The sequence below is a fragment of the Chiloscyllium punctatum genome, chromosome 5 (assembly GCF_047496795.1).
Source record: "Chiloscyllium punctatum isolate Juve2018m chromosome 5, sChiPun1.3, whole genome shotgun sequence".
Taxonomy (NCBI): domain Eukaryota; kingdom Metazoa; phylum Chordata; class Chondrichthyes; order Orectolobiformes; family Hemiscylliidae; genus Chiloscyllium; species Chiloscyllium punctatum.
Window position 1 is genome coordinate 113979623 of NC_092743.1, and position 288358 is coordinate 114267980.

The following is a 288358-nucleotide window of genomic DNA, read 5'->3' on the forward strand; positions in this document are numbered from 1 at the left end:
AAAAAGGGGATATAAGATAGCTTTAGCAAATTGAGTTAAGGAGAATCCAAAGGGATTTTACAAATACATTTAAGACAAAAGGGTAACTAGGGAGAGGATAGGGCCCCTCAAAGATCAGCAAGGTGGCCTTTGTGTGGAGCCGCAGAAAATGGGGGAGATCCTAAACGAGCATTTTACATCAGTATTCACTGTGGAAATGGACATGGAAGATATAGAATGTAGGGAAATAGATGGGAGGAAGTGCTGGATGTCTTGAAATGCATAAAAGTGGATAAATCCCCAGGACCTGATCAGGTGTACCCAAGAATTCTGTGGGAAGCTAGAGAAGTGATTGCTGGGCCTCTTACTGAAATATTTGTATCATCGATAGTCACAGGTGAGGTGCTGGAAGACTGGAGGTTGGCTAACAAGGTGCCACTGTTTAAGAAAGGGGGTAAGGACAAGCCAGGGAACGATAAACCAGAGAGCCTGACGTCGGTGGTGGGCAAGTTGTTGGAGGGAATCCTGAGGGACAGGATGTACATGTAGAAAGTCAAGGACTGATTAGAGATAGTCAACATGGCTTTGTGCGTGGGAAATCATGATTCACAAACTTGATTGAGTTTTTTGCAGAAATAACAAAGAGGATTGATGAGGCCAGAGCGGTAGATGTGATCTTTATCAGTAAGGTGTTCGACAAGGTTCCCCATGGGAGACTGGTTAGCAAGGTTAGATCTCACGGAATACAGGGAGAACTAGCCACTTTGATGCAGAACTGGCTCAAAGGTAGAGCCAACAGTGGGTGGTGGAGGGTTGTTTTTCAGTCTGGAGGCCTGTGACCTCCAGCATCAATGCTGGGTCCACTTCTTTTCATCTTTTACATAAAGATTTGGATGTGAGCTTAAGAGGTATAGTTAGTAAGTTAGTAAAATTGGGGGTGTAGTGGACAGCAAAGCAGGTCACCTCAGATTACAACAGGATCTTGATCAGATGGGCCAATGGGTTGAGAAGCGGTAGATGGAGTTTAATTCAGATAAATGGAAGGTACTACATTTTGGGAAAGCAAATCTTTGCAGGACCTATACATTTAATGGTAAGGTCCTAGGGAGTGTTGCTGAACAAAGAGACCTTGGAGTGCAGGTTCATAGCTCCTTGAAAGTGGAGTTTCAGGTAGATAGGATAGTGAAGAAGGTGTTTGGTATGCTTTCCTTTATTGGTCAGAGTATTGAGTACAGGAGTTGGGAGGTCATGTTGCGGCTGTACAGGACATTGGTTAGGCCACTGTTGGAATATTGCATGCAGTTCTGGTCTCCTTCCTACCGGAAACATGTTGTGAAATGTGAAAGGGTTCAGAAAAGATTTCAAAGGATACTGCCAGGGTTGGAGGATTTGAGCTATAGGGAGAGGCTGAATCTCTGGGGCTGTTTTCAGTAGAGTGTCAGAGGCTGAGAGGTGACCTTATAGAGGTTTACAAAATCGTGAGGGGCATAGATATGGTGGGGGACTTCAGAACTAGAGGCCATAGGTTTAGGGTGAGAGGTGAAAGATATAAACGAGATCTAAGGGGCATCTTTTTCACACAGAGGGTGGTATGTGTACGGAATGAGCTGCCAGAGGATGTGGTGGAGGCTAGTAAAATTGCAACATTTAAGAAGCATTTGGATGGGTTTGTGAATAGGTAGTATTTGGAGGGATATGGGCCAGGTGCTGGCAGGTGAGACTAGATTGGGTTGGGATATCTGGTCGGCATGGACGGGTTGGACCAAAGGGTCTGTTTCCGTGCTGTACATCTCTGTGACTCTATCACTCTATGACATCGAGGAGACCAAACATAAACTTAGGGAACGGTTCGACGAGAATCGTAGCCAGGTTGCAGGGGTTGACTAGACCTACCAGTCACCACCCATTTTAATTCTCCTTCCCACTCCTTTTCCGACATGACCATCCTTGGCCTCCTCCATTGCCACAATGAACCAAATTGCAAATTGGAGGAACAGCACCGCATCTTCCACCTGGGCAGCCTACTGCCCAGAGAACTCATTATTGAATTCTCCAATTTCAAATTACCTCCCTTCCCAACCCCCTGTTCCCTTCACAGCCCCCCTCCTTTCCACTCCTCCCTGCCACCAACTGAATTCATTCCTCCCATTGACCAACCAGGTCGTATCCTCTGTCTTCACTTAAACCCACTTTACCACCTTGCCCCCGCCACCCTCTATATCTGCAGCTCCCCGTGCACCACCCTCAGACCTGAAGAAAGGTTACACCCGAAACATTGACTTCTACACCTCCTGATGCTGCCTGCTTTGCTGTGTTCTTCCAGTCTCCTGCCTATCTACTTTGAAGATGGTACACAATCTTTGAGGAGTCAGGAGTTGAATTGCTCACTGCAGGATGCCTTGCTTCTGACCAGTTATTATAGCCAATGTATTTATATACTAGTCCATTTCTGTTTCTGGTCAATGGTGAAACATAAGATTTTGTTATTTGCAGATTTAGTGATGGCGACACCATTGAGTACAATGGGCGATGGTTAGATTGTCTCTTATTGGAGGTTGTCATTGCCTGGCACCTGTGTCACAAATGTATTTGTCACTTTTCAGGCCAAGCCTAGATATCGTCCAGATGTGACTGCATTTGGATATGGATTGCTTCAGTATTTGAGGGGTTGTGAATGGTGCAACTGTTTACTCATCCCACTGCTGGTCTTGTGATGGAGGGAAGATTATTGACATGGCAGCTGGAGGTTAGGTCTAAGGCACTATTCTGAGGAAATCCTGCAGAGATGTCCTGACTGATCCCATTTTGCTTTGTGCCAGGTAAGACTCCAACAGTGGAGAGTTTTCCTTGCAGATTCCCGTTGACTCCAGGGTTGCTATGGCTCCTTGACACCACACTTGGTCAAATGCGTTCTGATGTCAAGGGCAGTCACTCTTGCCTCACCTCTGGAATTCAATACTTTTTTCCCTGTTTTGGGAAACACTGTTATAAGGCTGAGAACCCTAGGAAAACTCAAACTGAGCATCATTGTTAAACAAGTGTAGTCTGATAGTACTTGATAGTACATAGAACATAGAACATAGAACAATACAGCACAGAACAGGCCCTTCGGCCCACGATGTTGTGCCGAACATTTGTCCTAGCTTAAGCACCTATCCATGTACCTGTCCAATTGCCACTTAAAGGTCACCAATGATTCTGACTCTGCCACTCCCACAGGCAGCGCATTCCATGCCCCCACCACTCTCTGGGTATTACTGTTGATAAAGAGTAGACAGTTGAAGTGATAATTGGCTGGGTTGTATTAGACCTGCTTTTTGTATAGAAGACCTGGACATTTTTCCACATTGGGTAGATGCTATTGTTGCGCTGTACTGGAATAGCTTGGTTAAGGGTGCAGCAAGATCTGGCGTACAAATCTTCAGTACTATTGCCAGAACATTGTCGAGACCCATAGGGTTTGCAGTATCCAATGTTTCTTGATAGATCTCACATGGAGCGAATTGAATTGGCTGAAGATGGGCATCTATGATGTGTGAGACCTCTGGAGGATGTCAAAATGAATCATCCACTCAGCACCATGGCTGAAAGTGTTTGCTCATGTCCATGCTTCAGTCTTCTCTTTTCCACTGACTATTGTGAATCAATATTTTTGGGTGCAGACTCCTCCACTGTTTAATTTTCCGCCATCATTCACAACTGGATGCAACAGGACTGCAGAGCTTAGATCTGAACTGTTATTTGTAGAATCACTTAGTTTTGTCAATTGCCTTCTGCTTTTGATACTTGACAGGTAAGTAGCTTCATCAGGTTGACCCTCATTTTAGGTACTGCTCTTGGCATACCCTCCTGCACTATTCACTCAACCAGGGTTGATCCCCTAGCTTGGTAGAAAAAATAGAGTAGAAATGATAGAGTAGTGTATATGCCAGGTCATATGGTTACAGACTGATTAAAAGCACTTTTGTTGTTGCTGATGGCAACAACAGCACCTCAGGGATGCCTAGTCTTCGGTTGCCACATCTGTTCAAATTATGTGCAAGTCTGTATCATGCAGCATGATGATAGTGCCACACAACATGTTGGAAAATATCTTCAATGTGAAGGCAGGACTTTTTCTCCATAATGACTATGCGGTGGTCACCCTGACCATTGCTGTCATGGACAATATATCTGAGACAGTTAGATTGGTGAACATGGTGTCAAATACTTTTCCATCTCATTGGTTCCATCACCACATGATGCAGGCCAGTCTAGGAGTTATGTGCTTTAGGATCTGGCCAACTTGGTCAGTAATGGTGCTGCTGAGCCATTCTTGGTGATGGACATTGATGCCCCCGATCCAGAGTATATTCTGTGCCACTGTTAGCCTCAGAATGTCATTCAAGTGGTGTTTAACATGGGAGAGAGCTGATTCATCAATTGGCATTAAGGGACAGAGGAGATGTGTGAATTTAGGGTAGGCGTCAACAGGTGGTTTCCTAGTTCATGTTAATCTCATGTAATTAGACATCATGGAATCTAGTCGAGAGTGTGGTGCTGGAAAAGCACAGCAGATCAGGCAACATCCAAAAAGCAGGAGAATCAACACTTCAGGCATAAGCCCTTCATCAGGAATGAGGCTTGTGGGCTGGGGGACTGAGAGATAAATGGGAGGGGGTGGGGCTGGGGTGGGGGGGAAGGTATCTGGGAATGCAATGGGTAAATACAGGTGGGGGTGATGGTGATAGGTCGGAGAGGAGGGTGGAGTGGATAGGAGGGAAGGAAGATGGACAGGTAGAACAGGCCAAGAGGGTGGTGCTGAGTTGGAGGCTTGGGACTGGGATAAGGTAGGGGGACGGGAAATGAGGAAACTCGTAGAATCCACATTGATGCCATGTGACTGCAGAGTACTAAGTTGGATGATGAGGCATTCTTCCTCCAGGTGTGAGGTGGTTAGGGTTTAGCAATGGAGGAGGCCCCGGACCTGCATTTCCTTGGTGGAGTAGGAGGAGGAGTTAAAAAGTTCGGCCACAGGGCAGTGGGGTGGGTTGGTGCGGGTGTCTCAGAGATGTTCTCTGAAACAATCCACAAGTTGCCATCCTGTCTCCCCAATGTAAAGGAGACCGCATCAGGTGCAACAGATAGAGTAGATGATGTGTGTGGAAGTACAGGTAAATTTCTGTCGGATATGGAAGCCTTTGAGGCCTTGGATAGAGGTGTGGGGAGAGGTGTGGGCGCAGGTTTTGCACTTCTTGTGTTGGCAGGGGAAGGTGCCAGCAGTGGGGTGTGGGCTGGTGGGAGGTGCGGATCTGACAAGGGAGTTGCGGAGGGAACGATCTCTCCGAAACACGGACAAGGGTGAGGAAGGAAATATATCCCTCGTGGTGCAGTCTGTTTGTAGTTGGCGGAAGTGGCGGAGGATGATGCAATGTATCTGGAGGTTGGTAGAGTGGAAGGTGATGCTGTCTGATCAGCTGTACTTTTCCAGCACCACAATCTCGACTCTGATCTCCAGCATCAGCAGTCCTCATGTTGCTTGACTGGTTTGTCAGTAAGCTCATTCAATTCTGGCACAAGCCCCTGGTGTTGGGACGTGGGATTTGGCAGGGTTGACAGGTCTGTGTGTGGGACTCTCATTTCCAGAGCCTTGGTCATTGCCAGGTGCTTCTTTCGGTTTCATTCCTTTTAAATGGAAAAGTTTAGTGCTGCTGAAAAATGGGGGAGGGGCTAATGGAACAAAGTCAAGGTCAGGGAAAGGTGAGAGAACGAGATGATTGGGAAAAGCACTCTTATTCATTCAAAACTGAATAAAACTGTTTGGGAGCTCTAAATATCATGTTTGAAGTGATTTAAATCTCCTGCACTTAAAATTGAAAAGAAAGCTGTCTGCAGCTTTCACTTAGAGACAAGAAAATGACAGCTACTTCAAAAGTACATTGAGTGATAGACCATGTGATATAACCTTGAAAAAAAAATGGCCATCTATTTCTGCATCACTGTCTGTGCTTTGCAATGGGTTCATTAATGCATTTTAACCGTAGCTAAACAATATTTCCCATTAACTTGTGTTAACTTGAAAGTGGTGATTGAGTACAAGCTATATCATATCTCAGCTTCGTTTACTTAATGCATTTGCGCCTCTGATTCAGAATAGAAATCAAGTAGCTTATTAATACATATGCCCAGAATAATTAAATACAAAATGAGAAATGTAATTTTCACAAGGATTTGTTATATCATAATAATGATGCAAACAAATTGTATGGAAGCTGATGAGTCACGACTTGAATAAGACCGTAAGACATAGGAACAGAAGTAGGTTATTCAGCCCTTTAAATCTGCTCCACCATTCAATGAGACCATGGCTGATATGATAAACCTCATCTCCCCTTTCCTACCTTTTCCTCATAACCCTTAAATCCCATACTAATTAAAACTCTGTCTAACCTTAAATATACTTCAAAACCCAGCCCTCCACAGACAGTAGTAAAGAATTGGACACATTTACTACCCTTTGAAGACGAAATATTTCCTCATCTCTGTTTTAAATGGGTGACCAGTTATTCTGAGATTTTGCCCTCTGGTTCTACCCTCTGACAAGGGGAAACAACTTTTTTTCTTCTACCCTGTCAAGTCTTCTATGAATTTTGTATGTTTCAATAAGTTCACATCTCATTTTTCTAAATTCCAATGGTTACAGGCCCAACCTACTCAAGCTCATTTCACAAGACAATCCCTCCATACCTGTTATCACCCTGCTTCCAATGCAACCTTTCCTTGTATAAGGGGCATAAAACTGTTCATAGTATTCCAGCTGTGGTCTAACCTATGCCTTGTATAATTTTACCAAAATCTCCCTACTTTTTACTTTTATACTCCATTTTCTTTGAAATAAAAGCCAACTCTTCATTTGCTTTCCCTACTACCTGCTGAACTTGTTTGCTAGCTTTTTGTATTTTATGCATAAAATGGGGGACGGGGGGGGTTAAGATTGAAGTCACTGGTGCAAATAGAAAAACTGAGAGTTGGATTAGAGTCCAGTATTTCTTTTATGATGATCCCTGGAATGACAGGTCTAGCATATGAGGAACGGCTGAGGATACTGGGATTGTATTCGTTGGAGTTTAGAAGATTAAGGGGAGATCTAATAGAAACGTACAAAATAATACATGGCTTTGAAAAGGTGGATGCTAGAAAATTGTTTCTGTTAGGCGAGGAGACTAGGACCCGTGGACACAGCCTTAGAATTAGAGGGGGTCATTTCAGAACGGAAATGCGGAGACATTTCTTCAGCCAGAGAGTGGTGGGCCTGTGGAATTCATTGCCACGGAGTGCAGTGGAAGCCGGGACGCTAAATGTCTTCAAGGCCGAGATTGATAGGTTCTTGTTGTCTAGAGGAATTAAGGGCTACGGGGAGAACGCTGGCAAGTGGAGCTGAAATGCGCATCAGCCATGATTGAATGGCGGAGTGGACTCGATGGGCCGAATGGCCTTACTTCCACTCCTATGTCTTATGGTCTTATGGTCTTATGGTCTTAACAGTGTTACAAAGCTGGAATTTATTTACAGAAATTACAACAGTTTTGTAAAGCTATCAGCTGTTAAAAGGGAACTGAATGGAATATATCCATAGGGATGGAGTAAACACAATCACATGAAACATAAACACCCGTTCTAGAATGGTTGTGCCAAATGGTTCATTTCCTATTTAAAGTTCAATGTAATGTGAGCTTTGGAATGGGAACTAGTATTCCCAATGAAATCCTTCTGTCCCAATAAAAAAAATTTAGCGAATGATGGTAAATCCCCACTGGGCAGCATGAATCTTGGAGATTTTCATTTCTACCTTTCAAAACTGCCTTTTTTTTAACCCCAAGTTTTACGCTCAGCTGCAAATCAGTAATCTGCCTCACCCTTCTCCATCTGCAGGTATCCTGCACAGAATATTTTAAATCAGACTGAAGTTCTTTGGGTTTAATCCCTGCGTGTTTTTCTACTGATCCAAAATACTGCAATTTTACATTGAGCAGGCTGATTCCCTGATCCTCTTCCAGAGGAGTACCAGTTCACACTGAGTGGGGTGGATGACAGAGCTAATTGCCAGAGGATGGAATTACTGAGCTGATTCCAACACCAACCAAAACCAGAAATTCAAGGATAAATATCACCATGTGAACTGCAGGCCTATAGCCACTGAAAAGAATAAGTCATTAAATAGTTTTTTCAATTAATTATTTGTTCATTGGACGTGGGTATTGCTAACTAGGCCATCATTTACTGTCCATTTATAATTGTCCTGGAGGTAGTTACCAGTTAATTACATTGCTGTGGAGCTGGAGAGACATCTTGGCCAAACCAGGTGAGGATGGCAGATTTTCTTCCTTCAAGGATATTAGTGAACAGGTTGGATTTTTATGACAGGGGGATCCAAGATGGCAGAAATCTGAGCAGACTGCTTTGCTGGACTCTGCACCTCAGCACAAACAAAGCAGTGCTTTGACCCACCCCACTCAAACCATTTCATTAAATCTAAACACTGAAATAGAATTTTTATCAATCACTTCTTTGTGGCGTGGAAAAGAACAGAAAAAAGTTGAGTAAGTCCCAACACATGTGGGGCACTTGCTGGAGGCATTGAGTTCATCTGCAGCTGCGGACCCCGCACCAGTCCGATGGACTCGATTACTCACTAGGCTCTTATCACGGAGCTCGCAAAGATGCACAAAAAGCTCGAAGGCAGGATCGAAGAAAAGTTGAATAGTAAGTTGGACCCGCTCCCTGCCATAATTCAAAAACATAATCAGCAGCTTGAGGACCTCAAAGAGAGCGGATGATGTTGAACACTGAACCACAATGGCAGAGACAGCAATCGATTCATCCAAAGATCAGATCCAAGCCCTTGAAAAGCAGGTCCATAACTTACTGATCAAGTTGACAATCTCAAGAATAGGAACAGGCCAAAAAATGCTTGCATCATGGATCTACTAGTGGGGATGGAAAGCAGTCAGCCAGTGACATTTTTCAAGGAACTGGCTGCCGCGATTCCTCAAAGTAGAAGCCGAAACGGGGAGGGTGGAAATTGAAATTGAAAGAGCTCGCCGGGTTATGGCACAAAAGTCAGGTCCAAACCAGTGCCCTCGTGCGGTTTCACAGCTTCGGGGACAAACGAAGAATCACGGAAGCCTCTAGAATCCAGGGAAAAAATCCAAAGCTTTACTTCACGAGGGCTCCATGATCATGACTTTTTAGGACTTCTCAGCGGCGGCGGTGGAAAAAGAAAATCTTATGTTGCTATTTAGAAAGGTCTAAGGGAGCTTTGGATCCAGTGCTCTTTAAGGTATCCAGCAGTGCTTCAGTTTAGATTAGATTCCTTACAGTGCAGAAACAGGCCCCACACTAACCCTCTGAAGACCCATTCCCCTACATTTACCCCTGACTGATGCACCTAATACGACAAGCAATTTAGCATGGCCAATTCACCTCACCTGCACATTTTTGGATTGTGGGAGGAAACCCACACAGACACAGGGAGAATGCCCAAACTCCACACAGACAGTCATCCAAGGCTGGAATTGAACCTGGGACCCTGGTGTTGTGAGGCAGCAGTGCTAACCACTGAGCCACCATGCTGTTTACTTTCAAGGCATCCACACATTGATTTGATTCTCCAGAGAAAGCAAAAAACTTTGTAGACATGTTAAATTAGACTGGACAATTTAATGGATACAGACAATTTTTCTTTAAGCAAGTCTTGTTTAGTTTCACATTACTTCTCTCTCTTTTCATTTTTTTCTCCATTCTCTGGTACTAACCAGCATTAAATTATACTTGGGGATGTTAACTCTAACATCTTTTTTCTTTTTGCTTGTGCCTGTGCTGCAGCTGTAGCTAGAAGGGATTAGGAAGGTGTTTACAATGGATAGATGCCTATTTATGGGCAGTTCAAGCTCGGTTTTTGAATTCAATTGGCCTGGTTGCCATATTGGCAACAGGGCAGAAGACAATTTTTGGAATGTTTTGGTAGCCCCTTTGGACAGGGTGTAAGCTCCCCTTTACAGCACCATTGCCACTTTGTATTTTGTTTCATTTTTTGGTTCTTGTTGTATATAGTTTTTGTAAGTTTTGAACGTTTGGTAATTCTAGTTATAAAGTCAACCTGTCCATGCCGACCAGACATCCCAACCCAATCTAGTCCCACCTGCCAGCACCTGGCCCATCTCTCTCCAAACCCTTCCTATTCATATCCCCATCCAAATTCAAATCCAAATCCAAATCCAAATAGAGATCTTTCTGGCATTTTCCCAGATGAAGGGATTTCTAACCCCAATTCCTGGTTCCATGTTTTAAACAGTCGTTCCATGTCTTTCGATACCTCATTATGTAATGAGTGATAAAGAGTACTGACTGAGGGTGGACCCATTGGCCATTGCACTCTTCTCTCTCTATCCGATTTGTAGGGACTGTCTAATAATGTGGTCTTCTTCTATATATAATCTCATATTTGGAAATACCAAAAAAATGTCTCTATTAGGCAGTCCAAACTTCTGGTGCAGCTGCTCAAAAGACATCATAACCTCCCCATCGAACAGGTCCCCTAAGTGAGAGACACCTCTGGACTGACAGGTTTTAAATGTAGCATCTGTCTGCACTGGCTGAAAATCCCATGCTCCCACTATAGGAGTATAAGGAGAGGTTGTTTGTAAGTTACCCTCATCTTGCCGCATTATCCTCCAGGCTTTAATTGTATTTAATACAATAGGGTTTTTACAATAGTCCTTAATAGCTCTCATCTTATCTACAAATAAAAGATTGATGAGGGGACACTTTGCTTGGGAGGTCTCAATGTCTAACCAGATTGACTGTGAGTCACAAGAGACCCAATCGGCTACAAAGCCTAATAGAGAGTTCAATTGATACTTCCTAAAGTCTGGAAACTCCAGTCTTCCCCTTGCTTGTGGAAGCTGTAGCTTTTCTAATTTGATAAGGGGCCACCAATGATTCCAAATAAAGGAACCAGCCAGCCATGTAGTTTACGTAATGTCAGTCTCAGCAACATCAGAGGAGCATTCTCATTGGATATAAGAGAAGAGGCAGAATATTCATTTTAACTAGAGCTACTCTGCCTAATCAGGATATTGGGAGATCTCCCCAGCCTTGAAGGTCCTGCCTTATTTTTGTTTTAGTCTTTGTAATTTTTATGTTCTGTGGATTCACTTTCATTGAGGCTCAGCAATTTATGATTCGAGCTCTTCCTCTCTGGAGTCCAAATGTTACTCCAGAGTGTTATGGCTAATGACATGCGTAAATGGTGTACTTGGAACATCAAAGAGAGCCACTCACCAGTCAAGAGGAAAAGGGTAATTTCAAGTCTTAAAAGGGAGAAGGTGGATATTGCCCTATTGTAGGAGATGCACCTGGATGATAAGAAGCATTTGATATTAGAACAGAGTGGGCTCGATCAGGTTTATTTCTTTTCTTTCAACTTGAGGAATAGGGGAGTGGCTATACTTTTTTTAGATTACTTACAGTGTGGAAACAGGCCCTTCGGCCCAACAAGTCCACACCGACCCGCCGAAGCGCAACCCACCCAGACCCATTCCCCTACATTTACCCCTTCACCTAACACACGGGCAATTTAGCATGGCCAATTCACCTAACCTGCAAGTTTTTGGACTGTGGGAGGAAACCGGAGCACCGGGATGAAACCCACGCAGACACAGGGAGAAGGTGCAAACTCCACATAGACAGTTGCCTGAGGTGGGAATTGAACCCAGGTCTCTGGCGCTGTGAGGCAGCAGTGCTAACCACTGAGCCACCATGCAGCCATTTGGCAGGAAGAAGTTTAAGTTATTGGGTCGTATTAAAGATACGTACGGGAGGTTCATAATTCTCAAAGCCTTGATATATGGAGAAGAATATGGTATTTTAAATGTTTACTGTCCCCTGGCCTACCCTCTTAAATTCCTGGTCAATGCATTTTCCAAACTCATTAACGTTACATCCTGACACATTATCATGGGGCTGATTTTAACTGTCTTATGGAACCCACAGGAGACAGAATGCCCAACGGCACCCCCCATACCCTCTTTACAATCTAAACAATTAGTGGATCTGTGTGTAGAATCAGGGCTGTTGGATGTCTGAAGGTGTCTCCACCCCACAGGCAGGGATTTTACATTCTTCTCCAGCCCACACAGGTGCCACACCAGGATTGATTTCTTTATAACCCCCAAAGCACTCCTGAATTCGGAGGCATCCTGTACAATTGGGAATATTGCTATCTATGACCATGCAGTAGAATATTTACTGGTTAAGATTAAGGGTAATGTAACAGATCGGGGACACTGGCCAATGGATCCCTTCTTTCTTAAGGATAGTAAGTTCACTGAGTATTTTTCCAATGAATTCAGAACTTTCTTCGTTATTAAAACAGACTCAGCCAGCATCCCACCCATTCTCTAGAAAACTGATAAAGCTTATGCCGGGGGGGGGGGGGGGGGGGGGTTTACGCCAATTAACAGTGGTTACATAGTTCCCTTTCAGTTGGCTTCCAATTCTATTATGAAAATGCTTTATATTTAATATTGCTTGTAAGACTTAAGCTTTGAAGGATTGTGGTAAAAAGGCCACAAAGTTCACTGCAGAAATTGGATTCTTTTTTAACAAGCTTTCTGGAAATCACATGACTGGTGATGACAGCTTTCTTTGCTGTAGACCTTGCTGGGGCTGTTTTAGAACAGTGACTGGCTTGAACAGGCTGAACTGGGGGGGGGGGGGAAAGCCTGCTAAGAACACCCTGAGTTGGTGAGAAGCCTACTAAAAACTTGCTGAGCTGAAGGAAAGCTTCTTATGAACAAACTGCCCAGCCGACCTCTCCCATTACGACAGACAAAACCCTCTGCTGCTTGTTCTTTTGAAAGAATGAGTGAAATAACGTCTAATGATGCTACCTCCTGAACAAACTCTGTCTGCAAGCCTTTGGACACAACCATGCACAATTCATGACTTGATTGCACATGCCAGAATGTTAGAGAAACAGACTCTGGACCATGCAGTCATTATCCTTTTGTCTTCAAGAATAACCCATTAGCCAAAGGGATTTTCTTTCAGAAAGCCAGTTCTGAATAAAGTATCCCATGCTTTATATTATGTTGCAATCTGATGGTGCTTTCCTACAACCTCAATTGTAACAATAACTAATGATATTTATTAAAGTACAAAATCAGAAAATGTAAGATCTGTGTTCTCTAAGGAAACCGATCTGTCAGTTATTGACTGAGTAGAGACAAAATTGTGACTCAGTTTGAACTTTTACACAGGAAAATATCTTCCCAAAAGCCATGCACAAATGAGGTACCTCTTAAAATGCAAGGACAAGTGAAAAGCTTAGACATTCACTAATTGGTGTCACAGCATTTTGGTAGGCTAAAAGTCTAATAATTTGTAAATTGGAAACTGCTGAGGGACATCAAAAGGACTAGCATGTATAGTAATATTTTATTCACTTTTGCTGCAAATTTCTAACAGAACACTGGGAAGAAAAATCAATTAGTCTGACTCTCACGGCCTGGGTTTCAGGTAGATTAATTTCTCTGGAAGGCCTATTCAATACGTATCTGGGCTGAGTTATTGAGAAATCTAAAGCAAAGTCGAAGAGTGTGGTGCTGGAAAAGCACAGCCGGTCAGGCAGTATCCGTGGAGCAGGAGAATCGACATTTTGGGCATAAGCCTGATGAAGGGGTTATGCCCGAAACATCGATTCTCCTGCTCCACGGATGCTGTCTGACTGGCTGTGCTTTTCCAGCACCACACTCTTCAACTCTGACCTCCAGCATCCGCAGTCCTCACTTTCTCATAGGAATCTAAAGCAGTAGAGTTTTGTTTACCCAACACAATCGACATACTCTGTCCTCCCTATCTAACTCTGTTGGGTTGTAACTTGTTTTTCCGAATTCCAGACAAGGAAACATTAATAAGGAACCCAAACTGAGTGGCTAAGATCCTACAGCTTGGCAGTACAAAGTCTCCTTCTTTGTTCCGACACAAGCAACCCTCCAACAATCTGGGTCATTACACAGGAACTATCCCCACCTATCGTTTGCTCCTTACTCCCTCCTCCCCACCCTTTCCTCTGCATGAGGAAAAAACATTTTCCTAGCTACCATCTATTCTGAGGAAGGGTCACCGGACCCAAAACATTAACTCTGATTTCTCTTCACAGATGGTGCAAGACAGATGGAGCCCACAAGGGAGCAGGCTATTCTGGACCTAGTGCTTTGCAATGAACCAGACTTTATAAAAGATCTTAAAGTAAGGGAACCCTTAAGAAGCAGTGATCATAATATGGTAGAGTTCAGTCTGGAGTTTGAAAGAGAGAAGGCAAAATCGGATGTAATGGTGTTACAGTTAAATAAAGGTAATTATGAGGGCATGAGAGAGGAACTGACAAAAATAGACTGGAAGCAGAGGCTTGCGGGTAGGACAGTAGAGCAAAAATGGCAGGAGTTTGTGGGTATAATTAAGGACACTGTACAGAGGTTCATCCCCAAGAAAAGAAAGATTATCCAGGGAGGGATTAGACAGCCATGGCTGACAAAGGAAGTCAGGAAATGTATTAAAGAAAAAGAGAGATCCTATAAAGTGGCCAAGAGCAGTGGGAAATCGGAAGATTGGGAAGGCTATAAAAACAAACAGAGGATAACAAAGAGAGTAATAAGAAAGAAGAGGATCAAATATGAAGGTAGGCTAGCCAGTAATATTAGAAACGATAGTAAAAGTCTCTTTCAATACATAAGAAACAAACGACAGACAAAAGTAGACATTGGGCCACTTCAAACTGATGCTGGAAGCCTAGTGATGGGAGATAAGGAAATAGCAGGAGAACTTAACAAATACTTTGCATCAGTTTTCACAGTGGAAGACAGGAGTAATATCCCAACAATTAAAGGGAGTCAGGAGGCTGAGTTGAGTATGGTTGTCATTACAAAAGAGATAGTGCTAGAAAAGCTAAAAAGTCTTAAAATTGATAAATCTCCTGGCCCCGATGGGATACATCCTAGAGGTCTGAGAGAGGTGGCTGAGGAAATAGCAGAGGCATTGGTTGAGATCTTTCAAGAGTCACTGGAGTCACGGAAAGTCCCGGATGATTGGAAGATCGCTGTTGTAACCCCATTGTTCAAGAAAGGATCAAGAAAAAAGATGGAAAATTATAGGCCAATTAGCCTAACCTCGGTTGTTGGTAAAATTCTAGAATCCATCATTAAGGATGAGGTTTCTAAATTCTTAGAGCAGAGTCTGATTAGAACAAGTCAACATGGATTTACTAAGGGGAGGTCATGCCTGACAAACCTGTTGGTAATTCTTTGAAGAGGTGACAAGCAGGTTAGACCAGGGAAACCCAATGGATGTGATCTATCTAGACTTCCAAAAGACCTTTGATAAGGTGCCACACGGGAGGCTGCTGAGCAAGGTGAGGGCCCATGGTGTTCAAGATGAGCTACTGGGATGGATTGAGGATTGGCTGTCTGACAGAAGGCAGAGAGTTGGGATAAAAGGTTCTTTTTCAGAATGGCAGCCGGTGACGAGCGGTGTCCCGTGGGGTTCAGTGTTGGGGCCACAGCTGTTCGCATTATATATTAATGATCTGGATGAAGGGACTGGGGGCATTCTAGCGAAGTTTGCCAATGATACAAAGATAGGTAGACAGGCAGGTAGTTCTGAGAAAGTGGGGAGGCTGCAGAAGGATTTAGACAGTTTGGGAGAGTGGTCCAGGAAATGGCTGATGGATTTCAATGTGAACAAATGCGAGGTCTTGCACTTTGGCAAAAAGAATAAAAGCACAGACTACTTTCTAAATGGTGAGAAAATTCGTAAAGCCAAAGTACAAAGGGATCTGGGAGTGCTAGTCGAGGATTCTCTAAAGGTCAACATGCAGGTTGAGTCTGTGATTAAGAAAGCGAATGCGATGTTGTCACTTATCTCAAGAGGGTTGGAATATAAAAACACCATTGTGCTACTGAGACTTTATAAAGCTCTGGTTAGGCCCCATTTGGAGTACTGTGTCCAGTTTTGGTCCCCACACCTCAGGAAGGACATACTGGCAGCGGAGATTCACACGGATGATCCTGGAATGGTAGGTCTAACATATGAGGAACAGCTGAGGATCTTAGGATTGTATTCATTGGAGTTTAGAAGATTAAGGGGAGACTCAATAGAGACGTACAAGATAATACATGGCTTGGAAAGGGTGGATGCTAGGAAATTGTTTCCGTTAGGTGAGGAGACTAGGACCCATGGACACAGCCTTAGAATTAGAGGGGGTAAATTCAGAACAGAAATGCGGAGACATTTCTTCAGCCAGAGAGTGGTGGGCCTGTGGAATTCATTGCCACAGAGTGCAGTGGAGGCCGGGACACTAAATGTCTTCAAGGCAGAGATTAATAGATTCTTGTTGTCTCGGGGAATTAAGGGCTATGGGGAGAATGCGGGTAATTGGAGTTGAAGTGCCCAGCAGCCATGATTGAATGGCGGAGTGGACTCGATGGGCCGAATGGCCTTACTTCCACTCCTATGTCTTATGGTCTGCTGAACTTTCTCAGCATTTTTTATTTCTGTTCCTTTTCACTACTGCTTGTGAAAAATCACTTCACAATGGCATCCCACCAAAATTAACCGAGCTGGCATAAGAACTGATAAATCAAGTTAATGGCACAAACCAGTTTCAGAAATAGGTCTTTACTGACTGTAAGGATTTTTATTATCATACTCAGGTTGGATCTGCAGTGAAGTTAAGCAGGGTAGGTAAAAACAATGACTGCAGATGCTGGAAACCAGATTCTGGATTAATGGTGCTGGAAGAGCACAGCAGTTCAGGCAGCATCCAAGGAGCAGCGAAATCGACATTTCAGACAAAAGCCCTTCAGCTTTTATTCCTGATGAAGGGCTTTTGCCCGAAACGTCGATTTCGCTGCTCCTTGGGTGCTGCCTGAACTGCTGTGCTCTTCCAGTACCGCTAATCCAGAAAGTGAAGTTAAGCAAATCCAGGCCATCCACACCAATAACACTTTGATAATTTGGATGAATTAACAAAAGCCACCACAGATTTCTTCAGAGTGAATCATGTTTAACCAACTTCATTTTTTTTTAGAAAGACAATGGAGAGCATTAACGTGGGCAAAACAATTGATGTATTCTACATGGACTTCTACATTGGGAGAGAAGGTTGAGAGAAGGTTGTACAGAGATATTCAAACTCATGAGAAGTATGGACATTATAATTAGGGTGAAACTGTTCACATTCGCAGAATAGGTTAGAACCAGAAGATGCCAATTTAAGGTTTTTGGCTAATGAACCAAAGGCAACATGAGGAATGATTTTCTTAATGCAGTGAGGAGTTAGGATCTGGAATGCACTCAGAAAATGATGGATGCAAATTCAAAACAAGAATTGGGTAATTATCCTCAAATTTGCAGACTACAAAAAAAAGGTGGGAACAAGCTGAGTTGTTTTTGTTGAGCAGTACATGGACATGATGGACATTTTTCTATACCAGAGTAAGTCTATTATTCTGCAGCTTTTTGGGGAATCAGTTAGCTGAGTTGGTTTGCAATGTAGAATGATGCCAAAGGCATGGGTTTAATTCCCAAACTGATTGACGTTACTATGAAGGGCACTCCTTCTCAATCTCTCCCCTTGCTTGAGGTGTGCTGATTGTCAGGTTAAATCACTGCAAGTCATCTCCCTCTAATGAGAAATAAATCCTATGATCTGGTAAGAAAATGGCAAGCAATACATACCGTGCATGTGATCTGTACCAAATATTGATCCATTGCACATCCAAAAACAGATGGACTGTCATGCCAACACATTATAAACCCAAGTTATGTATGGAGGTTGAACTTTTAAGTATAACAAGTATTTTGTTTTCAAAGAAAGGCATATAAGTCAAAAGTTGGCTGATGATATAAGTTCAGTGGCTGTGCAGTATCCCTGCATGGATTACATGTAGTCCTGTCAAGGAAACTTAATATAACAACAGAATAAAAACTGAAAGAATTGCGGATGCTGGAAATCAGAGACAAAACCAGAAATTACGGAAAAGCTCAGCAGGTCTGGCAGCATCTGTGGAGAGAAATCAGAGTTAACATTTTGGCTCCAGTGACCTTCCTCAGAGCTAGTTCCAGAGAAAGAGTCTTCCCATTCAGAAAACTGAAATGTGCTCTCCTGTGGATTGTGTCCAAGATTACAGATATGATGAGTTGAAATAAAAGTAGTTCTGATTGAAAGACATCTTTATGTTTTATCTTTCCAGGAATAACAAGAAAGGAAGTTGTAACCAATTGTTACCACCGATCTCTTGTACTTTTGAGTGCTGGTGTTCAAGTGTACAACTTGTCATTGAGTTACACTGTGCTGCAAAAGAATGCAGCAGAGAGGTTCCACTAGACACCCCTGCAAACTCAGATAAAATGAAATAAAGACTCTACCTCTCCCTGATTGCCAAAAATTAGTAATTTACAAAGCAACTGTTGAAGAAAAATGGCAACTCCTTGAGTTAGCTGCAGAACCAAGAATCTCCAAACAACTGCTCAACTGCTAATGTCAATACTCACAAATCACCCACTGTAATAATTATAATGTTTCACAGTCTATTGATTATGAATAAGTCAAAGGCTGATTTGTATATTCTTTATTTTAAAATTTTACTTTTGCACTCATCTCTCATTTCTAATCTGTGTTTGTATGTGTGCCCCATTTTGTTGAGTTTTCTCATTATTAACATAGTGTCACAGAGTAATGGAGTCATACAGTGCAGAAAAAGACCCTTATGAGCAACTCATCCGTGCCAACCAGACAGCCCAATCTGACTAATCCTATTTGCCAGCATTTGGCCCATTTCCTCCAACCCCTTCCAATTTATATATCCATCCAGACGCCTTTAAAATGCTGTAATTGGACACCTCCACCACTTCCTCATTCCATGCATGAGTTGAAAAGGTTACCCCTCAGATCCTTTGTAAAATCTTTCCTTTTTAACCTAACCCTATATCCTCTGGTTTTGGACTCTCCTAACATAGGGAAAAAGACCTTGGCCAGTCACCCTCTCCCTGCCACTCATGATTTTATAAACCTCTATAAGGTAACCACTCAGTCTCCGATGCTCCAGGGAAAAAAGTTCTAGCCTATTCAACCTTTCACTGTAACTCAAACCCTCCAGTCCGAGCAAAATCCTTGCAAATCTTTATGTACCCTCTCAAGTTTAACAACATCCTTCATATAGAAAACCGACCAGAATTGTGCACAGTATTCTAAAAGAAGCCTCACCAATGTTTTGTACAGCTGCAACATGACATCCCAACTTCTATACTCAATGACCTGGCCAATGAAGGTAAGTGTGCTAAATGCTTTCTTCACCACCCTGTCTACATGCAACTCCCCTTTCAAGGAACTATGCACCTGCATCTCAAGGTCTCTTTGTTCAGCAAAACTCTCCAGGGCCCTACTATTAAGTGTATAGTCCTGCCCTGGTTTATCTTACCGAAATGTAACACTTCACATTAATCTAAATTACACTCCATCTGCCACTCTTCAACCCAGTAACCCATCTAATTAAGGTCCCATTATTCACTAAGATAATCTTCTCCACTTTCTACCACCACCTATTTTGGTGTCATCTGAAAATTTGCTAACCATACCTCCTATATTCACATCAAAATCATTTATATAAATGACAAAAAGCAATGAACTCAGTACCAATTCTTGTGGCACACCGCTAGTCATAGGCCTCCAACATTCCTCTACTACCACCCTCTATCTCCCACCTTCAAGCTACTTTTGTACTCAATTGGCAAGTTCCCCCTTGATCCCATGTGATCTAACCTTACTAACAAGCTTACTGTGTGGATGCTTGTTGACAGCTTTGCTGAAGTCCATGGCCTCAACATCTTCCACTCTGCCATAATCAATCCTCTTTGTCACCTCTTCAAAAAAAAACTCCGTCAAGTTAGTGAGACATGATTTCCCATACACAAAGCTATGCTGACTCCCTAATCAGTCCTTGCCTTTCCAAAGGCATGAAAATCCTGTCCCTCAGATTCCCCTCCAACAACTTGCCCAACACTGATGGCAGGCTCACTGATCTGTACTTTCCTCACTTTTCCTTACAGCCTTTCTTAAACAACGGCACCAGATTAGCTAACCTCTCGTCTTCCAGCAATTCACCCATGGGTGTTGATGATACAAATATCTCAACAAGGGGCCCAGCAATCACTTCCCCAGCTTCCCACAGAATTTTGGAATACACTTGATTAGGTCTCTTTCTTTGACTCAGAAAAACCTGGTTTCAAAACATTAAAAAAATTTGAGTTGGGAAATGGTAATACATAGAGGCAGAATTTTTTTTAACGAACTGAGCAACCGAATGAAGGGTTGAGTGAAGAAGGAGAGCTAAATCATCTCTCCTCACATGGGAATATAACCATTTGGGAACATCCATCCTGAATGGTAAGAAACTAGGGGCTCTCACAGGGACCAGAAATAACAGAATTGAAAAACAATTCTCTCCCACTGTTTTCAGAAGCTCACCCATTCTCTGTGTTTTCTGGATCTGCTATAAACTGTAAAATCCTGTGTATGCCCTGTACAGTTTGGACTGTCAAAGAATGAATAAACAATAAATTGAGTGTGGTGTTTTATAAATCTGTTTTAAGCAATGATACAGTTAAGCATGAACTAAGAAATCATGGACATATTTCATTGTGGTTGTCCAACTCTCACAGTATGTAGTGAGATTGTCAATCCAAAATGATTGAACTGGAGAGTCCAGGAATTAAACATTTTTGTTTCTAGCACATTTGTACCAAGCAAATAATCATGGGGTATTAAAAAGTTGGGGTCGCTTTTCTTTTACTTCAACACTGTGTTATTAGTTATTTAAAAATGCATTGGTGATGGAAAGAAAATGATATTAAGCTTAGTGGAATGATTAAAGGTGAGATGTCATATGATAAAATCTTCAAAAATATGCTTAGCATGAGCAACCTGATATAGAGTAGGGAGCAATGCAGCTGTGAGAAATGGAAAATCTCAAGTTTGTGATAAGTGCTCACTGAGGAATTGCTCACCTGTGAATACCCATGTATTGGATAATAATATACATTCTCCTTTATAAAGAAATCCAGAATTGTTACAGTTTGATCTGCCAGCTGTTACAGTATATCACCTTTAGAATGTAGCCTAATCTTTCCAAACTCGTTCCCAAAGCAGATGTTTATCCATCACTAAATGGAAGCTTCATGAAATATCTTTATACGATAAAGATCATCTCCACGTTTCAAATATGAGATCATTCCCCATTAGCGTTATTTCCAGAATCTTCACAGCTAAAACATTTCTCTGACAGAATGATTTAATTTACTTGACATGAGAAACAGAGTGATGGAAGATGGTTGCTGATTTAGAGACAAAAGTTCAGATATTATTTTTTTAAAATACATTTGCTTAGTTTGAATCTTATGAATCCTACTGTTCTAACCGTAAAAATGTGAAATAGCAAATCATCAGCATTAATGCAGTGAAAGCAGAACATACATTTATCGCAATTACAGCAAGGATCTTTGAGTATGAGAAAGGCAGGTAGTGCTTCAGGACAATAGACTCATAGCATAGATAATCATGGATAATTACTTCCATTAAGCACTTAGCAAATGCTTTCAGCAGCTGAGGACATTTTAATAACATACATTTAGGCACATTTTACGACCAGTCATACAAGAGCTTTACTGTTGCTTAAGGGTTTTATTTCACATTTATACATTTATTTTTCAAAACCAACAACAATGTACAGTTTCATAACCCCATTAACATGCAAAATCATTCCAAGGCACAGTGATATAATCAGACAAATATATTCTGATGAAAGGCCATCAACCTGAAATGTTAGGGCAGATTTTGGTAGCACTGGGTCAAGAGGCTTTAAAATAGCAGGCAATACCTGGAAGTGGGGATGTTCCACTCATTTTCGATATGACAGGTAGCTTTACCTCAGAGGTAGAAGTCAGTGACTGGGGCTGGAAAGGGGAAAGTGCATCTGTGTGAACTCCTTGGACTCCTCCTTGCTTCAGGCAGCCAAGTGGATGACATGACAAGCTGCTAAGCTTGCTGGGTGAAGGGTATGTTGTGAAGGAAGTAAAATGACAAAATAGTGCCTTCGCACTTACGGATGGCAGAGGGAGGTCAGTAGCAACAGCTTGTGGTCATAACCAGGGGACCCAGCCAGGAAATGGCAAAGCAATCATAGAAAACAGCAAAAAGGAGGAAATCTTGCCCTGAGCAAAGAATGCATGAGAGTCTCTGAAGAAGTTTTCTCAACATGACCAAGAGACAATACAAGTGAAGACTTGGAATTACATGAGGAATTATTAGAGACATCTGTGCCATGGTGAAGGCAGTCTTTATACCATGATGAACTGAATATTCCTTACTTGCTGCACTCAGGGTTATTGTGGCCCTCATTTTCTATGGCTGTACAGTATTGAGGACCATGTTAAATGGTGCAGATGTACCTGAGACTGTTAGTTCTGCATTTGCATCATGCCAAGCTGTTGTCAGTGGGTGACGTATCAAAGATGAGGTGTCTGGGAAAGAGACCCAAAAAATTGTGGAAGAATGATAAAATGTTGTCAGAATCCTCACCCTGTTTGCCAACTCCCATAGTCTTGGATTAATATTCAGATGGTTTTCTGAGTTTGGCTGCTGGGGAACAACAGGCATCCCCTCCTGCCACAAGCATGAATAAACTGTTGTGGGTATGCAGCTCCTCATAGACCCAATGGAGATCAGCACTAGTTCTGTGATCAGCCTGCTGCAGACTAGTGAACATTGAATACTTTGCAGGACATCATGCTGTTCCTGCATGCACTCAAAGTGATGCTGCAAATGATTTCCATTCTATGGAAAACTGGGTGGCCTGGCATTTGTTGGGTGCATGCCAACATGGCATGGTGCATTCCAACATATAGATATCCTCTTTGGCCATGTACATCTGTGTCACATTCATCTGTAATGACATTGTGCTGCTATGGATAAGACAGGCACACCTGGTGTATGGAGCTAAAAGTGTAAGTGGAAGAGCTAAAGGTCCCCAAGTGAAGTTATAACTATTAGAAAAGATGACAATTTTATGATAAGATCACTGGTTTAGTTATTCATAAACTCAACTAATGATCTGGATCATCAATTCATATCCTAACATGGCAATTAGTAAAATTTAAGTTCAATTAACAAAATCTGAAATTGAAACCTAGCCTTTAGTAATGGTGATCCTGAAACTATCATTAATCATCTTAAAAACCTAACCAATTCACTAACGCCATTTAGGGAAGTTACTTTGTATTCCTTCTGCTTTAGTTATGTCAGCATCATTCACAAATATCCCATATTCTGCTAACATGTTTGTGATAATACTGGTCAAATGGGACATGACCTGCTCAGATGATAGTTTTAATGATGAAAACTTTTAAATGGGAATAATATAAAGATTCTTGAAGCTTTTAAGAATTGAAGCTGGAGCTTTTTTCTTTGCAGCTTGTTCTATTGTGGGATTATTCTTGGTGATGTATTGTCTTGGAAGCAAGTGAATTTTATAGCTTGTGTGGATGACCACCTCATGATTTGTACTTTCCAGAGGACACCAGATACTTGTTTCTGGTCAGTTCCTATGGTTCTTTTCATTCCTTACAGAACATGATAATCTATTGTTTTCCCTCTTTTACTGTGTTGATCAAGGATAAGTATATTTCCCAAACTAAGTCAGAAAGAATTGTGCAGCATGGTTTTGGATCAATTCACTCTTATTTTTATCTCTTGAACAATCCTACACACAGCTTGCATTCTCCAGGATTGGACAGGCAAAGTGTCCAAAGATCATTTCCCGAAATCCAAAAGCCCTGTTTGCTATAGAGATTATCTGCTGAATGTTGAACCCCATTGAAGATTGTTTTTTAAGATGAACCCCCAGGGATTGTAGTGCTTCTGCCTTTTGGAGAATTAGATTACAGAACTCAGTTATCTGTTATTAGACCATTTTCAATGGTGATACAACATTTTTGGCCTTGAACACCATCTCCTATTGGTCCTGCCATTTTTTGTATTTGCAGAAAATTATCTTCAATTAAATGTGATTTTGAATCTTTTCTGTTGCATAATTTATGCAGCCATCTGTAAATAGACAAAATCTACTTTTAATTTTGTGGGTTGGTCCTTTATGTATTCTAAGTAGAGTAAAGATCCCAGCACAATTCTCAGAGGCACTCCAGAGAGGATATCTCATGGGATGACGTGACCTAACATCAACAGCTCATTGGTAGGGACTAATGGTGGAGGCAGCAGATAGACTTCCTTTCAGATTTGTCTTTTCATTCTTGATTGAGTTTTTTGAAGAAGTAACAAAAAAGATTGATGAGGGCAGAGCTGTAGATGTGATCTATATGGACTTCAGTAAAACGTTCGACAAGGTTCCCCATGGGAGACTGATTAGCAAGGTTAGATCTCATGGAATACAGGGCGAACAAGCCATTTGGAAACAGAACTGGCTCAAAGGTAGAAGACAGAGGGTGGTAGTGGATGGTTGTTTTTCAGACTAGAGGCCTGTGACCAGTGGAGTGCCACAAGGATCGGTGCTGGGCCCTCTACCTTTTGTCATTTACATAAAGGATTTGGATATGATCATAAGAGGTACAGTTAGTAAGTTTGCAGATGACACCAAACTTTGAGGTGTAGTGGACAGCGAAGAGGGTTACCTCACAGGATCTGGACCAGGTAGGCCAATGGGCTGACAAGTGGCAGATGCAGTTTAATTCAGATAAATGAAAGGTGCTGCATTTTGGGAAAGTAAATCTTAGCAGGAATTATACACTTAATGGTAAGGTCCTAGGGAGTGTTGCTGAACAAAGAGACCTTGGAGTGTAGGTTCATAGCTCCTTGAAAGTGGAGTCGCAGGTAGATAGGATAGTGAAGAAGGCGTTTGGTATGCTTTCCTTTATTGGTCAGAGTATTGAGTACAGGAGTTGGGAGGTCATGTTGCGGCTATACAGGACATTGGTTAGGTCACTCTTGGAATATTGCGTGCAATTCTGGTCTCCTTCCTATCGGAAAGATGCTGTGAAACTTGAAAGGGTTCAGAAAAGATTTACAAGGATGTTGCCAGGGTTGGAGGATCTGAGCTACAGGGAGAGGCTGAACAGGCTGGGGCTGTTTTCCCTGCTGCGTCGGAGGCTGAGGGGTGACCTTATAGAGGTTTACAAAATTATGAGGGGCATGGATAGGATAAATAGACAAAGTCTTTTCCCTGGGATCGGGGAGTCCAGAGCTAGAGGGCATAGGTTTAGGGTGAGAGCGGAAAGATATAAAAGAGACCTAAGAGGCAACTTTTGTTGATGTGGTGAAGGCTGGTACAATTGCAACATTTAAGAGGCATTTGGATGGGTATATGAATAGGAAGGGTTTGGAGGGATACGGGCCGTGTGCTGGCAGGTGGGACTAGTTCGGGTTGGGATATCTGGTTGGCATGGATGGGTTGGACCGAAGGGTCTGTTTCCATGCTGTACATCTCTATGACTCTATTCTTGAAGTATTCAAATGGCACTGAATTATGGTGACAGTTGAAGCTTTTCACTGTACTTTATCATGTTTTTCATTGTAGAGTATGTGGGATATAGGTAAAATAGTATTACTTCTGCAATCATAATTACTTATGCAAGGTAAATAAACTCACACCAGTGTATAATTGTTTCAGCCAAGAGCTGAGTCAACAAGAATGAAAAGTATGTGAAGGAAATACATAATTGTTTTTGTATTAGCTAAAATGTGCATACAAGAATGAAATGTGCCTGCAAACAATGGTAGATGTTACAGACAAATAGATAAGATGCTGTGAGGGGAGGGGGTTAAGCTAGATACGCCTGTACATACAGTAGTTATAAGCATCTATTTCCTGCTTCTGCAAAAACAAGAGCAAACCACAATCAAGAAGTCATGAGGTCATAAGGTCATACAAGTAAGGGAAACAGATGGTAGTGAAGGAGGATATACCTAACAATGGACCACAGCAGGATGTGGTCAAACGGCCTTGTGAGGCCAGAAATAAGCATTTTGTCACAGACAAGTCTGGATAATGTAAGAGATAAACAAGAGTAATGGGCGCCAGTCTTAGAGAAGTAGGAGATGTAAACTGGGGAGGAGCAATTGGAGGATGGAATAGGAATGAATTACATAAATATTGTGTACTAGTTGAATTCAGTGTGTGTGTGTCTCTCTGCCTTGTGGACAGTGGACACAACACCCCTCCTGCAAGAGAGTAATAAACGATACTATTGATTCAGATATTGTCTCAAACTGAAATTATTGAAGTGTGTGAGCTTCGTTTCTCACAAGTACAAGTGATAATAAATCATCATTCATTCTCTTTTGTTGGTAAGGAAGTACAGAACCCAGTTTAATTCCATTGGAATTTAGACAAGGACTTGTTTTTTTTATATTCAGTCATGGGACGTGGGCATTGCTAGCTTGCCAATATTTATTGGCTATCCCTAAATGCCCTTGAATTAACTGGCTTGCTAGGCTGGCACAATCTGGTATTACCTCATGAGTAGATTTGAAGATAAGTCATCAACTGTTTATGAAAGCTATATTTGAGTAGAATTTTTTCACACAATAAAACTCTGCTGACTATCTATTAAGTACTTCATGACATAGGAATGAATGATATAAACAAGCAATTTGGAAATAACACTGTTGAGAGATACCAATCTGTATTTCTCTGGCTTACATCTATCCCTTTTTCTGAATAAGCCACAAATATAAAATTGTTTCCACAAGTTCTGTTAGTAGCCAGGACTCTTGAAAGAAATTGATCAATACTGGAGCCAGTTAATCAACAACTAAGAAAAGGATTTTATCCAGGCCTGGAACTTTATTTGGGATTATTTCTTGAAAAACCTTAAGAATACCCTGATTTTTAATAATCATTTTAGTATGTCTGAAAAGTGGTCATTGTCAAAACTGGGTATCTGTGTAAAAACCTCTCTGATAAATATACTGAAAAATTCACCACTTCGAGTTTCTGCTTTACTATTGGGATCACATATACCATTATTGATGATCTCAGTTAATACAGAGTTTTGGAACTTACTGAAGCTGCCATGATGCTGCCATTTACATGGCTGGGTCTTGTGAAGCTTTATCACCATTAATGACTGTTGTGAGATCCTTCATTAAACAAGATCAATAGGTCCCATTGAAATCAATAGCCTCTCACTGAAGGCCCATGATTATTTTAAAACACCATTTAAGTTAACTTGTTGGTCGTCAGATTGAGAACTCTCAACTTGTAATTATCCACAATGCCTTTTCTAAAAATTATTTATATACAGAAATTTCACAAGTGTGTATTATTTTATAAGAAATAACAGCAGTAAGGTGCACCACTCAACAAATATCTTCTTAGGAATCAATTTGAATTGACATATATCCCTCAGCAGCCAACATTACAAGGTCAGTGTGTGATTTATGGTGAGTAGGAAGAACCAAAGAAAAGGTGAGGACAAATGCTTGTATGCTGTGAATAGTTGACCTCAAATGTCTCAATGGGAAGTTGAATTAGATGACTTGGCAGCTTTCAAAAGAGAATTGGATATATTCTTAAAAAGGAAAGAATATATAGGACTATTGGGAAAATGCTGGCGCTAGCTATGGAATGGGAATGGAGCATGTTATAGGTACTAGGCTAGCTATCCAGAGACAAAAGTAAAAATACTGTCGATGCAGAAGATCTGAAATGAGAACAAAATTGTCTGGACAAACTCAATAGGTCAGGCATCATCTGTGAAGAGAAGCAGAGTTAACATTTACGGTTGATGGCCTTTCATCAGAACTGTTTCTAGTAACTCAGAGGCCCATGCAAATGCTTTGGCTCCCTTCTCTCCCTCTCCTCATTTCACTGCAACTTTGTTTTAAAAAGGATATGTTTGGCAACTTAATAAGTACGAAACTGTTCACACACTATGACCATAAAAGAATATACCAGTCAGGTTTTCTTGACTTTTACAAAGAAGGGGCATCAGTTCTTTATAATTAAAACAATTTAAGCAATATGATAAAATAGCCTCTAACTTTCACACACACATACACTCAAAGCTGGTATGCAGACAGATACAAATTATAGAGTGGGATAAAGAGTATCGAGCTTATATTTTTAAAAATGAGAAGAATATAGAGTTTGTAGTTTAGTGATTGGCTAAACTCAGGGTGAATTAATTCAACTTTCCTTTGGTAGACCCGAAGCTTCTGATCTAAAGATGAAGCTCGTTGATAAGCTTTGCTTGGTTGAACTATTTAAAGAAGTCTCTACCTACAACAGGGACATTCCTGGATGGTCACAGTAAACAAACAGGACTCAAAGCTTGCTACTTGGTTGTAGATAAATGGAGGCAGAAGGGACCCTTTTTTTCTCTCTCAGGTTCTCAGCTACCTGTCCTAAGTCTTGCCAAGAAAACATGTGCTCAATATCTAAAACTGGTTGGCTTGACATGTGGCCTTCCTTGCCTTTCCAACTGCCAGCAGAATCCATGTAGGGCTACTGTCAACAAGTTCCAAGGCTAGCTTAATTAGATATTATCTGGGAGTCTTTTTAAGCCAGAATCCCATTGTCCAATCGATTGAACTTCCTGGTTTGTCTCCAAAAGTTGAATACTCTGGTAATTACCGTAATGCTGTGTCAATGGAACTGGCGATGTATTGATCCTTTACATTCCTCAGGAAGTCTTTGTCTTTGGTGAGTTTTGCAGTAATACACTTACCATTCTAATGAATTAGAATGCTGAATGTACAGTGATGTAACTTTGATGTAACTTCCTGATAAAGGACTTTTGCCTGAAACGTCGATTCTCCTGTTCCTCGGATGCAGTCTGACCTGCTGTGCTTTTCCAGCACCACACTCTCCACTAACTTTTGGTCGTCATTTTTAACTTTAGCTTCTGTTATTTTTTCAAAGTTTAATACATGTTTCCAGGCAGTGGATTTCAAATGTAAACCAATTTTGACATAAAGCACATTTTCATAACACAATGATTGGCATAATCAATAAGGGACTATTGCTCTTATAACTGAACAAAAAACCTATTTTCCTATCTGTATTGAATACTGCATGAGATAGTTATAGCCAGTGGGTTAAAAACAGCAATTGAATTAGTTATTAGATGGTAGATAATAACCCTGAGTAACACATTAGCAAGTGTATAATTTATCTAAATTTATTTAACAATGGTTCTATGACTACTACAACTGCAATTGTGTACTGAAACCAACACAAAGCAACTATAAAAGAATTAAGAGAAAGGTTGACAGAGCAGGAACCTCCAGAAAGGGTTCACTCAGGTTATTCCAACTACAAATGGCAGAAAATCTTTATCTAAAATGTTTACTGTCTGTGTCTTTGACTGAATCCAGTTTGAGTCAGTGACTGTTCTTTCAGTGTCTATGAGATTGATAGCAGCTATTAAATTCTGCTGCTGGGATCATTCTGGACACTGAGACTGACTCACTACCATCACAGTGTACAGCTAACCTGCATTAAAGTGCTGCAAAATGGGCTGCTCCGGAGGCTGGAATGCTGTACACTTTCTGCAAGATTCCCAAGACAAGTTGTCAGATGGAAAAAATTTGAATGTTAATGCTGACATTCCCAGAGTCTGGATGTGACAGACTAAGTTCATACAGAGATAAAACAGACCGTCACTCAATCCAATTTGCACTAGTTCCCTCAGTCCATGTGCAGAATTAAACAACTTGCATTGCTGATTAATTTGAAATTCCTGGGACTAATGTATTTCCCTTTCAACATATGAGTAAATTATATTGAACTAATATGTTCTTAGATATTTAATCAAAATGATTAGTCATTAGCCTGACTGTTTGCAAAATGCCAGTTTCAAGCCATTTTAAATTATGCATCTGCAGATAGAATCATGTAAAGAGATCTTCAAATCTCCCCAAAGGCTTTGGTGCTTTTATTACATTGGCAGAGCTCTACAAAGCATATCATGAGGAAATTACCAACTTAGTATACATAGCCATATGGAAACTTTGTTAAAGATATTATGATTGGATGTTTCCTTTTCATTGAGGAGTTTACTGACATTCTGTAACAGCCAATGTTCATTCTTATAGCAGGTGATCTATCTAAGTCACTGATTAAATAGACAGACATTGAATTGTCACTGAAGAAATGAACCGCAGCAGAAAAGATGTCAGAGGCAATGGCTCTTGCGTAAAGTATCCAGATTGACAAGATGGTGCAAAACAGACTGCTGCTCCTTAATACAAGATAAGCTAATTTAATTACCTTTTCAGTTGAGGATTTATGGCATACTCAAACAGGGCCAGGTAGAACGCCTAGAGTAGCATCACTTAAAGGGGAACTGGCAGCATTTTCTCAAATGGTTAACAGAAACACGACACTGAAGTGGGTCAATACAAAAAAAAATTCTTCGGCGATCATATGCAATAAATAACAGAGAGTAGCATCAATCTTTTTGGTATAAAGTGACATATTCCAGTTAGGACCATTTTGCAGGAAAGCATTATTCTAAACCTAACAGAAGTTATGTCTAATCTTAGAGCTTCCACTAAAGTAAAAGGATTTTTTGTTGCAAAGGTTCTGGACAGATGCATGATAACATTACCTCTGTCTTCTGCATCCATTTGAAAATACACTTTCTCAGCTAGACTATATTAAAAGGTCAACTCACTGTTAAAAGTTTGTTAGTTAACAAGGGATTCAAACATTTTTTTAACTTAGACACAAAACTTCAGATGAACTTTGCTTGAAAGAGATTGTGTCTATGCTAAAGCGAGTTGTTCTCAAACGTTAAAAAGCTGCTCTTTTTGAATACAGAATCACACACATAATTAACTTATATTGAACTTTTCCCACCTTTGTTTATGTCAGAGACAACTTAGATGCACGATCATTTGCTGAAGGCCAGGATGTTTACCAGAAATTACATATAGGACTTGATTATAAAGTTCTGAGCTATAGCAACAAATTATCATATGCTTGATAAAATATCTGCAATTATGTTGTTCCTTGCTGCTATAACAATTTTGTTTTGAAGGTAAATGGCTGCAGCAGCATTCTTCAATGAATTTCTCCAAAAACACTGCTGGATTATGTTCATCTAGAATGAGGTCTCTCTGGTATTCTTTAAAAAAGCATATGTTAAAATGCTATGGGGCCAAAACAAGTTAAATGTTTCCTTGTCAATTGTGGAGGATTCTGTTGACAAGGTTAAGTTTAAGTTTTCCAAAAAAAAGTGACTAACTACCTGCTCAAATCAACATCATCTTGTAATAATATAGTCCCCATATCCACATCACTAGAATCAACTGTCATTTGGAAGGGCATGTTGAAATTTGGAGCAGCAAACGCAGGTTCATTTATTAAGGCAGTGCTTAAACTCTTAAAGTCTGACAAGATTCAGTCCAGTCATAATTGACTTCACTTCAATAGATCTGTTAATGGTATATTTACTGTATCAAAAATCCGGATTCCTTGCCTGGTAAATGTACGTATTTGAAGGAACTGCATCATCTCTCAATTCGTATTGCAATGCAAAATTTCATAGTTGTTTGAATATTAGCTTCTCTGGGCAACACTTAACCTTGACCCACAACATGTCCCAAATAAACTACCTTGACCTTTTCACCAAATTTACCACTAAGAGAACTTCTTTTAGTCTTTTGAATAACTTACTGAGATGGTTCACATACTTTTCAAAGTGATCCCGTACACAACGTTAAAAATCACACAACACCAGGTTATAGTCCAACAGGTATATTTGGAAGCACTAGCTTTTGCAGAACTGCTCCTTCATCAGGTGGTTGTGGAGAATAAGACCATAAGACACAGTCCACCCTGTGGACAGTTAACTCTGTCCACCCCAGTCCAACACTGGCACCTCCAAGTCATGGCTACCTGTACACAATAGCATTGTGGATATAGACAACATAGTTTGATAGACCATTAATAAATTGATTTCCCATAGACCACCTGAAGTTACAAAAGCAAGAAATTTCCAAGATTTGCTCTGTACATGGCACTGGCCAATTTTAATAAAGTCAATCTCAGTGATAAAAATCTGGATTTCAAACTCTATCAATTAAATCATCAATCCATGGTAAAGGACAAGAATCTACTTTTGTTGTGGCATTTCCTTTAGGATAATAAATGCACAATCTTTGAGTTCGTTAGGTTTTGGTACCAACTGAACTGATAAAGTTCAACTGCTTTGATTCAGATCAAATCATTATACAACTTGAAGGTGATTTTTTTTATGAATTAAACAAATTTCTCATGATTCAGCCCGTTATTAGTCTAATAGATGGAAGACTTCTCAGAGCAATATCATGGATAACTAAAGACGTTTGTCCTAATCTATCTGTACATAGTGACTCATATTCTTTAAACAATTTAAAATGTCATTTTGATGATTGTCTGGAAGATAGTACAACCAGATAGTTTTATCCAAATTTATCCATACTTCTGCATAGACGAGGCTTGATTTGAAAACATTCAATTTCTGTCTCATCATTTAATTCTCAAATAGAGTCATACTACTCTATCCCTTTTTTTAAAATCCTTGAGAACAACATCCACACTTGCCCAAATGGGGTGTCTCCTGATTTTGGGAAGAACTTTAGCCTATTGTTTTTCATAATATTGTTTCAACAAATTTACATGACACACTCATTGATTTCTCCTTCCTTTTGATGCGTTAATGACATAGTTTAATCTCATCAAGTTTATTTTGAACTGAATAAAGTCAAACTGAATCTAGTCTTCAGAGATTCATCTTCCACAGTTAACAGGGCTAATATCTCATACTCAGGTTTAAAAAGATGTCAATTGGCTCTCTCAGTTCCTTGATTTTTCATCACATTTTGGAAACCCTAAGGTATCTTCCGACAACTGTTCATGCTTTTGACAGTTTCTCTCAGAAACTAACACATAGGCCTGGATTTTCTCTGCAACAGAAAGCCCCTCCATCATAGTAAGCATGGTCAAAGTTCCCCAGAAATAAGAAGTCTCATTCTGGAACTTATAATTTCCAATTTTCAGGTAGGATTATGGAAGCCTGTGTGTGCACAGTTCATGGAGACAGCTGGCCATTGAAATGATTAGCAGCATGGTGGCTCAGGGACCCATGTTCGATTCCAGCCTCAGGTGATCGCCTGTGTGGAGTGTCCATGTTCTCCCTGTGTCTGTCTGAGTTTCTTCTGGGTGCTCTGATTTCCTCCCACAGTCCAAAAATGTGCAGGTTACATGGATTGGCTATGCTAAATTGTCCATAGCGTGCAGGCAAGTTGGATTAGCCATGGGAAATGCAGGTTTATAAGGATGGGGTGGATCTGGGTGGGATGCTCTATGGAGGGTCAGTGTGAACTTGATGAGCCAAATGGCTGCTTCAACGTTGTAGGGATTCTATGATCAGCTGTCTCAATTTGCATCCCCATTGTCTGCAATCCAGTGTGAACAGACCATAGAATCATAGGGACCGAAACAGACCCTTTGGTCCAACTTGTCCATGCCAACCAGATATCCTAAATTAATCTAGTTCCATTTGCCAGCAATTGGTCCATATCCCTCCAAATCCTTCCTATTCATATATCCAACCAGATACCTTTTAAATGTTGTAGTTGTCCCAGCATCCACCACTTCCCCTGGCAGCTCATTCCATACACACACCACCCTCTGCATGAAGAAATTCATCAGGAAATTTATTTTGGATAGCCAAGCCACCACAGTAACATAGAAAAAAGGAGCAGGATTAGGCCATTCACAGATTCGAGCCTATTCCATTATTCAATGTAATCATGGTTGATCATTCAACTTTGTGCCCACTTTCTCCCCATACACTTTGATTCCTTTAGCCCTAGGATCTATAGCTAACTCCTTCTTAAAACATTCAATATTTTGGCTTATCTGTGGTAAAGAATTCCAGAGGCTCACTACTCTCTGGGTAAAGAATTTATCTTCATCTCAGTTCTAAATGGTCTACCTCATATCCTTAAATTAGACTCGTTGGTCCTGTTTCTGGACGCCTTCGTCATCAGAATATCCTTTCCGAATTTACTTGATCTAGAGCTGTTAGAATTTGATAGGTTTCTAAGAGATACCCATCATTTTGCCAAACTCCAGTGAATATACTTCCAACTGATCCACTCTTTCTTAATACATCAGTCCTGCCACCTCAGGAATCAGTCTGGTAATTCTTCCTCCATAGCCAGAACATCCTTCCTCAGATAAGGAGACCAAAACTGCACACAATACTCAAAGTTGTCTCACCAAGGCTCTGTATCCTTTTGGAGCTCTGACATACTTCTTCATGTATGTCTCAGGAAGAAGCGAAGTGTCCTTATGAACATGGCACCATAGCAACTTGTGGGTGATGGGTGGTTGGGGGGGGCGTAGGGAACTGTGAGGGAGGATCAACCACACCCCCACTAAGCTGCTGTTCCGAGGTCCTGCGCAAATTGATTGCTCTGCTGATGTCAGTCCTATGATACGTTTCCAATTTCAAAAGTCATCGCAGTGCATGGGCCTCTGTGCAGAAGAAAACAAAGTTATATAGTTGGCCAGGTGCCAATAGAGGCATTGGGTACTCTTAGGAGGTTCTGGATTAGTGGTGCTGGAAGAGCACAGCAGTTTAGGCAGCATCCAAGTAGCTTCGAAATCGACGTTTCGGGCAAAAGCCCTTCATCTCTTAGGAGAGTCAACACCATTTAGCATTAACAAAGTAGTCAAGAATATCTCTAAAAAGTGCACAGACCCATTAGAACTGTCAAAGAACAAGAGTAAAGTCTGCATACATGTGGAGACCTTTATTAAATAGAACTTCATTTCTTCTCTTTCATGCATGGATCTTGAGTTCTACCAATGGTGGATACTAGGCAACATGGCATGGTAGATGAAGGAACATAGGTTGGTGGATAGGTGTATTGCTTGATAAGAGCTGAGAGTAGGTTGGAATAAGGGCTATAATAGGTCAGAGTGGTGAGTACAGGAACACAGGTTGGTATGGCAGTATGAGAGGCTTGGGGTATGTAGCAGGCATGGAGGGCATGGGAAATATGAGGTTGCTTGGGCTGGCACGACTAGAGCATAGGAGTGTGTAGGAGGAGATAATATGATGAGTGACTGATGGCTTTGGCTTAATCCTTCTTTTACTAAATGGTGCTAGTGCATGTAAACAGGCCTTATACCCAGCTCACACTGCAGCCAGCAGCCTCCAATCTGACTAGTGTGCCTCCAAATGAATCCTGCCATCCTGGATGGAAAATTTGACCTTCTGGGACAGTTTTTCCCAAGTTGGTTCTGCAAAACCAGAAATTGTCCTGGCTTTGCACTGCCAATCCTGGAACTAAAATAGTCTGATTCATAATTTTGTCTTTAATAAATTGAAGTGCCCTCTTACTTCATGTTAATAAATAAAAACAAGAGTTGTAAATTATTGACTCATTAGTACATCTGTAATTGCCAACAATAAAAACTAAATTCCTCTATCAAGGTAATCATTGTCATTAGGTTTTCATGGCCTCTTTACAACTCCCCTTATTACTATGCATTTTAGATTAGATTACTTACAGTGTGGAAACAGGCCCTTTGGCCTAACAAGTCCACACCGACCCTCCGAAGAGCAACCCACCCAGACCCATCCCCCTACACCTAACTCTATTGGCAATTTAGAATGGCCAATTCACCTAACCTGCACATCTTTGGACTGTGGGAGGAAACCGGAGCACCCAGAGGAAACCTGCACAGACACAGGGAGAATGTGCAAACTCCACATAGACGGTTGCCCGAGGTGGGAATTGAACCCAAGTTCCTAGCGCTGTGAGGCAGCAGTGCTAACCACTGAGCCACCATGCTGACGATTTAAGTTGTTTTGTTTCCAAACTGCACACAATTTCCTGGAATACTGCAGCAATAAATTTGACCCTTGCTCAGACTGACCCTCTCTGAGCAAACATTACCTAGTGAAACTACTATCTGAGCAATCATTCTTAAGAGAACGGCTTTTGAAAACTTATAGACAAATCCATGATAGTTTAAAAAAAATCAAGTTTTAATTTTCAATATGAATCTCACATAATCTACTGGAATCTCCAAAATAGTTAATAAAAATGGTATCGGAATCAATAGAGTTGGATTAATTGATAGCTAAGTTCTATTGATGTGCTTCACATGTCTCACAGAACTCAACCATAGCCCTATGCAATCCCAGCCAGTAAAAAAGTTTCATTGTTTTGGCCTGAGTCTTGTGTATTCCTATATGATCTGCCAATGGAATCTCATGCACAATCCCTACAATACCCTTTGATCACCACAAAATACAATAATTTGATGGATTATAGTCCTCATCCACTGGTCCTGGAGAAAGTTTCTATTTCCTAATTAATATAACTCTTTTTAAAATATTCCTTTATAGATTTGTTCACATGATCTTGATATGTGCTCATTACCTTGGTTGACAATGTTACTACACACGTCTGGAGCAAATAGGACTTGAAATCAGGCCCCCTGATTCAGAGATAAGGTCATTACTATTGCACCATAATATCGCCTGAAGGATATTTTATCTGGATATTTTCTAATCAACCTGTTCAGAGAGGTTATTAAAAATCTTAGGTTCTATCTCAAATGAGATAAAATATCTTTCAATCCTGTCTTCAATAAATTTATAAGCAGATATCTTTTGCCAAAGAAAAGCTTGGAGTCCATCCCACCAGTTTGCCTTCACAGTGTGAATGAAGCCATTTCTATATAATGCAAACTGTCACTCCATCCTTCACATTTTTAAAGCTGCATTTGCAATTCAAGTTTGAGCTTTCCTTTATTCCTTTCCAATACAAGTTGCTTTATCTGCAATTGCATTTAACTGTTCAAGTTGTATTTTGTCTGGTTTGGCCCTTTGCTCTTCCAATTCTAAAGGTATTCTAATATATTCACAATTTGTGTCTTTTCAGTGTTCACATTTAGGACAAAATTAAACTCTCTTGCTAATTCTATTTACGTAAAGTTAATAGTTACAAAACCACGCAGAGATAATTTTTACCTCACACAAGATGTCTTTGCAACTGCTGCAGCCATCTCCACTGTGCATTGCAAAAGTGATCATGAACCCCTGTTAACATAAAACCTTAGCTGATATCTCAGTGTGCTTGTCACAATGTATGAATCCCACTACAGTCCCCAGTTTTAATGACCTTAGTAGAAACTAATGACATTTTCATTTTTTTTAAATCGAGAAAACAAGGTATTTACTAAAAGAATGAAGCCACCAGCCACAATTTAAACAAAAACACTAAAAGAGTCAAAGAAGATGAATGCCAATAAATATGTAGTTTTTTAAATAGTCCATTAATGATAATAAAAATGCACTGAACTCAATTACTTATAACTTAAACCCAACTCCTTGAATCTACTTTTCCTCTCGAGCATTACACCCATAACCCAGACCCAACACAGACCTCCACTCCAGCTGCCACACTGGGTTTCTGACTACCTTCTCTATCAGTCTGTTTCTTTTCTACGGTTTCCTAGAGAATGTTGGTTCCACAGTGAAATAGGTCAATCAGTTATTTAGAAAAACTGCTCCAGCTCATCAAATCACACATTCATTCTCTCCTGATCTTCCAATCAGCCAAAGCTACGTTTTTTTTAAGTTGCAGTCAGAAATACTGATGGGATCTGGAAAGGGGCTAACCAGAGAGTGGTTAATTAGGAGGGATGGAGTGGAAAGTAGCCAGCTAGCAGGAAGTTGAGGCAGCAATCATGAGGTGGACTGTTAGTGGTGACTGAAAGCATTCTACGGTTTTGACATGAAGGCTGAAGGAGCAACATTGCACTGTCAGGCCCACTGCGTTTCTTTTCAGGCAAACATTTTGGTTTGGCTGCATCATGGAACTACTTCTTCTGGACGCAACTGAGTTGAAAACCAATCAATCTTAAAAAGGAATATCAAACGGGCATTGATATCTTGCATCTTGCAAGGGCCTGGGTACCTCTTGTAATAAATTAGCAATATGGCTCAGAATGTTTGTACATGTGTGGACTCTTTGACAAATATTTCATACCATAATGTAATTTCTGGGTTTCTATATTTCCCATCTTTTGAGGCCCAGCAAGACTGGGGCACTCTGAAAGTCATAGGCTCCTGAAATAACATGGGTTCTAAACTGCAGTGGGGTGATTTACAATTTAATGACTGCGTATCATTCATTCTTCAATTGCGTTAGGCAAGATGAGAAGTGCAAATTTATAACATCATATTAAAAGAGTTTTATGTCTTCAGCCAGGTCGCTGTCCAAGCTACACTGCAGGAGATGTCACCGTTAATTGACACTCCTGAGGATCGAAGCTGGTTGACTACTGCCAGAAAAGCAAAATGCTGGAACCCCTCCGAATTATTCAAAAGTTCCCAAACCCTGGGCAATTGTCAGATAAATGTCAGCCATTGATCCTCACTGTGCATGTTCCCATTCTGTCAGCTGCCGTCAATAGCAAGTGAAATATGAAGGAGCAGAAGCACCAGCAGGTCAGCTTGCAAATTGAAAGGACACAGAAGCACAGCTCTGTGCAAGTTCCACACTATCGTGGCCAATGAAAAGGTATACCTGTTCCCTTTAACTGTTTAGCTATAGTAGTCTGAATGGGAATACGTTGTCAACATTAAAAATACTGATCCAAAAATCTAGGCTGGTTTCTACATAAGTAATATTCCCACAAGAAATATTCTATGTGTGTGAACATTGATTTTGATACACGTCACACCGCATAAAGGTTGCATATAAAAATAGCACACAGCAATGCGAATTTTTGCTTTTTTTTGCTGCTTGCTACAGCCTCCGTTCAATTATTGACCATCCTTCAGTTCCTAGGAGTCCTTTTGTACATTTTTTTAATAAATCTCTGCAGAGTGTCAGAAACAGAAGATTTATTTTTAGCAAAGGATGTCACGTGGCTCAATTTCTGCACGTTGTTTTGGCATATGATCCATTTTGTTTTCCCAGTCACTTTCTATTGAACAGAAGACAGAATGAGTACATCTGCAGAGTGTGAAACAGTGGCTGGTACTTGTCTGGAGCAGACTTCTGATCAAATGTCAGTCAGCACAAACATAAGTAGCGGTACAATGTGTTCTGAGGACTACAGTGGCCACTCCTCATTCCTTGCTTGTTTCATGTTGAACATTGTTGGTTGCTTCAATATATACACGTGACTAATTTCATTATCATTGACATACAGTACTGAGCTCTGAATAATTAATCTCCTCTTGCTTAAGTCTTTTAAACAGCCTATTTATAACAAGTTATACTATGTTTCACTAAAGCATTTGTGTGCACTTTTCTCCTTGCCTCATACTGATTATGCTCAACACCCATCGGCAAAAGCTTCATCAATATATTTCAGAAGAATTAACTTACATTTACAGCGTGAAGCTCCTCCATTCCTTCCCTTCTCATCCCATAAAACTTTCCATTTGGGAAGCTGCTCTAATTTAAAGGAGACTAGAATGCACAGGGGAGATAATATTTTCCAATTCTGTCGACTGCTTTTTGGATCCTGTTAATGCATTTAGTTTTGGGTACTAATCTGAAGAAAGGCCCTACACATTTGTCAAAACTATTCCAACAAAGCTTATTACGAGGATAGATAGGACTTTATTGCTTTAGAATAAAAGATTGAGGTGCAGTTTGATCAGATGTTTAAAATGTTAAAACAATTTAATAGGATAGATGTAATAAAAATCATTTCTTCAACTGAGGGAGTCAGAAATAAGAGGGCATGGTTTTAAACTTTGATATAAGCCATTTAAGGGAGAACACAAAGTAGACATTTTCACACAGAGGCTAATGAAAATTTGATTTTTTTTTCCCAGAAGTTTGTGAATACTGTAATATTTGAAATTTTTGTTGGGTAAGAAATCAAGAAATATAGACCTACTTTTGATAAATGGAGTTTAAGTTCAGATCAACGTGTACAAATTGAATTGCAGAACAGATACAAGGGTTATACTGTCTATTGCTGTTTCGCTGTTTTAATAGAAATCTGTAAATTAGTTTTGCAAATGGATGTTAAGGTTATGATTGAACATCAACAACATCAACAAAGATTATGATTGTGCAACGTACAGAAAAAGGAAAAAGCATTCAGCAAAAGATATTTATTTGATTTACTTGAAAGAAAACAATGACCAGAGTTAGAGATCGCAGTTCGTTTGTTCTATATCTTAGAAGCAATCAAACTTTTAGTTTTAAATGGAATTAAGCATAAAGAATTGCTGAATATTTGCAATTCACCAGATATGGGTTATTACAATATAGATCTGTCAAGTCATAGTTTGATGATTTGTTCCATTCTTGCAGATTGGCATACATTCCATTTGGATGTCAATCGGGGTTTAGTGTCATTGCGTCATCAAATTCATCTTACTCATAGCATATGGAAATAGTATGCCACTTACTGCTATTGGCTTTGCATTTTACCATCAATTCAAAATAATTTATTTCTTAATTAATTTCTTACACTTTCTATTATTTTCACATGGTACAACTGCTGTGGCTTCAGCTGAGCTGCTCCCCCCTCAGCTCTGACACATGAATTACTCCTGACAGACCTTCTCTTAGTTTTAGATCCCTTGAGAGGCCTGCAGACTGCCTCACATGCAGGTGTACAGAGACAGGCTTGGTCAACATTACAGGGAGCCGCTTGTGCAGTGTGAAGAGTCAAGGGTTGAGAAGTGTCTCTGCTGCCACGTGACATTGTTTTTCTATTTATGAGAGTGGCAATGGGGGAAAGGTGCGCAATAAGATGAGGGTTTGTGGGAGTGTGGACTGACTGTCAAGAGATTTGAGGAGATATCTGGAGGGAAAAGAATGTGTGCAACTGCAGGGTAGGTCAATCAGAGCAATACTGTGCAAGAGTATTGGGAAGTCAAAGAGTAATGGCTGACATTTGAAAGTGTTGTGGCAATTAAGTTTCTGGTATAAACAAGTCATTAACTTTTTATGACATTCTCTAGAGATCTAGGGCACCACATTCCTATTGCTAGCTGCCAGAATGTGCAGGCTAGTGATCTGTATCAGCATGTACTCAGTAATCTGCTACATCTGATGCTCCTAGCAGGTAGCCTTGGAGGTCATCATCAGTTTAAATGCACATGTTACAGGCAGGTGAGGATGAGAAATCAGCTCCTCTCTTTTAACCCTCGCTCAGTGGGTCACAACAAATATTTTAAATTTCCTTTATATCATACAGATATCACGATTCTCTATAAAAAGGAGCAAACCTGACTTCAGTTAAAGATATAGGAATTTTTTCACCTTTTCTCTTTTCCAAGAGAAAACAATAATGAAAACACGACATCAAATACACATACAATCAACGGTAACAAATTTAAAATATTAACTCATTTCTCTCAACAAATGATGCCAGACCAGCTGAGTTTCTATTTCTGTTTTAGATTTCCATCATCCATATTTATTTATTTTAGGAAAAAAGTAAATATAATTTACATTTATTGGAATCCTGAGTTGGGAGTATGAAACCTGAATCCACAATTGTTTAACTATTGTTTTGGTTCCTCAACTGTCATGACATTTGTAGGGCTCTAGAGTTCACAGTGGAAGGTTATTTTCCCAAGTTGCTTTTTCACTGGGCACTGAGCTCAGAGGTGGAGAGAAACAGGAAAAGACAGAGAGAGAGAGAGAGAGAGAGAGAGAGAGAGAGAGCGAGCAAGACTTCAGGTTCTGTTGTTATAAATCCATATTCTTCTCTCTCTGTCTGCTCTGCCAAGCAAACTACTAAATTATGTTGTTTTTATATATTTCTAAGTCTAGCTCCATTGTCTTTCCAAACAGAATACCCTGCAGGCAAACTTTCATCACCCAACATGTGAACTACACGGGATGCAATTCTTTTGATTTAATTAGCTGTTTGAGCGTCTTTGAATAAAATGGTAAATTCAGTGGAGCTGCTTTGTTCTATTCCATATGGGTTCCCTTGACTTGCTTCAACTTATGATTTGATATTCTCTGTAGCTCTTTTAATTCCATTTAGATCATTTTTAAAAATCACTTTAGCCCATGAAGGTCTGAGGTATTCAAATCAAATGATAGAGGTTGAACATCAGTGGTCCATGTTAACACTATTGTAACACTGAGGCATCAAGGCACTCACGGTGGACATAAACGCCTCCAAATCTTTCCTCTGGAAATGATTATGGCAGCACATATATTTTCTGTTGCTGCTTCCCAAGTTCCATTTTCCGGCATGACCCTCAAGGTTCAGCATCACTGTCAGGCGAGGTAGAGTAAGGTGTATCCTGTGCCTTCAAACGGGAGTTCTCCAAAGTTGAATCCAATTCCAGTACTTACCCCTACATGTGACTCACTCCTCAACAAGTGTCACTCCGTCTGTCTGCTATGTAGGATCCACTGAGGTGTGTACATCTGCACTGGTGGAGAGTGTTCATGAGTCATTAGAAATTTGTCCTTACTGTGGATGCTTCAGGTCCTTTCCTCAATCTCTCCATCTGGACCCATAAAGGATCTGTTGGAAATGAAAAACATGAGTAAGTGTTTAAAGTGAAAAAGCATACGAACCCAACACTGTACAGATTATGATAACTCACAAACTGGTGACATCAATTCAGCATGAGTGACTGGTGAACGACCAGGTGTCAGTGACTAATCTAATGCTGTCAGCGGGTCTCTGGACCACACCACCTCTCCATTGCTGAGCCCAGTATGTGTGCCACTTCTTAGTTCCAAAGAAAGGTCATTGGAGAGTGTGCAAAAGAGGTTACCTGGATTGGAGTTTATTAGCTATCAGGAGAGGTTGGACAAACTTGGATTTGTTTTTGCTAGAGCTTTGAAAGCTGAGGGGATGACCTGATAGAAGTGTATAAATTTGAGAGGCATGGGTAGAGTGGACAGTCAGAGCTTTTTGCCCAGAGTGGAAATGTCAAATACTCAGGAGCACAGTTTTAAGGTACGAGGTGGTAAGTATAAAAGGGATGTGTAAGGCAAGATTTTTACACAGAGAAAGGTAGGTGCCTGGAATGCACTGCCTGGGAAGGTGACAGAAGCAGATATAATAGCATAAGAGGCATTTAGACAGACACATGAAAGGGCAGGGAATAGAGGATTACAGACCATATGCAGGCTGATGGGATTAGGTTACAGAGACATCATGGTTGGCACAGACACGGTGGATGAAGGGCCTGTTCCTGTGCTGTACTATTGTATGTTCTAAAACATTGACTCTGTTTCCCTCATCATAGATGCTACCAGACCAGTTGAATTTCTCCAAAGGTTTATTTCAGGTCTCTAGCTTTTCATGTGTGCCACCATGCCAGATTCCAGAACATTCGTAGGTGTTGCAGTAAGGGTGGTTTTTATTGCCACTCTCCCTGCTCGTTCCCTGCCTTTCCTTCAGTGGGTCTCTTGTCCCAAAAGAGAATAGGTAGAGATGCAGCAGAATGAGCAGTGAAGTGAATGTTGAGCATGCAATGGGAACATTTGAGGAGGTGAGGGATGGAAGCAAGATGAGAGTGAATGTGAGTGATGTCTGGTGAGATGGAGAGAAAGGATTATGTATTTCTGCATGCGTGTGACCAGAGAGGAGCTCTGCAGCAAACTGCTAGGAAAATCAGACAGTGGTGGCTGCCAGCCAAGAGAGGTGTACAGGCAGGAGGGTGGAAGCACACAGCAGGCCAGGCAGCATCAGAAGGTGGAGAAGTCAATGTTTCAGGTGTAACCCTTCTGCAGGACCCAAAACATCGACTTCTCTACCTCCTGATGTTGCCTGGCCTGCTGAGTTCTTCCAGCCTCCTGCCTGTCTACTTTGGATTCCAGCATCTGCAGTTTTCTTTATCTCTAGCCAAGAGGGGTATAGTATTTACCCTTCCAGGCTTAATAAGGTAATTAAAACCTTTTCAGAAAGTTTTATTAATTGAATTTTTGTAAGTATTTATATATAAACATATGAACAACGATGAGAAGAAAGGGACTTTATGGTCTATTACAATACAGATATACATGTCACTGCCTACTCCTCCCCACATCATGTGATCCTCTGGAAGGAACAAAAAGATAAATACAATCTTGGGCCATCAGGTAAATAAAACCTAGGAAATTCTGATCCTATTCCCTCAAGCCATCAAAGTTAGTGTCCTTGTCCTAGTTAATGTCATATTATACACTCAGTTGGTGTTTTTATTCAGATATTTTATATATATATATATATATATTATATATATAGATCACTATGTAAGTGTCAGATGTAAAGTGCATTTGATCGACAAAGTGAAAACAGAACTATAATGTGGGCAAGGCAAAGTAAAGGAGAAATCCTTAGACAGCGAGTCGCTGCGCAAGAGGGGAGACAGCAGTTGAGGTGAGAAATTGGGCAGACGTTCATGAAAGCAACAGTTTCAGAACTTCTATGTGTCCCTCAGATGTCTGTTTCTGGCTGCAGACCCATTACCTATGTACAGGGAGCACATGACAGGTTGACTGATACTGAAAGGAATCATTAGTGCTACAAAGGAAACCAAGAAGTCATTACACTTTAAAAGGGTAGAAGTCCCTTAAATAATAGATACGTGAGAACAAAATCCAGATCACCTACTGTCTCCTTCTTCCACATACTTCACTTTGGGAGTGGTATGGTTGCTACTACGGGTCTACTGTCACCATCTGCCAGACAAGTCCTGGAAATAATTATGACAGGCCAGAACATCAGGCTGTATCTCCCAGGCAGTACTTAGATACAGTGAGCAGAGACTGAAAGTCATTAGTGGTTCTGGCAGTGGCAATGCAGGAAAATCTGGAACACGGGAGTCGGCAGCACACTTCACTGCCCATTTCACCCCTATTTTCACTGTGTTCCTGGGATATCGAATGGTAATTTCGCCCAATGGCAATTTCGCAAAAAATCAAAAAGAAAGCAGATACTTGGGAAGACAAAAAAAAATTATTATATTGAAACAGTCTATTATTTTCAGTCTGGTGTATCAATCTGTACCGGCCTATTTACAGTTTAGCCAATTTATTTCTCATTAACACTACTATTGCCATGTTGCATTGGGAGCCTAGAAGAATTTGCATTCAACTCTCTTGATAAAACAGGCTCTATAGCTAATTAATTCTTGAGGGCAGGTTTTGCAAGTGCACATTCCAGTTAGGACCCTCGCCTGCTGGAAGTCTTTCTGGGGAAATTGCATACACTGAAATAGACAGAAGTATATCAATACAATAAATAGAAGCTGAATCGAAGTTAGACATTAATAAAGCATTCATCATTTATTATTGAGTCTAGTCTCCTTGTTGTATCATGTATCACATCAGGACTTGCATGGTATATTCCATATAAATTCCTGACAAAAGGATGTGTAAACTAATTACCATGAAAAGATATTTGAGCACATTATAATCTTGAACACATTCGAAACGACACAAACTGAAGCACAAAGCAATGATCTTGGCTCCTTTTCACTGTAAAAAAAACTCCTTAATGTCAATTCTCTCTTGATTCTTTGTTATATCCTTTTCCAACCACAGTAAGCGAGGAACTGCAACAGTAAATTCAGATAATCGAGTGTCTATAAGCTTCATCAAGACATGCTGAGCAACGTGACTTTCGAAAATCTAACAGGCTTTACAGAACGTCACAAACTGGAACAAAGCAGTTCCTCAGCTTTCAGTGGGATCGGTTGCCCCTGAGATTTAACTTTGTTTAGGTTGAAATTGACAGAAAATGCACAGGATTAAAATTCTTCTGTGTGCTATTTTTACCAATCTGATTATCACATCATGTCAGATTTTGTGTGCGTGTGTCATTCTAACAAGATCATTAACTCGTTTTGGGTTAACAACTTTGTGGGAACACAAGGCACTAGAACTGATAAGGATGTGTTAACGAGTATGAAATAAACATTGCACAGAGGGATGTTAACCCCATAATCATTTAGCAGCTACGTAATATTCAACAGTACTGATATATACCATTGATGTCGTAAAGGTAGGCTGAATTTCACCAGCCCTGCACGAATGGCTTAGAAAGCATGAGGACATGAAAATGGAATAATGCACGTGGCTCTACCAGTCTCTTTCTCTGTAACAGGGTTCATGTTTTACAGCTACTTATCAACAGCAGGTAGTCATTTAGGCTACTTAATAAGATATTCAGTCCTTCTTCTGACAAAGGATTGAAATTTTCTTAATAGCACAGCAGCAGATATGGCTTTACAGCAGAGACTCCGCAATGTGATACATTTGAGGCCTATTATTAATACTGACAATGAGTGACAGTGTTCAAATATATTCTTTATTCATTCAGGATGTGTGTGCATTGTTGTCTAGGCCAGTATTTATTGCCCATCCCTAATTACAGAGAGACAGTTAAGAGTCAAACCACTTTCTTGTGGTTTGGAATCACATGTAGGCTAGACCAGATAAGGAAGCAGATTTTTTTCCATAAAGGGCATGAATGAACCAGATTGTTTTTTTTACAGCAATTGTTATTATTTATTCCAGATTTTTATTGAACTTGAACTTCACTATCTACCATGGTACAATTTGAAGCTATATCCTCAGGACATTATCATGGGTCTCTCAATTATTAGTCCAGTGACATTACTATCCCACTACTGTATCCCTAAGTAGAACGCACAGTATTGCAGACATTCATGGAAATTGATACTGGATTAGTGGTGCTGGAAGAGCACAGCAGTTCAGGCAGCATCCAACGAGCAGCGAAATCGACGTTTCGGGCAAAAGCCCTTCATCAGGAATAAAGGCAGTGAGCCTGAAGCATGGAGAGATTGAGTCTGTCCTAATGTTGTTCCACTCACAACCACAGCCATTATCCTCCACCAAAGCAGTCTCTGTGGTACTGTTGCTGTTCCTGCTGCTGACCCTTCAGTAGCTCCCAAAGCGTGAAGGAGGCAATAAGCCCTATCTAACTCTGGAAACTAGCCGCTGCTGAGTTGGACAGGGCTCCTGGAGGAGGCACCTTCCTAATTGGCCACATCCAGGAAGATTGCAGCCAACATCCCACTGCAGCCTTTTCCAGGTTCCCAAACAGGAATTGTGGCTAATAGTGTAGAGTTAAGGTTTAATTATAAATGTTTTCTAAGAATAGCTATTAAGCATGTGCATAAGAAACTAAGTCATAGTGATATCATGGAATCCAATGGAACTGAAGCCTGAGTCTAGAGGGTTCCAGAAGGTGTCCTTTCTGACCATCCCTTGTATATAGTTTTATAATAGATAACAGTTCTGAAAGGGTTAATGCTGAAGATTTGATTTGATTAACTATTATCACATGTACTGAGATACAGTGAAAAGTATTGTTTTGCGTGCTATCTAAACAAATCATATCTCACACAAGTACATCAGAGTAATAGAACAGAATTCAGAATATAGTGTTACAGGTACCGAGAAGGTGCAGAGAAATGTCAGTTCTAATGCATGAGAGGTCCATTCAAAAGTCTGATAACAGCAAGGAAGAAGCTGCTCTTGAATCTGTTGGTATGTGTTTTCAAACGTTTGTATCTTCTGCCCAATTGAAAAGGGTGGAAGAGAGTATAACAGGGGGAACCTATTGCGACAGTAGGCGAATTGTAATGGACCAACGCAATCTTGGAGACTGGAGTTGATGTGTGATTGCATTAAGTTCTAGTTAAACTGATGATGTCACAAGTATTTGGGTAGAAAGACAGAACAAGTCTGGAGTTGGAAGTGGATGGACCTACCAGCTAAGTCTCCTTGTTGTCTTTATCACAATGTCTATTATAGCAATGTAAATTTTACCTGATTCATACCCTACAACAGAATCCAGCTTGGTTAAGACAACAGTCTCACCTCATTTGACTGCCTGGCAGTTTCCTCTACTGCACAAAATGAAGCAGGCCCTGTAGATCCAACCTAATAAGAGGCGGATTGCAGCAAATCTATCTCATGGTGAGCAAGTGTCCAGTTAGCTCATGCAAAATGGTGCCAGCAGTGGTCACCTGCAGCATCCCCTTTCATTTTTTTTTCTACTGTGCATTTCTCCAAGGTCCATGGGCGGCAGTTGTTTTCGGAACCCAGAGTCAATGCCACCATCCATATTCGACCGCTGGTTATCATGCGTGGAACATTACAGCAGCTTTGTACACATGCAGCTTAGAGTATGCCCACACAATCGGTAGCAGTGCAGAATGGAATTCAGTTTAGCTGTAAAGAACAAATTTCAGGGGGTCCAGAAATAATTTCTAATGAGCACTTGAAGAGCAACTCAGGCAAACAGTCAGCAGCAGAAGGAACTAAATAATCAGGTGTTAATAGCAAACCAAACGTGTTGTAAGATTCAACAGGGGAGAATCTACAGTCAATGGTAAAAGCATTTCAGAACTTAAGTGTGAGCTAGAAACTACATGAAGTTGGCTTGATTTTATTTGCTTTATTATTGTCACATGCACCGAGATACCTGAGATACAGTGCAAAATATTGTTTAGCGTGCTAACCAGACAACTCGTACCTTACAGAAGTACATCAGGGTAACCGAACAGAATGCAGATATAGTGTTACAGCAACAGAGAAGGTGCAGAGAAAGACCAACTCTGTTACAAATTGCATTGGGTACAACCACTTGTCTGAATGGTCCCGAGTCAAGGTGCAGACAGAGAGTGGATGGACATCAGTTTCCATGAGTAATGTTGAAGTCCCTGGTAGGCAAAGAGAATACTTAAATACAGCACCGTAACAGGCTGAAAGGCCTGGATGCAAAAAAAGAGTGTCTCTGCCATGTCATGGTCGACAGCAGGAAGCTCAATTCAGTGGTAGAATAGGGTTGCTAAAGCAATTTAAACCAAATTGTAACATTAGGAATGTGACAAAGCTAGAATTAAAACGCTTAGGGGATAAAATAGAAACCTAAGCAAACTGAGTCTAATAGAAGGAGAAATAAAAGAGAATTCAGGCCACAATAAGAAGAGGCAGTCAATAATTAAAGCTGTAGTTAAGGCAGAACAAACTTAATGAGGCTGGAGAACCCGTTAAAACCAATTGGAATAATTCATAAATTGTCAGGCAACAGGCATTGTTAGAAGTGCCAAGGGAATGCTGTTAGACAAACAGAATTCAACTTTGAAACAGTGGGATTTATTCAGTAAAAGGATGGGAATCATTTATTAGACCTTGAAAGGCAAGAAGCCTCCAATTTGACCACAAAAGCATGAGAAAACTTCCCACTTCAGCAGTATAGAAGAACAGCATTCTCTGACTGCAGAATTAGAAGCCTTTAAGAGAAGGAAAATAAAATAGCAATGTTTGACAGCAGATTTAAAAAGTATTTCAAGCAAAGAGAATAATACAGCATTGAGTTGTGTAGAACTGAAAAGCTGTAAAGTAAGAAGGATAAACAAATTAGGAAGAAATGGCAGGAGAAATGAGATTGCCAGGAGCATTTCGAATCATAGAATCCCTACAGCGCAGAAAGAGACCATTCAGTCCATGAAGACTGCATTGACCCTCCAAAGAGCACCCCACCCAGACTCACCCTGCCTTCCAATTCCCATAACGCAACATATGCTTGTTTTAACTATGGCCAATCCACCTAACCTGTACATCTTTGGACAGTGGAAGGAAACCAGAGCACCTGGAGGAAACCTACGCAGACCCAGGGAGAACATGTAAACTCCACATTTAGAGTCACGCAAGGTTGGAATCTAAACAGGGTCCCAGGTACAGTGAGACAGCAGTGCTAACCTCTTTAATTTCAGAGAACTGCCAAATAGAACACAGAATTGGATGTCATGGAGAACATTGTTCCTAAGATACAGAATTGCTTTCAAATTAGACACTAAATCCACAACTGAACAAATAAACACATTTTTGTATGCAATGGGGATAAAAGCTGATGATGTTTTCACCCACCAAGGCACAGATACGTTTGATGAAGTTCTACAAACTTTAAATAATTCCATTAATCTTAAAGCAAATTAAGTCCTGTAAAGAGCAAGATTTAACAGTAAGGTTCAGTATCCAGGGGATTCCATACCTAATTTTATCCATGATCTTTACAGGTTAGTGAAGAAATGTGACTATACATTTTAAAGTCAGATTCACAAGAGACAGAAATGTTGCTCGAATTACTGACAAACCTTTGTCAGATTTATCATGATCAAAAGGGATTTGATTATTGAGAAATCCAGTTGGATATTATAAGCAGCAGAAATCAGAAGAACCATAGAGAATTCCTGAGATGACATGGTGAACCTTTTCACAGAAGATCTGCTGCACCTTTTCACTTCTGCAGGTAGAAACACCATAGACAGAGAAAGCAACCAGATAGCAGACACTAAGAGTCAAAGTCCGTGCTGCGGAACAAGGAAACCTCACAGAAACAAGCTGAGTACAGCTATTAAAAAATAGCACCATAGCCAGGAAACAATAGGTCACCTCCAGAACATGTACAGAATTAAAAGTTTCAGTGGAGCAAAAGGTCAAATAGCTACTCAAAGATGTTGGTGAGACAGAGCAACCTAAAATAGAAGATAACTCAAATTATTTGTTGGGGAAACTGGTGATTCAAGACAATCATTTTTGAAAGAAAACAATATATATCAACAGTAATCTCATTCGTGTAAGCTTGATTCTGGGTGAGGGTCACTACATTATCAGATCACATACCATGAATAGAGAAATGTTGATAGCCTACAACAGTGTAACTATATGGTCCTGGAGGAGTACAGCTTAAGGTTGAAGGTATGGGACAAGCAATTCTGCAAGGCAAGAGATATGATACAAAATTTAACTTGAATACAAAATCATATTTAGAATGATACTAAGCCATTATTTTTCTATACTCCCAGAAGACTCTACAGCCTCTAATGGAAAAAAAGTTCAGAAGCAATCTGTAGAGATGACCAGAATGAGTGCCATTTCCCTGATGACAAAACCTCCTGAATGGTGTTCAGCCATGTTTATTGTACCATGTTTATTGCTGTATTGGAGTACTGAGGTACAATTCTGTTCACCATGTCACAGAAAGAATATTACTAAATTGGAGAGGATTCAGAAAAAATTACCAGGATGTTGCCAGGACTAAAGGGTTTGAGTTATAAGGAGAGGCTGGATAAGTTGGGACATATTTCACTGGTTCATTGGAGGTTGAGCGGTAACCTTATAGAGGTTTATCAAATCATGAGGGGAACATATAGGTAAATAACAAAGGCCTTTTCCCTAGGGTAGAGGAGTTCAAAACTAAGAGGCATATTTTTAAGGTGAGATGAGGAAGATTTAAAAGGGACCTGAGGAGAAACTTTTTTCACACAGAGGGTGGTTTGTACAGGGAATAAACTGCCAGAGGAAGTGATCGATGCAATACAGTAACAACACTTAAAAGACATTTAGATTGGTACATGAATAGGAAATGTTTAGATGGATATGGGCCAAATGCTGGCAAATGGGCCTAGTTTAGTTTGTGAAAATTGGATGGGTTGGACCAATCAGTTTGTTTCTGTGCTGTTATGACTCTATGTCTCTATAACCAACGCCACGTTCTCTCAGTAGCTTGCCAAAGAAGATTTGAAACCTTTACTCATAAGAATACAGCATCATCAGAATACATCAGCTATTGCTGTAAAAAGGTGACACGACTTCTGAGTAGATTAGATTAGATTACTTACAGTGTGGAAACAGGCCCTTCAGCCCAACAAGTCCACACCGCCCCGCCGAAGCGCAACCCACCCATACCCCTACCTTTACCCCTTACCTAACACTATGGGCAATTTAGCATGTCCAATTCACCTGACCTGCACATCTTTGGACTGTGGGAGGAAACCGGAGCACCCGGAGGAAACCCGGAGGATTCACTTGATGCAACTTGAATGGTTTGCTAGGTTACATCTTTTGGGATGGATCCTGCATTAGACGTCATACTCAAAAAGCCATGGGAAGGTAAGCAAATAAGAAAAAGGGATTCCAACTGAGATTGGAAATTTGGTTCAGTTAGAGCTTAACTAGCACACACAGAGGCAATATGCAAATTTTCTGCTTAATTCTCCTGTTATATCTGTGACCATATAAACAAAAAGCCTAAGTAGCACTTCATGAGATGTCTTGAAAATTTAAACTGTACTGTTAAAGATGCAAGCTCTTTCTTCCTTTTACCTTCCAACTTGCTTTGAAAGGGTGTGAGTTCAATTCATTTATAGCACTAGTTTTCCCTCCTACATTCATAAAAGCCATTCTCAAATTGATACAATATTCTATTACTCAGCAAATTGCATCATTGTGCTGACTCAAGATATTATGATACCTAAGTGGTTATTCATACTTTCAACACATACTTGGTAGGATAATTGCAGGGTAAAAACAATGACTGCAGATGCTGGAAACCAGATTCTAGAGTCGAGTGGTGCTGGAAAAGCACAGCAGTTCAGGCAACATCTGAGGAACAGTAAAATCGATGTTTCAGGCAAAAGCCCTTCACCAGGAATACAGGCAGAGAGCCTGAAGGGTTTCTACTCCAGGATAATTGCAGGAATGATTATATTGGCTCCACTACTGTGTGATCATGAGGATGCATACAACCTCATAACACGTCAAGGAAAAAGACAATATTCAGTAGGTTCAACATTACGTATTTAATTATAGCAAGAAATTAATTTCTAGCTTTTCACTAAACTTTGCAAAGTAAAACAGGGCCCCAAGAAAGTTTAATTCGAATTTTAAGAGTAACGATGAAAAAATCTGAATAGGAAGGGTTTAGAGAGATATGGGGCCAAGTGCTGGCAAATAGAATTAGGTCAGATTGGGATAACTGGTTGGCTCGATGAATTGGACCAAAGAGTCTGATTTTGTGCTGTAAGACTCTTTGACTCTAATATTCTGGAGGAAATTTCATTAAGATTCTCTACATTACCATAAGTGATGCTCTCTCTCTTTTTCTCTCCTTCTCTCTGTGCTGCACCTAACCTCACACCTGCAGGTGCTAATGAGATGCAGCTCCAAATGAGCTGAGGAAATGTAAATTAGACACCAAGACAGTGTGCTGGATTGGGCTTTGCTCTGGCTCTGTTACTTGTCAGACTGCAAACTAATTGATGCCAAAAACGAGCAGACAGATGGCAAACTATACTAACTCCCACCCTAAACCAATGGGATTGAGTAAAAAAAAAATCACTGTTGCTGGCATTTAACATGAAAGAGTCACAAGGAGAAATGTTATTCAGTAAAGTCAGGATTTGTTTGCAGGCATTTTGAATGGACTTCAAATAACACAATCACGCAGAAACCTTGCATAATCCATTTACACATTCAAAGGCAGTCAACTAGGCATTTTTTAAATGAATCCAAAACCAAAGAAAAAGTTTTTCAGAATCTGTGAGCAAAAAACTGATGAAAGAGATTTTTTTTCAAAAGGAAGTCTGAAAGGGATAGAGTAGAGTGGAGTGGAGAGATGTAGGATTAAAGAGTAAACCAGAGTATGGACCTAGGCATATAAAAGCAAATGAAGTGGAATGCACAAATGGTAGGTTAAAGCAACAGATATTCTGAACTATTGCATGGTCAGAAGGGGTCATGGAGCTGGGGAAAAGTAAGGTCATTAGAGGATTTAAATATATGAATGATTTTTTTATTAAATTGGAATGTTAATCAACAATAGATGGTGATGGATGATGATAAGACTGCTGCCTCGTTGGTGGATAAATCCTTAACTGAAAAAAAAGATCTGACCCTATTAACAACTCAGGATGTCTGTAAACTGAAAAAAAAAATTTAAATAGAATTATCAAGGGGGAGACATTGTACTCTTATGACATCTTCGCTTACTCTGCTCAGTATAGACTCCTTGCCCAGTTCTCTTTATTCTCTGCATCTCACTTTACTTGCATTGCATCTGCTGGGTTCTCAGGCTCACCTATTCTTATCTTGATTTCTCCATCTGACATACTGAAAACCAGCTATACAATCCATGACTATTGTGGTAATGTTGGGTGTGGTATAAAAATCTGGAAATTAGGAATCAGATAATGTGGGTAATTCAGTAATAATGCATGATTACAATTTAAACACATACTCGGTTAGCCACATTAGTACTAATGCTGTAAAGGATGAATTGCTGCAGTATGTGGAAGATGGGCCTCGGGAACAAAATAATAAGGACCCAACCAGGATATGGGCAATTTTTCATTTAGTGTTATGTAATGAGAAATGGAAATACAATAGGCTTGCTGTAAAATAGTCCATGGGTAACAGTGACCATACATTGAAGAAGTTTGCATCAAGTTTGAATGCAATACAGCACATTCAGAAATTAAGGTCTAAATTTAAAGAAAATAAATTATGAATGCATGAGGGGCAAGTTGGCTATGATTAGGGAGTTGCTTGAAAAGATTTAATGGTCGCCATGCATTTAAGTAAATTCTAAGTGATCTACAACAGACACATATTCTGCTAACGCACAAATGCCAAAAGGGAAAGGTAAAACAACCCACAGTTAATAAGAAACGTTAAAGATTGCACTCAGTCAAAGAAAGAGGTTAATAAGAATTCAAGAAAAGTGGTAAGTCTGAGGATTGGGAGTAATTTAAAACACAGCAAAGGAGGACCAAGAGATTGACTAGAAAAAGGAAAAAAAATGTTATCATTCAGACATGGGACATGGGTGTCATTGGCTGGGCTAGCAATTATTGGCTGTCCCCAGTTGCCTTTCAAAGGTGCTGATGAGCTGTCTTCCTGAACTGCTGCAGTCTATATGCTGTAGGTAACCTAACAATGCCGTCATTGAAAGCACAGCGATATATTCCTAAGTCAGGATGTTAAGGGGGATGAAGGGAACGTGCAGGTGGTGGTGTTCCCATGTATCTGCTGCCCTTGTACTGCTAGATACAAGTGGTCATAGGTTTGGAAGGTGCCGTCTAAGCACCTTCAGTGAATTATGCAGCGCATCTTCTAAATGGTACACACTCCTGCTACTGAGCATCAGTGGTGGATGGAGTGGATGCTGGAGGATGTGGTGCCAATCAACCAGCTGCTTTGCCCCGTACATTGTCAAGCCTGTTGAGTGATGTTGGAGCTGCACCCATCTAGGCAAGCGGGAAGTATTCCATCACACTCCTGATTTGTGTCTTATAGATGGTTCATAGGAGAAAGTGAGGACTGCAGATGCTGGAGATCAGAGCTGAAAATGTGTTGCTGGAAAAGCGCAGCAGGTCAGGCAGCATCCAAGGAGCAGGAGAATCGACGTTTCAGGCATGAGCCCTCCTTCAGGAATCTGGTTCATAGGCCTTGGGAATCAGGTAATTTACTTGCTGCAAAATTCCTAGTCTTTGACCTGCTCTTGTTGGTATTGTATTTATATCGCTAGTCCAGTTGAGTTTCTGGTCAATGGTAATCCCCAGGAAACTGAAAGTGGAGGAGTCAGTGATGGTAACATCATTAAATGTCAAAAGGTGGTGGTCAGATTGTCTCTTATTGGACATGGTCAAATTTGTATATATTAACTAACTAGGTAGAGATGGCTGGTCAGGTGATGTGCTGTAGCTGTATAATGTGGGAGCTGTCTGATCCCATTGTGAATGGCAGTGACCACATCTGCAACAAGTGTTGGTTGCTGGAAGAACTCCAACTCAGAGTTGATGATCTGGAAACTGACCTTAAAATACTGCAGCACATCCGAGAGGGGGAAGAGTTACCTGGACGACTTGTTTCAGGAGATGGTCACACCTGGTGGATTAAGTAATTCAAATTCAGTTAGTGATCAGGGTCAACAAGGTGTGATTGTCAGTGAGGCAGGTAGGGGGATCCTGAGTTTACGAGTAGAGGAGCCTCAGCCTTTGACCTTATCCAACAGGTACAAGATTCTTGCTCCCTGTGTGGATGAAAAAAAAGGGCTGCAGGGAGGGTGAACCAACTGACCATGGCACCATGGTGCAGAAGGCCATTGAAGAGGGGGGAGCAAAAAGACAAGTGGTATTTATAGCGGATTGTGTAATTAGGGGGACAGCTAGTATCGTTTACAAGCCAGATCGAGAGTCCCACATGGTGTGTTGCCTGCTTGGTGCCAGGGTACAGGACATCTCCAATTAGCTTGAAAGGATATTGGAGCGGGATGGGGAGGATCCAGTTGTTGTGGTCCACACTGGGGCTAACAACATAGGCAAGGGTAGGATGGAGGACCTGTTTGGGGATTATCAAGCACTAGGAACATAGTTAAGAAACAGGTCCTCAATGGTCAGAAACTCCGGATTACTGCCCAAGCCACGTGAAAATTGGCTTAGGTACAAGAAAATTAGGGAAGTAAACAGGTGGCTAAAGGACTGGTGTGTGAATTAGGGGTTCCATTTCATGGGGCATTGGCATCAGTTTTAGAACCGGGGGCATCTGTACTGATGGGACAGCCTCCACCTAACCGATCTGGAACCAGTGTTCTAGCGAAAAGGATAAATGGGATGGTCACTAGGACATTAAACTTCTGAGTTGGAGGAAGGGAAAGGGAATGCAACAGGAAGTATGGTGATCAATGAAAAGGTAAGCAGCAGGTTAGCATGAATGCTGGAGGGTTTAAGTTCAAGGCAGATTATGAAAGAAGCAAACAGGAAGAATAACTCACGAGATATTAGAGATGTTGTGAATCATGACAGTAAGACAGCTAGCATAAAGGTACTTTACTTGAATGCTTGTCGCATTCGTAACAAGGCTGATGAGTCAATGGCACAAATCATTGTGAATTAATATGATTTGGTAGCAGAAAGCCACAAAAAGAGCTGTAAAGAAAAGTAAGGTAGAGTATGAGAAAAAAACTAGCACAGAATATAGAGACCGATAGTAAAAGTTTCTATAAATGTATCAAACGAAGAAGAGTGGATAAAGTAAATGTTGGTCCTTTAGAGGATGAGAAGGGACAGTTAGTTATGGGATATGATGAAATGGCTGAGGAATTGAACAAGTACTTTGCATTGGCCTTCACAGTGGAGGATACTAATAACATGCCAGTAAGTGACGAAGAGACGAAGGTAGGTGAGGATCTGGAAACAATTATTATTACGGAAGAGGTAGTGTTGGGCAAGCTAATGAGCTAAGGATAGACAAGTCTCCTGGCCCTGATGGAATGCATCCCAGGGTACTAAAAGAGATGGCAGGAGAAATAGCAGGTGGACTGACAGTAATTTTCCAAAATTCGCTGTACTCTGGGGCAGTCCCAGCAGATTGGAAAATAGCAAATGTGACGCCACTGTTTAAAAGAGAAGTAGACAAAAGATGGGGAATTATAGACCAATGAGCTTAACCTCTGTAGTTGGGAAGATGCTTGGGATTATTATCAAGGAAGAAATAGCAGGGCATCTCAAAATAAATTGTCCCATTGGACAGACGCAGCATGGGTTCATGAGGGGCAGGTCATGCTTTACAAATCTTTTAGAATTCTATGAAGACATTTTAAGCAAGGTGGACAACACGGACCCAGTGGATGTGGTGCACCTAGATTTCCAAAAGGCCTTTGACAAGGTGCCACATATGAGGCTGCTGCATAAGATAAGGATGGATGATGTTAGGGGTAGAGTATTAGCATGGATAGAGGATTGGTTGACTGACCGGAATCAAAGAGTGGGGATAAATGAGTGCTATTCTGGCTGGCAATCAATGACTAGTGGTGTACCTCAGGGATCAATTTGAGACCACAATTATTTACAATTTCTATAAGTGATTTGGAATTGGGGACAACACGTACGATGTCAAAATTTGACTGCAGATGCTTCTTTGGACATGTGTAAATGAAAAGATTAGAGAGGGCAAAGATGGCTCCATTACTGATGCAGACAGGGGAATATATAAAAGGAATCAGGAAAATGAAGGCAAAACTAAAGTGTTACTTTACGTCAGAATGTTTTACCAAAAATCTCCCAAAATACTGGGTGCCCAGAACTGAGGAACTAAAAGAAATTAGTATTGGGTGAAGAGGTAGTCCTCAAAAGATTTAATAGATTTAAGGTTCATAATTTGCCTGCAACAAATAAGCTTCATCACAGAGGGTTAAAAGAGATGAATAAAGACTTAATAGATGCATTGGTGGTTATCATTCAAAATTCTTTCAATGCTGGATTCTTGTATACTGGTACATTAGCTGGAAAAGCACAGCAGGTCAGTCAGCATCCAAGGTGCAGGAGAATCAACGTTTCGGGCATAAGACCTCCATCAGGAATGAGGCTTGTGGGTTGGGGCTGAGAGATAAATGGGAGGGGGTGAGGTTGGGGAGAAGTAGCTGGAAAAACAATAAGTGGATGAAGGTGAGGGAGAAGGTCAGAGGAGGGGAGCGATGGACGGGTCTGGAGGGCGGTGCTGAGTTGGAGACTTGGGACTAGGATAATGTGGGGGGAGGGAAAATGAGGGAGTTGTGGAAATCCACATTTATCCAGTGTGATTGCAGGGTCCCAAGGCGGAATCTGAGACATTTCTCCTCCAGGCATCGGATGTTAACAGTACACCTCCCACCAATCCAAACACCACTCCTGGCACCTTCCCCTGCCACCGCAGGAAGTGCAAAACCTGCACCCATGCCACTCCCCTCACCTCCATCCAAGGCCCCAAAGGATTCTTCCACATCTGTCAGACATTTATCTATACCTCTACCAATATCATCTACTGCATCTGTTGTACCCGATGTGGTCTCGACATCGGGGACACAGGACGCCTTCTTGCAGAATGTTTCACAGAACATCTCTGGGACACCCACACCCATCAACCCTCTGCCCTGTGGCTGAACACGTCAACTTCTCCTCCCACTCCATCAAGGACATGCAGGTCCTGGGCCTTCTCCAACGCCAACCGTTACCACCCTATGCCTGGGGGAAGAATGCCTCATATTCCACCTTGGGAGCCTGCAACCACACGGGATAAATGTGGATTTCAACAGCTTCCTCATTTCCCCTCCCCCCACATTATCCCAATCCCAAGCCTCCAACTCGGCACCATCCTCCGGACCCGTCCATCACTCCCCCCTCTGACTTATCACCTTCTCCCTTACCTTCATCCACCTATCACTTTCCCAGCTACCTACCCAGCTACCCAACCCCACTCTCCCCCCCCCCTCCCATTTATCTCTCAGCCCTGACCCACAAGCCTCATTCCTGACGAAGGGCTTATGCACAAAACGTTGATTCTCCTGCTCCTCAGATGCTACCTGACCTGCTGTGCTTTTCCAGCAGTACACTCTCGACTGAGCTCCAGCATCTGCAGTCCTCAGTTTCTCCTGCTGGAAAATTACAAATGTAACCCCACTATTTCAGAATGGAGTAAGGAGAAGAATGGACAAATGCACACCACAGTAGTGTTTCTCTCCTTCCCTTCTCCTCTAAAGGGGACATAGAGAGATGTGTTACTGTAAAATCTGTTAGTAGCAGTGTAAGTGGCTTGGGGCCTGAGTGGGAGCAAATGGAGAGTAGCCTGGGAACGTAAGAAGGGGCAGCATAGTGGTTAGCACTGCTGCCTCACGGCACCAGGGACCCAGGTTTGATTCTAGCCTCAGGTGACTGTTTGTGTAGAGTTTGCACATTCTCCCCATGTCTGCATGGGTTTCCTCCAGGTGCTCTGGTTTCCTCCCACAATCCAAAGATGTACAGGTTAGGTGAATTGGCCATGCTAAATTGCTCATCGTGTTCAGGGATGTGTCGGTTCGATGCATGAGTCAGTAGTAAATGTAGGGAATGGGTCTGGGTGGAACAATTTTCAGAGGGTCAGTGTGGGGCTGAAGGGCCCGTTTCCACACTGCAGGGATTCTAATTCTAAAAGCTGTGGGTTTGACACCAGCAGTTAGGAAAATCTATCGTAAAAGATGTCATAACTGGACACTTAGAGAAGAAAATTGGGCACCGTCAGCATTGATTTATTAAAGGAGAGTCATGTTTTTACAAATCTGTTAAAGATTTTTAATGATATTGGAGCAGGGATAAATAAGAACCAGCGGATGGGGTGTATTTGGATTTTCAGAAGGCTTTTGGTAAGGTCCTACACATGATGTTAGTAAATAAAATTAAAGTGCATAAAGATTGTAAGAAATATATTAGTATGGTTTGAGAATTGAATAATAGGAAGAAAGCAGAGTCAAAATATCACTCATTTTCAGACTGTTACTAGTGAGTATCAAAAACAGAAATTGCTGGAAAAGCTCATCAGATCTGACAGCAACTGTGAAGAAAAATCAGAGTTAACGTTTCGGGTCCAGTGACCCTTCCTCAGAACTGGGGGTATCACAACAATTAATACTAGGTCCACAATTGTTCACAATTTGTATAAGTGTTTTGAATGTGGGGAGCAGTGGTACAATTTCCACATTTGCTGATGACTCCAAACTGGGTGGGATTATAAATTGCGAGGGTGAGGCCAAGAGATTCACAACGTCTTAGGCAAATGAAGTGAATGGGTTTGAACATGAAATATGGGCAAAAGGTAATTAAGTGTGAAATTATTCACTTTCTTAGTAAAAACAGAAAGGCAGAATATTTATTGAATAATGAGAGGTTCAGAAGTGTGGGTGTCATTTTGGACCTGATTATCCTTATTCATAATCATTGAATGTTAGCATGCTGGGAAACAAGCAATTAGGATGTCAAATGGTTTGTTGGCCTTCATTACAAAGAGAGTTGAGCGCATGAATAAAGATATCTTGTTGTAGTTGTATGAAGCCTAGCTGAGACCTCACCTGGAGTATTATACAGTTTAGGGCCCTTTCTGAGGAGATTTATGCCTGCCACAGAGGGAATGGAATGGAGGTTCACATTAATCCATGGAAGGATGGATTTGAGGAGAGGTTGAGGAGACTGGATCTAAATTCTCTAGAATTTTGAAGACTGATTTCAATGAAACTACAACATTCTTACAGGGCATGATGGCACCTCCCTTAATTTAGCCTTTTAAGCGGATATGGTGTTAGTATCTGAGCTGCTGCAGGTTGAGTTTTTTTCACATTCTCAGCGCCTGAACTGAAAGGGACAGGTTTAGCTCATGGCTAGTTCAAAAGGGAAATAGGTGGTGCAATCATCTGAAGTTTGTCATGTAGAATTTGTAGAGATAATAAAAGTAAAGAGGATCATTGTGTTGGTTTGTGGTTTGGTTGCACTTTTATATCCTTTCCAGATGTCTCTTTGGTTAACTGTAGTCTGTCTCTACCAAAGACAGACTTAGTCTCACTTTGATATGTTTCTGCAAGACATTTTTATTTATGCTAGTAAACACCACTCTGTGTGGTATGGTACATCACTCTTTGGTACAGACTATTCTTTCTCTCTTCTGGGGATCTAACACATGATATAATCACAAATATCACGATCTTATTACTCTATAGATGCCAGTCACTAGGCTGTGAATTCGTGCAAACATCCTTGAAAATTATTGCAATCTGCATCCAAACCTTACAGCCCTGAACTGCTCAAAGTCGTTCCCTACAGCAATCTATGGCACTTTGTCACCTGGAAAACATTAATATGCAGGCGAAAACTAGTACTGCCACATCCTGCTTTTCCTCGTTCATAAGGAAGGTTATTTAACTGTTCCTCCTAGTGCAGAGAGCTTTGACAGATTTCTGAGACCTGAAAACAGAAAATATAGCTGATATTACTTGCTACAGTCTGAAAGGAACCTATTGCATAAACCAGCAGTACCCAAACCGTGGATCGTGATCTCAAATGAAGTTGCACAAATTGCGAATAAGAGTTATGAACTCTCACTCCTCCAAGCCTGCCCTGTGTAAACACCACAGCCCAAATGGCACCTAGCCCTTAGTGTTCATATTTATATGATGTATTTATTGATCTATAATGCAGAAATTTTGTAAATTATATACTGAATACTAGTGAATTGGTTTATTAAAATTTGTTTTTGAAGCTATTTTAATTTTCAAGTGGGGTGGCATAACAAAGAACAAAGAATTATCCAGAACAGGCCGCTCAGTCCACCAAGCCTGCACCAACACATGAGGCCTTTCTAAACTAAAACCTATTTGCCTTTATGTGGTCTGTATCCCTCTATTCCATACCTTTTCATATGTCTATCAAGATGCCTCTTAAACATTGCTATTGTCCCATTGCTTCTACCATCTCCTCTGACAATGCATTTCAGGCACTGACCATTTTCTGTGTAAAAAACCTTGCTCCTTGCATCCCTTTTAAACATTCCCCCTTTTACCTTAACCAATATCCCCCAGTAATTGTCATTTCTACCCTAGGAAAAAGACTCTGACTGTCCATTCTGTCCATGCCTCTCATAATGTTGTAAACTTCTGTCAGGTTACTTCTCAGCCTCCATCGTTCAAGTGAAAACAAACCAAGTTTGCCCAATATCTCCTCAGAGCTAATACCCTCCAAACCAGGCAAAATCCTGGTAAAACTTTTCTACACCTTTCAAAAGCCTCCACATCCTTCTGATAATGTGGCAACCAGATCCAAATGCAATATTCCAAATGTGGCCCAATTAAAGTTCTGTACAGCTGCAACATGACTTGTCAACTTTTATACTCTATGCCCCAAATCATGAAGGCAAGCCCGGAACCTTATCCACATGTACTGCCACTTTCATGGAACTGTGGACCTGTAGGCCTAGATCCCTCTGTATGTTAATGCTTCTAAGGGCACTGCTATTTACTGTATACTTCCCTCCTACATTAGCCTTTCCAAAATGTATCAACTCACATTTGTTGGAGTAAGTTCCATCTGCCATTTCGCCACCTAAATTTCCAGCCTATCTATTTCCTGCTGCATCCTTTGGCAATTCTTCTCATTATCTGCAGCTCCCCCAATCTTTGTGTTGTCTGCAAACTTGCTAAGCAGGCCACCTACATTAGGGTGGCACGGTGGCTCAGTGGTTAGCACTGCTGCCTCACAGCACTAGAGACCTGAGTTCAATTCCAACCTCAGGCAGCTGTCTGTGTAGAGTTTGCATATTCTTCCTGCGTCTGTGTGGGTTTCCTCCCACAGGCCAAAGATGTGCTGGTTAGGTGAATTGGCCATGCTAAATTGTCCATAGTATTCAGGGATATGTAGGTTAGGTGCATTAGTCAGGGGTAAATTTAGTCTGGGTGGGTTACTCTTTGGAGGATTGGTTTGGACTTGTTGGGCCAAATGGCCTGTTTCCACATTATATGTTTCTGTATTCTTCTAACTCATTTATTTATATATTACAAACAAAAAGGGTCCCAGCACTGAACCCTGCTGAAGACCACTGGTCACAGATCTCCAGTTAGGAAAACATGCTTCCACTGCTACTCTCACTGTTTCTGGAAGCTTCATTAAAGCTTCCCCCTACAATAGCCTTGAATTTGTATCTTTCTCAAATTTATCTCTTTTCTCCCCTCCTCCTTCTTCTAGCTCATCTTATCTATAAGACCTATTTTCTACTCTTTCAACCCTGTTCCCACTAACACTACTCAACCTCTCTCCTGGTTCTGATGTTAGCTGACAGGACTAATTGTTGTCTCTCCTCAAATGCTGTAGCCTTGTTCCTTCAAATATGTTAACCACCAACCATTTCCAACCCATCTCTAGCTTCTCTTTCCTCCACAAGGTCTTTGTATAAAGATCAGCTGCCTTACTTGCTTTACTTTTGGACTGTTCAACGTGCAACGACATGGCAACAGTTTTAAGTCGTGTTTACTGGAGGACATTGTGAGTTATATACACTGTTGCAATCTTTTCCTGAGGGGAACAAAAGCAGACACCATGGTGCCAGCTCCATTTTATTTTAGCCCACTCTCTTGTTTCCTCCCTTTTTAAAAAATCTTTTATTAGTTATACTGCACCAAAGGACCATTTTTGTAATTTGCTGTTTGTTAGCTGGGTGATTTGGTGATAGTTTTTTTTAAAATACAAATAAAGAACTGAGTACTTAAAGTAGCCAGCAACAGGTTCAGGCAGTGAGCCATAGAGAGGCCTTGACTACCTGCCTCAATTCCATCGTTACCTTCTTGCCGTGGTGGCCTTGGAGAGGGAGCACATGCTGCCTGTTGATTTCCGTGAAGTCACTCAGAATATGAGGATATGTGGGCACTGCAAGGGCTGAGATGGGTTACCTCTCCCTCGAATACCATTTTGATTTATTCCCTTCCTCCCCAACTCCTTATTCCCCTCTTTGGTTTTTGATTTTTTTTTTGCTTTTTGTGTCATTGTTTTCAGTGGGCAGTGTTTATTATTGGGTGATTTATTAGTTTCGTTTGTTTAAAAATAAAGAAAAGAATTGGATTATTGGGAGGATGTTGCACACAGCATTCCTGTGCAATTGTAGGTTAAAGTGGTTCATGGGCTCCCAGGCCAAATGTCTATTCTGCCAAGTCTGTGAACCACATACACATGGAATGTGGAAGGTTGTGTTCCTCTATAGTTACTTAAAAGAAATTCATAATTCTTTTTAGTGCCCTTCAGCCTCACGGTCCTGACCTCTGGACATCTGGTGTGGGCAGTGAAAGGCTGGTCAGAGGACTTCCTCCTCAGCCTGCCTAAAGTAGCCACTGATAGGTCCAAGCAATGGGACATGGATGGGTCATAATTCCTAACTGTCTGCCTCTTGTTCATGGTTACATCCACACCCAATGTCTTTGGGAAATGGAGAATGTGGTATTCACAGTACCCTTAAAACTTCTCAGAATAGGTTGGTGCCACAGAGTCTGGGGTCCATTATTTCCTCATCTAATGATATTTGAATTAGTCCCCGTAGTTTCTGTCTTTTAAGTTACAGTACCCCTGGTGGACAGTTTCTGTCTTCCTGCTCCTCAGATGCTGCCTGACCTGCTGTGCTTTTCCAGCATCACTCTAATCTCGTTTCTGTTTCTGATTACAGTCTTGTTAATTGGTTTGTTAAGAAAAATAACTGTTCTTCCCTGGTAGGGAGGAGCTTGTAGAGAAGCTAAAGGTGGAAACTAATATTTGGACTTTACTAAAGATTTATAACAAAAATCTTTGCTGCCAAATTCAACATATGGGTATGTGTCTTTTGTGAGTACCAACTCCTTGTCTTCCAAAACCTGTCCACTATCTACAGTACAAGTCACAACTATGATGGAATACTCTCCACCTTGGATAAGAGCAGTTCCAACAAAACTTGAGAAACTCAACTTTATGCAGCCAAGAAGTCCAATTAATTGACAACCCCATCAATCACCTTCAACATTCACTCTCACAGTCACACAGTGACACCAGTGTGTATCATCTACAAGATATCATAGAATCATAGAACCCCTACAATAGGGAAAGAGGCCAAATCGAGTCAGCACTGACCCTCCAAGGAGCATTCCACGCAAACCTAACCCCCTACCAAATCCCTTAACCTTACATTTACCATGTGCTGTAACAACTCATCCAGGTTCCTTCGACACCATCTTCCAAATCCACAATCTCTTCCATCTACAAGAACAAGGACAAGAGGTACATGGGAATACCATCCTGATGTGGAACAATGTTGTTGTTCCTTCACTCTTGCTGGATCAACATCCTGGAATTCTCTTCCTAACATCATTATGGGTGTATTTATACCATCTGGATTGCAATGGTTCAAATCAGGAAACACCATCACCTTTTCAAAGGGAGATGGGAAACAAGTGCTAGCCATGCCCATAAACACTTTTTTGTTAATTAAGAAAATCAAGGCTTACATCTTCAAGTCTTGGAGTATATCTGATCTGACAATCTTCTGACTCAGAGGCATAAGTTGCAGTTTTGTAAAGTTGACACGGATGATGGCTCCTTGTGACACTCATTTCTGCCCAATTTTCAAATACAGTGGATAAATTATTTATTGTGAAAATACATAAATGATTTATTGCTCTCTCTACTTAAAAATTGTCAGCTGTGTATCAACATTTAATCCCGTAACAATTGTAACTCAGAACTGACTGGACTTAGGCAGAAATTTTAAATCTCTTGTCTCAATATTGTGAATCAACTAGTTAAAATATAGTTATATTGCTATGTTTAGGTAGGTGGAGAGTCACCAATTGCTAGAATAAATATTGTGTTGTGTAGGCAGAGTAATAGCCTCTTGTATTCCTCAATCTTGCCATGATTTAGATTTTGCAATGAATGAGATGCATAAGTCCTTAAAGTGCAGTAAAAATCTTCTAATTTCAATGTTAACAGTATTGGACAGGAGTCTATCATACATATGAATTGCTCTTTGACAAGTAGCAAAGTCCTGGTCTTTACCTCCCCAGGAGCCTCCTGTATTTCTCTATATTGCTATGATTTAGATTTTGCAATGAAGTCCTTATGAGATATAGTTTGCACACACAAGGAACATCAAAATATTTATTCAGATTCAGATTAAAATAAGCAAACCTTCAAATGTGATTGGAGCTGCAGAACACATTGCCACATGAGTTTTTAATCTCAGTCAGACCATCAGAGACAATGTAAGTAATTTGCATCCTGGATGATGATGTAAACCAGTTCAGATGGTTTCAGATGCCATTATGCATAAAATCATAGAATTATACAGCTCAGGAAGCTATTTGTATGCCAAGATAACCCAAAAGATTTAAAAGGGACCTTAGAGGCAACTTTTCACACAGAAGGTATTGCATGTATGGAATGAGCTGCCAGAGGAAGCGGTGGAAGCTGGCATAATTGAGCCAAATGCTGGCAAATGGGATTAGATTTATTTGGGACATCTGTCCGCATGGACACTTGGACCGAAAGATCTGTTTCCGTGCTGTATGTCTCTATGACGCTATAAAATGTTTTCTTTTCTAAAATGACGTCAGCTCCATGATCATTGGCCACCGAGGAGGCAAACCCTTGCCATATTTTACAAGTCCTGGAGAGCACCTTGCTACTTGCCAAAGAACAATTCAGATGTAAAACAGATAGTCCAACATTGCTAACATTGAAATTAGACCATTCATACTCCACTTCGAAGGCTTACGCATCTCGTAATAATTAAATCATTGGTGCGATCATAGCCCAAAATTAAAATAGTTCGCCCCAGTCCCACCCGCTCAACATGTATTATATCTGGTGCAATCATAGTGCAGTAATGAATCTGGAACAGGCACAGCGCACATTTTCAACAGGCGAGATCCTCATGTACAGAGATTAGTTGATGAGTTTTCTTCAATGCCACGTGCAGCCTGCCAACCATGACCGGACACAACATTAAATAGCTGCTCCCAGCTTCCAGACTACGGAAATATTCGGTCTTCTGCACTTCCCAACACTACAGAAATCCTGAACATCATTGGTGATCTAAATAAAACAATGTTCAATTCCGGGAGTTCATTCTCGTGACTTTACATTATCCCAGTTTTCAACAAGAACCTTGCAGCATCGATCCCTGCAGACATTAAGCTGAATTGTGTGTTTGTACCATGGTCTCTTCTCGCCTCATTCAACCATCGCAGATTTCTTAAGTTCTGTAATCATCATGGTCAGTCTTTTTGACCTTTCTTTTCAACATAGGAGACTAAGAGCTATACAAAACTATGAGCTCGGCGAATGATTTTTAGAGACTCGTTACATTATTACCTAGAGGTGCATTCGAGTAATTTCGCCTTTTACTGACAAACAAATAAATACCTGCAAATGGAGAGGACATGGCTGCAATTTCTCAAGTGGCGCTGCGTGCAAATGCTGCTACCAACCAGGAGCAGCAGATCGTGGAACTAGCCCTGAACCGGATACTATTACAAGTGATTTACATTCTCCCTCCTCAAAGAGAAGAAAGTAAGGACTGCAAGGGCTGGAGATCAGAGTTGAGCGTGTGGTGCTGGAAAAGCACAGCAGGTCAGGCAGCATCTGAGGAGCAGGAGAATCAACGTTTCAAGTCATTCTTAATGAAGGGATTATGCCCGAAACATCGGTTCTCCTGCTCCTTGGATGATGCCTGCCCTGCTGTGCTTTTCCAGCACCACACTCCCGACTCCGTTCTCCCTCCTCAAATCTGATTGTGCTTCGACGTTTTGCTAAAGGATAAGACAATTTAAAAAGACACTGGGCCCTTGTGTAAAACCATAACCATAACCAGAAGGATTTGAACCTCAATGAATTCAAAACAGAGCAAATGCTAAATTAGTATTGCCAGATGCCAAGACTCAAGCTGCTCCGGTGTCGAGATTCGGAATTTCTGGTTCTGAATTTTGGTGAGGAAAGATCTGGTGGGAACTCCTTGAAAAGTATCATCTCGTACACGACTACTCTGGTTACTTAGCTCCCCCTTGGGGTTCAGTCCGCAATAGTGCAAAACATTACTTGTTCTGATATTTTATGAAAATGCTGAATATTTAAGAATATTGCGAGTATTTGGAATGTGTTTCAAGTCTAGCAATAAAATTGATCAAATATTGATACTCAGTATGAAAAAAATCATATAACAAAGCTGTTCTGTGAAAATAAGACATAGGGAGCCCCAGTGAACGTATAGAGAGTACCAATTTCAGAGCTTTGTAGTACAGTATCCTGGTCCTTATTTTTGGAATCATACATATTTATTAATTCTGTCAGCAGCCACCACAAGGGAAAAACTGTTCCCACTAATCACAGGACACAGATTTAAAATAATTGGCAAAAGAAAAACCAGGGAGATTGGGAGAAATATTTTACACACTTGAATAAAGTTAGGAATGCATTGCCTAAAAGGATGGTCTAAGTTTTTAGAGGGAATTGGATATACACTTGAAAAGAAAATGTTTGCACGTTTATTGGGAAAAAAGAAGGATTAATTAGATAGCTCTCTGAAAGAAGTAACATAAGCATGATGAACCTTATGGCTTTCTCCTATGTTGTAGATATTTTCTAATCAATAATTTGGAGATGTTATTTCACACATCTGGAACTGGGGGGGTTTAAACCCAGACTTCCTGGCTCAGAGGTAGGGACAATACCACTGCCCCACAAGCGCTCTTGTGTAAAACCATAACCATAACCAGAAGGATTTGAACCTCAATGAATTCAAAATTTATCACCTTGACCACTCAGTCATGATGAGAGGCCAAAATGAAGAGCTGCCATGTAATGTAAGTAAATCTGCAATGTTAGCCAGCACAAGCACTGAACCCCACAATATGGCAGCATTTCCTCCTAAGCTGTATAATTCTTTGTTCTACGTATTACCTTTGTTTGGGAGGACTGAAAAGCTTACAGACTCCAAGGAAGTGTTGATAATAAGAACAATTTTGTAGACCCATTCAGTCAAGTTGCGATTTCGCAACTAAAACTCACATTGGGTGTATATGGAGGTAACCTCCTACTATTTTCAAAACCCCTACTCTATATAAGTAAGCAGTACTCCGAGAAACTTAGCATGCGACCAGTCGTATGGAGGTCTGAGGGAAGTAAATTCTATCTAGGATAAAGGTACAGTACCAAGGTTTAATAAGGAGATTGTATCACATGCTTTTCAACCAAACCTTAACTATCTTCACAAACATATACTGCACAATTTGGAGATGCCGGTGTTGGACTGGGGTGTACAAAGTTAAAAATCACACAACACCAGGTTATAGTCCAACAGGTTTAATTGGAAGCACAGTAGCTTTCGGAGCGACGCTCCTTCATCAGGTGATATCAGGTGATATCAGGTGATCATCAGGACTATCACCTGATGAAGGAGCGTCGCTCCGAAAGCTAGTGTGCTTCCAATTAAACCTATTGGACTATAACCTGGTGTTGCATGATTTTTAACAACATATACTGCAGTTTCTATCCAGGTAGGATCCCCTAATTTCAATAACAGATCTGAATAGATCTGAATATTTCCATTTCCCAACCTAGTCATAGAATCTCTGAGCATGGAAGCAGGCCATTCAGCCCATCATGGAGAATGAGAAAAAAATGTTGCTGGAAGGGCTGCTATTTTTTGAGGCATTTCCAATGTTTAAGTTGATTTACTCAAATTCTAGGAGCAGTAATTACTGTTTTATAAGCTGTTGAATTGTTTTGGAACTGTGGAAAATAGAAAGAGATCAAATCGACAGCACTGTAAAAAGGAGAAAGAGAGACAAAGCAGTAATGATGTGGGAGGTCAAACAAACAGAGAAGTAAACCTTCACAGCTGTCTGACCCAGCAGTGAACCTTGGTTGCTCACAGTGTCACAAAGCTAGTCCCTTTTTTTCCTAAAAGCTGTGCCTTGTCTCAAGGAAACTCTGTCCTTGGTTTTTTTCAGAGGGGCAATAAACCGGGCTGGACTTTGATCAATCTAGTTTGGTGCAGGGATGAAAAGGATTTTTACAAGCCTTTTGTTTATATGTAAACAAATGAGACTTCAGGCCAAAGTGGTCATGCTTTAGAAGTGACCTATATAAAAGAGGGGGGTGGTCAGCTCTCCAGCTAGCTGATCTGAGCTGAGCTTTTCATAGTTCAATCTTGAACTGGGAAATCCAACAGGGAGCTGTGTGAAAACTCTCTCGCTTTTCTGTCCTTCAACTTCAACCTGTAAGCATGTATTCCATTTATACTGGGTTTTATAGGGAGTTTGCTTATTGGGACTGTTGTGTGTATTTGGACATCATAATTAAATCTAACTGGATAGGTTGAGTTCTGTAGGGGTTATTTATTCTGTTCTTTGTGTTTCATTGTGTAATTTTGTGGATAAATTTTTAATCTGTTTTAAAATCCGGTAGTCAACCGAGCTAACTTAATCAGGGTCATTTTCACTGTACACTTACCGAAACAAGTTGCAAAGGTAGGTCTGGGGTTGCCTGCTTAAGAAGGTTTTGAGTGGTATTGCCTAGTCCAAAACAGATTGGGGGCTCTTTGCGGTATTTTAAACAGCGAGTGGTAGGTGCTAGTGTCTTTATTTCGGGTGTTGGTTTGGTTGGGTAGACAAAGTTAGGGGTAGGAATGGCTCTTTCAGTTGCCAAAAGTTTTCTGGATGTGGATGTAGTGACTTTGGAGGTTTTGCAAAAAGTGAATAAGACCAAGTTTCAAGAATTAGTCGAGAAGCTGGAATTGGAACTGTCTGCTTCTGTGAGGAAAGGAAAGATGATTACAGCAGTAGGTCAGCTTTTAAACTTGCTGGAGAAACCATCAGAATCTATCGAGATGGCAAGAATTCAATTGCAAATGAGGCAGCTTGAGTTAGAGGCGAGAGACAAGGAAAGGGCAGCAGAAATGAAACAGCTTGAGTTACGATTAGAAGCAGAAGAGAGGGAAAAATAGAGAGCAGCAGAACAGAGAGAAAAAGGAGAGTGTTTGAACTTCAAAAACTGACAGTTAAAAAGGAAAGTCAGGTAAAAGGCTGAGGGGAGGCTTAGTGCTGCAGAGAGTGAGAATGAGCAAGCCCCTGGTAGTCAGAAGCCTAGTGAGAAACTGTTTAAATATGTTCAAGCATTGCCTAAGTTTGATGAGAAGAGTGTGAAAGCCTTTTTCATCTCATTTGAAAAGGTAGCTAAACCAATGCAGTGGCCAATGGCAATGTGGATTTTGTTGATCCAAATGAAACTTGTAGGTAGGGCTAGTGAGGTATTTGCATCACTATCAGAGGAGAGATCTGGGGAGTATGAGGAGGTGAAAAAAAACATTTTAAGTGCATATGAGCTTGTACCAGAAGCCTATAGACAATGTTTCAGGAATCAAAGGAGGGACCCTGGTCAATATGAAAGGATCAAACAGAGTAATCTCGATGGATGGATAAGAGCTTTAAAAATCGAGCAAAACTATGATGCCCTTAGAGAGGCAATTATATTGGCGGAATTCAAAACTTCGCTGTCTGAAGTGGTGCGGACTCATGTGGAAGAGCAGAGAGTTAAAACAGCAAGGTTAGCAGCTGAAGTGGCTGATGATTATGAGTTGGTCTATAAATCACGCTTTGCCTTCCAGAATTAATTTCAGTCCATGAGGGATAGAAATTGGGGCAAAGAGAAATCCTCACGTGGAAAGGGAAAGGTAGATCTCAGTGAAGATCATAAGGAGAATTTACCACAGGGTAAAAAAGAAACCCTTGAGGGGGACAAAGAAGTTAAAAAGCTCCAGTGTTTTCGTTATAATAAAGTGGGCCACACGAAATCACAGTGTTGGTGGGTTAGGAGAAAGCCAGATGTAGAAAAACTAGACAAGCCTGGGAGGTTTGTTGGAATAGTAATGAAAAGAACAAGGGAAGTTAGACAACTGCTTCAGAGTGTACAAAATGGTCAGAGGTTGATTAAGGAGTAAGTGCCAGATCTGCTTAAAATAATATACATGCAAAGGGAAAGTTTATTCACATAGGCCTGGAGCAGTAGGTAAGGAGGTTACAATATTAAAGGACACAGGATCCTCTCAGTCTGTAATGCTGAGGGATGAGGAAATATGCACTCCTGAGAGACTATTGCCAGAGAAGGTACTGGTACCAGGAATTCATGGGGTGACAAAAAGTACCCAGTTATGTAAAGTGAGGCTAGAGAGTCCAGAGAAGAGTGAAGAATTTGTAGGAGGAATACTGGACAAACTCTCAGCTCCAGGAATACAGTTGGTCCTTGCAAATGATATAGCTGATTCACCAGTAGGCATGCTGCCTACTCTAGTTGAAAAGCCAGTGGAGACGCAGGAAACTGAAAACCTGGAGAATGCTTACCCAGGAATTTTCCCTGATGGTGTGATCACAAGATCACAGAGGCACAAGTTAAAGCAGGAGAGATCAAAAGGTACAGATAAGGAAGCTGACTGTAGTTTTACCCAAAACTTTCTTTGATCAGATAAGTGGAACAGAGAAGGAGCAAATAGGTAAACATGCAAGGACCTTTAGCTCTGCTAAGCTGACTGAATTGCAGTAGAAAGATGAGAGCATAAAACAGATATATCAAAAGGCATTTACTGAGAAAGAAAGTGAATGCATTCCTGTGTGTTATTACTTAACAAATGAAGTATTAATGAGGAAATGGAGACAATCAAACATTCAAGCAGATCAAAAATGGGCAGAGATTCATCGAATTGTTTTGCCAGTAGAGTATAGAAAGGAGGTGCTGCGAGTGGTGCATAAGCTACCACTTGGAGGTCATTTAGGGGTGAAGAAAACACAGGCTAAAATACAAAGACATTTCTACTGGCTGGGACTATACAAAGGTGTAGTTGAATTTTGCCAGATGTGTCATATCTGTCAGCTAATCGGAAAACCACAAGCTGTAATAAAACCTCCACCTTTAATACCTATTCCAGCATTTGAGGAATCTTTCACAAGAGTCTTGATTGATTGCGTGGGTCCCCTACCTCAAACAAAAAGTGGGAATAAGTATTTATTAACAATAATGGATGTGTTGACTAGATTTCCAGAGGCAATCCCATTATGCAACATCACAGCTACAAGGGTTGTAGAAGAATTACTTACATTTTTTATTACATATGGACTACCAATAGAGAACCAGTCAGATCAAGGATCAAACTTCACATCCAAACTATTCAAGGAGATAATGGATAACTTAGGAATAAAACAATTCAAATCTACTGCGTACTATCCGTAATTGCAGGGAGCACTAGAGAGATGGCATCAAACACTGCAGACTATGTTGAGGGTTTATGGTCAGGATTATCCAGATGATTGGGATAAGGGATTTCCATTTGTACATTTTGCGATCAGAGATGCACTGAATGAATCGACCAAATTCAGTCCATTTGAATTAATTTTTGGGCATGAAGTAAGAGGACCATTAAAATTGATTCAGGAGAAATTAATAAGTCAGAATTCAGAGATCACCCATTTGGACTATGTGTCATATTTTAAAGAACGATTAAATAGAGCTGGAGAGTTGATGAGACGGCATTTAAAAGTATCACAGCATACAATGAAACAAGACGTCGATAAGCAATCACAAATTCGCAATCTTGCAATTGGGGATAAGGTATTGGTGCCAATTCCAGTAACAGGTGAGCCTTTAAAAGCAAGGTTTAGTGGACCTTATCAAATTGAGAAGCAATTGAGTGAGGTGAACTACTTGATAAGGACTCCAGACAGGAAGAAATCTCACAGAGTCTGCCATGTGAATATGCTCAAAAGGTAATTTGATAGGGAAGGAAAGCAAGAGGAGAAGATGTTAATGATGACAGCACAGAAGGAAGAACCAAGTTCAGAGGATTCTGAATTGGACATTCCTCAAATCAAATTGGACAATGAGGAAGTTGCCAAAAATTGGGATAAATTATTGAGTTACCTTCCACAAGAACATCAAAATGACTCAAAAGAATTATTACTAAAACATGGGGAAACATGGGGAAATAAACTAAGTACTAACTAAGTACATGATGTAGATATAGGAGATGCTGTTCCAATTAAGCAACATCCTTATAGGCATAACCCTCTAAAGTTGGCATAGGTTCAGAAGGAGATAGAGCGCATGCTTCAAGATGGCATAATTGAAATGTGTTACAGTGACTGAAGCTCACCCATAGTCATGCTGCTAAAAGCCAGATGATACCCAATGGTTATGCATGGAGTATCGCAAAGTCAATGCCATTACAAACACTGATGCATATCCAAATCCAAATCCACAGTTGGAGGACTGTGTTGAAAAAGTGGGACAAGCAACTTACGTTTCTAAGTTGGACTTGCTCAGAGGCTACTGGCAAGTACCTCTGTCAGACAGAGTAAAGGCAATTTCAGCTTTCATAACGCCAAATGGACTATATCAGTTCAAAGTCATGCCAGTTGGTATGAAAAATGCTCCAGTCACATTTCAGAGACTGACTAATAAAGTCAATGCCGGATTACTAACTGCGTGGTGAACATTGGTGACATGGTGATTTTTAGTCACTCATGGAAGGAATATTTGCAGCATTTATCGTACTTGTTCGATCGGAAGGCAGGCTTGGTGATAAACCTGGCTAAAAGCGAATTTGCCAAAGCCCAACTCATCTTCCTGGGCCATGTTATTGAACATGGACAAATGGCCCTACAGGTTGCAAAAACAAAAGTAATTGGAGAATTTTCCACACCATCAATGAAAAAAGCAGTGCTACGGTTCCTGGGTTAAGTGGATTTTACTGAAAGTTTGTGCCAAACTTTAGCAAAGTGGCTACTCCACTTACCGGATTGTTTAAAAAGGGCAAGAAGTTTCAGTGGACAGCAAATTGTCAAAAGGCATTTGACAGCCTCAAAACTGTGTTAACCACTGCCCCAGTGTTAGCCACATCAGATTACACAAAGCCTTTCAAGGGAGCTATCGATGCCAGTGATGTGGTTGTCAGTGCAGTGCTCCTGCAGGAGGATGATGATGGAATAGAAAGACACATCGGGAATTTTTCTTGGAAGTTGAACATTCATCAACAAAAGTATTCAATGGTGGAGAAAGAGACTTTAAGCTCAGCGTTGGCATTACAACATTTCAGTGTTGATATTACCAGCAATGTATCTGAGACAATTGTATACACTGATCACAACCCATTGACATTTGTGGAAAAGTTTAAGGACAAAAATACCAGACTGTTTAAATGGAGCTTGTTGTTGCAGCCAATACAATCTGACAAATGTGCATGTGGCAGGTTGTGAGAATGTGATTGCCGATGCATTATCGAGACTTGAATGAGTTACGGAGGCGTTCGGTGGTGGGTGGACCGCGGTCTGAATTTGCATGTGGTTGTGCATGTTTGCATGTTTATAGTTAGTATAGTGTATATGTTGTTTGGACTACTAACCAGGTTTTGAAGGGTTAAAAGTGAAGCCATCTTTTGGTATTGATGGTTCATTTTTTTTAAAGGGGGAAGGTGTCACAATGCTAGCCCCTTTTATTCTAAAAGCTGTCCCTTGGCTTAAAGAGACTCTGTCCTTGATTTTTTGCAGAGGGGCACAATTACTGAAAGAAATATTGTCACTTCCAATTGTACTCTCTCCCTCTCAAATTGCAGATTGAAGCTTATTGTATTATGGTTCACTACTTCCCAATGGCTCCTTCACTTCGAGGTCCCTGATCAATTCTGGTTCGTTGCACAATACCAGATCCAGAATTGCCTTCTCCCTGGTAGGCTCCAGCACCAGCTGTTCTAAGAATCCATCTCGGAGGCACTCCACAAAGTCTCTTTCTTGAGGTCCAATACCATCCTGATTCTCCCAGTCTACCTGCATGTTGAAATCCCCCATAACAACTGTAGTAATATCTTTGCGACAGGCCAATTTCAGCTCCTGATTCAACTTACATCCGACATCCAGACTACTGTTTGGGGGCCTGTAGATAACTCCCAAGAGGGTCTTTTTACCCTTAGAATTTCTCAGCTCTATCCATACTGACTCTACATCCCCTGATTCCAGGTGTCCCCACGCAAGGGACTGAATATCATCCCATACCAACATGGCCACCCCACCCCCAATGTTGCATCCTCTGGGTTGCAGGCTGCCCAGGCGGAAGATGAGGTGTTGCTCCTCCAATTTGTGGTCTGATTCAATGCAGCAATGGAGGAGTCAGAGGGTGAACATGTCAGAGAGGGATTTGGAAGGGGAATTGAAGTGACCGGTGACCAGGAGGTCAGGCTTGCCCTTATGGGCCTGGCTGAGATGCTCAGTGAACCATTCCCTAAGCTTACGTTTGGTCTCCCCGATGTAGAGAAGACCATGTCGGGAGCACCTGATGTAGTAAACTAGGTTGGAGGAGAGGCAGGTGAACCTCTGTCTCACCTGGAAGGACTGTTTGGGGCTCTGGGTGGAGGTGAGGGTGTGTTGTGCCAGCAGGTTTTGCATCTTTTCTGGTTGCAGGGGAAGGTAGCTGGGGGTTCAGGAGGGCTGGTGGAGAGAGTGGTGCAAACCAAGGACTGTTGGAGGGAACAGCCCTTGCGGAAGGCAGAGAGGGGTGGGGAGGGGAAGATGTTCTTGGTGGTGGGGTCTAGTTGGAGTTGGGGAAAGTGTTCGAGGATTATACATTGGATGTGTAGACTGGTGGAGTGGTAGGTGAGTACAAGGGGGACCCTGGCTTTATTATGTTTGGACAGAGAGGGGTTTCGAGCAGTGGAGCAGGGAATGTGGGAGGTGCGGTGGAGGTTGTCTGGATGACAGAAGGGGGAAAGCATGTTGTGAAAATAGATGGACATCTGGGATGTTTCCTCATCAGAACAGATGCAACAGAGATGGAGGAATTGGGGAAAATGGGATGGAGTTTTTGCAGGATACGGGGTGGAAGGAGCTGTGGTCCAGGTAGTTATGGGAGTCTGTGGGCTTGTAGTGAATGTCAGTCCATAAACTGTCACTGGAAATGGAAACGGGGATGTCAAGGAAAAGGACGGAGGTGTCCGAGATAGACCAAGTGAATTTAAGGGCAGGGTGGAAATTGTTGGCAAAGTCGCTGAACTACTCCAGTTCAGCCTGGGTGCAGGGTGCAGCACCGATGCAGTCATCAATGTAACAGTGTAACAATTGGAGAACAGTACCTGTACATGTACTGAAGAGGCACTGTTTGATGTGGCCATTTGACAAGCAGGAGGCTGGAACATCCGCAGGGACTAGCAGGAACAGAAGTACTGCTCCAACTTTCTGAAGACCTGATCAGAGTCTCTTGTCAAGAGCTCTTTCAATGTGTAAAAAAAAGGGAGTGGAATGGCAGTCTGCAGGACAGCAGGACTGCAGAAAATCCTGCTTTGTGTTCCTTAAATTCCTGTTACACTGCATAATGTGAGACACGCCACCTGCCCATATTATTGCTCTTGAAGTTTAAGAAGCATTGGAAAATTTGTCAGAGTAAACTTTTATCTTCAGTGCTCTTGATGCAGAGCTTTGTTCGCTGAGCATTTCTGTGGCCTCATCACTTGCCGTACATTGAGCCATATTACCAACCAGCCTGGCTCTCTAATAATGACTGAAAACAAAAAAATGCTGGAGTTCACAGTGGGTCAGGCAGCATCCATAGAGAGAAAGCAGGCTAATGTTTGGAGGCGAGATGACTCTTCATCAAAGTTAAAGTGAAGTGTGGAGGAGACAGTATTTATGCAATTATTGGGGGGTGGGGTAGGGGAGGAATGTTGGGTTGGAGTGCTGGGGGAGAAACGATTTTGACACAGCACATTAAGTGATTGGAGTATGAGGATGGCAAAACAATGGTGTGCCGAACTGCCAGACTTGAAAGAACCGACAGTCCCACCGGAATGGGGCGAGCAGACATGGTGTCAGAGAATGGAAAAAGTAAAGCTAAAGGAAAGGGAAGGAACGGTTTCACAATTCAAAAGTGGTGAACTAAATATTGAGCCCAGAAGGTTGTAAAGTTCCTAGTCTGAAGATGAGATGTTGCTCCTCCAGTTTGCACTGTGATTCACTGGAACACTGCAGCATGCCAAAGACATGTGGGCATGTGAGCAGGACACTGTGTTAAAATGACCAGCTACAGGAAGGTTGGGGCCAAGCTCATGCACAGACCAGAGGTGTTCTGCAAAGCGGTCACTCAGTCTGCATTTGGTTTCTCTAGTGTAGAGTTGGCCACATTGGGTGCAGCGAACACAATACACAAGATTGGAGGAAGTACAGATGAAAAGCTGCTTCACATGGAAAGGATGTTTAGGCCCCTGGATGGTGAGCAGGGAAGAGGTGAAGGGGCAGATGTTCCACAGTTACAGGGGAAAGTGGTGTGAGAATGGGAGGGTGGGGTGGGGGATGGTGTTGGTTATTGAGGAATGGATTAGGGTGTCCGGGAGGGAACAATCCTTGCAAAATGTAGACGGGTGAGTGAGGGGAAGATGTGTTTGATGGTGGCATTCTGCTCAAGTTGTCTGAAATGGTGGAGAATGATCCCTTGAAAGCAGAGGCTGTTGGAATCAAAAGTGAGGACAAGAGGGCCCCGATCATTAAAAAAAAAGAAACTGCTGGAAAAACTCAGCAGGTCTGGCAGCACCTGTAGAGAGAAATCAGAGTTAACATTTCGGATTGAGTGATACTCAGAACTGGGGAGGGACAAGGGCAGAAACACAGGTGATCGTTCAGATGCAGTTGCGGGCCCTGTCAACCACAGAGGGTGGGAAAGCATGGTTATGGAAGAAGGAAGCCATGTTAGCAGCACTGGTTTGGAAGGTGGTTCAAACATCTGAACACACCATTGTTCTGCCATTCTCATATTCAGAATACTTAATCTGAACTACAGTTCATTCTGCTATACCATGCATTTCGTCAGTGTGAATTGGCTATAACATGATTGACGAATTGTGGATGCTGTTTGGATGACATGAACTTTCTTATGAACGGGTGTGACAATTTCCTATTAGCGATCTTCTACAGTGTGATTTTCTATAGTGGTTTTCCATAGCACGATTTCCTGTAGCGCGAGGTTGCAGAGGAACACAACTGTCGGGTTATAGCAGAACAGCCTGCATCAAAATCGTTTATCCCTCAGCACTCCAACACCCCACCTCACTATTGTATAAAGGCTGACCCCTCCACACTTCACTTAATCATCACCCCTGCCCAGTTCTGAGTCTCACTCGATCTAAAACGTTAACTCTGATTTCTCTCCACAGATATTGCCAGATCTCCTGAGCTCTAATAAAGAGTCATCACTGTGATCTCCAGCACTTGTTATTTTCAGTACAATTTCCGGCATCTGCAGTAACTCACGCCTACATTGGTTCACTAATACTGCCCAGTGGCTGATATTGAGTGAACGGGGGTAGGAATCTCCCCCATTTGGCTCCAGCACAGCAATTTAATGCTCTAACAGGAAAGTTGATTGTAGCTGAGCAAATACTAAAATGTTTACCAGCAGCCCATACTGGTAAGCTGCAGTTTTAACTCGTCAAATGTATTTGGACAATGTATAGGCTTGGCTCTGCTGATCTGTGCCAAGCTCTCTGTGTTTGGGTTTGCAGTTTTTTTACCTGTAGGTAAAGAGTGTGCACTCCATGCTGGCTAAGAAATAAATTCCATATGTAAAAACTTATTCACAGTTTGGTTTACAGATTTTTAAATAGTATGAATGGTTTCTGCACATCAAACAACTATTGGCTGAAAATAAAATCCAATCAGTGCTTCAGAGTCTTCTGACCCCATCATTGACAACAAATTGCTTTTATATAATGCTATCAACACAGTGAATACCCCAAGACATCGTAAAGTAGGTGTATTCTGATGCTGTGTAATGTTTAACAATTCTCGCAAAAACCTCTTTTTCCATCCTTCCTCAAAAAGCAGTAGAACCTAATTTTCTCAAGACGTCAAGTGTGTCCACTGCTTCATGCCACTGGGAACTAGCTCTCAATATTGAATAGGCTTGACACTTGAACCTTCAGGGCCAGCAAGCAGGCACAATAACTTCAGCTCCAAGTTCCCTACTCACGCCTGACAACCTACACTTATGATCCAACTCTTTGCATGAAAACATAGGTAGATACCACCGCCGTCTGCCACACTGAGCAATTACAATTTTTACTGAGCTGCTCACTACCTAGCTCACACTTTGGTGCTGTGACTATTTCTCTAATTATGCTCGAGCCATTTTACAATGTGATTCATTGTGATTTTCTTTTGGCTGAATGCAACTTCAAATGTCAGACTCTCGTTGAAATCTGCAGTTGCTATGGTGATGAAAATAGAGCAGGTGCACAGGAAGTCATAATGCACTAAACAGCAGTTGTTCTGTGACTTTGATATGCAAATTGCCTTGTTCTGGATTTATTTATAGAAGGTAATAATTAATCTGAGAACTTTCATTTCATTGAGGGAAATGTATTATGATTAGCAAGCATGCTAATTATCTCCTGTATTGAAACTTTTCAGCAGCACTCAATGAATTAAAGTGTGAACTTTTGAATTGTGAACTTTCACGCTGAAAATTATTAATAAATGTATGACAAGCTTTTATAAATAAACGCTGTAACACTGAAAGCTGAAGGCAGGGGCTGAAAAGGAAACAAACAGGGCCCTATCAGCACTTCTTTCTTGGAAAATAAAACTTCTTTCCTGTAGTCCTTCTGTGTGACTAATCTATCTTTATCCATAAGGGCAGAAGTGCAACTCCTCAGAGTTAACCCCAAGAAGTGTTACATTGGCAACATGTAGCCTCTGCCGCAACACTTGTATCCAAAGACATTTGAAATGTTGTCAGATCCTCTGTTATTTTCCTGAGGTTTCCATCAGCAGTCTAGGATAATTGCACATTTTCTTTATAATCCTCTTCGCAGGCTTCTCAATCTTAACATTTTTCCGTTCTACATTTTCTATACAATTTTTTTCCTAATCACTATCCTGAAACTTGTTGCATGTCTTTTAAGTACAACTCCTCAATTTTGACGAATCAACTAATTCAGATTTTGCAGTAGACTTTACTTTTTAAGGGAAAATATTTACTTTATGACCCAATAATTCCTTTTTGAACGTTTTAAATGATATCATAAACATCCATTACTGCCATATTGAATGTTAGTACCATTGCTGAACCTACACAGAAATGCTCTGTGATTATAATCCCAGGTCACCCATAGTCCTACTGAACTACAGATTGTAATCATGTTTTGTTTAGAGAGGAGGTACACCCAGATGTTGCCTGCTGATATAAATTCATTGGCTATCTGGAGACAAGCTTGAAGGTGTTAAGAAAGCTTCAAAAGGGATCATGCACCACAAACTGAACTGTGATCTCCTGAGAGTACCCCAGTTGGTGACCAGTAAGAGAGAAAAAGACAGTAGCCTGGGTCAGAAACATGATTATGTTTTCCCTTTTCAAGAATACACAAGGACGATTAGGCTGGGGTTGTTTTCTCTGGAGCATTGGAGGCTGAGAGGTGACCTTATAGATGTTTATAAAATCATGAGGGGTATAGATAGGGTAAATAGACAAGGTCTTTTCCCTGGGGTGGGGGACCCCAGAACTAGAGGGCATAGATTTAGGATGAGAGGGGAAAGATTTAAAAGGAACCTAAGGGGCAACTTGTTCACGGAGAGGGTGGTGCGTGTGTGGAATGAGCTGCCAGAGGAAGTGCTGGAGGCTGGTACAATTGCAACACTTAAAAGGCATCTGGATGGGTATATGAATAGGAAGGGTTTAGAGGGATATGGGCCATGTGCTGGAAAATGGGACTAGCTTAATTTAGGACATTTGGTCGGCATGGCCGAGTTGGACTGAAGGGTCTGTTTCCAGACTATGCATCTCTATGACCAAGGTTAAAAACCCGTTCCACCCTGGTCTGTGTGTGCCTTATTGGACTAAAGTTCTTGTGAGTATTGGCCTGGGATCGAGCGTTAGTGTGCTGTGACAGTCACAGTTAAGAATCATTTACTAGCTATCACTGCATTATAGGTAAATGACTCTCTTGTTCTGAGTGCTGGTGGCTGGTCAGCGAGTCAGTCAAAGGGAAATAGAACAAAAGAACTTTAGCTAAGAGAAAAGCCAAGAATCTCAAAATCGACTGCTGAGCTATCAACATTCCACTGCCTACACTACATAAACAACCCTGACACTTTTATTGGGCTCACTTTTCACTTCTAACCCATGCATTATTATTTCTTTTTGTGTTTAATAATAGTATTGCTAACTCAAAGCCTGGTCAAATTGGTTCTATTTAAAACCAATGCATTTGGCCTTGGAGAATGCTATCCAAAGGGGAGGGGATCTGTTTTAACTAACTTGTTGCGACCAACCAAGTAAATAAAGGAGAGTGAGTTCATCCCTCCTCATCTGGAGCTTGACAATTTGAGGGATCCCATCTGAAACAGTCATTAATCAGGAAATTCCATGAACTAGACATACCATCCAGAGTGAAAACACAAGAACTCTTAGGATTTGAGCGGACCCTTGCTCCCGTATGGAATCATAGAATCCCTACAGTGTGGAAACAGGCCCTTCAGCCCAACAAGTCCACACCGACCCTCCGAAGATTAACCCATCCAGACTTATTCCCCTACTACTCTACATTTACCCCTGACTAATGCACCTAACCTGCACATCCGTGAACACTTTGGGCAATTTAGCATAGCCAATTCACCTGACTTGCACATCTTTGGATTGTGGGAAGAATCCGGAAGGAAATATAATTCATGGGATGTAGATGGCGTTGGTTAGGTCACAATTTATTGCTCACCCTTAGCTGCCCTTTTGAACTGTAGCAGTCCTTCAGGAATAAACACACCCACATTTCTGTCAGGAATACTCAGCAAAAGTGTATAGACTCAACAACAGTGAAGGGATAGTGATTATGTTTCCATGTCAGGATGGTGAATGGCTTGAGGGGACTTTTGCAGGTGGTGACGTCCCTGTATCTACCATCCTTGCCCTTCTAGCTGTCAGAGGCCACGTGTTTGGTACTTGGCAAACCTTATTTGAACTGCCTCCAATGCAAATATAAAGTATGCAGCTCCTTCGGAGATTCAAGATGGCGGGGACCCAGTCTGTATAATGCTCTGCACAAGACTGGGACAAAGTGGAGCACCCACCTTAACCTCACGCTTTAAATCATTTAGAATAGCTTTTGCCCAGTGTACTCATTCATTTTACATCAAACTTGGACAGTTTGGTGTTTTTTTTTAAATGACTAAGGGCAAAAACTCCCGCAGCTCACAACAGGCAGGGACCCCTCCCCCATCCCCTCCCCCACCCCCTCCCGTGGAAGCAGAGACGTCCGCGGTCGCTTTGGGGGACTTACCTTCTGTGGCGAGCCTGCTCTCCGGGATCACCAAACTCCAGGAGAAGGTCGACGCTTTCATCGAGGAGTCCCGGTCCAGGTGCAGAAGCATAACCAAGAGATTGAAAATCTCCAGCAATGTGTCGAAGGGGCAGAGCAAAGGGCTGCGGCCTCGGAGACGGCTGCCGAGTCATCCGTAGGTCAGGTCCGGGCTCTCGAGCAGCGAATCCGGACTCTGGAGGAGCGCATCAACAACCTCAATAATCGGGGTCGTTGGAAAAATATTCGGTTGCTGGGCCTTCCTGAACAGGAAGGGGAAAGCCAGCTTGTGGACTTTCTGGAGCGATGGCTCCCACAATTATTGAAGTTGGAGTCGGGACCGGGCTGGGTGCGGGTGGGGTGGGCCCACCGGGTTGCTGTACGCAGCCGAGTCGGACCAGTGCCCACACCCGGTTCTAATTCAACTCCAATGTTACAAAGAAAAACAAATGCTCCTGGAAGCCTCCAGAATCCTGGGGAATGATCCCCAGGCCATGATGCACAAGGGTTCCAGGATAATGTTAGTTCAGGACTGCTCTCCAGCCGTGATCCGCAAGAGGAGGACATTTGATGAGGCAAAGAAGTGTCTGAGAGACCTAAATATTCAATACTCCACACATTATCTGGTAACGCTGCACCTCAGCTATGGAGGATCCGCTTATAACTTTGCATCACCAGAGAAAGCAAAAGAATTCTCGGACTCTCTTAAATAGACTGCGGGACTTGAATCGTATGGATAACAACTCTATTTTGCCTCTCCTTTGTTTACGCTTTTTTTTCTTCTTCATCTCCCTTCGAATCATCTTTCCCTGGGGGGGGGCTTGTTATTTATTCTTCCTTTGGTCTTTTTTTTATAGTTCGTGTGGCTTACACGATTTCTGGGGGAGGGGGGTTTGTTCTGTTTTGCCTTTTTTTTGAGTGGGATTTTCCTCTTTCTGCATCTTACTTAGTTGCCTAATAATTACTGGGATTGTAATTTTGTAACTTTATATATTTCTATTTTGTATTGTGTTTGCTAAACACACCCAGGTGTTGGTATATTGGGGAGGGGGGGGTCACACTTTTAATTCTGGTTTTATGAAACACTTGAATTTGTTCACTCCATTCTATTATGCCTGGGCTGAGGGCAGGGCCCTAACTAGGAGAGGTTATGGCAGGGTTAGTGATAGGTAGTTATGTCCCCTGGGAGCAAGGGGGAAAGTCTCCTTTCGAATATGTTTTGCATTCTTTTTATTTAGGATTAGTTTTTAATTGTGTTGGTGCAAATGTTTTAAAGAATTTTTGTATTTGTGAATTTTCTATGGTCTTTATTCAAGGTCTTCTGGGTGGGGTTCTTCCACCTGGGTGGGGGGTGGGGGGTCTCGGACTTGCCTGGATGATCATGGTTAGCCATTCATTTAGGTGGTGCACCTGGAATGTCAAGGGGAGCAATTCACCAATCAAAAGGAAAAAGATATTATCAAGTCTTAAAAAAGAAAGGGTCAGTGTAGCTCTCTTACAGGAGACACATCTACTTGATAAAGAACACTTAAAGCGACAACAGGGCGGATTTGATCAGGCTTTCTTTTCATCTTTCAGTTCAAAAAGTAGGGGAATAGCCATTCTTATTCAGAAGAATCTTCCTTTCAAATGTTAAGCCAGATAAAAGCTGAGTCTGGACAGTATATATTGATCAAAGCCCTAATACATGGAGAGGAATATGGAATTTTGAATCTTTATTACCCCCTGGCACACCCTTTTAAATTTATAACGGAAGCATTCTCTAAGTTGATGGCTTTTGGGGTCCGCCATACAATTATAGGAGGAAATTTATTTATATTATGGACCTAGAGACGGATAGGATACCTAGGAGCACTATGGGTATATCTCTGAGAACTAGACAACTGGCGGATCTGAATAAGGAGCTAGTACTAGTAGATATGTGGAGGTGCCTTCATCCCCAGGGTAGAGACTTTACTTTCTACTCTAACCCACACAAGTGCCATACCAGAAATGATATGTTTTTAGCCCCCTCGACCCTTCTGAATTCGATACTGTCTTGTAAAATAGGTAATATAGCTATTTCTGATCATGCCACAGTATATATGCAAGTCAAGACTAGGGATGATAGGACAGGCCCACGACATTGGCGCATGGATCCCTTCTTATTGAAGGATAGCAAATTTATAAAGTAGTTTTCGCAGGAATTCAAAACCTTCTGGGAAATTAATTCAGGTACAGCCAGTCACTCGTCGATGATGTGGGAGACCATGAAGGCATGTGTGCGAGGCTTGGTCATCTCATATTCTGCAACCCGAAAAAGACAAAAGGGAGAGCAACTGTGCCTACTCGAGGCTCGCCTAAAGGCAGCTGAGACAGTGTTTGTTGACAGGCCCTCCATTACTAAACTACAAAGGATCACAGCCTTTAGGGCAGCCTTGAATACCGCACTTACCCAAACAACAAAGAGGGAAGTATTATTCGCAAAGCAGGGATTATTTGAATATGGTGACAAATCTGGCAGATATCTAGCATAGAAAAGAGCTGAAAATGTGTTGCTGGAAAAGCGCAGCAGGTCAGGCAGCATCCAAGGAGCAGGAGAATCGACGTTTCGGGCATGAGCCCTTCTTCAGGAATTCCTGAAGAAGGGCTCATGCCCGAAACGTTGATTCTCCTGCTCCTTGGATGCTGCCTGACCTGCTGCACTTTTCCAGCACCACATTTTCAGCTCTGATCTCCAGCATCTGCAGTCCTCGCTTTCTCCTTGAAGATATCTAGCGTACCTTGCTAGAAAGAAAAAGGCTTCCCAAGCCATTATGTCCATTAGAGAAAGTGCGGGTACCTTGACTTGTGATCGTAAAAACATTAATACAGCCTTTAGAAAGTTCTGATTTGGAGATGCCGGTGTTGGACTGGGGTGTACAAAGTTTTAAAGAAGGATTCCATTTTCCCAGTTCTATCCTGACAGTCCTGCAATTTATACAGTTCAAAATTGAACTTTCTAAATTTAAAAATCACACAACACCAGGTTATATTCCAACAGGTTTAATTGGAAGCACACTAGCTTTCGGAGCGACGCTCCTTCATCAGGTGGTTGTGGAGGGCACAATTGTAAGACGCAAAAGTTTATAGTGTGACGTAACTGAAATTATACATTGACAAATACCTGAATTGCTTGTTGAGTCTTTCATCTGTTCAAATCCCATGATAGGTTCACTTCTTTCATGTGTAAATCACAAAACTTTTTAAAAAGTTACATTCTCAGGTTAACTGTAACAATTGGTGTTAGCCAGACAATATGTTGAAGGTGTTAGCCCCCGTGTTCTCTGTCTGTGCCATTATGTTTAGACTGATTCTAATCTAAAAAGTGAGATAACAGAGTCTTACATGAATTCATGCAGTTTTTGAGCAAAGTACAATGTAACTCTGCAAGTACAAATTCACCCCACAAACGTATATGTATATGTGTGAATGTGTGTGTATGTCTCTGTCGGTCTGTCTGACTGTCTGGGGTGGGGGGTTGTGAGTGTGAGAGAGAGTGTATATGTGTTTGTATGTGAGTGTAGGGTGTCTTAAGTATGTGAGGGAGTGCATGTCTGAGTGTGTGAGTTTGTGTGTCTGTAGGAGTGTGCGCGTGTGTGTGTGTGTGTCTGGGGTGGGGGGGTTGTGAGTGTTTGTGAGAGAGACTGTATATGTGTGTGTGTGTGTGTAGAGTTGTCTACGTCTGTGAGAGGATGCATGTGTGAGTGTGGGAGTTTGTGTGTCTGTCAGGGTGTGTGTGAGTGTCTGTGTGCGTGTCTGTGTATACGTGTGCCCGCGAGATTGTGTATATGTAGGAGTGTCTGTGTGTGCGTATATATAGTGCAATGGTGGTCACCTGTAATGTGACATGAACCCAAGGTCCCGGTTGAGGCCCTCCCTATGAGCATGGAGCTTAGCTATCAGCCTCTGCTCAGCCACTTTTCGCGCTGTCTGTCCCAAAGTCTGCCTTAGAGGATGGTCACCCGAAGGTCCGAGGTCAAATGTCCTGGACCACTGAAGTATTCCCCAACTGGAAGGGAACACTCCTGTCTGTTGATTGTTATCCCATTTTTCCATTGCCGTGACCTTTGCTCGGTTTCCCCAATGTACCATGCCTCAGGGCATCCTTGCCTGCAACGTATAAGATAAACAACATTGGCTGAGTCACCTGCCATATGCATAGCGGGAGGTGCCCCCACATATAATGGTCCACACTCTGACACGTCTTGCAGCACTGACCATGACAGGATTGTATGGAGTTGTCCTGACAGCCGGGCAGCTTGCTACGGACAATGATCTTTTTGAGGTTTGGCAGTTGTTTAAAGGCAAGCAGTGGTGGTGTGGAGAAGGTCTTGGTGAGGTGCTCATCCTCATTGATAATGTGTTGCAGGTCACGAAGAACATGGCGTAGTTTTTTTTCAGCTCCCGGGAAGTACTGGACAATGAAGGGTACTCTGTCAGTTGCAGCTCGTGTCTGTCTCCTGAGGAGGTCATTACAGTTCTTTGCTGTGGCATGTCAGAACTGGCAATTGATGAATTGAGTATCGTACCCCGTTCTTATGAGGGCATCCCTGAGTACTTCCAGGTGTCCGTCACGTTCCTCCTCATCTGAACAGATCCGGTGTATGCGTAGGGCTTGTTCATAGGGGATGGCTGTTTTAATATGTTTTGGGTGGAAGCTGGAGAAGTGTAGCATTGTGAGGTTGTCTGTGGGTTTGTGGTAGAGTGTGGTGCTGAGGTGTCCATCCTTGATGGAGATGCATGTGTCCAAGAATGAGACAGATAATTGAGAGTAGTCCATGGTGAGTTTGATGGTGGGATGAAACTTGTTGATATTGCTGTGTATTTTATCAGTGACTCCTCGCCATGGGTCCAGAGGAAGAAAATGTCATCAATGTACCTGGTGTATAATGTTGATTGGAGGTCCTGCGTAGAGAAGAAGTCTTGTTCGAACCTGCGCATGAAGACGTTGGCATATTGTGGTGCAAATTTGGTCCCCATGGCTGTTCCACGTGTCTGGTTGTCAAAGGTGAAGACGTGATCGAGGATAAAGTGGATGAGTTGTAGGATGGTGTTTGGACATTGGCAGTTGTTGGTGTTGAGTATTGAGGCTGTTTCCACGATGCCGTCATTGTGGGGGATGCTGGTGTCGAGTGCTGAAACATCCATTGTGATGAGGAATGTTCCCTGTTTGACTGGTCCGGGGGTGCTGAGTTCCTGTAAGAAATCCGTAGTGTCACGACAGAAGCTGGGGATTCCCTGTAGAATAGGTTTCAATATGCCTTCAACATTGCCGGATCCCATTGACTGATACGATGGGACGTCCTGGTGTGTTGGCTTTGTGTACCTTTGGAAGGCAATAGAAATCACCTACACAAGAAGTACGTGGGATGAGGGCACATAGGGAACTCTGAAGGACTGGATCCAAAGTGATCAATGTGTTTAATTCACGGGTGTGTCCTTTGGTCAGATCAGCTGGTAGTTGCCTGTAGTGTTCCTGGTTGTTCAGTTGTCGGCACACTTCCTTGCAGTAATCTGTTCTATTCTGAATGACAATGGCTCCTCCTTTATCTGCTGGTTTGATGACAATGTTGTAATTGGTTTTGAGAGCCTGGATGGCGTTGTGTTGTGAACAGGTGATGTTTTGCTCTATCTTGTGAATGCAGCTGATGAATCTGGCATTTACATACTTCCTGACGGTTTGAGCATACATGTCAAGCCCAGGGCAGCGGCCCTCCAGTGGGGTCCACAGATACTCACAACCCCCCCCCCCCCCCACCCCAGACACACACACACATGCACACATACACATACACAGTCCTACAGACACACACACTCCCACACTCATACATGCAACCCCTCACAGACTTAAGACACTCTAAACACACATACACACACATATATACACATATACACTCTCTCTCACACTCACACACCCCACCTCTCACACACACACACACACACACATATATTTGTGGGGTGAATTTGTACTTGCAGAGTTACATTGTACTTTGCTCAAAAACTGATGAATTCATGTAAGACTGTTATCTCACTTTTTAGATTAGAATCAGTCTAAACATTAAGGCACAGACAGAGAACAAAGGGGGCTAACACCTTCAACATATTATCTAGCTAATATCAATTGTTATAATTAACCTGAGAATGTAATTTGATTTACACATGAAAGAAGTGAAACTATCATGGTATTTGAACAGATGAAAGACTCAACAAACAATCAAGGTATTTTCAATGTATAATTTCAGTTACATCACACTGTAAACTTTTGCTATAAATTCTGTGCTTTACAATCGTGTCCTCCACAACCACCTGATGAAGGAGCAGCGCTCCGAAAGCTAGTGCTTCCAATTAAACCCGTTGGACTATAACCTGGTGTTGTGTGATTTTTAACTTTAGAAAGTTCAATTTTGAACTGTATAAATCGCAGAACTGTCAGGATAGAACTGAGAAGATGGAATCCTTCTTTAAAAATTTCGCCCTTCCGGCCTTAACCTCAGAGCAGGTGTCGATCTTGAATGCCCCCCTGACAACCTGGGAAGTACTGGACGCAGTTAGGCAGCTTCAGAGTGGCAAAGCGCCTGGGCCAGACGGATTCCAGGTTGAGTTCTATAAAGAATTTATAGGGGAACTGGCCGGGCCACTCATAAATATGTACAATTACTCACATAGTCAGGGCTGCCTCCCACCTTCGTTGAGAGAAGCAAATATCTCTCTCATTCTTAAAATGGAAAGGCCCCAGAAGATTGCTCATCATATAGACCCATGTCCTTGCAAAACGTGGATTTCAAAATACTTTCCAAAATGTTAGCATTAAGACTGGAGAGGGTCTTACCACACATCATAAAAGAGGACCAGACGGGGTTTATAAAGGGTTACATGTCAACTAATAATATTAGAAGGGTCTGAAGTATGATACAAGCCTGTCAACAGGGAACAATATGAGTTTACTTGTCTCCTTGGAGAAGGCATTTGATCGGATAGAATGGCCATATCTTTTTTATTGTCTGGAAATGTTCGGTGTCGGAGAGGTATTTAGCAAATGGGTTTCAGTATTATATAAAGATCCCAAGGAAGTGGTGATCACCAATGGTTTAGTTTCAGATAGCTTTAGTGTTGGCAGGGGCTGTCATCAGGGATGTCCTGTTTCATCATTATTATTCATGTTGGTGATTGAACCACTAGCGGAAGCTATATGAGCTGACCCTACCATAACGGCTCCAAGGGTTGGATTGGGCAAGCACAAAATTACTACTTATGTGGATGATGTCCTCCTCTTCTTAAGTGATCCTTTGAAATCTGTGCCCCGCCTAATTCAATTGGTCAATCTATTTGGTATGTTCTCAGGTTATAAAATCAATTTTATGAAATCGGAAGCCATGCCATTGGGAGATCTTGCGAGTGAATCCAATTTACCGGACGGATCTTGCTCCCCCTTTCAGTGGTCACTAGAAGGTTTTCTATACTTAGGTATTTTTATTACTCCAGTATTTGGTCAGCTATATAAAGCCAATTTCATGCACTTATTAGGGAAAATAAGGTAGGACCTTCAAAACTAGGGAGATCTCCCAATATCCTGGTTCACCTTAGTTAAGATGAATATTCTACCTCGTCTTCTATATCCTATGAGAAGGCTCCTCTTAATGCTGCCGAGACAGGCATTGCTTAAGCTCTATGGCTGGCTTGGCTCCTTTATTTGGAATCATAGCCGGCCCCTTATCAAATTAGAAAAGCTGCAGCTTCCAGAAGCAAGGGGAGGACTGTACTTTCCAGATTTCAGGAGGTATCAATTGACTCCTTGTTATCCTATGTAGCTGATTGGGTCTCTTGTGACCCACAGTCAATCTGGTTAGATATTGAGACCACCCAAGCAAAATGTTCCCTCATCAATCTTTTATTTATGGACAAGATGAGAGCTATTATGGACTATTATAAAAATCATATTGTATTAAATACAATTAAAGCCTGGAGGATAATGCGACAAGTTAAGGGTAACCTGCAAAAAACCTTCCCTTATACCCCTGTAGTGGGAGCATCGGGATTTCAGCCAGGACTGACAGATGCTACATTTAAAACTTGGAAGTCCAGGGGTATCTCCTGCTTGGGAGAGCTGTTCAATGGGGAGGGCATGATGTCCTTTGAGCAGTTGCACCAGAAGTTTGGACTGCCTAACAGGGACCTCTTTCAGTATTTCCAAATACGAGACTTTATACAAAAGAAGACCACACGGACAGTTAATCCCTACAAATCGGAGAGGGAAAGGAGAATGCTATGGCTGATGGGGCTGCCCTCGGTCAGTACACTTTATCACTCATTATATAATAAGGTGTCGAAGGTCTTGGAATGATTATTTAAAACCTGGAATCAAGAATTAGGTTTGGAAATCTCTTTCAAAATGTGGGAGGACATCTGGGAAAATGCCAGAAAGATCTCTATTTGTAATAGAACTCAGGCTATTCAATGAAAGATACTTCACAGGCTCATGTGGCACCTGAACTCGCAAAGTTCAAGGCAGGAGCATCCTCAATGTGTCCTAAATGTAAAATAGAAGTTGGCACTCTGACGCATTGTCTATGGACATGCCATAAGATCCGCAGGTATTGGGATAGAGTCGCAAATGCCTTGACAGAGATCTTGGGTATGGAGATTAGATTGGATCCAGTGTCCCTACTTCAGATTTTCCCTCCCCGGATTTATACGGGAGGAAATTATTTGCCATTCTCTCCTTTTCTGCAAGGAAAAATATTTTAGTGAATTGGGTAGCTGAAGGCCCCCCAGGACTTTCGAACTGGCACAGGATAGTCATGGAATATATTCCTCTTGACTTCCTCACAAATATGGTACACCAAAAAATGGAATTATTTTATAAAACATGGCAGCCCTTTTTGAACTATACCAACACAGATATTTCGGCCATGGGATTTTATCGAGCTGTGATAATAGTTCTGGCTGGTTTGGAGACCCCCGGGTGGAGGCATCCCCTATAAATACGGGTTTTATTATGTCTTGATGTAAGTCTATTTTGCGCATGTATCTAGTTATTTAATTATTTTGTTGTTTACTGCTGGTAATGTATGATATCCTATTTTACGTTTTGGTTGTTTGTAGGAAAGATTAGCAGCTAGTTAGAGTTTTTTTCCCTTTCTTTGGTTATTTTTTATTTCTCTCTTATTTATTTAATTTTATATTGGTGCTTATACTTGTTTGTATTACTCTTGTAATTTTGTAAAAAATCTTTAAAATTTTCTTTTTTTTAAAATAAAAAATACCGATTAAAAAAAGTATATAGCTCCTTCAATGTCTTCTCACCAATACCTTCTGCAGTAATAAGACTCCTCTATTTTTATACTCCATCCCTCAAACAATAAAAGCAAGCATTCCAATTTCTGTTCTACCTACTTGCTCTATTTGCATGCTAACTTCTTGTGATTCAAATAGAAGTCCATCCAGATCTCTCCATACTGTAGCATTTTGAAGTCTGCCTCAATTTAAATAATATTTTGTTTTTTGATTTTTCTGCCTCAGTGGATACTGCCACTTTTTTCCAAATTATGCCCCATCTACCACACTTCTGATCCATTCACTTAATCTATTAAAATCACAGAGAACTCGAATATTCAATGGAAGGACAAAAGTACAATTCGTGCTGTAAGCATAACTGCCTTAGATAAAATAGGGGAATCAAGCCATTTATTTGACCAGTACCAGGCTATTTTTAACAAACACAGATATTGCTGGAAAAGCTCAGAACCCATTCTGAGGAGGGGTCTCTGGACCTGAAACATTAACTCTGACTTCTCTCCAAAGATGCTGCCAAACAGGCTGAGCTTTTTCAGCAATTCCTGTTTCTGTTTCTGATTCCCAGCATCCGCAGTTCTTGTGGTTTTTATCCAAACCATTTTTACCTGGGTGTACTGATGTATTCACTGAGCCCTCAGATGTTGTGGAAGTAGTAACACCCATTCTTTCTAATACATTGAATTAATGGCACCGTTTGTTTCTAAATAAAGTCTTCATTTCACAGAAAGATCTTGACTTGCATGACCTGTACAGAGGTAAGCAAATACATCATCTTACACACATACAAAAAAAGCTTTTTCTTAGACCTTTACTATGACTCCAGAACTAATTAGATGCAATAACCAATCACTGACTCATACAAAATTCTTATTATCCAATTGTGCAGGTGGTAGATTCAGAGGTTTCAAATTGTCGACGGCCCTTGGTACCATTCATTTATGAATCACTTTGTCCTCTTTTCAGGGTAGCACTGGTTATACCGTAAAACATAAATCAGTCGATAAAATGTGGAACTGGAAGAGCACCGCAGGTCAGACAGCATCAGAGGAACAGGAAGGTCGATGTTTGGGGTCCAGACCTTTCACCAGGATTGGGGAAGGGGAAGGGAGCTGAGAAATAAATAGAGGGAGAGAGTGAGGCTGGAATAAAGGTAGGTGGGATAGTGGAATAAAGTAGGAGGTTATTGTGGTTGATCAGTGGAAGAATGGAGTGGATAGATGAGAAGGAAGATGGAGAGACGAAGTCAGGTCAAGGGGGTGGGAAGGAGAGGGAGGGCTGGACATGGGATAAGGTTGGGGTGGGAGATTTTGAAGCTGGTGAACTCTATGTTGAGGCAATTGGACTGTAAGATCCTGAGGTGGAATATAAGGTGTGTTCTTCCAGTTTGTGTGTGGTCTCCTTTTGATAGTGGAGGAGGCCAAGGATAGACATGTCGCCAAGGGACTGGGAGGGGGAGTTGAAGTGGCTGGCAACTGGAAGGTGGTGTTGATTGGAGCGTATAGAGTGCAGGTGCCCTGTGAACTGGCCCCTCAGTCTGCGCTTAGTCTCTCCAAGATGATGCAGTAGACCCAGGTTAGAAGTACAGGTGAATTGCTGCTGGATTTGGAGTGATTGTTGGGGCCTTGGATGGAAGTGAGAAGGGAGGCGTAGGGGCAGGTGTTGCACTTCCTGTGGTTGCAGGGAAATGTACCGAGTGTGGAGAACAGGTTGGCGGGGAGTATGGAATTGACGAGGGAGTCAAATGGTCTGTACGGAAAGCAGACAGGGGTGGGGTCTGACTGCAGGTGGTGAAAGTGGTGGGAGATGATGTGTTGGATTTGGAGATTGGTGAGGTGGTATGTGAGGACCAGGGTACTTTGTTGTGGTTGGGGTGATGGGGTTTGAGGGCAGAGGTGCGGGAAATGAAGGAGAGATGGTTAAGGGCATTATTAATTATGAGAGATGGAAAATTATGGTTCTTGAAGTAGGAGGACATCTGCGATTGTCCTGGAGTGGACTCCCTCATCCTGGGAGCAGATGTAGCAGAGGCAGAGGAATTGGGAGTATAGGATCACAATTTTGCAGGAGGGAAGGTAAGAGTGAGGAAGTTAGAAAGCCACGAAGGGATCAGTTCCATATTTTACTTTTCTTTCAAGGCATACTGGGCACTGAAGGGTTAAACATTCCACTACCAAAGAGACTCATTACAGTATCAGTTGCATGTCTGTCCTCTTACAGAATAGACAGAACAGCTCAGTAGGGAGGAGGCTGACTGAATCTTAGAGAAGGAATCCATTGGAGCCACACGTGTGGATTCCTCTGCAGCCTCAGGCAAAGGTATTTGTCCTCACCAACAAGACTGATAGCCCTGGCCACAACTCTGTTAAACTGCCTCCCGCTCCTATTTTCTTGTTTCCCCTCCGTATTAGCATAGGTATGTGAATCTCCCATTGAGAACATGCAAAGCCCTTCTGTTTAAATCTCTTCCCATCAACATATGATCGTGAAGAATACAATAATCAATCCCTGTAATCCATTCACTCGTTATCAAGGACATCAACATTCACTGGGCCTTGTAAAATTATAATTGCCCATCTTAAACAATGTAACGACAACCAGCCATGTGACTTGTAGACCTTTTTTATTATTCCTATAGAAAAGTACTGCCTTTGTGTGTAGAGCAGAGATTCATGGAGAAGTGTCACCACAAGCAGACGCATGACTACTTTTGGGGACATTGAGTGTCCTTCACCGGCTGTCCAATAATAAAGCATCTACCATTGTACTGAAACTTGTGTCGCCTGGATTTGTGGAACAAAATATATATCAACAAGAGGAGATGTAGCCAAGGTAGCTGTGGGAGTCAGTGGGTTTGAAATGGATGTTGGTGCTAAGTCGGTTACCGAAGATGATGATAGAGAGGTTCAGGAAATGGAGGGAGGTGTCAGAGATGGTCCAGATGAATCTGGTGTCAGGGTGGAAGGTGTGGGTGAAGTTGATGAACTGTTCAAGCTCCTCATGGAAGCACGAGGTAGTGCCAATACAATCATCGATGTAGTGGAGGAAAAGGTGGGAGATAGTACTGGTGTAGCTGTGGAAGCTGGACTGTTCCATGTATCCTGTGAAGAAGCAGGCAAGCTGAAACCCATGTGGGTGACCATAGCTACCTCTATGGTTTGTGGAAATGGGAGGAATCAAAAGAAAAATTGTTGCAGGTGAGGACAATTCTACCAAACGAATGAGAGTGTTGGTGGAAAGGGGACTGGTTGGGCCTGCAGAAGAGGAAGAAATGGAGGGCTTTTAGGCCTGCCATGTGGGGGGTACAGGTTTAGAGGGACTGGATGTCCATGGTGAAGTTGAGATATTGGGGGCCGGGGAATTGAAAGTAATGGAGAAGGTGGGGGGCATGGGTCGGGAGTTCCTGGACCAAAGAGGAGAGGATGGAGTCAAGATAAGAGAAGATGAGTTGAGTGGGACAGGAGCAGGCAGCGACAATGGTTCAACTAAGGCAGTCAGGTTAATGGATTTCGGGTAGGAGATAGAAACAGGCGGTAGAGGGTTAGGGAACCATTAGGTTGGAGGCTGTGAATGGGAGACTTCCTGAGGGATGAGATTGTTGAAGGTCTGGGAGATGATGGTTGAGTGAAGAGAAATGGGGTCAGGATTGAGGAGACCCATAGGGGGAGGTGTCAGAGCACTGACGTCTGGCCTTGGTGATGTAGAGGTTGGTGTGCCATAGTACCAGCGCGCGCCCCCGCCCCCCCCCACTTGTCAGCAGTTTGATGGCAAGGTTGGGGTTAGAGTGGAGGGCTCATGTTTGGATGAGGAGAGGTTGGAGTGGGTGAGGGGGTGGAGAGATTCAGGCGAGTAATGTCAGTTGGAGATGAAGAGGTTGAGGGAGGGCTTGAGGCTGGGAATGGGTATCCAGGAGGATGGAGTTTGTTAGAGGCAGGAGAAGGGGTCTTCGGAGGGTGGATGGGATTCAAGTTCGAAGAAGTAGGCATAGAGGTGGAGGGGGTGGATAAAGAGCTTGACATCCTGGCGTGTGCAAAATTTATTGATGTTTGGGCATGAAGGAATAACAAGGTAATATTGCATTGCTAGTGCCTGTGAAACATGCATTATCTAACAACCCTTCTTCATGTGTATTTAACATTCCATAGAGGGTGTCGAACCTTGATATCTAAGACACATACATATTTCATCCATGTTCTTGCCTATAACCTGCATCCATCTTTCACTCAGTTGCTGATATTATTATCATTTGCTTTCTTAATTCTACAATTTTATTAACCCATATCTTTAACATTAAACACTTTACTCAATTCACTCGATTTATTTACATCATAAGATCAACACACAGCAATAGAGAAGTAAATTGGAGATATAATCCTCAGATGCTCAGTCAACAGAAGGAAAATGTTACCAGAATGAAAGATAGAGCATCTCACACCATGGGTTGGATTTAGTGTTCTCAGTGCTGTTTGTCTGTGGGGGTTTCTTCAGGGACACCCCCCACCCTTCAGGTTTACTTAGACAGTCTGAAAACGCCTTATAAGTTTCCACAGAACTGATTGAATAAATATTCTGAATTCAGAATATTGAACAAATGTCCTGAATTTCATACATGGATAAGGTAGCAAACAGAAAATGGGGACAAAAGGAATATCACAGAATTGATAGACGGTGATAAACTGTGTCATCCAGGAAGATTTTCTGGAGCCCAATTTTTCCATTCTACACACAGATAGCCACAATTATATGGACAAATGATATCCAAGTTAGCACAGAACATTATGTTGTTAGATTCTCTGGTAAGGGCTAGAGCTAGATTAGTCAAAAGTGTACGATTTCTATATTTTTTTAAAGTGTTTGGATTTTAAACTAGTGCTGCGTGGAAGTTGGTCTATTTTGTGTAGGGTGTTAATAATCAACTAGGCCAATCTTTATCATCCCATGATTTTAAACCACCATGTACATGTCAGGGAGCAGATGACTGCTGTCACCTTTGAAGAGTTAGTGGAAGTTGTTGATACTATGGAAGTTCACAACAGAAGAGAAAACTATGATAAAACCATTAACTGTAACAGAATATGTGATGGGCAAGTCTTTTACTATTTAAAAGAAACTTTGGGTTCAGTTCAAAGGACAAATAACTGAAATCAGCTGCAAGCTGTGTCTCCTAGAAAAATGAGATTGTTCAGAGCAAGTAAGTGTTACCGCAATGTAATGTTGTGGTTTGTGTAAATATCTACCCAGGAGCATTTGGTTAGAAACCTGCATTGGTCATTCAAAGCTTAGAAACTGTAAGATCTTAATTATATGAGAATTCAAGGAACAGTATTTGCAATTCACAGGACAGGAAATTGAGAAAAAGCAGTTAAATGAGATTTAAAGTTTGATAGGGAAGGAAATTTATCCAATTTTGATTAACTTTAAAGAATAGTTTTTGGAGGATAGCTCAGATTTTATTTTGTCATGTGCTTTGAAATCTTTCAAAATGTGTTACAAATACATCGATTGATTTGTTTTATTTAGTGAAGGGACAGAATGTACAATTGTCATATTGCAGAAAGGAAATATAAAATTATTGGGAAATTTGCTCATGGAACATTCTCAAGGGTTTTGCATTTTAATGTGCAAAGCATTCGAAATAAGGTAGACGAACTGATGGCACAAATTAAAGTAAAGCAATTTGACTTCATAGCCATTACAAAAATATGTTTACAAGGAAACCAAAACCGGGAATCTAACATTCAAGAATATTTGATCTATCGAAAAGACAGGAGGGGTGGAAAAGCTGGCCAAGTAACACTGTTAATAAGAGATAAAATGAAGACAGTCATGAACAATGATCTAGGCTCAGATGATGTAGAGTCCATTTGGGCAGAGGTAAAAACAAAACACAGCAAAAAGACATTGGGAGGAGTAATGTACAGACCCTCAAACAATAGTCATTCTGGAGGAAAGGCTATAAATCAACAAATAATAGGAACATGAAAATAGAATAGAGCAATACTTATTGGGGACATTAATCTTCACATTGATTGGGTTAATCAAATTGGAAAGGGTAGCTATGAAAACAAATTCTTAGAATGCATTAAGGATAGTTTCTTAAAGCAACATATCATGGGGTCAATCAGGAAGCAGGCTGTCTTGGTCAGGTAATGGGTAATGAGGCAGACTTAATAAATGACAAAGTAAAAGATCCTCTGAAGAAGTAGAGATCATAATATGATACAATTTAATACTCAGCTGGAGAGTGAAAAAATTGGGTTGGAAACATCAGTGTTTAGCTTTGGTGATGAGAATTCTAATAAAATGATGTTAGAATTAGCAAAAGTGAACTGGGTGAGTAGCTGGAATGACAGTAAGTTGACAATGACAGACATTTATGGAGGTAATTCATGACTCTCAGCAAAAATATATTTCAGCAAGCATGAAGATTCAAATATGGCTAATGAAAGAAGTTAAAAAGAATATTAAATTGAAAGAAAAAGCATATATAGAAGTAAAAGTCGGTGATAGACCTGAAGACTGTGGTAAATTCACGATCTAGCAAAATGATAAAGAGAGAGAAAATAAACTACAAGGGCAAATTAGTGAGAAATATAACAACTAACAATAATGCTTCTTTAAATATATAAAAGGGAAGAGAGAGATCAAAGTGAACATAGGCCCCTTTGAAAATTAATCTGTGGAGACAGTTATGAGGAACAAGGAAATGGCAGGAGAGCTAAACATACATTTTAAACCAGTCTTTACAGTAGAAGATACACTGAACTTTCATTAATATTAAAGAATACAGGGAAAGAATTAAGCAGCATCATTTTCACCAGTGGTATTAAACAAAGCAGTGGGACTAAAGGCAAATAATTTCCCTGCTCCTGATGACTTGCACCCAAGGATTCTAAAAGAAGGAGGCACAAAGATACAGAATGCATTGGTTGAAATTTTCCAAAAATCTTTGGATTCTGCAGAACTCCCAGTGGACTGGAAAATTACCAATGTAACCTCTCTACAAAAGGTGAGAGAGACATAAAGTGGGTAACTGTAGACTAATCAGTCTAACATCAAACGTTGGAAAAGTATTGTGAATCAATTATTAAGGAAGTAATAGCAGAATGTTTGGAAATTATAATCTAAGCAAGCAGAGTCAGCATGGCTTCATGGAAGGGCAATAATTCATTAGAGTTTTTCTAGGAAGTCTCAATCAGAGAGAGTAGATAGGAACCAGTCAATGTGTTGTAATTTGACATCAGAAGGCACATGTGAGATTGTGTTCAAGTAACAACCGAAATCAGTGAGTAGCAAAAATAGCCTATTTATTTATTTATTTTAAATAGCTTTTTTTCATTTCAAAAAATATACTTTATTCATAAAAGGTTTGATGATCTGTACAATTGGTGGTGCCATTCATAGGTGCACCTTGCATTTCTTTACATACAGAGATCGGAATTAATCATTCGTATATACAGGTCTGTACATTTACCATCCATATATTTAGCTGAGGCTTCAGCGGAGCCCACTTACTGAGTGGGCCCCCTGTTCTTCTTAGGTAGGCAGACATTACACGGTGGTCTTTCCCCACCGCTTCAGCGCGTCCCTCAACACATAGTCCTGGACCTTGGAATGTGCCAGTCCGCAACACTCAGTCGGGGTCAGTGTTGGGACCACAACTATATACAATACATATTAATAACTTAGAGGAAGGAAAGTAGCGAAGTTTGCAGATGACACAAAAATAGGTGGAAAATCAGGTTGTGAAATGAACACAAACACTTACAGAGAGATATTGACATACTAAGTAAATGGGCAAAAAGTTGGCAACTGGCGTATAATGTGAGAAAATATGAAGTTGTTCATTTTGGAAAGGAGAACAAAAGAATAGAATATCATTTAAATAGAGAAGAACCAAAGAAAATTGCAATACAAAGGGATTTGGGAATACTTGTGCATGAAACATAGAAAGCCAGCACGCAGATGGAGCAAGAAATTAGGAAGGCTAATGGAATGTCATCCGTTATTTCAAGGGGATTTGGAGTATAAGAGTCAGAAAGTCTGACTGGAAAATGTACAAGGTGCTTGTCAGACCACATCTGGAATACTGTGAGCAGTTTTGGGTCACTTTATTTAAGATATGCTTTCACTGGAGGTACTTCAGGAAAGGTTCACTAGGATAATCTCGGGATGGAGAGATTGTCTTATCAGCAAAGGATAAATAGGTTGGAAGTCTGCTCATTGGAGTTTAGAAGAATGAGAGGTGATCTCGTTGAAACATGTTGAGAGGATGTTTCTCCTCTTGGAAGAGTTTAGGACCTGAAGGTATAGTCTCAGAACTAAAGAGTACCAATTTAACACTGAGGTGAGGAGAAATTTCTTCTCTCAGGGGGTTGTGAGTCTTTAGAACTCCTTGCCACAGAGATCTGTTGGGGTAGAGTCCTTGTGTATATTTAAGGCTGTGATACATATTCTTGATCAGTTGAAGAATCAAAGATTACAGGGAAAGGGCAGGAAGGTGGATGTGAGGAATGTCGGATAGCTATGGTCCTACTGACTGGCAGAGCAGGCTCAAGGGGCTGAATGGCCTACTCCTGTTTCGATTTCTTATGCTCTTCTGGACTGATGACTATGGGCAGGTCCCGAAAATACTATAGACACTTTCAGTTCCAAAATATGTCTTTCTAATAAAAGGCTAATACGGTCAAATATAGCTACAAATATAAATTAAATAGTGTTTGGAGTGAGAGATAGACCCCTCAATGTCACACCTAAAGATGCAAATGGAATTTCAAACAATAACCCTTCAAAGGGGGAAGATGTCAGTCAAAGCAGATTGGACTGTGATTGCTTGTGACTACAAAGATAATACGAATCCCTGATGACACCTGCTCAACAGCAAGCATACCTACTGTGGATTCCTGATGAAAGGCTTATGCCTGAAACATTGACTTTCCTGCTCCTCGAATGCTGTCTAAACTGTTGTGCTTTTTCAGTTCCACACTTTTCAACTCTGATCTTCCTAATTTCAACTCTGATTTCAACATCTGCAGTCCTCACTTTCTCCTCCACTGTGGATTATGTTTGACATTGAAAACATATTTTGTTTGCTTCTCTTTGAACAATACACAAGGAAAGGAGTTTTAGAAAGCCATTTTCAAATCTACTGGAATGTGCTAGTTGGACTAAGATTATCGTGTATGTTCATAGAACTAAGGTTCCCTTGAGCACTGGTGGGTTAGAGTACCTATGTATACTAGCCTAGGTTCAAGAAATAGTGTATTGTAAAGATTACAATTGTAAAGCTGTCACTGAGTCACCTCTGTGTTGCAGGTAACAGGACTATCACTCTGAGCACTAGAAGCCAGCTAGCTACCAATCTAGAGGAAAAGACTCTCTCTCATCCTGAATACTGTAGTCCAATCTTGGTGAAAAGAATAAGACCAACAGCATATCAAACAACTTACAAATCTAAAAATCTTGAAATTGACTGTTCAATTACTAGTGTTAATGCTACCAGTAACTTCCATTGCAACAGCCACAACATTCACCTATCTACACTTCATGGACAGTTCAGAGATTGATCTGTATATCTGACATTTTTAATACTTTCCCTTTTTGGACTCAACTCTTATTTCTAATCTGTGTGTCTGTGTTGCTTTATTAATTATTCTTGTAATTATTAATTAATAAACCCAGTCCTTGTTAACTCAAGAAAGTCTGGTCAAATTGGCTCTTCTTAAAACATTGGTTCATTTGTGCCTGGGAAAAGATATCCATAAGAGAAAGGATCTGTTTTTAAATTAACCTTGTTTTGACTCACTATGGGGACAAATGAATAAAGACAGGGAGCTCATCCCTTCTCACCCAGGAGCTGAATGATTTGGGGTGCCTGTCTTAAACCTTAACAAACTGGAGAACCTTGCCTGGTCATAACTAAACTATAATTAATCAATTATGATCAACTTACTGTAAAATCATGCAGGCACTCCCAGTATTGCCTCAGATTTTATATCTAATGATACAAGAGAGTGCTGTGTCCTTAACAATATGCTGTAAGCCCATTTATTGCAAACCATTACAATTCCCATTACAAGAAATAAGGTCTAGTAACCTAATCCTCATTTGAAGCATCACTACATGTCACACTGAGGAGATTATTTAATCAATTGCTCTTTTCATCAAGCCAGATAAATCCCCCTTGAAAATCCCCCTTCTGGACTTAGTCATGTCAACATGTTATCAGTCAAAGTTTTAAAGATGAAACTTTTGAAATGAATCTTATACTTAACTTTGTGCTCTTTGGACTTCTTGATTTGATAACTATGGCTCAGGATCTAACATTTTACAGTTTGGAGATACCTTTCAAACTGATTTCCAACGCCAGCATTTTCACGTAATATTAATGAGCCTGAAGCCATCAGACACAAAATGACAAAATAACCCCTGTTGAGGTCTGATGTGTTTATCAGAGACTTTGGAGATGTTTGTTTGTTGGAGAATTATTATGTGTTATCTCTGTACAGGTCGTTCTGCAATAACATGACAGTTGTGTTCCTCTGCAACCTCACGCTACAGAAAATCGTGCTATGAAAAACTATCCTAATTATTTTAACACAACACATTGTGTAGCCATCCCTACAAGGTGTACTGCAATAAGAAATTGATTCAGAAAGTAAACTGATTTCTTATGGATTTGGTGTTTATGCTATTCTATTTCTTAACCAAGGAATTTGAAAGTCAATAAGAAAATTAGATTAATCTTCTGATGTTGAGTTGTGTAATATTCCCAAAAGTGTCAGTGAATATTACAGATGTTTTTGTAGGATTTTGTAATGCAGCAATCCTAATCAACCCTTTAGTCTGTATTGAACTGATGCATGTTGAAGTGAGATTCAGTGATGAAGTCAGGCGTAGGTGGCACAAATTTCGGTGTTTTATTTGACTGCTATGAACAAAAGCTGATAAAAACCCATATCCAATGATAGAGATGCTCTGACAGAACAAGCAGCCAGACAGAAGAAAACACTTCACAAAAAAGCAAAACTAACTAGATTCCTTTTGTAAAAAAATGTCAAAACAAGTCAAAACATTAACTTTTCAACCTCATGCAAAATAATTTTTGACAGGTGAAATAACATTAAAAAGGTTGTTTGTATTTGCAATTTGCATTTGTAAAAGCAGCTATTTATTTATCTTAGTTTCAACAAAATCAATGGAATCAACCCACTCCCATCACTTTCCTCCTTTTCTCAGGATTACTATTCTGTTTAGATGCTTGGACACGCTCACCTTCTCTCTCTCAGTTTTTGACCATAACATTAACAACCTAAACTTATATAGTGCCTTCAATATAATGAACATCCTAAAGCGACTCTGAGGCATGTTATTAAACAAAGCACCAAGCCCAACTGTACAGGTTTTAAGAAGTGCCTGAGATAAGGAAAGCTTTTTCCAAATCACCAATTACAAGAATAATCTAACAACAGCCTAAACTACTCCTCCCTCTGACCCCCCCAGACTGTTTTTCCTTCCCTTACTTGCTGAAATGTCTCCTGCTGAGCTTTCCTCCTCTGCTCCTCACTCTCCCCCTCCCTGACCTGTCCTCTTCCCTCTCCATCTCCCTAAGCTGCATTCTGTCTCACTCCCTGAGCTGCTATTCTCTCTCTCTCTTTCCCTCTAAACCACTATTTTCTCTCTCTCAGCCTTTCTAGCCCACCACTCAAAATTGTGAATGTGAGATTTAATTTATTTATTTGCAGTGGCTAGGAAAACTACAATCTATTTGGATTGAGAAACACTAACAATTTGGGACCAATATAATTGGCATTTATCAGGCATTTGCCACACCTTCTGCCATATAAGCTGATCCAACTACATAATAATCGCATAAAACGTAAGACCATAAGAAATTAGTGCATAAGTAAATAATTCAGCCCATCAAATCTGCCCTGCCATTCAATGAGATCATGGCTGATCTAATAACCTTCAACTCTCCATTTCTGCCTTTTTCCAACGACCCTTGATTCCCTTACTCATTAAAGACCTGTCTCTCTCAGCTTTAAATATACTTAATTATCCAGCTTCAATAGCTTTTATGGTAAAGAATTTCACAGATTCATTGAGAGATTCATTTCATTGAGAGAAGAAATTCCTCCTCATCTCTCTATCACACGTGCGACCCTTTATTCTGAAATTATATGCACGGGACCTAGACTCTCCCACAATCTTTCCACATCTAACCTTCTAAAGATATTTTATGTTTCAATAGGGTCACCACTTATTCTTGAATAATCTAATGAACACAGGTCAGATCTATTCAATGTCCTCTCATAAGACTATCCCTCTAAACCTGGCAACAGCGTAGTGAACCTAACCTGTAGATTGTTCCTTAGATAAGGAGCTGAAAATGCCTTGCAGTATTTCAGCTGTGGACAGAATAGTGCCTTGTAAAATTTTAGCAAAACTTCCCTACTTTTATATTCCATTCCCATTGAAATGAACGGCAACATTCTATTTGCCCTATAATCTGACGAACTGCTGGAAATGTAAAACAAAAACAGAAATTGCTGGAAAATCTCAGCAGGTCTGGCAGCATCTGTGCAGAGAAATCAGAGATAACATTTCAGGTCCAGTGACCCTTCTTCAGAACTGATGGTAGCTAGGGAAAGGATGTTTAAATGCAGAAGATAAGGTGGTGGTGGTGGTGGTGGGGGTGGGGGTGGGGGTGGGTAGCAGCTGGTGGGGGAGGGGAGTAAACAATAGGTGGATCGAGAACCCAAAGAGAAAGAAAAACAATTGGACAGACAAAGGAGTAGATAAAGACCAGCCTAAGAGAACGTATAGCTGCTAATTGGGACAATTAGTAGCTGGTGAATGGGTTGTGTGTGGTAGCAGCCAATGTGATGACAAGGCCAGAGTGTGGGGGTGAGGGGGAAGCACAGGGGAAGGTGTTCAAGCCTTAAAATTGTTAAATTCGATATTAAATCCAGAGGATTTTCTATTTCGCTTCCAATTTCCACCCACTCTCACCTTCATCTAGTTAACTCTGATTTCTCTCCATGGATACTGCCAGACCTGCTGAGATTTCCCAGCAATTTCTGTTTTTATTCCATTTATCTTCATTACTACACGCTGAACTTGGATGCTAGCTTTTAGTGAGTCATGGGTGAGGATCCACAAATCTTCTGTTCTGTAGTTTTCTGCAATCTTTTTCTAGTATTCATCTCCTGTATTCTTCTTGTCAAAATGCAAAACCCCACGTTTCCCCATATTATATCCAATCTGCCAAGTTTTTGCCCACTCACTTAACCAACATATAAACCTCTATGTGATTCTCACCACTTTGCCTTCCCACTTACTTTTGCAGGACATGAAAACGTGGCTACAGTCTGTTCACTTTCCTCATCCAAGATATTAATACATATGAAAGAATTGTGGCTAACAATTCCACTTCAAATGTTATTCATCATTTAGGATACATTTCCTTTGTGTCTGGATTTACAATTAAATGCTAGTCTACGTAGTGACATTGACATCCCAAGAACAAACTTAAACAGTACTAATGCATGGATTTTTATTACAAAATCAAAAATATCAGGTTGCGGCTATTACTAGAATCAGTGGTCTATCACAAATGTACACAGGCCATACATAATGTTTATGAACTCATTTGCAACTTTAAACCTTTATTATCTTAGATATGTACATGATAGAAGTGAACTGTAAACAGTATCATAGAATCATCGAAACACACAGCACTGAAGACACCCTTCGGTCCATTGAGTATGTACTGCCAAAAATACATTACCAGCTCCATTAAATACACTTTCCCATACTAGGTCATTAGCCATGAATGTTATGACATTTCAAGTGCTCATCTGAGTACTTCTTAAAAGTTGTGAGGTTTCCCACCTTAACCCCCTCCCAGGCAGTGTATTCCAGACCCTCACCATCCTCTGGGTGAAATAAAAGTTTTTCCTCAAATTCCCCTTCTGCCTTTTTCTTTAAAATTATGCCCGTTTATAATTTACCCCTCGAATTAGGGGACCAGCTGCTTTCTATTTACTATGTCCAGGTGCCCCACAATCTTAGGAGTAAGTGAGGACTGCAGATGCTGGAGATCAGAGTCAAAAAGTGTGGTGCTGGAAAAGCACAGCCGGTCAGACAGCACCTCCTTGGATGCTGCCTGACCAGCTGTGCTTTTCCAGCACCACACTTTTCGACCCCCATAATCTCACACAACTTGATCGGGTCCCACCTCGAAATTGTCTTCTCCAAAGAAAACAACCTGAGATTTCCCAGCCTCTTTTCAAGTGCATCCTGGGCAGCATCCTGGTGAATCTCCTTTGGAAATCACATCCTTCCAACAGTATGGTGTCCAGAACTACACCCAGTATTCTATCTATGCCTAACCAAAGTTCTATACAGCTCAAATATGACCTTTAACTCCTGAATTAGGATTTATATGGTTGGAACTGAGAAACAGGAAAGGTAGCTGTGGGAGTCAGTGGGTTTGTAAAAAATGTCAGTGTTGAGTCGGTCCTCATGGATGGAGATGGACAGGTCTAGGAAGGGGAGGGAGATGTCAGAGATGGTCCAGGTGAATTTAAGGTTGGGGTGGAATGTGTTGATGAAATTGATGAACTGTTCAACCTCCTCGTGGGAGCACAAGGTGGTGCCGATGCAGTCATCAATGTAGGGGAGGAAGAGGTAAATACATAATTCCAGCAATACTTAAAAGATCAGAAGGTAAAAGCGACTGGCATGTCCAGCACTTGTTTTACCATGGTTTTTTGGGGGGTTTATGCTTTACAGTTTCCTTAAATACAATGTCTCACTGTTGTGTGTGCTTTCTTAAATTTCTCTGACCCTGAAATAAGCTTTTCCATTGATGCACTCCCATTGCTTTCTGTTTGTGAATTGTCATCAAATTAACTGTTACAACTTACATCTCCTTGCTTATTTCCTGTCTCTCTCAACAATGTTCTTCAATATGATTGGTTCAGGGGTACTGTTATGATGTGGAGGAGTCAGTATTGGACTGGGGTGGACAACGATGAAGGGTTTTTGTGCAAAACATCGATTCTCCTGCGCCTCGGATGCAGCCTGACCTGCTGTGCTTTTCCAGCACCACACTCTCAACTCTGATCTCCAGCATCTGGAGTCCTCACTTTTTCAAAGTTAAAAATCACACAACACCAGGATATAATCCAACAGGTTTATTTGGAAGTACTAGCTTTCAGAGTGCTGCTTTCATCACGTAGCTAGTGGGGCAGGATCATAAGACACAGAATTTATAGCAAAAGATCAGTGTCATGCAACTGAAACGATATATTGAACAAACCTAGATTGTTGTTAAGTCTTTCATATTATTAGAATGGGTTGCAGGTTTCGATTCATTCATAAGTAAATCCTAGAATTTCTTTTAAATCACATTCTCAAGATAACTTAAGGTTTCATAAACACAGGTGACATCTCAGCTCAGACAATATATTAAAAATGTAAGGTTAGAGTCTGTCTGTATCCCAATGTTGAGCTAGACTGGTTCTATTCCAAAGTAGGAATTTGTAAAATGCTATATGAATTAACTGCCTGCAGGTTATGTGCTTTTTGAGCAAAAACAAAATGTATCTGCAAATACAATTCTGCAAATACAAATTCACCACATACACTTACATGTGTATGTGTGTGCATGTGAGGGAGAGGGTGAGTGTGTGCATGTAAGTGTGTGAGCGTATGTGTGTATGAGAGTGCATGAGAGTGTGTGTTTACGGGTGTGCATGCTTGGTACAGTATGTGCGTGAGTGTGACGGAGTATAAGCCTGTGAGAGGGTGTGCGCATGGGTGTGAGTGGGTGGTGGTGTATGTGTGTGTGTGTCTGAGAGACAGTGTGCTTATGAGAGAGGGTCTGCATGACTGTGTGTGTGTGTGCGCGCGTGCATGTGTGTGTGAGAGTGTATAGTGTGGTGGGGTCACCTGTAGTGTGACATGAATCCAAAGTTCTGGTTGAGGCCATCCTCATGGGTTCCAAATTTGGCTATTAGCCTCTGCTTGGCCACTCTGCGTTGTTACATATCCCAAAGTCCACCTTGAAGCACGCATACACAGGATCTGTTCAGATGAGGAGGAACGCAACAGATATCTGAAGGATGCCCTCGTAGGAAGAGGGTATGACGCTCAACTCATCTATCACCAATTCTGATGTGGCACAGCAAGAAACTCAGGAGATAGACATGGGACGCAATCAATAGCGTCTAGTACTTCCCAGGAGCAGAGAAACTACGGCATGTTCTTCACAGCCTGAAACACATTATCGATGAGGATGTGCTCCTTGCCAAGACCTTCCCAACGCCTCCACTTCGTGTCTTTAAACAACCACAAAATCTTAAACAGACCATTGTTCACAGCAAACTGCCCAGCCTTCAGGACAACATCGACCACAAGTCCATACAACCACATCAAGGCAACCACTGCAAGACATGTCAGTCTCAACATGGATACCACCATTTCATGTGTGGACACCACCCACCACATACGCAGCAGGTACTCATGTGACTTGGCCTCTACCTCTGTGGGTGAATTTGACCAAAATTGACACAAAACTGTAGAAGCCATTTTGTCACAAAGCATTTTTTGTAGTAAGATTTTAGGCTGCTAGGTATATTGCTGTCTGAGCTCTGGCTGATGAATCCTGTTTTGCTAGCCTGATCTTGCAGCTCCAGGCTGACTCTGCTCCTTAGGCCATTAGATAGTGCTACTTCACAGAATGATGTATTGTTTCTCTCTATCCATTATCGGGAATTGTGGCTTGGCTGAACCCGAGTATAAGATAACATTCAGTTTTGTAGACATTTAGAAATGTAGGTCTGGACAATGTAAAGGAACCTTACAACTGCCCCTAGGTTGCGTAATTAATGAGCAGTAGGCTTGTATTTTACTATATGACTTATAACATTCTGTATTGCATTGGAATATGCCATACTTTGTTCTGAATGAAGATGCATTCCCCATGGCCATAATAAAGCTAGTTAATGCAAAATTGTCTCCTGACTATTTTGTTTTAAATGATTTGATCCAAGATTTATTTGCCCCAACAATCTCATATACTCCAGGGAAGGATGCCTCAAGGCATGGTACATTGGCAAGACCAGGAAGATGTTACGGCAATGGATGAGTGGACACCAGGCAACAATCACCAGACAGGGGTGTTCCCTCCCAATCGGGGAACACTTCAGCGGTCTGGGACATTTGGTCTTGGATCTTTGAGTGGATCCTCCAAGGTGGACTTTGGAATGCGCAACAATGCAAAGTGGCTGAGCAAAGGCTGATAACCAAGTTGGGAACCCATGGGGATGGCCTCAACCAGGACCTTGGGTTCATGTCACACTACAGGTGACCCCACTACACTATACACTCACACATACACACACACACACTCCTATATACTCACACACTCATGCAGGCCCTCTATCATACACACGCTCTCTCAGATACACAGACATACACCTCCAACCCTCACACATGCACACAGCCTCTCACGGGCTTATATTCTGTCACACTCAAGCACACACTCTACCAAGCAGTCACACTTGCAAACACATACTTTCTCACGCACACTCACTCACACATACACACACAGACACACACACACACTCACATGCACACTCTCACTCTCTGTCTGGCTGTCTCTCTCTCTCTCCCTCACATGCACACACACACATAGTCCTTTTATAAAACCTTAAGTTATCTCAAGAATGTGATTTAAAAGTAGTTCTAGGATTTACATATTAATGAACCGAAACCCGCAACCCATTCTAAAAGATGAAAGACTTAACAGCAATCTAGGCTTGTTCAATATATCGCTTCATTTGCATGACATTGATCCTTTGCTATAAATTCTGTGTCTTATGATCCTGCCCCACTAGTTACCTGATGAAGGAGCAGCACTCTGAAAGCTAGTACTTCCAAATAAACCTGTTGGACTATAACCTGGTGTGTGATTTTTAACTTTGTCGATTCCCAGAGAGACCATTAACACTTTTAAAATGAAGGAATTTCCACAATGCCAATTAAAATGATCAAATAACAAAACTTCCCTTTTTAAGAGCTTTTATTCTGGAACATCAACATGGGTCCAACATTAATGAACTGATACATCAGACTAAAGAAAAAGGCAAGTTTTGCAACCAAAGTACACCTTAAATATGTTTTTATTCTCCTCCAAGTTATTTGCAGATAGGTAGCACTAAAACAAATACAAACTTCATTCCTAGCCCTTCACTTATTTTACCACACTCCAATGCATCAGGTCAAAATGTCCTTCAATAATTTTCCAACTCAGTCTGAGTTTTTTTTGCATACAATTATAACTTTCAACACACTCCCTGACAAATTCCCCTCCTGAGGTCACCACTGTCCCAAAGACTCAGAATTCCAGTGATTTTGCATTCAACCCCACTATATGGCTTAGTTAGTTCTTGTAAAACGGTTCACCTTTACATCTCCTCCCACCATTTCCTACTGAACAGCAAAGACCTATTCCTGGGAGAATTCCAATTATTTTCATCCTGCTTTGCAGCAGCAACTTCTGTTCTGTACTTCTGAGAGTTATGAACTGCTATGAACTGTATCTTGACAACTCAATAGGGTTCAAGGTCATCATCCTTTTCAACTTCAATCCCCACTGCAACCTTAAGTCACATGGGCACTTCCCTGCACTGAAGTAATGACAAGAATTCACCAACCCTCTTTTCTGAATAGTTTTATTTTGACATAAAATAATGACACAATTTAAAAAACATAAAGGTATTGCAGAGTTCAAGTGACATAAAGAAACGCATCTTGTTCCCAAAGTTTGGAAATGCCCTATAGGGGGCACTATGCTGTTTAGGTTCTTGTGTAACTGCAAGTTGGCATGTAATATCTCTCAAAACCTACAAGTATAAAAGTAGTGAACAATTGGTACTAACCATTTGCTGCTCACTGCAAAATTTAAGGCATTAAGTGTATTCAGTGTAGAAACTGAGCTTTAATCAAATTTGGTAAATGGACCACATTTGTTCTCCCACTTGCGTACCAGCAGAAAAGCCAACGGGAACACCAGGCACACCTGCAGGATTTGTAATGGATGATTGGAAGAGCTATTGGATATTCACCACAGTGGATGAGATTCTCAACACTAATGATGAAATCAAATGGCTGCAGCTACATGAACAGTGTTTGAAGAACAGGATTTCTTATTGAGGAGGGAAAAAGAGACACATGGAGCAAATGCCATCCCAAGTACAACGAAGCACAGCTAGGGAAGGATGATAGAAGCTCAGGGCTTTATGCAAGTGGTGCAAAGAAGTTTGTAAAGTGTGGACCTATCCGCTGTCATCAAGGTGGCGAGTGTTTCAGCAACAGTGAGGAAATTGAAATAAAATATCATTCTAGTAAATTACTTGATATGGCATTTAAAACTCAGGTCATGTTTGATGACACAAAGGTTTCGCCATTTTTCAGTACAGATGGAGATGACAGCCAGAGAGATAGATGGCAACATGGCAAGAAGGAGAAAGAGACTAACAAAAACCAAAGCAGGAAGGCTGCCATCTGATCAGCATTAAGATGAAAGCAAGTCATGACTCATGCACATCATGTGGTCATGTGTATTTATTTATGAACAAGTTTGTTCCTTTTTTTCAGAAAAGTACATAAAAAATATTTTTTATCTGAATTAGTGCCTGCTGTTTTGGAAGGAAATGGCTAATCCTTATAAGAAATGGAGCAGTGCTGACCCCTGGTGCTGTTGAGTAAATACTTCATTGCTGTTTGTACTGAGAATTCAAATTCTCACTGCAGTTTCAAGGTAATGTAAAGATGATGTTATTTGGGAACGCAGTGCCACATTTGGGAAAAGACCCAGTTAGACTGGAAATGGGCTTGATCACATAAAACATATGCTAATCTCATAAAATCCCCACAGTGTGGAGGCAGACCATTCAACCCATCAAGTCCGCACCAACCCTCTGAAGAGCATCCCACCCAAACCTTGCATTTCCCATGGCTAATCCACCTAACCTGCACATCTTTGGACTGTGGGAAGAAACTAGAATACCTGAAGGAAACCCATACAGATACAGGGCGAACATGCAAACCCCACACAGACAGTCACCCAAGGGTGGAATTGAACCCAGGCCCTGAGAGGCAGCAATGCTAACCACTGAGCCACTGTGCCATGTCATCTGTTTGAGAATCCTATGGTTTTATGCAAGTATAAGAAATAAGCCATTATAAAGTATCTCCAATCATATATGCCTTGCTGCAGCTTGATATTGAGCATTTAACACAGACTTATAATGGGGAGTAGAATTAAAATGTAATTGGAAGATTTTAACAGCACAATCAATCCCAAAATGATTGGTTGTGTTTAAAACACCACAGAAAAATAAACTACACTTTTTCACTGTAACTCCCACAACTTAAATGGCCCAGCCTTGCTATTTCATTGTTTTTAAACGGACCTAAAACTTGCATAATGGTAAAACCTTGTGCAGCTCAATCCAAGGAATAGTGTAATTTCATTGTCATTATGAATAATGGGCAGAAAATTCCCTATTTTCCTATAGCATCCATACCTTCTTTCAATGGCTACTGGCAGCTTATTTCCTCTGCATGCTGTCCTTGTCTTCTTTCCTTCAGCTTCTGATGATGCATTTCCCTTTTGGAACTTTAGCTTTTGTTTGGTAGATGAATGCCTGAGCTGGGTTTCTAGGTAAAAACAATGACTGCAGATGCTGGAAACCAGATTCTGGATTAGTGGTGCTGGAAAGGTACAGCAGTTTAGGCAGCATCCGAGGAGCAGTAAAATCAATGTTTCGGGCAAAAGCCCTTCAGCAGGAATACAGGCAGAGTGCCTGAAGGTTGGAGAGATAAATGAGAGGGTGGGGGTGGGGAGAAAGTAGCATAGAGTACAATAGATGAGTGGGGGAGGGGATGAATGTGATAGGTTGGGGGCGGGGGGGGGTGGAGTGGATAGGTGGAAATGAAGATAGGCAGATAGGACAAGTCATGGGGACAGTGATGAGTGGAAGTTTGGAACTAGGGTGAGGTGGGGGAAGGGGAAATGAGAAAACTGTTGAAGTCCACATTGACGCCCTGGGGTTGAAGTGTTCTGAGGCGGAAGATGAGGCGTTCTTCCTCCAGGCGTCGGGTGGTGAGGGAGCGGCGATGAAGGAGGCCCAGGACCTCCATGTCCTCGGCAGAGTGGGAGGGGGAGTTGAAATGTTGGGCCACAGGGCGATGTGGTTGATTGGTGCGGGTGTCCCAGAGATGTTCCCTAAAGCGCTCTGCTGGGAGGCATCCAGTCTCCCCAATGTAGAGAACACCGAATCGGGAGTAACGGATACAATAAATGATATTGGTGGATGAGCAGGTAAAACTTTGGTGGATGTGGAAGGCTCCTTTACGGCCTTGGATGGAGGTGTGGGCGCAGGTTTTGCAATTCCTGTGGTGGCAGGGGAAGGTGCCAGGATGGGTTGTGGGGCGGGGAGGCGGGGGAGCGTGGACCTGGCCAGGTAGTCGCGGAGGAAATGGTCTTTGCGGAAGGTGGAAGGGGGTAGGGAGGAAACATATTCCTGGTGGTGGGGTCCATTTGGAGGTGGTGGAAATGTCAGTGGATAATTTGGTTTATGCGAAGGTTAGCAAGGTGGAAGGCGAGCACCAGGGGCGTGCTGTCCTTGTTACGGTTGGAGGGGTGGGGTCTGAGGGTGGAATGTGGACGAAGTGCGTTGGAGGGCATCTTTAACCACGTGGGAAGGGAAATTGCGGTCTCTAAAGAAGGAGGCCATGTGGTGTGTTCTGTGGCAAAACTGGTCCTCCTGGGAGCAGGTACGACAGAGGCGGAGGAATTGGAAATACAGGATGGCATTTTTGCAGGAGGTAGGGTGGGAAGTGGTGTGGACTGTGACTTTTCCAAAGGCAATTTATCAACATCTGTCTAAGGCAGTTAGAGATGGACAACAAATGCTGGCCTTCAAACAACACCTACAACCTATAAACCAAGAGAAAGAAACATCTCAAAAATATAAAACAAAAAAAACTGTGGATGCTGGAAATCCAGAACTACAAACAGAAATTGCTGGAGAAACTAAGCAGATCTGTGGAGAAAAAGGGTCACTGGACTCAAAACATTAAGTCCACTTTTTCTCCACAGATGCTAAATAAAAAATGTCATCCCATTTCCCTTTTTATTTGTCCTATGACTGTCCTAATGCTGTTAAAGGAACTAAAAAACTGAAGTGAAACTGCTCCATGTTTCAAACGAAATGGGAATTCTTAGCATTGGTATAGCTGATTTGGATGATTATAGTATTTGCTGGTTCTTCAAGATTGTTATAAAAATGCTTACAGCACATGTAATGACCATTTTGAAAATAACAACCCTTGCTTAAAAAGTCAGCTAACACCAGTCTCAAAGATGTCTGCAATTTATTTTTGCTATGTGTTTATTATTTCCACGTGCAGAGTGTTTTGTTTAATCCCATGTTCTATAATTAAGTTGTCTCTCTTGGACTTTTACCCCAAGTTGTTTTCCATGAACACATTGAGAGACTAGTACTATTTCTAATATATAAAGTGGGTTCAAACTATCACACAATGTGATCTATACTCAATGCCTTCTGAAACATAAACATTGCTTATATAAAATGTCAATCAGTAACCTCAGGTGTCCCAATTTATAGACTTTATTGAATCCCTTTTGAAGGTCACTAGTGAATCATCTTCCACCACCCTTCTACAACAATATTCAAGAATCATAAATTACTGCTAAAAATGTCTCATGTCCCCCACCCCTATGCCGCACTCCAGACCTTGTTAAAGTGTTCTTAGCATTGATCCAGAGTGCCTTTTTGCTCTTTGAGTTTATTTATTCTTTGGATCTGGTTATTTTTCCTAGATTGACAAGCAGCTGTCGACCTGTGATGTTGACATCCAACTCAAATGCAGAGCTGAGGCTGGGCTAGTTTGGGATCTCCCAAAAGTGTTCCTCCCACCTTGTCTCCTCGTTCTCGTCAGTAAATAGCACCATACCTTCCTTGCACTTGTTTAGTAAATGGAATTTCTACAAGTAGCAATTAGTTCCTATAATGCCCTCTATAGCTTCTTGTGCCTCTTTTAACTTTATTCATTCTCATTTGTTGCTCCTTCAGCTCATCTCCACAACTTTATCCAGTCTTCTGTACTTCAATTGTATTCTCACCTTTGCTTAATGTTCTTTTCCTGGTCCATCTTGTTCTTTGCCAGTTTTTTAAAAAAAATCAATCAACATCCATGTAGCCATTGCAGTGCCAACTTCAATCTTTGTCAATAAGTAATGAAACAGAATAGTAAAGGTGTCACAAAATTAGCAATGGTGGAAGATAACTTATGTAATCACTTGTAGAGATAGCACCTTCAACAGAGAAAGGCTACACAGATCTGGTCAGAGGCACCTATAGCACATTGTGACAGAGAGATTACTACAACTTCAGGAAACGTATATTGGCTGTGCAACATATGCCCTGCCAGAGTGGAAATTGAATGACCACCACCAGGTGGGAAAAGACAACTGGATCAGCTGAAGAAATGCTGGCAATGTACATTTGAGGAGGACATTCAAGAACGGGACACTACCTGGAGTGAAATTGTCTGACTGAGACAGACCAAGGCCAGTGATAGTAGCTGATGGGCTGCTAGAATCTATGAAATTGAAGAGCACTGAGCCAGACTGGGCCCAATGGTAGAACATTGCAGCCCATCGTTTCGCCAATTTCTTGCATGACAAAGTGTAAGGAAGTCATTTAACCCTAGTTCTTTGGTTGAATATCTTAAGTTCATATGCCTCCAGGCAGTGGTTACTGTTTGCTCCATCTACTCTATTGAAACCTTTCATAAATTTGAACACCACTATTAAAGTTTTGCATTATTTTAGTTGGGAAACATCTGTAGAACTTTTCAATTCATCTTTGCTACCATTTCAGTGAATCTCTCTATTTTCAAGCCTTGACATCATTTCTAAAGTGCAATGCCAAGAATTGGAAGGAAAATTCACACCACTCAAACTTGAGAATCCCCACAGTACCACATATAGATTTCAGTCTTTGATATCAATGCAGATGATTTAATGAATGCACAAAGAAGGCAGCCGCATCTTTCAGGAATATATTTGACATTTCAAAACAGAGTTCAGTATAGATCAGTCTTAGATTTGAACAAGTTAGAAAAATTAAAGCATAGTGGATGGGAGACATTCCCAAATAATATAAAGCTAAATGGGAATGTGTATTGTTAAGATGATGTAAAATGGATTCAAGAGGATTTGGACAGGTTTAGTGAATAGGTAAGAACATGATAGATGGAATATGAAAATACATGAAAGTATCCAGTTTGGAGTTTCTGTAATAGTAAGAGATTGGAAAGTGTCAACGTATGATGGGATTTAGATGTTTTTCATTGATAACATTCAGGTGCAGCAAGCTATGAGAAAAGAATGAGTCTTTATTGCAAGACGATCTGGTACAAGAGTAGCAAAGTCTTGCTTCATTTGCATAGGAGCTTAGTGAGACTATCAGAAGTAGTGTGTGCAATTTTGGTCTCCTTATCTCAGAAAAGATATAATTGCCATAGAAGGAGTGCAACAAAGATTTATCAGTTTCGTTCCCAAGACTGCACAACTATCCTATGGAGAGAGATTGGGCAATCTGGGCCTATATGTAAAGAATGAGCACAATTTCATTTAAAAACTTACAAAATACTTAAAAGGGCTAGACAGAATAGATGTAGGTAAGATGTTCTCCCTTGTTGAGGAGTCTAGAACCATGGACACAATTTAAAAATAAGGGGGATGCTGCTTAGGTCCAAGATAATAAGAATTTATTTTATCTAGAGGGTTGTGAATCTTTGTAATTCTCTGCATCAGCGGGTAATGGAACTTCAGGTCTTGAGTATGTTTAAGGTAGAAATTGATGGAAACTGGATTACTACTGGCATACAGGGGTTATGGGGGTGGAGTGGGAAAGGGGCACAAATGCTCGATCAGCCATGATTGTATTGAATGGTACAGCAGGCTCAATGGGCTGTTCTTATATTCATTATCGGTCCACTGAAAGAATAGAAGCAATTAAATATTTATCTTTGCCTTCATTAAATAGAGGTTCTCAAAATTCAGAAAGGAGGTCCACATCTTCCATAGTTCCTAATTCATCTAGGATCTGTGCATTGGGGAAGATGCTGTGCTGTTCAAAGCCAGTTGGAGGACCACATTAATATTCATGCATCTAATTAAAGGACTGGAGATGAAGTTAATAATGACTGAGAACTCAGTTTCTGAACATGCCTGCATCCAAGTGCATACCAGAGCTCAATTTCAGACATTGTGGAGTAATTTGGGTTTTAGGCATAAGGCATTATTGCTTGAACATATTCTGATCTGTTCTGTAATTGTCTCCATATCACTGCGTTGTTTACTGGAGATGAAGTTCAGTTCTACAATGAGAAAAATGGAGAACAACTTTGTGTGTGAAACTTGGCTTGTGTGCCATCAGGGGATCGGGTTGGGGGTGGGAGATGGTAACAAATTTAAAATAGTGAGGCAAGTAGACAATAAGCTTTCAAGGTTTTAGAGTGATAGAACATGGAAGTTGATCCTTTGGTCCAACTAGTACATGTTGGCCATAGTCCCAAACTAAACTAGTCCCACCTGCTTGCACTTGGCCTATATCCCTCCAAATATTTCTTATTCATGTACTTATCTTAAAATTCTTTTAAACGCTGCAACCATACCCAACATCCACCACTTCGTTTGGAAGTTCATTCCACACTCTAGCCACTCCTCTGTATAAAACAACTGCCCCCTCAGTCTTGAAGTATCCTACGCTGGGGAAAAGACACCTGCCATTCACTTTATCTACACCCTCACGATTTTATAGACCCCTAGAAAATCAACCCTCAACCTCTTATATGCCAATGAAAAAAATCCCAGCCTATCCAGTTTCTCTTTATAACTCAAACCTTCCATTACTAGCAACATTCCAGTAAATTTCTCCTAAACCCTCCCTATAACAGGTGACCAGAACTGGATACAGTACTCCAGAGGTCTGACCAATGTAGTGTACAACCTCAACAATGTCCCAACTACTGTACTCAAATGTCCGAGTATGAAGGAAAGCATGCCAAACACCATCTTAACTACCCTGTCACGCAAACTTCGAAGAATTATATAGCTGAACTCCAGGTCTCTGTACTACACCCTACTTTTAATTGCATAAGTTCTGTCCTTGTTTGTTTTGCCAAAGTGCAACATTGTACATTTATCCAAATTAAACTCCATCTGCCACTCTTCAGTCCATTGACCCATTAAATCCTGATCTCTTTGTAATTTTAAATAATCTTCATTGTACACTATACCACAATTCTGGTGTTATCCGCAAACTTACTAACCATACCTTCTATTGTCTCATCTCAACCATTTATATCAATGACAAACAAAAGTAGACTGAGCACTAATTCCTATGGAACACTGCCAGTCACAGGCCTCCATCACACTGTCTCCTGCCTTTAAGCCAACTTTATACCCAACTGGCAACCCGAATTTCATGTGATCTACCTTTACTGGTCTACCATGTGGAAATTTGGCAAAGCCTTTATTAAAGTCCAAGTAAACAATGTCTACTGCTGTGCCTTCATTAATCTTCCTCAAAAAGTCATGTCTCAAGTTTGTGAGACATAACTTCCCTCACACAAGATCATGCTGATTATCTCTAATTATTCTTTGCCTCTCCAAATTCATTTAAATCCTCTTCCAACAATTTAGACACCAAAGTCAGACTCTCAGGTCTGTAGTTCCCAGGCTTCTCCTTACATCACTTCTTAAGCAAAGGCACAATATTAGCCACTCTCCAGTCATCCAGCACCCCACCCATAGTTACGATACAAATAACCATATATATAAATAACAAGGTTGACCGAGTCAAAAACTTTCAAAAAAGGTGACATACAACCATCTTGCATTTTCTCTCGAATTTTCTATGCAGCAAGCAGATTATCTGTGATGTAGCTCAATATGTAAAACTGGAAAGCATCTCAGGGAAGAGCTCTTTAGCCAATGGGAGGTGACAATTAAACAGAGTCCTTGCAATAATCTTCCTTGTAGTAGCCAGCAGGGAGACTCCTCCATTACTATAGATATTGGACTTGCCTCCCTTCATGAATAGAGTCAACAACACAGTATCCCTTAGATATCCTAAACTTGTATTGCTTGCCCATGAGGGTTGAATAGTGCAAGGAATGCATCTCTAACATATTCCCAAATTCTGAAGAAGGGTTATACCCAAAACGTTGACTTCTCCACCTTACGCTGGCCTGGCTTGCTGTGTTCTTCCAGCCTCCTGCTCGTCTACTGTGGATTCCAGCATCTAGATATTTTTTGTCTCCAACTATATTTCAGACTTCTGACAGGGATTCATTCCAAAGGCTTTTTCTTCTTCTGATGTTGAATACTTTTTAGAACTTCAATCAAACTCGATGTCACCTGGGTCTAGCATCAAATAAAGTAATTGAGGACAAAGTTAAAAATCACAACACCAGGTTATAGTCCAACAGGTTGATTTGGAAGCACTAGCTTTTGAAGTGCTGTTTCTTCATCAGGTGGTTGCAAAGCAGGACCATAAGACAGAATTGATAGCAAAAGGTTACAGTGCCATGCTGCTGAAATGTTATATTGAACAAACCTAGATTAGGGTTTTCATTGTTTAGAATGAGTTTGCTGGTTTCAGTTCTTTAATATGTAAATCCCAGAACTTATTTTAAATCACATTGTCAAGATAACAAGGTTTTAAAACAAAAGTGCCTCCTCAGCTCAGAGAATGCATTAAAAGCTGTGAGGTTAAAGTCTGCCTGTATCTCAATCTTAATTCAGACTGGTACTACTTCTGAAATGGAATTTACAAAATATTACATTGATTGACTGCTTGCATTGACTGCCTGTAGGTTATGCATGTTTTGAGCAAAACAAAAAGAGAATGTATCTGCAAATACAAATTAATCCCATTCCTTATATGTACATGTGCGAGTGTGAGTGCATATGAGTGTGTGTGTTTGCGTGTGCACGAACTTGGTAAAATAGGAGTGTGTGTGATGGGATAGAAGCCTGTGAAAGGGTGCATGCATGGGTTAAAGTGTGTGGTGGGTATGTGCATGAGACAGACAGAGAATGAATAGTGCAGTGGGGTAACCTGTAGTGTGGCATGAACCCAAGGTCCCGGTTGAAGCCAACTTCATGGGTACCGAACTTGGCTATCAGCCTCTGCTCAGTCACTTTGCGCTTTGTCTGTCCTGAAGCAAGAAACCTAAATACGTAAATAGAAAGTGGGACATAACACCAGTGCTTCACCAGAGGCTCACTGATGTTACCAAATATGGTGACGAAACATCTGAAACAGAACCTTCCAGCTCAGCAAGCAAACTCACATCCACAACCTCAACCCGAGCTACAAATCTTTCAAAACTTGCTATGTGGTGAAGTTTTCAGTCTGTCTTATGGTTTGTGAAAATACAAGTTATACATTAATCAGGCACAGTTTATGCAAAGTGAAACAAAATAACATTTTGCACAGGTTAGTTGCAGTTTAAGGGCTAGTTTCAGAGTCCCAAAGATTCAGAGATACTATTCAAAACTTTCTCTTCAATGAATATTGTGCTGCTCAAGGCAAATACTCAATAATAAGTGCTTCCACCATTCAGTATCAGGTAGAAGGATAGGAACAAGAAGTGATGTACGCGAAGGCACTTTGTCCCAATAAGCATAATCCCATTGTAAGAAGGTAGCCCAGAATCCAGCAGTATAATTTTTGCATTTTCATCGACTCTCGTGTCATCTGAATACTAATGAGCATCTTCTGATTTGTCATGCAACAAAGAACTGGACAGTTTGCAAATAACAACCACTCTCAGCAATGTGGTTATGTGAAAAAGTAACTTTTTAGAAGCACTCCAGATACCCCCCAAAAAATGATACAATCATATTTTTCATGAATGTTTCCAAAATAAAAAGAAGAAACATTTGATTACATTTTCTTCAAAAGATCATGCATCTTTGACAAAACAATCGAAGGAATGTGTGTTGCCTTGTAACAACCATTTCAAAATTATACTTTCAAAATAATCAGAAAGAGCCCTGGTGCTAAAAAAAAAATGCAAGACCTTGAACTTCAGAAAAGTGAGTGGTTTGAGTACTACATTCAATTCAAACAATTCCAAGCTATTGCAGAAAAATTGCAATCAATGCAAATAGATTAGCAGAGCTAAGAGACAAGAATTTTGACTAGGAACAGTTCCTGCTATTTTGCATTCCTTCAAATAATATCAAGTTTGAGATCACTAGGCTTTTGAAATGAATGTTTGTTGACAACTAAACGGTTATAAATTGTTTCAATAACTACATACTGCAATTAATGCTAAGAACACCAAGTTTCAGTCTTGATTTTTTAATGTAATTATACTTTAATTTACCATAAGATTTACAAGGCCCTGATTAAACAAAACAGTATGTAGGAAATAACAAAACTAGAGACAGAGATAGTATAAGCAAATAAGACCATGAAATATTACTCAAAGTCGGCTCTACAAACACAATCTGCCTTATATTTGTGCAACATTTCAGACCCATTCCCAAAACTGGTTTAGGAAAAAACAACCAAACAAAATATTTCTCATAAGCAATTGGTTTATGCAAAAAAAAAATCAGATTTGCTAAATTAATCCTAGTGTTTGCCATTCTGAAAATAGTTACATTTAGTGCAATCTTAAGATTTTTAACAGTACATCTTAATAGCATTTAGCTCAATAATATTTCAGAGTATGCAGTAGATAAAGTATATGAGGTAATTTAAAAATTAACCACAACGTAAGAATCTTAAACACACAATGTGTCTTATTGCTGGTAGAATTGCTGCGGAGGGTAAGGGTATCCTGGCTGCTGAGGTGGCTGAGGGTTTTGGAAAGGTGGCTGCCCAGGAGGCTGGTACATGTATGGCATGTTGTACTGACCATAAGCATATTGGTTATACGCCATTGGCATAGGAATTGGGTAGTACCTGAAAAATGAAATATGCAACATAAGGACAAGAATCAATTATGCCAAATCAAACTCAATGCTCTTTTCTATATCAATAAGAAGTCATACCAGCAGAATTAATCACTTCCAATTATGCTGCTTTGAAATCTGACCAAAGCATACTTTTGAAGGTAGCATGCAAAAATGCGACCCAACTACCGATGTACACAAAATTAGAATAAATATTAAATTCCCTCAAAATGTCAGAATTTACCTTTGTCACTGATTCAAAAGACTAATCAAAGCTTACTTTAATAAAAGCTTTCGCTACTACTTTCATATGCATTTTTGCTGGCTTCTGTTGCATTATACACCATGTTAATATCTATTATTAATATTCTTTTACAACTTAGCCCATACAGCTAAACAGCCTATTTTCCCCAAATATAGGTCAAATATAGCTATAAGCAATTTGCAGAGGGAACAGGGAATAGCAAAATATGAGAATTTAAGGAACAAGATTAATTATACTTTTCTGGGAGTTTCCAGATCACGTGTTTTGCGAGGAATAGACAAAATGTCATAACTTAATACAATATTCAAATTTCACTTTATCTGCTTACTTAGCCAACTTTCAACTGTATGTTTCCAATCCAACATCCTATTAAGCATTATTACACAAAAAGATTCAGCAAAAAATCTCAAATATTGATTGACATTGCAATTACTGAACCCTTACTGCTATGCTCTGCCACTTCTGGCTTTTTTTAAAAATGGCCCCTGTAGGCTTGAGCTTTGTTTTTACAACACACAGTGCATCATACTTTTGATACTTCTATTCCCAAAACAAATAAATGCACTACATCAAAAATGTACTGTATCAAATGCACTGTGGGACAGCATGGTGGCTTAGCGGTTAGCACTGTTGCTTCAATGCCATGGACCCAGAGTTCAATACAGCTTTGGGCAACTGTCTGTATGGAGTCTACACATTCTCCCTCTGTCTGTGTGGATTTCCTCCAGATGCTTCAGTTTCCTCTGACAGGCCAAAGATATGTGGGTTAGATGGATTGGCTTTGTTAAATTGCCAATAGTATCCAGGGATTTGCAGACTTGGTAGATTAGTCATGGGAAATGCCGAGGTAGTGTAGGGGGTGGGTTTGGGTGGAATGCTCTTCGGAGGGTTGTTGTGCAGTTGATGGGCTGGATGGCTTGCTTCAACACTGCAGGGGCTCTACTATGAAAAAGTTGGCCAAGTGTAAAGGACAAAGCTATGCAGCCAGAAGACAACTCGTCCAAAGCTATCCCATAGCATCACATTAGTACTATTTTAAGGATTACATTATATCACTGGTCCATGTATTTCTGAAAATAGTGCACTACTAACTGCCTGATCTTCTGATTGAGAGACTCAAATGCTCTTTTCTAACACTTCAATGAAGCAGTGAACTTAAAATAATTGTTAAGCATTTTAAAAGAAGGTTAATAGATTTGATTTGAGTCATATGGTGAAAATAGGCTAACATTTTGGGGATAAGTTTAAAAACACGACAGCTGGTGGAATCTGAATTTTTTTGTGTGAAAACTGGTCTTCATAATCATGACCAAGAAATAATCAACAGCTGTCATAATAGCCCATTTGATTTGTAATAACTTTTAGGGAAAGGATCTTCAATCCATACCTGGTCTAGCCTTGATGTGACTCAAAATTCACATTAATTTGGCTGATTTCTAATTTGTCTCTAAAGTGGCCTATAGCAAGCCACTCTGTTCAAGAGCAACGAGGGAATGTTAATGAATGCTGGCCTGTGATGCCCACATTCATGAAAGAATAAAGGGGGAAAATATTGGATACCATTGGCTTACAAAATGCTCGTTTTGACAGAGTACACTTCTTTGTCAAGTACAGTAAATGTGATCCACTGAACATAAAGTGATTTAGGATGGCCTGGGATTAAAGGGCAGGATGGGACTTTTATAAAAGAATGCACTTGCAAATCAGTTGCCAGTTTTAGATAAAAGTTAAATTAAAATGAACTTCTCCCTTCATTTATAATTGATACAAACACCATTAATGAGTTGTTATAGGACCAGAAATCTTCAAAGACCCTGATTCCTGTCATCCCTGAAAAGGCTGGTCAACAAATGGGAAGACAAAAATCGTACTGAACTTTTATTGATAGCTGTCAATGCATTTCTTATGCATTTCAATATTTATGACATAGTAAAAGGTTATGAAACACAACGGGTCTGGACGTGATGCTCTTTGGAGGGTCAGTCAGGCTCAATGGCCTGTTTCTATACTGTAGGGATTCTATGCTGTTCAGCAAAATCTGCTTTTCTCATTTTTAATGCATCCTTTCATGTGTACAAGTTTTAAAATTCAGATCCTGCAAATTCAATTCTTTTCCTGTGTCAGGATGGATTCCTGTTGGATTCCCATGCAATTGCAGGCACATAGTTACCTACATAGTTTCAGCAAGACTTTTGAAAAGGTTCCACATTGTGGATTGGTTAGTCATAATATATCACAGGATCCAGGGATACTTGACTGGTTTAACAGTCAGAGGCAGCAAGTGTTGGTAGAGGGTTGTTCAGACTGAAGGCCTGTAGTGGTATGCACAAGAATTGGTTCTGGGTGTACAGTTGTTTGTCATTTAAATAAACAATTTGGATGTGAATACAGGGGAACCTCGATTATCCGAATGAGATGGACAGGCACTATTTTGTTTGGATAACGGATTATGCAGTTAATCGATTAAATGCCTTTCTTCTGGGGCTTGGAGTTTTTAAAAAGTCTGCTCCCGTTCAGGAGACTGCAGCAGCGCACAGTGTGCGAGACCCCGCTCCCAACACCCCCCACATGCCCCGACCTGTAATCCCACCCAACGCCAGCCCCCCTGTCTACCCACCCAACCCCATTTCTCCCCCCCCCCACCCCCGACCCAAAACCCTGTCCAACCCCGACCCTCTCCAGGGCAGCCGGACTGTACACCAAAAATAAGACTGCGGCTGCTGCCGTCGCTGCCTTTGTGGGGTAAGTCTCTAAATAGCGCACGTGCACACACAACCACAGCCACACACACAACTTTTGACTGCACCTTTTTGACAGGTTCCACATTTGCCATGTACAGGACAATGTTGGTCAGATTATCTGGGGGGGGGGGGGGGGGGGGGGGGGGGGGGGTGTTAGGGTACACCCCTCTGTAGAGCTCCAGGGAAAGTGTGGGGAGAGACAGGGCGGGAGGTCAGTCATTTGGAGACGGTGCCTGTTTAATCATTGTTTCCCACAGTGAATCGAGTCTTTTGTTTACACAGTGTTGATGTAATGTTTCTGTCGGGACCTTGAGATCTCCTTCGGATAATCTGATTTTCGGATAATTGGTTTTCAGATAATAGAGGTTCCTCTGTATAGAGAGGCAAACTTTGTTAATTTGCAGATGACACCAAAATTGGTGGTATAGTGGTCAGTGAAGAAGGTTATCTAAGAGTTCAATAGGATCTTGATTAACTGGGCTGGTGGGCCAAGGAATGGCAGATGGGAATTTAATTTAAATAAATGTGAGGCGTTGCACTTTATAAGACAAACCAGGGCAGGTCTTACACATTTAATGGCAGGGTCCTGGGGAGTGCTATTGAATGGAGATACCGAGGGACTCTACATCGTTCCTTGAATATGTCAGAATATATATCACACCAAGTGATGCAGGGAAGCCAAAGACACCCTATGGAGGAACCTCGATTATCCAGCATTCAATTGTTCGAATACTGGATTGTCCAAGCATGTCCCGATGCCCTGCTATACAATGCTATCTGGCATTCAATTATCTGGAATTTGATTAACCGAATGAAATACTCCCCTACCTGTCCCCTTTGGACAATCAAGGTTCCTCTGTATTACAAATTGAATAGCATTTATTCATCAAACTTTGCAACTGATCCTTGGCCCTTAAGCATATTTGGCAGAAATAGTTTTGCACTAGAATGAGAATGCTTCTAAATCCGAACTCGCATTTTCAAGTATCACGGAAAGCATAGTTAATTGACAGAAGTTCAAGTGTAAACACCAACGCCCCAACTTTTCTCTCAACAGAGAATTAGGTACAGTATTGCAAGAAAAGCCTGGAACAACTAAATCAAAACAAAAACTTTTACCTCTTCCAATCAATGCAATTATTTCATTCTAAATAAATGATGGTTTACACTTAAATTGACAATACTAAACTCAGTCAAAACCTACCCAGGAAATCCTTGGTATGTAGGATATGGAGGTCCCTGGGCTTGTGTTAGCACACCAGTGCCCCCAACAGAAGCAACTGGAGCAGGAGCGTTTGTAGTTGTAGGAGTTGCAATATTGGATCCAACAGATGGAGGTGGGGGCCGTGCAGGAGGTTGAGGTTTAGGTTGCTGTAAACAAAGAGAGGGCTTGAAATGAGATTGAAGAGAACATTAAAAAAAAGCCATTTTATAATACTACTTCCTATGGGCTGAACATACACAAAGCATTTAAATACAAAGAATATTCCCAGCAAACCACAATTCTAACAATATTCACCAACAATTATTTTCTATAAACATATCTACACCACCACCCATAAAGATTGTTACAACAGTATGGTCCAACTCTGTTACAATAAATTATTTCACAAGCTTAATTTCATAGGTACCAGAAGTATTTTGGAGAAATAAGGCATTCATAATTCATTTATTGTTAGTCATCCAATAGTTGTCGTTTTGTTGGCAATGATTTAAGAAACTTACATTGACTTGCATTTGTAAACAGTGCAAACAGCAACGATAGTAACAGGACTTTTAGCTGCCATAAAGTAGCAAAGTTGGACACTGGTATGCATTCTCATATTTCAAAGCTTTCCTTTGTAAACTACTGACTGCAAAACCAAACCTGCTTACACCATGCACACAGAAGAATGGTTAGATTAATTGACCAAAACATTGCAGTATTTTACATTAAGTATTGGATACTTTTGTTGTGTTTGTGAAGTAATTAGCCATTAGAGCTCATGGAAGAGTCCCAATTAACTTGTATTAGGCTGTTTTCAAGACTGGGCAATGAATCCTATACACATTGCATTTACAGCATGGGAGAAATTCCCATTTTAATTTCTACACTACAGCAACACCCCCTCCCCATTTCATGACACCATCCCAAAGTGAAGTGGAACCTGAACCAGATGACAACAAAGAAATACCAAGCAAGGGATAGTACTGGCTTAAACTGGACTGGAGGACAGAGAACTGACTGGGGATAGAGTATTAAGATGGGTGGAATGTTGGAAGATTGGGTACTTGGACTGAGGGAGAAAAACAGATTGGAAACAAAGGTTTCAGGGTGGAGGTTTAGATGTTAGGGAGAAATGTGGACCAAGGAGGGAATAAGAAAGGATAAAATTTATTTTGAGGAGGTAACAAGCAGGATATGGTGAACTTGTATATGTAAGGTATTTGATTTCCAAAGGGCACTTGATATGTGGTACCTTAAGATGAGGTAGCACATTCCCACAGATAGAGAGAGTTTAATAATGCACAAAAGACAGTTAGGATAAGGGGAGGATTTTCAGATAGCAACTAGTAGAGTGCCAAAATTAAATTTGGGAGTGACATAAAAGTAATTAAAAAGATAAGTGGTGATGATAACAGGGTCCGCAAGTGGCAAAAACGTGGCAGCTGGAATATAAATGTGAGAAAAATGTGTACTTATGCACTTTGGTAAGTGGAAGAAGAAATGAATATTATATAAATGGGGAAAAAGCATAGAAAGCTGCACACAGTGGTATCCGGGGGGTCTTTCTGCATAAATCACAAAAAATAACATACAAGTTCAGTAGGTAAAAGGGAAGGTAAACGGAATGTTGTCTTTATTTCAAAGAGAATGGAGTATGAAATAGGGAAATCTTGCTGTCCAATTACATTTGATGAGGGACCCAGATTTGGTGAATGATGGCTAAACAAATAACGTGGCAGATACAGTCACTTATCTGTACGAGTGAGGGAGATTAATGGATGAATATTCACAGAAGAAAATAAAGGTGAAATGACTTGTTGATAGAGAGAAACAGACATTACAGGAGGACTGACAGAAAATTAACAGATGGAAGTGATAGATAAAGAAGAGGTTAAAAAAAAAATGCGAGCACGTGGTGGCTGTTTAATTACGGTTCTTCAATTGAAATGACCTGCACCAAAGTCAATGTCGTTCACACACTCACATTTCAAAAAGCTTAAAATAACCTTATTTCTTTCTTTTAGGATTTAAATTCTCTGATCAAAGCATGGAATCAAGAACTAGGTCAGCATGGTGGCTCAGTGGTTAGCACTGGTGCCTCTTAGTGCTAGGGACCTGGGTTTGATTTCCACTCTGGGCGACTGTCTGTATGGAGTTTGCACATTCTCCCTGTGTCTGCATGGGTTTCCTCCCTGTGCTCTGGTTTCCTCCCAAATTCCAAATGATGTGTCGGTTAGGTGAATTGGTCGTGCTAAATTGTCCATACTGTTAGGTGCATTAGTCAGGGGTAAATGTAGGGAAATGAGTACTATCGGGTTACCACTCAGAGGGTTGGTGTGGACATGTTGAGCCAAAGGGCTTGTTTCCACACTGTAGGAAATCTAATCAAACTTGACACCTTGGTTGTCTTCTCAATACTTCTGCCAGATTCTCACAGTTGATTGCAATTCTCACTGTCTCTTTTCCTTTTGTTACTTTGAAACCACTGACACTGTACTGGTGCTGTCAGAGATAAGACTGGAACTTTCAAACCTGGTATGCTATGGCAATTACTCAAGATTTGTACGTCAAGATGTAACAACATTGATGTAAAACACAAAAGTTTGTATCCGTCCAAGATGACTGTTACATATGGCAATTTACACTTTTTGGTATATTGATATCAGTCAGTAGAATTATATTCCTCCTTTACAAATGATTACTTGGTGTATTTTTAGCTTTTTGCTTATTTTTAGCTAACAATCTAAAATTTCCCTTTCATATGCAGATTCATGTGCATTGTCAAATTTTTTTGTTTCCATTAATAACAAGTTGTTCATTTAACAGTGTACTGTATAACTGAACTACAAATAAAAGCTAACTGAAGTATTCTCCAAAAAAATTATTTCAATTCTCTTTTTGACATCACAGGTTTTCGATCCAGAAATAGTAAATCCTCTTCCAAGCCTAATTTAGAAATGGGATAATGATTCTGTCTGAACTCTTGTGCCATCACACATACACAACAAAAAGTATTAAAAATAAACTACAAAGTTAAAAACTAGCTACATTTTCACAACCACCAGTAGATGAAGATGCGTCAGGTTCAGGAGGTTCAGGTTTGGATGGCTGGAAAAAAGAACAACTTTGAATGTGACTAAAGAGAATATTACAAGACGAGGACACCATAACATACAGTAATTTCATGAGATTCTGCTGTCAATACAAAAAAAAAGTGTTATTGGACATGATCATAAGTTAGATACAGCCTCAGTATTCTGACTCCATGTGGCTTGAATGGACTATCGGAAATTATCCTGGTATCTTCAAATGTAAAAATTCTTGCAAACAAAACAATAAATTATATTGCACAAAAGACATACAGGATAATAAACTTGATTGTGTTGGTGCATTCAAAATGGGCAGACACTTGAAAAAAGACAAATTGGTGTCACATGGTCAATTTCACATAGGTTAAAATTTGAAAAGAAAGGGGTTAAGTGATAAGTCAAAGATAGAATTTGGGATGACCACTCAAAATACAATTAAAAGCTAGATGATACTACACTCATTTATTTTTAAAAATCTTTCAAATATTAAGAAATTAAGCGGTCAGAAAGCAGGACAAAATTTTATTCACGGGAGAAATATTCAGATTTCACAGAAGATTGTTAATTTATCTTTAAACAATAGTTGCAAATTAATTCTAACTCCGTACGTTGACAGGCCAACGAGGGGAGAGGCCATTCTGGATTTGGTGCTCAGCAATGAGCCGGGGCAGGTGTCAGATTTTGCGGATGGAGAGCATTTTGGTGATCGTGACCGCAACCGCCTCACATTCAACATAGCTATGGGGAAGGAGAGAAGCAGGCACAATAGGAGGATATTTTACTGGGGAAAAGGAAACTATGATGCTATCAGACATGAGTTGGGAAGCATGGACTGGGAGCAATTGCTCCATGGAAAGGGCACTATAAGCATGTGAAGATTATCTAAGGAACAGTTGTTGCGAATGATGCATAAATGTGATCCTCTGAGACAGGCAAGAAGGGGTAAGATAAAGGGATCTTGGATGACAAGAGCAGAGGAGCTTCTCATCAAAAGAAAGAAGGCAATTTACGCAAGATGGAGGAAGCAAGGGTCTTGCTCAGCTCTAGAGGATTACAGGCTGGCGAGGAAGGAGCTCAAAAATGGTCTGAGGAGAGCCAGGAGGGGGCACGAGAAAGGCTTGGCAGGAAGGATTAGGGAGAATCCAAAGGCACTTTACACGTATGTGAGGAATAAGAGAACAATCAAAGAAAGTAGGGCCGATCAGGGATAGCATAGGGAACTTGTGTATAGAGCCTGAGGAGGTAGGGGAAGCCCTAAATGAGTTTTTTTGCTTCTGTCTTTACTAAAGAAAAAGGACCTTGTAGTGAATGATACCATTGAGGAGCAGGTAAGCATGCTGGAACAGATAGAGATTGAGGAAGCTGATGTGCTGAAAATTTTGACAAATATTAAGATTGACAAGTCGCCAGGGCCAGACCAGATTTGTCCTCGGCTGCTTTGGGAAGTGAGAAATGAGATTGCTGCGCCACTTGCGAAGATCTTTTTGCATCCTCGCTCTCCACCGGAGTCGTACCTGAGGACTGGAGGGAGGCAAATGTAATTCCTCTCTTCAGGAAAGGAAATAGGGAAATCCCTGGCAATTATAGACCAGTCAAACTCACGTCTGTCATCTGCAAGGTGTTAGAAAGGATTCTGAGGGATAGGATTTATGACCATCTGGAAGAGCATGGCTCGATTAAATGCAGTCAACACGGCTTCGTGAGGGGCAGGTATGTTTCACAAACCTTATCGAGTTCTTTGAGGATGTTACTAGACAAGTTAATGAGGGTCCAGTGGTGGATGTGGTGTATATGGACTTCACCAAGGCATTTGATAAGGTTCCCCATGGTAGGCTCGTTCAGAAGGTCAGGAGGAATGGGATACAGGAAATTTAGCTGTCTGGATACAGAATTGGCTGGTCGACAGAAGACAGTGAGTGGTAGTGGAAGGAAAGTATTCTGCCTGAAAGTTAGTAGTGAGTGGTGTTCCACAGGGCTCTGTTCTTGGGCCTCTACTCTTTGTAATTTTTATTAATGACTTGGATGAGGAGATTGAAGGATGGGTGAGCAAGTTTGCAGACGACACAAAGGTTGGAGGTGTCGTTGACAGTATAGAGGACTGTTGTAGGTTGCAGCGTAACATTGACAGGATGCACAGATGGGCTGAGAGGCGGCAGATGGAGTTCAACTTGGACAACGCGAAGTGTTGCATTTTGGAAGGTCAAACTTGAAAGTTGAGTACAGGATTAAAAGACAAGATTCTTGGTGCTGTGGAGGAACAGCAGGACCTTGATGTGCAGGCACATAGATCCCTTAAAATGGCCACCCAAGTGGACAGGGTTGTTAAGAAAGCATATGGTGTTTTGGCTTTCATTAACAGGGGGATTGAGTTTAAGAGCTGTGAGATCTTGTTACAGCTCTTATAAAACTTTGGTTAGACCGCACTTGGAATACTGCGTCCAGTTCTGGTCGCCCTATTATAGGAAAGATGTGGATGCTTTGGAAAGGGTTCAGAGGAGATTTACCAGGATGCTGCCTGGAACGGAGGGCTTATCTTACGAAGAGAGGTTGACTGAGCTCGGACTTTTTTCATTGGAAAAAAGGAGGAAGAGAGGGGACCTAATTGAGGTGTACAAGATAATGAGAGGCATAGATAGAGTTGATAGCCAGAGACTTTTTCTCAGGGCAGAAATTGTTAACACGAGGGGTCATAGTTTTAAGCTGTTTGGCGGAAAGTATACAGGGGATGTCAGAGATGGGTTCTTTACGCAGAGAGTTGAGAGAGCATGGAATGCGTTGCCAGCAGCAGTTGTGGAAGCAAGGTCACTGGGAATATTTAAGAGACTGGTGGACATGCATATGGTCACAGAAATTTGAGGGTTCATACATTAGGTTTACCTTACATGAGGATCAATGGTCGGCACAACATTGTGGGCTGAAGGGCCTGTTCTGCGTTGTACTGTTCTATGTTCTAAAACTCATCAAAACTCACAAGAAATTTTAGTGGCTCACAATAATTAGATTTTTCCAACAAGTTTCATGGGAACCAATGATTTGTACAGTTCCACAAGCTATAAAATTGGCCTCAAAGTTCCTCCTAAGCTGAGCAGTATTCAATCTACCCGACTTAAGTCTCAAAAATATGAACGAGTGAAACAAACATTTTACAGTAGAAACACAACTAGTATTCTCCACCAATACGATATTTCTGTCAAGGCAAAAATATTCTGTCTACCACATAAACGAACAATGTAATTTATCAATGTTGGTGCTGGTGAGATAGCAGGTTTGCAGGCCATATATCCCAATGACTGGTACATCATTCGAAACTGCACGCCTCTTTGGCTGTTCACAGACATTACTGACCATAGTCAACCAACTCACAATTGCAAATTCAAGAACTTAGATTCCAACATTGGCTTTGATTCTATGTTCAAAAGCACTTACTAATATACACTAATAAGCAACTATTACTATATAATATCATTTATATAAATGATTTAGAGAATTTAAGATGTATGGTTACTATGTTGGTGGATGACACCAAGACTGGTGAATAGTGACGGTTATCTGGGAATGCAGTGAGACCTTGATTAACTGGGCCATTGGACTGAGGAATGGTAGATGGAGTCTCAGTTAGATAAATGATAGGTGTTGCATTTTAGTAAAGCAAACTAGGGCAGGACTTACATAGTCAATGGTAGGGCCTTGGGAAGTGTTAGAGAACAAAGATCTTGCATTACAGGTTCATAGCTCCTTGAAAATGGAGTCACAGTTAGAGTGGCGAAGAAGGCTTTCAATATGCTTGATTTCATCAGGCAGAGCACCGAGTGTACAACTTGGGAATTTTATTGCAGCTGTACAAGATGTTGGCGTGGTCACATTTGGAGTACTGTATGCAGTTTTGATTGCCTATTATAGAAAGGATACTATTAAACTAGAAGTAGTACATTAAAGATTTGCGAGCATACTATCTGGACTGGAACGTTTGAGTTATAAGGAGAATTTGGATAGGCTGGGACTTTTTTCCCCTGGAGTATAAGAGACTGAGGGATGACCTTATCGAGTTTTATAAAATAATGAGGGGCACAGATAAGGTAGATTGCCAACTGCTTTTCCCCAAGGTAGAGGTTTAAGGGGAGAGATACAAAAGGTATGTGGCAATTTTTCCCACACAGAGGGTGTTTAGTGTCTGGAATGGGCTGCCAGAGATTGGGTGGAAGCGAATTTAAGAAATATTTAGATAGGTACATAGATGGGACAGGTGTGGAGAGATATAGACCAAACACAGGCAAATAGGTCTAGTTTAAATAGTGAAACCCAGGCGGTATGGGCAAGTTGGGCTGAAGGGCCTGTTTCCATGCTGTAGATCAGTATGACTCTCTAACTTAACATCATGTATTAGGCTTGGAGTATGCTTCACTTGCATTTGCTATAGTTGGAGCAGCAGTAGGAGAACAACATTTGTGGTTTGTTTAATACAGCTGCAAATTAATTTATCTGAAAAATTTTAAAATCAGTATTAAGACCTGATGAGTAACCCTAGTAAATGACTGAGTTACTTAAAAATTAAACAGGAATATTTTCCAGTTATTTTTTGCAAAGTCTTCAGTTCTGAGTAAATTTGAAAAAATATAAACTGGAGAAGCTTTAATGATGTGCATATTTGCAGCTGTGTGCCCAAAACAAAGTTTAAATTTTAGAGTCTCCTCAAAAAGGCCTGCAACCAAAGGCAACACAATAATTATTTCATTCTGAGATGACAATTGGCTTCACTGACATGGTCAGGTTCCAGAGCAATGTTTTTAAATCAATTAACAAAAACAACCTAGAAACCAGATATGAAGATAACTTGGGCTTTAAGTTCCAAAACCTGACATGATTTGTGCTGACTTTAGATAAATTGCTTTGTAGAATATCAACCTGAGCTGAACAAGCTTATATGCTTCCAATACATAATTCTCAACTGATATTTACCACAATCGTTCTGATCAGTCTACTTACAAATACAGTTCTGGGTGCAGGAGTTGGAACAGCTGGTGTGGTTCCTCCAACAGAAGCAGCAATTTGATATGCAGGTGCCGCTGGAATATTAGGTGCGCTGGGTTCTCTAGCTATGCTCTGTTGTAAATCCCTAACACAAAGAGAACAAAAAAAAGTATGAACCTGAATATCTAAGTTTGTCTTTTTTGTTACAGAGTTAAGTCACATTTCCCAACTGCATAAAACCAGATTCAGGTAAAGATAAATGAGTGCAAGCATCTGTGTGGGATGTCTCAAAATCATGTTGTTACCAAATGTTTTAAAGCTGCTTTATTCCTTATATGACACAATAAAATCTGCTGCCAACTCAATATAGCAGTAAGATATTCAGCTCCTGGAAGTTGTTCCATCGCTCAAACAAGTCATGACTGCTCTGCATCTTAACTCCATCCACCTACTTTGGTTCCATATAATTGTTTTTCCCCCTTTCTACCAAAACCAACTGAGTTAGAAACATTAATTGACCTAGTGTGCACTGTTTTGTCCTACACCCAAAGACATTCCTGTGTTCATTATTTAGTTAGTTCAGTAATAACTAATTTGGTTTCCTCCTCTGTGATACTTGCAATAATCCCTCAAAGACTTTCTCTCAGTTCTGATTTCTCTACATTCTATGTGGCTGGATCCTCAACTTCCTGACCCATAGACTGCAATCAGTTAGAATAGGTAACATCTCCTCCACCAGAATCCTCAATGCCAGTGCCCTGCAAGGCTGTGTACTCAACCCCCTATTATACTCCTGACACTCCCACGACTGTGGCCAAATTCCACCCCTGCATCACCAAGTTTGCTGATGACAAGACTATTGTAGGTCGGACCTCAAACAACGAAGCAGAACACAGGAAAGAGATTGAGCGATTAGCAGCATGATGTAAAGACAACAATCTCTCCATCAATGTCAACAAAGTGAAAGAGCAGGTCATTGACTTCAGGAAGCCAAGTGGAGGGCATGCCCCTGTCTGCATCAATGGTTATGAGGTGGAGATGATAGAGAGCATCACGTTCCTGAGAGTAATGATCACCAACAATCTGCCCTGGTCCACCCACGTTGACACAACAGTCAAGAAAGCACATCTCCACTTACTCGGGAAGTGAAGGAAATTTGATAAGTCTTGTGGACATGACCATTTTTACATAAGCACGATAGAATGCATCTTATCTAAATGCAACACAGCGTTACATGGCAACTGCTCTGCACAAGATTGCAAGAAATTACAGAGTCATGAACACAGCCCAGTCCATCGTGCAAACCAATAGTCCACCCAATGACTCAATCTACACTTCACACTGCCTCGGGAAAACAGCCAACATAATCAAAGACCCTTTCCACACTGTCTTCCGCTGTGCAGAAGATATAGAAGTCTGAATAAAAAATACGAACAGATTCAAGATCCATGTCTTCCCTGCTGTTATGAGACCTCTGAACTAACCTCGCAAATATTAATTATGATCTTACTCCCTGCAGCTCTAACACTTTTCTGCACTCTGTTATACTACAACACTGATGCATTTTGTGTGACACGATCTGCCTGCACAGTACACAAAGCGATACTTTCCACTATATCTCAGTACGTGACAACAATAAATCATTGTTCTTTATTCAAGATTGCAATAACTTGCCAGATCTAATGCTAGACTAACAAGTCTATAGTTATGTGGTTTCTCACTGTCACCTTTCTTAAATAATATTTTTGTTATTTTCCAAAATGTAGAGAATTTTTGAAATGAAAACTGCTTCAGAAGATTACAGCTCAAAAGAACTTATGATTTTCACTCATTTTCTTCAAAACTTTTGTAAAAACCATCAAGTCCTGTGATTTAGTCAGAAAGGAAGGTACTGAAAACTAACATGACATTGCTGTTATTTTAAATTTAGTGAGCTCCATCTTCGATACATTAGAAACTTCCCTCAGATGTTGTATAGTATTTTCTCTGTTGTCTGCCATTTCCTTTTTTTCATTTGCAAATGTTACCCCCATCTGCTGTTAAAATAGTCCACATTAGAGGAATGAATTGTCAGGGGTAAAGTATTTCTAATCACTATGGTTGGGTGCCTTTGTTCTGAATTTCCTGTTTCATCACCTATTTACTCTTCTTAATTGTACGTGAAAATACTGGTCCTATCCTAACCTTGAGTCATAAATTTAATCGCAGCACTTGGAAAAAGACTGGAATGCTGGAGAGGAGAAATCTATTTGTATACTGCTGCTATGCGGAGTTTCAGGAGCAAGGAATGACAAGGGTTAATGCTACAATCCAGGCAGCACTCTTCATAGATATCATTGAAGATTGCAGTGCTTCTTGTGAACTGATGCAAAAAAAAAATTCCCTGGACTGACGATTATAATATCTTTGCAAGGCCAAATGAAACCAGATTACCACACAGCAGTAAATAATTACTGAACAGCAAAAATATAAGAAAATTGCCAAAAAATGAACATCACCCAAAATGGTTAACAATACTGTAGAAAAATAGAAAACATTCACTTACTTCAAAAGTTCATCTCTCTCAGTTTTACGAGCAAATACAATATCAGTACATTTTGTTTGGAATTTCAGGAGATGTTCAGTGATTCCATTGTAAAACTACAAAGGAGAGATATTTATACAAATTAGTCTGTCATATGGCTGACTGGTCCAATCTCATCTTACTGATTTTATTGCTATGAATTCACTGAGTTATCTCCTATGGTCATAAAAGTAGAAAAATACAACAGATTCATGTCTAATTTTAAAGGAGCTACTTCAATGGCAAGTGGGGTTCTGTCATTGAATCCTGCAACTGATACTAGTTAGAAGAGAAGGCTGTATCCTTCATGGATACATTCAACCTCTCATGTCAATGAAGATCCCTACTTATGTGCAATTTCTGATAAAAATGTTCCTTTGAAGTGATTGAATAGATACTGCCTCAAGCTGTTGAGTACCTCAGCATTCGATTTTCAAGTTTATTTAAATACAGTGCTTGGGAACTCAATTGAGTGAGTCTGATTCCTCCAGTTGTTTTGATACTTCTTTACCAACAAATGGTGCACCCCTGAAAGGGCACTATTACAGCTACACAAATTCTGCTTATGTTTGAGCTAATTATTTGAAATCTGGAACCTTCTTAGAGTCAGAGGTATACAGCATGTAAACAGACCCTTTGATCCAACTCATCTATGCACACCAAATACCCTGACCTAATTTAGTCCTATTTGCCAGCACTTTACCCATATCCCATCCAGATGCCATTTAAAATGTTGTAATTGAACCAGCCTCCACCACTTCCTCTGGCAGCTCATTCCATACACGCACCACCCTCTGCGTGAAAACATTACTCCTTAGGTCTCATATCTTTCCCCTCTCACCCTAAACCTATGCCCTCTAGTTCTGGACTCCCCCACCCCAGGGAAAAGACTTTATCTATTTATCCTATCCATGCTCGTGATTTTATAAACTTCTAAGGTCACCCCATAGCCTCCAATGCTCCAGGGGAAACTGCCCTAGCCTATTTAGCCTCTCCCTATAGCTCAATGTCTCCAACCCTGGCAACATTCTTGTAAATCTTTTCTGAACCTTTTCAAGTTTCACAACATCCTTCTGATAGCAAGGAGACCAGAATTGCACATAATATTCTAAAAGTGGCCTAACCAAAGTCCTGTACAGCCGCAACATGACCTCCAAACTCCGGTTCTCAATACTCTGACCAATAAAGGAAAGCATACCAAACGCCTTCCTCACCAGCCTACCTACCTTCGACTCTACTTTCAAGGAGCTATGAACCTGCACTCCAAGATCTCTTTGTTCAGCAACACTCCCCAGGACCTTACCATTAAGTGTACAAGTTCTGCTGAGTTGCTTTTCTAAAATACAGCATCTCACATTTATCTAAATTAAACTCCATCTGCCGCTCCTCAGCCCACTGACCCAACTGATCAAGATCCCATTGTAATCTGAGGTAACCTCCTTCGCTGTCCACTACACCACCAATTGTGGTGTCATCTCCAAGCTTACTAACTATACCTCTTATGCTCACATCCAAATCATTTATATAAATGAAGTAGTGGACCCAGCACCAATCCTTCTGGCACTCCACTGGTTACAGGCCTCCAGTCTGAAAAGCAACCATCCACTAACACCCTCCGCCTTCTACCTTTGAGCCAGTTCTACATCCAAATGGCTAGATTTCAACGTATTTCACGAAATGTAATCTCGCTAACCAGTATCCCATGGAGAACCTTGTTGAACGCCTTAATGAACTCCATATAGATCACGGCCACCCTTCTGCCCTCATCAATCCTCTTTGTTACTTCTTCAAAAAAATTTGAGAGATATGATTTTCCACGCACAAAGCCATGTTGACTATCCAGATTCAGAGATGAAGGGCTTTTGCCTGAAACGTCGATTTCACTGCTCATTGGATGCTGCCTGAACTGCTGTGCTCTTCCAGCACCACTAATCCAGTATATCCAGAATCAGTCCTTGCCTTTCTAAATATATATATATATATCTGTCCCTTAGGATTTCATTCAACATTGACATCAGGCTCAGCAGTCTATAGCTCCCTGGCTTTTCCTTACTCCTTTCTTAAATAGTGGTACCACATTAGCCAACCTCCAGGACCCAACAATCACTTCCCTCGTTTCCCACAACCTTAAATAGCTTTTGTGAGCACTATTAGTTTTGGATAACCTTCTCAATAAGATAGTCTTATATTTTACAGCAAAAAATTGCAAAATGAATCATAATAGAAATTAAACTTTCCAGTTAAAGCTGTGTTAAACCACTTTAAAATATCTGAACTGAAAGCTTGAAAGTATTCTACAAATTCAAAATTGATCTTTTTAAAATTATCAGTGCACTGAGATGTTTAATGATAGCAGAATGGCAACAGGTAAAATGTTAAATGAATAAAACATGAAAAATCTCACCTGTGTTCCTTCTTTCAAGTTACCAACAAGTTCAACAAACTGATCATGGCCCGCTGCTAACTTCTTGAGCATTTCCTCCCTCTGATTAGCATCTGTGTTTGATTGTTTTGACTTCGAAAATTCCTCATGAGCAGCCTAGGCAGAACAGACTCAAGATTCAGGTTATTTGTTCCAAATTATTGGTCAGAAAATGTCAACCAGTATCTAAAGTGTACTATGAAAACAAGCACAATAAACAAACAACTCTTTGGTTAAGCACCAGTAAAATAAATACTTAACATAATTTGGCTGCTGGGATGACTCATGGAACTGACTTGTTTGATAAAAAGAAATTCAAAAATCGGTTGCAATACAAACAATGAGTAATTGCCTAGTTTGTGTCTAAAAAATGTGAGAAACACACTACCTATCACAGTATGGGATGCTTGGAAAAAATGCAAGCTGATCCTATGCTATTTACTTTTAGTACTCTTATTAACAAGCAAATAAAACATCCTCCATCAACCAATTCACACCAAGGCTGGAAGTGTAGCCAGGTCCCTGGCACTGTGATGCAGCTGTGTTAAGCAGTGTGCTACCTGGATTGTCTCCTTGGAAAGAATACTGGAATCTGACACCAGCAATGCAGCTCTCAGCATATCAAACCAAAATTTAAAACTCTGGGCCCTTCAAACATATCTGCAGTTAATTTCAATACAGTAGAGAATACTGACACTATCATCCTCACATTACTTAACGATTCTTTTATAAGAGTTGGACACATGTTTTGTCCTCCCAAAGTTGAATATGTTTCTGTCTATTAGGTGCAATCTGACAGGCTGTAAGATTCACTTTTATTTCAGACTTTCATAGACTTTCAAAATTAGTTCAAAACAAAACAAAAGTTCTTCAGTTGTTTGTGCTGGCCCTCTGCAGGAATACTTCAACTAGTGCCACTTCCGCACCTTTTCTCCATAGCAATACAAAATATTCTTCTTCAGAAAATGACTAATTACTCTTTTGAAAACCATGACTGAATCTGCCTCCACCACTGTGACAGTAAATTCCAGATCCAAACCATTTGGCACATTAAAAAAAAATAAACAGTCTTCCACTGCCATTGCTTCTTTTGCAAATTGCAATCACTGTAAATTGCCATCTTCCTATTTTCTATTGCCCCAAGGAGGAGTAATTCCTCCTCATCCAATCAGTCCAGGTCATTCACAACTGTGAACGACTCCACCAAATAAACCACCCCCCCCCCAAATCACCTCTTTTCCATGGAGGAACCCCAACCTCTCCAACTGCAATGATTTCCTCATTCCCAAAACTAGACTTCTGAATCTTCTCTGCATCTTCTCCAAGCATTAGCAATCTTCCAAAAGTAAAGTGTCCAGAAATGCATGCAACTCCAATCAAAACCATCAAACATTTTATAAAGATCTTGACAAGTGCGTTGTTCCTGAACTCCATAACCCATCCAACTGTCCCCTCAACCTACCAAAAGATTAGAACCTCAGGTCCATTTGCTCCTGCACTCTGAGGTTGCAGCTTTTTATTTTACATTACCTCTCTAAATTCAATTAAATGAATCATTTCACACATTTCTGCATCGAACCCTGTCCATCATTAGTCTCCTCATTCTAGCAACCGACCTATATCGTATTCATAGCTCACAATGCCTCCAAGTCTTGGATCATGCACAAATTCTGAAACTGAGCCCTGTAGAAAGCATAGGCAATCAATACACAACATGAAGTGCAGGGATACGAGCAATAACCCTCACGGAACCCCACCACAGAAGTTCCTCCATCTTTTATATTCCCTAACACTCTACCAACCCATCTACATTAATAATGTCTCCTGCTTCCTCCAAGTTCTAACTTAATTTATAAGTCTCTTGTTCAAGACGTCATTAAATAGACAGACCCTATCCTTCCTTGCTGTCACTAACAAATTTAAGTTGGTTCAACATGAGTTAACTATAAAAAAAAGCCATGTTAGCCTTCCTTAATTCAATCTCATTTTCCAAAGTGACTAATAATATGGGTCCAAATTATTATCTCAAAAAGCTTTTCCATCATTGAGTTTAGGCTGACTTCAGTTGCAAGGCTGAGCCTTACATCTCTTGAACAAGGCTGAAACATTTACAATTCTTCAGTGCCAGAGGACTATCTTCATAGCCAAAGCAGGATCACAAAATCATTGCCAGTACCTCCACCCTTACTACTTTAACATTATTAGATGCTACTTATCTAATCCTGGTGATTTACTAGATCTACCATCATAATCTTGGATTCCCTTCTAGATCAAAATAGATATTTAATCCAACCTCCATTGCCCTCATCAAATATAAACAATTGTTCGCTGTTTCAAACTATTTGATTCTATATTCCACCTGAAACAGACTTACATTTAGCTAAGAGGTCAGTAAATTGACCTTCGATTCAGAGCCAACTTCTTTTTCCCCATTACCTCGACAATGTACTTCAATAGGTAGACTCACCCATTTTCCACAAATGCTGCTCTGCATTCCAGGTAATAAGTTTCTCATAAATCCCAAATCTCCTTAATTCATCACAAACAACTACATCACTTTCATCTGGCATCTCAAAACCAGTCAGAGATTGTAAGCAGTGACAGTTACAAGGGGTATGGTCACGGTGCTTGTAAAATTTCCCTAATGTGACACTGCTATACATTTCTTCCAGGATTCTTTCGATTCTGGTTTTCAAAAAAATGTCCACTGTCCCTTGGAAACTCCACTGGAGCAAAGTAGAGTTGGGAAAAGAGGATATGGTTGTATCTACCCAGGTTTACAGTCTTTGAATGTGAGTAAATACGTGAGTGAGCTTATTAGGTACGTAGGGAAGCAAAGCAGGTAGTGTACGTGAGTTCAAAAGTTGTTGAGTGACGTGTGGATTAGTCACATGAAGGAGTTTGAAATGTAAGGCCAGTGTGGTAGTCAGGGGGACTAAATGGGTCAGATCAAAGGGCTAGTTGTGCATTTGGAAGGGATATTCAACCCAGGCCAATTGGATTTAAACGGTTATTTGAGTCAGGGAAATTAATCAAAAAGGTTGGTCGGTCTCGATGGGGTTTGGTCTTGCATGGCATTAGATTGGATGGAGGTTTTGGTGGGGAATTATATTGGAACAGATTGAGAAGAGTCAAGGTGGTGGTGGGTAAGCCGAGTCGATGGTGAATTTATTCAAGTGCCAGACTAGATTTAATCTGTTTACAACTTTAATCTGTCCAAAAATACTTCAACAGAAAGTCCAGGGTGTACAGAGTAATTTGCCTCAATAGTTGCAACTTTTTGTCATTTCCTACATGGACCCCATGGACATCCTGATCTAAGTGCATCTTCAGTGTACATCTGCTCTCAGACAATCCAAAGACCAGATGATTTCCCCATTGTTAGGTTAGTAACAAAGTCAAGAAGAAAATCAAATGTGCCACTTACAAATTTTATGTACTGTCTTATTAAATTGCCAAAGTCATCTTTATGATAACCCAACTAACGAATACCAAGAGGTTCCTGAATATCCAAGTTCTGAAACCCATTGCGATAAATTTAAAAACAAATGAAAGAAAATGCTGCTTCTTGCACAAGGTTTGCCTTTTATTCTGGAAAGCGGCACTTGCAAAGGAATAATGCGCTCGGTGATACTTGGATCGGTTTCCACCAGGGCCAGGCTCTGACTTTATTTTTAATAAAACAGCTCTGGACCAAACATGGACAAAAACATGTCAAATCCAGAAGTGGGGGGTGAGTGACTGCATTTGATGTCAAGGCAGTATTTGGTCAAGGTTGGCATCAGTGAAGTAAGCAAAATTTGCATCAACGGGAGAGAAGAACTGATCATTGGTTTCAGTCACATCTAGCACAAAGCAAGACTATCTTGTTTGTTAGCAGCCAAACATCTCAATTCCAATAAATCACTGTAGGAATTCCTCAGGATGTGTCCCAGGCCCAACCACTGCCAGCTGCTTCCACAAATTTCCCTCTAACACAAGGTTGGAAGTGGGATGTTTTATGACTCCTCTGATGCTAAAGCTGTTTGTGTCCTTGACAACATTGAGGCTTGGGCTGACAAGCAGTGAGAAACATTTGTTTCACACAAAAGTCAGTCAATTGCCAACTCCATCAAGAGAAAATCTTGTCATCATTTCCAGATGTTCAATGGTCTAACCATTGGTGAATTTCCGGCGATCAATATCAGAGGATTTACGATCAGCCAAAAACTGAACTGGAGCAGCCATGTAAATACAGCATCTACAAGAACAGGTCACAGGCTCAGAAATCTGCAGCAAGTGACTCACTTCCTGTCTCCCTAATGGTTGTCCATCATTTACAAAAAAAGTCAGGAGTGAGAGAGGAATACTTCCTGTCTGGATGTAAGCAACTCCAAAAACACTTGACACCATCCAGGACAAAGCAGCCAGTGCAACTAGTAATATGTACATCATGGTTAACACTCATTCCTTTAAGCACCAATGCCCAATGGAAGCAGTGTGAACCTTCCATAACATGCACTGCAGTAACTCAACAATGCTCCTTTAATGACATTTTCCAGACCCGTGATTTTTGCCAGAAGGAAAAAGGCAACAGATGCACAGGGAAACCATCATGAATGAATAAGTAAAGCAAAAATGAGGTCCCAATTTTTTCATAATCAAGGTAACAAAGTGTGTAATAACTGGCAATATTGTCCTCAAACAAGGCAATTAAACAGCAAGTTCATTCTTTTACAGGTTTAATGTTACAATATTGCAGTCTGTCCAAACTCCTCTCTTGTGTTTGGAAGTCTTTAATTTACAGTTTCAATTAGAGGTGAAATAACTGACCACCTTAAACATTAATGCTATATTTGAGTAATATTTTCTTCAGTAGTTAAGAACTCAAAATAGTTAATTTACTGAAGCGTGAAAAGTTATTCCACATTTTATTTTAATTTGTAGAATTCGCAAGCAATTTTTCAATTTGCATCATATCAAAAAGAGAAGCTTTTCAGTTTTCATTTATTAGGATGAAATTGTTGTAGACCCACAAAAAGGGCAAAAGCCACCATTTTGGACTCAAAATTGCCTATCTACCTTACATTACATTGGAAGGGAAAGGTGTCTCCAAAATCGAAGCAATGGGTTAAGTTAATGGTTCAAGCAGCTATTAAGTAGAAGCAAAATTAATGGTATTCTCCATTAACTGCTATCCAGTCAAGATGATATTATGCCCACCAGAAATCAATAAAGTGGTATACGAATTTCAGTGCTAGTGCTGCCAACTTTGTAGGCCATACATCCCAATGACTGGTAAACTGCAAATGATGAAACCCTTTGGCTGTTCACAAGGCAGAGTAATGATCATATTTAACCAGTTCTTGCTTGCAAAATTTACAAATATAGGGTCCAATATTTGATATAATTCTGAGATTGTTGAGTAAATAATGTTCAATTGAGAGTGTGCAAAAAAAAATATAAATAACCAATTTCAGATAATTGGTCAGTCTTGCAGTTTGGCTCAATCACACATACGAAAACTACTTACATTCACATGCTGGACCAGACTCTCGAAACAGCTAGACCCTGTACACTTCTTGCATCCTTTTCAACTAAAAGTGTTTCAGGGACAGAGCAGTCCCCATAGAAATGCCTTGGCCAATCAACATCAATTTGTCTGGTTTAAGTTTATAGAAATGCTCGGTACTTAACTATTCTGTGATGTATTCTCCATGGAACTGCCCCTACAAATCCCCCAGTTAACAAATCAGTACCCACTTCTCCAGCAGCAAAAAAAATAAATTATGCCCTTTGAAATCGAGTATTCTTGTAATTTTGGCAGCATGTCTGTATTTTCAGCAATACTCAAGTTCTATACGACTAAGTGATTATTTTTATCAAAATGTCTATTTTTATTTAAGTGAGAGAGCCAGTTTGTCAGTTGCTCTAAATAGGATCAGCGTTAGACCATTTATCCTCATGAATCTGTTGCAGAGGGAGAAAACTGGACTAAATAAATAGCCCTTGCAAAGAATGGCATAAACACCTCCCTTGCATGCTGCAAACAAATTCTATACTACTGTGTAATATTACTTACCTGAATATCAGCAAGCAAGTCCTCCTGCCTTTTCAGATTTTGCTGCACCCTCTGAGTGTGACTTCCATAATTTTGATCAAGTTCAGTCACTGAGAGAGCTTCTTCATTTATGGCACCATCTTGAGCCAGTGCTGTCAGAAACTTAGTTGTCATATCAAACTGCACTGACTTGATATCATTCTCAAAAGTTTCTCTATCCTTCTTGACTTCATTCAAAGCAGCAAGAAGTGTTTTCAGCATCATAATAACCTACATCAAGAAAATAATTTGTTAGAAGTAGGTCAAAGAATTCAATTTTTAAACTCTTATTATAAACAAAGCAAAGTTACTTCAGAACAGTAATTTCAAATACATGGGTGAAAAATCTGATGCAAGTTCCATTTTCAGGCATTCAACTTGCCAGGTAAACAAAGGAAGATGGCATTGGTTATAGGTTTTAAAGTTGGACAAATGGTAACTACAGCATAACATTTTGTTTTAAAAGTTTGTAGATATATATCTGCACTGCAACCAAATTTTAGAGTTAAAAATCTCACCACAGAATATTAATTCTGTACTAATAGGCAAAGTAATCATGAATTATAGTACTGGATTGTCAGGCCAGAGCTAAAGTGTTCAGATTTTATCACTCAACAAACAAGAAATATGTAGGTTTGTACCACTGAGACAGTGAGGCAGCTTGATGAAGGAGACACTGATTAACAACATGAAACCAGCACTTTTCTTTATTATACGACATTTGGATACATACAAACAGATAGCCAGTCAGATCTAACTGGATTCAATGTTAAGTCAGGCCTACCAGGGAGACAAACATGGTTCTAAAATTAGTGCCAGTACTCCAGTAGGAATCTCATGTGAGAGAATGATCTCATGATGCAAATATCCAAGAATTAAACAATCTCCTCAATTCGCCAGTACACACTGGAAAATAGTAGCTATTTAACTCAAGTCACAGAAAGCACCTGTGAAACTTATCTACTCAAGGAATTAGAAGGGCAAAAACATGACAAACAGCTTGTGCACTCTACAGTCTCAGCAACCATTTCAGGGGACATTTTTTTTTTCAAAACATAGATTGATGGTTAATAACAAATTCTATTTTACCTCACTGCCTTGAAGAGATTTGGTAGGATTGCCAGAAGGTATAGCTGCATTCAGCTCGGCTTCAGGTTTGCAAAGCAAAGCAATTATTTCACTGTTAGTTGCATAACGTTCTTTGACTACTTTATCTGCTTGGGCAGCTCGGTCCAGAGTAGCTCTCAAATTGGCTCCCTCTTTGAAAAAAAGTGAGAAAGAAACACATTATTTGAAACTTTCTACATAACATTTTTATCGTGCATTGTAAACATCCTTTTGGTCACCCAAACACAGCTCAATGCATTTCTTTCTCCAATTCAGAAATGACAGTCAAAAAGCAAAGCCCAGATAGCAGGCAGCCAAAAGAGATCTAAAATCCAAAACCAAGATTAAGCAATTATGCCAATCCAACTTCAGTTTTGAAAACTAGCTGAAATTTTCAAATCCTCTCTAGCTACTGGCAAAAAACTAAACAACTGAAGGACTGCTAATGCTGCCCCACTATTCAAAAAAAGGAGGCAATAGATCAGGAAATTACAGGCCAGTTAGAAAGTTTTTTTAAAATACGCTGAGGCACAGAATATATCTGCACTTGGAGAGATAAGGTTTCATCAGGGATAGTCAGTATATATTTGTGTTTGACATTCCTGATGAAGTTTTTTTGAGGAAGTAACCAGGAACATTGAAGTAGGTAATGCATATGGTCTATATAGTCCAAGTGAACTTGAGGAAGGTTTTTGATAAGGTCCAGAACATAAGACTCCATGAGATCCATAGCATAAAAGGAGAAAGGTGGAGACAAAACTGGCTGAGAAGCAGGCAGCAGAGGTGATGTTAGAGGGATGTTTCTGTGACTGTACATTTTCAGTGAGGACCCACACACCTTGGTTTTGGGAACCTCACTGTTTGTAGTGAACATTAATGATTTAGACCTAAAATGTAGAGGGTATGATTAAAAAGTTCGCAGATGACATGAGGACTGGTAGCACTGTAAATAATGAAGAGGATAGCTGTAAACTGCAGGGGGACTATCACTCAACTGATCTGCTGGCAGAGAAGTGGCAAATGGAACTCAACTCAGCAAAGGTGCGAGGTAATGCATGTAGGGAGGTCTAACAGGCAAGAGGTTACACTATAAATGATAGCACTTTGGAAAATATTGAAGATTAGAGGGACGTTGATGTGCATTTCCACAGATCCCTGAAGGTGTTATGACATGAAGACAGGCATACAAATCAAATCAGCCTCTTTACCTCTGTACTCACAGCATACTAAAATTGAAACATTTCAAATGGCAAAAAACTGACCCAGACAGTTTGGAATAAACAGTACCAGGTTTTACGAATAATTAATAGTAGACATCTGGTTAAACAAAAGACTTGATTTCGTAATTATACAGTGACTGTAGCACAGCAAAGTTAAACAACAAAGTAATGTAATCAACATTTAAGATTTTAAATCCAACCTGCCTTGATTCTAGCACACACTCAGGCAGATACAGTTAACGGTTAAATCAAAAGGGAAAAATTCATGAAGTTTAACTGGCCAGTTCACTTAAGCAGGCTCTGCAATCCAGAACAGCACTAGTATGGGAATAATATTTTGTTTGGCTTCTGATGACACTGCTGCATGTAAACATCTTCCAACAGACTCAGGAATATTTATTTAATTCTTATAACTGGGATTCTATTCTCTGATTTTCAATAAGTTAAATGAAGGAGAACCAGGGAACAATAGAACTTCTGTAGCTTTTGCTGGTACAATCCTTTTGACCCTAATAGTCTAGAAACTAATTCAAATTCTGGCCTCACTGCCTGACTGACCAACTTCACAGGAAGCCCCAGTTAATGTTCAACATTTGCCATCTGTCTCAGCACAAGGCCTCTCCGGACTCAAACCATCTACAGAGTACTTTTTAACAAGAAACAATCTGTAATTAACTTTCAGGGCTGGCCCCAAAAACAAGTAACAGCCTGTATGTTCTTAAATAAAGCTGCTGTGCTTAGATCAAAAGTAACCTTGCAGCTATCAGTTCCAAGCCAAAAATGATAGGAACAATTAAATACAATAATGAAATATCAGCAAGCATTCTAACAAAAAAGTTAGCCAAGTTGGCTAAGGTGGCCTACTGGACACTTTCCTTTATTAGCCTAGAGGTTATGCTGGAACTGTATAAAATTTTGCATTTGGAATGAAGCTTCAATACCCACATTTGAGGAAGGATGCAAATGCACTAGAGATGATGATGGAGATTGACCAGGATGTTGCCTGGTCTGGAGGGTCTGATATTTGAGGAAAAAATTTAACAGGCTGGACTTGTTTCCATTTGAGCAAAAAAGATTAAAAAGGGGAACCTGACAGATGTAAGTTGAGAAATATGGATAAGATGGATAGGAAGTCACTTTTTCCAAAGAGGTCAATAACCATGGAGCATGGAATTCAAGTAATGGGTTCAAAGTTATGAGCAGAGGAGTGTTTTCTTTTCCCACCCAAGTGGGCAACATTTAGAAATCACTGCCTGAAAAAGGTGCCGAGGCAGAAACCCTTTAGTTAGATAATCACTTGCATTGTCATAGCCTCCAGGGTTATGGACCAAGCTCCGGAAAATGGACTTAGTCGTCAGATCTTTGTTGACCAGAATGGGTACAATGGGCTGAACTGTGTCCATCTACCAATCTAGAAGTAACTTTCTTCCTTCAAGAAGGAAAAGAACTTTATGGAAGAAATCCCTAACGTACTGATACGGTTTGTTTTGATATTAATGGATTATGAAAGAGAAAAGGAAGGAACCAAAAATGTCTGTTCTTTCTTCTGATAAGAAAAATGAAACAGCTGTCAGACATTGAAATGCTTCTGGACCCATTTAAGATCATGGTGGCGATTTAAGATATAAATGGATAACAGTGATGGTAGCGAGAAGTCACTGAGGGGGATTCTGGGAGAAATAAACTCACCATAACTGAGAAGGAAATCATGCAGATGCAGTGCTCAATAGGAGAAAGAGCATCTAACAAAGGCAGCAGAGAGATATCACTGAGGAGGATTCTGGGAGAAGATTTTCCTTGCTACTGGCAGTATGTGAAAGGGAGACAGGCTCGAGCAAGCCCATTTTGAAGAGAGCTATGAGGTTGAAGTGTGGGCTTTGGTGAGCATTGGGCTTCAGTGAGGACAAGCAGCACTAAGGAATGTCTTTCCTTTTCTTTTTATATCCAATAGTTACTACAGGAGCACAAATGGTAGCTAGTGGAGTGGTATGCTCCTCCTGTATGGTGTGGTAAATCAGGGAGAAGTCAAATGTCCCTGACAACTGTATCTGCAGTGTTTGTCCACCTGTAACTCTTCTCAGACCACATGGATTGGCCAGAGCAGGTAGACTCACTGAAAAGCATACAGGAAGCATAAAGTTTTATAGATAGAAGATTCAGTGATGTGGCAACACCAAATATTCAGCCACATAGGCAGGTGACCAGTAGGAGGGGACAAAAGTCCCCTGTGGCTACCCCCCTCTCAATCAAGTGTGTTATTCTTTGAGTATTTTTTTTTGGCGGGGGGGGGGGGGGGGGGGGGAAGGAGGAAGGAGAAAGAGAGAAAAACAAAAAAAAAGACGTTAAACATAATGACCTCTCAGGGGAAGGCAGTAACAGCAGCCAGACAGAGGCACCTTGAATGGCTGTGTTGCACAGCAGGGAGAGTCAAAGTTTCAGGAAGCACTGGTGATAGAAGACTTTAGACAGGGGCCTCAGAAAGGTGTTTCTGTGGCCATAAGCAAGACTCCAGAATAATGAGTTGCCTCCCTGGTGCCAGGATCAAAACTGTCTAAGTTTGCACAGGACAGTCTGAAAGAAGTGGAGTAGCCAGAGGTCATGGTCAATATTGGTACCAATGACATAAGCAGGACAAAAGAGGAGGCCCTGCAAAGGGAATTGAGGGAGTTAGGTAGAAAGTTAAAAAGCAATACCAGGGGGATCCAAGATGGTAGCGACCCAGCAAGTCTTGAGTCTATAGTGCTCCTCCCAAGACTTGGGCAAAGTGGGCCACCCACCCCCACCACACTCACCAAATCATTTAAAATAGCTGTTTAATTTAATTAGTTGCTTAGTATTAAATTTAAACAATCTAATCTTTAGAAAAAGTGACTAAAGGGAAGGGAGCCCGCAGCTCTCAGCAAGCAGGAACCCCTCCCCCACCCTCTCCAGCTGCAGCAGAGATATCCACAGCCGCCCTGGGGCACTTACCTACAGTGGCGAGCCTTGTGGAAATCATCTCCAAACTGGATGCGAAGATAGACGCTTTCATTGAAGAATCCCGAAGTCGATGGGACTCACTCTCGGCCGCGCTGCAAAAGCACGACCGAGACATTAAAGAAATCGAGTGCCGAGTTGGAGGGGCGGAGTTAAAGGCCGCGACCTCAGAAACTACTGCGCAATCGGCCGTGGATCAGGTCCGGACCTCAAACAGTGAGTCCGGACCTCAGAGAATCATATTGATGATCTCGACAATCGAGGTCGTCAAGAAAATATTCGTTTGCTGGGCCTTCCCGAACGGGAAGAGGAAGGCCAGCTTACAGTATTTCTCGAGCAGTGGCTGCCACAGCTTTTAAATCTGGAGGCTGGATCAGGCCAGGTAAGGGTGGAATGGGCCTACCGGGTTGCAATACGCGGGCCCGGCTCAAACCAGCGCCCTCGCCCAGTCCTGTTCCGGCTGCAGAGCTATAGGGAGAGGCAGATACTCCTAGAAGCCTCTAGAAATCTTGGAAAAGATTCCCAAGCTATGACCTATAAAGGATCCAAGATCATGTTATTCCAGGACTTTCCCCAGCTCTGGTCCGAAAGAGGAAGGCATTCGATGAGGCGAAGAAGCGTTTAAGCGACTTAAATATTCAGTACTCCTTACACTACCCAGCAACGCTACGCTTTAACCATGAAGGATCTGTGTATAACTTTGGATCGCCAGAAAAGGCTAAGGAATTTTTGGACTCTCTTCGATAAATTGTAAGAGACAATGGATGTTGGTTTGCCTTTCCCCCACTCCGGTTTATATCCCCACCCCCAACCTTTTCCTTTTTTCTTACCTTACTGTTTAATATTATGTTGGGGGGTGGGGAGAGGGATTTATTTATTTGTTCTCTCTTTAACGATTTTCTCCCCCCCATGGGGTTGTTTTTTAAAATTATTCTATGGATGTATGTTGGTGGGGGGAGGCGGTTACCTTATTCTATTTTACCTCTGTCTCTAGGAGCGGGGTTGTTTTCCCTTGTTATTTTGTATTATTATATTTAATTATTATTTGTTGAAGTTGTAATTTTATAGTTATATATGTTTATACATGGTATTAACATTACCAAATATATCCAGGTGTGGGTTGGGGGGGGGGGGGGGGGGGGGTGGTAGGGTGCTCACTGTTAACTCTAGCTTTGTATTATATCTGAATTCTCCTCATTTTATTGAGGAGCGCCTGGGTCAAGGGTGGGGCATTGGTTGGGAGAGGATACGATGGACCTTTGGAAAGGAAGTGACACCCCCTGGGAACAAGGGGGAAAATCTCCATTTAAATAAAGTTTTATTTTTTTTATTATTTAGAAATAGTTTTTAGTAGTTAGTTGAGTTTTATTTTTTTTTCCCCTCGGCATTCTTCTTTTGTTAAATTTTGGTTATTATAAATTTAAGATTTAATTGTATATCAATGTTTGTACTTGAGAGTTTTGTTTATTTCTGTAAACTTTTAAAAATGCTAAATTTCTAATAAAAATATGTACAAAAAAGCAGAATTTTTACTGTAATAATCTCTGGATTACACCCTGTGCCATGTGCTAGTGAGGCCCGAAATAGGAAGATAATATAGCTGAATGCATGGTTAAAGAGCTGGTGTAGAAGGGAGGGCTTCAGATATTTGGATCATGTGAATCCCTTCCAGGGCAGCGCAAAAAGAACAGGTTGCGCTTAAACTGGAAGGGCACCAATATTCTTGCAGGGTGCTTTGTTAATGCCTCTCCAGAGAAGGGGAACAGGAGCAGAGTAGGTGGTCAGCATGTAGAGTGATAGAGAACATCGAGCAGATTGAGGAGACTTTAAGTCAAGTAAATCTAATAGAAAAGAACAGATAGGGCCAAGTTAATGAACACAGTGGGACATTTATTTTAATGCAAGGAACATAAAAAGCCAGGCAGATGTGTTTAGAGCCTGGATTAGTACATTAGACTGCATGAGGATTTGAAACATCTCTACCTAAACCGCTAACAGGTTTTTGCAATTTTGGAGAATAGAAACCAACTTGCTCTGAATGAGGTGAAAATGTGACCTTCATATTAAGAAAGTTAACCAAGAAATAATCATCTATACTTGTGGAACAATGCATTGGTGAAAACAACTTGGAGTATGTTATGAATCAGAACAAACCCCATGAAAACATGTCAAGGAGATAGCCTTGATCCTAACTTTTTCTTATTTTAAAAAGGATGTGCCAGGCGTTGTGTTTTGGATGTAATTGGATTGGTGAAAACAAAAAACTTTATTCATACACTATAGTTAAAATACATTCAAAATAAAAAGAAACTAAAATAACAGAGAGAGAGAGAGAGCGAGCGAGAGGAAAGAGAGAGCGAGCGCGAGGAAAGAGAGAGCGAGCGCGAGGAAAGAGAGAGCGAGCGCGAGGAGCGAGAGAGCGAGCGAGCGAGCAAAGAGCGAGCGAGCAAAGAAGAGAGCGAGAAAGAAGAGAGCGAGAAAGAAGAGAGCGAGAAAGAAGAGAGCGAGAAAGAAGAGAGCGAGAAAGAAGAGAGCGAGAAAGAAGAGAGCGAGAAAGAAGAGAGCGAGAAAGAAGAGAGCGAGAAAGAAGAGAGAGCGAGAGAGAGAGAGCGAGAGAAGAGAAGAGAAGAGAAGAGAAAAGAGAAGAGAAGAGAAGAGAAGAGAGAGGGAGAGGGAGAGAGAGAGGGGCAGAGAGAGAGAAAAGAGAGAGAGAGAGTAAAGAAAAGAGAGAGATCGCAGCGCCAGAATGAAAATCCTGGTTTTAAGGGAGCCATTCAGGCTCCTTCAGCTTTTTATTTAAAAAATCCGAAGGCCTCACAAGCAGTTTACTTCCTTGGCTTGAAGCAGACTGCTTGTCACTTCCGTCTCAACCTCTCTTCACTTTAAAAAAAAACATAATACACCTCTTAAAGCCATATCAAAAGTAATCTGGCCAGTTGTAATTTTCTTTTATTGATCCCTTAACTGTGTGCGTCTGCGTGTGTGAAAAGGGCATTTTGACATTAGATTATCTTGTTGTTTAATTTTGCTTTGCGACATTTATTGGATTGTGAATTAATCGTTAAATCTTACGTTTAAGCAACAACCAGAATTGACGGTTTGCAGAGTCTAGGATTGGTTAAGAACCATTGGGGTCAATTTTGAGGACATTTAAAGGTTTGATTTTTACTGTGTTGTAAATACAAAGATAGCCAAACCAAATCAGCCATTCTCCATGTCTTTACTATCTAATGGCAACTTCTGGATACAAGCTTTAAAAGCATGTGTACTGATGTTGGAAGTTGCAGTCTGACTTCTCTCACTATTCAAAATGTGTCTCTTGAGGGTGAGAAATTGGTAGAAGAGAACTCAACTTAGCGTATCCCATAGATTCCCAATTGCTCCCACCAATTAAAAACATATTTTGCCTTACTCTAAGAATTTTAGCATTACAAAGTTTCAAAATAAGATACAGCCATGCCTCATCACAATGTTGTTCTGAAAAATATCAAAATAGTGTGAAATGTCCCAAAGCAATTTATGTAACATTAGATGAGATGATAATATACTAACTGACCCAAATTCCTTGGTTTTGTTATGAGTTTGCTCTTCATCTAAAATAGCAGGTGGTCAATCACAGAATTGAAATCTGTCCAACATGGTCTTCATCAGACTTCAAGAGTAAATGAGAAAAACACATTTTAATTTCCATCCCTGGAGATTGTTGTTGTACAGAGAGACCTACAGGGTCAGGTAAATATTTCTTTGAAAGTGGCATCATGGGTTGGCAGGGTGGTGAAGGCAGTAGTTGGCATGTTTGCCTTCACTGGTCAAAGCAATGATTATAGGAGTTGGGACATCATGTGACAGCACTGGTGGGGCCACCTTTGGAGTACTGCATATACTTCTGGCGCTTGCTATGGGAAGCATGTTATTAAATTGGAAAGAACACAGAAAAGATTTACAGAGATGGTACCAGGACTAGGAGATTTGAGTTATAAGGAGAGTCTGGATAGGTTGGGGCCTTTTCCCCTGGAGCACGGAGGTTATGGGGAGCCCTTATAGAGGTTGACGAAATCACAAGGGGCATAGTTACAGTGAATTGCAATGGTCCTTTCCCTCGGGTAGGGGAACTCAAAGCTAAAGATCATTGTTTTAAGGTGCGAGAGGGAAAAAAATTCAAAAAAGGGACCGGAGGGGCAACTTCTTCCCCACAGGAGGTGGTTTGCAATGAGGAATGAACTGCTGGAGAAGGTAAATGCAGGTAAAGTTACAACATTTAAAAGACAATTGGACAGGTACATGAAGAGGAAAGGTTTAGAGGGATATGGGCCAAACAGGCAAATGGGACTAGTTGAGTTTGGGAAACTTGATTGGCATGAACACGTTGCAGTGAAGGGTCTGTTTTCATGCTCTATAATCAATACACTGGACAACCAGAGAAGCTTACAAGTACTGGTGTACCCAAAGCTCTGGTGACCGCTAATGTTTCCACTGTTTAAGACCCAAGACAAAACATCCAAAGTCCTCAATCCTGCCATGCCTCTCAGAGCAGGTCAATTGGGAACTTATATGCAGAATATAAAGATAAATGCAGTCATCAAATTGTACCAGGAATCAGTGTTACATTATCAGTGGCCAGGTTAGACATTGTAGATGAACATGTTTAAGGAATAAATATAATGGCCCAGATCTTCTAGAATATCCAGCACAGACTGCAATTTAATTTGTGCCCTTTCCATCTTGCAGTGAAGCCTCTCAAGTGTCTTAAACCGACTCAAGGGAGGTCATGTCTTACTAACTTGACTGACCTTTTTTTTGAGGTGGTAACGCAGGTAAACAATGAGGGTACAGCAGCAGATATTGTCTGCATGAATTTTGGTAAGGCTTTCAACATGGTCCCTCATGGTAGGCTGATCCAGACACTTAAGGGTGCATGGGATCCAGTGACTTGGCCACTTGGATGTAGAACTGGCTTCCCCATAGAAGGCAGAGGGTACTGGAGGAAGGGTGGAGAACAGTGACTAGTGGTATTCTGCAGGGATCTGTATTGGGACATCTGCTGGTTGAGATATATAAATGACTTAGATGAAAACGTAGATGGGTGGGTTAGTAAGTTTGCAGACAATACAAAGATTGGTGGAGTTGTGGATAGTATTAAAAGGTTGTCAAAGGATATAGCCAGATATAGGTCAATTTCAGATCTGGGTGGAGAAATGGCGGAGTATAATCAGGTTAAGTGTGAGGTGCTGCATTTTTGGAGATCAAATGTTAAGGAAAAGTATACAGTCAATGGCACGGCCCTGAACAACATGGACGCACAGAGGGATCTTGGGGTTCAAGTCTATAGCCTCGTGCAAGCGGCCATGCAAGTAGATAGGGTGGTAAAGAAGAAATATGACATGCTTGCATTTATTGGTCAGGGAACTGAGTAGAAGAATAAGGATGTCATGTTGCAGCTTTACACTACTTTGGTTAGGCCACACTTGAAATACTGCAATTGTGGTCACCATTTTACAGGAAGGATGTGGAGACTTTGGAGACAGTACAGATCAGGATTACCAGGCTGCTGACTGGATTAGAGTATAAGCGTGAAAGGAGAGACGACAGTATTTACTGTGGAAAAGGACATGGAAGATATAGAATGTACGGAAATAGATGGTGACATCTTACAGAGGAGGAAGTGCTGGATATCTTGAAATGCATAAAAGTGGATAAATGCCCAGGACCTGATCAGGTGTGCCCTAAAACTCTAGTAGGCTAGGAATGTGATTGCTGGGCCTCTTACTGAAATATTTGTATCTTCAATAGTCACAAGTGAGGTGCCAGAAGACTAGATGTTGGCTAACATGGTGCCACTGTTTAAGAAAGGTGGTAATGACAAGCCAGGGAACAATAGACCAGTGAGCCTGACGTCAGTGGTGGGCAAGTTGATGGAGGGAATCCTGACGGACAGCATGCACATGTATTTGGAAAGGCAAGGACTGATTAGGGATAGTCAACATGGTATGCTTTCCTTTATTGGTCAAGAGTATGGAGTACAGGAGTTGGGAGGTCATTTGCGGCTGTACAGGACATTGGTTAGGCCACTGTGGGAATATTGCATGCAATTCTTGTGCCCTTCTTATCTGAAAGATGTTGGGAAAAATGAAACAGTTTAGAAAAGATTTACAGGAATGTTGTCAGCGTTGGAGGATTTGTGCTATAGGGAGAGGTTGAATAGGCTGGGGCTGTTTTCCCTGGAGCATCAAAGGCTGAGGGGTGACCTTATAGAGGTTTGTAAAATCATGAGGGGCAAGGATAGGATAAATAGACAAAGTATTTTCCCTGGAGTAGGGGAGTCCAGAACTAGAGGCCATAGGTTTAGGTTGAGGGTGGAAAGATATAAAAGAGACCCAAGAGGCAACATTTTCACGCAGAGGGTGGTATGTGTGTGGAATAAGCTGCCAGAAGAGGAGGTGGAGGCTGGTACAATTGCAACATTTAAAAGGCATTTGCATGGGTATATGAATAGAAAGGATTTGGAGGGATATGGGCGGGGTGCTGGCAGGTGGGACTAGATTGGATTGGGATATCTGGTCAGCATGGACAAGTTGGACCGAAGGGTCTGTTTCCATGCTGTACATCTCTATGACTCCAAGATTAGAAAACTTCATTGTTTTCTTTGGAGCGGCAGAGGCTAAGGGGAGACTTGATAGAAGTTTATAAAATTATGAGATGCTTAGACAAGGTTGACGGTCAGAAATTTTTCCCCCAAAATTGAAATGTCTAAAACCAGGGGGCGTGCATTTAAAGTGAGAGGGGGAATGTTCAAAAGGAGATTTAAGAGGTAAGTTTTTTTTTAAAAATATGGAGTGGTAGAAGTCTGGAACATTCTGCCAGCAGTGGTAGGAGTGGCTGATGCAAGAGAGGCATTTAAGAAACTTTTAGATAAGCACATTAATATGCAAAGAATGGAGGGATATGGACCAAGCAGTAATATGAATGTAGGACAATATTCCCCCCCAAACAGTAGTACGGATGTAGTGTGTAAGTTGAATAAGGAGCTGAAACTGGCCTGACTCAAAGATGTTACTACAGTTATGGGGGATTTCAACATGCAGGTAGACTGGAAGAATCAGGATGGTATTGGACCTCAAGAGAGAGAATTGGGGAGTGCCTCCGAGATGGATTCTTAGAACAGCTGGTGTTGGAGCCTACCAGGGAGAAGGTAATTCTGGATCTGGTATTGTGCAACGAACCAGAATTGATCAGGGACCTCAAAGTGAAGGAGCCATTGGGAAGTAGTGACTATAATACAATAAGCTTCAATCTGCAATTTGAGGGGGAGAGGGTACAATCGGTAGTGACAATATTTCAGTTGAATAAAGGGAACTATGGAGCTATGAGGGAGGAGCTGGCCAAAGTTCAATGGTGCAGTACCTTAGCAGGGATGAAGTGGGGAAACAATGGCGGATATTTCTAGGTATAATGCAGAAGGTGCAGGATCAGTTCATTCCAAAAAGCAAGATAGATCCTGAGGAGGCAGGGGTGGGCGTGGCTGACGAGGGAAGTTAAGAAACATATAAAAGTTAAAAGAGAAAAAGTATAACATAGCAAAGATGTGTGGGAAAACGGAGGACTGGGAAGCTTTTAAAGAACAACAGAGAATTACTAAGAAGGAAATACTCAGAAAAAATGGGGGTACGAAGGTAAACTGGCCAAAAATATAAAGGAGGATAGTAAAAGCTTTTTTAGGTATGTGAAAGGCAAAAAAATGGTTAAGACTAAAATTGGGACCTTTAAGACAGAAACAGGGGAATATATTATGGGGAACAAAGAAATGGCAGAAGAATTGAGTTGGTACTTCAGATCAGTGTTCACTGGGGAAGACACGAACAATCTCCCAGAGATAAGAGTGGCTGAAGGACCTGAACTTAAGGAAATTAATATTTGCCAGGAATTGGTGTTGGAGACACTGTTAGGTCTGAAGGTTGATAAGTTCCCGGGACCTGATGGTCTACATCCCAGGGTACTAAAGGAGGTGGCTCTAGAAATCGTGGATGCGTTGGTGATTATTTTCCAGAGTTCGATAGATTCAGGACCAGTTCCTGTAGATTGGAGGGTGGCTAATGTTGTACCACGTTTTAAGAAAGGAGCGAGAGAGAAAGCAGGAAATTATAGACCAGTTAGTCTGACCTCAGTGATGGGAAAGATGCTGGAGTCAATTATAAAAGGATGAAATTACGACACATCTGGATAGCAGTAACAGGATAGGTCAGAGTCAGCATGGATTTATGAAGGGGAAATCATGCTTGACTAATCTTCTGGAATCTTTTGGAGGATGTAATCTGAAGATGGATAAGGGAGATCCAGTGGATGTAGTGTACCTGGACTTTCAGAAAGCCTTTGATAAAGTCCCACATAGGAGGTTAGTGAGCAAAATTAGGGCGCATGGTATTGGGGGCAAAGTACTGACTTGGATTGAAAATTGGTTGGCTGACAGGAAGCAAAGAGTAGTGATAAACAGCTCCCTTTCGGAATGGCAGGCGGTGACCAGTGGGGTACCGCAGGGATCAGTGCTGGGATTGCAGCTTTTTAAAATAATATATATATATTAATGATATAGAAGATGGTATTAGCAATAACATTAGCAAATTTGCTGATGATACAAAGCTGGGTGGCAGGGTGAAATGTGAGGAGGATGTGAGGAGATTACAGGGTGACCTGGACAAGTTAGATGAGTGGACAGATGCATGGCAGATGCAGTTTAATGTGGATAAATATATGGTTATCCACTTTGGTGGCAAGAACAGGAAGGCAGATTACTACCTCAATGGAATCAATTTAGGTAAAGGGGCAGTACAAAGAGATCTGGGTGTTCTTGTACACCAGTTAATGAAGGCAAGCATGCAGGTACAGTAGGTAGTGAAGGAGGCTAATAGCATGCTGGCCTTCATAACAAGAGGGACTGAGTATAGAAGCAAAGAGGTTCTTCTGCAGCTGTACAGGGCCCTGGTGAGACCACACCTGGAATACTGTGCGCAGTTCTGGTCTCCAAATTTGAGGAAAGACATTCTGGCTATTGAGGGAGTGCAGTGTAGGTTCACGAGGTCAATTCCTGGAATGGCAGGACTATCTTATGTTGAAAGATTGGAGTGACTGGGCTTGTATACCCTGGAGGTTAGAAGACTGAGAGGGGATCTGATTGCGACGTATAAGATTATTAAAAAGGACTGGACAGTCTGGAGGCAGGAAACATGTTTCCACAGATGGGGGAGTCCCGAACCAGAGGACACAGCTTAAAAATAAGGGGTAGGCCATTTAGGACAGAGATGAGGAGACACTTCTCCACCCAGAGAGTGGTGGGTGTGTGGAATGCTCTGCCCCAGAGGGCAGTGGAGGCCCAGTCTCTGGATTCATTTAAGAAAGAGTTGGATAGAGCTCTCAAGGATCGTGGAATCAAGGGTTATGGAAATAAGGCAGGAACAGGATACTGATGGAGGATGATCAGCCATGATCATGATGAATGGCGGTGCAGGCTCGAAGGGCAGAATGGCCTACTCCTGCACCAATTGTCTATTGACCAAGGGCAGGAAGAAGGGATTAGTTTGATTTGGCATCATGTTTGGCACAATATCACGGGCCCAAGGGCCCATTCCTGTGCTGTACTGTTCTATGTTCTATTACTCCAGCAGAGCCATGAACACCGTTAGCCAGTAAGTTGTTAAGTGTAATACTTCAAAGTTTGGAAGAAGATTTGTAGCTCGGGTGCTCATTGTTGTGGTTCTGTTCGCCGAGCTGGGAATTTGTGTTGCAGACGTTTTGTCCCCTGTCTAGGTGACATCCTCAGTGCTTGGGAGCCTCCTGTGAAGCGCTTCTGAGATGTTTCCTCCAGCATTTACAGTGATTATAGTATTACATTTATAGTGTAATACAGCTGCATCTATGCGTCTTTTTCTCAATGTGAATTGAATACACATTCCTTAAACAAAGCAATCAGCCCCAACATTCCACCATCTCCTCTCATCTACAGTACTAAACCCTCTTGCCCACTGGAGTTTAGTGGGGTGAAAATTGATGTGGGTATGAAAACAAGACAACAGTCTGATATATTATTACACTTCTGAGTGAATATCAGCTCTGCTACAAAGACAATCAAAGTAAATCCATTCAGCATGCTGGTCAAGTATAAGACAGAGTATGCGTAGCTCTGGTCAGTCATTTAGGTAGGGTAAGATGGTCATAAAAAGTTTAACCTTCCTGTATAAGGAGCATGTATGCGCTATATGGGAACATCAAGGGACTCGACGTGTACCAGTAACAAAATGAGGCCTCCTCCCATATCAGAAAATCAGGACAAATTATCCAGTTTTAGCAGCTGAGCTCTTCAGAAATTGTAGCAGTAAATTTAAGACATGATTACTGACAGATTGGAACAAACTAAAATGAAATTTGACTTGTTTTTCACCTGCTCTTAGGGGTTTGTACAATTCATTTGAAGGTGTTCGTTGCCAACGTTCTTTGAATTTTGCTTTCAGTTCATTATCTGTGACTTCCTCTTGATCAAGTATTCTCATTGCCTAAAAAGAATTCACATGAAAATGTAGTACTATAGCATGCATTACTGCTTTTAGGTAAATTTTACTTTTAGAAAGAAAACAAGATTACTTTGGCTGCAATTATAAATGGATAATTAACTCATTTTGATTAAGTTAAATTTTCAGTTACACAAGTTACAAAGTAGCTAAATACTTAAACTCATTTAACCATACTAAATCTCAAATTCCTGCAATACACTCATTTAATTCCGAAGACTTTTAAAAAAAAATGTTAATTCACACCAGCTAAATATTTTCCAAGTGCCCATCTTATAAATGAAGTGTAACATTTGAAAAGGTTAATGCTTTTGAAAAACAGCACAAAAACATCAAGCAGTTGAAAGGATAGGAAACAAAATAATTACCTCATCAAGAATTTCTTTGTTTCTTTGTAGAAGTCCTGGAAGATCTCTGATAAGTTGATCTATAGTCTGTAGGCCACCTTGCTGAATGACTGCTTTGGACTTGTCCAAGATAGACTGAGGAATGTCATCCCCAGAAACATCCTCTATGGCAGCTGGCAGATTTAGGGAGGCTAGCACACTGAAATGATGTATATATTTTTAAAAATCAGTACATATGCAAGTATGAGTATATTAAGAGCAAAACAGCAACTCGAGAGAGAAGGACCCCTTAAAGATCAAAGCAGCCGTCTTGGTGTTGAACCTCAGGCGATGGGAAGATATTAAAAGAATATTTCACTTCAGTTTATACTGTGGAGAATGAAATGATAGCTAGAGAATTCAAGAAAATAAATACAGATTTTTTGAAACCAGTTCACATTACAGAAGAGGAACTGTGGCAGCTCTTAGAAAATGTGAAGGTTGATAAATTAGATCATGTCCAGAAGATTTACCGTAGGACATAGTGGAAAATTAGGGAGGAAATCGTGCAGCCATGTGCAGAAATATTTGTATCATCTATAATTATAACTATGGGAGGCATGCCGGACGACAGGAGAATGAAACAAATGCACAACATTAGCCAATGTCTGAGCTGAGATATCACTTTTTTAAAAAATAAAATCTTAAGTTATCGCGAGAATGTGATTTAAGAGAAGTTCTGTGATTTACATATTAATGAATCAAAACTTGCAACCCACTCTAAGAGATGAAAGAGCAATCAATATGTCACAGTGATCTTTTGCTATAAATTGTGTGTCCTATGATCAACTCCACTAGCTACCTGACAAAGGAGCAGTGCTCCAAAAACTTGTACTTCCAAATAAACCTGTTCGACCATATTCTGGTGTTGAGAGATTTTTAAACTTTGTCCACCCCGGTCCAACACCAGCACCTCCACATCATATCTGGCAGAGGACACTCAGCTGGCCCTCATGTGTACACATGCACACTTTCCAGCACAAACCACAAAACAGCTCTCAAGAACAGGAACCATGAATAGGTTTCCCATCTCAACTCAGAATCCAGACAGCCATTTTTGCCTTGGATAAGACTGGTTGAAAGTAACATAAAATCAAGCCTGGGGCCTCCCTGCACTATACAACTAAGTTTTACAAATTTAAAAAAAATCTTTACTGACTCAGCCACAAGTATTCTTTAATTTGTTCTGCAACAAGACTATCCCAGAATCTAACCAGGTTTGGAACGATGTTCAAATAACGACCAAAGTCGTGAGTGGCAAAAACGCCTTTTTATTCGGCAAACACAGTAGCATAGTTCAAGGTGGTGGTGGAATCCAAAACATCATTCTTACAGTAGCTTCTTTATACACACTGTGCTTACATCCATTAAAATTCTATGATGTTACATAATTTTAACATGGTGAACAGATAAAACAAAAGGTTTGTGAGCAGGAGATTGTTCAAACAATCAGCTGGCTACTCCTGATTGGATTAAGTGTGTCCAGTCTGCTTGCATAATTAAGAGGTGTTAGTCCTTTTGTCTTTTAAAGTTAGTAAATGCCAGTAGGAGTACTAGGCCTATATGCTCTAAATAAGTTAGAAATTGTACGTGTACTTAATAAAAGATAAAAGGATATTAAACTGATTACCGCAGCTCTGTCATGAGATTTTGTTTCTTATTTGCTGGTGCAAGTTTCATTCATTCATGCAATTTCACAGAAGCTCTGTTTTGACAGTAAAGGGGCCAAGCCCCTGTTTCATGTATTTACTCCTTGGAGAAACTATTTGATGTTCTGCAATCTATTCAGGTTCTGAGAAATGGCTGATAAATATTGTAATCTTCCCATAGTTTCAGGTGAGTCATGGAGACACTATGGGCGGTGGGGGTATTTTTTCTGAATAGGTTAGTAGTCTTTGATATAGAGGTAGCTTTTGTCATAAATAGGTCTGGTAAGGTTGAAGATGTGAAGGAGCAGTAATGGGTTTGAAAGTAATGTCTCAATTTAGTCTATCTTGCAATACTAAAATGCATCATAGAAACACGCTTTTATGAATGAAAGAAAGAAACAACAGGTTAGCAAAATGGTTACAAATAAATGAATGGGAACCCAGGATTAATAAATATACCAAGCTGGTGAGTGAGTTAGTAAAAATACGTATTACACAGGATATAATTGTGATTTTCTCATCTTGCTTTCCGAAAACACATTTACTGACAAAACATGCATTAATAAGGTCAAGGAGAAAAGGTCTGCAGAGAGAAAGCTGACCAACTGGTATTAATGTACTCCAATTCACTTGAGGTAGACTGAAGTTTCACTTATCAGCAAGTGATGTTACAAATTGAATATTTTGAAATAAATTAATTCATCTAAGGAACCAGGAAATAGTTTGTGACCTGTATTAAACCCTACTGTAGAAAATTACAGTGCATCCACCACTGAGCGTGAACTTGAGGCCATTGATCTAATCAAAAAATATTCAGATAAATAGCAAGATCAACTTGGAATATTAAGCCTAAATTGCATGTTGCTGAAAAAGATACAGTTTGTTGAAGCTTTTTTGTTTTGCACCTATAGGGACCTGCTAAACTGTTAAATCATACTTTACACAAATATATCGCAGTAATAAAACAGAATGCAGAGTGACAGTTGACTGCTAGCTTTGCTTAACTTTTACATCAGGCAGGTTGGCTATAAATCAGTCAAGACATTGCCCTTAAAAATGAACTGTGTTAAGAATGGCTGTCACCTATTTTGTGGAACTGAATCAGGTGCTCTACGTACACATATTTTTCTCTGCTTGCAAAGTCTACCAGATGTAGTTTCCAGTACACTCAAGTTTGCCATATTGCAAGCTGGGAACTGAATCATTTTGTTCATTTTTGTTCATTTTTCAAATTTGGTCAATCAACGAAAGCTCAGACTTCAGACTGATGTTCCACCATGGCAACAAATCAAAATCCACACTTGGCAACGAGTCGGCACCAGCCAGAATATAAATGTTGTCTTCCCTTAACTCTGGTATTTAGCATCATGCAGCACGGAAATAGACCCTTCGGTGCAACTTGTCTGCGCCGACCAGATCTTACAAATTGTCCTGATGAGCGTGTGATGAAATGCTTTGACTAAACGTGCCCTCTCAACAATACTTAAGCTCTAAAGCCAAAAGATTATGTAAGCACAAATAGAGATTTTTATTTAGGTACAATATTGCTGCTTGTTTTCCTATAAACAAGTTCATAATGAAGTCCAAATCAACAATGCCATCATACAGAACTTGCTAAAGAACAGCTCATGCTCTTTCCTGACTAACAAAGCAAACTCCAAAATTATCTGTACATAGTGCCAAGTAGAGGTGTCAACTATTAGTCATTTCGAGCCACTTACTTACCCATTGGCTAGATTTGTAGATTCTCTCATTTGTGCGATTAGTCTATTCACTAAGTCAGCCCTTCGCTGATTGTACATGCTCAGAGAGTGCTGCACTGCCAAAGGAACCATCTTCACAAAGAGATCTAAATACGTAAGTAAATATACAAGAAAGTTTTAGGAATTTAGCCATACTAACTCTGAATTGAGAAATATTACAATGTGATTATCCCCCACCTCCAAGTTACACATTATTTTGATGAAAGAAAACATAATCATTACTAAAATTGGAGTCAATGGTCAAGTGAACATAATTTAGAAACTTGGAATCAATTTCACTATTATACATAGATGTAACAACTGTTGTACAAAAGTGTGATCCTAAATTACTTAAAACAGCAACCCCTAGCTCTGTGTTCCACAAGAGGAAACATTTTGCCATATCCACCTCATCGAGACCATTTAAACTCTAACACACTTTAATCAAGTCACTCTCTATTCTAAACTCAAATGAAATAAGTCAGAACCAAATCTCATAAGGCAATCTGCTCAATCAATCTAATAAATCTCCTCCGAAACCACCTCCAAAGCATTTACATTACTCTTTAATTAAGGAGACCAAAACTGCACTATTCAGGATGTGGTCTCACCAATGCCATGTATAACTGAAAACTAACATCCTTGCTTTCATGTTCAACTCCTCTTGTAATAAAGGAAAGCTTCCCATTAGCCTTCTTGATGATGCGCTGTAACTACATACTAACATTTTTGACTCATGCACTACGACACTTCTGCTATTTTATTCTTCCACCAAAATGAACAATCTCTAGTTAAAAATGGATGATAGATGGCTCTCTCATTAGAATTTACCTTTCTAAAAGGAATTCACATTCTGAAATATCCCTTTGAAATGATTGTCACTGATCCGATCAATCTGTTCCTTATCCTAGTATACCAGTTCACTTAATCTAGCTCAGTTGTCCTGCCCACTAGTTCTCTTCATTCAAGTTTAAAATATCTGACTTAGACCCAGTCTGCTCTCTTTCAAAGTGGATGCAAAATTCAATCATATGGTGGTCCCTGCTATCTAAGGGCTCCTGAAAAGGCTGTTAATTCATTCGGTCAGATTACCTAACACCAAACTCTAATATAACCTGTATTATGGTCAGTTCCAAAACGTGCTGCTCTAACTCTAAACTCTTCATCCCGGTTACTCATGCCGATCTCATTTTTCCAGTTTATTTAGTCACCCATGATTATTGCCATTACTGTACCACATTGCTTCTTGTATACTTTGTCCTGCTTTGTAATTATTGTTAGGGGCTCCGAATACCAATCGTGCTCATGAATGGTCTCCCCTACAACTTTTCATCCCCACCCAAACCAATTCTCTACCCTAATCACCTGAACCAAGGTCATCTGTAACTATTATACAAATGCTATCCTTGATTAAGTGCTACTCTTCAACCTTTACCTAGCTTCCTATTCTTTCTCAACGTCAAATGTACCTCTCCATATGAATTGAGCAGTGTCTTCAAAAGGCTAGTACGGGGATTTTTTTCACTTGCTCTTTTTGATTTCCCTTCACTTATTCTAAGCAAAGCCTCTCAAAACATCAATAGTACTGCAGTTATCAAATATGAATCTGCAACAAAATAGGTTTCAAGTGCACACTTTTGAAGGATTCTCTTACTGTGAACTTACCAGTGAATTTCTGACTCATGGGGACACTGACAGGAGTAGGCTTCACCAACGTGGCTTTTCCGACAGGGTCCAAGTCTTTCACATCTGGAACACGGTCATGGTAAATGAAGTCATTGTCCTTTTTTGCTGCAGTTAATGCACGAGCAATTTTGTCTGACAGGTCCTTCACGTTGATATACTCATCATACCGAGAGCCAACCGTCTTCACTAAGTCAGATGCGTGCTGAGTTACAGAAATAGAAAAAGTATGAGCTCATTTTTCTTGAGTAGCTAAAATTACAAGTTTTTATTTTAAACTATGGTTATAGACTATGGCTACAGGTTGTATCCTGAATTCAAAAGAAAGAAAAAGTGAGATAAGAGACCATAGCAGTCTGACATTGTTATTGTTCAGTGTCATTAAATCTAGTTTTAGAAGTCAAGTATGGCAAAAGCTCAATTATGCACAACTGCAAACTCCACAAAGTCACCCAATGCTGAAATTACACCAAGGTCTATGTCGCTGTGAGGCAGCAGTGCTCACCACTGTTGCCTTCAGTTTTTTAATAAATTTGTATTTGTCTAATAGTGCAATCACACATGATAGAATAACAGAATCCTTATAGAATCAAGTCCGCACCAACCCTCCAACAAGCAACCCATCCAGATGCATCTCCTCAGCCCTTCAATTACCATAGCTAGTCCACATAACCTGCATATCCCTGGATACAAGGGAGCAATTCGTAAAGCCAATCCACCTATTTCATGACTGTTTGCCAATTCTGCCTTCACACTGAACCACTTAAGTCGAGGAAACTGTACTTTGAGTTGCCATAGCAACTTCTTTCCATTCACCAGATGGTTAGCCTGGTCAGATCGTGGAAAAGGTGCTTCGAGAATTTGAATGAGACACTCAGTGAAAGTGAACTGAACTTCATGGTACAAGTTTTTCACAAACCTCAGTGTTCTCCTGACAGCATACTCGTGCTTCAAAAATGAGATTCAATTTAGGTTGGGGAGTGAAGCAAGATGGAGTTGGCAGAACCTCTGGCCACAATATTTAGCCTTCCTTGGATTTACTAAGAATGCCAGAGTTCTGAAAATGGCCAATGCAGAAGGCAAAAACTGTAAACCTGGTAATAGGAGGCCAAATCAGGATAATACTGTGGTTGGAAACTACCAGAGACTATTGTCCATAGAAGAATCTGCACATGGAGAACACAGGTTAATAAGAAAAAGCCAGCACAAATTTATTAGATTAGATTACTTACAGTGTGGAAACAGGCCCTTCAGCCCAACAAGTCCACAACGACCCTCCGAAGAGCAACCCACCCAGACCCATTCCCCTACATGTACCCCTTCATCTAACACTACGGGCAATTTAGCATGGCCAATTTACCTAACCTGTACATCATTTGGACTGTGGGAGGAAACCGGAGCACCTGAAGGCAACCCACGCAGACACAGGGAGAATGTGCAAACTCCACACAGACAGTTGCCTGAGGTGGGAATTGAACCCGGGTCCCTGGTGCTGTGAGGCAGCAGTGATAACCACTGTGCCAAAACCGATGAATCTGGTTAAATTATTTGATAAAGCAATAGAGAGGATTAATGAAGGTGGTGCGGAATGCAGCAATTTGGATTTCCAAAAGGAAAATGCCACATAGTATATCTATTCGCAAAATAAAAGGTGTCTGATGTTAAAAGGACTACGTAAATTGAAGTACATAATTGAGTGAAAAGAAGGAAAAGTGAGTAGTTGATGATATTTTCTTGACTAAAGACACGTATATTGGGGGTCCCCCAAAAACTTAGCAAGAGTAATTAAGAAAGACTTCAGAAAATGTCAAACGGCAGATGCAATTTATTGCACAAACTATCTATTTCTCTTGTAAAGAGTAATCCAAATATTATAAGGGGAATGCAAGCTATGTCCAAAGATTTCCTTGTGGAATCTGGAAGATCACTCCTCTCCTGATAAATAAGGAAAACATTTTGAAGTAAAATTAGACAAGTTCAAAGAAGGCACTGAAGACAACAGGAGATAAATTAAGAAATATTCAAGAATTAGGGGAATGTTGGTATGGTTTGTGGGTAAGGACAGAGAAAGGTGAGGCAATGAATGGATTATCTCAATCTAATTGTCAAAAATGGCCACAAGTTCTTTGCATTTGTCAAACAGCATAAAAAGATAGTTGGCAATGGATAAAAGATCTCAGTGGTTAGATTTGGATCACAATGGGCTTTAATTTGTTAATGAACTCTAACAATTATGACTCCTGAGGTCTTCAGCCCTTGGACTTAAACTAACAAAGCCATTCCATATAGCATGAGTACAGTCAGGGAAAGGAAGTATGTTGTTGAACACAATGGCAAAAGCAGGATGTCACTGAGCAGAAACAGATACAAAAATAGCACAGAGGAGAGGGGCAAAGAGTGGACTGTATTAAAAAGTATTATTGCAAGTGAATAGCAAGACAGGTCTCCCACCACTCAACCCTACGTCAGAAACAGAAGGAAACTGAGCAAAACTTCTTATACATCGCTTTTTCTGCGATGCCGATGAAGGGAACAGAAAGGTCATATGAGATGGCATGGTTAAGAGGGTCATAATTTATAGAGAGCTTTGTTTAATTATAAAGACCAAAAAAAAATCACTGTCGTAAACTTGGAAATGTATCTTTTATTCGACAAGAAACACAAACTCAAATGGTAAACTTTTCTTAACAGGGTTACAGGAGGTTCTGCACTGCAGAGGGGAGTTAACTTCAAACACTGCTGAGAGATAATGGTTATTAGGCTTTATGTAAAATGTTCTTGGTGAAAATCATTGCAAATATACGTTCCAGCTGACCAAACCCATTTCATATTGGATCCTATGGAATAATGGTAAACTGTACCTCTCACTATTATAATGGTGCTTTGCAGGGATATTGAAAAATTACTTTTTTAAAAATGGAAAAAGTACTGAACAATACATTTAAGGTATATGTACAAGACTTACCTGTAATCTGGAAATTTCCTCACCAAACTTCTTCTGTTGTTTAGCAAGAACAGATTGATGATATTCTGCACTGGCCTGCATCATGCAATGTTTTGCAGCAAGAACAGGTAGCACCTCCTGGAAATAAAAATACTGACCAGGGGAGAAGTCCAACCACAAACAACCACAGACAACAAGGGAAGAAGGAAAGAGAAGGAGAAAGAGGAAATTAGAATCACATTAATGGTTTTTAGAAAGTCCGATAGATTAAATCATTTGAAATGTAAGTTGGGCAATCAAGTGACTATGAATGGCTTGAATTTTGACAAAATAAAACAATTGTATCCTTTAAAAATGAACTATTTACTAAAAGCACTCTTGTTAATATTCTGGCAACAAATGAGTCACGTACCAAAAGCGAAAGCTCAATCCCCAATTATTGAACGTAATTTTCAAAATATTACTTAATGCTCGAGCTAACTTGTCCAATCATTTATTAGACATTAGGCAAGTACCTGTTGTGAAAATGCAGACAATCATGTCGTCAGATGTGAACTGGAGGTTAGTTATCATTTTCTCAATTAGTAATAGGAAAGACATAAAAAAGGGATCTAAACGGGAAATAGATAACGCAGGAGCTGAGTTAAGGTCTCTATGTTATAGAATTAGATGGTGAGACTCAACTGCTGAACAAAACTTTGGCGATATTTTGAACATTTTATATTTGACCCATTTGCTTTCAGAATTTAAATTCAACAATTTGCTTGCATGCAACTTACAAGCACTACAATTCACCCCCATCTGAATACTGAATACTAAATCCAAGCCAGTACATGCCACTAGTAGTGGAAATTTTTCCAAGTCAACCAAGTTCCTCAGTTATGGTTACAGTATGTTGCTGCCAATCATTTGGGGCAATAGACATCATCTGGTCAGCTTACCAATTTACCATTTTTTTCTGAACCACAATACCACCTCACTTGAGCAGGCAACTTTAACAAATAAGCAGTGAAATAAATGCATTTGAGATATATTTAGCCATTGTTTCACCCTATTCAATAGTGTACATAACCAACATATTTTAATATCACAAGTTGAACTATCACCTGTGGAATACCTCAAAAGAGCTAAAGCTGACATAATTTCAGAATCAGGAAAAGTAGACCATTTGATTCCTTGAGCATGGTCTGGCATTAAATAACATAATAGCTGACTGGATTGCAGATTTAAACTTCTTTCTCTTCTCCGCCAAATTAGGTGGTGTTCTGTGGTATATACAAATGCCTACTACAAACTGGGCTCAAGGTACTCAAACACATTTAACATTGGATTGTTAAAGCCAGAGACAGCCAATTGATTTCAGCAAGATTAATGTGTAATCCTTTGAGTCAAGAGACTCTGAAATTCATTGTACCTGCCAAGTATTCAACAGCAATTAAAGTGTCGTGGTTCTTCAACTCCAGTGTTGCTATACCAGCATTTAGAGCCAGGAATCACATTCGGATATACCATCTGGAGAAATCTACCCTACCATCTCGACAAGATGAACTCTTCCTTCAGATAAATGCTTTCTGACCCGACCAATGTGAACATGATAATTGCATATACTGGCTATCTTTTATGGAAATAGAAATCTGTATAATTTTATATCATATTTAACTGTCAAACCAATAAAAGGTTTGACTTGCCAGAGGATAAACATGTCTCTGCTGCAGTGTTCAGTTAATTCAAACCAGTTCCTGCAATTTGACAATGCTAACTAGAAACAAATCAGTCCCTACCTGTGGATTTGCTTTGAATTAGTGCTCAAAATGCATTAAATATTTAATTGCCTATTTGAGGTACAAATTTCCATTTAATGTTTAACTTTTAACATTATTGAAAATTGCAAGTAAATTGCTCAAGCACAGTAAAAGAAAATTCTGTTGGTGTACTGAAATTCAGAAAAGAGAAAATCTAGCCCAGACAGCATTCTGTAATAACTGAGAACATATGGAGTTGTTTTGTAGATACTACAATAGGCTGCAGTGTCCACACTACATTAGAGAGGAAGGTAGGGAGAGGACAGAGTGAACACCTCATTCAAAGGATCATAAAGATGAGTCTGGTCAGGGAGTTGGTTAGTCTGTAAGATAAATAGTAATGGGAAGGTTAAGAGACCAAAAGGTGGCAGAGATGCAAAATAGCCAATAGTTTAAAATCTTACAAGAACAAGGCAGAACACAACAATATATAGTCACACACATTAAATAAGTGAAAAATCTCATTGGTTTCATTCATTTTGACAAAAAAAAATCATCTTAAAAGTCAAGTTTCAATGACAATTACAAGTAACTTTGTCATCACATTCACTGATAAACTAATACACATCCACATTTACATTAACTGTAATTCTATTGTTTTGATGTTATAATTGTTTTAGTTACATTAGTGCATAAGCACAGAAGCTCTTCTTTACTATACAAGGATTGTCCAAAACTGAAAATGAATAGCTAGTGACTGAACAAACATGATTACTTGAACACTGTTTTTAGTTTAAAAATCTATTATCAACTTAATTCTTGAATGAGTTGATGATCAAAAAAATCACAAGGAATGAATTAATAATTATTGCTTACAAAATCAAAATGAAGGTTCTTATGGCACAGTGCTAGTGTCCCTACCTCCAGGATAGAATCATAGAATCCATGTAGATAGAGGTTTTTTGGCCCATCAAGAATGCACTAACCTTATGAAGAGCACCCCATTCAGAAAGCCCCCACCTAATCCCCTGTAACCCTGCATTTACCATGGCCAAACCATCTACCCTGCACATATCGTTCGACTGTGGCAGGAAACCAGAGCACCTGGCAGAAACCCATGCAGACATGGTGAGAACATGCCAACTCCACACAGACAATCACCCAAGCGTGGAACCGAACCCACGTTCCTGGCAGTGAGCCAGCAGTGCTGACTAAAGACTGGGTTCAAGGCCCACCTACTTCAGATGTGTCTCATAATACACCTGAAGAGGTTGATTAAAAGTATCAATGAAATCACAAGGAACACTTAAATTCAACTTGAGGATTAAAAAATATATTCACAAAAATGCAAGCTCTACTATGTTTCAACAACTAAGCATTGATTAATGATTACAGATTCAAGCATGCAAATTTGACAAATTCAAATTTATAAAAACAGTGCAGCTATGAAATGTAAAGAAAAATGAAATACCAAAAAATCTGCTTTTGAAGAAAATATTATGAAGCAACAAACAACTTTTTAATGAATCAAATCTCATTCTTCTTGTAAAATATAAATTACAGACATAGAGTCAGAGATGTACAGCATGGAAACAGACCCTTCAGTCCAACCCATCCATGCCGACCAGATATCCCAATCCAATCTAATCCCACCTGCCAGCAACCGACCCACATCCCTCCAAACCCTTCCTATGCATAAACCCAACCAGATGCCTTTTAAATGTTGCATTGTACCAGCCTCCACCACTTCTTCTGGCAGCTCACTCCATACACATACCACCCTTTGTGTGAAAAGGTTGCCCCTTAGGTCTCTTTTATATCTTTCTACTCTCACCCTAAACCTATGCCCTCCAGTTCTGGACTCCCTGACCCCAGGGAAAAGACTTGGCCCACTTATCCTATCCATGCCCCTCAATTTTGTTAACGTCTATAAGGTCACCCCTCAGTCTCCGATGATCCAGGGAAAAAAGCCCCAGCTTGTTCAGCCTCTCCCTATAGCTCAAATCCTCCAACCCTGGCAACATCCTTTTAAATCTTTTCTGAACTCTTTCAAGTTTCACAATTCTGCCTTCTATATCCTAACACGTGTAAAACAAATACTCAAGACTTGCTGGGCAAGAGGAGGAAAATGTGATTACAATTTAGATGATCTGTTGAAAACAGTAACCCTTCAAGGACAACACAAAGTGCAGGTTTTAATACAAGCTGCTCCTTCAGTTGCTATGTCAAAGTTTTTGTGCCAGCTTAACTATTTAGCACTCCACGCACAGAGCTTCATCCATTGTGTCAACCCACAATTTTTCATATATTAAAATGGACGAAAAATTGAACACAATGTGAGCGGTGTGTACTGACATCTGCGTCCCAGATGCACTTACTCATAGGCTTCGCACCAAAATTGCTAAATTGAAGAATTTACTCCATTGGCGATATAAGAAACTGAACATAAAGTAATCTCAGCACATAAAACTTCAGTTAAAGACTTAGCGAAAGTCCTTAACTGAATTAAAAGGAAATCACTTTTCAATGAATTACATTAAGATGAAAAATATATAAAATACAATTATGCAATATCCATTTTACAGAAGCCTTGTGAGCTCCATTAAAAATTTATTAAATATAAACATGCTGAGCACTTCAACTAACAACTATCTTTTATGAACTTAAGTTTAAACTGCTCCCTGTTTGCAGTTTTATCTAACCAATTTATAATCCCTTCCTTTGACGATATATTATCCTCAAGTCCCTAATTAGCCTTTGTCGTGCCACCTTTTATGCCAGTACCAGAATAAAAACAATTGGTGCAGTTCCTCCATGCGCTCTAAGTGCTTGCCAATGCCTGACTATTGTCATCCCTTTATGATAAATCGATCAATATTACTTCATTAGCTCATGCCTCATACCATCACAGTTTCTTTTATTTATAGATTCAGGACCCTAGTCTCAGAATCAACTATACCACTTCCCATATATTGGAAGAATTCACCATATTATGATGATCACTCAACCCCAAGGATCCTTGCACATCTAGACTGCCAATTACATAATACCTAGTTTAGAATGACCTGCTCTCTTGTTGGGTCATCAACATATCAATCTAGAAAACTATCCAAAATAAAAAAAAAATATCATATATTAATATTCAATTTGTTTTGACATTTATTTTATGGGATGCTTAAATCAGCAATTCCTAACACTTTATTCATCAGCTTTTCTTATTGGGAGAAAGTAAGGACTGCAGATGCTGGATAGCAGAGTCAAAAAAAGTGTGGTGCTGGAAAAGTACAGCTGGTCAGGTAGCATCTGAGAAGCAGGAAAAGTCTACGTTTCAAAACAGATTCCTGACGAAGAGCTTATGCTCAAAACATTGACTCTCCTGCTCCTTGGATGCTGCCTACCCAGCTTTCCTTATTGGTAAGCATTGTAAGTCCATCAGAATGGAACAGTCATTAGACGGTCCATGATTTATAACTAAATGGCTTCTGCAACCTTACATAGTTCATATAAATGCAACTTAAACATATTGGTAACGACATCGGTTGGGATTATAACAATACCACCATACGGGAAGCAGGCCATAGAACCTGTAGCCTACTTTGCCATGCTGACCTTTAACCTTAAATCTAGTTTCCTTCCCAATCCGCATGCCCTTCAATTCTCTTTGAATCACAAAACTGATTGATGATTGAGCACCCAGTGAATTCCAAAGATTCACGATCCTAAGTGAGGATATTTCTTCTCATCTCATTCCTGAAGAACCATCTGAGTACCTTGAGATGATTCCCCAGCCAAGGCAATCAAACGTTTGGCATCCACCATGTCAAGTGCTCTCAATCTTACATGTTCCAGTGAGACCATCATTCTTATGTCACAGGATAAAGGCCCTTTTGCCTGAATAACAGTCACTTTTATTCATATTTACTCTACTTTTGACCTGTAACCTAATGAATTTTAAAACCTTGAAACTATATACAGTGGTTTTAATATAATAAAACGGGAACAGTATGAAACAAAATTATTTTCTGAGTGACCATTCCATGACAGAATACTAGGTTAAGATAGCCAAAAGCTTAGGCAAAGATGTAAGTTTTAATAGTCTTCTAAGAAAGAGCAGAGCGCTTAGGGAAGGGAATTTTTAGGAGCTGGATACCCAGTCAGTTGATCATGTAACCACCATGGTACGGTCAATCAAAGATGCAAGAAAGACCTGTGACAGAAGTATGGATTGTGAGGTATTGTGGGATTGCAAAAGATTAAGTAATCTGGTGAAGCCAATGAGGAATTTGAATATCAGCGTATGAAATTTAAAACAACAAAAAAAAATCAAGGAATTGCTTAAATCTGCGTTAGTTTGGACAGAGGCAGTCAGTAGTAGAGTTTTAGAAGAGAAGAGGACAGAACCTGAAAAAGAATGGTTAATCCTTTCAGTTAACAGGAGGCAGGACGGGAATTTATTTTACCGGGAACAAGGTCAAAAGAGCTGGTCAAAAGAGTAAACAGCTGGATGAGATGAGCACAGTGGTGATTTCAGGAGAGATGGCAGAGAAACATGAGAAAGATACAAATTTGGGCTACAGTAGAAGAGTGCCTCAGAGCACATTTGGCTCGGTGGGTTTAGGTAAAGGAGGTAAGTTGCAGAGGCATCTACATAATTACTTTGTAAAGAAATGCATTGAAGCAAAGGCATTTGCATTGTATTTCATCTGCAAGAATCGCTGTAATTATATCAACTGACCCTACAGCAATAGCTAGTTTGGCGTAGGAAAGATCATATTTTATTGCTTGATGAAAATAAATAGATACTCAAAGTTAGTACTAAGTTAACTTGCTAACTATGTCACATGAAATGGAATAATTGAGAGTAGCAAGGTTGGTTTGTTAACTTTGTATTAAGCGGTATGTAATCATGCCACCTAATTTTACACAAGACTGTTACTGATCATTCGCATTGCATTGGATTTACCTAACATTTTCCAAGAAATTTTCTCTCTTCCATCTCCCTCCATTAAAAAAAAGTGATCATCATACTTGATTAGAACATGCAAAAGCAAATCTTAGCAATTTAAAGTATATTTTGAAACAGATTTGATGCGAGAAACTTTTCATTGTAAAAATAAGATTTCAGAGATTTAAAATGCATTTATGGCTTTATATTTTAAATGTACTGCTAAACTGCATATAACGGAGTAACAAAACTATGGAATTTGGGAAAAATAAATTTATGGCATAAACCTTTAAAATCAGCTTTATTTATGCACACAAAACCTTGGTAACTCTTACCACTAGCTTGAACTGTACTCTTATCTATTTAATTAATAATGAGATGTCACCACTGTCTATACAGTTTGAATTTACCTTGGGCAAATTTTCCTTAAACTGGCACTGTTTGAAGGCATCTCCATAGTAATCAGCAGCTTGATTGGCAAGTTTAGCGATAATTGCATCTTTCATTTTATCTGCAAGACAGAATTGTTAATAGTAATTTAAGCACAGGTCTTTACTTCAAAAGGTCATGATCAAGCATAGTCTTTATGCATCCCAATATAATCTAAATGGGTCCTGCTAAGTGCCCTTTAAAAAAAAGTCACACTAAATACTACCATTCATGAAAGATGTTTTCCTGGAAAATGTCATTTTTATAAGTGGTAAAAAATGACTGAATGCACATACTGTAAATCAATGAACGCATAAAAGCAACATGAGATGCAAGCACAGTGCATACGATTACTCTTGGGACAACTGTTGGTGAGCAAACAGAGCTGCACTGTGAGAAAACGTACAAAGTAATGTGCAAATCAGCAATTTCATGAAGGGCCAACCATGAACAGCTGGACTTTACTGTGATTATATTTGAAAAATTTAAAAAAGCTAGAATGAGACGTTGTAGCAGCACGTACATTAAATGGTTCATTGAAAGTTAAATTATAATTAGTGTAATTAGATAAAACACATCATTCTCATGCGACAAGATCGGCTACTATAGTAGCTTGAAATCTCCAAATCCTGCTACGTTGGCCCCTTTAAGTCCAGACAACTTATTATGCATGCATGTGTTCTTTACTTTGCTCTAAAGGAAGTTTTATTAAACTCCTGCCTCACAGGTGGCTAAATTTTAAATTAGAATACCAGGAGGTTCAATTGGTACTAGCAATAATTTTCAATGCCTCTCTGGCGACAACAGATGTGCCAGAGAACTGGAAGATAGCAAACATGGAATCCACATGATAGAAGGTTTGTGATTGCAGAGGCCAGACTGGAGAGAGATTTAATTTTGAAGACAGATTGGATAGACTTGGGCTGCTTTCCTCAGAACAGAGGAGATTGAGAGGGGACATGATTCAGATGTATAAAATGATGAGGGGCATAGACATGGTAGACAGGAAGAAATTTCTCCCCTTGGTAGGAGGATCATCCATCAACAGCATAAATTTAAGTTCGGGACAGGTAGTTTTGAGCATATATGAAGAAAAGACCTTTTCCACCCAGAAGATGGTGTAAATCTGGATTTTGTTGTCTGAGGGCAATAGAAGCAGAAACTCTGATAACATTTAAGAATTTAGATGCACATTTATGATGCCAAGACATACAAACTTCATGGGTTAAGTGATGGAGAATGAAATGAGAATAGTCGGGTGGTTGTCTTTGACTGGTGGAGATTTGATGAGCTAAAGGACTTTTGTCTGTGCTGTTGACTTTGAGGACTTCGTCCCTTAAGCCCATATTATGTTTCTGTGCAGCTCATGAGAAAGAGGTGTTTTTTTTTGGTGAAATTGATCCAATTTGCACAGGAGATTATGTTTCCTCATCAACTCCAAAACAATTTCATCAGCCCACTGAAAGAATACTATTAATAATAAGTCAAGTAATGCAGTGAAGAGTGGGTTTTCAAACAGGAGTCACACCAGACTAAATATTACTGCATTCTCTTTTATAATATCAGAGTGGGCTTCAAAAAGATGCACATCTGCTTATATTGCATAGCCCATAAATGTAATCTACATGTGAAGAATTTAGATCAAAATTCCTCTGGGTACTGAACATTTAGGTTGAAACTTATAGACATGCAAGATGGCAAGCTGCATACTAATGTTAATCCAGACAGACAATGATAAACTCAGACCAGCTAATATTCTCATCTTCCCATGACAGCTCAGAATTATTTAGAACTCTGCGAGCATATACTACTGACAATTTAGCAGGCACAAAACTAACAGAAAATGCCAACAGAATTCTTTTCCAATTTGAATAATAGCACAATTTAGTTCCCATCATCTTATTAATTGCTTGTTTTAGATTCCTTTTCAGTTTGAAGCAATATTCAGTTGGAGGTGTACATAATGTATGTTTCTGTCGAGTCACAGTTTTCACTGAGTAGATCATTACAAATCAAGTGCGTAGATGGTTTAGGAGGTAGTTTAGGACTCTAGCTCACAAGCTTGATAAGGGGGAAAATGAGCAATCACCATGAAGCTGACCCAGACTGGAAAGCTGTTCCCATATTTAGGAGCTCTAATTCAATGTAGAGTGCTGAACAGGTTTTATGAAAACAACCCATCTGGTTTACCAATGTCCTTTAGGAAAGGCAATTTGCTGTCCTTACCTTTTCTGGTCTGGTCTGTAATGAGTCTGGAGTCATATGCAATGTGGTTAAGGTTTAAGTGCTCTCTGAGCAATCAGCAGTCGCTAATAAACATTAACATCCCATGACTGAATAAAACAGATGTTTATCAGCCAATTCTTCTTGCACCTCCAGCCTTCCACCTTGCTTCCCTAGTGCAATCCTTCTTGTCTCTATTTTCTATAAAGTATCAGATTGACTCCTTTAATTATTACTTGGTTCCTTCTCAGCTCCAAATTTGTTCTGTATATTTTTAACTTCTGTAGATCCTCAATACTTTTAAGTCCTACTTCAGATCTCACACAATCTTCAAACCTGACAAGTTCATTATTGCTTAACTTTGCCACTTTTGTCAATTTAACACTGGTTGCTCCAATGCCATCTTCTTAATAAATGCCAGTGGCTCACAAGCTTAAAATACATACCCCTCAGACATCTTCTTCATGAATTTAATGCATCCTACTTCTATAATCTCTCAAGCTCCAAGTTCTGGATACCTCTTCACTGTCCAAACCTGGCTAGCTGCCAACCCTTCATTAGCATGTCCAATTCCACTCTATGATGGGATTCTCAACATTCTGCAACTGACATCATAAAACGCACCCTGCTAATTCTTGCTTTGGAGGGGGGGGTGCAAGGGCAATATTGCCATTCGATCCAAAAAAGAATTCTATAAATGATTTTATATTTAAATCTTCCAAATTATACTTCAGGGAGAAGAGCATTACTTGGGAAATGACTACAATTGTTACGTGCACCATTTTAATTTGCATAGCTGAAAATATGCTGAGAGCAAAATGATAATCAGTTTTGTTTAATTTTAACCTTGCACGTGTATATTATACAAGAATTAAATTCATTAACAAGTACAAACAGTACAAAATTCAGGTAGTCATATTTACCAGCTGCTGCTTTAAGGAAAAATACCTCCTGTGCTTGAGCCAACATGATCAGACTGAGGGTCCCAACTGTATCTGGAGAGGTATCCATTGTGAGCTCTCGATTCATTGTTGTTAGTGCAGTATCCTTGATGTGCTGGAAAACTCCACTGGCAAGCTATTTCAAAGAAGAAGAAAAAAACAACTATTTCATCCCATCTGTCCACAGGATCAAACTTGGATCAGGTTAAGATTACTTCAATTTCATAAAGTTCCAAGATCCTGACTCATTACTTATAAGTACAGCTTTTGGTCATAAAATCTTAAATTACAGTTGAAAATAATCAAGAGACATATTCCTTGCACACAAAAAAAGTGGAAATCTGGAATTTCTCTCCCCAAAAAGCTGCACATACTCAGACAAAGTTTTTAAGATTGAGAGTGATAGATTGCTATGCAAGTTATTAAAAGATACGCAGTAATGACGGGCAAACTGAATGAAGTTCGAGATCAGCATTGATCTAAGTGAATGATACAGCAGGCTAGAGATACAAAATAGTCATCTTCGCTTCCTATAGGTATTACATCAGCACTCATTTTCAGTCCAATTTAATACAATACAAATTCACTAACCTGCAAGAAAGAAAATGCAGTTTTGCAAGTTTAAAATATCAATACACCTTTTAACTATTAAGCTACTTACAAGTAATATGGGGGGGGGGGCGTTAGTGGGAAGAAAATCAACTTTGGGATTTTTCAGCCTTATGCCCATTTTTGCATGATCACCTCAGATAGAAACTGGATAACATGATGAAAACAGTCAAGCAAAAGAGAATCAAGAACAAAACTGAAGGGAAGACAATGGAAAATAAGGACAGATGGCTAGAGTAACCAGAGAGAAACAATTAACTATGTAACACTAATAGAAAAAGTTTTATGCACGAGTAACATTAGCAGGAATAAACATTAAAAATCTGATTTTAAGTGCAGTTAGCATTGACAATGATTTTTACCCACCAAATTTACACTTTGAGCACCAGAGGGCAGCAACAGCACCATTTTAGCCTCTTCATTTTTGAGAAATGGAAAACTACTGCAGTTATCAAAATACTTCCTAGTAACTACTACAAGTGCTATTTTTGAAATAGCTTCACTTAAATCTAGAAACACCATAATATGGTAAAGCAGAAAGGAATTATATCAAGGCGAGGCAGAAAGGGAATTTGTGACACATAATCTACATATTTAGCCCCTTATTTCAGTTTATCATCAAAATCAAAATTTCAAGATGCTAATTTCTACTCACAGATGGATAAAGTTGAAAAACAAAAGCAAATCTGAAAGCCAAATGTGTCCGTCTTTACTCCTCATTTCTCTACCAACTACCATCTTGGCCAGAAAATGACTTGAAGAGTTTTTTTGACAAGAGTCAAGAATTTCCTTGACAACAACATTCATGTGCGTAGACATTAGTATAGGATATGGAGTCCACTGGCACCACAATTAAATTACCAATCCTTACGTTTGAACTCGTAACTTCCGGTCGTCAGTATTGATTAACAAATAGAAAGCAGCAGCAACCCAAAAAATTGCTTGCTCCTTAACAGCTGTGGGTCAGTGACGCCAAGTTAGAAATCTGACCACAGTCACTAACTTGTCAAAGACCAAGAATCAAATTGATGCACTGTTCATTGCATGACTTAGGAGAACAGCAAGAGATGCCTTTCTCTAGAGTCATTATGGCCCTCTGGAAAAATAAAGAGTTGTTATCCTCAAAAACACAGTGGGGATTTGCAGCATCAACATTCCGTAAGCATGAAGATGCAAGGATTGTTTTGAGATGTTTCCTACAAGTTGATGACTATGTCCTTTCTGTGGACACTCTACAACAGCATGCCTAACTGGACCTAGAAGCAAGAAATGGAGACACATGTATCAATGTTCACTTCAGCAACAGCTGATAACAAAGTAGCATGTTATTTTGATTTTAACACTGATGATCAGAATTACTATTAATTGGTAACTGAATATATCTTACATGGATTTCAGGACTTGGTATTTTTTACTCCCGCCATATCCGCCATTTTTGCTGTTTTGAATCCTGACGATCTTCATAAATGTCACTATGCTGTTAATTCCCAATATTTTCTCTTAATATTTTTATGATATGTTCAAGTTCTTTCCAAAGACAGAATACAAATTCATAACAGATGAATGAAAATTAAAAGAAAGAAACCTTGCCCATGAGTGCTTTGTGCAAAGTTACAATTAATATAAAGAAATGTACACCATGGAAATTTTAATTTACTGGATCAGAGCATTAAAAAGCATATCATGTTTTGCAAAAGAGCAATGCCTAAGTTTTAAATTATGACTCCTAGTTTTAGATTTACCCTACAAGGAGGAACATCTACTCAGCATTCTTCCTGTCAAGTCAGAACTTTCCGTATTTCAATAAGATTGACTCTCATTCTTCTAAGCTTCACTTTGCAATCAACACCAGCATTACATCTGCCTTGCCAATAATTTGTTTTATCTGGATGTTAACTTTTCGCAATTTATTTTGGATAAAAAAGGTTCTTTTTTGGGGTGGCAGCCACAAGTGGTGTCCCACAGGGTTCAGTGTCAAGGCCGCAGCAGTAACTTTATATATTAATGTTCTGGATGAAGGGACTAGGAGCATTCTGGCAAAGTCTGCCGATGATACGAAGTTAGGTGGACAGGCAGGTAGTACTGAGGAGGTGGGGAGGCTGCAGAAAGATTTAGACAGTTTAGGAGTGTGGTCCAGGAAATTGTTGATGAAATTCAACGTGAGCAAACACGAGGTCTTGCACATACAGGCATGGAGTATTTTCTAAACGGCGAGAAAATTCATAAAGCCGAAGTACAAAGAGTTCTGGGAGTGCTAGTCCAGGATTCTCTAAAGGTTGACTTGCAGGTTGAGTCCATGATTAAGAAAGCAAATGTAATGCTGTCATTTATCTCAGTCGGGTTGGAATATAAAAGGTAGCAATGTGCTTCTAAGACTTTATAGTTAGGCCTCATTTGGAATACTGTGTCCAATTTTGGGCCCCACACCTCAGAAAGGACACAATGGCACTGAAGCGTGTCCAGCGGAGATTCACATGGGTGATCCCTGGAATGAGAGACCTAACGTACGATGAATGGCTGAGGATCCTGGGATTGTATTCATTAGAGTTTACAAGGTTGAGGGGAGATAGAAACTTACAAGGTAACGCATGGCTTAGAAAGGGTGGACGCTGGGAATTTGTTTCTGTTAGGCAGGAACACCAGGACCAGTGGACACAGCCTTAGAATTAGAGTTTCTTCAGCCAGAGTGTGGTGGGTGTGTGGAATTCATTGCCACGGAGCACAGTGAAGGCCGGGATGTTAAATGTCTTCAAGGCAGAGATTGATAAATTCTTGATCTCATGATGAATTAAGGGCAATTGGGCAAGCATGGGCAAGTGGAGTTGAAATGCCCATCAGCCCTGATTAAATAGCAGAGTGGATTCAATAGGCGAATGGCCTTACTTCTACTCCTATGTCTTATGGTCTTATATACCATGATACCCAGATTTTTCTGTACCATCAAGTTCTGTCCAATCTCACCATTTAAATAGTATGTCCATTCTTTAATGTTCCTGCCAAATGTGAATAAGTTCATCTAAATGATGACAGAAAACAAACAAGTCGAATACATGCTCCTGACCTGCTGAGTACTTCTAGTCCTTAGTTTTTATTTCAAATTTTCGTTAGCCATGTTCCTTTGCTATTTTGGAGAAAAATATAAGATATTTTCAAGTAGGTTTGTCATGCACAAATGCACAACGCATTGCTAATAAGGTTGCAATGTTTCAGTTGGAAGATGCCACACGGGATTATAACACCATACCTGGTTCAAACAAGTGAAGGATTTGAAACTTTCCGACAAAAAAAAGAGTTCAGGAAAAAGCTTTTAAAAAGTTTAAAATGTGAGGTAGTGACAACATTGACCAACTATACTTCCCAGGAAAAGCCTGTGTTTGAGGATTCAAAGATTGAAGTAATTTAGGTAGACTAATGGAAAAAAAAGGAATTATATCCTGCAGGCCAATAAGAAATGGAAAAGATGTAGAGAAGCAAATCTGCAAGCAAAATTCAGAAAGATGCAAAACTAAAGAACATCTAGAATGGGAGCTTCAATTACCCGAATAGAGACAAGGAAAATAACAGTGTGAAATGGGAATTCCAAAAAGATGCACAAGAAAACTTTCTTGATCAGCACATTTCCACTCTAACAAGCAAGGTCATTGACCTGAAATGATAATTCTATTTTTCTCTGCACAGCTGCTGCCTAGTTTGGTGAATTTTTCTAACATTTTCTGTTTTAATTTCAGATATCCAGCACTAGAAGAATTTTGTTTTGTGGAAAAGGAATAAAGCAGCTCTAGCATAACTTTTAGAAATGACTAATCACAATACTAGGCTGAAAGGTAAGGTAATTGGCAAAACAGCCAGAGATTAAGTGATTTTTTGAAGGCAGCAAATCATGTTTGGATGCAATGCTATTAGAGATGTTAGCTGCAAAGTTCACTTTTGTTTGCTGTAAACCAAAGAAAGTGTCTGCAACATTTAAAACGAGTTTGAGTATAGATAATGCTGCCGTTTGGAGCAGTAAACAAGATATTCAGACGAATCCACAGCACATGTGCATATGTAGGGCAATTCCACCCAGAAGCAGTCTTTTGACCAGCTTTTCAATTGGGACCAAGTTGTTTTAGGCTCAGGAGAGTTCAACACATAATCTTTTGATTTATTTCTGGGCAAAAAGCTATAGCCTTGAGTGTAGTCCGTGCAGCAGAAACATCCAGCCTGCATAGAAAAATAATCCATCTCTTCCTCTCCATTTGGAGAAGTTTCTTAACAGATCCCTAATGTCTCACATTTCTTCATCACCATTCCCCTCAATTGCTCTCTGCAATTCCCCTGCTGAAAGGGAAAAACAAACAAACAATCACTGATAGGGTAAATTCTCACCCAGTGAAAGACAGAGTGTCAGTGTATCCGCAGATTCATGTCATCAGCGGAGATTCAGAAGGAATATAAAAAAAACAAGAATATGGTTCAAATTGGTGGACTTGAACAGAGTTTCCCATATTTTTCTTTCGTCCACCCGTGATATTTGCATCTTTCTTTCTGTGCCTGTATAAGTGAATGGGATTTTTTAAAAAAGGGGTAAAATTTCAGTTGAACAGCTATAGATTAGCAATTCATCTGGTCTATTTTTTGCTATTAGTTAAAAACTGTTTGATACAACGTATAGTTTATTTTTTAGTTGAAGCAAAATACTGGTTTACATTCGTGACTTTAATTAGATGTTTGGATAAACTGGGCAATTCAGTGGTTTAATCAAATTCTTATATTTGTGACAACTTGGGGAACAGTGGGGCTTGGTTTACAGCATCCTATTCCCATGAACTGTGACAGTGGCAAGGAAACAAATTCAACTTTTGAAGGGAAATTGAATAACCATACAATAAGAGAAAACTGCAAGTCTAAGTGGGGCAAACTGGATAGCACTTCCAAAGGCATGATGGCTTAAAATGACAACTCTTGTCCTGCAAGATTGTTTATGATTTCACGCATCCACAAACATTGAAAACACTGGAGGAACACAGCAAACCTGGCAGCATCTGTGGAAAGGAAAACGGATAATGTTTCAACTCCACTATGGCTCTTCTTTAGAGCAAAGGAAGTCATTTGGGGACTTGAAAGACGAATGTTGTTCCCCTCTCCAAAGATGCTACCAGACGGCTGACTTTTTCCAGCATCCTGCATTTGTTCCGCGATTCTAAGATTACACTCACCCAAGTCCAGGTATTTAAGTTAAGGGAACCCCAAAAAGCGTAACCAGGTGACAGTAAAAGGTACAAAGGCAGTTATAAAAAGTTGCTGGAGATCAGAGGCAGAGTCAGAGTGTGGTGCTGGTAAATCACAGCTGGTCAGGCAGCATCCAAGGAGCAGGAGAGTCGATGTTTCGAGCATAAGGTATTCATCCTTGGATAAGACAGTATGGCTAGGAACAAAAAAGTTATAAAGAGCCTGCAATGACATCTGCATACCTGGTAATACTTAGCTGCTGCTTTCAACCCTTCATCATTTTCAAGATTCTGTTCTGATGCAATTTGGCTGGCAAGAGCTCCAATGTTGAACAAAATACAGGTCTTTTCAAATCCCAAACTCGCAAAGGCTGCAATCAAATACAAGAAATAAGAAAAGTACAGTAGTTACAATTGCTTAAACTAGAATAGTTTTTGGATATTATAGATTCCAATTGGGAATTTTACTAATGTAATTTTTAAAGATTAAATGGGAATATCGCTCTGGACATTAATATTATATTAAAGAACATTCTAGAAGTGGGTGGGGACAACAGTCAGGCAAGGATGGGAATGACGCTCCACTCCAATTAGACAGTCATTTGCTACCATTCCCCTACTATTATCAGATTAAACTATCATTCAATCTCTTCCATTCAGAAATGCTTTCGAGCCATCCGCCAAAGCTATGAGGCATCACACCTACATTGTCTTGGGGAAATCACTGAGTCAGGAAATCATCTGCATAACGATTCCCCAGGATTAGGTCTTTAGCATTTTCTCAGAGGATGATCTCATCCTGCCATTGCACCTGGGGTAACATGTGACTGAGTGACTCAGGGTTGTCTTGTGTGGCATGTGACTGTGGGGGAGTAGCCAGAGCATCTGTAAGCATTGCCAACTGACCTGTATGAAGGGAATGTGTTTTCTTTGTTCAGTGTCTCACTTTGACTCGACTTCACATGCCTGCGAAGAGGGTCAAATAGAGTCACCTAGCTTGTACAAGCTTTAATAAACTTTAACTGTCTGGAAAGGTTGGTGCGTGCGAATAGCATCTCATGTGAGAAACCTCGGGAAAAGAACCTAACACAAGGAACTAATTTGTGTTTTATCTGTCAAATTGTTTTGCCCTAAATACAATGTTGTTAATGTCCCTGTTCAGTTAAGATTCAGTATCAGTAATGCACCAACTCAATGGTGACACAAAGATTTCAGTAAAGCACAACATATTCATAATAAATATATGGGGATGAATTTTAACTTCAATGGTCACAAGAATTTGTGCCAAATTTGCTTAACATACCAGATTTGCATCTCCCTTCACTTTTGAAGTTTTTTCCCCCAAATACAAATCAACTAGTTGGGGAAGGTGGCTGTGTAGTGGTAATTCAGAACTCCAGGCTAACATTCTAGGGAATCGACATTTCAGGCATAAGTCCTTCTTCTGAAGGAGGGCTTATGTCCAAAATGTCGATTCTCTTGCTCCTTGGATGCTGCCTGACCTGCTGCACTTTTCCAGCAACACATTTTTCAGCTCTGATCTCCAGCATCTGCAGTCCTCACTTTCTCCTAACATTCGAGGGACATAGGTTTGAATTCCATCATAGCAACTAGTGAAATTTGATTCAATAATCTGAATTTTAAAAGCCTGATCAAATAGTAATAACGTAACCATTGTCAATTGTTATAAAAATCCACTTAGTTTACTGATATCTTTTTAGGGAAGGAAATCTGCTACCCTTGCCCACAGCAGTGTGTTTGATTCTTAAATGCCTTCTGAAATGCCATAGGAAGGCATTCAGTACAAAGGCAAAAGAAAATGCCAGCCCTGCCAGCCATGTCCACATGCCATACAAATAAAAAGAAAAATTATTTTGATAATAGCTAACCTTTAGCTTGAAAATGCAAGAGTGATTAGCTTTCTGGAGAAAGACCTGCTTTATGCCCATGATATTTAACGCCTTTGAGACACAATCATAATTGGCTGTTCTTAAAGTCAGTGAATAAATTCTCGACTGCACCCTATCTCCATAACAGAATAGTTTTTGTCAATCATTCAGTAAAGGTATGAAAAAAATATTTCCCACATGGTGCATTATCTCCAATTGTTGCCCACACAAAAGGTCTCACAGATAGTTGTGTTTCTTTCCTTTGTCAAGAGGTCTTACTTCTTCATAAAGGAGCAGAAAATGGAATTTTTTTTTGATGAAACATGAAATAAAGCTTTATCGTTTTAGATTAAAAATCACAACACCAGGTTATAGTCCAACAGATTTAACTGGAAGCACTAGCTTTCGGAGCGCCGCTCCATCAGGTGGATGTGGAGGACACAATTTTAAGACACAGAGGTTATAGCAAAAGTTTACAGTGTGACGTAACTGAAATTATACATTGAAAAATACCTTGATTATTTGTTGAGTTTTTCATCTGTTCGAATACCATGATAGTTTCACTTCTTTCATGTGTAAATCACAAAAGTTACATTATCAGATTAAATGTAACAATTGGTGTTAGCCCTGTGTTCTCTGTCTGTGCCATAATGTTTAGACTGGTTGTAATCTAAAAGGTGAGTTAACAGAGTCTTACGTGAACTCATGCAGTTTTGAGCAAAGTACAATGCAACTCTGCAAGTATATATTCACCCCACAAACATATGTATACATGTGCATGTGGGTTTGCGTGCACGCGTGTGTATCTGGGGTGAGGGGTTGTGCGCGTGTAGGAGCACACGCGCGCGCAAGTGTGCGTGCAATGCAATGGTGGTCACCTGTAGTGTAACATGAACCCAAAGTCCTGGTTGAGGCTTTCCCTATGGGTATGGAACTTAGCTATTGGCCTCTGCTCGGCCACTTTTCCCTGCTGCCTGTCTCCAAGTCTGCCTTGGAGGATGGTCACCCGAAGGTCCGAGGTCGAATGTCCTGGACTGCTGAAGTGTTCCCCAACTGGGAGGGAACACTCCTGTCTGTTGATTATTGTGCGGTACTCATGCATCTGTTGCCATAGCCTTTGCTCAGTCTCCCAAATGTACCATGCCTCAGGATATCCTTGCCTGCAACGTATAAGATAAACAACGTTGGCTGAGTCACATGAGTACCTGCCACGTACATGGTGGGAGGTATCCCCACGTGTAATGGTGGTATGCATGTCCACACTGACACGTCTTGCAGCGCCTACCATGACAGGGTTGTATGGAGTTGTCCTGAAAGCCGAGCAGCTTGCTACAAACAATGATCTGTTGGAGATTTGGCGGTTGTTAAAGGCAAGCAGTGGAGGTGTGGAGAAGGTCTTGGCGAGGTCCTCCTCCTCATTGATAATGTGCTGCAGGACGCGAACAACATGGCATAGTTTTTCAGCTCCTGGGAAGTACTCGACAACGAAGGGTACCCTGTCGGTTGCAGCACGTGTCTGTCTCCTGAGGAGGTCATGAGAGTTTGTAGCTGTGGCACGTCAGAACTGGCAGTCCATGAATTGAGCATTGTACCCTGTCCTTATGAGGGCATCCCTGAGTACTTCCAGGTGCCAGTCCTCCTCATCGGAACAGATCCAATGTATGCGTTGGGCTTGTCCATTGGGGCTGGCTGTTTTAATGTTCTGGGTGGAAGCTGGAGACATGCAACATTGTGAGGTTGTCTGTGGATTTGCAGCAGAGTGTGGTGCTGAGATGCCCATCCTTGATGGAGAGGCGTGTGTCCAAGAATGAGACAGATAGTCAAGAGTAGTCCATGGTGAGTTTGATGGTGGGATGAAACTTGTGTAGTTTTATCAGTGACTCCTTGCCATGGGTCCAGAAGAAGAACATGTTGTCAATGTACCTGGTGTATAATGCTGGTTGGAGGTCCTGCGTCGAGAAGAAGTTCTTGTTCGAACCTGTGCATGAAAATTGGCATATTGTGGTGCAAATTTGGTCCCCATGGCTGTTCAATGTCTGGTTGTCAAAGGTGAAGACATTGTGATCGAGGATAAAGCGGATGAGTTGTAGGACGGTGTTTGGAGATTGGCAGTTGTTGGTGTTGAGTACTGAGGCTGTTGCCACGATGCTGTCATTGTGGGGGATGCTGGTGTGGAGTGCTGAAATGTCATCACACTGTAAACTTTTGCTATAAATTATGTGTCTTACAAGAAGAGGGTTACCTCAGATTACAACAGGATCTGGACCAGATGGGCCAATGGGCTGAGAAGTGGCAGATGGAGTTATCCTAGGAATAGTTAATGCAATGTCAAAAAAGGTACAAAAGAAAGTGAAAGGAAATAAAGATAGAATTCAGGAAGAGATAAAGCAAAATAAACAAAATTCAACATTTTAAATTCTACACAAGTCACGAAAATCTGACAAAAACAGACTCCACAACTTGTCAAAGCATATTTTCAGTGCTGGAGATATTAGTTACAAGTCAAAATGCTTATGGTTTATTTATAAAGAAGCAAAACACTGCATAACCTGGTAATCCAATGACAGAACAGAAATTATGGGAAATAAACAGGTGTGAAGGCATGGGAGGAGAAAGTAAGTGTGAACAGTTCAGAACTGGATAAAATCGGATCTATAACAGGTTCTAAACAAATAAAGATGCACTGAAGGAGGGGTGGACAAATAAAGGTTTTCAGTAAAATGAAAGCAAGAGTAATTAAATGATTTTAAAAAAAAGTATGATAACGCAAGTGAAAAATTACATGGCAATTGGGCAAGAAATAAAAAAAAAATGGCCTTAAATTCAGTATAAATTGAGACCTCAATTGTTGACAGCCATTTTCCAAAACAAAAGGAGACAAAGATTATGATAATAAATTGTTAAGTTCAACGATTAGTCTCTGAAAGGCTGCAAAGTGCTTATTTTAATGAAGTATTAGTCATCAAGCTTATGTTAAGCTTTTTTGGAACAGAAGGTTCAAGTTGGAAATTGGAGGAGAATTCAAGTGAGAGGTAATCTGAAGCTCAGAGTCACATTTGCAGACTGAATTATGGCATTCTTTAAAACAATCTAATCAAGAGCTTGGTATCCCAAAATAATAAAAAAAATGTCACTGTCGGCCATGAATAAAACATTATTTAAATAAGTGCAGGTAAAGTACTTCTCGACAGCAACAAAATAGGGAGGGAAAGGGGAAAGGGAAATGTTAAAAAAAGGAGACAATTTCTGGGGCTTTTGGAGCAATGGAGTCAAAGTCTACTAGCAGGAAAGAGCAAAAGAGGAGACAGGAAGGTACACAGGCAAAGATGCAACTAATTAGGGAGAATATTAGAGGCTAAAGAAGGAGGATGAAAAAGATGATTGATTGAATAAAACAGTAAACAAAAGTGGCTGAGGAGAGAGAAAAGTTCAGCCAGGATTTTTAAAAAATAAGATATTTCTCTTGGGAAACCCTGAAAATAAGTACTTACAAAGTTTAACTGATCCTCCAAATAGCGATCCTTTATCGAATGCATCTTTCCAGGTGAACGTTAAACAAAGCTTTTGGGGGGGGGGGGGGGGGGGGAAGAGAAAAAAAAATTAAGTCACAGATTGTCAGGTTTCTTGAAACATCAGCTATGAAAACATTAAGCATTTCATCGCATGTACTACACTACCAATTAGTAGCCTTTTTGTGCATGAAATTCCAGTGAAGGTATCTTGCATGGTCAAAGCTGGATGCAGAGTTTAAAATTTTATTTCTTTACTCTTATACCATGATAGGGAGATAGCAACTGTGGTCAGGGAAACAAATAATATTTAAAAATTGCCTAAAAAATATATTAAACTATTTAAATGCTTTTTTTGGGCCATGTAGCGTTTCTAAAAAAATAAATCCAAGTGAAACAAATCATATGCACACAATCATAAATTTTGACACCTGAAAACAAAATGAAAATGGAATTGTATTAATTTTAGAATACTACTCTCTGAAGGACAGAACATTTGATTTGCTTATGATCAACGAGCCAACAAATTGAAATGTCTAGAGCAGAAGTATTTGTCAAGTACTTGTTATGTGTTTAAACCTTCTCACAAACCCTGAAGGCTTGTGTGCTCTTTTTTTTTAAAAAGAAAACAGGAGTTACCAATATCTGAAATTCAAAATACTCATTCTTATGTCCATAGCCACATTTTGTATCGATATAATCCCGTGCAGCCCAACCGACATTCAACCCCATCCCCTTGCATATTCCCTACTTGCATGGCTAGAGTGTACGGTCACCCCAAGTGTAACTGACTCAGCTTCAATCACTCGGGCTGTAATATCTGGAATTTGATTGTTAAATGTCTACACATTTGTTTTTTTGAAAATTCTTTCTGAAAGATCATTCAGGCAACCTTTTATTTCCTCCTAAAACTGGCTGAATTACCATTCTCAATCAGATTACACGCCTGTGAAGCCATTTGTAATATTTTATTATATTAAATATTCTGGATAAATTTAGTAGAAGGCAGCACTGCAACTATTTTAAAGCCTTTACAGACCACCAGAGTAATTCTGACACTATTATAAGGGTGGAAAACGTACTGAAAGGGATTTCAAACATGGAGCTCCAAGAAAGATGAAGTCAGGTTTTGGAGGTGACAACACATTCAAGGATGATGAATTGGAAGGGATTTAAAATGGATTTTATTTTTGGACAAAGACAGAGTGGCGTTGATAGCAGATTCACAGGGGAAGAAAACAGCATTTGAAATAAGAACACAAGTAACTGTATCCACACCTGAGAAAACCAGGAATTTACAAGGTTAGCAATTTAGTAAACACGAGTAAGGGAGCAGCGTGTTGGTTGTATAGTGAAGGTGAGGATCCAAGGAACGAGAGAGAAGCTAGAAAATAATCCATATTTAGCGTCTGAGGCCAGTCTAAGTGGAGGGGTACTCTTTGGGTTTGGAGAAGGGAGGTCGCAGAGGCACCTCCTATTTGTTCTTGGAGACAAGGATGAAAGAAATAGTGCACAGCAGTTTAAGATGACCACTGACTATAGAAAAATGCCCCTTAGAATCAGAGCTGAGGGCAGTATCAGGGGCAACAGTATGTTGAGAAAGCAATGGGACTGCAGCATGAAAATAGAGGTGTTGTGGATGAGGAAACCAGTACCTGCAGAAGTATGGCGATAAATGGAAAACAAAGGCTGGATAGGTGGAGTTTTTTCAAAGTTCAGGTCTAAATGCAATGGGGAGTTGGTGGTGGAAAAGTTGTTAAGATTAGTGATCTTGAGGCCCAGCCTGATGCTCTAGGGTCATGGGTTCAAATCTCACCACAGCAATATGGTGTGTTACTTTGTTTCTGTTGCAAAAACTCACATGCTTCACTCATCTCTTTTACATAAGAGAATGTGCTATCTCGCCTGTGCGCTACTCTGTATCCACAACAACATTGTTAATTCTTAATTGCTCAAACATCAAAAAGTGTGCTTTGGATCTTAAAGTTTTAGTTCTGTTCGAGGGGTTTGGCTATGAATACAATGGCTATTCACTTGTCGTGTAATGATCAATCATTCTTTATAATGTGCTTTGGAATGCCCTGCAGCTATGATTTAAATGAGAACCTTCTTTGTCTTGGCTTAAATGAGTTCTTCTTCAAAGTCTTGCTATTTGGTGTCTGTGCTAAAACAATTTGCTTTTAAACCTTTAAGTCAATTCTATATGATTAACCATGATTTTCAGAATTGAACAACGTTTCAATGTATGCCACTTAAATGCAATCTAATTTTCTCAAAATAGATGAGAATACGTATTAATTGATTAATCATTTTTTTAAAAATTGATTTTTAATTTTGTAATTCCTTTCATTTTGATTAAAGTATGACTGAATACAATTAACTAATGAACAACATTTGCAATAACTGGAAGCCATGCCTATAACAAATAGCCAACTTTCAACTCAAATTCTTATGAGGATTTCAAACAGTCAGATGCTTCGGTTTGATTCAAAGTTAGCTGGGAGTGAAAATTTCTGTATAAGTGGGTGGCACAGGAGGTTAATAATTAGTACTACTGCCTCATATGTGCATATGTGAAAAATTCCCAGGGGAAAAAGTTTTTTTTAAAAAAATCAAATGACATCGGACATTTCTCCAGAATATCTGCAGAGCTTCACAGTTGCAATCACCAAACAGGAAATCTCAGCGGAATCCCTAGTAATAGGTCACTGTAATGGAATCCTATACAAAGCAGTTTTGGACAGTCTACTGAAGACAGAAAGTCAATTAAGTCAGTCAGTAGTGGGACAGTAAAGCACAATCAAATTCCTGCAGTTATTTGATCAACCTGTTCAGAAGTACTATTATATATCTGAAAAAAAATGGAACTTGAAGTCAGATCTTCTGGTGCAGAGATAGGGGCAGAATAACTAGAAGTGCTGAGCAGATGATCCATTGTCGCCTACTCCAGAGGTCCCAAGCATCACAGTCTTCAGCCAATTCAATTCACTCCATGTCATACCAAGAAACAGTTGGAGGTACTGGATACTGAAAAGGCTACAGGCCCTTCTGTCTGTAGAATCACACTCCTAACAATGCAGGAGGAGGCCATTCAGCTCGTTGAGTGTACACCAATCCTCCGAATACCATCCCATCCAAACCCAGTTCTCTACCCTATATCTCAGTAACCCTATGTTTAGGGTGACTAATTTACCCAGCCGACACATCCCTTGATACTACGGTCAATTTAACATGGCCAAGCCACCTAATCTTCACATCTGTGAATGGGCAGGAAACTGGAGCAAACTGTGGTAGAAAACTAGAGCATCTGGCAGAAACCCATGCAAGCATGGGGAGAATGTGCAACTCCATACAGATACTCAAGGCTGGAATTGACACCAGGTCCCTGGCGCTGAGGCAACAGTGCTAGCCACTTAGCCATTTTGCTGCCAACAGTACAAAGGATTTGTGCTCCAGAACTTGCCACGCTTAGCCAAGTTGTTCCCCCGTTATGTAGTGACAACATTGGCATCTACACAACAATGCAGAAAATTGCCCAGCTGTGTCCTGCACATAAAAATCAGTCCAAATCTAACAAGGTCAATTACTGCCTCTATCTACTCTCAAACAACATTAATATGACAAAACATCACACACAATGCTATAAAGGTGACACCCAGTTTGGGGGTTTTGCTCCCGATCCCATTACATCCTTGTTTCAAAAATGAACAAAAAGAATTGAATTCCAGAGGCAAGGCAAGAGTGACAGGTCTTGATATGAAAGCCACATTTGACCGAATGTGGCATCAAGGAGCCCTAGCAAAGCTGGGACCAATGGGAATCAAAGAGAAAACTCTTTACTGGTTGGAGTCATACACAGCATGCAGGAAAATGGTTGCGGTTGTTGCAGGTCTGCCATCTCTTCTGGAGTTCCTCAGGGTAGTGTCCTACTCCCAACCACCTTCTCACTATCATAAAAGGCGTTACATGGGGATGTTTGCCAATAACCATAATGTCCAGCACCATTTGTGACTCCTCAGATAATGAAGCAGTCCATGTCCAAATACAAGAAGAGCTAGACAAGATCCAGGTTTGGGGTGGAAAATGGCAATATTTGTGCCACACAAATATCAGGCGATAGCCATCTCCAATAAGAGACAACCCACACACTGTTCTGGACATTCAATGGCAGTATCATTACTAAACTCTCATGATTAATATCCTGTAGGTTACCTTTAACCATAAACTCAACTGATACGCCATACAAATTCAGTTGCCACAACAGACCAAAAACTAGATATTCTGCAAGGAGTAGCTTGCTTCCTGAATCCTCAAAACCTGTCCACTATCAACAAGGCATCAGTCATGAGTGTGATGTACACACTCCACTTGCCTTGATGACTGTAGCTCCAACAACACTCCAAAAGCTTGACCAGGTTTACGTGAGTGATGGATAAGTTGGAGACTATTCTGAGGGACAGGATTTACATGCATTCAGAAAGTCAAGGACTGATTAGGGAGAGTCAATATGCTGTGTGTGGGTGAAATTGTGCTTCACTAACTTGATTGAGGTTTTGAAGAGGTGACAAAGAGAAGTGATGAATGTAGACGTATAGACACCATCTATACAGTCTTCAGCAAAGCATTTGACATGGTTCACATGGTCGACTGTTAGTAAGATTAATCACATGGGTTCCAGAGGAAATTAGCCAACTGGATACAAAATTGGCTTGAAGATAGGAGACAGAAGATGGTTTCTCAGACTACAGACTGTGACCAGGGGTGTGCCACAAAGGTAAGTGCTGGACCCACTGCTTTTTGTCATTTATATAAATGCTTTGAATGTGAACATAGGAGGCATGGTTAGTAAGGTGGCAGATGATACCAAAATAGGTGGTGTAGTGGGCAGTGAAGAAGATTATCTCAGTATATTGGAATCTTGATCAGATGGGCCAACAGACCCAGGAATTGCAGATGTAGTTTAATTTAGGTAAATGAGTGGTGCATTTTGGTAAGGCAAACCAGGGCATGACTTATACACTTAATGGTAGAGCTCTGGGGAGTGCTACAAAACAAAGAGACCCAAGAGTGCAGTTGCATAGTTCCTTCAAGCATAGTCGTGGTGACATTTGGCAGAACATAGACAATAGGAGTTGGGACATTAGGGGAGGTGACTTTTAGAATACTTAATACATTTCTTGTTGTTAAGCTTGAGGGTGCAGAAAAGACTTACAAGTTACCAGAACTGAAGGGTTTGAGTTAGAGAGAGACTGGGGCTTTTTTCTCTGAAGCATTGGAGACAGAGGGGCATGGATAGGATGAACAGCCACAGTCATTTTTCTATGGTGGGAGAATCCAAAACTTGGGAGAGAATAGGTTTAAAAAATGAGGAGGGGGGGGTGGGGGAAGACTTAAAAAGACCTCAAGGTAACCTTTGCACAAAAAGACAGTGCACGTACTGAATGAGATGCCAAAGGAAGTGATGGAGGCATATACAACATTTAAAAGACATCTGGGTAAGTGTATGAATAGGGTTAAAAGGACATAGGCCAAATGCTGGCAAACAGACTCTGAAATGGAGATGTCTGGTCAGCACAAATAGGTTGGACGAAAGGGTCTGTTCCCATGCTGTATGGCTATGACAAAGCAGCTTGCTCTTTGACACCACATCCACCCCTTCCACTACCGACACTCAGTACACAGTGGCACCAATATCTATAAGATGCACTGCTGAAATTCACCAAAAGGTCCTTAGACAGCACTTTTCAAACACATGACCACTTCCATCTGGAAGGACGATGACAACAGATACATGGGAACACCGTATCTGCAAATTCCCCTCCAAGTTATTCACCATCCTGACTTGGAAGTATATTGCTGGATCAAAATCCTGGAATTCCCTCCAAACATTGTGGGTCTACATACAGCACTTGGACTACATGTAGTTCAAGGCGGCATTTGACCGCCATCTTCTCAAAGACAGTTACAGACACCCAATAAACATTGGCCCAGTCAGACAGAGGTCCCACATCCCACAGTACACAATACCTCTCAAATTTTCCTGCACAATTTTTTTTTTGGCATGGCAAATTTTAAAACAGAGTGTTAAGTGACTTGTACATCAATCTGACAAAATACCGTTAAGACACAAACATGGTCACAAAATCTGCAGATTCATAACTATTAACAAAGCACAAAGTTAACCAATAAAAGATTCAGGACTTTCTGACTGGAAAGCAAAAGGGTAATTCATGATAGATCGCAAATTAAACTGATAAATCCGGTCTCTGGTTAGCTATTGGGGGTAACAGTTTTTGACTCAATGTGATTCATTAAATTTGATGACCAGATATAGCCCTGGAAATATAATTTGCAATGGAGTGCTTCTAAATTATTAGCAGATTTAAGACAGGCATTATTTCATAACTTCACACAATAAACAGCACATCAAACCTCCTCCAAGCCCAAAAGCATACATTTCTACTCCTTTATCCATGCGCCAATCAAGCTTAACCTTAAATTAACATATACTATTCACCTCAATCACATCCTGTAGTAAAGAATCAGTAGTTCCAAAATCCCAACACAAAAAGCAGGATAAATGCAACTGAACTCATTAACACCGTATCGATCTAGATTAGATTTGATTCCCTACAGTGTGGAAACAGGCCCTTCAGTCCAACAAATTCCACACCGACTCTCTGAACAGTAACCCACCCAGACCCATTTCCCTCTGACTAATGCACCTAACCTATGGGCAATTTAGCATGGCCAATTCACCCAACCTGCACATCATTGGACTGTGGGAGGAAACTGGAGCACCCAGAGGAAACTCATACAGACACAGGGAGAATGGCAACTATCTGTGTGGAGCTTGCACAGAGACTGGAATCGAACCTTGGACCCTGGTGCTGTGAGGAAGCAGTGCTAACCACTGAGCCACCGTGCTGCCCTACTCTCAGTTAAAAAATGATGGAAGGGGATCTCCACAGTGCTATCAAGCAACACTTGCAAAAGGTATAACTTATCTAACGATCTTTGCTTAATGACACTCTGTTTGGGTTCTGCCTTCATCAAAACAGTATGGCATCAAGAAACTTGGACAAAACTGGACTAAATGGGAATCAAGAGGAAAACTTACCACTGGTCAGAATCACATCACACAATGGATGATAGTTGTAATTGCTGGAGGTCAACTTCCTCAGCCTCAGGACTTGTTCTAAAACATGCCTGAACAGATGGGTTTTGAACCCAGCCTCTGGCCCAGTAGTAGGAACACTCTTAAGAGCACCACAAGAACCCCTCACTCTTCAGGTAGTGTCCAAGACCAATCATCTTCAGCTTTTTCAATGACTTTTCCTTAATCATAAAAGGCCAAAAGTGGGAATGCTTGCTCATGGTTGTGCAATATTCAATACCATTTGTATACCCTCAGATGCTGAAAAAGCTGATGTCCACATGCAGCAAGACCAAGACAACATTCAGATTTGAGCTGGTCAGAGGCATATAACAGCCCAACCACACATGCTGAGGAATGACCATCTCAAATGATCACATTCAATGGCATTACCAACAACAAATACCCAACAATCAACATCCTGAGGATTATTATTGACCAGAAACTGAACTCATGCAGCTCTATGAATATTGCAGCTACAACAGCAGGTCAAAAGCTAGACATTATGTAGTGTGGAACTCATCTTCCATCCCCCCCAGTGTTTGCCCATAGCTACAACGCACAAGGCAGGAGTGTGATGAAATATTTTTGTCTGGGTGCTTTCGCAACATTAAAAAAAACCCACTATACATCCAGGGCAAAGTAGACCAATTGATTAGCACCCCATCCAGTCTTTACCTGCAAGATGCACAGCAATAACATGCCAAGGCTACCTCTAAAACACTTTCTAAACTACGACCATTGCGTCTAAGAAGAAAGGCAACAGATTCGTAGGAACATCACCACCTGCAAGCTCCCCTCCAAGTCACACTGTCCTGACTTGAATGATATCATTGTTCTTTCAATATCGGAGTCAAAATCCCAGAACTCCCCTCCCAACAGCACTGAATGTCCCTACACCCCAATGACTACAACAATTAAAGAAAGCAACTCATCACCAACCTTTTCAGGGCAATTCGGATAAGCAAGTACTGATGACCTTGTGAATAATAATCTTTTTTTGACCCATTGAATGATCAGACTCAATGTCTGATAAAACAATTTCGTAAACACAGCTATCAGAAAGGGAACCTTCCATTGCAAAACTAGAATGTTGCACTATGGGTAGGCAATGATTCTCTTTTTTGGCAACTTATCACGAGTGTATTACCAGATATCAATGCTGAGACTATGTTATTTACAATATAGATCAACGACTTGGATGAGGAAAGCAAATTACTACAACCACCTTTGCAGATGACACAAAAATAGATGGAAAGGCAAGTGGTTAGAATGACAAAAATTCTGCAGAGGGATTTTCGGCAGGTTAAGCAGGAAAACCTTGGCAGATGGAACTTAATATGGGGGAAACGTGATGAAGAAAGACTGGGGAAAGTGGGAATGCTGGGATTTGGGAATCCTCATCTAAGAATCTCAAAAAGCTAGCATCCATATTCAACAAGGACCAGAGAAGACAAATAGAATGTAGACCATCATGCTATTCAATAGAACAATGCCTGATCTTATAATTCAAGTCCACTTCCCAGCCTATTCTCAATGGAATAGTTGAGGATCCATAAAACGGTGTCAATGCAAGCTAACATTCGGCTAACTACCTGTTAAAAAGAAAATTAAAATAGACTTGACAATTGGCTATTTCTCCAAGCTTGTAGAGGTTCCATGCTTTAACATCACAGAAATCAATATATGACATTCATATATTTAAATTTTAACTGAAGCCTTTCCCCATTAAATATTTATTTCAATTTTGTAAGAATACAGATTAGATTAGATTAGATTACTTACAGTGTGGAAACAGGCCCTTCGGCCCAACAAGTCCACACCGACCCGCCAAAGCGCAGCCCACCCATACCCCTACATCTACCCCTTACCTAACACTACGGGCAATTTAGCATGGCCAATTCACCTGACCTGCACATCTTTGGACTGTGGGAGGAAACCCACGCAGACACGGGGAGAATGTGCAAACTCCACGCAGTCAGTCGCCTGAGGCGGGAATTGAACCCGGGTCTCTGGCGCTGTGAGGCAGCAGTGCTAACCACTGTGCCACCCACAATACAGGCAGATTTAATTACTATCAGAGTATCAAATTCAAATACCAGAGTAATAGGAACATGAAAAATAAATTCTGAAGATGGATAGATGGAAGGTTTTGACAAACATTAGATATCTCCATGAATTCTAACAGAATCAATGTGAAGATGATAATGACTCTTTCAGCAACTGGAAATTCCATTTTTAAAAGGCTTTTCACAATCATTAGTAATTCTAAAACAATTCAAAGCCAATAAATTACTTTGGAAAATTCTTGATTGGTGCACTGTAGGCAGGCATAGCAGCCAACTTGCAAACAACAAAGAATGCAAAAACAGCAATGAGGTAAATGGACAGAAATTATAGCTGTAATGCTAGTGCATTTTATCCTATGTTTCTTCAGATCTTCAGCAGTGCCAACAGATAAATGGCAAATTCTGTCTGCTTCTGTTTCAATCGGGCAATGGGATCTTTTATGTCAAGCTGTGGAGGAAGACCACTATGAGAAAGTCCATAGTCTTAAAACTTGTCCTTAAACATTTAGACAAAAATATAATGCTGAATTATAGAAAACATTTGCTGCACTAGAAAATAGACAGGCAGGGAGGCTCAGAAAAATGGGGGAAACTCGAAGAATGCAGAAAACATCTGTTAAAAATCACAACACCAGGTTATAGTCCAACAGGTTTATGAAACCTGTTGGGCTATAACCTGGTGTTGAGAGATTTTTAACTTTGTACACCCCGGTCCAACACTGGCATTTCCAAATCATGAAAATATCTGTACTCACCAAGTGATAATAGGATGCCCTAAGACAATTAAAGAACATTTGCCTGAGCATCAGTGAATCTGTGTGAACAGGACACCAAGTGATAACATCCACAGCCGTTCCCTTGTGAAATTAATAACAGCATTTGATTCTGACCCTGAAACAAAACTCTGTACTATCAAAAGCCTTGTAATTGACAGTCAGATCCTGTCAATTATAATGGATTCTTATTACCCCTTGCAAACGGGGCAAACCCAGAGAAAAAACATCTTTGCTGTTACAAGACCCTGACTTGAGAGTTCAAAATGTCAAGAGGGAACCATTTTAGTGCTGAGGCTGTTGAAGCCAGTAGAGAATTAACTCCTCGTGCTTACCTGCTATGGATTGAATTTATTTGCATTTTGGGACTTTATGATGATATTAAGTAGCCATTACCAGTACAAACTCTGTAAAAGGTAATAGTGATGAAGCTTTAACTTATTTGGTGTCCTTGCAGACCACTCTACAGACATTATAGACTGCCCCACTATCAATTCTAACTAATCAGATCTTATGTCTTATTTGAATTTGAATCACAACCCTGAAAAGAAAGCATGTTTAATTTGAAGACTAATGAATCAATTTAAATGCAAACCTTACGGTAACATCTCAGCCACAAGTACAAAATGATTCAGTGCTTAAAAAGCAGGAGTCTGCTCCTAGCTTAGAAATTATTCTAGGCCTAATATTGAAGAGATTCTTGCACACAATGTGTCAGGGAGCCATTTTATGGTCAAAAAAGTTTGTCCCCCCTTGCTAAGAAGCCATTTTGTAAAACAATTGTATCTGACATGTGAGCTGTGCAAGGTTATTTTATGAACTCTCCAATTAGCTGAGACTGGTACCTCTTTATGATAGGAGTTTATCTCGTTAGCAAGCACCTAACTCAGCTGGGTATGCTTTTCCCACTTGATGAATGGCTTAGGGCCTGTAGGAGTGATCAGTCAAGCGTACACAGACCTGTCAATTAAATTTTCTTCCTTACGAATTATTGTCCTTCACTGTTAACTATCCATATAAGAACATGAAACGTTTTTGTAAACTTTTGTATAAAGGAAGCCACTTTATATCAATACATTGGAGTTGTATTGGAGCTGGGGCAGTTGAACAGCTGGTACCCTACTCTCCTAGATTATGAGAACCTAGTTAGTTTTGCTTATAGGTATCAGTGTTATGTTGTAACAGTGATGCTATTGGTAAATAAAAGGGATGACTAAAATTAAACTAAATCGGTCTGTAAGAGATTTCTTATTCCAGACTTCCAAAGAGTACGATCCCCGGGATGAACCAAGAGAGGCGCTTACAGGTCTGAGTCCATAATGGATTCCCTGGGCCATCTCAAATCTGTACTTTAACAACTACAAGAGGTGGGCAACATAGGAGTCCTGTGAAGCAGAATTTACTAACATGCAGGAATGAAACAATTGAAAAAAAAAAATCAGTACAAAACATCTACTTAAAGAGCAACAAAGATTTAAATACCTGATTTTCTGAGAATGGAAACTTGGGCTCAATGGCACACAGTTGATCATAATATCTGAAACAGAAGCAAAATCAGTAAGGATAAAAAAAAATCTTAGATGTTCAGTATATTTTCTGCTATTTTGAGATTTAATTATTTCCCAGCCTTTTTGAACAGTACAATGATAACTTTTTATGCTAATAGAAGATGAGGCCTTGGTCGAAAATTTATCCAAATCATCAATTTAGGTGTACCCAAGACAACTGAATAATGCTTTTAAATTGGAAGCCTGATATTGTTGAATCATAATGTTATGCACTAAGACTTCACAAAAGCTTCTCAAAGTAGCAAGCTACTGAAAATTACAGAGCAAAAAGTTATCCCCAAATATAACAGACAATGCTTCAAGCAATTCACACAAGTGTTCAGGTAACGTTGCCTTTGTTTGATAGCAGCCACACAGATGAATGTTTTACAACTATCATAATCTAAATTAACGTTAGCTACAAATTAATTGTTCAATTTTTCATTGCTATTCATTGATTACTTCTGTAATTAACTCTGCAGTAGAATCCTTGGTACTGGAGCTCAGATATCTTCTTCGTAAGACCCTAACAAAGGTACATTGGCCCTTCAAGTTAAAGTGAAACAATGACTCAAATCGTGTAGTGGTATCTGTGCAACAGGAGCTTGCAACAGAAAAATATAAAAGATTGCCAGAGTTGCATGCAACTGTCCAAAAACAACACAAAGATGTGCTAGTAAGTCCATGCTATCAAAAATCTCATTTGCACAGCTAAAGGAGGTTCCAGATAAATGCTTCTAGTAAAGACCTTGCCAATCAAACATAAAAATGTGTTTGTGAGGTGCTATTAGATGAAAATCTATAGCTAAAATCAAAGAAAAGGATTTAAAATTCCAATTGAAGAATTTCCAAGTTCTGAAGCAATGTCACTGTTCAGGAAACCTCAGATATAATACTGGTTCTCAAGTCTGACTACTTCCAAGTGTATGATAAAATCTCTGCATACAATTTGATCAGACTAAAAAGAAACTATAAATAGTACAAAACTTTGAAATATACACAAAACATATTTAGACTCATGATGTGAAGTCTACACTTACTGTATAATTTCATAAAAGTTTGCAAGATAAATGAGGACATGCTGATGAAGCAAAGATGACAAACATTTATTCTCAAAAGGATCAGTGAGATGTAATTCAGTTATTGTGTCTGTTTTGGACCATTGTACACAGGAACTGCTCTGAACAAAAGCACTTAGTGTTACAATTCCCACAGATATCAACAAAACTGAACAAATTTATCCAATGACCCCATGAGAAAACCAAAAAGGACAAAATTTCACCTTTTATAACTTGTATTTGAGCAATCAAACCAACATCAATTAAAAATAACCATGAATCAAGAGGCAGACTGCAGTTGATATTAGAGAGTAAATTACATTTTAAGAATAGCACCTTCAAAGTATATAATCTCACAGATGTGACCAGGCTGTCCACTCAGCACACATGGCACTAACTTCAGCGACAACACCAAGGCCAGAAGAAATAGGAACAGCAGTCGGCTGTTCAGCCCCTACAGCTTACTCTAGCATTTAACAGGATCATGTCTGACCTGAAATTTTTCATATACATTTTCCTGCATTACCCCCATATTCTTGATCAGTCAGATGATCAAGGGTTATCTATCTCAAAAGTTAAAAACATACACAATAACTCTACCTCCACAGGTCTATGATAAGGAGTTACAAAGACTCTCAATCCTCAAAAGAAATTCCTTCAAATTGGTCTTTATTAGAATGGGGGGAAACATTCCCTCAGCATTGACCTGGTCAAGCCCCTCAAGTATCCTATAGGTTTCAATGAGATCACCTCTTGAATTGTCTGTGCTCCAATGAGTAGAGCTCCAAACTACTTAGCCTTTGCTCATAAAACCCCTTCATACCAGGAATCATCCTTGTCAACCTTCTCAGAATTGCCTTCAATGAAATATCTTTTCTTAATAAAGGGAACAAAGCTTCTCAGTACTCCAGATGTGGTCTGATCAGCACATTGAGTAGAGAGGTCTTGCTGCAACTGGTCAAACTCCAACCCTCTTGAAACAAGGGCTAACATTCCATTAATCACTAATTACGTGCTGCACCTGTGTATTAGCTTTGTGAATTTTGCATGCAAGTATCCCAAGTCCCTTTATGTTGCAGCTATCTGCAGGTTTGTTCTGTTTGAATACTGTTCTTTTGCTCTTTTTCAAAACGAAAAACTTCATGTTTTCTCATATTCCTTAGCCAACTTTTTGCCAATTTACCTTAAGGGGCAGAGGTCAGTGTATGGAATGAGCGGCCAGAGGAAGTGGAGGAGGCTGGTACAATTGCAGAATTTTAAAAGACATCTGGATGGGAATATAAATAGGAGGGGTTTGGAGAGATATGGGCCAAGTGCTGGAAAAATGGGACTAGACTGGGTTGGGATACCCAGGCGGCATGGACGAGTTGGATTGAAGGGTCTGTTTCCATTCTGTACATGTCTATGACACTATATCAATACCACATGCATCCTTGCAATCTGTCTTTGTACCTGTTCTTGCATCAGCTTGAAATCTGACTACAGTGCATTTGAATTCCTTCCTCCAAGTTATTAATTTAAATTGTAAGCAGTTGTGGTCCCAGCTGATTGCTGGTAACTAACCTGGGAAAAAAAAGCCCCACATTCCCACTTGCTGTTTCCTGTCAAAAGGCAACTTCATGGGTCTCCTGGTCCAGTGGTAGGGACACCAGCAATGCAAAGAACTCTTACTTCTATTTGTATGCTTAACACCCAATGCACTTGTTTGATCACTTTGCTCATCTGTCCTGCCATCTTCAAAGATTTGCACATAAGCACCCAAGGCATCTCCAGCATCTCCCTTTTAAAGTTTTACCATGTATTTACTCTTTGCATTCTTCTAGAATAGATCACTTAAAAGTACTTTAAAAGTCATATCTCCTTATTCCAGTCCTATTCATTGATTCCAATCATACTTGCTAATCTACTGTCCCAGTCTCATTTCATCTGAATTTCATGAATGCTCCTATTCCTCAAGTGAGAGTTAAGCCAAATTAAAAACAGTAGTCGATGCATTGAAATCTTGGAAATGTAACTTCCATATCATCTGGGAAATAGCCACTACAACTCACCATTTTCTGTCAGTCAGCAAATTTTGTATTCATACCATTGCAGCCCCTCATATTCAATAGCTTTCCATTTTGCTAACAGGCTCAGAATGCTGCTCTTTATCAAATGCCTTGAGATAGCCCATGCTATTACTCCTTCCAACCTTCCCATGCAACATTAATTTCATTATGTGCACCAATATCAAGACTGGGTGGGTGCAACCCACATAAATATGCAATAGAAACATTTACAAAAATACCATAGGTGTAGGAAAACAAAAACGAACGGAAGCAATAATTAATAAATTGCATTGCTTAAGTATTTGATTTAATTGAAGAAATATTAACACTAAAATTTTCAGTAACCTTTTAGAATCTTATATGTATCTATAAGGCATAAAACAAAATAAATCAATTTTTTTGACACAGGAGCAACGTTGCTCAATTCTTAAGGTTAAATACAATCTAAAATCATTTTTATGCAATGTTTGAAATTAAAGTTAAGACTAAATTTGACAAGGTTATTTATGCAAATACACCAAGTAAAGTCACCTGCATTTTGTTTTGACATACGAAAGAAATCGACCTCCATTTGACAAGTACTCTATGAATCTGAAAGGGCTTTCAGATATTTCTTGTCGCGAAAGTGGTTACATAAATTTAATTCTCTCTGTCCCTCACTACCTCAAAAAAAAGTTTCTTCTTTTCCCAGTGATAACGTTATCAATTTTTTTGTTGCCATGATTCTTTTTTCTCATTCCAAAACCATGATTTTCTCACTCACTGTCATATTTACTTAAAGCCATCTTAAAATCTCTCAATTCACTAGCCCACTGGCGTACAAGGGGCATAGAGTTATGTGAAGACTGTTCTTCAATATAGCTGTGCCCCATTACAGAAATTTATACTCCAAGGAACAAAAATACCATGATTCTTGCACTAAATCTCCAGTATCTTATTTTTCAGCTGGTATACACAACCTCTAAAACTCTATGACGTCAAATATATTTTTTTTGAGAGTGATTGATTTAAACACACAGTTTGACTTCTGCCTGAATCCCCTTCCCTTTCCATAACCTGTTTCACACTTTCTGTAACAAAATGAATTGTGCATAATACTGTTTGCTGTTTTAGCGTTGTAAGAACAACATTGTTATTTATGACTACAGAAAGTTCATATGTATTTTATAAACTTTTATTCCGTCCTTTCTATCTGGAACAAGCTTTTTCCGAGATTTATGAAATATCGACTGAAATGCCTGCCACTGCTAATCCACTAACTTTCCCCACCTGTTTCACACAACACTTTTTACAAACATCTAACTGCCCATATTTAAAAGTTTGAGGGCAACGGTTTGAGCCCAAGGATTTGCACAACAAATGGAAGGATACAGAAAATGTAGAAAAATAGAGTCGCCTTAGAGTAACCATGTATAAGTCCTTGAAGGTAGCAGGGCAAGAAAACAAAAACATGTTTTGAGGCAATTTACAGAATATTGTTCATTAATATTCTGTCCCAGAATAGAACAAAAATATTATGCTGCACTAGCATAAAGTACTAGTAAAGTGAAATCTAGAACACAATACATTACAGGAAGGATGCAACCACAGCAGAGTAACAGGGATGTTTCCAGGAACAAATACTTAACAGTAGGAAAAGCTTAGATCCAAGGTCTTCATACTTGGTGGCCAAGGGGAGGAGCATAAAATTATAAAACAAAATTAAATAGAGTAGCACAGTGGGTCAGTGGTTAGCACTGGTGCCTCACGGTGCCAAGGACCCAAGGATTCCAGCCTTTGGTAACTGTGTGGAGTTTACACATTGTCCATGTCTCTGGTTTCCTCCCACAGCCCAAATATGTGCATGTTAGCTTGACTGGCTATGCTAAAACTACCCAGAGAGTCAGAGGATATATGGGTAATCCGTAGTAAAATGCAGGGTTAAGAAATAGGGTTGGGGGTGCTGGGTTTGGGTGAGATGTTCCAATGGTTGGTGCAGAATTGATGGTCCAAATTAACAGTCCTTTGCTGCACTGTCAGAATTCCAAGATTCTAAAATTATAAATTGCCTATGTAGTGTGGTAAGGAAGGACCTATTTTAGAAGCAAATTCATATAAACTTAGTGGGGGGGGGGTGTGTGTGGGGCGGGCATTGAACTAAGTGTATGAAGGATGGCAGAGAGGTTAAGAAAATCCTTTCACCCAGAAGACAACTCATTGTTGGAAAAGTTACAGAGCTACAGACCAAGTCTGGAAAGGAGGATTAAGCAGATACCTATTTTTCAGCTGCCACAAACAAACAATTCATCAAATGGCCTCCCCCTTGCTACAACTTTTCTATGTTCTTATGCTGCAAATCCGATCTAATAGCCATTTCATCTAAAATTGTTGTAAGGTTTCAACAGTAATGCTATCCAGTGGCACTTACTCACTAATACCCCATTCAATGTTGCTCAATTCACGCTGCAATAGGATCACTCAACTCCAGACCTCAATACAGCCTTAGCCCAAATACAGAGAAAAAAATTCAAAAATTTTAGAAGGGAGGAGAGTGTTAATACTTCAACAGCAAACTTACATTTGATGTCATGCAGCAAAGGTACCAGAACAAAACCAGTGTCAGTGTCAATGAGAAACAGGAAAATACTTGACTGCTTGCATAATAAACACCAGAAAGGAAGTCAATGGACATTACTACAGGAGTTCTTCAGGATAAGGTTTGAGTCAGAATCATATAGCATGTTAATAGACCCTTTTGTCCAACTAGTCCACACTAATCATTTTCCCCAAATCAAACTAGTCTCACTTGCCTGTGTTTGGCCCATGTCCCTCCAACCTTCCCTATTCATATCCTTATCTTTTAAATGTTGCCAACGAACCTGCATCCACCACTTCCTTGAGCATTCATTCCACACACAAACCAGTGTGCGTATTAAAAAAATTGCCCCGTTGTCTTGATTCAATTCTTTCTCCTCTCACTTTAAAAATATGCCCCCTAGTTTTGAATTCCCCTACCCCAGGTGGAAGACTCTTGCTATTCATCTTTGATGAATAGACCCTTGCTATCCATGATTTCACAGACCTCTGTAAAAGGTCTCTCAGGTCACCCCTCAACCTATGCTCCAGTGGGGAAAAAAAAAAGTCCTAGATTATCTTTATCACTCAAACCTTCCACTCCCAGCAATCTCCTGGTAATCTTTTCTGGACCGTCTCCAGTGTAATATTATCCTTCCTATACTGGAGCGACCACAACAGTAAACAATACTCTGAGCTCAACCACCTTAACAGCTTTCCCTGTATTTATGATTGTAATGTGAATAATATGAAATAAATCTTTAAATAATAAACCAACATTCAGACTTCAGTTGATAAATTGCAAATAACATTTGTGACACAAGACAATCTCCAATAAGACAGGGTCTAATAATATCTTTTTTGTCATCTAACAGTTCGGGTATCGCTGAAGCCCATGTTATCACATCTTTGAGCTCACCACTGACATGAAACTTAACTGGACTGGTCACGTAAAATACTGTTGCTTCAAGAGCAAGTCAGAGGGGCTCTGCATCAGGGGAGTCACCTCCTGACTATCCACAATAATTGCTACTCCACCACAGAAGAAACTTGTCACCACAAAGCAGCTTACTTGACTGGCGACCCAAAACTTGATGTTAAACCTTCAACTCTTCAAACAAATTAGAAAATCATGATAGCAATGTGAGCCAGCTACAAGATGCATTGCAGTAACAGACAAAGAAGTCTCAGATAGATGGTAGGAGTTGAGAGTACCAAGCACATAGGGAACAGAACCATTTGTAACTTACCTTCCAAATCATATAATCAAGCCAACTTGGAAATAGATGACCATTCTTTCACGTTAAACAGTCAAACTGCTCTGCGGGTTTACCTACAGAATGCAGCATTACAAGGTGATGGCTCAACATTAACCACCCTCTCTCAGAAAATTAGGGTGGGCAATACATGCTGGGTTGACAGAAACCTTTGAATCACACAAACAAATGAAGAGTTTAACTGTCTAGTTCCAGCATAAACATATCATTTATGCTTTATTCCAATATAGGTAGAAGAAATGGAAAGACTTTTTTAAAAAAAATGTATGAACATGACAAGCAGATTCACCTGTACAACTCTACTTGTAGGGAAAAATCTTGTAACAATTATGCCAAAAGATTCACACAAACCACTGAAAATTCAACTCCAGTTAAGCAGTTATTCACAAAATGTTCTGTCATCAATTCCCACTACCACACAATTGAGGATTGTTAAGTGTGGTATCAAGGTAAACTCCACATATCAGTGATGAATGACTAGTTTACAAGAGACACACCGTGTAACAGGCTCAACAACACAATCAGATATCCAAAGTCTAAAAAGTTACACAAAAACAAAAGCACCTGACAAGAAAATAGACAGTACAAAAGGAAAATCAGTATCAGATAGAATGGGGAGGGAAGACTCAATAAGCAAAAGTTCTTGAATACAGGTGAGACAGTCGTGAATATTATGATAACAAAATAAACCAGAGTGCTTTCATTTTTAAAAAATACTTTCCGCAGATATGGGTATTGCTAGCTAGACCAGCAATTATTGTCCAAGCTAATTGTTCTCAATATGATACAGAGTAAGACAGAATGGGAGGGGTACTTGCAAATGGTGATGTCTCATTTCTGCTAACCTAGGATAGATGCTAGGAATTCTGAATTTGGAAGATGCTGTCTAAGGATCCTTGGAGTTGTTGCAGAGCAGCTTTCAGATGGTGCATATTTCTGCTAAAGTGCAGTGTGGCAGGGAGTAAATGAATGTTGAATGTGGTGCAAATCAAATAGGCCTCTTTGTACTGGATGGTGTCAAGCTTCTTGAAGATTGTTCAAACAGTATTCATTCAGGCAAGTATAGTATTACATGACATTACCAAACTTGTGCCATTCAGCTGGAAGACAGGCTTTGGGTAAGCAGGATGGGAGTTACCACTAAATTCCTTGCCTTAGATTAGTGTGGAAACAGGCCCTTCGGCCCAACAAGTCCACACCAACCTACCGAAGCGCAACCCACCCATACCCCTGGATTTACCCCTTCACCTAACACTACAGGCAATTTAGCATGGCCAATTCACCTGACCTGCACATCTTTGGACTGTGGGAGGAAACCCACGCAGACACTGGGAAGAACGTGCAAACTCCACACAGTCAGTTGCCTGAGGCGGGAATTGAACCCGGGTCTCTGGCGCTGTGAGGCAGCAGTGCCAACCACTGTGCCTGGTTACCTGCTTTCGTAATCACAGTATGTGCAGCTGAGTTATGTTTCTGATCTGTGGTAGTCCCAATAATGGAGGATTTGAGAGATATTAAATGTCATGATTAGATTCCTGCTTTGGGAGATCTTCACTTCTTGGAATTGTATGGCACAAATGTAACTTGCCACATTAAGCCAAACTTGAAATCCAGATCGCAATTCATTTGGACAATGACTGCTTCAACATCCGAAGTGTGGAGAACACTGCTGAATGTTGTGCAATCACTGAACCACCGAATCTCTGGTATCATAGATATTTCTAAATACAATACACATCTGGGGCTTGAAACTGGGCCTCCTAGGTCCAGAAGTAGGATACTCCAACAAGGTACCCTGCCTTTGAAATAAATATAGTCATTTTCAAGTTAGTGAAGATGGTTAGTGCTATCCGCAGGACACTATGCTCAAAAACTCCTGCAGTGTTTGATTGAGATGACTGACCTCCAAGCTGATACTATGGCATTCAAAGTGTAAGTCTGCTCGCTGGAGGTGGAAGGTTTGTTTTCATACATTTAGTCACCATGCTGGATAACATCATCAGTGAGCCTCCGTAGAAGTGCTAGTGTTCTGTCCCACTTTCTATTTAGGTGTCTTGGTCTCGTAAGGTGGGTGATATCATTTCTGGTTCTTTTCCTCAGAGGTTGGTAAATGGGGTCTAATGTGTTTATTGATGGGAGTTCTGGTCGCAATGCCACGCCTCCAGGAATTCCCGTGCTTGTCTCGGTTTAGCCCGTCCTTGGATAGATGCATTGTCCCAGTCAAAGTGGTGTCCTTCTTTATCAGTATCTAAGGGTACTAGTGATAGTGGGTCATGTCGTTTAGTGGCTCGTTGATGTTCATGTATCCTAGTGGCTAGTTTTCTGCCTGTCTGTTTGATGTAGTGTTTGTTACAGTCCTTGCATGGTATTTTGTAAATAACATTCATTTTGCTGGTTGTTTGTATAGGGACCTTTTGGGTTTATCAGTAGTTGTTTAAGTGCGTTGGTAGGTTTGTGGGCGACCATGATGCCCCATTTACCAACTTCAGAAAAAGAACCACAAATGATATCACCCACCTTAAGACACAAATAGAAAACGCAACAGAACACCAGTACTTCACCAGAGACTCACTGATGTTACTTAGCGTGGTAATGAAGTGTCTGAAAACAAACCTGCCAGCTCAGTGAGCAAACTTACAACCTGAGCTACAAATCTTCTCAAAAATCACATACTGCAGCACTGTCCTTTGTACGAGATTTGACTCTACGCAGAGACTCCGCTCCCCACCCCCAAAACTTTCCAACAAATCCAGTTTTACCTGATTTGCATTACAGCCATACTCAGTCAAATGCTTACCTAATGTCAAGGCAGTCACTCATAGTATGCCGCGAGAATCCAGATTCTTTTGTCCATGTTTAGACAAAGACTGAAATGCGGTCTGGATTTGGATGGGCCAGACTGAATCCAAACAGAGTTTCAATCAATCAACAAGTTATTGTCCAGGTATACACTGGTAACTTTCTACACTGCTGGTTGGCTGCTGCAACTTGCTTGTGGCAGGGACAGTTTGAGCACAAATCTTCAGTAATATGTCCAGAATGTTGTCTAAATATGCAAATTTTGCTCTCTCCATTGCCTTCAGCTGCTACTTGATGTCACAGAATTAGTCAAAATTGGCTGAAGCCAGAGTCTGAGAAATGAAACAATAGACCAAAAGATATAGGAGAAAATTCCCATTAAGTCTGCTTTGGAACTATTTGAGATCATGGTATTTTGAATGCTCAATGCAACTCCTGCCTCATCCACATAACCCTCAATTTCCTTATTGATTAAAAAACTCACTCTCAGCCTTAAACATATTCAGACAGTCCTCTGCAATAAAGAATTCAACATTCATTGTAAACAAAAATACTTTAACAGTAACCAAATTTAGTTGAAACTGAACAAATTGTTAAAGGCTTGAACTGCAGCATTTTACAACAATAGGAGTATGAAAATGAGATCGACGAGGTGAAAGTGAGGACTGCAGATACTGGAGTACCAGAGTTGAAAAATGTGGTGCTGGAAAAACAGCAGGCCAGATAGCATCCTAGGAGCTGGAGATCATTCCTTAAGAAGGGCTTATGCCCGAAACATTGATTCTCCTGCTCCTTGGATGCTGCCTAGCCTGCTGTGTTTGTCCAGCACCACATTTTTCAACTATGAAAATGAGATAACAGGATACATGTAATTGAGCTTGCAAAATTATAATACTCGTAATGTTTATTCATTTAAAAATAACACAAGTCAAAGTTTGTTTAAAAACAACTATTCAGGCAATGCCTACACACACTGAAATTGTGCTCATTTTAGTTTTGATCATTTTCCCTACAGTATGGAAATAGGCCCTTCGGCCCACCAAGTCCACACCAACCCTCCAAAGAGTAACCCACCCAGACCCTTCCCCTATCCTATATTCAACCCTGAAGAACACACCGAAGACAATGGGCAATTTAGCATGGCCAATTCACTAGACCTGCACATCTTTGGATTGTGGGAGGAAACCCACTCATTTTAGACAAGGAAGACAGTGATGTAGTAGTAATCTTGTCACATGATTAGTAATCCAGAGAGTCAGGTAATTCTCTAGGAACATGGTTTGAATTCCCCCATGGCATGTGGCAAAATTTGAATTCAATTTTAAAAATGTGGTATTAGAAGTCAAATGAAAACGAAGTCATAAAATTCTATCTAGCTCATGAATGCCTTTAATAAAAAAATCTGCTGACCTTCTATTCTAGCCGATATATGACTCAGGCCTACACTGTGTGGCTCACTCAACCGTCCTCAGAAACAGCTTAGCTGCTTGTCTCAAGAAAAGAATTCAACTAGAAGGACCAGCATGATTGGTACCAGAAACAAAAAAGGTCAAAAGCAATCCTCACGTCTCTATAAAGTGCTCACTTTATAGGAGCAAGAGTAGGCCATTCAAGCCTGCTCCATCATTCAATATGATTGTAGCCCTCCCTCCATATCCCTTTAGCCACATCAGCTAAACCTTCCTCATTCTTGCAGACAATGCTTTGGCCTCAATTACATTCTGTGATCATGAATTCCATAAGCTCACCACTATTTGGGTGAAAAGGTTTCTCCTCACTGTCCTTAAAATGTTTACCCCTTACCTTTAAACTATGACTTTGATTCTGGACTTTCCAATGTCAGAAAATTTTATAGATTTCAAGATGATCCTTCCTCAGTCCTTTAAATTCCAGTGAATACAATACACCATCCACCCCCCACCCCCCCGTCGTATCTGCGGGGGATACTTTCCAGAGCCTATCATAGATACGTGCAAACCCATTCATTTAAATGGGAAAGGTATCTTCCCGGCAGCCTTCTGGCCCCGGTTCCAAAACGTTCCCTGTTATGCAAGGTTTGTAGCTCTGGTTGAGGTTTAGGGTGTAGGTTTGCTCGCTGAGCTGTAGGTTTGATATCCTGGCTAGTAACATCATCAGTGGTGACCTCCAAGTGAAGTGAAACTGTTGTCTCCTGCTTTCTATTTGTAAGTTTGTCCTGGATGGGGTTCCTGGGGTTTGTGGTGATGTCATTTCCTGTTCATTTTCTGAGGGGTTGATAGATGGTATCTAGATCTATGTGATTGTTTATGGCGTTGTGGTTGGAGTGCCAGGCCTTTAGGAATTCTCTGGCATGTCTTTGCTTAGCCTTTCCCAGGATAGATGTGTTGTCCCAGTCGAAATAGTGGTTTTTTTTCATCTGTGTGTAGGGCTACGAGGGAGAGAGGGTCATGTCTTTTTGTGGCTAGCTGGTGTTCGTGTATCCTGGTGGCTAAATTTCTTCCTGTTTGTCCTATGTAGTGTTTGTGGCAGTCCTTGCATGGAATTTTGTAGATGACGTTGGTTTTGTCCATGGGTTGTACTGGGTCTTTTAAGTTTGTTAGTTTTTGTTTGAGAGTGTTGGTGGGTTTGTGTGCTACTAGGATTCCGTGGGGTCTTAGTAGTCTAGCTGTCATTTCTGAAACTTCTTTGATGTATGGTAAGGTGGTTAGGGTTTCTGGCTGTGTTTGGGCTGCTTGTTGTGGTTTGTTCCTGAGGAATCTGCGCACTGTATTTTTTGAGTATCCGTTCTTCTTGAATACGTTGTATAGGTGGTTCTCCTCTGTTTTCCGAAGTTCGTCTGTGCTGCAGTGTGTGGTGGCTCGTTGGAATAGTGTTCTGATACAACTTTGTTTGTGTGTGTTGGGATAGTTGCTGGTGTAGTTAAGTATTTGGTCAGTGTTTGTCGGTTTTCTGTACACGCAAGTTTGTAGTTCTCCGTTGTCCTTTCTTTCGACTGTGACGTCCAGGAATGAGAGTTTGTTGTCGGTTTCTTCCTCCTTGGTGAACTTTATGCCTGCGAGGGTGTTGATGATGTTAAATGTTTCTTCCATCTTGTTTAGTTTCGTGATGACAAAGGTGTCATCTATGTAGCGGACCCAGATTTTGGTGTGATGGTTGGTAGGGCTGTTTGTTCTAGTCTTTGCATTACCGCTTCTGCTATGGATCCTGATAGCGGAGATCCCATGGGTGTGCTGTTGGTTTGTTTGTAGATTATGGTGTAGATTAGGCACATATCCACTAGCTTCATGATGTTTTTGTTGGTAATGTGATTGATGGTGGTTGGTGTGTGATGATCTCTTCTGAAAGCATGGTAAGTGTTTCCTTTGCCAGGTCGATGTTGATGGAGGTGAACAGTGCTGTTACGCCAAATGAGATCATTGTTTGGTCTTCCTCATTTTGGTGTTTTTGATGATTTTTAGGAATTCCTGAGTGGAGTGCTGTGACTCTTCTTCCAGGTATTACATCGTCATATTACCTGCAGACAAGCGTTGGCTCACAGTCATCCCGAACAGAAGGGACTACAGAGAGAAAGCCAATGCACTACTCGCAGACACCAACACTTACCAACAGGTGGCGCTAGACCTGACCCCACAGCTAGGAAACAAAATTACATATCTCCTAAGAAAATTACACAGTTCCGGACAACTAAACAAGACGGAATTCCAGAAAATGCAACCAGACGGGACCAACACTATACGATTCTACGGACTACCAAAAATTCATAAACCAGGAGCCCCCCTCAGACCCATAGTCTCACTACCCGGAACACCAACTTACAGACTGGCCAAAGAACTACACGCAAGACTAAAATACCGAGTAGAAGAGTCACAGCACTCCATCCACTCCACCCTGGAATTCAATGCATTCCTCTTAAAGCAAGAATATCTTTCTTCAGGTAAGGAGACCAAATCTGCACACAACATTCCAGATGTAGTCCTACTAATGCCCTGTATAATTGCAGGAAGACGTTGTTGCTCCTGTACTTGAATCCTCTCGCTTTGCCAGCCAACATACAGTTTTTGTCATCTATACTGCCTGCTGCACCTGTGTGCTTGCTTTCAGCAACTGGTGCACAGGGGCATCCACGTCTCGTTGAACATTCCTCTCTCAATTTATAGCGACATAAACATCTTCTAATTTTTCCTACCAAAGTGGCTAACTTCACATCTATTCTCATTATATTCTTCCAATCAGCCATGCACTTTCCCACTCATTCAGTGAGTCCAAATCACACTAACGTGTCTGTATCCTCTTCACAGTACACCTTTCCAACTAGCTTTGGGCTCTCTGCAAATTGAGACATCGATGAGGAAATTAACTACAATATCATCAACACATCTTATGAAGAGCTTGGGTCCTAGCACCAATTGTGCAGTATCCATTAGCCATTTCCTGCCATTTGTTTAAAAAAAATCATTTATTTCTATTTTGTTTCTTATCTGCGAAATCAGTTTTCTATCCATCTCAATACACTATCCTGATGCACTTTAAATTTTACACACTAGTCTCTCATTTTGAGTTACAAAGCATTCTGAAAGCCCAAATAAACCACAGTAACTGACTGCCCTGATAAAGTCTGCTGGTTACATCCTCAAAGAATTCCAGAAGATTCCCCTTTTGTAAATTCCCCTTGCTATATCTGATTTCACTACTGTTTTCTAACTGATCTACAATTTAGAGTATTTTCTCTACCCCCCTTTTTAATATAGTGGGCTGCATTAACTATCATCCAATCTGTAGTAACTATTCCACAGTCTAAGGAATCTTGGAAGATGACCACCAATGCATCCACTATCTCTAGGGCCACATTCTTACATACTCTGGGATGAATGTTATCAGACCCTGAGGATTTATTGGCTTTCAATCCCATCAATTCTCTACAAATAAAATCTGCTTCAGTTCCTACTCTCACTGAATGTGGACTTCCCCATCATTTCTGGTATGTTATTGATGTCCTCCTTTGTGAAGAAATTAGCATGAATTTAGTTTGTCAACCATTTCTTTGTTTCCTATTATGAATTCCTATTTCTGACCAAAAGGGAAAGATTAATTTTCACCAATCATCTTGTCTTTACATACTTGTAGAAATACTCACACTTAGCTCTTATATTCCCCACAAGCTTACTCCTGTATTCTTCTTAAAATAAATCTCTAGGCCCTCCTTTGCTGATTTCTAAACAGTTCCCAATCCTCAGGCATATTACTAAACATCCTTTTTATCATCTGGGGACTGGCTCTAAGAATTGGGAGAGCCATCTCAGAACTCATTCAGCAACAGTGTGACAGATAAACTCACAGAAATCGTACCTTACAAACCATGTACCAAATAACATCACAGTTCCATATGCAGGGCAGAATTAGAGACATTGTGGTATACAGTAAGGAAGAATCCTAAACAATGATTCTAGTTCCCATAAAGTCTCATGACATCAAATTCAGAACATTCTGTTGGTTATCATTTACACCTTAAGAACTGGGAGCAGATGTGCTGTGACCATCAGCAATAGAACTGTATTCCAACACAATCTGCAACCTCATAGCCTCGCATATTCCCCACTTTATAATTACCATAAATCAGGGGAGCGAATCCTGAATTGAATAGGGCAGGACGTGACAGGAGCATCTAAAGTGAGGTGTCAAACTGGTTCATCCACCAAAGAAATGATTTCCTGCATGCAAAGCAGCAAGTGATCAGAGTTAAGCAATTCCACAATCAATGAATTGGATTGAGCTCTGCAGTCTTGTTACAGTCATCTAAGGTAGTAGACAATTAAACAACTCACTGGAGAAAAGGGCTCCATAAATATTTTCATAACCAGTGACATGGAGCCCAGCACATCGAAAACAGGCTGTAGCATTTGCAACAATCCTCAGCCAATAACGCAAATTGATGATCCATCTCTACACTCTGAAATCTGTCTCATTCAGAACAATTTTGCTTTGATACTCTAAAGGTAATTAATTTGTAATAATACTTAAGTAAACTTAAACCGGTGAACTCAAAATGTAGTATTAAAAGATTAAATGGGACTCTCTCTCTGGACATTAATGTCATATTAATATCAAACTCTATTTGGGTGAGGGCCACATTCTGTCTCACAGATCGCATGCAGGAATGTGGATGATTATTCATTGTAATTCACACTTCAGTTAGACAGTCATTGCTACTACTCTCTTACTATTATCAAATTAAACTATCGTTTAATCTCTTTCATTCAGAATTGCTTTCTAGCCATCCCCTGAAGCTAGGTTTGTCACAATTACATTGTTTTGGGGAAATCACCAAGTCAGGAAATAATCTGCATAACGATTCCCCAGGATTAGGGCATGAGCATTACTTCAGAGGATGATCTCATCCTACCATTGTACCTGAATGACTGGGGGTCGTTTTGAGTGACATGTGATTGTGGGGGGAGTGGCCAGAGAATCTGTGAGCATGGTAAAGTGTGTTTTCTTTCTTCAGGGCCTCACTTTGAATTGACTTTGCAGGCCTGTGAAGGCGGACAAAGGGGTCACCTTGCTTGTACAAGCTTTAATAACCTTTAACTGTTTGGAGAGGTTGGTGCGTGCGAATAGCATCTAATATGCAAAACTTCAGGAAAAGAACCCAACAAAAAGGCCATCAGTAAGCTCCTGCTCTGTGACCAATTAGTTTCAGGCTGCAGATTCACACACCATTCAATATCTATTAGGGAAAATCCTACCTGACACCTCCTAATCCAATCAACAAACTAACTGATCTGTAGAATTGGAATGTATTGTAGAATTACAAACTTGCTAGGTCCACTGCGGGTTGTTAACGTTCTCTCAATTACACAACATCAAGCAGTGTCTTGAAACCAAATCAACCATTTTCCATGGGTGAAGTGGAGATTCAGGAGGTGTGATTGACTGAAGTGATATAATGGACCAGGAAGAAAGACTTGCACTTCTTACACTAACACTGTTTGAAGTGCTTTGAGACAACCAAAACACATAATTGGTTGTGAAGCTCCGTCACCATTGGAAAGCAGGAAATTCACCAGCCAATCTGGCATAAAGCTCTCCCAACCAACAATGATAATATAAAACTTATCTATTTTTAGATTAAGAAATAAATATTTGCTAGGACACCAGGGACAACACCTCCATCTACTTTGAGTTTGTGCCACAGGGAAGCCAGCTAGTATCCTGAATAACACTTCATCCAAAAAACTGGAAACTGTGATAAAGCAGCATTCCTTTGGTATTGCACTGGAATCTTAGTCCAGATTTTACACAAGTTTTGATGTTAGACTTGCTTGCAGAACATTCGAGTTTGAGTCAGCATGATAATACATAGTCCTGAAGTTTAAAAAGATACTATCAAATAAAATTTGGAGGACGTGAGCTATAGGGAGAGGCTGAATAGGCTAGGGCTGTTTTTGCTGGAGCATCAAAGACTGAGGGGTGACCTTATAAAGGTTTATGGGGCATGGATAGGGTAAATAGACAAGGTTTTTTCCCTGGGGTGGGAGAGTCCAGAGCGAAAGAGAATAGGTTTAGGGTGAGACAGAAAAGAAATAAAAAGGACCAAAAGGGCAACTTTTTCACGCAGAGGGTAGTGAGTGTATGGAATGAGCTGCCAGAGGAACTGGTGGAAGCTGATGCCTTTTAAATAATGCAATTGTATCTGGATGGCTATATAAATAGGGAGGGTTGAGGGGGATATGGGCCAAGTGCTGGCGAATGGGACTAGATTACAATGGGATATCTGGTTGGCATGGACAAGTTAGAACATAGAACATAGAACAATACAGCGCAGTACAGGCCCTTCGGCCCTCGATGTTGCGCCGATCAAAGCCCACCTAACCTACACTAACCCACTATCCTCCATATACCTATCCAATGCCCGCTTAAATACCCATAAAGAGGGAGAGTCCACTACTGCTACTGGCAGGGCATTCCATGATCTTACGACTCGCTGAGTGAAGAACCTACCCCTAACATCAGTCCTATATCTACCCCCCCTTAATTTAAAGCTATGCCCCCTTGTAATAGCTGACTCCATACGCGGAAAAAGGTTCTCACTGTCAACCCTATCTAACCCCCTAATCATCTTGTACACCTCTATCAAATCACCCCTAAACCTTCTTTTCTCCAAAGAAAACAACCCCAAGTGCCTCAGCCTTTCCTCATAGGATCTTCCTACCATACCAGGCAACATCCTGGTAAACCTCCTCTGCACCCGTTCCAGTGCCTCCACATCCTTCCTATAGTATGGCGACCAAAACTGCACACAATATTCCAGAAGCGGCCGCACCAGAGTCTTATACAACTGCAGCATGACCTCAGGACTCCGGAACTCAATTCCTCTACCAATAAAAGCCAGTACGCCATATGCCTTCTTCACTGCACTATTTACCTGGGTGGCAACTTTCAGAGATCTGTGTACATGGACACCAAGATCCCTCTGCTCTTCCACACTACCAAGTAGTCTACCATTAGCCCAGTAATCCATCTTTTTATTACTCTTACCAAAGTGAATCACTTCACACTTAGCTACATTGAACTCCATTTGCCACCTTTCTGCCCAGCTCTGCAGCTTCTCTATATCCCGCTGTAACCTGCCATATCCTTCCTCACTGTCTACAACTCCTCCGACTTTCGTATCATCCGCAAACTTGCTCACCCAACCTTCTAACCCTTCCTCCAGGTCATTTATAAAAATGACAAACAGCAATGGTCCCAAAACAGATCCTTGCGGAACACCACTAGTGACGGCACTCCAAGATGAACCTTTGCCATCAACTACTACCCTCTGTCTTCTTCCAGAGAGCCAATTCCTAATCCAAACCTCCAACTCACCCTCAATGCCATATCTCTGTATTTTCTGCAGTAGCCTACCATGGGGGACCTTATCAAACGCCTTACTAAAATCCATATATACTACATCTACCGCTTTCCCCTCATCTACCTCCTTCGTCACCTTCTCAAAGAATTCAATAAGGTTTGTGAGGCACGACCTGCCCTTCACAAAACCATGCTGACTATCCTTGATCACATCATTCTTATCCAGATGTGCATAAATCCTATCCCTTATAATTCTCTCTAAGACTTTGCCCACAACAGAAGTGAGACTCAACTTAAGTGAGAAGTTGGACCGAAGGTTCATGGTATATATGTCGACGACTCTAAAATCAATAAAGGTTCATGTTCAAGCTGCAACATGAAACCAGAAAATACAAATAGAACAGTGGATTTACCTATATGAAACAAAGAGTTAGGTATCCACCAACATTATGCACACTGATCACAGGCCTCCAAACTGAAAATATCAACACCCACCATGTCAACCTCCACAACTGCTGAGAGCATCTCATTGCAAAAGCACCTACAGCTCTTAAGTCAATGGAGTGCAGTTTTGTTTTGCAGTTATTAAGTCAATTTTAAGTCCAAGGATTGCCCAGTACCCATGAGAAAGATGACAAGATGTGAATTCAAATTGCTATATCTTCAGAAGTCTTTTATATTCTCTGACCCAAGTTTGTTCCAGCCAGAACTAAATCTTCTCAATACTCAAAAAAATTTCACATTTTGACCCCTTGACGAAATTACCACATGACTGGTCCAATGATAGAATTTATTTTAATCAGGATAGGGATTCAAAACCCATCGAAAGCTTCAGTACATCAGTTTCACTGGTATTTTAATAAGGAAGCTGCAATATTAGCAGTCTGGTCTTTCAAATAGGCTACTAAAACAACTGATGAAGGGCTTTTGCACGAAATGTCGATTCTCCTGCTCCTCGGATGCTGCCTAACCTGCTGTGCTTTTCCAACACCACACTCTCAACACTGATCCCCAGCATCTGCAGTCTTCACTTTCTCCTATTAAAACAAATGTCCATCCTGATATTTGTAATGGTCCTATGGCACCAACAGTAGTGGGCCCGCTTTTAAAAATAAATGTAGAAAACAAAGCTAAAAAAAGCTCAATAAAGGTAGTCAGCACCTGTGAAGAGAAAACAAGGTTAACGTTTCAAGTCCCGTGACCCTTCGTCAGAACTGACAGCTGCTCGAGAATGGTGGTATTCGTGTTGATGAAAAGAGTCGGATAGATTTTGCCTCAGCCCCATCCTGTTCTGACGAATGGTCGCTGGACTTCAAACGTTAACTGTCTTCCTCTGCAGCCGTATCAGCTGAGTTTCCCTGTACTTTTTTTGTTTATGATCTAACATCTAGTTTATTTTTGCTCACATCTTTCGTACAGATTGGCAGTCACGTTTCTACATTCAAAAACGAACACGTTTGGACAATTAAATGCTCTGGAACATGCCAGATTCGGCATAAACATAAATGGACTATTTCACAGTTCCAGTAATATGCAGCCAATTCTCCAACTGTTCAAAGTTTTTTCCCCGAACTTTGTCATATAAAAAAGAATATGAATGTTCATTTCGAATGTGGCTCAAGTTCATTCTATATGACTAGAGTTGCCCTCGAGCTCAAATATCTACAGTCAGCCCATGAGGACACCATGTAAGACAAGTAGCACAAAGAGGCCATTTCGTCCAGCCAATTTATGCCAATAGAGAGGTAAATCGATAACTAATTACGCCAAACAAACTGATTACCACCAAATATATATTCGCTATGTTTCCAGTAAGCATGCATGATCCCTTTCCCTGGATAAAGGAAGTAAATTAATTCAAACATTTCCACTTTTATTTACAAAACCACGAATTGGGCCATTCCAGGTTAAGGCCCTCAGAGGCGAATCGGTGCTGGGACCGTGTATTCCAGCCGACAAATCAGCAACCCTGCGGCGCACGGAACCATCCCTGGCCACTCCACTGCTTGGTTCACCCACCTTCCTCCCCTAAACATACCTCTTATTGTTTATAAAAAAAAACAACTTTCCGCAGGCCCTAGTCCAGGAACAAACTTACCTCAACAAAATCTCCAGAGAACTGTCGTGTTTGTCGAGGGCCCTGCAAACGGCACTTTTCCGCAGGACGTTCAGCTCTTCGGCCGCCTTGACGTACTCGGCCTGTGACTCCCCACTCGGGTAAGTGCTCTGGATGAACTTGGAGAGCGGCTTCGCAAGGTCCACTTCGGATGATTTCTTCAAAGGCACCGAGACGAAAGTAGTCGCCATCGTCCCCGAAGCTGTTGGAAGGTGAGACCGCTCGCGAGCTCTGGTTTCGACGTCGTCCCCCCGAATCACTTCCGGAATGATGTCAGCTCCTTCCCTTCCACTGTAACATAAAGCAGCCTGTGTGTGCGTGGTGCAAGATGGTGAGTCACAGGGTTGGGTTGTTTGTATTCTTCGAGCCACTTAGGCAGACCTAAATATGAAATGCTCATATCTCCTGAACGCATTTAGAATACTCTTCCCAAGACTTGCTTGGACAAAGCTCTCATATGGAAAGGTGGCTAAGGAAAGAGGAAGAGCGTGGTTAATCGAGAGGAGACGGAACAAAACTCTTGGCAAAACTTTACTATGCTTTATAACACGGAAACAGGTCATACGACCCGATGCAGGTATTCGAAATCATGAATAAACCTTCACGTATGTTTGAAGTTTCTGAATGAGTTTTTAAAAATCACGTTTCTGCTTCATCGCACCCACCAAACCTGACAAAAGAGTTTAACAAGTCTGCGCAAATTTTTTTTAATCCTCTTGGAGTGGCTCTTCAAGTTCAATACCACAAAAACTGGAATCAGGCTACTCGGAGGTTCTTTGACTATATCAGGATTTTGTGCTGGACTATTTCATGACTTGAACGCCCCAGAGGGTTTCAACGTTTGAAGTTGTTTTTTTAATTGTACGTTTCACAGTGCTACTTCAATTAGAGATGTACATATAAATATCCTTAGAAACAGATACTAAAGTAAGTATTTTAAACGAAACGCATCATGAGACTGCTCACTACAAAAAAATCAATCACACGTTGCAGAAGTATTTTGGATCTCACATACCAAATAGATCGGGTGTTTTCATGTAAACAAAGCCATGCAAATTCTGGAAACCAACTATCTAAAAGCCTTCCCATCATTTCACTGGCCAAAGTGACAGATAAAACAAGGATGGAAAGAAGGTGTTTGGCTCACTTGCCTTCATTGGTCAGAACATTGAATATAGGAGTTGGGATATCATGTGGCTGAATAGGATATAGATATCGGTTGGACCACTTTTTGGAATACTATGCAAAATTTTGGTCACCCTTCAAAAGGAAGGATGATGTAAAACTTGAGACGGTGCAGAAAAGATTTACAAAGATGTTGCTGGGACTGGAGGGTTTGAGTTGAGGGGAGACGCTGAATAGGCTGGGCCTTTTTTCCCCGGAGTGTTAGAGGCTGAAGGGTTACTTTTGTAAAAGTTGGTAAAACCCTAAGGGGCATGGGTAGGGTGAATAGCCAAGTTATTTTTCGCAGGGTGGAGGAGTCCAAACCTAGAGGGCATAGGTTTAAGGTGAGAGGGGAAAGATTTAAAACGGACCTAAGGGGTAACTTGTTTATGCAGCCAGAGGAAGTGATGGAGGTGGGTACAATTACAGAAGGCATCTGGATGTTACATGAACAGGAAGGGTTTTGAGGATATAGGCCAAATAATGAAGACAGCATTTGGTATGCTTTCCTTTATTGGTCAGAGTATTGAGGACAGGAGTTCGGAGGTCATGTTGCGGCTGTACTGGACATTGGTTAGGCCACTTTTGTAATATTACATGCAATTCCGGTCTCCTTCCTATCCGAAGGATGTTGTGAAACTTGAAAAGATTCAGAAAAGATTTACAAGGATGTTGCCAGGATTAAAGGATTTGAGCTATGGGGAGAGGTTGAATAGGCTAGGGCTGTTTTCCCTGGAATATCGGAGGCTGTGGGGTTACCTTATAGAGGTTTATAAAATTATGAGGGGCATGGATAGGATAAATAGACAAAGTCTTTTCCCTGGGGTGGGGGAGTCCAAACCAAGAGGGCATAGGTGTAGGTTGAGAGGGGAAAGACATAAAAGTGACTTAAGGGGCAACTTTTTCATGCAGGGTGTGCTATGTGTATGGAATGAGCTGCCAGAGGAAATGGTGGAGACTGGTACAGTTACAGCATTTAAAAGGCGTCTGGTATCTAAATAGGAAGGGTTTGGATGGATATGGGCTGGCTGTTGACAAGTGGGACTAATTAGGTTACCTGGTCAGCATGGACGAGTTGGACCGAAGAGTCTGTTTCCGTGCTGTATATCTCCATTATTCTATTAGTCTAAATGGGACTAGGTCAGATTGGGATGTCCAGTTGGCATTGACAAGTTGGAACAAAGGATCTGTTTCCATGCTGTATAACTTTATAACTAATTTACCTATTATACAGCCGGAACCTGGTGAAATTTAGAAATCATTGCCCAATCTTTTGATGCAGGTGCACTTGTGAAAGCTGACAGGTCTGCAGTGCAAATGCAAAACAGATATCCACAGTAAACAAAAGACACTACTATACAAAAATTCTTTTGCGCCATACACAAATATTGACTTGCAGCATTTGCCTCAGTTATCTTTCCAACTCATTCCTGATCTGATATACTCGACAGCTAGCTTGTCATCCTTTTCCCTCTAGCTTGGCATGGTCATGAACATCTACAGCAATACCTTCCAAATTATTTCTCTATGTGACTCCATTTTATTGCCCCAGGCTTAATGTGACTCCAGAGTGAAATTTGGGGATGTGAGGGTTGAGGTGAGGTGAGGTGGATGGAGTAGTGACGTGAAGGAGTGGGGGTGGGGTAGGATTCTTGTGCAACCCTGCATTATAGAAAAATCAAGATTTAGAAACAGCACTTAAAATTTTAGCACTGTAATAGCACCACAGCCAACACACGTTTTAAAAGTTTGCGCTGTCGAAACAGTGTCCCCAGTTCGTCAATCATGTTACAGTGAATTTGTGTTGTCAAAACGCACATTGTAACAGAACGATTTGTACTTAGACTTTCAGAAGACTTCTGACAAAGTACCCTGGAGGAGACTGTTTGGTAAACCTAAAGCATATGGGATAGAAAATAATGTGCTAGCTTGTATTAATGGCTAACAGACAAAAAAAATACGGAATAAGAATGAATAGGTCATTGTGGTCTGCAGTCACTGTTGCAGTCAGATAAACTGGGTAAAGTGGCCTGCAGTCACTATCACGGGCAGACTGGAAGAGAAGTTTGAAGTCTCCATTGCAGAGAGATAAACCAAGAAGCATGGCCTGCAGTCACCATTGCAGTCAGACAAACTCAGACAAGTGGCCTGTAGTCACTTTCACAGTGAGGCAGACTGGCTAGAGTGGTCTGTTGTCACCATTGCAATGATGCAGACTAGAAGGAGGGCCTGCTGTCTTTGTTGCAATGAGGCAGACTTGCAAACAGTTAAAGTTACCAAGCTGCATGACATCTTCCGCACCCCTGCAAATGGAGCACAGTGTAGATACACCTGACCACAGCCCAATAGGCCTATCCGCTCAAGGATAGATTTCCTATTTGCATCCTGACATTCTCGGTCAGATCCACTGATGTCAAACCAGTGTTCATTTCTCACCAGTGCCTTCTGCTGGCCAACTGTCACATAGAGGATGACCAGTGGGCCGGCAAGAGACCGTGGAAGCTGAATGTGAAATTGTTGATCTCAGAAAACATTGAGGAGCTCAAAAGGGACTTCATACATTGGAGAACTGTGAAGCCCCTCTTTGTGTCTCCATCGGACTGGTGGGAAACAGAAAAGTGAAACATCAAAAGGTTCTTTATACTCAAAGATGTTCTCAAAGAAGGTGAGAGAGAGATGGGAAAACTGTTCAAACTCCAGAAAAGCATGCAGAACCTACTTCTGCTGCAGACAACGGGGGTCGATGTCACAGAGGATCTCCAGGAGTTAAAGAGCCAGCAAGCCTTGCTCTTCACCTTGGAGGCCTTCAAGATAATCTTTTGGTCTGGGTCCTTACTGTATAGCATGGTGAGACATGCTCATATTCCTGCTTCCAGAAGGTGCATAAGAAGAGGACAGTACTCAGTAGCCTGAAGGAAGAAAATAACTTCGTCATGTGATCAGCCTGATATACTGAAGATCAGCAAATCCTTTTATGCCAGTCTGTACGACACAAAGGCCACAAACAGTGAAGCCTCGCAGTTGTACTTGTCCGCTGTCATGGAGGTCTTAGATGACAGCATGCAAGAGAGGCTGGATCAGCTGTTATCTCTGGATGAGACTACTAAGGCCCTCATGTCCTTAGAAAAGAGTACAACTCCCATAAGCGAAGACTTAACGGCTGAATTGTGTTTAGCTATGTGGGACTCTAATAGCCAGGACCTGCTGGAGGTGTATGACAGTATGCTTCTGTCAGGTAACATGTGCGAATCAATGAGGAAAGATATCATCATCCCCTCATCTACAAGCGGAAGGGGAAGAGGGAGGAAATTCAAATTGGCGATGAATTTCACTGCTAAATACAGATTACAAAATCCTATCTAAAGTCATCGCCAACCGAGTCAGGTCTGCTCTAGGATTAGTGATTCACCCAATCCAAACCTGAGCTGTACTGGGCAGAACGATCTCTGAGAGCCTTGTTCTCCTCAGGGACACAATTGCATATGTGCAGGACAGGCCTCATCAGCCTGGACCAGTTGAAGGCCTTTGACAGGAAATCACACACGTACATCTGGGACATGCTGTCAAAATGGGATTTGGGGAGGGAATTCGCAAATCCTCTACACCAACATCGATGGTGTAGCCTCAATCAATGGGTGGGAATCAAAAAGCTTCCTGATCAGATGCAGAGTTGGGCAGGGCTGCCCACTCTCTCCTGCCTTGTTTGTGTGTTGTTTAGAGCCTTTTGCTGAGTCCATCAAGAAAGATGTGATCCTGAGAGGGGAGACTATTCCAGGTCTGAAGCATGCAGGTCAAAGCCTCCCTGTACATGGATGACGTCACCATTTTCTACTTCAGTCCACTGTGTCATAAGCATCTGCGACCAGTTCAAACTGGCCTCGGAAGCCGAAGTAAATCATGGCAAGAGTGAGGTCCATGTTCTTTGGGAACTGGGCTGACCAACCCTTTATTCCCTTCACTAACAGGACTGATTACCTGCTGGGAATATGTTTCAGAGGTCTGAGGTGTGCGCAAGATCTTGGGAGGAGCATATCACCAAGGTGAAGCAGAAACTGCTCTTTTGGAAACACTGCTCCCTCTCCACTGAGGGTAAAAACCTGGTCATCAGGTGTGAGGCACTCTCTCTGTTGTACGTGGTGCTGGTCAAGCCCATTCCCCGAAACTGCACCATTGCACGCGCCCAAGCCATCTTCCACTTCATCTGGAGGTCTAAGATGGACTGTGTCTGGAGTCCGTGTACAAAACTCTGGATAATGGTGGGAGGAACATAACCCACATCGCCCTCAACCTAATGGCCACTTTTGTGTGCAAATGCATAGACCCCCAGCAGGTGAACGTGAGGCCTGCAGATGCTGGAGATTAGAGTCAAGACTAGAGTGGTGCTGGAAAAGCACAGCAGGTCAGGCAGCATCCGAGAAGCAGGAAAATCGACCTTTCGAGCAGGAGCCCTTCATCAGGAATCCTAATGAAGGGCTCCTGTCTGAAACGTCGATTTACCTGCTCCTCGGATGCTGCCTGACCTGCTATGCTTTTCCAGCACCACTCTAATCATAGACCCCTCAGTACACAACCACCAAGTGTTAATACATACTGAGGTTCTATCTGTACTCAGTGTTGCGAAGGATGGGACTGGCCTTTTGCCAGGTAACACTACAAGTAGTTGGACCATTCTGTATCACCTGTCCTTCATGTAGAAATTTGCAAAGAAAAACATTTTTGACCATAAGTTCATTAGGAAGTGGTCAGCACATAGCATCCTCAAGACCCTGCAGCTTAAGGAGAAGGGTGGATTCAGTTGTGCAGTTCGCTGAGCAGACTGTTAAAGTCATTTGGCAGCATGCCTCATCATCAGAACTTTCCAATAACCACAAAGACATTGCTTGGCTGGTGGTGAGATCCTTCAAGTATAACCAGTCTATCCTCAAAGCAGACTGTCCTCAAAGCAGATGCGGGGGAATTGACACTAACATATTTCCTTTTGGAATGTGTCTTTGCAAAGGAACTCTGCAAAGTTGCAGTGGTTTTTGTCGAGGTTTATCCAAATCAGCTCTGTGCTCTATGATTTTGTTCCCAGGAACACACACCGAGACAAACATCAACTGTGTTTGGAGGACCACCAACTTGGTGAAAGATGCTTTTTGGTCTATGAGAAATTTGTTGGTCTTCCAGAACAGGGTGTTGACCCTGACCAAGTGTTGCAGATTGGCACATTTCAAGGTCCAGGACTACATGCTGATGGACGAACTAAAGCTTGGGAAAGCTGCTGCCAAGGTGCGGTGGGGAAAGATCACTCTCTAAAGTCTTCCTGCTGAAGTTAAAGGGATCTGTTCAGTTATCAGACCCTCCTGGTGCCTCAAATGCATGTAAATGTAGTCTTGTATGAGTAAGAGATATCTTTGGTTAGTTGGATAGTGTCGACCTTCAATGCTTTTGTTTTCTTAATATGCTACTACACAGGACCAAACTGTGTTTGTGACTATGAATATATATAAAGATTTCTTGATGAATAAGTATATTTTTGAAATTTAAAAAATCAGGCAGACTGGAAGGAGTGGCCTGCCCTCGGTTCCTGATGGAACAAAAAACCATGAATGACATAACAAAGTTTGGAAGGTCAATATTTGGTCTTAGAAAGGGAGGATTTGAAGGCAGGAAGGTCTAACGAAACTTCAAATCAAGACCTGATACAACCATTTGTGTTTCAGGTGTGAGTACCTCTTAATTGGTTGAAGCCTATTCTACTCTCAAGTCTTGGTGTAGTATACAGATTAGTGATAAGGTATAATTTGTAAAAAGAAATATAAATAAGTTAATAACTAAAAAAATTAACATCTAATTAAGAGTTAATTTGCATTTGGAGAAGCAAGCATTAATCAAGATCTGTCAGCATTGTTTTGTTAAAGGAAGGTTGAATTGAATTTTCAAAGAGGTGACCAAGTTTGTATTTGAGGGCAGTGCTTTTGATGTAGTCTACTTAGACTTCAGCAAAGTTTTTTAATGAGATCAAAAAAAAAATTTAAGAGCCTGTGGGATCCTCGGTAGTTTGGCAAATTGGATCCACATTTTTATCTGAGTGGCAGGAAGCAGAGGGCGATGTTTGAGGGTGTTTCTCTGACTGAAATTCCATGTCCAGTGTAGCCCCAGAGAAGTCAGTGTTGGAGCCTTTGCTGTTTATGGTATATAAATAATTTAGAGTTGAATGTAGGAAGGTTGATCAGTAATGCTGCAGATGATACAAATGTTGGTCGAGTCGTAAATAGTGAGGAGGATTGCCTTAGATTACCGAGGGATATAGATGGCCTGGTGAGATGGGTTGATCAGTGATAAATGGAATTCCACTCAATTCAGACAAATATGAGGTGATGCGTTTGGGCAGGATAAGTAAGGCATTGGAATACATAATGACCTGGGAAGCACCAAGGATCAGAGGGACCTTGGTGTGTATTAAGGTTTGGTTCCTTAAGGTCAGTTGGATAAAGTGGTTAAGAAGTCTTATGGGATACATGCCTTTATTAGCCAAGGCATAGAGTTCAAGAGCAGTGAGGTTATGCTGGAACTGTACAAAACTTTGGTTAGCCCACAGCTAGAGTGTAGCAAATCTGGAAATTGTAGATGTATAAATGGACCTCTATGTTCTTGTTAATAAGTCACTGAAGGATAACATGTAAGTGCAGCCAATTGTTAGGAAGGCTAATGGAATTTTAGGCTTTATTGCAAAAGGATTTCATCAAAAGAGTAGTGAAGTCTTGTTTCAGTTGTATTTGATTAGGCACAACATGAGTATTGTGTTGTCCTCTGATCTGGAGGCATTTGGCTTCATTGTCTCTGTTTTCTGGGGTCTCCGACCTTGTACTAACCTATGCTAGATTTCAGTTTCCATGAGTTCTGACCCTGGACTAACTCTGGCTGTTTGTCCATTTCTGTTGCAAGCACTTGGTTTATGGCCCAATCATTGATCAGAAGTCTTCACCTTCTTTTAACCACTTGAATCCTGGCTGTGACATAGATAGTTGGTCTCTTAATTAGGCTGGATGTCTGAGAGCTTAAGATTGGTTAGGTGCAACGTTGGAAGGCTATCTAGGACACTTCAACAAGATTATGTATTAAAAACACATTATTCAAATGCTCTTGTCGATGAGGCAGACAACAGGACACAAAAGTTAGTTTATGGTTCAACTTGATTTTATTAATAAAATATTCCTTATTAAATGCACCACATGAACATTTTCTAAATTCTCATCATATTTATTCTTTGTTTGCTCTATCCATCTGAGAAAGGATATTACCCGCAACAGTCCATGCTTGAGCTGAACCAATGAAATATCTGTCCCTCTGTGATGTAGGACCGGCTGTCTTCCATCTGGGAAAAAGTGAGGACCACAGATGCTCAAGAATCAGACAGTTGAAAAGTGTGGTGCTGGAAAAGCACAGCAGGCCAGGCAGCATCCGAGGAGCAGGAGTGTCGACGTTTCAGGCATAAGTCTTTCATCTCTTAGTGGGTCAGCCAGATCTTCTCCTGGGTCTTCTTGGGTTGCCAGACAGTCTTACGCCACAAGTCTTGCTGCATGTCTTTGCTGAGGGGGTGGCTTCTCAGTGTGTGTATTTGATCCCTGCCCTTGTCCCAGACCTTCCCGAATGTTCTGTGACCTTTGGCCGATGGTGTTATGAGAGAGGTTCAAAGCATCTAATGGGGTCACACCAACACCGTTCATTATTTTCAGGGAGGTGAAAAGTGCACATCCTCAGGCACTGGTTGGAAGTTGAGGTGTCAGTACGTGTGATCAACACTTCTCCGTACACAACCTTCGGGCTGGTTGTAACTTGTTCCCCAAGCCTTTGTGACGCTTTGATCTTGGTTTCCACTGTTCTCTGTGGCCATTAGCTGCTGGCTTTAATTTAGCTTGGCCAATTTTCTATCAGATCTGATTTCTCCAGCTGTGGGTCAATTTAGAATGTTGAATTTTGGTCCCGTGCTTACTTGACCACAAAGTCATACAGATAGTTCTTCTACGATGCAATGGTTGCATTTTTGTGCAACCCCGCATTATAGAAAAATCGTGCTTTAGAAACAGCGCTTAAAGTGTTGGCGATGTAATCACATTACAGCCAACACATGTTTTAAAAGTTCACACTTTAGAAACAGTGTTTCCAATTCATCAATCGCGTTACAGCAAATTAGCATTAACAAAACGCATGTTATAGACATGTACGAGGGGAACAAGAAGAAGAAATGGAGTGAGCAAGGTATCTTCATGTACAACGGTTACAATCGTAACAAGCTAGTTGAAAGTTAACCATTGCAAAGAACCAAATTATTTCATCAGATAATGGACATAATAGATACTAACAAACAATTTAAAATTACTTTTAAATGTTTACTAGTGTCAAAAATATCATTTTTCATTCCAGCTTCACTGATCAAACATATTCATAATTTGGAGCAATATTTAAGATGTGTTGCCAATACCAGACAATAAACTCCGTATTCAACTACAATGAGGTTCCAAATCCTGGCAATACATATACCTCTTAAAGGGTGGGTGCAATGTTCATCAGATCGTCTTGATGTCTGCTTATGCCATACTGCTGTTGATTTTGTTTTATATATTTCTTTAAATACTTTTTTTAAACCTTTAGCTTTTACCCATTAAGCAAGGGTGTTTACACAAGTTTACTTATTTCTTTATTTTGTGCTTTAAATCAATACTGCTACCTGCATATTGAGGTGCTCCAGACCAGTATCACAGGTTGTGAGTATCTACAACTACACTGTCTCCGAGGCTTTTTAGAATTTAGAACAAGGCATACTTCTTCAATTTCTGGATTAGTGGTGCTGGAAGAGCACAGCAGTTTAGGCAGCATCCGAGGAACAGTAAAATCGATATTTCGGCAAAAGCCCTTCATCAGGAATAACTCTCTCTTCACGTGCTCATGCTAGACTGCTGTCTTCTTTCTTAATGATGATGATAGAGTCAGGTGATTGTCATGATTTAAATGAATTTCATTATAACACAATTGAACCAAGCTGATCTTAAATTAATGATCAATTTAGTCAATTCTGTAAACCTCATTAAACAACATGTTAGTACATATCAACTTAGATATTTCAGGCAACCTTAATTAGTTTATGAAAAGTGCAGGGAATTGTTCAAACCAGCTGTGTGAAAGTTGTCTGGTTCTGAAATGATGCTGATCTAAAAACACTTATTGTTAAAAGTTCCATTTAGTTGAATAGCATTTAGAAGAGCAAAGCTATCGATCATATAACAAAGTGCAGAATTGTACATGTGTACAGAAAAGGAGCTAGTTGGAACAGGTTTTTGAGACATAGAATGAAGGATTTGTTACAGACTGAGGTTGTTTTTCCCATGACATCCATGCCTTCTCACTGCAATCAAGTTAGTCCTACAACCCTGCATCTCTCGTCAATACATTCAACCTGACTCACCTAGTTTTTGTGTCATAGCTTTTTGTCTGTCTAGGCGAAAGTAAGAACTGCAGATGCTGGAGATCAGGGTCAAGATTAGAGTGGTGCTGGAGAAGCGCAGCAGGCCAGGCAGCATCCGAGGAGCAGGAAAAATCAACTTTTTGGGCAAAAGCGAAGGGCTTTTCCTGCTCCTCGGATGCTGCCTGGCCTGCTGTGCTTTTCCAGCGCCATTCTAATCTTGACACTATAGACTGGCCCCACAAAGAAAAAGGATCATACTGCCAAATCTAGAATCCTCTTGCATTTGGGGTAAGATAAAGCAGAAAATAAAGGTCATGACAATCTTAAATAAAGTTTTGCTCTAGGAAGCTTAGAGAAGTACAACAAGTGTGAGATGATGTGAGAAAGGAAATTAATATAAATTAATATAAATTAATATTAAAATAAAGCAAAAAGTGAATACAGAAAAACAAAGGCCAGTAGAATTCAGGAAAACCCAAAGAAGTTTTATTGGTACATTAAGAGCAAGAGAATAACGAAGGAAAGAGTTGGAACGATCAGAGATGTCAATGGTAATGAGTATGTGGGCAAGTTTCTTAATGAGTATTTTGTCTCTGTCTTCATAAAAGAGAGGGCTGTTGCAGAAATTTAGCCCAAGAGGACGAATGTGAAATAGTAGATTAAATACGCATAACAAATCGGCAAGTGCCAGACAGACTGACCTCCTTGAAGGTGGATAAATCACCAAGATCTGGTGAATGGATCCTAGCCTGTTGGAGGAAATCAGGAGGAAATTGTGAATGCTCGTTTTCTCAACTTCATGAGATGCAGGCAAGAGACAAGATTGGACATCTATAAAACTGCATCATTATTTTAAAAGGATGTGAGAGATAGGCTAAATAATTATAAATTGGTCAATTTGAACTCACTGGTGGGCAAATTACTGGAATCAATGCTGACAGATAGGGCTAACTATTACTTTTACCTTGAAGAGGTACAGATTGATCAAGGATAGTCAGCTTGGTTTTGCTGATGGAAGGTTGAGGTAAGGCATTTGACAAGGTTCCAGATGAGAAACTGTTAAGAAAAATCAGAAAAGGTCATGAGATACAGTAAATTGGAACAAGCTGAATCTAAAATTGGCTCAGTGACAAGAAACAATTGTTATGGACAACGGATGTTTTTGCAAATGGAAAGTGATTCCCAATTGTACTAGAGGTCATGGTTTTGGGTTGCTTGTTGTTTATGATATATATTAATTATTTATATTTCAAAGTGTAAGACATGACTGGGAAATTTGCAGATGACAAAAAAGATGCACAGGCAATTATAATGAAGAGAGTCGTTGTCAATGGCATGAAGCTATCAATGGTTTGGTGGATTGGGTGGAAAAGTGGCAAAATGGAATTCAATCAAAAGAATTGTGTGGATGTACATTTTGGGAAGGCAAGCAAAACAAGGGAATATACAATAATAGGGGACATATTGTGAGGATAAAGGTGGTGAGAGACATTGGAGTGTGTACACAGATTTGTGAAGGTCGCAGAACAGGTACATAAGATGTTAATAAGTCATATGGTATGCCTTCCCTCGTTGGGTGAGGTATTAAAAATGAGAGCAGGGATGCAGTGTTTGAACTGTATGAAACTGGTTCGGCCACAGCTAGAATTTTACATTTCTGGATCTCTATATGAAGCATCAGAAACTGGAAGGCTACTGTTGCTGGTAAATGAGATTAGAATGGGCAATTGGTTTATTTAGCTTGCACTGACATGGTGAATTGAATAACCTTTTTCTGTGCTATAACTTTTTTATGGTTCTATGACTCATGTATAGGCAATTCATCACTGTAGTCTGTTCTGCCACTCAATCAGATCATCGCTGATCGATACCTGAACACCACTTGACCTATATCTCTTCAAACTTATACCAAAGCAAAACTGATCTTGCTTTAAAAAAAAAGTCTGGTGTAAAACTTTTAATCAGTGCTGTGTCCAAACCATTTTGGGGGAGAGAATTCTAGATTCAAAACACTTTGTTTGAAAAATTGCTACCAGATTTCATTCTTTTTTTTAAAATTAATTCATGGAATGAGAGCTTCAAGGTTAGGCCAGTATTTATTGCCCATCCCTAACTGCCGAGAGGGCACTTTAAGTTCAACAACATTGCTGTGGGTAAGGAGATTCATGTAAGCCAAACCAGGTAAGGATGGCAGTTTCCTTCCTAAAATACATCAGTGAACCAAATGGGTTTTTCCAACAATCAACAACGGATTAGTGGTCAACATTAGATTCTCTACTTCAGATTTTTATTGAATTCAAATTCCACCCTCTGTTGTGACAGGATTTGAACCCAGGTCCCCAGAAGATTGCCTGGGTCTCTGGATTAACATTCCAGGGATAATACCAATAGGCCATCATGAAGTTTAAGGACATGCCTCTTTGGAACCTACCCAGTAAGGGAATAAACTAATTGTTCTATCTCTCAAAATAATTTCAAATATCTCTATTACACCACCCAAGGCTAATACCACTAGGCCATCATGAAGTTTAAGGTTGTGCCTCTTTGGAACCTACCACTAAGGGAATAAACTGATTCATCTATCTCTCAAAATAATTTCAAATATCTGTATTAGACCAACCCTCATCCTTCTACGTTTAGGAGAATGCGAAGAAGTTTAAGCAGATTGTTCTCATAATGTAAGTCCTGGTATCTTTCCAGTGCGTCAGCGCAAAACCCACTCCAAACTTGGTTGATTATATCCTTCCAGAGGTGCGTTGCCCAAACTTCACAGCAGATTCCAGATGGGACCTGACCAAGGCTCTGTAAAACTGAGTAACTTCCTGTTTTGCATTTCCATTAGTGCTTTCTTCAGCTTTATATTGACAGCTACAGACAGTGGGTCTGAGCTATAGTCCCAAAAGCGTTTTGTCCCCCAAGTAAATCTAATTATAGGTCTACTAAATGTTGGATATCTTGTTTACATTTCATCCATTCAAAGGAAAGTATGATTTTACTTACGATCATAACAAAAACATTTTGAAATGGCATGTGATTTTAAGAAATTGCAGGATAAACAACAATAGCAGCTTGCTATTATGGCACAGTAAATGGAGAAAATAATTTCCCAAGACATTGTACAGGTGCATGAAGGAAAACAAATAGGGATCTCATAGAATTGTGCAAGATTATGATAGGTTCAAATAAAGTAGATGAAGGAAGGTTTATTTCATTAGCTGCTCGTGCAAGGAATGGAGGACATAGCTTACAGCTTTGGGCAAGGGATTCAGGTCAGATGTAAGGAAGAACATTTTCTATGCAGCAAGTAGTAATGACCTCAACCTGCTACCTATGGGGGTGGTAGAACTGGTTTGGCTCTTGAAGGAGATAAATTTTCAGAGCTACAAAGATAGAGTGTGGGAATGGTATGGATTTGATTCCTCAACAGCAGCATGAATTCAGTGGGAAAAATTACTTCCTTTAGTATTATACCGACTTTGTGACTTAAGGTTGAACAGCAAAACTGCAACTGATATTTCGGGCTACCTGATAAAGACCTGATGCCCTAAGCATCATAATTTTGCAACACCCAGCCATTTGATCTCCTGGGCAAGTTGAAAAACAGACAAATATAAAACCAAGAGATTATTGTCTCTTGAATATTTTATCTCAAAATCCAAAACAAATTGATCTAAAGTGAATTTTGAAGCTATTGAGAATATGTCAATAGAGAATAGATAGCTATCTTTAAAGTTAAAAAATAACTACACCCACAAATGAATCTAAATGAGGTTTGCATGCTATTATTCACAGTTCAGGTAACTATTCAGCTCAGCAATTAACTGTCAGTCATCATTTAAATTGTACAAGCAGTCACCTCTGCCAATCAGAATCTACTACCAAACAATCAGTGTTCTATTCTCATTTAGTATAAAACATTGTTGCTATTTTGAAAGATATTCTTGCAAACGTTCAGGTGTGACATATAAAAAGCTTTGTCACAATATACCATTTTTAGGAATGCTCATCTTCACCTTTTGTTATGCCATTGACCAATTCCAGTATGTCAAAATATAACAGCTGATTTTCATAATGCTGACCTAGTGTTCAAATAATTTTCCAGTTAATATTGTTGAATTGAAGTCCTTTGATTTTTCAAAAGAGAAATAGGACATACTGAAAGTACATGACTGGTCCAGGAGCATCATAAAGAAAGGGCATCATTTCAGGTACACATACTTATTATAATCCTAGACCAGATGCAGGTTTACATTATGATCAGGCTAAGGACAAGTCACTTTCATTTTTAAAGTAGACAAAGTATGAAATCCAGCAGACGTCCTAAGTGAATAAAGCCACAAGACTGTATGGTTTTGAAAAAAAAAAGCACTTTATTAGGAGAAATGAAATTGGAAGAGTAATACAATCTACAATATATGCTCAACCTTTTGCTAACACCTAAAATTAACATGTGGTAAGTATTTATTTTTATTCATCATCATGGGATTTGGGCATCATTCACCTGGCCAGCATTTACTTCCATGTCTAGTTGCCTTTGAGAAGATGATAGTGTGCTGCTTTCTGGAACCGCTACAGTCCATGTGCCAAAGATAGACCTATAATTCCATTAGGGAAGGAATTCCAGGATTTTGATCCAGCGACACTGATTTATTTCCAAGTGACATTGACGATTGGCTTGGAGGGAAATTTGCAGATAGTGGTGTTCCCATGTGTTTACTGCCCTTGTCCTTCAAGATGAAAGTGGTAATATGTCTGGAAGGTGAAGTAAAAGGAACCTTGGTGAATTTCAGTAGAGTTTCTTTTAGATGTACACACTATTGCTATTGAGCATTGATGATGGAGGGAGTGGATGTCTAGATATATTGTCAATCAAGTGTGCTGCTTTGTTCTGGATGTTGTTAACTCCTTGAGTGTTGTTGGAGCTGTACTTATATGGCTAGTCCTGTTCAATCTGGTCAATGATAACCCTCAAATGCTGACAATAGGAGATTCTGCGATTATAACACTGTTAAATTAAAGGGGGCAATAGTTAGATTCTCTCTTGTTGGAGATGGTCATCACTTGGTTTTTACGTAGTGCAAATTTGAGGAAGGCTCATTGGTTCTGAAATGTTAACTTTATTTTTTTCTTCACAGATGCTGCCAGATCTGCTGAGCTTTTCCAGCAACTTCTGTGTTTGCATGCAAATTCAATTTACCACTTTTCTGTTCTGTTCTGTTCAGATCTTGCTGTATTGGGACGTGGACTGCTTTTAGTTTCTGAGAAGTCAAATATTGTGCAATCATCAGCAAACAACCCCACTTCTGATCTTTATGATGGTAGGAAGGTCCTTGATTGATCAGCTGAAGATGGGTGGGGCCAAGACCCTACCATGAGCAATATTTGCAGGGATGTCTTGGAACTGACATCACCTGATTTCCAACAACCACAACCGTCTTCCTTCATGCCAGGTATGATTCCAATTAATGGAGAGTTTTCCCCGATGCCCATTGACTGGGGGTTTGCTTAGGTTCCTTGGTAGTCAAATGTGGCCTTGATGTCAAGGGCAGTGGCTCTCACATCACCGTATTACTATGGACTGAACATGCAGAGTGCAAATCAAAGAGCAAATGAGATCAAAGCAGGTCCCACAGATTTCTCAACCCCAGATGTTCATGATATATCTAATCTCATTAAACTTCACAAGGATTTACAGTTCTTTAGGTTTGCTGATTAAAACATCTGCTCCATTATGGACTGCGTCAATGACCCAATCTAGTCAATTTTCCCTCGACTACAAAACTGAGTTGCAGTACTCATTCGTAAACGTAACTCCAGCTCTTCCATGACAGCCAGACTCACTGAGCCAATCCTGACCCTGGGTTTTAATCACACAAACTCCAATCTTGCTCAACTGCATTGGGCAAAGACTACATGTGAGCTTTTCAACAGCCACTCTCTCAGCTGCACAGATGCATTAATGCTCGCAGGCTTTTACTGAGCCCACTCACAGCTTCCCAAAAACAATCAGTAACATTCCCATTTCCTTAGCTCCCCAGGACTTCTGTGTCCTGCCTCCAACACTTATCTGCTCACTAAGAACCTCTTCAGTTCTAACAGCTCTGTGCCATTGAGTTGTCCTGACTCCTCACTCTGTTCACTGCACTGCACTGAATCTGTGTAGTTTAGCTGACTCCCAGCAATGCAACTTATGATAGTACTCCTAACATGGAATCTGCCTCTGTCTATCTGTCTGTTTGTCTCTCTCTTTCTCCAATTCTGTATCCTTTGAACTCTGAACTGTCCTGAGTGCTTTACTGAAAACCTTGGAATAAGCCTTTCACCTACTGCCGTGCAGATTTTAATGCAGCCACCTAGCAGTTATTAGGATTGAGCATGCTCTAAAGGCTACATTCTAACAGAACGCCAGAACATTTGGAAAACATTGCAAACTTCACAATACGCCAAACTTTGTCTGACTAATGTCCAGAGGCAGCAACACTCCAGTACATTTATTCTTGATACCCCTTGCAATAAATGCAAACATTCCACTTACATTCCTAATTATTTGCTGCACCTTCATTTAGCATTTTGTGATTCAGGTGCTGGGTCACTTAGATTGCTCTGTACCAGAGTTCTACAATTCTTTCCATTCACATAACACACTGCCTTATGATTCTTCCTGTTAAAGTAGACAAATCCACCTTCCATATTATTGCCTATTCACTTACCATAGCTAATCCCTCTGTAGACATTTTGTGTCCTCTTCAGAAGTTACCTATCTATCTATCTTGAGTCATCAGAAAATTTAGCCACCATATATTTGGTCCCACCATCCAAGTCATTGATTCGGAGTTTAAATAGCTGAGGCCCCAGATTTGATTCCTGAGTTACTCTATTACTGTTTGCTCATCGAAAAGCATCCACTCAATCCCTACTCTCTGCTTCCTGTTAGCTGTGCAATCTCTAACTATCCTCTACATTATGAGCTCTTATTTTGTTTAGTAACCTTTGAGTAGAATTATAGAATCCTACAGCATATAAGCAAACTATTCAGCCCATCGAGTCCATACTGACCCTCCAAAGAGCATCCCACCCAGACTCACCCCACCTCCTATGGCTAATCCACCTAGCCTGCACATCTGTGGACCCTACGGGCAATTTAGTATGGCCAATCCACCCAACTTGCACATCTTTAGACTGTGGGAGGAAATGGGAGCACCTCCAGGAAACCCACGCAGACACAGGGAGAATAGTTTGTTACTTTCTCAAAGAACTTGAATAAGTTAGTAAAACATAAATTCTCATTCTTGCTCTGCCTTATTATATTACCATATTCCAAATGTAAAAATCACTTATCTGACACTGAGGCTTGGAAAGCTAACACCTGTCTGGCATCCCTCTCCACTCACGCATTGATGTTGCTTGATGTCCCTATATCTATCCCACTGACTATGGTCAGTGATGGCATTTATCTTTGCCGGGTGCAGGGTATCATTCACTTGTTTGCAGCGTTGAAATGTCTTGTTTTGGACCCCATGAATGCAAAATACCGCTGCTTCGGCCATTTGATCAAGTGGGAAGGCTTCCTGCTGTCATCATTGGGAAAGAAGATGCCCAGACAGTTTGGTGGAGAACCTGCAGGGAAATATTTAAACAGATTTTGGTACTGGAACACAGCAAATGTGGGTATTCACTCGTGGTGGTGTCACAGTTGTTATATAAATCCACACAAATCCAGTGGGACTGACATATCAGAACTGGAAAGGATGCAACTGTTCTGCAAAATCAGAAGTGAAAGATCAGAAAGATGCAAGTGGGGTGGGAGTGAGGAGGTGTTCTGCAGCAATTCTACAAATCCAATTGGAGGTTACAGATTAAAATTAAGTGGACCACAATAAGTAGTTTCCAAAATCATTAACTGTTTACAATTGGCAGTGCTGATTTTGCTGGTATGGATGATAGAGAGTGGATTCCTGTCAGATGCCCAGGTCTTCGAACTCATGAAGTAAAGGTGAGGCTGGTGAATTCCTGTCTTCTCCTATTACATGATTGACCAGGGCACTCATTTTGACATCTCATTTCGCTTGGCCATCACATGATAACACATTCTATTTCCAAGCTGAAATGCCAGGCACTTCTGGTCCCATTAGCTGAATACATGACGCTGGAAAAAAATTCTGCTTTAAGTTCCTATTTTTGAAAGTAGAAAATTGATCATTTTAAAACATGTAACAACACATATTGTTATTTTATAAATTTGAAGGAAGCCAGGTGGGTAAATTAAATTTTACCTGTGAATCTTGGATTAGCAAAGCATATTGATACACAGCCAAAATTAACAAATATTCTTGTGAACTCATCTGATTTAAGCTTGACTGCTTTTATAATTTTATACATTTGAGAAACAGAATCGACAAATACACACTTTTAAAACGTAGACTTATATCATGCAAAAATGTATTTGTTTTTATGACTCATTCCTCTAAAGAAGTTGGATAACTAGTTCAGTGGTTTATCATCATAAGCCTGAAGAAAATAGCTTCTCAATGAGGTTGAGGCACCAAATTAAGCCTCTAGAAGTTTGAAATATACTGCTTTAAATTTTGTTATGTAGTTCTTGAGCCTTCTGCCTGTTATGATCCCTGACAAAACTGAAAACTATGCTATTATCTGGATTGGGACAAGTCACCTTTATTTTTAAAGGCGACAAGAAGTGATTTTCAAGAGGATTATTAAAAGAAAAAAGTCACAAGATTTCATGTCTTTGAACAAACAATACTTTCCAATATAATTTGGAACAATAGGATAATCTACAACTTATTTCTACTAACCAGAATTAAGAAGTGCTAAAAATAGGTAATACATGTGATCGAGCACCCCACTGTGCACATCAAATAGCAAATGTGATCAAGACAGATCCTGTGGATTTCTCAACACCACTTCTCAGATGTTAATGTTATAATGGGTCATCAAATCTCATTAAACTTCACAAGGGGTCAAAAACTTTTATTTGGGATCACAATTCTTAACCTGTGTCAATCTGGCCTTAAAACCTGTCTCGAGAGCTTGTCTGATATGGGCTACCTCACTATTCACTTCTAAAATTTCTTACTAAATCTGCTGTCCTTGAGGAGGTTAGAAAGCCACAAAGAGATCAATTCCATATTTTACTTCTCTTTCAAGGCATACTGGGGACTGAAGGGTTAAACATTCCACTACCAAAGAGACTCATTGCAGGATCAGTTGCATGTCTGTCCTCTTACAGAATAGACAGAACAGCTCAGTAGGGAGGAGGCTGACTGAATCTTAGAGAAGGAATCCATTGGAGCCACACATGTGGATTCCTCTGCAGCCTCCGGCAAAGGTATTTGCCCTCCCGAGACAAGACTGATAGCCTTGGCCACAACCCTGTTAAACTGCCTCCTGCTCCCATTTTCTTGCTTCCCCTCCGTATTAGCATAGGGATGTGAATCTCCCATTGAGAACAGACAAAACCCTTCTGTTTTAATCTCTTCCCATCAACACATGATTATGAAGAATATAATAATCAGTCCCTGTAATCCATTCACTCGTTATCACAGGACATCGACATTCACCGGGCCTTGTAAAATTATAATTGCCCATCTTAAACAATATAATGACAATCACCCATGTGACTTATAGACCTTTTGTATTATTCCTATAAAAAAGTACTGCCTTTGTGTGTAGAGCAGAGATTCGTGGAGAAGTGTCACCATGAGTAGACGCACAACTACTTTTGGGGACATTGAGAATCTCTCACTGGCTGCCTGATAATAAAGCATCTACCATTGTGCTGAACCTTGTGACATCCGGATTTATGGAACAAAATATACATCAACGTTTGGTGCCATGACTAAGACGTCAACATAGGGAATGTCTCACTGGGTTGAGTAAGTGAAAGGCAAGTCTGAATTGAACAGAACAGAGCAATAAGTACGCCTCGGGGTATTTTACCCCAGACTGCTCCTTGTGTTCAACCAGACAATCTGTCCCTCGCCCAGTGGAACTGGTACCTTGAAGAGGTCGAACGAACCACCTGGACCTAGCTTGTAAGGTAGGAAACTTTTGTCAGATTGCTCTGAATTGCTGTGGGTAACATTGGCTCCTCTGTATTGTTCCTGTAGGAAAAAGGTCGGGACCTGGAGACCCCAGTCAGGGAAGTGTTCATCACTACCTGACAGGTTCGGTTTAGGAAGCTGCCTTTTCAGATATGGCCGGTGGAAATTAATATATAAGGAAAGAAGGCAGGCTCAGTAAATTTCTCACCCTGCAGTATGGACAGTGGAAATTGTTTATAGCAGAGCAAGGAGTCATAAGGTAAAATGGAATAGTCCCTCTATGTAGTCAGCAAGGAGGACAATCTGTGAGAAAATACCTGATCAGGAAAATGGTTATAGGCTCCTCTGAGAGATTGGTCATTTTGGTAACTTGTAATATACAAATTAAAGGATATCCAGTTTGAATTTTTGATTGATTGTGATGGAATGTGTGGTGAAAGCTTTCATTTGAATGGTGAATTGATTCCAAAACTATGACTTAGCACTTTTAATTGCAATCACATTAAAACAATTGATCAAGGTGCCAGTGTTTAGGAGAAAGTGAGGACTGCAGATGCTGGAGACCAGAGTTGAAAAGTGTGGTGCTGGAAAAGCGCAGCAGGCCAGGCAGCATCTGAGGAGCAGGGTAATCGACGTTTCGGGCATAAGCCCTTCGTCAGGAATGAGGCTGGTGTGCCAAGCGGGCTAACATAAAAGGTGGGGGGGGTGGAATTTGGGGGAAGGGTGCTGGGAATACGATAGGTGGAAGGAGGTGAGGGTGACAGGCTGGAGAGGGGGTGTGCGCGGAGAGGTCGGGAAGAAGATTGCAGGTCAAGAGGGCGGTGCTGAATCCGGGGGTTGGGACTGAGACGAGGTGGAGGGAGGGGAAATGAGGAAGCTGGAGAAATCTATATTGATCCCGTGTGGTTGGAGGGTTCCTAGGTGAAAGATGAGGCGCTCTTCCTCCAGGCGTTGTGTGGCCAGGGTCTGGCGATGGAGGGGGGCAAGGACCTGCATGTCCTTGGCGGAGTGGGAGGGGGAGTTAAAGTGTTCAGCCACGGGGCGGTTGGGTTGGTTGGTGCGGGTGTCCCAGAGGTGTTCCCTGAAACGTTCCGCAAGTAGGCGGCCTGCCTCCCCAATGTAGAGGAGATGACATCGGGTGCAGCAGATACAGTAAATGATGTGTGTGGAGGTGCAGGTGAATTTGCGACGGATATGGAAGGATCCATTGGGGCCTTGGAGGGAGGTGTGGGCACAAGTTTTGTACTTCTTGCAGTTGCAGAGGAAGGTGCCGGGAGTGGAGGTTGGGTTGGTGGGGGGGTGTGGACCTGACGAGGAAGTCGCGGAGGGAGTGGTCTCTCCAGAATGCTGATAGGGGTGGGGAGGGAAATATATCCCTGGTGGTGGGGTCTGTTTGGAGGTGGCAGAAATGACGGAGGATGATACGATGTATCTGGAGGTTGGTGGGGTGGAAGGTGAGGACCAGTGGGGTTCTGACCTGGTGGCAATTGGAGGGGCGGGGTTCAAGGGCTGAGGTGCGGGAAGTGGAGGAGATGATGTGGAGAACATCGTCGACCATGTCGGAGGGGAAATTGCAGTCTTTGAAGAAGGAAGCCATTTGGGCTGTTCGGTAGTAGAATTGGTCCTCCTGGGAGCAGATGCAGTGGAGGCGAAGGAATTGGGAATATGGGATGGCGATTTCACAGGGGGCAGGGTGGAAGGAGGTGTAATCTAGGTAGCTGTGGGAGTCAGTCGGTTTTTAGTAAATGTCTGTGTTGAGTCGGTCGCCCAAGATAGAAATGGAGAGGTCTAGGAAGGGGAGGGAGGAGTCTGAGACGGTCCAGGTAAATTTGAGGTCGGGTTGGAAGGTGTTAGTAAAGTGGATGAACTGTTCAACCTCCTCGTGGGAGCACGAGGTAGCACCAATACAATCATCGATGTAGCGGAGGAAAAGGTGGGGGATGGTGCCAGTGTAGCTGCGGAAGATGGACTGTTCCACATATCCGACGAAGAGGCAGGCATAGCTGGGGCCTATGTGGGTGCCCATGGCTACTCCTTTGGTTTGGAGGAAGTGGGAGGTTTGGAAGGAGAAGTTGTTAAGAGTGAGGACCAGTTCAGTCAGTCGAAGGAGGGTGTCAGTGGAAGGGTACTGGTTGGGTTGGTGGGAGAGGAAGAAGCAGAGGGCTTGGAGGCCTTCGTGATGGCAGATGGAAGTGTATAGGGACTGGATGTCCATGGTGAAGGTAAGGCGTTGGGTGCCGGGGAAGCGAAAACCATGGAGGAGGTGGAGGGCATGGGTAGTGTCCTGAACGCAGGTGGGGAGTTCTTGGACTAGGGGGACAGGACAGTGTTGAGGTATGCAGAGATGAGTTCGTTGGGGCAGGAGCAGGCTGCGACAATGGGTCGGCCGGAGCAGTCAGGTTTGTGGATTTTGTGGAGGTAGAAGCGGGTGGTGCGGAGTTGTGGGACTATGAGGTTGGAGGCGGTGGATGGGAGATCCCCTGAGGTGATGAGGTTATGGATGGTCTGGGAGATGATGGTTTGGTGGTGGGAGGTGGGGTCATGGTCAAGGGGGCAGTAGGAGGAGGTGTCCACGCGTTGGTGTCGAGCTTCAGCTGTGTAAAGATTGGTGCGCCAAACTACCACTGCGCCTCCCTTGTCTGCCGGTTTGATGGTGAGGCTGGGGTTGGAGCGGAGGGAGTGGAGGGCTGCACATTGTGAGGGTGAGAGGTTGGAGTGGGTGAGAGGGGTGGACGGGTTGAGGTGGTCAATGTCACGACGGCAGTTGGATATGAAGAGATCGAGGGCGGATAAGAGGCCAGCACGGGGTGTCCAGGTGGATGGGGTGTGTTGGAGGCGGGAGAAGGGGTCGTCAGAGGGTGGGCGAGAGTCCTGGTTGAAGAAGTAGGTGCGGAGGCGAAGGCGGCGGAAGAAATGTTCGTTGTCTAGCCGCGTGTCGAACCCATTGATCCAAGAGCATAGGGGGATGAAGGTGAGGCCTCTGCTGATCGTTGCCGTCACCGCAGCCACTTTCGACCCCGTAGCTGCCATTGCCGCAGCCACTTCTGCTGCCAGAGCTGCCGTCACCACAGCAACTTCCACCCCCAGTGACGTCACTCACCTGCTCAAGGACCACACTGCATGCTATGCCACACCCACATCGATCTCCGCCCCCACGACTCTGCCCCCACACCAGGTCCTAGCTTCCAGCCCTGCCGTATTTTCACCATCCCTCCAGACCTCCCCCTCTCGGAGGATCATTGAATGATCAATAGGAGGGAATGAAGAAGTCAGAAACCACAAAGGGATCAGTTCCATGTTTTACTTCTTTTTCAAAGCATATTGGGAACATATGTGGTTAAACATTCCAGTACCAAAGAGAATCACTATGCAGTATCAATTGCATGTCGGTCCTCTTAGTAGGGAGGAGGCTGACTGAATCTTAGAGAAAGAATCCATTGGAGCCACACATATGGATTCCTCTGCAGCCTCAGGCAAAGGTATTTGTCCTCACCAACAAGACTGATAGCCCTGGCCACAACTCTGTTAAACTGCCTCCTTCTCCCATTTTCTTGCTTCCCCTCCATATTAGCATAGGTATGTGAATCCCCCATTGAGAACATGCAAAACCCCTCTGTTTTAATCTCTTCCCATCAACACATGATCATGAAGAATACGATAATCAGTCCCTGTAATCCATTCACTCGTTATCACAGGACATCATCATTCACTGGGCCTTGTAAAATTATAATTGCCCATCTTAAACAATGTAATGACAATCAGCCATGTGACTAATAGACCTGTTGTATTATTCCTATAAAAAGGAATACTACAAGTAGACACACGACTACTTTTGGAGACATTGAGAATCTCTCGCCAGCTGTCCGATAATAAAGCATCTACCATTGTACTGAAACTTGTGTCGTCTGTATTTGTGGAACTAAATATACATCGACACCCTCTCCCTTTTTTGGCATCCATTCCAGATCGTAACAACTCTTTAACTCCTCAGCTCCTCTCTCCACACCTCCCCTCCCCTACCCCATCCCAAGTTCCTTTTCTGTTTACTGATCCATCTGTCAGTGGAAACTGTTTCTATCTATCCATTTGATTAAAACCCTTAATGATTTCTATTAATTTTCTCTGTTCTTTGAAGAAAATTCTAGTTCCTTACGTCTCCCACATAACAAAATTTCTTATCTTTGGTACAATTCTAGTAAATTTACTCTGCACTTGCTCAAATGTTTCCTTCCTAAAGAGTGGAATGTGATGAAGGTTCATAATTCTTATTTGGAAATTTAGGTTTAAAGTAGGCAGAACCATAAAGTCGTTTCCTTTGATTTGCATTTTCATATTGTGCTGTTTGGAAAGGAGAAAACATAGTTTTAGTTCTGTGAGTTGTACCAGGTTTTCTGCAAATTCATTTACTGCATTTGAATGAGATTTTAGAAAAAGGCGACACTTGCTGATACCAAGGAGCATGTGTATTATCTCATATAGTTACAAATATCAATTAAAAATAATACTTTAATGAAACAGTGTTTCAGGTCACAGAAATAAACTGCAGAATGAAAGAGAACTTTTGTGCCAATTTTTGAAATTTAAAATAATATTTGCATGTATAATTGGAAGTAATCAGCAATATTAAAATAATATTTTTATAAAACAGTTTATTATGATAGTGTTATTTTATAGGGATCATAAATTGTAAAACAAAGTAAAACACTTATTTTCATATTCAATATTGTCATAATGTTTGGGACATGCATGTGCACATGTATGCGGTGTGTTAGCATCAGTGAGTGTTAGTGTCAGCAAACAGAATATTTATAGAAAACCTTGAAGTGAATAGGTCAGCACTTTAGAAATCAAAGGATATGAATGAATTAATGATTTATTGTCACATATATCTTAGAATACAGCGAAAAGTGTTTTGTTGCCACAACCTGGCACCATTTGGAGTTACATGAAGGATAAAAATGATTTGGAGGAAAACATGGCTGGTCTAATTAGTAAATTTGCAGACAATACAAAGATTGGTGGAGTTGCAGATAGTGAGGAGGTTTGTCAGAGGATACAGCTCAGTTAGAGGCATGAGTAGAAAAATGGCAAAATGGAGTTTAATCTGGACAAATGTGAGGTGATGCATTTTGGAAGGTCAAGTACAGGTGGAAATTTTACAGTGAATAGCAGAAATCTTAGGAGTATTGATATGCAGAGAGATCTGGGTGTGCAGGTCCACAGACCATTGAAAGTGGCAGTGCAGATAGATATGGTGAAAGGCCTGTGGCATGTTTGCCTTCATTGGAAGGGGCATTAAGTATAGGAATAGGCAAGTTATGTTGCAGCTTTGCAGGACTTTAGTAGGCTACACTTGGAATATTGCATACAGTTCTGGTCGCCACACTACCAGAAGGATGTCGATTATTTGGAGAGGGTACAGAAAATGTTTATCAGAATGTTGCCTGGTATGGGGGATTTTAGTTATGAAGAAAGGTTGGATAGACTGGAATTGTTTTCACTGGAACACTGGTTGAGGGGTGACCTGATAGGTGTTTATAAGAATGTGAATGGCATGGATACAGTGGAAAGAATGAGGCTTTTTCTGCAGGGTGGAGGCGTCAATTACGAGGAGACACAGGTTCAAAGTGTGTTGAGGGGAGGGTTGGTGGTGAAATGTTTAAAAGATGTGCAAGGCAGGTTTTTCAGACAAAGGGTGATGCGTCTGGAATGTGCTTCCAAATGAGGTAATGGAACCAGACATAATAACTGCATTCAAAAAAAGAGGGATGTCGATTCTGTAAGTGAAGACAGTTTTAATATAGAAGGGCAAAATGTGTCATTACAGCATGGAGGGCCTGTTCCTGTGCTGTATTGTTATTTATAAAAAGAAATTACTTAAATAAGAGTTCACCTTCTGTTCAAACTGGGGTCTCAAGCACGGCTTCAGGGCTTCTGCAAGGTCTCTGGAAGCTGTTTGGAGTCCCGTTCCGGGAACGGCAATGACTGTGTTGATGCCCCAGGAGACCATGAGTCTGCTACAGCCGTCACCTCGCCATCACTGCCAAGAGACCAGGCCCCGGGCTGAAAAATAGGGCAATTGCTGAGCAAAAGCTGAACAATGACAGAGATAGACAGAGTAATAAACTAAAGTTTTCTTTTTGAAAAACAGAATGACCTAGAAGTTGAATGAGTGTACAGAATCATTACAGACAGAGACAGAGACAAGTCATCCAGGAAGAATAGGCCTGTGAAATCAAGAGTGCAATTTAGATCCCTCAAAAAGTCAAGGCAGAATAAATGAAGTCATGAGTTGTTAAGTGTGTACAGGAAAATTTTCAGATGTGGAGCAGGAGCAAAACATGACGTACTCTTGGGAAATAAGGCAGGGCAGATGAGTGAAGTGTCAGTGTGGGAGCACTTTGGGGCAAGCGATCATAATTCTATTAGTTTCAAAATAGTGATGGAAAAGGATAAACCAGATCTAAAAGTTAAGGTTCTAAGTTGGAGAAAGGCCAATTTTGATGGTGTTAGGCAAGAACTTTCAGAAGTTGACTGGGGGCTGATATTCACAGGTAAAGGGATGGCTGGGAAGTGGGAAGCCTTCAGAAGCGAGATAATGAGAGTCCATAGACAGTATGTTTCTGTTCAGGTGAAGGGCAAGGCAGAGATGTAGGGAATGCTGGATGACTAGAGAATTTGAGGTTTTGGTTAAGAATAAGAAGCAAGCAAATGTCAAGTATAGACAGCAGGGATCAAGTGAATCCCTAGAAGAGTATACAGGCAATAGAAGTATACTTAAAGAAATCAGGAGGGTAAAAAGGAGACATGAGACAGCTTTGGCAAATTGGGTTCAGGAGAATCCAAAGGAGAATACAAATACATTAAGGACAGAAGGGTAACTAGGGAGAGAATAGGGCTCCTTAAAGGTCAACAAGGCTGCCTATGTGTGGAACCGCAGGAGATGGGGGAGATACTAAATGAGAATTTTGCATCATTGTTTAGTGTGGAGGATATGGAAGCTAGAGAACCTGGGTAAATAGATAGCAACATCTTGAAAAATGTCCATATTACAGAGGAGATGGTGCTGGACGTTTTAAAATGCATAAAGGTGGATAAATCCCTTGGACCTAATCAGGGAACATTGTGGGAAGTTAGGGAGTGATTGCTGGGCGCCTTGCTTAAGTATTTCTATCATGGATAGCCACAGGTGAGATACTGGAAGACCAGAGGTTGGCTAATGTGGTGCCACTATTAAAGAAAGGTGGTAAGGAAAAGTCAGGTAACAATAGACGAGTGAGCCTGATATCAGTGGTGAGCACTGGAAAGGATCCTGAGGGACATAATTTACATGTATTTGGAAAGGCAAGGACTGATTCGGGATAGTCGACATGGCTTTGTGTGTGGGAAATTCTGTCTCACTGACTTAAATAAGTCTTTTGAATTTGTGATAAAGAGGATTGATGAAGGCAGAACGGTGGACATGATCTCTTTGGACTTCAGTAAGGCATTCAACAGGTCCTGCATTGTAGATTGGTTAGCAAGGTTAGATCACATGGAATACAGGGAGAACTAACCTTTTAAATGCAGAACTGGCTCAAAGGTAGGAGACAGAGGGTGGTGATGGTTGTTTTTCAGACTGAAGGCCTGTGACCAGCAGTGACAAGGATCAGTGTTGGGTACACTGCTTTTTGTCATTGATATGAATGATTTGGATGTGAACACAGCAGGTTTGGTTAGTAAGTTTGCAGATGACACCAAAACTGGACAGCCAAGAAGGTTATCCTCAGAATACAATGGGACCTTGATCAGATGGGCTGGTCAGCTGAAAAGTGCCAGATGGAACTTAATTTAAATAAATGTGAGGTGTTGCACTTTGGAAAGGCAACTTAGGGCAGGATTTACATATTTCATGGCAAGGTCCTGGATCGTGTTGCTTGGTGTGCAGTTCATAGTTCCTTGAAAGTAGAGCCGGAGGTAGACAGGATACTGAAGAAGGCATTTGGCATGCTTGCCTTTATTGGTTAGCGCATTGAGTGTGGAGTTGGGAGGTCATGTTGCAGCTGTTCAGGACATTGGTTCGGCCACTTTCGGACCACTGCATTCAATTCTGGTCTCCCTGCTTTAGGAAGGATCTTGTGAATCTTGAAAGGGTTCAGAAAACATTTACAAGAATGTTGCCACAGTTGGATGGTTTGAGACTGAATAGGCTGGGGCTATTTTCCCTTGAGCATTGGAGGCTGATGGCTGAGGGATCATAAAATTATGAGGGGCTTGGATAGGGTGAATAGCCAAGGTCTTCTTCCCAGGATGGAAGAGTTCAAAAAAATAAAGGGCACAGATTTAAGGTGAGATGGCAAAGGTTTAAAAGGGACCTAAGGGGCAGCTTTTTTGTACAGAGGGTGGTGCATGTATGGAATGATGAAGTGCTGGAGGCTGGGACAATTTCAACATTTAAAAGTCATCTGGATAGGTACATGAATAGGAAGTGCTGAGTGGGATATTGGCCAAATGCTGGCAAATGAGACTAGATTAGTTTAGGATATCTCGTCTGCATAGAGAAGTTAGACCAAAGGGTCTGTTTCCATTGTGTACAGCTCTGTGACTCTATGAATGGCTGAGAATTTAGTGAGAGAAAAGCTCGAGAAACAGAAGGCTTTAAGGAATCAGAGAGAAAGACTGAAGTAGCTTGACAGCATCAGAAGTTAAGGTGACACCAGGTTATAATCCAACAGGTTTATTTGAAATCACAAGTTGAAGTTCACCAGACAAAGGAGGAACACTCTGAAAGCTTGTGATTTCAAATAAATCTGTTGGACTATAACCTGGTGGCATCTAACTTCTGACCTTGTCCACCCCAATCCAACACCAGCACCTCTGCATTATAGCTTCATAGCATCTTTGGAGAGAAATTTAGTTAATGAGCCCAATTTCAAAGGCTGTTCATATACACTGGTTTTCAGGTTTCTGACCTGAAATGTTAACTCTCCACATTCTGCCAGATTAAAGTATTTCTAGTACTCTCTATTCTGCTATCAACTTGAGGAGCTTCATCAATAGTTATTTGTTATTAACAGGTGAGGAAGAGTAATTTGGCTCCCATCTTTATTATACCCTCTTAGTTGGTGACAAGAAACAATTTTACTTCTTTTTAACATGCAGCTGTCATGCTTCAAGTAAAGTTACAGTTAAGTTGATTGAAATAAGCTAATTACTAGGATTAAAGAAAGATAAATTTTACTATTTTCTAACCCCAAGAAAATTAATAAAACCACAGCCATGGAAAAGTTTATGTACAACATTGACTTCTCGGTGAATTTTTTTTTAGTTTGTTTTTTAGTTGTTTTCTGAGCTGTTGAAAACAAACCACAGAGAGATTAACCAGGAGACAAAGTCTTCCAGGTCTGCCTGTGATCAATCCATGTTGTTACTCCCTGCTCTGTTTCTCAAAAGCAGGAGTTGAAATATAGTTTAGTGTGTATTTCTGAGAGGGTCTCCATTGCCTTTCCAAGCTAACTGGCAGGTCAGTCTTTCATCTCAGTTTAAAAAATCACACATAACGAGGTTATAGTGCAACAGGTTTAATTGAAAGCACAAGCTTTTGTAATGCTGCTCCTTCATCAGGTAGTTGTGGAGTATAAGCTTATACTCCACAATCAGCTGATGAAGGAGCAGCACTCTGAAAGCTAGTGCTTCCAATTAAACCTGTTGGACTATAATCTGGTGTTGTGTGATTGTTAACTTTGTACACCCCAGTCCAACACCAGCATCTCGAAATCATGACTTTTATCTCCAGTGTGTGAAATACTTGTACAAGTATGAACTGAAACAGGAGATGTGATTTTCTTTTTTTAAATATATTTTTTAAAAAAGGAACTTTTTTCTTTTGAATATTACAACAAACACAAAACCAAACAATTCAAACCAATGTTTAAAAACAAACCCACTAATTCCATTAATAAGCGATAACAAATAACTAAGCTAAGAAGGGAAAATCTTAACAACAATAATAATGATAATAACCATAACACAGCTCAGAAAAACAAAGCAATATCCCTAGATCATCAAGCACATAAGTTTATACATATTCATATGTTCTTAGTTCCTCCCCTCTGGACACCACATTCATTATATAGAATTGCCATGGCTACCTAAAGGATCCTATTAATATGGCGGGCAAATCTGTACCCAGGTAGTCCAAAAAGGGCTGCCACGTCTTATAGAAGTTCTCAGTTTTATGGTGCACCATACTCACAAGAAAATCCAAGGGGATTTGCCCCATGACTAGCTTATTCCAGCCCCAGTGGCTTTTCCAACATCCAACCTGATAGAATGTTCTTTCTTACATAAAAAGTGAGGATACTGAAAATCCCTTTTTTTGCATGCATTTAGTGGAGGTAAATTAACAAAGCCAAGAAAAAAAGAGATACCAGGCCCATTTCCACCTCTGTGTCCAAAGCCTTCTCTATCTCACTTACCACAACGCTCCAGTATACCCGCAGTTTGTGGCAGGACAAAAGACAATGAGACCAAATGAACCCTATGGAGAATCTTTAATTGCCAGACATGGGTCCTGTTGCAAATCGAGATCCTTCTTGCATTTTCTCAGATATCCTCCCTTTGTTTTAGAAGAGATCTCAATGTTCAGCTCGCTCTCCTATACCTTACAGAGCCATTTGTTCTCATCTGAGGAACCTTGTCCCAATAGATGATGAGCGTTGCTTGCATGTAATGTACCCTCAGCACTCAACATCTTCTTCTCCATGGTGGGCCTATAAGGATCAGTTAGAAATGTGGTCTCCATTTGTATGAAATTTCTAACTTGAAAGAAATCAAAGAGGTCATTCTGAGCAATTCATATTTCCGAGCCAACTGGTTAAAGGACATCAATACATCCCCTTCAAATAAATCACCCAGGCAAGACATGCCCCTAGCTGCCCATAGTTAAAACCCAGAGTCCAGCATAACAACTGAGGGTATCAAACATGATGTTTTGACAATACTGCTCTCACCATGAAGCATTGCTTTCCACGCCTTGACAGAATTGATGACTATGGGGCTATGGCAATTTTCCTTAACTGTTCTCATTTTGTCTAAGAACAGCAGACTAATAAGGGGGCATCTTGCCTGAGACGCATTGATGTCCAACCAAAGTGAGTGAGGGTCCCCCCAGGCCCAATCATTCACGTAAAATAGCAATGAGCTTAACAGACAGTTTTTCATATCTGGGAGGCCCACTCCACCCAGTCTGTAAGGTAACTGCAATTTAGCCGATTTAATTAGGGACCGCTTGTGATACCAGATAAAAGAACTGAACCAGTCATTCAGTCTTCTAAATATTTGCTTAGTAAAAAGTAGAGGCAGCATTCACATAGGGTACAACAGGTGGGGCAGAATATTCATTTTAATGAGGGCTATCCGAACTAACCGAGAGGTCGGAAGCTCCTCCCAACTACAATGGTCCTGCTTGATTCTGTTGAATAAATGGGCAAAATTGGATTTAAATAGCCGATCAAAAACAGGAGTAATAAATATACCTAGGAGAGAAAGCCCTCCTGTGACCATCGAAAGGGGAAATGAGATCTGCCCTCAGGATCAGGCACTCTCCGGAGACAACGCATGGACATGGCCTCGGACTTCGCAAAGTTGATCTTATAACCTGAGAAGCCACCAAATAGAATGGTGCATTGTATCAGGTGTGGCACTGAGATTGTTGGGTTTGGTAAGAAGACAAGAATGTCATCTGTGTACAGTGCAATCTTATGTGACTTTGTCCCCACTTCTGGAGCAGTTATATTGGGATTCCGATGTACTGCCTCCACCAACAGTTCGATCACCAATGTGAAAAGCAATGGTGACAAGGGACAGCCCTGTCGACTGCCCCTACAAATATTAAAATTGCTTGGCTGTATACACCATTGGTGAGGACGGCAGCAAGAGGATCACTATGCAAAACCTCCACCTACCTGATGAAGGTCTCTCCTAGGCCAAACTGCTTCAAAGTATGAAAAAGATATGGCTGCTCAAATCTGTCAAATGCTTTTTCCGTATCTGAGGAGATCACCAATCCCTGTACTGATCACTGTTGATATACTTGGATCATGTTAAATAATCTCCTGACATTATCCGTCCTTTTATGAACCCTGTCTGGTCATCCTCAATGATGGAGGGCAGTACAGTTTCTAGCTAAGCTTTTGAAGTTGACATTAAGGAGTGAAATGGGCCTACAGGAAGCACAGTCCTCCGGGGCCTTCCCTTTTTTAAGAATGAGAGAGATGTTTGCCTCTCTTAGAGATGTTGGGAGGAGGCCGCGACTATGTGAGTCATTAGATAGACGAGGCATCAGCCCTGACAATACACTTATAAATTCCTTATAGAACTCAATGTGGAACCCGTCAGGACCTGACACCTTTCCATTCTGGAGCTGTCTCACAGTCTCCTGCACCTCTTACTCTGACAGTGTGGCATTGAGGAGAGATTCCATCAGGGGTCACTCTGGAAGGTCCAAATTCTTAAAAAAAAATTCCATCCTAATCCACCCACTCTCATAGCTTTCAAATTGGTATAATTCAGAGTAAAATATCCGGAATGCTGCATTAATCCTCTCAGAATCGTAGATCAAATTTCCAGTGTCTTCTCTGGTTAAGGTAATGGCTTGGGGGACACTCCTTTCCTCACAAGGTACGCTGTACATGCCCGGCTTATCCCCATCCTCAAACAGCCTTTGACTTGCAAATGTAAGCTCCCTCTTGGCTGCCCGCATGAGCATGGAGTTCAGCGTAGACCGAAGTGCCGTGATCCTCTGCAGTTTAACCAGCAATGGCCTGTCAAAGAATGCCTTTTCAGCTACTTTCAGGTGTGTTTCGAGCAAGCATTGCTGCTCACCTGCCTGTTGCTTCTTACTGGCTGAATAGGAAATAACCAACCCTCTAGCATAGGCATGAGCTGTTTTCCAAAGAATGGATTGGCTACTGGCTGAGCCTGATTTAATATCTAAAAAAGCCATGTACTCAGGAGAAAAGAATTCAATAAATTTGCTATCCTTGAGGATGAAGGGGTCCAGTAGCCAGTGCCTCAAGCCTACCATAGTATTCTTACTCCTAACCATTAAATACACTGGGGTGTGATCGGAAGTAGTAATATTGCTATTTGTATATGACGCCACTGAGTCCAGATGTGCTGTGGTGGTCAGAAAAAGATCAATCCTAGTATGGCATTTATGTGGGTTTGAAAATAACATGAAGTCCCTGCTAGTAGAGTGAAGGCTGCTGCCAAACATCTATGAACCCCAATTCAGCACACAAATCCCTTAACTATTTAGATTGTGAAGAAGATATTGGCAGGCCTTTGGGTAATCTGTCTACCATGGGGTCTATGAGACAATTGAAATCCCCTCCTACAATAATATGTTGGGATACAATGTTAACCAGCCTAGAAAGTGTGTTTGTCAAGAGTTTAAGGAGGTGGGCCAGGAGACAGCAAATATTTAAGATCCCGTATTCTTCCCCATGTACCAAAGCTTTAAGGATTACAAACCTCACATGTGTGTCTTTAATGCACTCAAATAACTTTAATGGGAGATTCTTTCTAACTAAAATGGCCACCCCTTTACTCCTCAAATTGAAAGATGAAAAATAAGCCTGGTCATACCCATTCTGTTGCAGCTTCAAATGCTCTGCATCATGCAAGTGTGGTTCTTGTAATTAGGCAATATCCACTCTCTCCCTTTTAAGGCTGGAAAGTACCTTCTTCCTCTTGACAGGCAAATGACTCCCCTTAATATTCTAGGTGCACCACTTAAACACAGCCTTAGTCATAGCCTTATATAGCACCATTTAAATTCCAGAGAGGAAGAACTCGAACTACAGATCGCTGAGCTCTAATGCAAAATAATCCACAAAACCCAAAAACTACACAGACTAAAATAACTACAGCCAACAAATTTATAAACCTTACAAAAACCTTATACAGCAAAAATAGGAAAACGAAACAAAAATCACCAAAGATACTGAGTGAAGGAGTTTACCCCCCATTCAAAGGGGGTACCTACACATCCTACAACCCTACTAACCGTCCCAACCGCCCTCTCAACTCCTACCAGCTAGGGTTGCGCCACATATACCACCCCTCGGTAGAGAAAAAAATGCCAAGTGCAAGGTTACCACTATAGACAAGTAAACTAAAAATAAATATGTCACCTATCCCTTAACATAACTTAGAGATTAAAGATAAATACTCTAGCCATCTCAGAAATCATTTCACGCAACTTATTACGAGAAAGGAGACTCCATCAAGTCCTTTTTAAGAAGAAACAAACCCTGTTCGGCCATTTGACTTAAGTCAATATGTCCACAAAGTTCTTTGCTTTCTCTCGTGAGTTGAACACATGTATGGATCCATTATGATTGATCTGAAGCATCGCTGGATATCTTAAAGAATACTAGGTCTGAAGCTCTCTCCAGCTGCAAGAACAAAATTGAATTTTACAGGTTTCTAGCTTCTGTACTGTGTGCTTGGGAGGGGTTCTGGCTCTGTCGGGTTGGTGTTGTTGCGCGGAGCCCATCAAATGCAATCCTAACAGGACGCTGCCACCTTGGATTCCCTGATGTGATTTTCTTCACTCTGATTTGTTGCCTGGTTTTGAAGTCTTTTGATAAAAATGGTAATTTAAATGCAGATGATTTTATTGATTTCAACTGGTCTCACAAAGCTTGCTGCAATCTATTGTCAGGTACCCACTCCAGCATTTCAAGTACATTTATTTTAAGAAAAGCCTTTAAACAATCAACTGGTGGAAGTTAAAATTCAACAGTCCATATTTACCACTAACATGGCATTTGTCAGACGTGATTTGTGAATAACAATTTTATGAAGGCTGTGATTATTCATTCATATTGTTCTAAAAATTAATTTAGTTCCTGATTATGTTTTGTAAATGTTTTCCCATTATACTCACAGCACCTACAAATTGGACAAATTCTATTGTTCTGCGATATAACTTTCAAACACAAATTGCTGCAAAAATCTGTAATCAGACACTGAAAAACACAAAGAACCCTTGCAAGAAAATGAAAGAAAGATCATTCAGAAAATCCAGGAATCTAAACAAGATTTTCAGAAACTGATAGTACTCAAAAAGAAAATTTAGAAAATAAAGTAATTGACCTGGAAATACTAAGGCTGAGCAGGACATATTGTACAAAAAAAAACAACGAACTGTGGATGCTGGAAGTCAGAAACAAAAACAGAAATTGCTGTAAGAACTCAGCAGGTCTGGCAGCATCTGTGGAGAGAAAACAGAATTAACATTTCGGGTCCAGTGAACCTTGAAAGGTCACTGGACTTGAAACATTAACATGGTATCTTGTACAGTTGGTACAGGGAGATTCTGAACATTAAATTAAAACTTCAAAAGCACACACTTCAAATGGAAGAACTGAAAAAGGAAATGAATAACAGTACTGACGTCAGACAGCAAAAATAGTGAACTGCACATTCAACATCAAATCACATGCAGAAAATGATTTCCTGGAGACCAATAAAAAACTAAGAAATGCTGGAGTGCTTAAACCAAAAGAAATATGAAATGTAGGAAGTCAAACAGATCAGACATATCAGGAAGCTGAAAAACTGGTAGAAAACAGACTTATAGAGAAAGGGAAGAGAAACCAAAGTTTCAGATTTGTAACATAGAGCTCAAGAAGAAGTACAGCTGGGCAAAGGACATATTGCAGGATGCTACTTTACATCAAATGAAGACGCACAACATTTTTGTGTCCAAACAAAATATAAGTCATTCTGCCACATCATGTTTTGTTAACACAAATTCGCTATAATGCGATTGAAGAATTGGGGACATTATTTCTAAAGTGCAAAATTTTAAAACGTATATTGGCTGTAACGTGATTACACTGCCAACACTTTAAATGCTGTTTCTAAAGTGCGATTTTTCTATAATGCGGGGTTGCAGAACAATGCAACTATCATGTTATAGAAGAGCTACCTGCACAGGGGCTTGGATATGGTCAGTCAGCTGCTCAGGGTGGTTACAGTCAGGAAACCCTGCACATAGTAGGTGAGGGAGAGAAGATATCCTGTCGGGGTGATTAGGCTGTGCAGAAAACATTCACGATTAGTCAGGGTCAGATGTTAGCGAGGATGAAAGTGAGTAGGGAAGATATTGCAGGAAATGGTAGGTAACAGAGAGAGAGTGTGAGTGTGAGGTATCAACAAGTAGATGGTGGCATTTCACTAGCAGAGTGGAGAAGGTCATTGAACTTCTTCCTACATTCTGTGCATTCCTTAGGATGGTTGATACTACACTGGCCTGAATGGTAATCCTGGGCAAGAGTGAGGACTGCAGATGCTGGAAATCAGAGTTTAGATTAGAGTGGTGCTGGAAAAGCACAGCAAGTCAGGCAGCATCTGAGGATCAGGAAAATCGACGTTTCAGGCAAAAGCCCTTCATCATCGATTTTCCTGCTGAAAGGTAATCCTGGTCCAGGTTGGTGTGGTCCCAGTAGAATGTCCGCCTGGAGAGAAGGACGTACTGCCTCTGCATCACCCCAACCCCATCTGCCACATCTAGGGCCAATGTCAGAAACCATGCAGACTGACAGCTGTTGCCTGGGTGCACAATATCTTTTTAAAGATGGTGCACCAGAATGTTGGTCAAATCTGGGATATTCAGGAAGTGGTGACTTGTTTTGGAAATGGCATATAGTATGATGGTGCTAGAATGTGTGAGAGGGGCACTAAAGGGTGGGGTAGTCATAAATCATAAATCAGGTGTGTTTTGGGAAAAAAAGGTGATAGACACCCCCAAGCATCATAATGTGAAACCCTCCAAAAAACTTGACAAAACTGACACTTAGTGAAAGAAATTAAGATTCAACTCTTGGTCTATCAAGACAGGTTTCATTCTGTGATCGGACTTGTGCAGTGTTACCATTGGATGGATCAGAAAGATGGCTAGAATGTGCTGCAGCCAGCAGATACAGATGCCAATTGACAGTGATCAGTTGGAATTGCACTATACATTACCATACAACAGGTCAGTTAGAACAAGTCAAAATTTACTTAGACTGTGTTATCTTTTGTGTTAGGCTAACTACTACTTTTGTTTCGATTTTTACTGGCTTGCCCCCAACCATGTTTTTTCCATAGGCCTCATTCTTTCTGTTGCATGATTTTCTATTACACAGCTTCATCTGAGAATGCAACAGTAGCATTATAAGAGGACTACCTGTACCATTGTTTTTGGGAAAAAAAAGCAAAAGACTTAGGGTAATTAATTTATTTAGAACTCGAGACAGATGGACAGTTTTAAAAAAAGAGATGCATTTTCAAATACAAATTAAAATAAACTGGGAGACAAAATTTAATTTAGAGTCACATAGAATTGAAACAGACCCTTTGGTCCAACTTTTCTACGCTGACCAGACATCCGATCTGACAGACCCCCATTTGCCAGCATTTAGCCCATATCCATCTAAACTCTTCCTATTCATATATTGTTCCAAAGGCTTTTAATTGTTATAATTGTACCTGCCTCCACCACTTCCTCTGGCAGCTTGTCCCATCCATGCACCACCCTCCTTGTGAAAAAGATATCCCTCAGGTCCTTGTTAAATCTTTTCCCTCTCATGTTAAACCTATGCACTCTAGTTTTGGACTCCACTGACCTCAGGAGAAAGACCTTGGCTATTCACCCTATCCATAACCCTCATAATTTTATAAGCCTCTATCGGGTCACCCCTTATCTGTTAAAACTTATGTGTTAATGAATAAAATAACAATTAAGTGTTAACACTTTTAAACAAAACTAAAATCAACAAAAATCAGTTATTAGTTAACTGGAAAATAATACACCAAATGAAAGCAAAAAGCAAGATTTGCATTCACTCATTAAAACAAATAAAATATGTCTTATGAAATGCTTTAACACAATTTTCTCCTTTGAGAGCAGTCCCTCAGGACTGAGGATAATTTTCTTCTGCTGTTGTCTCCTGAGGTGATTATACAGTCCAATATTGGATCCACAACATTGCCACAGGTGGAGTTTTCCAACGTGGGTGGAATGCTCAGGTTTTTACATGCTCTGTTTACTTTTTGCCTTGTTTTCCATCTGGGCCTGTTGGAGATGCTCAAAATGATTGGCTACTTCATAGATACTTCTCCAAATTAGATGGTCTTGGACGGGAGATTCCGATGAATCAGTGAGGATATTACATTTCTTTCATGGAAGATTTCAGGACATCCTGAGGGAGTCATTTGAGGAAGATATTTTCAAAAACATTCAATGTGCCAGACAGCAAGAATACCACTCAATTGTTTTTATCTCCTTTCTTTAAGAACTAAGAAGAGCTAAGAATGGAGTGGCGCTCACGATGATCACAGAAGCAATGAACACTCTTGTTTGAGGAAGCACCTTGAGGATCTCCACAATTGTCACTCAGCCCTCTATGTGAGTGAATTTGACCGCACTCCATCATCTGTCACCATCTCAGATCAACCCCAACATGAGATTGAAAAGATCATCCAACAGCTGAGAATCAACAATACTGACATTGCAGAAGAAATCCCTGCTTAAATACTAATATATGCTGAAGAAGCCGTCTTGACCTGAGCAATTGCCACATTCATGACAACTTTTGCTGGCTAGTTCATTGTACATGTCCAAAATACATCTTTTTTTCCAAATTTACACCCAGTCCATGAAAGCAGAATGAATAAATTACAAACTTTGCTATGGGCAATTGGGCATTTTCAGCTACATGCCCAGAGATATCGAAGTGATGAAGCAGTTACAGAACAGATTTGCTAGCCTGTTGCCCAATATCAGGATGTATAAATCTGACTAAGGGGTTGGTGGGTGTGCTGGGAAATGGGACAGTTTCCGTTAGAACAGAAGAGATGGAGATACCATTTTACACACCGGGTTTTGACAAGCCAAGAGGATCATCTTAGCAAATCCTGTGGAACAGGTCCATTGAACTGTCTACCTTGTCTTTCCTTATGTCCCAATCACCCAGGGTTGGTTTTTATCTGTCTGCATTTGTATATGGGGGAGTTTTATAAGGCTTATTAGAATTTTAATGAGTAGTTATATGTAAGTGGTTCGTAACTGTTTAACTGTAGCAGGAATCTAGTTACTTGTTATAAATAGCAATTCTTAAGTACAGAAACTTGGTCCATGACTTGTTAGTCAGGGTCTAAAAATTAGGTAAATTCAGAAACTTTGAGTATTCTTCTAAAATCTTTAACTTTTGTAACAACCCAGGAATAGAGAGACTTGATTTCCAGCCAGGCTTTCCCAGTGAGATGTAACAAAAAGACTAATCTTTTGCTGGTGCAAAAGTGACAGGAGGTTTGTTCATGTCATAAATGTTTGAGTGCAGTATTTTTCCATTCATTCAAAGTCATCGAAATGTATAGCATGGAAACAGACCCTTCGGTCCAATTTGTCCATGCCAACCAGATATCCCAACCCAAATTAGTCCCACTTGCCAGCACCTGGCCCATATCCCTCCAAACCCTTCCAATTCATATACCCATCCAGATGCCTTTTAAATGTTACAATTGTACTAACCTCCACCACTTCCTCTGGCAGCCCATTTCCACACTCACACCACCCTCTGCGTGAAAAATTTGCCCCTTAGGTCTCTTTTATGTCTTTCCCCTCTCACCCTAAATGTATGCTGTCTAGTTCTGGATGCCCCCACCCCAGGGAACAGACATTATCTATTTACCCTATCCATGCCCCTCACGATTTTATAAACATCTATAAGATCACCCCTCAGCCTCCAACACTCCAGGAAAAACAGCCCTAGCCTATTCAACCTCTGCCCATATACAGCTCAAATCCTCCAACCCTGGCAACATCCTTGTAAATCTATTCTGAATCCTTTCAAGTTTCACAACATCCTTCCAATAGAAAGGAGACCAGAATTGTACGGAATATTCCAAAAGTGGCCTAACCCCAATGTTTTGTATGGCCGCAACATGACCTCCCAACTCCTGTACTCAATACTTTGACCAATAAAGGAAAGCATACCAAACGCCTTCTTCACTACCTTATTTACTTGTGACTCTACTTTCAAGGAGCTATGAACCCGACTCTAAGGTCACTGTGTTCAGCAACACTCCCTAGGACCTTACCACTAAGTGTATAAGTCCTGCTAAGATTTGCTTTCCCAAAATGCAGCACCTTGGCATTTACCTAAATTAAACTCCATCTGCCACTCCTCAGCCCGTTGGCCCATCTGATCAAAATCCCGTTGTAATCTGAGATAAGCTTCTTCGCTGTCCACTACACCTCTAATTTTGGTGTAATCTGCAAATTTACTAACTATACCCCTTATGCTCACATCCAAATCACTTATATAAATGACAAAGAGTAATGGACCCAGCACCGATCCTTGTGGCACTCCATTGGTCACAGGTTTCCAATCTGAAAAACAACCCTCCACCACCACCCTCTATCTTCTACCATTGAGCCAGTTCTGTATCCAAATGGCTAGTTCTCCCTGTATTCCATGAGATCGAATCTCGCCTTCCACCTACTAAGCCTCACATAAACTGCATCATCCAACGACATTTCCGCCACCTCCAAACGGACCCCACCACCAGGGATATATTTTCCTTCCCACCCCTTTCCGCTTTCTGCAAAGATAGTTCCCTCTGTGACTACCTAGTCAGGTACACGCTCCCCAACATTCCACCATCCCCTACTGGCACCTTCCCCTGCCACTGCTGGAATTAGAAACCTGCGCACACGGCTCCCCCCCCACCTCCATCCAAGGCCCCAAAGGAGCCTTCCATATCCATCAAAGTTTCACCTGCACATCCACCAATGCCATTTATTGTATCCATTGCTCCTGATGTGGTCTCCTCTGCATTGGGGAGACTGGATGCCTCCTCGCAGAGCGCTTTAGGGAACATCTCCAGGACACCCGCAACAATCAACCCCACCACCCCGTGGCCCAACATTTCAACTCCCCCTCCCACTCTGCTGAGGACATGCAGGTCCTGGGCCTCCTCCACCGCCACTCTCTCACCACCCGATGCCTGGAGGAAGAATGCCTCATCTTCTGCCTCGGAACACTTCAACCTCAGGGCAACTTCACCAGTTTCCTCATTTTTCCCTCCCCCAACCTTACCCCAGTTCCAACCTTCCACGTCAGCACCATCCTCATGACGTGTCCTACCTGCCAATCTTCCTTCACCTATCTGCTCCACCTTCCTCTCTGACCTATCACCTTTATCCACACCCCCATCCACTTATTGTACTCTTTGCTACCTCCTCCATAGCCCCAATCCCCCTCCCATTTATCTCTCCATCCTGGAGACTCCCTGCCTTCATTCCTGATGAAGGGCTTTTGCCCGAAACGTCAATTTTCTTGCTCCTCGGATGCTGCCTGACCTGCTGTGCTTTTCCAGCACCACTCTAATTGAGAGTCTGATTTCCAGCATCTGCTGTCCTCACTTTTGCCTATATGAAGAGGAAACGTTTAGAGGGATATGGGCCAAATGCTGGCAAATGGGACTAGAGTAGGTTGGGATATCTGGTCGGCATGGATGAGTTGGACCGAAGTGTCTGTTTCCATGCTGGACATCTCAATGACATGACCTCTTCTTCTCACTGGAAGGAGAGAGCATGCCAGTGGATCTCCAAGATGCTACACTGTAACTTTTACACAATGTCACGCTTTTGGTTGATACGTCACATTACAGAAACTTCAAGACCCCCATCTGTTGTTCTCCTTGCATACAAAAACCAAACTCTCAACAGTATTCTGCTTGGTGGTTAACATTGAATCAGTTCCCTCTGCTCTTACACAGCAGTAACCTCCTTTTGTAAATCTTTAAACACGGCTGTTTCTGCAAGACAGTGGGGCTCAGTGGTTAGCATTGCTGCCTAACAGTGCCAGAAACCCCGGTTCGATTTCAATCTCAAAATGTCTGTGTGGAGTTTGCACATTCTCCCCATGTCTGCATGGGTTTCCTCCCACAATCCAAAGACTTTCTGATTAGATGAATTGGCTATGCTAAATTGCCCCTCGTGTCCAGGGATGTGTAGGTTAGGTGTATTAGTCAGGAGTAAATGTGAGGGAATGAGTCTGGCTGGGTCACTCTTTGGAGGGTCGGTGTGGACTTGTAAGGTCAAATGGCCTGTTTCCACACTGTAGGGATTCTATGATCTAAAATAGTCACTCCACCCCAATGTTACTCTCCAAATGGAAACTGTGTTACGTAAGTTGGTTTCCATACTGCGGTGTTTTTTTTCTGCAATTCTGTTTGAGTCAAAGGTCCATTTCAAAACACGTAAAGTTGTGTTGATAACAAATTATTAAAGTCGATTGTAGATTTTCTTTCATTTACAACAGTTGAATTGACAAATAGGGATGTTACCGCATTATTAAATATTAAAGATATATGCAAATAACCGAGCATATCACATCATCACTGCGTCAGTCAGTATTATGTAGGGTAACTGGAGAATTTTATTCGATGAAACTCTAGCATTGGAGTTTAGAAAGAATCATTATTTCAAACTTCTGGGAAACTAACACTCTTACTTAGTGTTCAGCTGGTACCTGCGTTAATAAAAATCTTCCCGATTCAATATCGATAACTTGAAGAACAATAATGGCCGGTTTGTAAATGCCATTTATTGGCCGTGTGCCCGGATAGCTCTTCGCTAAATAGGATACCGCCACTAGCCGCTGGTCCCTTTGACTTTTCAAACGGGAAGCATCCGCGAGCTCGAGCACGCGAGCAGCGGGAGCCGATTGTTGCGTCAGGAGCGGTCCCCCCGGCGCGCGTGCGTATGCGCCGCTGCGTGAGGTGGGTGAACAGGGCGGATGTGGGGATGGGCCTGTTGCCATGGGGGGGGTGGGCGTAGGGACTCGGCAATTGCTAGTGTAGTGCGCGCCCCTCTTTATTTATAATCCGTTTTAGGGACGAATTACGAAGTTGAAAGGGGGGGAGGGGGAGTTGCAAGGGTTGGCAGGCGTTAGATGATATCCCGTGTTAGGAGGGACTGCTGCGACTCTAGTCGCTTAACGGAAGAGCGGGGGTGAAAAGAGTGGAAGGAGTGAGGAGTAAAAGGCCTGGGGACCGGGGCGAAGGGCTGGCCACTCGGCTGAGATCTGTCAAGGGTGGATAACAGCAGCAAACTCCCGTGTAATCCCTTCTGAACCTGCAGGGAGGTGTACAGTGCGTCACCTGAAGTTCAGGCAGGGAGAGAAGGAAAGAGATTGTCGATTGTAACTTTGTGAGAGCCTCCGGCCCTGTTCAGATATGGAGCCTGAATGCAGCTTGGAGTATTTCTCGGAGCAGGTGGCTCAAAGGGATGTTAGTCGGCGGCTGCAAGTGGGCCAGGAGCTGATCGATTACTTGGGTGACCCCAGGAGATCTACGGACGTGGATCATGACCAAAAGCGGATGCTGGATGATATCGTCGATGAGCTAACGGGATGGGTGAACTCCAGCAACTTCAAGGTAAGAGAAGGCGGAGTCCAGTGAGGCTGGTGAAGTGATTCCCCTTCACCCTTTCGACTCCGATCCATCATCCGGTTCCTCCTCTTCCTTCATATTGTACTGGAGAATCCCAGATCCTTCTGACCGTTGCCACAGAATCCGGCAAGAAACTTAGCTGCTTTGGGGCTGGGCTTACTTGTGGCAGTAGGCGGAACATCGTCTGGGATCTGTAGTCATTGTCGGAATAATTGTCCCCACAGATTGACTTGAAGAGCATTTTAACAAATGTGCAAATAGCCGCCAGGCGTTTCCCGATGTTGGTCAGCAGATTGCACGGTCTCTGAAATTCATCAGGGACCTCTGACATCACTAAGATCCATTTGCGATCCATGGGGAAGAGAAACGTACACACGTTTTTATTGATTCGCTGCTATAGTTGAGTTGGCAAGTTGCAATGCTTTCGAGTTCCTCGAGTCAGTATCCCTGATATGTTGTAGCATCTGGTAGCATGCAGAATGTTGTGACATCTTTTTTGATGGTGGTATCCCTAAATGTTTGCAGCAGTATCCTGTGACGTGCAAAGTGTTGCACTGTGACTTGAGTTGGGGGATTCTGCCAGTATTTGCACCACTGTTCTGACATCAATTTTATTCTGCCGTCAACTAATTTTATTTAGCTACAGTGAGTTAATTTCACAGCATGAATAAATATCAGCCCTTTAGCGAGTTTCTTTTTCTGATGTGTTTAGATGGAATATTGTACTGGCAAGTTCAATGAAAAGTCATCAGAAAGCAGACTGTTGATTGTTGTGGAAGATTTGCAGCGTACGTTTGGGCGTGTCGATGGAAAGCGATACTTAAAAATATGCAAACAGCGAAATTGTAGTTGTCTGTCAGGTTTTGTTTTGCTTGAAATTTAAATTTTTGAGCTGATCGTTAACAGGACCCGAAGATTTGTAGTTGACTGCCAAGTTGACATTTTTAATTTTTTTTCTTTTACATCCACCAAAGCGCAAATGTTCGATGTCTTCCTAACATACAAGTTCGGCAATTGCTGTTTGTATGCTTAATGAAGAGTCACAGTATTTAATAGTGGATGTTTGTACATTCCTTTTAGCTATTTCAACGTAAATGTGTCAATAAGTTTTTTTTAATGTCCATGTAAACTACTTTTTTTTCCGATTTGAATGGTTCTTTCGCCTGATAACTGTCAGTCTACTTTGCCAAACTTGCAAGACATTTTGGGAAGTAAAGTGAAACTGCCGAAGCTTGTATCCCTTTAATTTTGTTGTAAAGGCTTACTTGTTTACTTATGTTACTTTAAATAGTTTGGCTATGTAGTGCATAAAATGTTCAAGCGTGCTGCGCTGTTGATCAGTATGAAATGATTTACTCTCTAGTTGAAAGGATTTCTCTTTAATTGACATAAGCTTTAGAGGGAAATTAATTTGAATGTGAGATCCAAGTTATTGGATCTTTTGAAGAAAAATGGGTTTTAGGTGAGCTTTAATCTAAAACAACTCCATCAAATTTCCCATCAGGCTTCTTTGTTTCAGAAAATAATTCCTGCCTATACAGACTTTTCTCAGCTAAAATTTTTACAGTTGTGGTTGCATCCTTTAAATCTCCTGTGCACCCACTTGAATGTGATCACATCACATCCTTCCTGCAATGTGATGACCAGAATTCCCTGCAATGCTTGAGCTGTCATCTACTTTAGTGTTTTTGTACCATTGGAGCAGAACCTCCCAGTTGTTATATTTAATGCCTTGGCTAATAAAAGATTCCATTAACTTCTTAAACCAGCTTCCTCGCTTCAAGTATTTGTGGGCATGCAGTTGTAGGTTCTATTTTTTTTGTTCCTGTCTCCCTTTCAGAATTATGCTATTGTATTCATATATGTTTGTCCTCCTTGAGGTTTACCTCTGGGTTTTTTCAGATTGAATTATGTATGCCATTTTTCTGTCTATTTGATCTGTTCATTGATTCCTTCCACAACGTTTGAGCTTTCTTCTACCTCTGAAACACATGGATGATTTTTATCTCTTTTTGGAGATCTCTTAATTATCATTTTAATTTTAATTTTTTATGCTATTTGCCAACTGTTCAGTCTTGTGGGACCCCACACGCAACAATCTTCATCTCTCAAAAACTCTGGATGGTTATTACCCTTTGCTTCCTGCCACTACACCAATTTTGAACCAACTTTCACTTGGATCCCGCCTCAGGCAACTGTGTGGAGTTTGCACATCCTCCCCATGTCTGCGTGGGTTTCCTCCCACAGTCCAAAAATGTGCGGGTTAAGTGAATTGGCAATGCTAAATTACCTGTAGTGTTGGGTGAAGGAGTAATGGGTCTGGGTGAGTTGCTCTTCGGAGGGTCAGTGTGGCCTTGTTGGGCCGAACAGTCTGTTTCCACACTGTAAGTAATCTAATCTAATCCCATGGGTTTTGCTTTACTGAGAAGTCTATCATGAAGCCTTGTGAAAAACACCTTGCTCCGGTCCATGCAGACTCCTGAAGTGCTACCCTTAACCCTTTCTGATTTGATGATTTAAAACATTTTTAAAAAAGAGTAATAATGAACTGTTTGGCCCCTTGAGCCCATTTCACTAAGCAAGTGATCATGACTGATCTGATCGTGATCTTAATGCACTTTCCTCCTGGTCACCGAAAATAAAAAAAACTATTCAATTTCACCTTGGGAAAAATTCAGTAATCCCAGTGTCTACTGATCATTGAGAGTGAAAGAATTCCAGAAAGTAACATAACAATTCTATATCTTAAATCTTTCTAAGCACTTGCCCTGCTCAGAGGTTAGCTTGATGGACTTACATTTACTCAATTTAACTCTTTTTCTCCCTGTTGTTTTTTGTTCTTGTACTAGTACAAAATTACCAATCGTCTTGCCTTTTGGTAGTATATCTGTACCCAGTGAAGTTTAGAAAATGGTCACAGCTTCCACTACTTTTCCTCCCTTAAGTATGAGAAAGAGGCTTTCAGGATTGGTGATAGGCATTGGTTTGCAATGGGAGAATTTTAGAAGAGTCAGTGAACAGCATTAACTTGCTTTCAAGGGGTCAGGAATCTTTTGCTTGGGGAAATAAACCCATAGTTAAAATCATTTTGTTTCAGTTCACAGAATTTAGTTAAAACTGGATACTTAAGAAAAGAGTTAGTTCAGAACAGTTGACAAATAGGTGATCTCAGTGCAAAGGATTTAAGTTTGAGAATTCCAGACCAGATATGTTAGGTTAGAACCTGGAAGGTGTATTCGAAGTTGAGAAAGTCTAAGCTCAGTAATGCAAATACTCATTGGAAAGGCTTTCAAACTTGCAACCAGAATTTGAAATCTGCAGTTAAATTGAACATTATAGGTGTGATCAAGAAAGGAATTCTCACTGGTTTGAGTTCTGTAAAGAGATCGTATTGGAATAGATGAAATATTGTGTTTTGAAAAATTTCAACTTGTGACATGTAAATAAGCTTGGATTTTTGTTAGTCCATTTTTTTTACCTTTGCGTAATAAGCTTGTTCTGTTTTATGGTTTAAAATCAGATCTGCAGCATGTGTGCTTGGGTTTCTATGAAAGACCACCTCCATTAAATTAGAAACAAAATGATATCAGTATAGATTTCAGTCTGGGATCTGACATCCTGTAATAACATAAGCTGGGATTGTAACAGTAATGCTTCTGAGGTAGATGAGCCCATACAAGACTTTATCTGCCTTGAACTGCTTAATGTTCCATCCAATAGCTGTGTTAGAAACTACCATTCAAAGCCAAAACCAGCTGGAGAAGCAGTCAACCTTTTCATCTTGCTTGCTGAAGAGAACCTTGCAAGACAGAAATTGTCGTGCATGAGAAAAGGAATCTCTTAAACAGTTGGTCATTCTGGGCAGTCAAAAGACGGCCAACTTGACTTCACCCGAAAAACTATATTTCTTCTGTGCACAATCTCAGCACATTTCCATATGAAAGGTCAAGCTGTGATTATTCTCCTGAATGACTGTTTGTTTGAAATTTGCATGAACCTTTGCTCAGGGTCTTTGATGCCATAATAGGTAAAGTGCTGTCTCTGTGTCTAAGGCAGTGGGTCTCCCCTTTGGAGTTGAGTTCCTTTGTCCATGTTTTGATCAAAGGTGTAATGAGTTCAGGCACTACATATGCCTCATGGAATTCAAACTGTGAGCAGGTTATTGCTGAGTACACATCTCTTGATCATGTCTTATATGATACCCTTCATGACTTTACCAGTGAGAGAGTTAACTGATATAGCAGCAGTTAGCAAGGTTGGATTTACCCTACTATTCTTGGACAGTACATATACATGAGCATTTAAATATTGCAGCTCTGCTTGCTCAGTTTGGGCACACCTAGTTCTGGAGCACAAATTTTTGGTATCTTGGTGGGATGTTGTTAGGCTCTATTTCCTTGACCGTATTCTGAGCCTTCAGCTGTTTTCTTGATGTCACATGGAGTGAATTGACTAATATCTGTAAAGTTGGTTGAGATACACTTCTCCGTTCTAGCTGAGAATGTTTGCAAGTGGTTCAAGCTTGTTTATCAGATCTTGAGTCTCTACTGCAGCTTTAAACAAATCTGACATTGGGATGACTCTACTTGGAGTAAAAATGTTATCCTAAGATCTTAAAGCTTTCAATATGACCAGGGAGAAGGGTTGAGGATTGCTTAGTGTCTGGTAATGTGCTCTGAGTCTCCAAGTTTTGCTTCTTGACATCTTTAAAGGTAATTGATACTGACGAGGATCAGCTAGGATAAATGACCTGTTTCTTTCCATGACTTTTGTATGGGCTGACTGATCAGCTTGGATAGTGGATTGGAGTGGGGTGCCGCAGGGTTCAGTACTCCAGTCCCAACTATTTACAATCTATAACAATGACTTGGATGTAGAGATTGAAGGTACTATTGCCATACTACAGGTGACACTAAAATAGATGGGAAAGTAAGCTGCAATGAAGAAATAAGTTTACAAATGGATGCAGATAGGCTAGGTGAATGGGCCAAAATTTGGCAGTTCAAGTTTAATGTGGATAAACGAGAAGTTGTGTATTTTGGTCAAAAGAATAGAAAGGAATAGTCTATAAAAGTGTGGAAGTATTGTTGAAACTGTATAAGACACAAGGGAGACTGGATAATTTTGGTCCATTACTTGAGGAGGGATGTGGTTGCATTAGAAGGCATTTTGAGAGGATTCACTGGATTTGATTCCAGAGATGAAAGGTTTGTCTTCTGGAGAGAGATTGAGCAATTTAGGTCTGTACTTGTGAAGCTCAGAAGAATGAGGAAGCCTAGTTAAGGTATACAAGATCCTAAAGAGGGATTGACAAAATCAATGTTGAAAGATTGATTGGAATGGGGTAGATTTTGGGACATTTGGGGGGATAGATTTTTAATTAATAATGGATTGAAGGGTTATGGGGAACGAGCAGGAAAATGGAGTTGAGGCCAAGATGAGATTAGCCATGATCACATTGCCGAGGCTGATTTACCTACTCTTGCTTTTAGTTCTTATGTAGATCACAATCTGACATGATCATCTTTCTGATAAACTCTTACTATTCTTTGCCTTTATGATCCAAGTTAAAAATCTCAACACCAGGTTATAGTCCAATAGGTTTCCTTGGAAGCACTAGCTTTTGGAGCGCTGCTCCTTCATCAGATGTTGTGAAGTATAAGACCATAAGGCACAGAATTTATGATCCAATATTCTGGAACCTCTGTGCATATTTCTCTAGCTTTGTGTCACCTGCAAACTGAGAGATTACTTTGTCTGTTTGTCAGTGCTTCCCAAGCTATTTCCTGCTGTGGGTTCAATTAATGTCTTAAGGCTTCCTATGATCCTGGGTGAAGGTTTGTTGATCTAATTAGGGTTGAAAACTGCACTTTGCTGTATCTTAATAATGACTTGCCTTGGTGATAAAAGCTTGTGGGTTGCATCAGACGACTTCTTCAAATAAGATGTATGGTGCAATGCAACAATAATGAATATTATTGTATCGTACAAAAAAGAATACACTCAGAGCCTTGGTCTTTTTTTATTTTGTAATTGCAGGTTACATTACTTGCTCTTGATGTTATAGCAGCACTTGTGGATCGCATTAAAGATCGCTTTAAGCCCTATTTTGGAACAGGTGAGTAAACCACCATATTGACTTTGTGATGTGTTTTTTTTTCGAAAGCATGCAAAAGGGGTTGTCGTGCAGAAACCAATTGCAAGAGTCGATAAAGGCTGTTGCTACCATTTTTTCTCCATTTGTACTTTTTCATTTGACAAATCATTAAATTGCATCTGCCAACTGGCCGCCTTTCCACCAGCCTAAGTTATCCTAAGTTTATCACTGTCCTTTATGCAGATCACCGTACTTTCAAGTGTTATGCTATCTGTGAATTTTGAAATTGTTTTGTGCATCTCTGACTAGGTCGGTATTACATACGTCGAGAAAGTGGTTCAAATACCAACATTTTGGGAATCTGTAATAGAATTTCACCAGACCCAAAAAAAAGCTGTTCTGCCCTATTTTGTTCTGTCACACTGCAAATTTCCTAACCATGTGGCTGCTGTTACTTTTATTTAATCATAGCTGTACAGTATGGAAATAGATCCTTCGGTCCACCTCATCCATGGAGACCAGATATCCTGAATTAGTCTAGTCCCATTTGCCAGCTTTTTGGTTCATACCCCTTGAAACCTTTCCTATTCACGTACCCATCCAGATGCCTTTTAAATGTTGTAATTGTGCCAGTCTTCACCACTTCCTTTGGCAGCTCATTCAGTACATGTGAAAACATTGCCCCTTAGGTTCCTCTGAATGGTTTTTCCCCCCCCCCCTCACCCTAAACCTATGCCCTCTAAGTTTGGACTCCCCCACTCTGGGCAAAAGTCCTTGGTTATTCATCCTTCCATGCCCCTTATGATTTTATAAACCTCTATAAAGTCTCCCCTCAGTCTCCAACGCTCCAGAGAAAATAGCTCCAGCTGATTCAGTCTCTATAACTGAAACCCTTCTCCCTGGCAGCATTCTTTTCTGAATTCATGGAAGTTTCACAACATCCCTCCCATAGTAGGGAGACCAGAATTTAAACACAGTATTCCAAAAGTGGCTGAATCAATGTCTTATACCACTGGCTGAAATATGACCTCCCAACCCCTATACTCAATACACTGACTGATCAAACCAAGTGTACCAAAGCTGCCTTCAGTACCCTGTCTAACTGCAAATCCAATTTCAAGGAACTGTGAACCTGCATGGCAAGATCTTTGTTCAGCAACACTCCCCAGGACGTTAAGTATATACGTACTGCCTTGATTTCCCCAACCATCACGTGAGTTTTAAGACATCCAGCAGCGTCATCTCTGTAATATCTTTCCAGATGTTGCTGTTTATTTTGCCAAATTTCCTAGCTTCCCAATCCTTTTTCACAGAAAACATTGATGCAAAATACTCTTGGTATCTCCCTGTCTCCTGTGGTTCCACACATTGGCGACCTTGCTGATCTTTAAGGGGCCCTGTTCTCTCCCTAGTTACTGATTTGTCCTTCATGTATTTGTAGAAACTCTTTGGATTCTCCTTAACCCTATTTGCTAAAGCTATTGCATGCCCCCTTTTTTGACTTCCTGATTTCCTGAAGTATACTTGTACTGTCCTTGTACTCCTTGAGGTATTCACTCAAATCCCTGTTGTCACTCGATTCTTGCTTCCTTCTGTTTCTTGACCAGAACCACCTCCATTTCTCCAGTAACCCAGCATTCCCTACACCTACCAACCTTGACCTTCATCCTAACAGGAACATACCGCTTCTGGACTTTAATCTCATTTTGAAGCCGTCCCTTTACCTGTGAATACTGCCCCTGTCAACTTTTGAAAGTTCTTGCCTAATACATCAAAGTTGGCCTTGTTCCAGTTTAAAACTTTAAGTTTTCAGATCAAGTCTAGCCTTTCCATCACTGTTTTAAAACTAATAGAATTATGATCACTTGTCTCAAGGTGCTCCTCCCCCTGACACCGACCATTACCACCCTATATTCTTTAATCAGCTTTGACTTTCTTGACCAATCTATTGTGGTGCTTTCTCAAATAACTTTGTAAGTCTCTGTATATCATAACTGCATTGCTCCAATCAATCCTTTCTGTTACTTCACCAAAATATTCAAGCGAGTTAGTTAAAGGCCATTTGCTGTTAAATACATGCTTTTCCTTAATTATTCCATACTTGACCAAGTGGCTGTTAAATTTGTCTTGGATTATTGTTGATAAAAACTTCCTCACAAGTTTGTTTTTTCACCATTGAATAAAAGGTAAAACAATTGCACATCCTCAGTCCTTGGACATTGCCCTTGTATTTAAGGAGTATTTGAAAATTATAGTCAATGCTTCAGCATTTCTCCCCTTTTTCCTCAATAATTTTAGCACCATCGCAGCCAATCCTGGTGACTTAGCAGTTCTCAAGTACAACCACCTCTGTCTTCATCCATTGACATCCTCTCCAGTATTTCAACTACCATCTTTTATTTTGATTCTAGTGGTGGTAAGTGGACTGCAGGCTGAGAAGTAGATGCATTGGTTTTAGTTTTCCAAATACCCTTGATTGAAAAATAGTGACCTGACCACTTTATTATGGAAAGGAGGGACACAAAGCAGGAAACTACAGGCTGGTTAGCTCACCATCTGTTAGCAGCAAAGTGTTAGATTCTGCTTTTTATTGTAGGATACTTAGGAAAATTGTAAAACAGTTCGGCAGAGTCAACATTGTTTGGTGAAAGAAAAACTGTGTTTGACTAGTTTGCTCACTACTTCCTCAAAGAATACTAACAATGTGAGCAAAAGAATACGATTAGAATCATAGAATTTTTCAGAACAAGGAGGTCATTTGACCTATTACATCTATACTGGCTCCGGAAAGAGCTTCCCAGCAAATCCCATTCTCCAGTCTTGTCTCTGTCGTCCTCAATTCATCACTTCCAAACACCTACCCGTCTTTTTTGAAATCGCCTATGAAATCCACCACCACCGCTCTTCTTGGCAGTATATTCCAAATTCTGAGGAAAGAAATTTTCAGAATAAGAAGAATCCCTACAGTATGGAAACAGGCTTTTCGGCCCAACAAGTCCACCCCGCTACCCCCCGGACAGGAACCCACCCAGACGTATTGCCCAACCCTATTACTCTACATTTATCCCTGAACACTATGGGCAATTTAGCATGGCCAATTCACCAAATCTGCACATCTTTGGATTGTGGGAGAAAACCAGAGCACCCAGAAGGTACACCTCCCACCCCCATTACCATAATGTCCCATAATGCATCACTGCCTGTGCCCTGCAACAGGGAACATCCACCACAGCATGATGGAACTGCCACTGACACATCTGCCATTGAGACAGTATCCCCCTTGAGAGGCTAATATCAGCCCCAGGGCTCATCATCTACACTGGACTAAACGTAGCATCCTTGTTTTTTCCACTGGGGCAGCACACCATTTCCTGCATGAATCTGCAGTTCTGATAATGTTCCAGAGACAGAACTAAAAATCACATAGACCAACTGTTGCCCAAGAGGAAGGTGAAGAAGGTCCCACTGAATAGTGACCTGAGCAGATAGTGGACCCTATGTTGGCAAGCAAGAAGAGACACTATGTACCCCCCAAAAGATGACACCAGGCAGTGACCACAGCTTGGTCAGGGACAAGAGGCAGTCCAGACCCCATAGAGCAATGGCCTATGGGCAGTGTCCTCTCTGGCTGCACCTCCGAGGGAAAATACTCCAGGAGGTTCTGTGGGCAGAATTTAAAAGTTTTATTTTTTCAACTTTATTTCAGTAGTTAACTAATTTACTAATGCTGGCATTTAGCTATTCAAAGTACTCTTTCTTCTGCTTGATAGTAGTGGTAGAGTTCAAGATATGCCCGGCCAAAAGATTGCACATTGTAATGTATTGATTCTGCTGTAGCTGATAACACGTGCATTCTGGAGATTTGTTAAACCTTGGTCTGATTGCACCTTGTTTTAACCATGTGCAAAATCTGTTAGTTGCTCCCTTTGATTTTATTTCTGATTGTTATAATTATTTGCCAAGGCTGCTGTTTACTTATTTTAAATTATATTATCACTTGTATATGCCTTTTATAGGGACCCCATTACCCATGATCGTCATTTTTCTGTTACGCCAGACCCGCGAGCTCATGCCATTATTATGCACAAGCTATGTATTGTGCCAGTTTTTTTCCTTTTGAGCACCCCTCATTGTTCATCTATGGTTTTATCCATAAAGTGTTCTTCCCAGTCTTTTGTGATTGAAATCTGGCTCCAGTTATCATAGAGGCATAGGCATACAGCACGGAAACAGACCCTTCGGTCCAACACGTCCATGCCAACCAGATATCCCAACCCAATCTCGTCCCTCCTGCGAGCACCCTCCAAACCCTTCCCATTCATATACCCATCCAGATCCCTTTTAAATGTAGCAGTTGTACTAGCCTCCACCACTTCCTCTAGCATGTCAGTCCATGCACCTACCGCCCTCTGCGTGAAAAAGTTGCTCCTTTAGGTCTCTCTTAAATCTTTCCCCTCTGATCCTAAAGCTCTGCCCTCTAGTTCTGGACTCCATGACCCCAGGGAAAAAACTTTGTCTATTTATCCTATCTATGCCCCTCATGATTGTATAGACCTCTATAAGGTCACCCCTCAGCCTTGACGCTCCAGGGAAAACAGCCCTAGCCTATTCAACCTCTCCCTGTAGCTTAAATCCTCCAACCCTGACAACATTCTCGTAAATATTTTCTGAAACCTTTCAAGTTTCAGAACTCATCAGTCTGTCTTTCTCACGCCTAATATTGAAATTTTTCATGTTATGCTTCTTGTTGGTTCAGTGTTGCCCCATTACTCATCATTAAAACTAACGCATCTTTTTTTTTCTACATTTGCTTATGACTATCTCAAAAGCCTCAGTTCTGTACTTGAAAGTTTCCAGTCTGAGAATGTAGCTGGAAACACACCTTCCACTACTTCCCCTGGCATGTCAGTCCATACACCTACCGCCATCTGTGTGAAAAAGTTGCCCCTTTAGGTCTCAAGACTTTCCCCTCTCATCCTAAATCTATGCCCTCTAGTTAGTCATAAGCCAGTATAGAAAAAGAGTCCATGTTAGTTTTAATGATGAGTAATGGGCAACACTGAACCAACAGGGAGGATAACATGAAAAAATTCAGTATTAGGTGTGAGAAATACAGATTGAGTTCTGAACACATCTTCATTCAAGTCTAAGAAGATGGAATGACCTGAGAACAACGCAAGTGAGATTCCTGTCCAGATTTGCTGTGAAGCACAAAAATCTGGTGCTTTAAAAAATTCTGATTTTGTGATTGAACAAAAATAATTTTGTGATTACAAGCCTAGTAAAAAAAAAAAAAACAGCAGTCAAAGTATTCGCCACTTCCCCAAGCATTATAAGAAGGAAACACTGAGGAATCTTGCTGGTATCAAGAGATTTTGGTTACTGCTGTAAGTACAAACTGGGGTATCCAGATTAAATTGATCACTTTTGCCTCAGATGCTTCTTTTTCTCATGTCATTGTCATCCAGTGTTTTTATGATTTTGCAGCAGAATTTCTTAAATTGTTGTTGAAAGGTGAAACTACAGAATATGCAACATCGACATTTTGTGTGTAAACTTAAAGTTCAAATTGGATTCATGTGTTATTAACACATTACCTATGTCTGTACACTTTCGGCTTTCTCCTCGAATTTTTGATTTTTGTTCATGTTGAAAAGGCTGTTTATGTACCTGTCCTCTGGCTCACATGTACAGCATATGAATGCTGGTTGCATGCTGAGCATGCCATTGCTTTCTACTCTACGTTTTGTGATTTGTAATATGCCTATATCTTGAATATGATTTATAATGTGGATTTGCAAAAGCATGCAGTAAATTATTAATTCATAGGTACTGATACCTGCATTGCCCTAGAGGAATGTCCTTCATGCTACTTCATTAAATTCTATTTCTTTTCTCCTTCATGTACTACGTAACAGTCCAATTAACGTAATGTTTTTTGCAAGATTGGGCAAGTCTGCCTCAAGTAGATTCATGTGGTCCTCCAGAGCTTAGCTGAAGTAGAAAATTGTACCAAATCAAAGGGGAGTTTGCAACTTTTCAGAGATGCTTCTGCCATTCCTCTTAAGTGAATTCATAGAATCCCAATCATGTAGAAACAGGCCATTCAGCCCAACAAGTCCATACTGACTCTCTGAAGAGCACCCTACCTCCCCCAGTAACCCTGCATTTCCTATGCCTGATCCACACATCCCTGGATGCTATGGGTAATTTAGCATGGCTAATCAATCTAACTTGCACATCTTTGGACTGTGGGAGGAAACCCATGCAGACACTGACGGAATGTGCAAACTCCACATAGAGTAGAATTGAACTTGGGTCCCTGTTGCTGTGAGGCAGCAGTGCTAACCACTGAGTCACCATTGTTGCCCTAAGAGCGTGGAACGTTTCACTTGTTGAAGGCTTGAAGATATGGTCAATATGTGGATTCAACCCATGATCTTGCCTTTATTATCACCACTCTCTTAACAACTGAAATATAGGCTGACTTGGATGTGATTCTTTTTGTTTTCAGGTTGTTTCTAAAGTCCCCAAAATATATTGTTGCATCTCTTTTCCCCATATGGTCACCCAATTTTTGTAAGTCAAATGTTTTACTGTTGTTTGTTTGAGTGCTGCCCCCTTTACCGACAATTGGGTGTACCCAGCACAGTGCAACTTGTTTCATGATTTTACTGATAAGTCAAAGACCATTCTTAGGAACTGCCTTGATATGTGTTACATTAGTCAATTTGTCAACTCTCATGTGAGTATTAACAATCTATGTAACTTCATTGCTGTCTGATCATCAAGCTATTGTTGTGATGCACTTGGGCGCACTGATTCTCAGACCCCATTGCTCTTGGGATTGCCACAAAGGTTAATGGAACCATGCAGAGTCCCTGTCTTACATGTGTGATTGAATCAGGTTGACGTAAAACACTGACCAGGATCATGTACTTGACAAGAACTATTTATTACAAATAAAGTAAATTCTGATGGAATATAACATAAATACACTTTGTTGTTAGTAACAATCCCAAGCCATGGCACCTTCATGGGGTTACCTCTTGAAGAAGCAAGTACCATTTCAACAGCTATCAATAATTTTAACAGTAATCTTCTAGCTTTTCAAGGTTTTGTTTTGTTTGTTTGGTTTGTCAGTTGTAAGTGTGTAGCTTTAAGATCTTGAATTCTTATATTTTGCTTAAGATCTGTGTGGAAATGTAAATCTAAATAAAGAGAATGCTGCCATATTCGTAACATCTGCAAAGATTGGTTACTCATGCTTGCATTATTTCCCACAGTGGTTCCAGCACTTGTAGATCGTTTAGGTGATACCAAAGATCAAGTCAGAGAGCAAACACAAAATCTTCTTATCAGAATAATGGATCATGCTGTATCACCCCAGGTATGTTTCTTGCGTTTCGTGCTGTTGTTAAACATTGGAGTAGTAACTTTTATTTCACGTTCTAAAATATTTTCACATTCTGACGAAGATTATGCGGATTATTGTAGCCTTTTCTGTGATCTGTTAGAATTCCAGTATTTTTTCAAACAAGCACTGTAATGAGCAGTTCTGAGACAAGCAAGTTTTACAACATGCGTTAGTAGAGCAAAGCCTTCTCTGCAACTTTTCAATGATTGGTGTTAATCATTGCCCAGGTAGTCATAGTTGTCGAAGTCTACAACAGAGAAAAATTGAGGATGATGTGTGTATAAAAATTGGGGAGAAGAGCTTTTATGTAACTTCAAAAATTAGCTCAAATAGAAAGGAGGTTGAGTGGCTTGGCAAGCTTATAAAGAGATACATATCCAGGGGCCAGATGAAATATATTCAACACTTGAGTGAGGCAGGAAGGAAATAGCATGGGAATGCCAATAACTTTGAGTTCCTCTCTGGCTGCACGAGAGGTGCCAGAGGATTGGAGAACAGCCTACGTGGCACATTATTCAAGAAGGGATAAACCAAGAATGTACAAGCCAGTTGGTCTGACCTCCGTGGTGGGGAAACTGTTAGAAGCAATTCTGAGGGACCGAATTGGAGAGGCTGGGATTAATCAAGATAAGTCAGCATGGTTTTGTTTAGGAGGGGTCATGTCTAATGAAATTGATTTGAATTTTTGTAGAGGTTAAAGGGGGCCCAGATCCTTGCACTTAAAAGAAGGTGTGAGGTGCTTATGCTTGGAGACAAACAGCAGCTTTTCGCTAAAATTGGTAAGACAGTGTCTCTAATGTTCCAGAAAAATGTTGAGTCAGGTTGTAAATGTTATATTTCGTATTGGCCATTTAGCTGCAGTATAAACAGGAGATGCATTGGCCGAGTGGTATTAGTCTCAAACTATTAATCTAGAGACAGAGGTAATATTCAGGGGACTGGGTTCACATCCTGCCATAGCAGACGGTGGAAATTAAATTTAATAAAAATAAAAATCTGGAATTCAATTTTAAAAAAAAAAAAAATCTGGAGTCTAATGATGGCCATCTTTGATTGTTGGAAAAACCCATCTGATTTGCTAATATCCTTTTAGGGAAGAAAATTGCCATCCCTACTTGGCCAGGCCTTCAACTGGTTGACTTTTAACTGCCTCCTTGGCAATCGGGGATGGGCAATAATGCTGCTATAGCTAGTGATGCCCTCATCCCACAAATGAATAGGATAAACCAAATCATCATTTTTACCTGTACTCGAGGTGATTAATGTTGCTCTAGAAATGGCTTTGAAAAAATGATTTCTAAGATATCACTGAAAACTCAGTTTTTCAGTGAGGGTGTGGGCATTTGGGGGTTAGTAATTGGTGGGTGTTGGTGTGATGTTAGTTGGGGTTTAAAAAAGTGCCAAGGAGGCTAAATGTCTCGATTTACTGAAATGCATGTGGAACCTCTCACTCCAATCAAAAAATTTTGTGTTTTTGTGGAAGTAAAATGAGGTAGGAAGTTTTGCTATGATTGTGCTTTGGTGCAAGTCTCCAGTAATATTGTCCCCGCCAAGGTCAACTCTGGTGTCAGAAGTTACCAGGCTGAGGGGAAAAGAAAAGTAAACTCTCCGGATTTAAGAATCACTTCAAAATGGGTTCAGGAGAATTGAATGTTTAATACAGATATGGTGCATTGTCCTTTTGTAATATTTTGGTTGTGCTAAAAGTGAAAAGGAGACCTGTTGTGTTGTGGGGTTTAAAATATAAGCTACCTACCAAACGTCTAACTAGTGGAGTCTTTAATCCTTTGTTTCAGTAACTATCTTAAAGCATTGACATCTTGTTATGTAAAGCTTCTAGCTATTTTCCAAATAAATAAATTTTTAATTTGTTGTTATTGTTTTCTATAAAGAATTGTATCAAGCACGATCACTTGATCTGACTTTGGTCTGCCTATTGGAGCAGAGATCACATCATGATTAACATTTTGAGATGGCTTCTGCATAAAATCAGTAAATTTTCTTTTCAGTATGCTTGGGAACGATTAACTTCAGGATTTAAACACAAGAACTTTCGGACACGTGAAGGAGTCTGCCTCTGCCTCATCACGACACTAAGCACGTAAGTTTTGGTTCAACTATGTTACTTGTTAATATAATATAACTTATTCTCAATGTTTCACAGTACTGTTAATTCACAGTCTGAGTCTGCTGTTGAATCTCAACAATGATCACTTAGAGCCCTTTGCATGTTGAAAATGGAACTTGTTTCCTAGTGACTGGAAAATTTCTGATAGTAAACAATGTTACATGTGACCAAAATTATGTGTGTTGCAGTGCCACTTCGATATTGAACTTTTGAAACTAGTCTTGGTTGACTTTTGTGTTTTATTTTTGCTTTTACTTCATCAATGCAGTATTCTTTCTGTGAGGAAGTAATCAATTGTGAATTTTCCCTGAAGTTTACAGATTTAATCTGCTCGTAATGACTGTGTCAAATTTCTGTTGCTCTTTTTTTTTCACTTCACCTCAAAATTCAAGATTAAAGATTCTTATTAGTTTAGTTTAATTTCAGATAATTTTGGATTGCATGAAAGTAAACTGCTACCATTTACTGAAGAAAGCTAAGTTTTAAAATTATTTCCATATGGTGGCAAATTGGTCATTTTTGGTAGGACATTCCTTGATATTACTGGAAAAAGGCACTTGTGTTGAAGCCTTTCCTTTTGCAGTTATCTGAACAATTTGTGAAAATACCTAAAGTAAACAGAAAATAACATTTCTATTGTATGAGACAAGAGATCATTTATTGGCTAGTATTTGGTAGAGGCATTGATACGACAAAGTTAGTCATGCCTGACTGTTTACTATTGAGCTTAGTATCAACTTTAAACCAGATAACTTGACTCTGGTCAAGTCCTGCCTTGAAAAATGAAGCTAGGTTGGCTGTTAGCTATTTTACTAAACTGAAAAATGTTCAAGTGGGTCTCCAGGTTATTTCTGTTCATAAAGAACGAAGCTCTTAATTTAAATAGCTTCCTGAAGATGAAAGTAAGCCAAATTGACAATCGAATTGATTGGCACATTGCATGTACTCTAATTTGTGGAAACTCCTTGGGTTCCATGAGAAATGTCTGATAGAATGTCACTTACTTAACCTGTTACTCCTTCTATATTTCCGCTATGTGCGATATAATCCTTAGTGTGCAATGTATTACATTGATGACTATTGTAGGATTGTTGGTTGGACTTGCAGTGTGGCTTGTGTGTACTGGAAGCTATTTATTAGTATACAGGGCCCTGTTCTTTTCAAGCAGAGTGAAAGTTGTACCTATGTTGACTGTTTCACAATATAGCTTGTATTCTCTGGTTTGTTTATCATGGTAATGTCTTGACCAATGAAAGTCAACTGACTTGATATAATATCTGAATGAATTTTGGCAGTTACCATTGGTGCATTCTCCAAGACACAGCCTCTACTAATCAGAGTCCTGTTGCTAATCAATCTGCACTTTCTTTGCATACAGTCTTTAATTTAGTGTCTTTTGCAAATTGTCTTGAGTGCAAAGAAAAGCTTACACAAAATGTGTATATTTCAGCAATGTTTAGATTCAATGTCTCTTAGTTGAAACATGTACCGTCTTTATTTGCATTTTAATGTCGCTGATGCGTTTTTCTAATGAAATGGATTGAAAGAGTTGATGCATTCTGCATGTTTAGTTTTTATGAGCTACTGCAAGACAGTGAGTTTAAATAAATTATTTTTATTTTTGCAGTTATGGAGCACAGCCATTAACATTAAGCAAAATAGTACCACACATATGCAACCTACTTGGGGATCCAAATAGTCAGGTACGTTTATGATTTTATCAACAGTTTTCAGGATCAAACAAAGTGATTTTGATAGCAAAAAATACAGTGTAATGGAGTTGTGTAATTGTTGTGCAACAATTTTTAACATACTTTTTTTGAAAAGAAAGATGATTTGTGATTTTTGAGAAGACGTGGTTCAGGTTGTGAGTTTGCTTGCTGAGCTGGAAAGTTTGTTTTTCAGACGTTTCATCACCATGCTAGGTAACATCAGTGAGCTTCTGGTGAAGCGCTAGTGTTCTGTCCTGCTTTCTGTTTGTGTCTTGGCCTTTTTAGGGTGGGTGATATCATTTCTGGCTCATTTTCTGAGGTTGGTAAATGGGACAACATGGTAGCCCACAAACCTACCAACACACAAACAGCAGCTGGTGAACTTAAAAGGTCCGTATCCAGACAACCAGCAAAATGAATGTCATTTTAAAAAATACCATGCAAGGACTGTAACAAATGCTATATCAGACAGTCTGGCAGAATGCTTGCCACCAGGATCCATGAACTGGCCACCAAAAGACATGCCCACTATCGCTAGTATCCTTACGTACAAACGAAGAAAGATACCACTTCGACTTGGACAATGCATCATCCATCCTTGGACAGGCTAAACAGAGACCATCATGGAAATTTCTAGAGGTCTGGCATTCCAACCAGAACTCATTAATAAACACCAATTTGGACCCATTTACCAACCTCTGAGAAAAAGGGCCAGAAATGATACCACTTACCTTAAGACTAAGACACAAACAGGAAAGGGGCAGAGCACAAGTGCTTCACCAGAGGCTCGCTGATGTTACCAAACATGGTGACGAAATGTCTGAAAACAAACCTTCGAGCTCAATGAACAAACTTCAAACCTGAGTAAGATGATGCCTTTGACAATGTCTGACTATGTTGACACCAATGGTTTAAGTTGCAGTAGATACTGATAATGCACCATTGCATGTGTTGTACCAGGCAGATGAGTTGTGAATATGATATTTTATACATTTGAATTGCCTGAAATTGCAGTAAGAGATTATACTACTAAATAAATATTTCATCTAAAGCCACTTATTTAGTCTGTACCAATGCCAACTGTATGAAAATGTTCTGTTAATGATCATGCCACTTCAATTGAATTTATTTTGGAAAGTAGAATAATTAATATAAATAGGCATATGATTAATGAAAACTAAGCCACTTAGACTGTTACACATTCCATTATGAATCTTCTGTGGTATTGGCCAGTGAAAGATAGGACCACTTTTGCATTTGGGCATTTGTTATATCGCAAGTGTCAGAGTGTTGTTGTGTAGCTTGCAAGCCCGTGAAGAACAAGAATAACAGTTTGCATTTGTATGGTCCCTTAACTGTGGTGAAATATATCAAAACTTTTCAAGATTCTTACAACACATCATTTGATGCTAGGCCAAATGAGCTATCACAATGGATAACCGATAATAATGGAGAAAAAGTCATTCATGAAGCAGCTAAAGTTGGCTCTGCAATGAGGAACTCCTGCAGTGATATCCTGCAGATGTGGTAGTGACAAGGAGCTTATTGAATGGAAAATTATTGTATTTTTCAAAATATTCACTTTAACTAACAATTTGAGTCCCCAATTAGCTTTGATGTTACTGACTTCAGCTACAAATTCATAGTTTGAATTATTTTGTTTCCCAACAGTTTCTGAAACCTGTTTTGATATTATAAAGCACTGTTAGAATGAGAATTGCCATATGTTTTTTTAAGGTAAAAATAATGACTGCAGATGCTGGAAAGCAAATACTGGATTAGTGGTGCTGGATGCTGCCTGAACTGCTGTGCTCTTCCAGTATATGTTTTCTTAAATCTGCTTTCCAGTTTCAAATGAACATTTTAAAATTGCCATTATGTTCTTTTGACGGAAGTATTATTTAATCACCGAAGTATTATTTAATTCTTTGCTATTGACTTCTGTAATAACTTTGTGACAAATGACCATGACATTGTGAATAGAATGCATTTGTGGTCACCTTTTATCTGTTAGCTTATTTCTCGTAGTTTATGCATCTCCTGAGGTGATTCCATTCAGGTGGTGACGCCACTTGTGTCAGTATAACTATTACTGTATTCTTATGTTGTGCATTGGTGTACTTTTCATTTTTTTTCAAACATTAGTAGCAATATTATTTTGTCCTTGGCACATGCTCATAGTGCTTTTGCGGCAGAGATTGCTTAATTGTGATAAAGAAATCAAGAGAACTGTCTTTATTTAATTCCTATTCAAGGAATGCTGGGGCCAGCTGGTATGCTGTCATTGCATTCCAGCTGAAGTCTGATGAATTTGTAGAAAATGAAATGCTGGTAATTGATTTTGCATGTATTGTTTAGAATTTGCCAAAATGGCAATATATAACTGCTTTATATATGGTTACAAATTTCTTTTTTTTTTAAACTCTCTTTTCTACCTCCTTCCTTCCCCTCAGTCTTGCCTCGTTGCATTTTCAGTCATGCAGCTCGGAAATAGATGTTGGTCCAATTTGTCCATGCTGACCAGACATCCCAATCTGACCTAGT

General features: G+C 40.6%; 2 protein-coding genes and 1 long non-coding RNA gene across 38 annotated transcripts in view; 2 read left to right on the plus strand and 1 right to left on the minus strand.

The window, feature by feature from the left end:
* Positions 1-122354: 122354 nt before the first annotated feature.
* pdcd6ip (programmed cell death 6 interacting protein) lies at positions 122355-224479 on the minus strand. Of its 4 annotated transcripts, none has more exons than XM_072571103.1 (19): positions 224271-224479; positions 203544-203598; positions 192046-192115; positions 186909-187036; positions 180829-180982; positions 177664-177764; positions 170588-170704; positions 167605-167827; positions 165923-166046; positions 162531-162708; positions 162036-162147; positions 147393-147562; positions 146286-146534; positions 140207-140341; positions 137785-137879; positions 135255-135384; positions 130231-130290; positions 127180-127346; positions 122355-122979 (listed from the first exon to the last, which is right to left on the minus strand). In XM_072571103.1, the coding sequence occupies exons 1-19, from the start codon at positions 224477-224479 to the stop codon at positions 122817-122819; spliced, it is 2640 nt and encodes an 879-aa protein (XP_072427204.1). In that variant the 3' UTR covers positions 122355-122816. The 4 variants fall into 4 exon arrangements, with proteins under 4 accessions (XP_072427204.1, XP_072427208.1, XP_072427207.1 ...); XM_072571107.1 differs by having other exon boundaries at positions 170588-170719; XM_072571106.1 differs by lacking the exon at positions 130231-130290.
* Positions 224480-224537: 58 nt separating this feature from the next.
* On the plus strand, positions 224538-224904 carry LOC140477361 (uncharacterized). Its single transcript, XR_011960712.1, has 2 exons — positions 224538-224619; positions 224708-224904. It is a non-coding gene; the product is annotated as an uncharacterized lncRNA (long non-coding RNA).
* Positions 224905-267918: 43014 nt separating this feature from the next.
* Positions 267919-288358, plus strand: part of clasp2 (cytoplasmic linker associated protein 2) — a 320216-nt gene continuing 299776 nt past the window's right edge. For 20 of the 33 annotated variants that reach the window (XM_072571108.1, XM_072571115.1, XM_072571111.1 and 17 more), the window contains exons 1-5: positions 267920-268445; positions 274500-274578; positions 281844-281947; positions 283984-284075; positions 285730-285805. In XM_072571108.1, the coding sequence (XP_072427209.1) occupies positions 268245-268445; positions 274500-274578; positions 281844-281947; positions 283984-284075; positions 285730-285805 (552 nt within the window). In that variant the 5' untranslated portion in view covers positions 267920-268244. Of the gene's footprint in view, positions 268446-274499; positions 274579-281843; positions 281948-283983; positions 284076-285729; positions 285806-288358 lie in introns of all 33 variants that reach the window. The other 13 variants (XM_072571110.1, XM_072571117.1, XM_072571109.1 and 10 more) reach the window with 1 other exon arrangement.

Coding starts and splice junctions, on each gene's coding strand:
- pdcd6ip (XM_072571107.1), bottom strand. CDS start 224,479: ATGGCGACTACTTTCGTCTCGGTGCCTTTGAAGAAATCATCCGAAGTG. Junction 180,983..186,908: donor CAGCAGCTAAGTATTACCAG/GTATGCAGATGT, acceptor TCTTTGAAATAG/CTTGCCAGTGGAGTTTTCCA. Junction 130,291..135,254: donor CTGCACCCAGAACTGTATTT/GTAAGTAGACTG, acceptor TCTTTTTTCCAG/CCATCCAAACCTGAACCTCC.